At 51.2% G+C, this 283,607-nt stretch overlaps 6 protein-coding genes across 17 annotated transcripts; 3 read left to right on the plus strand and 3 right to left on the minus strand.

Moving 5' to 3' along the window:
* The first annotated feature begins 14,685 nt into the window (after positions 1-14,685).
* On the plus strand, positions 14,686-97,604 carry ABAT (4-aminobutyrate aminotransferase). The gene is made up of 16 exons (XM_047712646.1): positions 14,686-14,827; positions 60,106-60,219; positions 69,631-69,728; positions 71,609-71,638; positions 73,431-73,548; positions 76,983-77,032; positions 82,839-82,919; positions 83,739-83,831; positions 84,341-84,403; positions 86,525-86,588; positions 87,072-87,220; positions 88,319-88,456; positions 89,236-89,403; positions 90,584-90,730; positions 93,177-93,288; positions 94,474-97,604. Exons 2-16 carry the CDS (start codon positions 60,150-60,152, stop codon positions 94,593-94,595), a joined length of 1,503 nt encoding a protein of 500 aa, XP_047568602.1. The 5' UTR covers positions 14,686-14,827; positions 60,106-60,149; the 3' UTR covers positions 94,596-97,604.
* Positions 97,605-104,819: 7,215 nt separating this feature from the next.
* On the minus strand, positions 104,820-108,464 carry TMEM186 (transmembrane protein 186). The gene is made up of 3 exons (XM_047714558.1): positions 108,415-108,464; positions 107,320-107,353; positions 104,820-107,239 (listed from the first exon to the last, which is right to left on the minus strand). The coding sequence occupies exons 1-3, from the start codon at positions 108,462-108,464 to the stop codon at positions 106,604-106,606; spliced, it is 720 nt and encodes a 239-aa protein (XP_047570514.1). The 3' UTR covers positions 104,820-106,603.
* A 2,925-nt stretch (positions 108,465-111,389) lies between these two features.
* On the plus strand, positions 111,390-133,171 carry PMM2 (phosphomannomutase 2). Of its 6 annotated transcripts, none has more exons than XM_047712647.1 (8): positions 111,390-111,594; positions 116,921-117,032; positions 118,963-119,039; positions 119,724-119,815; positions 121,680-121,779; positions 121,908-121,983; positions 123,137-123,252; positions 124,651-125,029. In XM_047712647.1, the coding sequence occupies exons 1-8, from the start codon at positions 111,415-111,417 to the stop codon at positions 124,867-124,869; spliced, it is 972 nt and encodes a 323-aa protein (XP_047568603.1). In that variant the 5' UTR covers positions 111,390-111,414; the 3' UTR covers positions 124,870-125,029. The 6 variants fall into 6 exon arrangements, with proteins under 6 accessions (XP_047568603.1, XP_047568604.1, XP_047568607.1 ...); XM_047712648.1 differs by lacking the exon at positions 124,651-125,029 and adding an exon at positions 131,544-133,131 and having other exon boundaries at positions 111,392-111,594; XM_047712651.1 differs by lacking the exon at positions 124,651-125,029 and adding an exon at positions 133,139-133,171 and having other exon boundaries at positions 111,396-111,594.
* Positions 133,172-134,892: 1,721 nt separating this feature from the next.
* CARHSP1 (calcium regulated heat stable protein 1) lies at positions 134,893-147,069 on the minus strand. 3 transcript variants are annotated; one of them, XM_047712658.1, is made up of 4 exons: positions 146,991-147,069; positions 139,265-139,429; positions 138,426-138,548; positions 134,893-136,738 (listed from the first exon to the last, which is right to left on the minus strand). In XM_047712658.1, the coding sequence occupies exons 2-4, from the start codon at positions 139,420-139,422 to the stop codon at positions 136,576-136,578; spliced, it is 444 nt and encodes a 147-aa protein (XP_047568614.1). In that variant the 5' UTR covers positions 139,423-139,429; positions 146,991-147,069; the 3' UTR covers positions 134,893-136,575. The 3 variants fall into 3 exon arrangements, with proteins under 3 accessions (XP_047568614.1, XP_047568612.1, XP_047568613.1); XM_047712656.1 differs by lacking the exon at positions 146,991-147,069 and adding an exon at positions 140,939-141,057; XM_047712657.1 differs by lacking the exon at positions 146,991-147,069 and adding an exon at positions 140,868-140,947 and having other exon boundaries at positions 139,265-139,431.
* LITAFD (LITAF domain containing) lies at positions 145,832-162,209 on the plus strand. Of its 3 annotated transcripts, none has more exons than XM_047712654.1 (9): positions 147,178-147,434; positions 147,660-147,771; positions 149,853-149,976; positions 152,356-152,463; positions 155,172-155,280; positions 158,759-158,927; positions 160,557-160,664; positions 161,713-161,857; positions 162,070-162,209. In XM_047712654.1, exons 5-9 carry the CDS (start codon positions 155,185-155,187, stop codon positions 162,176-162,178), a joined length of 627 nt encoding a protein of 208 aa, XP_047568610.1. In that variant the 5' UTR covers positions 147,178-147,434; positions 147,660-147,771; positions 149,853-149,976; positions 152,356-152,463; positions 155,172-155,184; the 3' UTR covers positions 162,179-162,209. The 3 variants fall into 3 exon arrangements, 2 of the variants coding, with proteins under 2 accessions (XP_047568610.1, XP_047568611.1); XM_047712655.1 differs by having other exon boundaries at positions 161,716-161,857; XR_007124226.1 differs by lacking the exons at positions 149,853-149,976; positions 155,172-155,280; positions 158,759-158,927; ... (1 more) ...; positions 161,713-161,857; positions 162,070-162,209 and having other exon boundaries at positions 145,832-147,434.
* A 4,260-nt stretch (positions 162,210-166,469) lies between these two features.
* Positions 166,470-230,635, minus strand: USP7 (ubiquitin specific peptidase 7). Of its 3 annotated transcripts, none has more exons than XM_047712643.1 (31): positions 230,477-230,635; positions 198,562-198,666; positions 192,796-192,994; positions 190,636-190,774; positions 189,933-190,021; positions 187,737-187,845; positions 186,692-186,822; positions 186,234-186,288; positions 185,150-185,230; positions 184,960-185,050; positions 182,546-182,628; positions 180,117-180,226; positions 178,232-178,388; positions 177,073-177,217; positions 176,713-176,843; positions 176,024-176,158; positions 175,651-175,752; positions 175,409-175,514; positions 174,595-174,687; positions 174,439-174,506; positions 173,985-174,085; positions 172,915-173,068; positions 172,209-172,276; positions 171,625-171,733; positions 171,458-171,535; positions 170,624-170,724; positions 169,521-169,620; positions 168,528-168,647; positions 168,292-168,363; positions 168,063-168,153; positions 166,470-167,790 (listed from the first exon to the last, which is right to left on the minus strand). In XM_047712643.1, the coding sequence occupies exons 1-31, from the start codon at positions 230,556-230,558 to the stop codon at positions 167,684-167,686; spliced, it is 3,312 nt and encodes a 1,103-aa protein (XP_047568599.1). In that variant the 5' UTR covers positions 230,559-230,635; the 3' UTR covers positions 166,470-167,683. The 3 variants fall into 3 exon arrangements, with proteins under 3 accessions (XP_047568599.1, XP_047568600.1, XP_047568601.1); XM_047712644.1 differs by lacking the exon at positions 230,477-230,635 and adding an exon at positions 203,706-203,804; XM_047712645.1 differs by lacking the exon at positions 230,477-230,635 and adding an exon at positions 197,645-197,820.
* Positions 230,636-283,607: the final 52,972 nt, after the last annotated feature.

Below are 283,607 nucleotides of genomic sequence, written 5' to 3' on the forward strand. Positions count from 1 at the left end.
CGAGTTTCCCGGCCCACCAGCAGCAGCAGCCCTGGCCCAGACCTGACTCAGAACCTGCTCTTGGACAAGACCCTGGTGATTTGTGCCCAGCGATGGGTTCGAGAAGTGCAGCCTCTGAGCTCTGCGCATTTCCCGAGGTTCCTACACAAAACCATCCCCGATAGGCTTGCCATCCTTGAAAAGAGTTGCAGATCACAATGGGACATATTAATAACAAGTCCTCAAAACAGAGCCCCACGAGACACAGCCCCCAGCTGGAGATGTGTCAGCACTGACATTTTCCTGGCACTCCTGGGGACAAGCCCATAAATGTAATTGGCACCAAGCAACAGAGTAGTCACGCCTTTCACCTGGCGCATTAGGGGGAGTGATTTCATGTCTAAAGCACTTGGCCTGAAAGCTTCCTCTAAGTGGTGCCTAGAATTAATCTGGATCTACTATAATTCAAAGCATCATCCGGTTTTCACGTCTCGGAGTGAAAAGAGCAAATGAGAAAAGTCATATGGAACAGACCTGCCTTACATCCAGGCTCCCCGTTACACACGAGAGTCGCCTTGGGGACCAGAAAGGCCCTCCGAGGAATAGGCAAGCCATCCTCCACACCGCCGACCCCAAATCCAGCAAGACATCCCGTGGGCTGCCGGCAGTGGGAGACGTGATTCCTAGGGAAGCGACCTCACAGACCAAGTTCTTCACAGAGGGAAGACCACAGCGCCTGCCCATTTGCAGTGAGACCCTTATATGCAGGATGGCCTGGACTTGGGCAGCCATAAATTGACAAGCAGACCTTGGCCTTACATGACTCTGATGTGGAACGTCCGTAGGAGACCCAGCTTGCCACCTCTGTGTCAAGGTGACCTGCACACATCTTGGCCCTCAGGCACAGCAACCACATGTGTCCCCCATGGGTATCGGGGCAAAAAGGCTGTGTGCATGGTCCTCCCAGGGGGATGACAGCTCTGTGCATTCTGTGTTTCCTGTCCTGCGTGCTCTAGAAAGCTAAGGGAATGGACTTTTCATTTGATTAGGTTGCAGTCTACTGCGTCTTGTGGGAAATAGTCCATTGGAACTCACCCCCATCCCTCAGCCAGTGCACCTGCCCTGCAGAGAGCAGCACCACAGACATTGGAAGGAGCTAGAGAGTCAACCCTGGACACCAGCTCAAACCAGCGAGACCTTCCAGATGGTGCTGTTTCTCACATGGCAACTCCATGCAGCGTCCAAAGCAGATGTCAGCAAGGATTCGCTTACCCGACATGGGTTAGTGATTCAGCCCAGCAATACTGGGCCGCCAACTGGTGGCTTTTTAGTCCGTGAACTACTAAGTGATGTTACAGCCTGTCTACCAAGAGACTGATATCAATCTGATACTTTTGTGCATTTCAGCCCTCTGTTGGAACCACCACGGGCTGTGCTACTATAGAAGTTAGTGGGCGTGAGTAGTGAAAAGTGCCCTGGAACCTTGGGGACAGCCCCGATCTCTGTCCCCACACAGGCCCACATTCTTGTCAGCCCAGTCTGGCATTCAGTCTTGTGATTTCCTGGATGGGGGGAATAGAAAGGCTGGAAGTGCGGGGGCAGATACAGGAAGAAGAGGGGCTCTGGGTGACACCCAGCTTTCTGACTCGGGCGACTCTGTCTTCGGAAGTCTGTGAAGGCCCACCGCCACCCCCTCCACCAAGGGAAGATTGAGTGGAAGGACACTTCGAGCAGATGCATGAGACCTTTGAAAATATTTATTCTTCAGCATGTAAATAGAATGGAAAATCTTCCTGCTGTGAACAGCCACGTCTGAGTGAATTCGGAGACTTGCTTCTCAGGCAGGATCGGTCACGAATGTCAAGGATCTACTGCAGACAGCTGCCATGAGAGGTCTTTGCTTAAAACCCAAATCCCTTTCAGAGCCCACTAGGCCTTCAAGGTCTGGCCTCTGCCTACCTTTCCAGCCCCATCCCGTCCGCCATACTGAATTCCTTCCTCCCAGAATGCACCATGTTCTTAGCACCCCCACCACTCTCTGAGACGCCTCTCACCCAGCCCCTCTTGTTATTTTCTTCATCCAGAAAGCCAGATGTCCACAGCCCCTGAGCCTTCTATGATATGACCCCTTTAAAACTTAGTGTGATGGTTGTGTTTCCCCGCGTGCCTCCATCATGGATGGGGAGCTCCATGGGGACAGGACTGGTGTCATTCAAACCCAAGCCTGATGCATCCCGTCATTCCACAAATATTTGTCCGCCACTCTCCGTGTGCTGGATGTTGACTGGGTGTCTGGGAAGAAGCAGAGAGCAAGACATCTCACACCAGTGCCTTCGTGGCATCCAACAGGCAAAAAACATAAATATATAGGGTACGTCAGGTTGCATAAAGAACAATGACCCAGAAACCAAAAGTAAGGCCGAAAGGTGACTGCACCGTGCAGCATTTGCTGGAAGGTGTTTATGTACCAGACTGCTTGGGGTGCAAGCATTTTGCAGTTTTGTGAAACTGAAACCACGTAATGACTTACTTTTCTGTCTAGTAGGAAAATCACCCCAAGGGGAGCAGCAGTTTTGCCCCATGGGACCTTAACCAAATTTGTATCTACCATGGCGATTTCATCTTGTCATTTCGTCTACATGCTGTAAACATCCTTGTTTCTCATGTTCTCTTTTGAACCAGCTTTGTCGTCCTGCTTTGTCCCTCATTTGTGAATTACAGAAGACCGATGCGCGCTATCAATTTTTTTTAAAGATCTTTTATTTATTTATTTATTTATTTATTTATTTGACAGAGATCACAAGTAGGCAGAGAGGCAGGCAGAGAGGGAGGAAGGGAAGCAGGCTCCCCACGGAGCAGAGAGCCCAATGCGGGGCTCGATCCCAGGACCCCAGGATCATGACCCGAGCCAAAGGCAGAGGCTTTAACCCACTGAGCCACCCAGGCGCCCCGCACACTATCAATTTTAAAAGAATTACATTTTGGTGGTTTAAGCTTTATAACCTCGACGGGTTTGATGAGGGCTATGAAGAAAAGCATAGGGATCTGGGGGCTAGATGAGCATCCATGAGGGGCAGGGGAGGGGGCCAAGAGGGGAGGCAGAAAACAGATGAGTGGAAGAATGAACTCAACAGCTCAGAGTTTTCAAGGCTCCTTACTGGGGGCCAGCAGCTGGTGAAGACAGGTGTGGAGCTTGTTCTTGGCTTCACATAGCCCAAGCAGCCTGGAGGTCATTTCTTCCTCCCCCAGGTTGCAAGGCTTAAGGGGTGGGCCTCATCGGGAACTTCGCCTCGGGGCTGGCTCAATGGAGGACCCTCGCCACAAGATGGCGCCCTAGCCTCGTGACTTGACCGCAGGACCTGCGTGTCCCCACCGCGCCCCCTCCCTCCTCCCACCAAGGAACCCAAGGCAATCAATCATCAGTCCCCTTAGCTACTGGCATCTGCTCCAAAGCGTGGGTCCCCAGTGACTCTCAGGGAACCGTAACTAACCTGCTATATATTATACAGGCTCTGATTGCTGCCCAGTAAGCTGAGGCTTTAAAAGCATCTATAGCCTGTCCAGGGCCACAGGACTAGGAAGGAACGAGGTTGGGATCTGCGCCCAGGCCCCTCTGACTCTGTAGCCAGTGGTCTTTGTATTGTCTCCTGCCCAGAGTAGGGATTGTTTGTCTGAAGGCAAGCAGGAGGGGTGTGGATTGGAGACTGTGCTGCACCTTTGTCCTGGGATGGATCGAAGGGTTAGGCGTCCCAGGGCTAAGAACTTGATTCTGCCCCAGCCTTTACGAAGCCACAGATACCGGAGCCAGGCAGGAGCCCTTCTTTGTGGTAGGGGTGTGTGGGATCAGGAAGGGCCACGCTCAGAAATGGACTCCAGGGGCAGGTGGTAGTGTTTCTCACTTCAGAGCTCACTGAGCAGAGAGTCTGGAGCTGACAATGTGGATGCTGAGGCCACAGATAGAATGAACTGAGCCTTGTCCCCACATCCCCTTTCACTGGGGGCTCCCAAGAGGCAGTGAATCTCAGTGGTTAGAGCATGGCACCTGGCATCTGATCTGGGCTCAGACTGGCCCCAACACTCACTCCTGGGAGCCTCAGCATCCATATCTTTAAAATGGGCACAACAAAAAATAAATAAATAAATAAAAAATAAATGGGCACAACAGCACGCTCACCCTCAAGGTCGTACTTGTGTGCACGTGAGGCATCTGACACAGAAGCTGGGGAGGGGGGTGTGCGATGCAGGACACGGAGGCCATCACCGTCATCTTCACTATTATTAATTATTCGCCATTGCATTGCTATTAACTGCATGTCGGTGGGGGGGTTGGGAAGCTCCCCCAAGCAGGCGTCTTGCTCAGCAGTTAATGACTGCAAAACAATCTCACTTGCCTAACCACTGTGCCTGTGTTACTTGACTGACAGCATGGGTTATTTTGAGGAGGGAAAAAAAATCAGTCAAGCTCTTGAGTATGCCATCCCTGAAAGGTTTCCACGACAACACACACCTCAATGTTCTAGGCAGCGGGTGGCCCCTTGGGGAAGAGTCAGAACTAAACTCCAGAGGTGGGGACGGGGTCCTCCCACTCCCAATCTTCTGGCTGTTCGTGCAGCCCTGGGCAGGACTCTTTGCGGGGTCTCTCTCTTAAACCTCTCCACAGCCCCCCAATGATTCTTACCCCCACTTCACAGATGAAGACGCAGAGACTCAGAGAAGCTGACATGGGTTAACACCCACTGGGTGATGTGGGCTTTCTGGGTTTCACTTGTCAGAAACCCTGGAGTGGGTTTCTCAACCTCAGCACTGTTGACATTTTGGGCCCAATGGCCTTTGTCGTGGGGCTGTCTTGTGCACCGTGGTGTTCAGCAGCATCCCTGGCCTCTGCCCACTCGAAGCCGGGAGCGTCTCCCTCCTCCCAGGTGTGACAACCAGTCAGAGGAGGTGCTCAGGAAGTCAGGCTGAAACCCAGTTGTCAGAGCTCCTCCTTGGGCTAACCCTGGCCAATGAGCAAGGAAAGCAAGAGTCAGGGAAGAGGAGGGGTCCCCAAGGGGTCCCACAGCCTGCGAGCAGCAGCCTGGGTGGAGGTGGCCAGGCCATTTCCAGTGCAGCCTCTAACCCCTGCAGAACCCAGTGGCCTCTGTTTGCTCCCGCAGGAGAGCGAAGCTGAGCTGTGAGCTCAGCTTTCTGTGCTGTATCACCGATTTGAGGACGGGCCAAGGAGCCTAGAGTATGGGCATCCCTGCTCAGGGCCAGCACAGCAGGTGTCAGGCCTCAGTGACACACAGGCAAGTGGCCTGGGAGGAGGGTTGTCATCTCCCCAGGGTCACAGAGGCAAGTGCCATGTGTTTCAACACAGGCAGCTTTGATGCCGTCGTCCTCATAAGGAGGGCGGGGGCCTTCTGTGGAGCCAGCATTGATTTCCCAAGCTATGTGAACAAGCTGTCACCTTCAGTACTCCAGCAACCAGCAAGGAGAAGCTACGATCGGCCTTCAGAAAGCTGAGGTCAGGGAGAGTCGGTGGCAGGCCCAAAGTCACAGAGTTGCAGAGCAGCAGTCGGCCTGGGACTGGAGCCCTGGTGAACCCAACTCAGGAGCTGCTCCCTAGAGCGGATGCGAGGTTGGTACCTTCTGGCAAAGCTCCTCCATCTGCTGCTTCTGGATTCAGCAGGGGAACAAGCATTTGCACACACTTCATGCCCGCCAGCTCCCAGGGAGCCCAGGATTCATTTTTAGGAAGACCTTTTTTCGTGGGAAAGGTCTTCGAAATACCAGTCAAGCAACTATCTAGTCCCCACCGAGCCTGGATCTTTCTGGGGTGTTCAGTTTGGAAAGAAAGAAAAACAACAAGAGACTGTTTCCTCTAATGTGTGTCAGGTCAGTTAAACACATACTGAGCCCTGCTCTGTGCTGGGCGCTGTGCCTGGCACCTGGTGTGGGGTCCTGAGTCAGGCTAAGGGCCTGTGCCTGAGGAGCTCACAGCCCTGGGAGAGATCCTTTAACAGCCTGCCTGACACACAGGATGTCGCATGTCAGCAGTTTTGGTGAGTGTGGGAGAATAAATGGGCAGTAGACATGCAAGCGAACGAGGGCTGGAATCACCTAGTGACTTTGAGAGGGAACGACTGGATTGATGAACTTGTGAGCACAGACTACGAGAGCCCAGGAGAATGGCATTTTAAAATCTTAGCAGAGGCCAAAGAGGACGGGGAAGAGGAGGAGAGGAGGAGGAAGAAATCCAGGAAACTCTGGATGTGGAACAAGAACTCCTTCGTTCGTGGCCGGTGGGAACACAAAATGGTAAAACCACGTTGGAGTGGTCTGGTGGTTTCCTCCGGGACTAAACCTACTCCCGCCATATGGGCCAGCGATGGCACTCCTTAGTATTTACCCAAAGGAGCTAAAAACAGCTACCCAGGCAGAAACCTGCACAAAGCTATTTATAGCAGCTCTATTTTTTTTTAAGATTTTATTTTTTTTAGTCATCTCTGCACCCAGTGTGGGGCTCAAACTCACAGCCCTGAGATCAAGAGTCACACGCTCTCCTGACTGAGCCAGCTGGGTGCCCTGTAGCAGCTCTATTCTAAATTGCCACAACTTGGAAGCAACCAACGTGTCCCTCTTTCGATGAAAGGATAAATAAACTGTGATCTATCCACACAATGTGATATTATTCAGGGCTTTAAAAAAAAAAAATGAGCTACCAAGCTATGACAAGCCACGGAGGAGACTTAAATGCATATCGCTGAAAGAAAGAGCCAATCTAAAAAAGCTACATGCCGTATGATTCCAATTCTGTGACATTCATGGAAAAGGCAAAACGAGGAAGACAGAAAAAAGACAGTAGTTTCCGGTGGCGAAGGGGAGGGAGGGCGAGCAGGCAGCACAGAGGATTTTCAGGGCCATGAAACTAGTCTGTATGATGCTATAAATGACGGACGATGGCATAATACATCCATCCCTCCCTGTGACTGGACAGGAGTGAACCCAGATGGAAACCAGGGACTTTGGGCTGGACGCTGATGCATCCGTGCAGGTTCATCGGTGTAACAGATGTCCTGTCTGGTGGGGGCAGGCTGTGTATGTGTGGGGACAGGGGGTACATGGGAGATCTCTCTACCTTTTTGCCAGTTCTGCCATGAACCTAAAACAGCTCTAAAATCATTTTAAAGAAAAGAAGAGGAAGAAGGAGAAGGAGAAAAGTAAGAGAAAGACCTTAGCCATGGATGATGGGCAAGAGGGTAGGGGAATAGCCAGTGCCAATACCCTACCCAGCGTGCACCTGGCTTCAAACTGTCACTGTCTGAGACTCAGCCTGAGGGCCCTTGATGGCCACCTCAGCCGGCCCTACCCAAAAATGGCTGGGGAGTTGACACCCCGGGCTGGCAGTCCTCCACCAATGACTGGTACTCTGATGTCTGTATGTCCCTCCGTGGAGTAACTTCGAAGTGAGCTCCCAGCACTCCCCAGCAGGATGCCAGCCCGGCTGCCCACTGTGATCACATTATTACAGTGGCCTACCCCAATCCGTGTCTCTTGGGTCCCTTCCCAGGTAAAGCCCTCAGGTCCTTGTCTCAGGGTCTGCTTCTGGAGGAGCCCACACAATGAGAGTGATGATTTTAAGAAAGGTCGTGGTGATCGCCAGTATCGGTGGAGGACTCCTGCAAGCCCACTTCTCCCGTTTCACACGCGTGTGAGCCCAGTCACGTGTGAGCCCAATCACACAGGTGTTACTGTCATCATCCTCGCCTTCCAGCATTCCTCGTTGTCACAGCCAGATCTCCAGAGTTCGAGGATATAAGCGCTCTACCACTCTGTGCCCTGGTTTTCATCTTCTGATGTCTGTAAGGAAGAGAGGGAAGGATGGGGGGGCAGGGTCGGAGTAAAAACTTGGGATATGCTGGCCGAGGGGGGAGAGTTTGTTCTGTTTGGTGAAGTTTCAGCACAGAGTTGATGGACAGCTCCTTGGGGCCCGGAGCTCCCTCAGGGAGAGATGAGAGCAGTCAGCACTCTCCCTCAACATCCTGCTCCGGGCTGTCCTTTGCACACAGTGAAATGGATCAGTATTAACAGACCACTCTTGCATGCCAACTACCGTCCTTAGAGATCTCAGAAATACCATAGATCTCAGACATGCCAACAAAGTCCTCAGAGATCTCAGATAAGACATAAATGCTTGGCTGTGTTCTCCAACGATGGAGATGAGTGGGGGAGCCACACCCCTCCGTCTGACCCCCTGAAATGCCCTCACATGTTCTGGCAAGAAGAACTGGGGTGAGTAGAGGGCATCTCCAGCTACAGGAGGAAGGGGCCTAGAATGTATTAAGCGCCTTCCATATTATTGAAACTACATATGTGTTATTAACATAGGGTTTCTCCACCTCAGCTCTAGCGACATTTTGAGCAGGATAAGTGTTTGTTGTTAGGGGTTGCCTATGCATTTAGTGCATCTGGGAAGCCCTCCAGGGCATGAGAGTGGCACTAGGGGACAACACAGTTCCCCTGTTCTTTCAGTGTATCCCAAGCTAGAAGGAGAACTGCACCATTGTGTTTCTTGGAGGCTGGCAGTTCAGGAGAACCCAGTCATTGGAATGACAGTAGAACAGAGCAGTAACACATCTGTGATGTGTCAGAGGCCACAGCTGGGCATGGTACACAACCTGACAGGGCTTGTGCAGGTCAGGAGAGCCAGAGGCAGCTCCTGGGTCTTCGAGGAACCCAGCACAAGAGACAAAAGCATGGGAAATCCCACCCCTCTAGGCCAGATCCCTCTAGGCATTCTAGCCTCTGGGCAGATGTCACATCCTTCCGGTGACCCCTGGTCATCATGGCTAATGTATTTGCTCCAACTCTAGGCACAGCATCCTGCTTTTCATTTCCCCCAAAGCACTTATCAGAAATTAGCTTCCTGGGGTGCCTGGGTGGTTCAGTGGGTTAAGCCTCTGCCTTCAGCTCAGGTCATGATCCCAGGGAGCTGGGATCGAGCCCTGCATCGCGCTCTCTGCTCAGCAGGGAGCCTGCTTCCTCCTCTCTCTGCCTGCCTCTCTGCCTACTTGTGATCTCTCTCTGTTAAATAAGTAAATAAAATCTTAAAAAAAAAAAAAAGAAATTAGCTTCCTTAGTTCACGTTTGCCTTTCTTATACTCTGTCTCCCAGCACCAGGATGGAAACTCCATGGAAGTGGGACCTCAAATCCCCAAAGCCTAGAACGGCTCAGCACCAGAAATGGAGTAGATGCTAACTGCTTATTTATTGCCTGACTTATCCAATGTCACAAGACCATTGGGAGGAATGAACAGATGAATTACTGAACAAGTGAATGAGTGAGTTCTGGGCAACCTCATACAATCAGGCAGGTCACTTGGGGAACCTGGAAATAACGAGAGCTGCCCATGCGCGGACATCCACCAGGGGCCAGGGATGACCTCCTGTCATTCACCCCAAACAGCAACTACTGTGCTAGACATGGTTTTCTTGGCCTGATAAAATACACATAATACAGCATTTACCATTTTAATTTTTTAAGATCTATTCATTTATTAGAGAGAGAAAGTGTGAGCAGAGGGAGGGGCAGAGGGAGAGGAAAAGAGAGAGAGAGAGAGAAACAAACTCCCTCCTGAGCGCAGAGGCCAATATGGTGTTCGATCTCACAACCTGGAGATCATGACCCAAGCTGAAATCCAGAGTCAGACACTCAACCGACTGAGCCACCCAGGCGCCCCAACATTTACCATTTTATTTGTTTATTTTTTAAGATTTTATTTATTTATTTGACAGAGATCACAAGTAGGCAGAAAGGCAGGTAGAGAGAGAGGAGGAAGCAGGCTCCCCGCTGAGAGCCCAATTCGGGGCTCGATCCCAAGACCCTGGGATCATGACCTGAGCTGAACCCAGAGGCTTTAACCTACTGAGCCACTCAGGTGCCCCACATTTACCATTTTGAAGTGCACAGGTCAGTGGCATTAAGTCATTCACTATGCTGTGCCACCATCACCCCTGTCTAGTTCCAGAACGTTGTCATCAACCCAAATGGACACCCCACTTCTACTCCTCCTCCCCTATTTCTTCCACCCCCAGCCCGCAGCAACCACTAGTCTACTTTCTGTCTCTGTGGATTTACTATTCTGGATATTTCATTCTGGACCCACAGAGTATATGGTCTTTTGTTTTCAGGGTTCATCCACATTGTGCCATATGCCAGTGTTCCATGCCCGTGTATGACTAATACTCCACTGAATGGACGTACCACAACATGTCCATCCATTCATCTGCTGACGGACATTTGGCTTATCTCCACTTTGGGGCCACTGTAAGTAGTGTTGCTAAGAACATTCATATACAAGTTTTGGTTCGAACTGCTGCTTTCAATTTTTTGGATCTCTACCTAGGAGTGGAATTGCTGGGTCCTATGGTGACTCGTGTTTAACTTCTTGAGGAACCACCCAATTGTTTTCCAACATGGCCAGTTTTTATGTTCCCACCAGCAGGGTGTAAGGGTTCCAATTTCTCCACATCCTTGCCAACACTAACTGTTTTCCATTTTGTTATTATGGCCATCCCAGGAAGCGTGAAGTAGTGTCTCAGGGGGGTTTTGATGGACATTTCCCTAATGACCAATGATGATGAGCATCTTTTTATATGCTTTTGGCATTCTGTATGTCTTCCTTGCAGAAAGGTCCATTCAAGTCCTTTGTCCATTTTTGAATCGGGTTGTTTGTCTTTTGGTTGTTGAGTTGTAAGAATTCTTTATATATTCTGGATCCTAGACTCTTTTCTGATATATCACCTGCAAATATTTTCTCCCATTCTGCGGATTGTCATCTCACTCTCTTGATGATGTCCTTTGATGCACAAATGAGCTTTTGGTTTTGATGAGTTCCACTGTATCTGCTTTGGCGTTGTATTTAAGAAGCCATTGCCACATCCTAAGTCATGAGGATTTACTTCTCTGTTTCCTTCTAAGAGCTTTATGGTTTTAGGTCTTATATTTAGGTCTTTGATCCATTATGAGTTAATTTTTGTGTATAGTGTGAGGTAAGGGCCCAAATTCATTCTTTTACATGTGGATGTTGTGGTAGGCACTTTAATTGTTCAGTTCACAAATGAGAACACAGAGACTGAGAGGCGGTAAATGACTTATCCAATGTCACATGACCATTGGGAGGTAGAACTGGAATTCACTACCAAGTCCCCAGCTGGTCCCCTTTCACACCCAAATGCCCTCTGTGATATCCCTGTACTATTTTGTGAGCAGGGAGTGTGGAAAGCACAGACCTAAAAAATAAGGCACACACATTCTAGTCTGGCTCCAGGCAAGTTCATCTCCAACTCTGGGCCTTAGTTTCCTCTGTACAAAGGGTGGCTGATCTCTAAGGGCCTTTCCTCCTCAGACTGCTTGTGCCAGAGAGCTTCATGCTCCATTGTCCTCATCTCCCTTCTCAGAGATGCTTTTCTGGAAGGGGCTCCATCCTGGGTCACAGCCAGCCCCTGCAAACGTTCTTGGGATCCCTTGCAAGATACCTGCGGCCCCAAGCAGCCCCGTAGGAGAGCTGTGGGACTGTGAAAAATGCAAGGGGAGCTAATGTGAGAAAGGCCTTACCAGCTTGCTGACGGTTTTCTTCACAAGTGTCACAATGAAGCTACTTGAGAATTGGCTTGCAAAGCACCTGGCTGTTAATATCCCTCTCACACCGCTCCCTAATCAGAAACAATGCAGCTCTTCCCGAATGCTCAGTACCAGGGTCTCGCCCCCAGTGAGTGATGCAAATGTTTATTTCCCCTGATCGTCTTGGACCAGGGCTTGACAAACTTTTTCTGAAAAGGGCCCAATGGTAAATATTTTTTGGCTTTGCAAGCTATATGGTCTCTGCCACAACTACTCAGCTTGGCCATTGTAGCACAAAGACAGCCTTAGATGATGCACAGGTGAGGGGTATTGCTGTGTGCCAATAAAACTTTACTTACGCACAGTGAAATTTGAATTTCAGTGTCATCTTCATGTGAAAGGAAATATTATTTATTTTTACTTTTTCCTACCATTTAAAATAAATATTTTTTATTTATTTATTTTCCTACCATTTAAAATAATAAAACCCACTTCATATCATAGCTTGCAGGTCATATAAAACAGATGGTGGGCTGCATTGGGCTTAAACTTTTGCTTTCTTGCTTTCCATTTTATTTAGTTAGTTAGCTAGTTATTTGATAGAGAGATAGAGAGAGAGAGAGCACAAGTAGGCAGAGCGGCAGGCAGAGGAAGAGGGAGAAGCAGGCTCTCCACTGAGCAGGGAGCCCGATGAGGGGCTCAATCCCAGGACCCCGGGACCATGACCCAAGCTGAAGGCAACCGCTTAACTGACTGAGCCACACATGCTCCCCTTGTTTTCCATTTTAAATGTTTTTTTCTTGGTTATAGGAGCAATATATATTTGTTATAGGATAATTAGAAGTCAGTGATATGTAAATAAAGTAAAATTAGAATCATCTATAATTTTAACACACAGCTATAACTATTTATGCTAAAGAGAATTTATTTTTTCACTCTCTTGATCTATATTGGTGCTGTCCAATGCGATAGCCACTAGCTACATAATGATGATTTGGCCTGAAACAAAAATTCAATAAAATCTAAATTTTAGACACTCAGTCGATTAGTACATTTGTAAAGTCTTCGATACCCATGTATGGCCAGTGGCTACCATCTTGGACAGGACCGACACAGAACATTTGTGCCACCACAAAGTTCTGTCAGACAGCACTGATCTATCCAGGTCTATTTACATCAATTTAACCAATACAGGATAATACCAAATAAACTTTTTTGGTGGATACCTTTGTTCACTTAATATCTTGGGATGACATTTTCATACCACTCGATATTCAATATTTATGTCTTATTGGTGGAATTCTGTTCATGCAACAGATGTCCCTTTAGAGTCTCTGTGGTTGAACAGTTGTTTCCAGTTTTTTGCTACAATAAACAAAATGCCAGTAAACCATTTTATCCCTAAACCTTTGCACCATTCATTGTTCAGGAAAACATTTTTAATGAGAATACCCAGTTTCTCTCCAGGAAGGCTCCGATCATTTGTACGCCCATCAGCAATTCATGATATTGTCCACTTCCTTGAAACCCCCATAAATAATAGTAGTAATAATAATAAAAATTAGGCCATTCTGGTAGATGACGTTTTTCCATCTCTTATGCCTCCCTTTCTTTGACAAACTTAATTTCCTCCTATGTTTATTGACCATTTTATTTCTTTGGGCAGGTTTTGGACAGTAAAGAGGATTATCTACATGGCTTAGATTTTAAGGAAAAATTGCTAGATTTATAACCCAGGCCTCATAAAGTTCTGTAAGCAAGGTGGCGGGATTAACATACCAAAAAATATTGTCAAAGCTCTCTCCATTTCAGCAGAACCTTGGATCAATTATATTTTCTGTCTGTTCCTTTGGATGATTCTTATTTATTGTTTCTTTTTGGTCCCTATCCTCATAGACCACACCAGAGAGCAGGTAGTGTTTTGTTGTTGTTGTTGTTGTTTTTGGTTTTTTGTCTTTGGTTTTTTTTGTTTTGTTTTGCTGTTTGGCTGGTTTTTTTTTAATTTGCTTATTTGTTTGTTCTTTACTTGTCTTAATTCCTAGAACAACAATCCTTGACTAACCAGAGATAGGGCAGCCTCGATTCCTGGAAAGCAGAAAGGAGGGATCTCAGGTTTCTGCAAGATACCAGCAGACTAAAGAAACAATGACTGATCAGGATGAACAGGGAAAACCAAGCTATGTTCTTCTGTGGCCTTTTAGGGTCTGGAATTTTTATTCATTATGAGCTCTTGGTGATCACATGTTGTTCTGATGGGTAGTTTGTGTGTCTTTGACTCTACCACTGAATGAATGCATCCTCTTTCCAAATCCCTTTAGAAAGCTACTGGGCTATCAGTTGTTCACCCTTTAATATTAACTAGCTTTCCTATTGCATTTTAATTTATATAAAATCACCTTCATCACATCTACAATCTCATTTACACCCATGAAGGAGGTACTGTCACTATTGTCTTCCTTTGCTGTTAGGGAAACTGAGGATGGGGGTAGGTGGGGTGATCTGCCCGAGATTATGCAGACGGAACCATGGACTCTTAGTCCAGTGCTCTTTGCATTGTCTCCAGGGTGCACAAGCTATTTCTCTTGTGGAGCTGGTGGGGCAGGAGGTATTAAGCGAATGGCAACTGAGAGGGCTGAGTGAGAGGGCCCTGAACGCCCGCCCGGGAGGGTGGCGGTGCAGAGAGGGGCAGGGCATCATACGACACTGACTCCGGATCTCAGGTTCCAGAGCCTGGGCGAGGGGTGCAAGTGAGGCAACTACACTCACTCGCAGCCCCCAGGACCCAGGATAGAGGACAGGAGGTAATTAAGGTCTAGGTGAAATCAACCTATAGAGCCGCCCCCTTTTAGAGACGCGCTCTCCACCCTCCACCAGATAGGCAACCCTCCGGCCTGACGAGGGTCCTCAGCCTCCTCCTCCCCAGCCCTAACCCTCGCTCCCGGCCCTTGCGGTCCCTCCTCCAGGCCCCCGGCTCCTTCGCCCCCGGAGGCCGGACTCTGCCCCCGCCCTTTCTTCCCCCTCCCCCCGGGGGCGGTGGCCCGTGGCGGGCTCTTTCATTGGCTGCGGCGCGAACGAGGACCGGGGCCGGCAGCGCTGATTGGCCGGCGCGGCTCGGCGGAGCCAGGAAACCCCGCGAGTCGCTGGGGGAAGTGGGGCAGAGACTGGACGCACCCGGAGCTCAGAGCGCAGGAACCTCAAGTCGGAGCCCGGCAGATCGGAGTCGCAGACCCGAGCCCGGGCCTGGAGGTAAGCGCACAGCGCGGGGTAGCGTGGGGGCGGGCCCGTCCACGCGAGACGGAGTCCTTTGGCCATGCAGCCAGGGAGCAAAATCGGGGCGTCTTCATCCAGAATCGGGGCCCTCATCCACTGGAGACGCGGGTCCCCTCCCCCAAAAGAGAGGGTCTCTCACCATCCAGAGAGCAGAACAGCCTCCTTTTCCCATCAGAAATGGGCTCTTTCAGTCCTAATCCCCAGGTTCTAGAGATAGGATTCCCCTCCCTAATTTACCCCTTGGAATGGAAGGTACCCTCCCAAAGTGGGGTCCAACCCCCGCACATTTCTAGGCGCCCCCCCCCCAATCTCTTCGGAGACGGATGCACCTTCCGCCTCCCTCAGAAACTAAGTTTGGATCTGTTCTCCCACCCTTGCTTCGGAATGATGAGGGTCTTAGATAGATAGGTCACAGATAACAGTATCCTCCCTCCAGGGAAAATGAAAGCCCCCAGATGTCCTGGGAAATAAGCCCTTCCTTAAGACAGGGAAATCTCAGGGCAGAGACTCAGCATGTCACCCTCAAACCCAACAGGGATCTCCCTGCATACCCCACCTCAGCATCTGGACTCTGGGATTTGTCTTCAGATAAATGATGATTCCGTTCCCCTCCCCCACCCCACCCAAGACCCCCTTCCCACCCCTTACAGAGAAATGCTTGCCGCAAACACCACCACATTAAAGCATATTGGGGAAGGTACCCTCTTCCTTCAACAGATGTAAGGCCGGGGCTTTCATACTCAGCAATAGGACAAGGGTCTGGCCACCCATCAGGACCAAGTCACCCACCTCACTCCACCTCTCTCTAACCCTTTCAAGAGACAGCCTCTCACTAGCACTCTACACCCACTCTCCCTGCCTTTCCCAAATCCCATCCTTTCCGACTATACTCCCACACCTCACTGCTCCACCTAATTCCATCCCACCTTTCTTCTCCCACCCTGGCCAGAGATGAGTCCAGAGGAGGTTTGATAAGAATGAAGCCCTTAAAGCCAAGATCCTGAGCCTAGGGAGGACCCTTCTACTGCCCTCTGGACTCTGACAGCAGAGATGGCCTCTGAGGCAGTAGGACCACCAGGGATCCCCTCAGTCCCCCCACACAAAGGGCTGGTGTTCAGGATATTCTCCCCTGAGTCAGTCCAACCTCTCCCCTGGGGAAGGGAGTGTCAGATGCAAAGAGGAGGACCCCAGCTTGCTCCCTGGGCCTTGCCCCTTTACCCACAGCTCCAGTGGGCACTGCTCAGTGGAATTCCCTGGGCACTTGGCCAGAGCAGGTAGATGCTACAGGAACCATCCATTGGCTGGAGACAGTGTTGGCTTTGCTGGGCTAAGGGTCAGGATGTTGGTGACTTGAGGGGGGCCGGGAACAGCTCTTCTCTGGCAGGCAAGGGTGGAGGACAGGAACAAGAAAGGCAAGGAGCTTTGCCTTGCTCTTTAGAGCTGCACCTGGGACATGAGGTATGGAGAAATGCGTGTCCTGGATGCTCAAAGAGGTCAGTCCCAGGGAGAGGTAAGACTGGAGTTCTAAGCTTCTGGATTAAAGGACTTCTAGAGGGCTTCTAGATTGAAGATCCTGCCCCTTCTTTTGAAGGTTGAGTGAACAGAGGCAGAAAGAGGGGAAGATACTTGCTCAAGGTCATCCGGCCAGTGGGTTGCAAAGCTAGTGACAGTCTCTCCCTGGACTGTGGGGTGCTGGCCTCCAGGACAGGAGCTCCGGTCCTCACATTTATAGCTGGGACTGCTGGGACTGACCTCTCCACTTGTCAGAGGAGGTTCAGAGGCTCCGAGAATGTTGCGCAGCTTGGAAGGGGCAGAGCTGAAATGCAGCACTGCCCCCCCGCCCACAGACCACCTTGTAGAATCCACTCCTGGGGGTCTGCACTTAACTGCTTACCCCATGGGAGCTTTATGCTGAGCCCTCCACCACACTGACACTTGCCAAAAGCCAAATCGACCGAGGGTGGTGGACGAGATGGGTTGCAGTGTGCTGGTGCCTGCGACCACTGCCAGGGCCTCAGTTGTGTAGCTGGGTTTGCTCCGGGAACTTTGCACAGGCCCCTTCCCTCCTGTCCCTGCAGCTATCTCGTACCCCTGTACAGAGCACAGCTCTTGTTCCTGAGGCACTGAATGGGGCCAGAGCTGAAACTAGCCACAGGGCTCCAGAACCACCCAGCTGGGCAACAGTGACCAGGTCCCTGCAGATGGGAGGGTCTTGAGGGGGGGGGCTTCCCCCTGCCTCCAGCTAAAGGGCTGGCAGTCACGTTCCAGTTTAGAGGAGGGAGCCAAGTGCAAGCTGCCAAGGTCAAAGTTCAGAGCATGAGGGGGGCTGGAGTGCATAGGGGTCAAGAGATGGTCCCTGGACTCCTCTTCTCTGGGTCTAGAGCCCAGATCTGCTACTTAGTGTGTGATCTTGAGGAGATTTTTAACCTTATCCACATAAAAACAAGTTAATCCTCGTAAAGTGTGTAGCCTCTGCAAGAAATGGGTGGGAGCAGTGATTGTGATTTCAAGTGCAAAGTGTGCTTTTAGGACCCCAGACGGTGGTGGTCCGATGAGCCAAGAGTTTACTGGCTGGGGAGCCTCAGGAAGGTCATTCCCTCTCTGGGGCTCACTTCCCTCATCTTTGAATGAGGTTTGTTGGGGGGCAGGCATCAGATAAGAGAGAGCCGCAGAGCAGGCCTTCTTATCCTTGGCAGTATTGACATTGGGGGCGGAATAATTCTCTGTCTCGGGGGCCATCCTGTGCACTGAGGGCGTTTAGCTCCATTCTGGCCCCTCTTGTTACTAGATGCCAGTACGAGCCTGTCTGGGTGTGCCAACTAAACTGTCTCCAGGCATTGGCAGACGTCCTCTGGGGGACAGAATGACACCCACCTCTCCCACTGAGAACTGCTGGCCTAACGCACATGTTTTGCATACCCTTGATGCTTCTCCTTCTTCGGCCTCCTTGTTCTGCTTCCTGCATGATGGAGGGTGTGGTGTCTAGCCTCTGAGACTCTCCGCATTAACAGCGATCTCAGTCCGTCACATAAAACACAACTTTACTGTGCATTGACCCGGCCTCCCATTTTACAGATGAGTAAACTAAGGCTCAAAGAGATGTAATGGCTTGCCTAAGGGCATTACCCCCTTCCCTGCTAGAGGTCAAAGAAATGTTCATGCCAGCAGCAGTTTCAGAAATAACCTGGTTCTGGAGCCTTCTTCAAAGGTCATCCGGCCTTCTCTTCCAGAACTCGCACTGCTCTCCCACCTCTAGGACTGTCCTGTAGCAGTGCTCACTCGTGCATGTAGCTCAGCAAACACAGGAACGTTTACTGCAGAACTTTGCAGCACCAGCACGGGGAGGGGCTACAGCGCAGTGCGTTCACAGAGGGAAATGAGCAGTCTTTTTAGGAAAATGAGGGAGATGTACATTCCTGACCTGGAAAGTTCCCCGAGACATTTAATGAAAACAATAAAGTTGCAGAATTAATATATACAGTATAAAAAAAAAGATACATGTGAATGCGTAGGAGAATTAGTCAGGCAAGAAAGGGGCACAAAAGAGACATGTAGGGGTGCCTGGGTGGCTCAGTGGGTTAAAGCCTCTGCCTTCGGCTCGGTCATGATCCCAGGGTCCTGGGATCGAGCCCCGCATCGGGCTCTCTGCTCCGCAGGGAGCCTGCTTCCCTCTCTCTCTGTCTCTGCCTGCCTCTCTGCCTACTTGTGATCTCTTTCTGTCAAATAAATAAATAAAATCTTTAAAAAAAAAAAAAGAGACATGTATATGTAAGAATATATACACGGGGGAAGACGAAGGGGAGGAACCCTCCAGCCAGCTTCCCATGCGTTACAGATGAGCAAAGCACAGCACCCAGAGGTTGACAGACTTGCTCTGAGTCACTCTGCCAAGAGGTACGGCCATGGGACCCCAGCCCACAGGAGGAGCCCCACCGCTGTCCCCAGGGTCAGCATACTGGGCGCAGGTGAGATCTTCGGACCGCACATTCCTGCCTGGACCCGTCCGTCTCTCTGGGGAAGTGTCCTGCCAGCAGTCTCAGTGGCTGAAACTCGGGCCTCTGTACTTCCCGAGAGTTCGGAAGCCACGAGAGAGGAATCTGAGGCTTCCCTGTCCCAGGCTGAACTTCTGCCCTGGCTCTAGGGAACTCATAAGCATTCCAGTGGGCTTTGGGGTCAGAGTGCCCACAACTGAACGGGGCTCCTGCCAGCATGACGGTGTCATGTGACCACCACACCTCTCAGCATCTCATTTCCCCAACTTTGGAAAGGGGTTAATAGTGGAAAGCAGAAAGGAAAGTGGTGGGAAGGGGGTAGTAATAGGACCTGCTCATCACCGAGCCGGCTTGAGTATCTCCCTGAGGGAATTCACCAGAACAGTGTTCCAACACCTGGTCTTCTCTGTTGCTACGAACACGTACCTACAAGTTTTGGGGTTTTTTGTTTTTTAAAGATTTTATTTATTTATTTGACAGACAGAGATCACAAGTAGGCAGAGAGGCAGGCAGAGAGAGAGGAAGGGAAGCAGGCTCCCCACTGAGCAGAGAGCCTGATGTGGGGCTCGATCCCAGGACCCCGGGATCATGACCCGAGCCGAAGGCAGAGGCTTTAACCCACTGAGTCACCCAGGTGCCCCACAAGTTTTGGTTTAAAGGCAGCTTGGGTTTCCTTTCTTTTGGCTGTATGCTCAGGCATGAACCAGTCAGGTCACATGATCAGTCACATGGTAACTTTGTTCAACCTGTTGAGGAACTGCCAAACGGCACCATTTTACGTTCCTACCAGCAGCATGCGAAGGTTCCAATTTTTCCGCATCCTTACCAATGCTTGCTCTTTTCCAATTATTATTATTATTATTATGACTGTTACCGCCGTTCCAGCAGGTGTGAAGTGGTATCTCATTGTGGTTTTGATTTGCAGTTCCCTAGTGACATGGAGCGTCTCCTGGTGTGCTTGTTGGCCATTTGTGTATTTTCTTCAGAGAAACATCTATTTAAGTCCCTTGCTCATTTTGAGTTAGGTTGTCTTTTGTGGTTGGTATTTTGTTGTTGTTGTTGTTGTTGTTGTTTTAATATTGTTTATTTATTTATTTAGAGAGCTGGTCCAAGTGGGGGCAGAGGGAGAAGGAGAGAATCCCAGCAGACTCCACTATGTGGGGCTTGGTCCCACAACCCCGAGACCACGACCCAAGTCGAAGTCGAGAGTCAGACACTCAACTGACTGAGCCACCCAGGTTCCCCTTGTGGTTGTTTTGAGAGTTGTTGTTTTTTTTTTTTTAAGATTTTATTTATTTATTTGACAGAGAGCGATCACAAGTAGGTGGAGAGGCAGGCAGAGAGAGAGAGAGAGAGAGGGAAGCAGGCGCCTTGCTGAGCAGAGAGCCCGATGCGGGACTCGATCCCAGGACCCTGAGATCATGACCTGAGCCGAAGGCAGCGGCTTAACCCACTGAGCCACCCAGACGCCCTGAGAGCTTTGTATATACATAACTGTATGTTGTGTTGCCATTTCCTCTTGCATGGAAGCATTTGCTCAGCTCCTATGGGTCAGGCTGTCTTGTGACCTTGGGATATCAAGGTGACTGTAATAGTTACTGCCCCCAAGGGGCTCCCAGTCTAGAGCAAAGTTTCTCAACCTCAACCCTACTAACTCTGGGGGCTATCCTGTGTGTGACAGGATGTTTAGCATCATCCCTGATGCCCGTCCCACTAAAAGCCAGTAGCACACACCCCCCCATATTTGGACAACAAAAACGTCTCCAGACATCACCAAATGTCCCATGGGGGCAGACTTGTCTCTGGTAGAGAACCACTGGTTTAGAGGCTAAGACAGATGTGTATATCTACAATTTCAATCCTGTCTCTTGTGCCTAAGAGGGTTCATGGTGGGCCTTCAGGACATACTCGGATGTTGGGTGGGTGAGTGGATGGGTGGATGGGTAGATGGATGGATGCATGGACACAACCACTTTGTTGGTTAGATAAAAGGATGGATGAGTGTGTAAATGGATGAATGAATAGTTGAATACAATTTACAAAGCCCAGACATGTGCCTGAAATTCTACTATGGGAAAACAAAACAGTGTTCTTCAAACTGCAATATTCTACCCTTTCTCTCCTCCTAGCACAGAGGTTCTCACGCTTGAGCATAAGAAGCCCTGGAGGGCTTGTTAACACACAGCTTGGTGGGCCTCACCACCAGACTTGAGGATTCATTAGAGTCACTGGCCTGGCAGAATGCTCCCAACCTGGTTTCCATATTCTTTGAGAACCCTGCACCCAAATCCCCCACCTCGCCAACCTGTCCTTTCTCAGGGGTCTATAGACTTAACTGCCAACTCCTCCCACTTAGGTGCTCGTGTTTATTACCTTGGACTGTTGGCAGCGTGCTGGAAATCTGTTCCGTGGCCACACTGAGAATTTCTTCAAAGCTGGGACCCACTGTGTCCTAGCGCCTCACTTCTGGGAATGTGGTACAGTGCCCTGTAGCATCACAGCATCTGGATACTCAATAGAAATTCAGACAGTTGGGGGTGCCTGGGTGGCTCAGTTGATTAGGTGACTGACTCTTGGTTTCAGCTCAGGTCATGATCTTGGGGTCATGGGATTAAGCCCTGAGTCGGGCTCTGTACTCGGTGGGGAGTCTGCTTGAAATTCTCTCTCTCCCTCTGCCCCTCCCCCTGCTTGCTCACTCTCTCTCTAAAATAAATAAGTAAATCTTAAAAAAAAAAAAAAAAAAGAAAAAAAAAGAAAAAAAAAAGAAAAGAAATGCAGACTACTGGACCCTACAGAGGCCTACAGAATGTAAATCTGTACTGGTTTGGCGATAAAGGGTGGTAGCTGGGATTCCTGGTCACATTCAAGTTTGGAAATCTTGTCCTAGGATATCTCTGTCATCCCCACAACTCAGAGGAAGGCCCTGCTTAGCTTTGCCAGTGAGTTATACTGACAGTGCTTGATACAGTATAAATGATGTCCGGCTGGAACATCATGGGCATTACTGGTCATTCCTGTCTTTGCCTTATACACTTTATCTCTTGGAATGTCTGAACCGAGGGCTTGACCTGTGGGAAAACAGAAGTCCAGAGGAGCAGGGCCTTGCTCAAGGTCGCAAGATGACCATGAAGCAGAATGGAGATTGCCATCCATTCCCTCGAGGGGAGCAGGACCCAGAAGGGGTTGATGGGCCACCGCGGTGACACAGCATGGCTCAGGAGGGTGGCATTTGGAAGCTGCTGGGCTTGCTCTTCCAAAGCGGGAAAAAAAATGGGAGATGACGTAAAAGTAGGCCAAGAGCCTGGGTGGCTCAGTCAGTTAGCATCTGCTTTCAGCTCAGGTCATGATCTCAGGGTTCCGGGATCCGGCCCCCACACCAGATTCTCTGCTCCTGTGGGGAGCCGGCTTCTCTCTCTCCCTCTGCCCTCTCCCTACTTGTGCACTCACTTGCTCTTTCAAATAAAATCTTTAAAAGTAAAAGAAAAGCAGGCCAAGAAACAAATTGAGTGCTATGCTTTCATTTACTCAAAAAGTATTTATTGGGTACTCCACAGATGCCAGATGCTGGCATTGTGTATTTGGTATTGAGTGAAGACAGCAAGGTCTTGCCCTTAGTGGCTTCTGTCTTGGTGAGCAGTCCTATCACCCAACGTCCGTTCACTCATTACTGTGGCCTTTAGTTGCACAACTTCCGTGTGTCCTGCAGAGTACTAGGGGTGTGTATTTGCGCGACAAGGGAGAGATAGAGACCCAGCCGCTACACCAGAGGATCTTCTAGGCTGACTGTGGGAAGACAGGCCAGAACATCTGCCATTCAGCGAGATGCATCCTGGGGAGGCTGGGAGAACTTAGAGTTTGGAACTCAGAGAAACCCTGGGGATGCTAGGGAAGAAATTGCAGGCAGAAATGCCAAGACAGATAGTCTCAGAGAGACTGAGAAACAGAGAGAATTTGAGCGGAGCCTCAGAGACATCACCGAAAACTGTAATGAAGACAAATCTTCAGGGGCACCAGGGGGCTCAGTCGGTTAAGTGTCTTGTGTGCCTTGGGCTCGGGTCATGATCCCAGGGTCCTAGGATCGAGTCCCATGTCTGGCTCTCCACTCAGCAGGGAGCCTGCTTCTCCCTCTCCCTTTGCTGGCCACTCTCCCTGCTTCTGTGCATGCACATGTGCTCTCTCTGTCAAATAAATAAAATCTTTTAAAAAAGGAAGAAGTCTTCAGATTAAAAAGGGGTAAAATCATGACTCCCATGCAGACACAAAAGCACTGGATTAGGATCACTCAGTGAGGGGCCGGGGCAGATGTTAGAACCAGTTCAAAGGCGAAGTCAACTAAAGCACAATTATATATGGAGGAAAGGTGTGTTGAAATGAATTGCAAATGGAAGGGGAAAATGATTGGACACGACAGAATTTGCTCGTCTATCAGTTTGCCACAACTTACAAAGGATTGGAAAAAATAGCTCAAAGATAACGAACAAGGCTAGAACCAGATAACCAGAAAGTTTGTATTGTATGCAGATAATGCATAATATTCCATTAAGACACAGTTTTCCCCCCCCATAAAACCAGTGTTTAAGGGTGGTGGAGGCTTTCAGTGAGCACAGGGTGGGTGAATGAGGAGAGGGGAAGCTGCAGGAGGGCCAGATCGTGGACATCCAGGTGACTGATGATAGTGTGTGGACTTGACGCAGAGACCAGTAGGAAACCGTGCAAGGGTTTTAAGCAAGGAGGTGACCTGATTTGATTAGCACCAAAGAAAGATCCTTCCGGAAGCTGGGTGGAGAGCAGACTCCAACTATAGGTGGATCAGAGAAGCCTGATAAAAGATGAGATGACAGAGACATCACCTAGAGTAAGGCTTGGCACATGTCTTCTATAAAGGGCCAGATAGTAAGGACTTGAGCCTTTGCAGGCCATACAGTTAACAATCACAACTACTTACCTGTACCATGAGCAGCCAGAGACAGTGTAATGAATGGGCAAGTCTATGTTCTAATAAAACTTTATTTACATAGATGGGCCAGTGGACCAGATGTCTTCCGCCACCCCAGCCCTCCACCATGGTTTGTCCATTTCTTTTTTTTTTTTTTTAAAGATTTTATTTATTTATTTGACAGACAGAGATCACAAGTAGGCAGAGAGGAAGGCAGAGAGAGAGGAGGAAGCAGGCTCTCCGCTGAGCAGAGAGCCCGATGCGGGACTCGATCCCAGGACCCCGGGATCATGACCTGAGCCGAAGGCAGAGGCCCCAACCCGCTGAGCCACCCAGGCGCCCCGGTTTGTCCATTTCTGACCTAGAGCGGTAGTAGAGTAGCTAGAGCTGTCCATGGTTTTGACAGGCCTACTGATCCGTCCTCTGCCTAGATCTCTAGAATGCATGAGTAGCTCTACTGGAGGGAGCCTAGGGATACCTTCTCCCGTTAGCCTCTGAGCACAAGTTCCCTGAGGAAACCAGGCAACCCTTGGGGCAGATCCCTGGCCTTTCAGCAAAAGCTTTTAGGACCTCAAAACTCCTCTGGAGTCAGGATTGGCCGAACAGCCTCTTCCAAGCAGCCAAAAGAGCAAACCACCTCGGGAGCACTGTTCCTGTGTGGGAGCAGAGCCTGCCTCCCCTCTCCTTGCCCAGAGCTGTAAATAGCTCTCTGCTGGCTTTGCAGGCTGAGCGCCCTTCTGGGGACGGGCTGGAAATGAGCCCACCAAGGCAAGGAGCGCTTGTGCAAATTACCACCTGCACATGGGGTTTGCGAGCCTGGCATCCTGCCCCAGCCCTAAGTGCACAGTCCTCCCAGGGGCCAAAAGCAGGGCTCACATGAGAGTGGCACACACAAGGACGTAGATGTTCTGCTCTGGGGACAGGGTCTGGGAAGGATTCAGAGCTAGGCTCTCAGAGTAACCATAAGCTAGAGGGATGGGGGAAATGTTCAGAAGACCCTGGACTCTGCCTATCCTGATGCAAGGACTCATAAATAGTGGCTGTTCGTGTTTGCCCAGGATTCAGTGGGTGCTAGGGCTATTGCTAGGGCTGTTCTAAGGGGTATATTTGGTCATGTCCCTGAAGGGAAGACTGGTCAAACTGCAGAGGTGGGAACGCAGGCCCAGAGAGGGTGGCAGACTTCCCCTGGCTCTCAGAGTAACAACATCATGTCCACGGAGTGATCCAGGCGTATGGACTCTGAGGCCCCAGGCCTGACCCTGAGCCACACGGGTGCCACTGTGTCCATCGTCCCCATCCCCCAACCCTCCATCTGAGCTCTGTTTACTTATCAGTCATCAGGAATAATAACGTCCTATCCCTTTACCAGCTGCTGTGGCAAATGAGAAAGCAGAATTAAAAAGTCAGAAATGCTGAGTAAGACCAGCAGTAGGCAGAGGAAGTCCAAAGTTCACAAAGAACTCGGATTATTGGTAGTCATTGATCCCTTTCAGCCAAGTGCCCCACCTCGAGGGCCTGCCTGGAGTGTGGGTTGGGGTCTGTTTCTTCGTTGTTCCTGTGGGCTCAAGGGAAAGGTCACGTCTGTTGTGGGCTTCCTGAAGGCCCTGGAGATGGTAACTTCTGGACCTCAGTTTCCTCATCTGTAAAATGGCCACAATGATACCAGTCTTGGAACAATGTATTGGCAGTTACCGGTTAGGAAGTTCAGGGTGAACGTGGTTGAATGCTTTCTACCTGCCAGACACCAGGCTCTGTTTGGATGATCTCATTTGATGCTTTCGGTACCCAGATGGGATGGTCCTCGTGTGGATGAAGGCAGAATCAGAGGGTTTTAAATTCCTGGGCAAAGGTCAGAGGTAGGAAGACCCAAAAACTGGACTTGACCCGAGACCTGCCTGGCTCCAAAATCCATCTTCAAATGTGTGACCTCCAAGGGCCAGAGAGTCAGAATCTGGCTCCTTCCCTTCCCATGCCTTTATCTATCCACTCTATATGTACTTACTCTGTTTTTCAGTGATAATTATTTTCTGAATAGGCCAAGTAGCACACAGTAAAATACTCAAACAGTAGAACTCAGTTTACAAAGAAAAGAAAAGTAAATTTCCCTCCTTTATACACATCTCCTGGGCCTCTTCCTTTCCCTAGAGGCAGCTCCACTATTTTAAAAGGGATCACTGTTTTGCACTTTGGGTTTTTTTTTGTTTTTGTTTTGTTTTGTTAGGGGAGGAGGGGCAGAGGGAGACAGAGAATCTTAACCAGACTCCCCTCTGAGCACGGAGCCCAACTCAGAGCTCAATCCCAAGACCCTGAGATCACAACCTGAGCTGAAATCAAGAGTGAGCCTCTCACACTTTGTTTTTTATCCTTAATATATTGCACAGGGCTCTTGTTACCCCTTTCCATGGCTGTAGAAAATTCCGTGCTGTCGGGTACTTACTTATCCCACCAGCCCCTGTCAACGGGCTCCGCATTGTTCCCAGTATCTTGCCATCCCAGAGGAGGCAGCAACAGACAGCGACGCGCATAGTTACTTCACACACATGCAAATATTCCCGGAGCATAAATTCCTAGAAGTAGAATTGCTGCATCAAAAGCTATGTGTGTAGGGTTGGTTTTTTTCCCCCCAAATCCTTTCTGGAAACCTTTTTCTTATTAAATATAACATGCATATGGAAACATACACAAAACGAAAAAGAACAACTCAGTCTTTTCTCGCGGAGCTAGCGGTCCTATAAATGCAGCCAAGTCAGGGAGCAGACTGCCCTCGGAGAGCCGGAACAGCAGGCTCCTTATGCCCTTTGTAACCATGATTCCAGCCGCAGGGAAGCCCTTCCGGTCTCTCCCAGAGTCCGTCCTTGCTCTTGCCTAGCGCTCTTGTACATGTACTACCCGGGGAGGCATCCTTCATGACAGATTAGTTTTGTCTGTTTTTTTCCACTGTGTCTAGCTTCTCCCGCACGCCGGGACATCTGGGATTTATCCAGGCTACACCCCAGAGTCTCGTCCATTCGTTTTCACTGTTGGCCGGTTGTCAGGGTGTGCACGGGCCATCATTTCCCTTATCTTCCCCACTGCTGGGAACATTTGTGTTGTTTGCGGTTTGAGGTCTGTCTTCATCTGCCCCGGCACCAGGACAAAATACATAGTTCCGGAAGCTGAAGGTCCGCGATTAGGGTGCCAGCACAGTCCGGTTCCGGCAAGGGCTCTCATCCTGGCCGTCTTCTCACTGTGTCCCCACATGGCAGAGACAGCACCCCGGTGTCTCTCCTTCTTACAATGACACTAATCCCACCATGACAGCTCCACTATCGCCACCTCATCCCAACCCACCTATCTCGCAAGCGCCCCATCTCCAAATACCATCACACTGAGGGTTGGGGCTTCACTGTATGAAGGAGGAAACATGATGCGATCCACAGCAAGGCTGGTTACACAAAGTGCTGCCATGAGCACAAAGTGGCTGCCCGATTCGGACTCCACCAGCCATTGCATGAGACTTCCAGTTGCTGCATATCCCATCCAGCTCCGGTACCTGGACTTGATATTGTATTTGGTCATTTGAGCCATTCTGGTGGGTGTGTAGTGATTTTTAAAACTTCCCTACTCACTCACTGAATTTGATCGTCCTTTCTATGTGTTTCTTGTTCATTTGGATTTGCTCTTTTATGAAGCGCCCATTCAGATCTTTTGTCCATGTTTCTTTTAAATTGTCTGGGTTTTTTTCTAACTGCTTTGTAAGAGTCTTTGTCACGCTTGATAATGATCCCTTTGGCAGTTGTATGTTTTCCAAATAGCTTCTGTCCTGTGGTGTGATTCCCATTTTCCTGGTGACTTCTGGTGATTGGAATTTTTAATTTTTTATGGCTCACATTATTAATCTTTTCTTTTATGGTTAATGGTTTTTGTGTCCTATTTCAGTAACCCAAGGTCATCCACAGTGCCCCCTCCTAAAAGCCTTCACGTTTTACCTTTCAGATCTACGTCTATTACCACCAGGGGTTGATGTTTATGTCCTGCATTAGGGAGGATCATGACGAATTTTTCTTTCCCTAGAGATAATCTAATTGACCCAATATCACCGCCGCTTTGCCATAGGTCTGTTCTTCTGTTCTCTGTTCTGTTGCATTGGTGTTTGTCTTTGCCCTCCTTGCCATGTCGTCTTAACCACAGTAGCACTGGAATATGATGGAACGTGCCAGATTGCCCTCTAAAGAGAATGCTACTGGGGCACCTGGGTGGCTCAGTGGGTTAAGCATCTGCCTTCAGCTCAGGTCATGATCTCAGGGTCCTGGGATCGAGCCCCACATCGGGCTCTCTGCTCAGCGGGGAGCCTGCTTTCCCTTCTCTCTCTGTCTGCCTCTCTGCCTACTTGTGATCTCTCTCTGTCTTTCAAATAAATAAATAAAATCTTTTAAAAAAATAGACTGATACTAACATTTTAACGAAAATGTACTGAGGGCCTAATGTGCTCCCAGATAGTGTAATGTTGGGGATATGATTTTAAGTATAAACACAACATAAAGAGTTCTGCGGTCCTGTAAGCAGCCAGACATGAACCAAATAACTATAGAAACAGATGCCATGGCAATGGGGTGGTGCCATAAGAGGGAGAGGACTGTGGGTCTAAGAGTGTGTGAAGAGGGGACGAGTCAGGGAAGGCTTCCTGGAAGAGATGTGTCATGAGTTGTATAGGAATTAAGGAATCGGAAGCAAGGGAAGAGCATTTGGGGTAGTGGGATCAGCATGTGCAACAGCTCTGAGGCAGAAGCCTACGTGAGAAAGACACCAGATCCAAATGGGAGAATGCAGAGGGAGGGGAAGGTCTTGTATGTGGAAATTAGAACAGTGAGTGGGGCCAGACCTCCAGACCATGTTCAAGGGCTGATTTTTGTGCCATCATTAACAATTATCCTGAGCAAATAACAGGGGTCCCCTTGAATCTTCCACATTAAGAGCAGTCCCGGGAGTCCTTTCAGCATACCTAGGGTTGCTTCTTTGCAGGAGAAAATGTGCAGCAACCTCTGGAGTGACAGCCCTGTTCATTTAGCTTCAGCCGACAGCATCTGGCACCGAGCACTTGGCTTGTGCAGCCGTGGAAGGGACGGCTCCTCCACGCAGGTCTGCCCGGCACAGCCTTCTGCCCCAGCCTGACAACCATGTCTTGCCTGCTGGGCCCTCCTGGGATGGGCCTGGAGCCAGACGCCGTGCTGTGGGCTGGAGCTGTTCCTCTTACTCTTCTTAATCATCCCTGCTCACCACCCTGGGGAGGCTCTGGTGTCCTCACTCCACGGATGAGAAAACAGAAGCTCAGAGAGCCTAAGTCACTTGCCTAAGACCACACAGTTTCCAAGGGACAAATATAATAGTCCCCAGCTCTCGACAAATTTAATTTCTAAACTTGAGTCATACTTTTTTTTTCTTTTCAAAATAAGGAGTAGGTTAGGCTGATGAAGAATTTCACTGTAGCTTTACAGCACTGTTCTGAGTCAGGATTCTAAAACGCCACCAGATGCATGCCCTGAGCTGCACAGAGGGGTATCTAGGCCTAAGACCTCGATCCTGCTCTTGACACTGTCCTTTTAATTTGGTAGCCAGCGTGGGGTTTGGGTTCTTTCTAAGGGGGGTAATTAAGGTTTTAATCAAGATGTACGTCCGCTGGGTTTTTACAGAATTGGAAAGTGGGGAGGAGATCTGTATAGACACCAGCCCTCAAAATCTCATTAAAACTGGCCGATCCCTGTTTTGGGACTGGAGATCCAGCCGCGGCCGACAAGACTGACGTTATTTTCATGAATCCAGGCACCTGTTGTGTTCCTCGGGAGTTTTCAAGGCAGTAATCTGTTGGCAAGAGTACGAAGCAGCGGGGAGCTCCAGGGAGGTTTCAGAGCCTGGAGGTATGGTGCCATCTGGGAATAAGGATTGGTTTATCCCTTGACCCTGGGATAGGTCAGGAGGTAAAAATCAAGCCGAATGCAGATTTCTGTGCGTCCCTACCTCCGCCGGCCTGTGCTCCATGTCGGCACACGCTCTGTGTCCTGGGCGTATAGGCTGTCTGTGCCTGGCGGTCCGTGTGCTCCCTGCGAGCACCCTCAGGAACCCCCTCAGAACCCCATGACGTGACTTCAGACCCATTGATCAAACTTGCCCCTGTTCCCCAGAAACCAAGTGCAGGAGCTGGAGTTTGAACTGCTTTGCCGGAACTGTTCTGTGGGTCCCCTTGGAGGGGATGACCTGCCACTGTTCCTTAAGAGAAGGAGATTTCCCCCCCCAGGGCGACGGTGCCCTGCCCCTCCTCCCATGCTAGAGGACATTTGTCAAGGTCTGGAGACACCTTGGGATGTTACAGCCGCCCCGGGGTGGGGTTGGGGGTGGAGGAGCCAGGTAGGGGAGCCAGGGGTTGGGGCGGCAACATCGGCACCCAGTGAGCAGAAGCCAGGGCTGTTCACTAACCATCCTGGGGGCACAAGGCAGCCCCAATGCACACAACGCAGAAAGATCAGGCCCACAAAACCCATAGTGCTGAGGTAGAGAGACCCTGCTTAAAAGCACGCCTTTTCCATACCCTTTCTAGAGTTTTCAGAGGCCATTTGCTTTGGGGAGTACATCTCTCCGTGATGCCTTGTCCATGGTGATTGGTTCTCTAGGGGTTTCTGGAGGTTCTCCCACTAGGATGGGATCTTTGTGCTGGGAGTCAGTAGAATGCTTTAGATAACAGTAAGGAGCTGAACCCGTGATGTTGGGCTCAGCATGGATTTGATTTTATTTGATTTTTAAAGATTTTTATTTATTTATTTGACAGACAGAGATCACAAGTAGGCAGAGAGGCAGGCAGAGGGGGTGGGGGGAAGCAGGCTTGCCGCTGAACAGAGAGCCCGATGTGGGGCTCTATCGCAGGACCCTGGGATCATGACCAGAGGCTTCAACCCACTGAGCCACCCAGGCGCCCCTCGGCATAGATTTTAAAACTCACCATTCCGGCTCCTGCATTCCAGGCCGCTTCTGATGGTGCAACCCCCGGGTTGATGGGGAAGTGGGAAAAAATCCCCCACAGGGGTCTGAAGCCCTGCGTACCTGCCATACCATATTCTGGGCCTCCTTCTGGGAATGAGAAATGCTCATAAACTCAGGCCATGCCGGTCAGCACGGTGTCCCAAAGGTCACTCACTGTCTGCATGTTCATCTGGAGGGAAGGAGCAAGCGTGCGGGCCTCTCCTTGCCCTTCCTGTAAGGGTTCCACTGTCTTACGCAACTGAAAAACACTTTCCCCAGTACAGTTAGGGAGAGATTCACGTGGTTCAGACCTTTGAAGGAGCCAAAGGTGTGTTGTAGGAGGTAGGAGATGGAAACAATTTTCCCGGGACTGGCAATCTTTAACCTGGAGAAGGTTATGAAATGAGGCATGTTCCCCTTTCAGGCACGGGGGTTACCAGGAAAGTCCTGCCAAGGTTCAGCTGGGGTCTGAAGTGGCCCTCTCTGCATCCTCCCCGTACCCCTGCCGGTGTCAATGAGCAGAGCCGGCTACAGGGCTCAGGGATGTCCCCACACGAAGTCGCTGCGCCCCCGCTGTCAGGGCTTGCTTTGGGGGTGGTGCCCGGTTAGCTCACGGCTCTGCTTTTCACAAGGAACAAAAGGGCACATGAAACCCTTTAACTAGCCTCTCTTCCGAGCGCGTTACAGGAATAGTATTATTTAACCTCCAAGGTAGGTCCTGTTCTCATCAACATCTTACAAAGGAGGAGACAGGCACAGAAGGTCTAAGTAACTTGCCCAAGATTACATGAGGTTGAAATTTTCCCGTTTCCACCTTTGGTGATTAGAAGTTCAAGGGCAGTCTGGCCCAGAGAGGCAGCCTCTTGTTGCTTAGGGCAGGTCCCCCATCATTCGTGGAGGAAGGTCTTCTGGCCACCCCAGCCAGGGTGCCCACTTCTCTTTGGGGGAAGTCATTGTTGGGGTCCTCCTTCTCATACCACTCTGTCGTCTTTCTCCAGCACAACTGTGCATCCCAAGAGGACACAGGTTTTATATGTCCTTTCCGTGTCCCTAGCATTATCCCAGGAGCTGGCATAAAATGAACACGTGGCCAGTGTTTGTTGAATGCATACATGAGTACGTTATTTGGATATTTGGATGAACTCTATCAGAGAAGTTCTTGACAGGGTTCCATGTACATTCAGATCCCAAATTTGCTTGGAGGGATTTCTTTTGTCGTCGTCTTGCTCTCCTTTTTCCAGTAAGCTTACTGTTTTGAGATCCTTGTAGATTCACATGTAGTTGTAAGACATAATACAGGGAGATGCCCTGTGCTCTGCACTCAGTTTCCCCCAATGGTAACATCTTGCTAATCTGTAGCCACAACCAGAAACTCGGCGTGGATGCCAGCCACCCATCTCATTGAGATCTCTTCAGTTTTATGTGAATTCACTTGTACATTTCTTTTTCTTTTTTTCAAGATCTTATTTCTTTGAGAGAGAGAGTATGCACAAGCAGGGGGAGGGGCAGAGGGAGACGCAGACTCCCTGCTCAACAGGGAGCCCAGTACAGGGCTTGATTCCAGCACCCTGGGATCATGACCTGAGCTGAAGGCAGATGCTTATCCCATTGAGCCACCCAGGTGCCCCACCTTGTATGTTTCTAAACAACAATGATTTCTGTCCTCTTGCCGGTGCCAGCTTAAACCAAAAGTTAACACCATCTCAGGGTGGCTCCGGGGTTGGGCCTGGGGTCTTCAGAGGTGGAGGCTGTGGATGGTGAGGTTGGGTCACCCTGCGGGTGCCTGGTTACCCAAGGTCCAACCACCTGGGTGGCCGATTCCCTGAGCTCCTCTGGAGCTCAAAGAGAAAGGGTGAGGAGACTGCACTGCACAGGCGTGCTGTGGCCCATCCCTAAAACCCACCCCAGGGGGAGAGATGAAGGCGATGTGACTGCTGGGCTGTGAGAGCATTTAAGGTGATGTCTAGTAAATCCCTACAGGTAACTCGTGTGCTCCCTACACACCACCTAAATCCTTGTCCACAGGTTCGAATCCCCAGCTCAGCAGTAAAACCTCGAGCTTGTCAGTTAACCTCTCTGAGCCTCAACTGTAAGAAGGGCATAGCCATCGTATCTACTGGGGTGGTCGTGGTGGGGATTAAATGAGATAATACTTAGAGACACCCGGAAGAGTGCCTGATACAGAGTAACTGCTCGGTGGAAACTGACATTATCCTGGCCATCATTTCTTTACATTGAATCGATGTGCTTTATTCACTGGGCTTTGCCCCAGGCACCCATATGCACACACCAATGCGGTTTTAGACCCGAGGACCAAGGGTGACTCAGTGACTCTTGGGAAGTGATGTGATTCTGAGCCTCAGTTTCTTCTTCTGGAGAATGGGCATGACGATAGACCCCGCCTCACAGACTTTGTTGTGAGATTTTGGTTGTTAAGGCACACAGCAGACCCTCCTGAGATGGATCCCTGTTCTTTGCCATCTAGAACCTCCCATGAGGCATCAGACAAATCACTTGTCTTCTCTGAGCCTTGTTTTTTTCACTCCATTAAAAGGGAGGATTGGGCAAGGTCTGATTATCCAGCTTTTAGGGTTTTAAATTTGAGATTCCCAGTCACCACCACCACTTTGCTAAAAGAGGAGCTCGTGTTTTGGGTGGAATGGCCCCTTGGGATTGGCCATGGCAGGTGCCATCCGAAGGCTGAGCCACCCCTGGAGTAACTTAGAAATCTGGCCATGTACCACATCTAGGCAGGAGCTCCCAGGCAGAGAAGGAAAATGTAGCAGGTCACCACATCCAAACACCCGCGTTCCCATTTTGGGACACAGCCCTGCACTCCCTTCTTCACCCACATGCTGTGCTTCCCCTACCACCTCCTCATCCCCAATGTATTTCACAGGGACACAGGGCCCGGCAGGCCGGGTTCTGCCCACCCGGCTCAGCTAGGGATTCCAGGCCTTGAGCCTGAGTCACTGGTACTGGGGCCACCAGCATCCGTCCTTGTGACCAGAGCTCTTTGTTCCCAGGCTCCTCGAGCTTTGCCGAGGGACGTCCTTTGGAAACAAGAGTGGCATGTTGGTGCCACGTGGTTAGGGGAAAGTTGCTGAGTGTACAAGACATCTCCCCACTTGAGCTGGCATTGTGGGAGAGAGGGAGGGACTCCTCAGAGATTTCTGCTAAAAGACCGAATGAATGGGAAGCAGATGGTTGGTTCGCACTGACTGTGATAAGAGGCTGGCGCCTTGCTGGAGTTCTCATTTCCTGCAGGAGCCCAAGGACAGTAAAGATTGCACTTCCCCCTCTCCGTAGAATCACCCTGTAGCACCGTGCTCCTGACTCCGCAGAGACGCGAGGTGGCCAGACAGACATAGGTTCAAATCCTAGCTGCCACTTACTTGCTACAAGGGAGGGGGTGAGCTTTGCCTAAACTACTCTGAGCCTCAGTTTTCCTGTCTGTGAAATGGGAACGGGTCTTGCCCATGACAGAATGCGGTTAAGTCTCGAACGAATAGCACTTAGAGTGAGCACAGGCACAAGCAGTGATTGGTGATAACCGAGTAGAGCAGTTTGCCTGGGACATCAGGTACCTGCCATTCCTCGGAGCACAGCAGTGGCCCCAGGAGAGTGGGCAATCACACAGGCACAGAGTCTCAGAACCTGGGCCTGGGAGTGGCCTCTGAGCTGATCCAGTCTAACTGAGCCCCTTCCTGGATGCTTGAAGCCCCTCTCCTGCCTCCTAGAGGGGGTGTCCAGACTCTGGAGTGGAACCTGTTCCCATGCAAGAAGCTATCTTAATTATTAACCTGAAATCTGCCCATTCTGGCTATTTCCCTTTTGTTTTGTACCTTATCCAGGACAGTAGCCATAGTATAGGCACCACTGGACACAAACCTGCGTCTCAGGGCCCCGCCCACGCCCATAACCCCCAGAGCCCACTTCCTCTGTCATTCAGGGTCCTAGTGCTCATTCCACTCTGCCCAGGACTCAGCACAGCTCTGGACACACAGAGGGCCAGTGTGACCTTGCAGGGGGAGTCCCAGGGAAAAGGTTGCCCTCTGCCTGTGAGCTCTCCATAATTTGCCAATTGGCAATCTGTGTTCCTGGAGTCCGGGCCAGCGCTTTTTGTCTGCAGATGCAGACCAGCTGATGGGACCATTGCAGGAGAGATGGGGGAGTGTTCCCAGCAGCCAGGTGCCCTGGGAGGCAGATGGAAGGGCACCCAAGTCGGACAGGCCTGTATGAGTGAACCCAAGACCGCCTACTTCCCCAGAGGCCAGCTGCCTGGATTGAATGATCATTTGTTGATTTTAACTTCCCTGGTACGGAGTCATCCTACTGCTCCCATCCGCAGACATGTCCACGTCCCAACATTCAACACATGATTTATATTTTGCGCTCACTAGGAAATAGAGGTGAGCCAGGGTGGTGGGGGCTTGCATTATAGTGCAAGAAGACAGCCGCGTCAATGGAGAGACGGGAAAACAGTGACAAGCCTTGATGAAGATCACATTTGGTGACATGCGGTCGTGGGAATCAAGGAAGGCTCTCTGAGGGAGGTGATAGCTGAAGAAGGGGCTGGCCGTTCAGAGGTGGGAGACACGCAGGTGTGTGGGGGCAGTTTTGGGAGATTTGGAGCTTAGTCCTTCCAGCTCCCCATGGAAAGTGGATGACACGAGGGCCACAGTGGAAGCAGGGAGACCATTTAGAAGGCTGCTTGTGGCAGAGGAAGCTCGGATTCAGGTGGAGACAGAAAGAGAGGAGAGGATGTCCTGGAATTGTCTGGAGGGACATCAGGCCACAGAAGCATGGAGTCAGTGCCTGGGTTCAGACCGGGGCACGAGTGGTACATGTACAATCTTGGGCTCTCCTCCCCTCATGTGTACATGTGAAAGTGGGGGACATCACAGTTTGTAGATTGGAGGTGATGAGAACGGGGCCTCTCTCGGGTGACTGGTAGAAACATTCATGGAGATAATGCATGCGTTTTCCAGTGTTGAGACAATGAAGTACCACAGACAAGAGGGCTTTAAATAGCAGAAGTCATCTCTCTCCTGGTGCTGGAGGCTAGAACTCCAAAGTCAAGGTGTCAGCAGGGCTGTGCCCCCTCCAAAGGCACTAGGCCCCCCTGCTTCTAGTGCCCGAGTGCTCCTGCTGCTGCAGGGAGGATGGCCCAGCTGAGCTCACAGCTCTCTTCCAGCAGTAGCTTTCCCCGCCTTGGCCCACGACCCCTAAAGCCTGGCCCCAACTGCGCTTGCTGAGAAAGGGGAGCTGGGGGGATCAGGCAGGCCAGCAGTGCTGGCCAGAGACATGGACAAAGTGGGGCATGTCCCTGGCTGTATCGTCTGTCCTTCGAACCAGCAGATCAACCAGGTCTGTCCCTTGTTAGAAGGAAGCTGACTTTCAGTGGCCTGCCAGAGCTAATGGCAGCGACCAGGAGAGCCAGCATTTCATGCAGAGCTTGTGTATCTTCCTTCCTGTGGCAGGTGCCCCTCACCCCACACCCTCCGAGGGCTCTCCCTCTACCAGATGGCTCCCATGCTGTGAGCCTCTAAATCTTAGCGGCTCAGACAACGACGGAGCATGATCTCCCCACTCCTGTGGGTTGGCCGACTTCGGTCGAGTGCTCCTGGCTTAGGGTCTTTTGCATCATGCCGGGCCAGATGCGGCTGGGGCTGGGATCATCCGAAGGCTCGACCGGGCCGGATGTCCAAGATGGCTTCTTCACCCCCGGGCCTGCCACTGCAGTGCTCTGGCCCTCTCTCTCCATGTGGGTCTCTGCCTCCAGGACCTCTCGTGGTGATCTGGGCTTCTTGTGGCTCAGACGTCTTCCAGGTAGTCCCTCTTCCACAGAGACAGGCAGAGGCCTGGCCTAGACTGGCAACACGTCCCTTCTGTGTTGCCACTGTTTTGTGTTTTATAGCTCTATCATGATATAACCCACATACAAAGCAATTCACCCCTTAAAAGCCAGGTCAAATTCAGTGGGTTCAGTGGCATGAATTACACACAGGGGTGTGCAACCCTCACTGTTCTCTGGTTCCAAAACCTTTTGCTCTCCCCAAATAGAAATTCCGCAACCAGTAAGCAATAGCTCCAACAACCAGTAACCTTAAATCTGCTTTCCACCCCTGTGAATTTGCCTGCTGCTGATGTGTCATGGAAGTAGAGCAGACCCCATCCTCCTGTGCCTGGCTTCTGGGTGGGAGGCCATGGGGGGTGCCCTGGGGGTTTGGGCACACCTGTGGCAATGGTGGAGGTGGGAGAAGTGGGCAGATTCTGGATCTGTTTCCAAGCCGAAGCCCTTGGGATTACTGATGGGTTAGACAGCATGCCAGAGAGGGGGCCCGTGGAAGGGTTGGGTGGCCTGGAGCCTCATGCTGGCACCCGAACCAGGCACAAGTAATCACACAGCTCTGCTGTCATTTCAACACAAAATATTAAGTGATACTGCTTTCCAGATAGAATAGTGATGTAAAATCACTTAAATTTATTTGTTAAAATGCAAGATCACTTCAAGGGAAAGGCCTTTTATAAATACTGGCCAATACAGCAAAACGAGGCAGACCGCAGGTGCCAAGTCTGGAGAAGCAGGTCTCTCCAGCGCCATCAACATGTTGGCAGAAAACCAGACGCCGTCTGCTGTGGAAAGCGGCAGGGTGCGCATGCCCTCTTGAAAAACCAGACTCCTCGTGGAATGGACCAGCGCAGACCGCCAGGTTGTTATTGGGAAGATGGGACAGATCTGCGGCTTCAACGCCGCCAGTCCCCGGAGGGAAGGTCGGTGAACTGTCTGCAAAGGGCCAGATGGTAAATGCCCTCGGCCTGGGGCCCTGCGGTCACAGCTCCTCTGCTCTGCCAGCCTAGCCCTTCCAGGCAGCTGCAGCAGCCGCAAATGATCGCATGTTCCAGAAATGTTTATTTGTAAAGTCAGGCAGCTGGCCAACATTTGTAGACTCCTAGCCTATAGTCTGAATCCCAGGGTAGCAAAGCAGCAGAACATCCTCCTCCAGGACCTTCTGTGAACCCCAGACCCCCAGACTCCGAGCTGAAGCTCAGGCTTCCACCCCCCACCACCTCCCCCACAGCCGTCTTCGGGTGAGCCGAGAAGTCCCGTTTCGTGTCAACCGAACTCCTGCCGATGCTGACCCACTTTCACCTTGTAAGCATTTCCACCTGGGATTGGAACCCGGTTTTGACCTGGTTCAATGCCAGAAAACAAATGTACTTTTTATAGCCCATTTGGAAGCTCATCTCCTCTTTTCACACCTTCAGAAACCACACCGAACACGGATCAATTTTCAAGTGCCTCTGGGCTCTGTGTTAATGCCATGTCAAATTATTCGGTAGTTGTTTTCCTATAATTAAATGTCTAGATGCACTCACCTGCCATTCACTGAGGCCACACTCACCTTTCTTGTGCCTTCTTTCTGTAAATCATTTGAGAAAGCCAGAGAGGTGTCTTTCCTCCTAACATTGGAATAAACTAGTAATACACGTCATTACGATGACTCAGAAAATACAAAAAAGGAGACTGCCACCCCATAGATGAAAGATGAAAGATAAGAGTGTTGTTCAACAGAAAATGTGTTTCTTTCTTTCAAGCTGTGCTTTCCCTTGTTCCGGTTTATGGTTTTGTTTTTTGTGCCTCAACAAAATTCTAGCCAGACTGCATCTAAAACTTCCCAGTTCTTTCTTTCTTATTGCTTTGCTTCGAAAATCATTTCCCTGCCTTTCTACGTAGTTTTCGGTAAATGATGAAGCTACTGTATCACAGCTAATTTGAGGGGTCCCCTACTGCTGGTTGTTTACATGTTTTTTTCAGCTGTCCACTCTTGTAAACTACCCTGCCGTGACCATCTCTGAGCTCGGGACTGCGCCCCTGTGTAAGATTACTTGCATTAGCTAAATTTCTGAAGGTGGAATTATTTGGGTTTAAAATAGTATCTCTTGATCCCTAGTGGCTACATTGTTTTCCAAAAAGGCTGCGCCCAGATACTCTCTAGCAGGGTCTGTTTGGAGAGCCAGGGGAGACGTTCTGACATTCAGACCTGAGATCAGAAAGGCATTAGCTTAACTCCTGGTTGGTCGGTTGATTTTTCCTTCTGGGTATCACTTCAAAGAGAGGAAACTGACTCCACACCTAACACACTCTCTCCATTTCACAAGTGGTTAAAGAGAGGAGGAAGGCTTCACATTTCTGTGGCCAGTGATGCCATTTCTGCATACTAGCTATTTGCCTACGTTTCTCAGTAGAGCCTCTAGACCCTTTGGGTTAGGACTTTGCACACAGTAGGGGACTTTAAAAAAAAAAATCCAAGTGTCATTCGGGCAAGTTTCCTTTCTTCCAAGCCCTCGGGTCTTTTATCTGTAAGATGGGAATAGTAAGAATTCATTCAGCAGACACTGAACGTGCCCGTTGTGTGTGCCAGGCACTGGGCCAACTGCTGGGGACACCCTGCATCTCTGGGGTCTCGGGAATGGCATGGAAGGTGCACATTCAGGGGATACACAAATGAATATACACGTGCAAACAGTGGTAAGTGGCAAGAAACAACACCACTCTAAGAAGTTACATTGGATGCTTTTATTTCCATGCAGTTAAGAAAAAAGCTTCTCTGAGGAGGTAACATAGGTGGTTTGAAATCTGAGGCATGCTTGGAAGTGGACCAAGCAAAAGTGAGGGAAGCCATCCAGGCAGCAAGAGTAGCCCATGCAAAGGCCCTGAGACCACAGAGCTCTGTGCTTTCCAGGAATCAGAGGCAGGGGTTGCTTGGGCAGCATCTCAGAGGCCTCGTGAAAGCCTGGGAAGCAACACTGAGACAAGAAGTGACAGGCTGAGGGACAAGCAGGAAGGTGCCCGTACCCGCAGTAGATGACCGTGGTGATCTGAAGGAGGCAGTGGAAATGAGGGAGAAAAACAGATGAATCAGAGTCCTATTTCAGACACAGATCAGAGTTCCCTTTCTTGCTGCTTTCTCTGGTTTCATCCTCCAGCTGATGACCAGGTAATCGTGTTAGTGTTCAAGGAGTCAGCCCTGGACTGTGGTCGGCTTCTAAGCCAGTTTGCAAGAGGCAAGGGTGAATCCTGCCTTTCTGAGGCAGCAGCCACACTGTGGAATTGAGCTGGCTACGCTCAGCCCGGAGTCAGGGATGTTGGCAGCTTCAGAGCACGGATTTCTTGGGCTCTGGCCAGGATCATCCCAGAGCCAGCTGCAGTGGCAGCACCACCATCCCCATCCCCAGTGAGACGCAGCCAGTTCTCGTATGTCACAGGGCAGAATTGGCCCTACCGGGAGGGGCAAACCAGCACCAGCCCGCCATCCCACATGCAATCCCAGGAAGGAAGGAAGCCACTGCTATGTCCGACAGGGGGCTGCTCTGAGGGGGTAGAGGTGGACTTGACTTGTCTCTCTGATTCACATCCCACCGAGGCAAGAGGAGGCACACGGGCGGGGGCGTTCATTGTCTGGTTTATTATCAATTCTTAACGTCCCACGTGGGTACAAAGTTCAGGGCAAGCTGCAAACTTTTTAGCTAATGCTTAAGTGATCTTAAGTATTGATTAATCAGATTGTTTGAAATAAGTGCCACAAGTCAAATTGTCCACTCAGAAGTTTAATTTTTACAGACCTGTGTGATTGGGTGTGTGATGGGGTGTTTGGCATCCGTTAGTGGCTATGTGAGGGGCCAGGATGAACTTCGGTTCAAACTCCAGCTCCTTGGGTAGGTAATTAGCTCTGTGATCTTGGACATGTTCCCTAAACTACCCGAGCTACATGTTTCTCCTCTGTTTCTCATAAGAGCACCGGCTTCCCTGAGTCTTGAGAATTGAGTGGACTCATGTATAGGAAATAATTAGCCAGAGCCAGGCCAGGCATACAGCAGGTGCTCAGTAAAGGATAGGCAATATCAGTAAGGTCTGGACTCATTCCAGGCGTGAATAAACTAAGCTTCGTTCTCGAGGAAGCCCCCTGTGGCCCCCAGCACCTGAAGTGTAGCTCGTCTGGACTGACAGGTGCCGTAAGCATAAAACACACGTGGGATTTCCAAGACGCAGTCGGACCAAAGATATCCAGACCTCACTGATTACTTTTCGTATTGAGTATTTGCTGCAATGATGATTTGAGGATATATCGAGTTGAATAGAACGTGTAACTAACATTCATGTCATCTGGTCCCCCTTTTTTGCTAATAGGGTCACTAGAAAATACTAAACTCCTTCTGTGACTTGCATTTATGTTTCTTGTGGACCGCACCGATCTAAAGGCATGATTTAAGAAGCAGGAATGAGTAAGAAATGGGAAAAGCATGGACTTTACAGCCTGAAGGATATAGGGGCCTGGAGCACCTGCGTGGCTTAGTCCGTTAAGTGTTTGACTTTGACTGAGGTCATGATCTCAGAGTCCCGGGATCAAGCCCCACATAGGGCTCCCCACTCCCTAGGGAATCTTATTTCTCTCCCTCTGCCCACCCACCCCCCTGGCTCATGCACACATGCTCTCTCTCTCAAAGGAATAAAATTGTATTTAAGAAAAAAAAAAGAGAAGGAAGAAAGATTTAGGGGCTTATCTGGTTAGCACCAGAGCTCTCTGTCCTCCTAGGGAGTCCCTTAACCTCCGTGCACTTTGGCTTTCTCATCTGCAAAGTGGGAGCGAAAATTTCTACCACCAAAGAGCTTTGAAGCTTACATAAAACCGTGTATGTGAAGGGCTGAGCTGTGTCCTCAGCACAGGACAGGTGCCCAGACAGAAACATGTTCTGGGCTTAGCATTCCGAGGTGGCTGAATGGGTCCTAAAGACGAATTCATAACTACCTCTCAGTGGTTCAGCAAGCTGACCTTGGCACACTGTCTTGACCCCTGTTGCCACATTTGACCTTCAGAATAACCCCAGGAGGTGTAGTTAGCACATCGTAGAGCTGGAGAGACAGAAGCACAAGAGCCCTTTAGGGTGTGAGCAGGAACCAGAAACCAGGTGTTCGCCTGTGAACCTTGTGCTTTCCAAAACTTGCCAAGTTTTCCAGAGGCAGGTTTCAGTCTCACGTCCCCTCCAGTCAGATGGTGTCCCCACGTGTCCCCTGGACCAGAGAGAAGGCCAACACCTAATACAGCCCAGCAGCCTGTAGGGCAACCTTGCCTGGTAAAGCAGAGGAGCGCTGTGTGCTACTGAGGCAGACAGGAAGGGCAGGAAAGGCCCCCCGCTCCCTGCACCTCTTGGTCTCCAGCCTGGTGGAGAGCAATGCTGTCATTTGTGAGAGGCAGCTCATGAAGCCATGCTCCCTGGACACACTGGCACCCACTTATGTCTCAAGCCAACCTGGTGCCCAAATGTAGAAGCTTCCAGGGACACAGGAGACCTCGCCCCATACATGCTTTATTGCAACGTGCTTTAACTTCATGAGTTGAACAGTTTCTCTCGTCTGTGCATAAAGTGCTACCTCATTCTGAATAGTATTCTGTATAGTATTCTATATTACAGATGTGCCGGAATTTATTTAGCCAGTTGCCAGTGGTGGACATTTGGGTTGCTTTCCATTTCTATCAATGAGGCAAATTCCTTCAAGTAGAATGATGCTTAGAGAAAAAGCAGTTAGTGCATCTAAAAATTTACAGATTTTGACGAAAAGGCTCTCCAAGTTATGTGTGTAGATGTGTAGCCCCGCCGGCCATGTATGAGGTGCTCGTTCCCCCCATACTGTCAATGTGGCCAGATAGTTCGCGATGGGAGGTCAGCATGGACAGAGCAGCGGGAGGGTGAGGTGGCCCCTGGGCGGCTGGGCAGCTGTCCAGTTAGGAAACTGGGTACCTGAACCAGGACAAGAGCGAGGGAGGAGAGGGTGGAGGCTAGAGCCGGAGTGTGGTGCTGAGTGAAGGTAACAGGATAGAGGAGCCAACCATGGGTCTTGGGTTTCTGACTTGGACAGATCGCATCTGTTTACTGAGATGCTGCGCATAGGGAAGGGAACACGTCTGTGAGGAGAAAAACAATGATTTGTAGTTGAGATCCTACTGAGCTCAATATGTAGGACATCCTGTTGGCGGTATCTACTGGCCCAGGGAGGAAGATTTGGGGATGGTGGATCTCTGGTGGAAATTGCGAGTGTGCATGAGCTGTCCCTGGGGTGCATGGGCGGATGGGTGGGTGGGTGGGTGAGTGAGTGGTGGGTGGGGTGGATGGATGGATGGACAGATGGACAGACAGGTGGATGGGTGAATGGAAGAGAAGAGGAATGGGTGGGTGGGCAGACGGACGGAAGGATGGGTGGGTGGAGAGATGGATGGACGGATAGATGGGCAGATGGATGACAGACAGAAATCCAGACTTCATTCTGTTTAGATTGAACCATATGAAATTGCTGTCTTCGTTGTTCAAAAATGACAAGATACTTCATTTTACGCAGGCTAAAGTATTTGGGGGGCGGGAAGGCACATCACGATGTCTGCAATTGACTTGGAAATGCAACAGAAACAGGATTCGCGGGTGGCTAGCGGGGTGGACGGGTGGTAAAGTCTGGAACAGTGGGATGGTGAGGAGCCGCGGTGGAGGCAGAAGGCAGGTAATCGCAGTCAAATTCAGCGCCTCTGCACGTTGGAAACTAACACAGCAAATCCATGGAAAAATGTTGGCGATTTCATGTGGTTTCATTTAATATATATTCCTCGTTCCAAGAGAGCCTTCTGGGTTCCCATCTGTGGCACCAACAGATCTGCCTCACAGGGTCTCTTTGGTCTTCTCCTTCCCAGAGTTGGGGGCTGGGGGTCGGCGCGCCTCCCTCCCGGAGTAACGTTGAATTGCCCTAATGAGCTGATTACTGTGCCAAGTTCGTTGGTATCTGGCTTGTAATAATTATAGATTTCCTCTGCGATTTGATCCCATTGGTTGCCACAGCAACGGCGTAATAGCTCCGCTGAAGTACTGTCACTGTGATTTAGAACCAACATGTCTCTTGCAGCCTCCCATCCGGGTGCCCCCACCCCCTTGCTGTCGTCATGGCAACTGATGAGCAGCATATGACCGAAAGCCCTGTGTCCCCCCTCCTCCCTCCTTCTCCCCTCCCCATCTCGCAATCAGCCGTCCCCACTTCCTCTCCTGGGCCCCGCTGGACAGGCATGGACCCCAGCTTGGGCTGTGCTGGGGGGGACTAGAATAATCCAGGCCCCAAACCCCCCACACACACCCAGAGGGGTCACGTGGATTGTCAGAGCCGGAGCCTCCCCTCCGGGCCCCCCGGGGTCTTAGAGATGACTTGGCGTCCCTCAGAGCCCCTTCTTGTCTGGGGCCATGCCATAGGCGGGATCTGCTGGGCCGCCCCCACATTTAGAAATCCGAAGCCTTGGATCACTGCTTTGTACTCCAGGGGTCCCGAGCCTGTGCGAGAAAAATCTAGGAGGAGGGCCCTGGAAGGAGAAGGGGGGTGGGCTGCAGAGAGCCTATTTCAGAAGGTCCCAGGTCCGGTGGCGCATCCTTCCGGCCTCAGCTGAGCTGGGCTCAAAACATCTTTTTAACAGCCCATGTTCTATTTTCCTCTGTGTGTTTATCTCTCTTTTTTTTCCCCCCAGTCTCTGTCTGTCTTTGTTTCTGTGTGGATCTTTCCCTTTCTGCTTCTGCCGGAACCTCTTTGTGAAGCCACTTCTCAGCCTCTCACTCTCTTCCGTCCCTCCTCCTTCACCCCCTCTCCGTGCCCCTGCCTCTAGCACTTGCTGGGAACCGGCTGAGAGCATCCTTGGCCCAAACCTGCTTTGCTTCTGAGGCCCTTTTCCTCCCTCCCGTACCTGAGCCCATGGTTCGGGGACTGCCTGGAAGTCCGGACCATCCTCCCGAGGGGGAGCTGGTACCCGGAGGCACCTCTTAGGATGAACCCAGCCTTTCTCGTCCCTGGGACTCTGCAGAATGGCATAGAGGAGGCGTTTTAAGCAGGCGGGAGCTGGCCTTGCTTCAGGACCCTGACTACCAGCCACTGTGAGTGCAGACGTGTATGTGTGTGTGCTTGTGCGTGCGCACGCGCGATATGTATTTGCATATATCTACTGGTGTATGGAGGTGTGTCTCAACATGTGTCAGTGGCTGTTATCTGGGGTGCTGGGTGTGCAAGTGCACGTGCCCATGTGTGTACCCGTGCGCGTGTGTACAAGTGTGCCTGCGTATGGCTTTTGGTCTGAAGGACACACAACTGTACCAGACAGATTTTTCAAGGACTCTCAGTGGAGGGAGCACAGTGGGATGAACCTTTTAAAGTGGGAACAGAGAGGGAGGGAGAAGAAAAAAATTTTTTTTATATCAAGTGGGAACAAAATAAGCAAAAATGCTATTAAAATGACAGATAAGGGATTCGCTTTGGCCTGTGGGCTTGCAGAAGCATTTCTGCACACATCTGCCTTCTGTCCCCAGGAAACAAAGTGAGGGTCACCTTGAAAAGGTATTTTTGCTCAAGCGCTAAAATGAATCCTTCCTTTCCATTCTGAGGGCTACGACAGCACACACGCACTTGGGCCTGTCTCTTTGGAACTCCGGAATGGAAGGCTCTGGTGGGGGGGTGGGGGTCGCCATCAGGAGCACTTTGCTTCGTCCTCCAGAAGACCAGGGTTTGCAGTGAGAATTCGTGCCTGACAGCCAGGAGGGCCCATGCCAAGAGCAGGTAGGAAGGACCTTTGAACGGCGACTCCCCTCACATCTCACACTCCTGTGGTCAATTAGAAGTTCATTTTGAGTTTTGTTCTTTGTTTTTTTCATGGCGGCAGCCCGTGCCCTGAGAGGCAGCGAGAAGGAAGCAGGTTTAGAAAGCAAAATTTGCAGGGCGAGATGTGGGAGATGTGGGAATCATGGTGACTTGCTGTTTTGTAGTTAGTGTGTGAGATCCGGCGGCCAGCCACCCCTGGAAGGGACCCTGGGGAGACTTGGTGGCCGGCCGCTCTGGGTGAATGCTGGCTGTAAGCTGGCCATGCCCCGGGCACCCTGGGGAAAGGGGCGGGGCCTCAGGAAGGCTGAAGGCACAGCAGGGACAGATCCCAGTCCCCTGACACGGTTCCCTCACCTTCAGAGGACTGCTGCCCCTCAAATGTCCTCCAGGATGGCACTCTTGTCCCCTATACCATCCCCTCCGTCTGCAGTGGCCTCACCTCCTTGGTCTGACACCTCCCAAACCCCTCATCGCCTTTAAACCTCTGTCCCTACCTCCAGGGAATCTTTAACTTCCACCGGAGCAGAGCTATACACCCTCCCCCATCTCCCCCCAATACCTTGTACCCCTGGTATTATGTACCCTGTAGACCTTTCACCATGTGCCCATGATCTACAGTCCATTTTACAAGGACCTGAAGAAAAATATTAAGACAAAATATACACAGAGCCGCTGACCTGGAGTCGAACGGTGTCGTGTCATAAAAACCAAAGGGGTGAGACGAGATTCCAGGTTGAGAGAGACCAAGGAGCCAAGTGAGCCGACCACGCACGTTGCTGCTGTGCTGCCGGAAACACAAAGAACAGCTACGAAAGACATTTCACGGACAAGTGGTTGAACTTGAACATGGGCTTTTGCGCAATAGCACTGTGTCAGTGAGAAATTACCTGAGCGTGATGTCATTGTGTCTCAGATCATTTGTGCTCGGGGTGTACGCAACGCTCGGGAGTTCTGTTGTTTGGTTTGTTTTGCTGACAGAGAGGAGCAGTAACCACTTAGAGGACTGTTAGGAAGATTGAAGCTGCTGTATCTTACGTAAAGAGCTTAGCGCAGGGCTTGGCCCAGAGTGGGCGATTGGTTGTTTGTAGCTGCTGTTGCTGGTTTCGCGTGCTGGTGCTGTCCGGACACCCGGGGTGGGTGCGGATGCGTGGAAGGGGTCTTTCTCTTCTGCACCCAGGACCGGCCCCCTGGGCTTATGACTCGCGCTCACCATGGCCCCTCCCCATGCTTGGTTTAATGCTGTATTGTCACCATCTTGAAATTCTTAATCATTTCTCTACATGGAACTTCAAATACTCATTTTTGCACCGGGTCCCATAAATCGCCTCTCCAGTCCTGTCTGCACAGCCACCAGGAGCAGCTCTTAGACTAAACTCCCTGTCACCGCAGCATAGCTCAGACTGGCCCAGCCAGGCTCGTCCATGGCTTCAGGCCCACCCCTGCCCCGACACCATGTGTCGGCCTGCCACGTCCAGCACGGTGGCCACTCCCCGAGTGTGACAGTCAGGCACCCAAGATGAGGCTCATCCAGACAGAGATGTGCATGGGTTCAGAATTTATACTGGGTTTTGAAGACGTCACACGAAAAAAAAAGGGGGGGTTGTAAAATACCTAATAATAATCATATCGATTACATGTTGAGATGATTTTATTTTTAGGCATGTAGGGTTAAATAAGATTGTTAGATTTTACCAGTTTTGACCTTTTTTTTTTTTTAAGATTCTGTGTTTAAGTAATCTCTGTACCCAACATGGGACTCGAACCCACAACCCTGAGATCAAGAGTTGCATTCCCCACCAACTGAGCCATCCAGGTGCCCCTGGTTTTACTTTTTTAGCGCGGCCACTAGAAAGTAGAAAATGACTCATGTGGATCACGTTTGAGGCTTGCGATATATTTCTGTTGGACAGCACTGCCTTCTACCAGATTACCGGCTACGCTTCCATGACTGTAAACCAAACCAGCCACCAGACGACAGACCAGTGGTTCAATTTCCAGGGTTTTTTTTTTAAAACCAGACTCCAGCCCTGATGCTCTAGCTTAGATCCATGTCTCCCCCCAAAATCCATCAGGCACGTCTCTCTGGTGGGGTCATTGCCGCTGCCGATCTTTTTTCCTCTTCTGTTCCTTCTTAAAATGACCCAAGACACTAATTTTTATACCCAACAAGTTTGTTGCGTGGCCTGAATGTATTTGCAAGGCAGCACAGTGAGCAGGAAGAACACTGAACTCAGAAGAACTAACTCAGGGATTAAAATCCCAGATCACTAACCCTTCTTTGTTGGGTGAACCTGGGCCCTTTGCTTAACTTCTCTGTGCAGGAGGCAGAGTGGCGCCAGCCACAGAGTCTTGCAGACCTGGGTTGGAAGCCTGGTCCCGTGGCTTCCGAGCTGTGTAACACAGGACAGGCCCCTGACCTTAAACACACGGATTCTCTGAGCCTCCGGCATCCACACCAGAGGGCCGAAAGCAGCCTTTCTGCATTTTCTCTGTTTTGTGTTTCTTTCCCCACCTTGATGTAGCCCCTCACAGTGGTCAGGAAAGGATGTAGACAAGGAGTGTTTATAAATTTATAAGTGTTTATAAAATTAAAGTGTTTATAAAATCTCATGGCTCTTTGGTGCTGTGAGCTGGGTGTTCACACACTTGAAAAGCTATCCTGAGAGCCAGCTGTGTGTGTGGGGGGGGTCTCAGTCCTGAGCAGGTGGATGGATCCCCAGTCATCTTGCCACCCCCCGAGGGCCCCCCCTTGCCATAGTGACCAAGAACACAGGCTGTCTCCCTGGGACCCCACAGTCGGCGCACTGAGCTCTGTGGAGTGCCATGCATTTGTGGAGCCTTTCCTGGGCGACATGGGGCTGCTGAGCTGAATCACTCCCCTGTTGTCAAGTGACACTGTTGGTCCTCATCACAGTGTGAAGATATTTATTGTCTGTTCCTTCCACTGGAACAGAAGGCAGAGACTGCTGCCCGATTCTTGTTCCCACACGAAGCCGGTCCTTAGGGTTTAGTATTGCGTCTCCGGGCTGTGGGCACTCAGGAAATGCCTGACAATGAACCCAAGAGTGAATGAATGAGTGAATTTCCCTGAGTAAAGGGAGAGACGGAGATGATCACATTATAGGTGAACTGGAAAAGAATGTGCATAACATACACATGGTAGACACCAGCAGTTGTTAGAACAAGACGGTGGGTACAGCCAGGTTCACCCTGAGTATGTGAACATTTTCATTCAAAGATGAAGTTAGGGGCGCCTGGGTGGCTCAGTGGGCTAAAGCCTCTGCCTTCGGCTCAGGTCGTGATCCTAGGGTTCTGGGATCGAGCCCCACATCGGGCTCTCTGCTCAGCAGGGAGCCTGCTTCCCTCCTCCCCCCGCGCCTGCCTCTCTGCCTACTTGTGATCTCTGTCAAATAAATAAATAAGACCTTTTTTTTTTTTTTAACGAAGTTAGGTTGCTGGAGAAATACGGATGAATGGCATCTCACCCTGAAATGGTGAATCAGGAAGGTTTCCTGGTAGAGGTGACCAGAAGGGCACTCTGAGAGAGCACCTAGGAATTAAGGGGATACAAACAGGAGGCAGGGGCAGGAAAGACATTGCAACAGACATTAGCATGTGGGTGATGGATGATCTGGTGACAGGAAGGAGCAGAATGTGAGGGAGTCACTGTCAACAGGGCAGGGAGGGGCGACCGTGTACCCGGCCAAGCAACTAGGCTTAATTCTGGGGCCACCGGGATCCAGGGAATATTCAAATAGGAGACGGACTGGGTAGCTGCATTATGTAGCTGTACTGCTTCAACCCAATCCCCCAATCCTTCTCTTTTCCCTGGAGGATGACCAGGGTTCCTGTACATCTCAAGGAGTATCATTTTAGAAATTCGCTTTTTTACTTAGCAACTTTGTTTTCCTCTAAAGGTATCAGAAAGTCATAAAATGGGCACCTGGGTGGCTCTCAGTTGAGCATCCGACTCTTGATTTCATCTCAGGTCATGATCTCAAGGTCATGGGGTCAAGCCCCTTGTCGGACTCAGTGCTCAGTGGGGAATCTGCTTGGGATTCTCCCTCTCCCTCAGCCCCTCCACCAGCTCACGTGCTCTGTCTGTCTGTCTGTCTCTCTCTCTCTCTCTCTCTCTCGCTTGCTCACTCGCTCAAATAAATAAATAAATAAAGTCATAAAACAGAGGCAGTTCTCTTAAAGGAATGGGAGGTGGAGAGGCCTCCTGATGGAAGTCAGAGCACGGGATATGCTGGGACACCTGGGTGGCTTTCCCTGCGACGGAGGGTGCCAGCCCAGGATACGTTCCCATCACAATTTTATCCGCCCGCCCGGGATGTTTGGCTCCGTGCAGACAAAACAGAGAGAAAGCAGTTGTTTTTGTTTGCTTGTTTTTGGACAAAAGTGACACATTTCTGGCCTCGAAAGCCGATAAGCCTTCTTCCCCCAGGCTTAAATCCGAGCTCTCTCTTTGGTGCCACATTTTTGTCCTCCTGAGATCCCACTCCTTTTGCAAAATAAGCTAAACAAAGCACTGTCAGCTGCGCGGCTCAGGGCTCCTGCCATCTGCCCTTGGTTGTCCCAGAGGATGACTCCTAGCACTCCCTAAGGGAACAGATTATGTGTTTTGTTTTTGTTTTGTTTTGTTTTTTAGAAGAACAAGCTACCGGACAGGGAGGTAGGACTGGGCATGAGGACTTTTGAAGTCTGCCATTTGGAAGGCATGCCTGTTTGGCCACGGTCGTGGGACCGATGGCCGCTGTGGTCGCATCCAGAGCAAGGGCTGAGGCTGCCCGTGTGTGATTAGAATAGTCTTTACAAAGGTGGTGAATCGAGGTGCTTTCTCATGACTACAACCTTGGACCCACCCTCCACAAGCTCACCTGCACCAGAATGTTTAAAGAATTAGCCAGAAAAATGTGGAATCAAGAAACAGTGGATAAACTCTTTTTCACAGATTAATGTTTAAAGTACTCAGCAAGATTTATCCATTACCTGGAGCTGTCCTAAATACTAAGGAGCTCTAAAGACACCAGTTCTTTTTCTGAAAGGACCTTCCAATCCAAGGGGCTCCTTGTAGAATGGAGACCTCTGCTCCCTGGAAGGGACAGCAGGGACAAGTGTTGGGGCCAGGGGAAAGTCCAGGTGTGGCCTGAGGTTGGAATTGTTAGTTAGGGCCGTTGCAGGCCCCTTCCGTTGAAACTATGGCCAAAAGATGAGCGTCTTTGGGAAGGCTGCAGATAGTGACAACTCTTGGTTTGAAGTTCTTTGTTCCTATAAAAATTTCTATATCGGCCTGAGTTGTCTGATGAGATTTCTGGGTAAGGACTGAAGCCATCATCCTGGTAATGGGGCCAGGTCTCAGGCTTCAAGCCGACACGGCCCTGGTTCTCACCCAGCTCCAGTGTCTTCAGCTGCATGACCTTGTACAAGTGACAAAACCTCTCTGGGCCTCTCCCCCTCCCGAAAAGTGGGAAGAGTACCATTTGCCTTCCAGGAACAGGCAACACCGTGTGTTGAGGGTTGACATGGTAGGGACTGGTTTATTGAGTTGTAGCAGATCCCTTCACGCACATAGAAATGAACAATCCTTTGAAATATTGAAAAGTGAGGATATCGCTCACGATCGATAGGAACACGATCAGGGACATCTGGTAACTCTAATGAGCAACAGTGTTTCCATTCACCTGCCCTGTAGAACCTGAAGGGAAGAAATTGGGTCTTTTGTTATCTGCTGTGGTATTTGTAGTCCTTAAAATGATTTGTTTTCTCTGAAAGGGAAATGTATCTCCTCCAATCACCTAATTGCTGTTGGCCCTCCCACCGGAATGTAAGTTCCCTGAGAACAAGGTGGGATATGTCCTCATTCGACATGGCATCTTGGGGGCTTAGCCCTGGTGCTCCCTACGCACCTGTGGAACCAAGCAGATTTTAAAGGCCAGACCTTTCCTTCTGCAGCTTTAACCCAGGGTAGCGTCTTCTGCATTGGTACAAGCATCCTTCCCAACCAGATTCTATTCCTTTATCCTTCCCCCTTGCAGGATCAGAAATACAAAACTAACTCAACCATCGCAGACGCGTCTTTCCACATTCGTGCTACCCGCAGAACAAAGGCTGTCTTTCCCTTGTCTGTCCTCTCTCCCCTTTACCCTGTTCACAGGCTGGGGGTCACCTGCCTCCTAGCACCAAAGTGCTCATGCCTCATGGGTCGCTTTCGTTCTTCCCATTTCACAGATGGGGAATGTGTGGCCCCGGTGAGTTGCGCGAGGGGTCCAGAGTCATCAAACTGGTATATGGCTCCTCTGGACCCCATTTCTGACTCACATGACTTTCTTAGCAGCTGCATGTCTGCCTTTTGTAGGAGTCCACAGTTGCCTGTTTCCAAGAACAGTATCGCCCTCCCCTTGTACAAGTCACCGATGATTGCATGATGCCGCAAGAGACAGGGCATAGGACGTCAGGCATGCAGGGAGGGAGAGCTGGGGCCTGTGCTGCGGAGACCGTCAGGGGAAGCTGCAGGAGGGGGCACTGGAGGAGGGAAGCCAGGTCCCTGAGCCATCCGTCACAGCCCGGTGAATGGGGCCCTGTTAGCCATCTGCACAGGCCCAGGGCTCCGGCTTTGTTGGTTGCCATGACGACCCTTGGCCCTGACAACAGAGGCGCACTTGGCTGTGTGTGTCATTGTGTCCCATCCAGTCTGCAGAAAAGCCAACAGACAGCCTGGGCTGCGGCCTGGGAAAGGAATGTCCCGCGCCTCTGCCAGTACTTTTGTCTCGGCCCTGGGAGCAGATAGGAGAATGAGAGACAGAGCATCTTTGGGGGCCCCAGAGAGGCCTGGGGGTCCATTTCTAGCCAGTGACTCCGTGAACATTTTGTGTTCATGGGGCCTGTGAGGCCGCATAGTGGAAAGGTGAGCCAGACACATCTTCAGGTCATTTGTGGAGTGCATCCGATTTATTCCATAATTGTTCTCCATCAGGCACTGCTCTGGGGCTGGGGACACAGCAGTGACCCAAATCTCACGTCTCAGTTCACAGTCTCTAGCCCATGAATTAGGTTCAGAAGGTATTATCCCTATTTCTCAGATGAGGAAAATGGGGCACAGAGAGGCGGCTTAGCATACCCAAGGTCACACAGCAAGTAGAGGAGTCTGGTGTCACGTTCAGCACCCCACACATTACTTTTCCAAATGGCCCCACGGGCTTCTTTCTTCCTGTATTTTTGGGATGTTTAACTCTCAAAGTCAGAAACCCTCCATTTCCAGAGAGACAGGAATCCTGCAGACCTGGGTCAAGTGCAGGGTCCAGCATCCACCTCTGAAGACAGTAGTTCTCAGCCTCCCCTCGGGGGCTTCATGTCACACCCCTGAGACTGGTTTAGTTGTGCTGGTGGAGCCCTTCCTAGGTCTTCTGCTCCTGGAGATTGTCACAGGTGGCCAAGGCTAAAAACCGCTGACTCTGAGCTGGGAGACCCTGGAGCAGCCCCCCAACCTTTGGAGGCTGCCGTCCTGCACACGGCTGCAATTACATATGCAGGTCCATGGCGTGTAGTAAGTGAGCAGCGAACAGGAGCCAATACTTTGATGACTTTTCTTCTTCCAACAGAGCTTTTTTTTTTTTTTTTTTTTTTGCCATTTCCCCCATTGATTTAAACACTGCACTGGCCTCTCCCCATCCCATCCCGCCCTAGGAATGCACCAGGCAGATAAGAGGGAGCAAAGAGAAGTAATTAGCATTTTAATTAAAGGGGGGGGGCGCAGGGGAGTGGTGGGTGGGCCTGGATGGCTCAGGGTCGGGTTGGACCAGGGTTTGCGACTTGTTTTGACTGAGATGCACGGTTAGAAGCCGTGTTTCTGGCAAGTACCCTGCCTGCCTCAGACAAAAATTACCCTTGCCAGCCATGCACTTGGATAATTCCTGTTCTGTTTCGTTTACGGGTTGATTTAAATTTCCCTTTCTGTTCTGGCCACATCAAGGAAGGATATCCGTGTGTGATGCTAGGCTACCTTTGACCCCGGACTGATAAGCCTCTTGATGCGCAGAATACACAGGGCGTGGGGGACAGAGCAGAGACACAGATGCTCACACTGCCTGTAGGGCGGGAGAAGGGGGTCAGGAGCAATGCAGTGGGGTTCCCCGCATACTGGCCAGTTGGTTCTTGGGGTCGGAAGGGGCCATGGAAACTATGTGATCCAACACGTGGGGAAACTGAGGCCAGGAGAGGCAGATGTGTTTGGTTCCTAAGCCAAGCAAGGGCTGTGGTGGACAGTCATGTACACAATGATTCCAGACTTGGGCAGAGGAGAGTATTATTGTTAAATTTTTGTTTTAGCACAAATTTCAGACCCACGCACTAATTTTCACGGGAGTCCTCCAGTAGACCTTTCCAAAGGCAGGTGTTGCTGTCCCCGTTTCACAGCTCAGACGTGTTCAGTTCACTCACTGCAAACACTGACCCGGGAACTGCGCTGAGCTCTGGGTACCACAGAGAACAAGAAAAGCCTGATACCTTCTCTCCTGGGTTTTGCATTTTTCTAAGTGTGATTGGAGTGGCTCAGACAGGAAAGGTGATGTGAGATGAATTATCCTTAAAAAGGTTGGGGACGCAGTAGGAAATGATGGAAGGAAAGTAAGAGAGGAAGCCAAGAGCGCACCGAGGGTATTGGTGCCCCGGTCCCGGCGAGATGATGCAGCTTGGTTTAGGGACTTGCCCACAAGCAGGACCCCTGGGCACCCATCTCCCTGCTGTCACTATCAGGAGAGAAAGGGAGCCTTCCTGTGTGACTGCCTTGCATCTGAGAGGCTCCAGAGCATGTCCCCAGGAGAGACTGCCTTCTGTTGGGCCCCTTTCCTCTGTGACCCCAGACACCTCCATGGACCTCAAACACAGAGCTCTAGAACCAAGCGCCGCATCATCCGCGGAGAACACAAAAGGGAGGGACAAGTCAGAGATAGAGGAAACTCGAATGTCTGAAGAGCCTGTGATCTGCCAGGCTGTTCACATCAGTTGTGCCTAATTTCCAGCATGACCAATGAGAGAGACCTCACTCTCCCCACCCCGTAAATAAGGACACTGGGGTTCAGAGCATTTTGGTAAGTTTTGCTCTTTTATTTTATTTTTTAATTTTTTTTTATGTTCTCAGAGTTTTTTTTTTAATATTTTATTTATTTATTTGACAGAGAGATCACAAGTAGGCAGAGAGGCAGGCAGAGAGAGAGGGAGGCAGGCTCCCTGCTGAGCAGAGAGCCCGATGCGGGGCTCGATCCCAAGACCCTGAGATCATGACCTGAGCCAAAGGCAGCAGCCTAACCCACTGAGCCACCCAGGCACCCCAAGTTTTGCTCTTTTAGACAGTGACGTAAGACCGTGAGCTTTAGAGCTAAAGCCCAGGCTCAGCACACATAGCTGTAGTGTCTGTTACAGCACTCATGACAGACATCACTAATCTATCACAGCGCTGTGTAATCTCGATCTTGGTCACGGGTTCATCACCAGCACCTACACACAGTGCCTGGCATATGGCAGGTCGCAGCGGTTTCTGCTAAGGGGACAACTGAAGCAAGCCTGGTACGTGACAGTTTGTAGCAAGCAGACACTCAGACGCAGGCCTGCGTGACCTCACACCCTTGTCTTGTCTCCTATCTGTAAAAGGGGAGGGCTAGCTCCATAATTCTCTTGTTTACTTTCATGTTTTTATTGCGGTCAAATTCACATAAAACAAGATTACCCATTAACCACTGTAAGTGATCAACTCGGTGCCTTTGGCACATTCACAAAGAGGCAGACGTCGCCACCAGCTCCAGAACTTTCTCATCATCCCCAACAGAAACCCCGTACCCACTAGAAAGTCCCCCCCACTGGCCCCTCCCCCCAGTTCTGGCAACCACTCACCTACTTTCTATTCTTTGGTTGTACCTGTTCTAGACGTGCCGTACAAATGGAACCCGGGCATGGCCGCTCGTGTCTGGATTCTTGCCCTGAGCGTCATGTTTTTGTGGTTCCTCTACTTTGTAGCATCTGTCAGCACGTCATTCCTTATTGTGCTGGAGAAGGACTCCGTGGTGTGGACAGATCCTGTGTGGTTTACCTGTTTGGCCATTGACATGCACTTGGGTGGCTCCCATCGTTGGTATTGTGAATGGTGCTGGTATGAATGTGTATGTACATTTATCTGTCTGAAAAGTTCCTATTTTGCATTCTCTGAGGTGTACACTTAGGAGTGGAATTGCTGGGGAACCTGGGGGGCTCAATCGGTTGAGCATCTGACTCTTGGTCTCAGCTCAGGTCTTGATCTCACAGTTGTGAGTTCAAGCCCCGCATTGCGCTCTGCACTGGGCATGGAGCCTATTTCAACAACAACAAGAAAAGGAGTGGAATTGCTGGGCATTGTGGTATCCTGTGTTTAACTTTTCAAAGAACCCGTAAGTCTTAAAGGCTAGGGATTTAGAAGCTGGTCCCTGGCTCCTTCCTCCCTTTCAACCCTCACCTTTGTAGGTGCCCTCTGACTTGCCTCAGGAGCCCCCCTCCTCAGCTCACAGTGACCCCAGCATCTCACGACGTGCGGCTTGTTCCGTGCACCCCGCCCCTGGACCTGGCTGAGCAGGACCCTTTGGAATAAGACAGAAGAGCTGGGCTCCCTCCCCCCACACAGCCAACCCTGTGCCCCATCTTCCCTTCCACCTTCCCTTCCCTCTGTGATTTCATGTCCTGGTGACCCTCGCTGTGCACCTGACTCTTGCCTATTCCGTAACTCATCCCCCCTGAGCATCTGCTGAAGCCCGCACCTCCCCTTTCCTCTGTGGCTTCTGAAAAGCTGCTCCGCTTTGAAGGTGCAGCTCAGGTGACACGTCACTGACATCGTAACCCCCACCAGAATTAACCTCTCTCTGCCTTCCCACAGCACCTTATGTATTTGTACCAGCAAAAGTCAAGATTTCCTACCATCTTATGCAGAATTACTTGTTGACAGTGAAATGGAAAATTTTTATATACATATCTTGCCAGGTTATTTTGAGGATTTATTGACATGAAGAGGAAAGCAGCCCTAGTGCATTAAACTCTCCCATTCTCTCCCCTCGTTCGTCTGCCACTAAATTATGAGCTTCAGAAGGAGAGGAGCATTTTACCCATCTCAATACCCACAAAAAGCAGTGCCTTGCCTGTAACAGGCACCTAATTAATTTTTGTTGATTGAATTAGTGGGCTAGATAAAGTGAGCGCATGACATCAACTCTTCTGATTGTTGGAGACATATTGTGCTAAGAATTCACGTCTGATAGAGATGAGGTTTTGTTATAAGGTCAGTTTCAACTGCAGGCCACCGAAATGTCACCGCCATGTATTTCCCATTGTGACATTTTGTAATTGAAAGCGTGCAGGTGTGACTCTCACTTTCGCGGAGCATTCAAATGTTAATGTGCGCATTCTCAGAGATTCTCTCGCATTTTCAAACACGTGCTTAATGGAAATTAAATTGTATGGAGTCTTAAGTGCTCCCGTTTGACACAAAAGGTTTTAAACGAGAGACAGCAGCCGCTGGTTCTGCAGAGTCACTGAGCTGCTAAATGAGCAGGCTTGCTTTGCGTTGGATATGCTGCTGGAATAGATTTAAAAAAAAAACAAAACCCACTGAGTTATAGAGGAGAGACTATGGTTTCTCAGTTAATTTATGGTCACACGTTCCAGACCCATGCTCTCCTCAATAACATTTCTTCCTCTGGTAAAAAGCAACAAAGTTTCCTCTCTGAACTGGATCATTTGTATCCATCAAGCCCCGGCATCTAATACGATGACTGGTAGGTGTTTTCTTATTCACTGAGTTAATCCATATTGTCATGAGGAAAAGCAAGAACAGTCCCAGGCATTCCTATAACCAAGGTCGAATCAATCACCCATCCGAAACTCCATGTCCTCACCTCCAACACAGGAGACACCCTCCCAGCTGGATGGCTGGGACCGTTGAGGGGGATAAAGCGCCCTTCTGAACCCATACCCCACTCCCTCACACTGCAGTCACTGCCTCCCAGAGCACCCACCTGGAGACACTGTGCCCTTAGCCATGTGGCACCTGCAGTGCTGAGGAGGAGAGCCCTAGGCAGGCACTCCCAGTGCACACTCCCAAGATGGGGAGCTCAGTCTGAGTCTCTAACCGCGCTATTAGCCGGACTCCGGAACCTGACACTCCTGGCCCTCCCCCATGGCACCGGCTCACCCCCAGGGATACGGGGACTCGGGGACTCTTGGCCCCAACAGCATCAGCAGTGAGGGGGGCACTCATGGCCAAGCTGGGCTGCAGGCAGGGGCCAGGAAGCATCCATGTCCGGGACCTCCGTCCTCTCTTGCAGCCACTTCTCTGTTACACACTGTTCTGCCCTGAAACACCCTGTCTGCATGCCGGCTCCTCTCCCAGGGTAGGAGGTCGTGGACCTCACAGCTCCCAGGACCCTGGCCTATCCCCGTCCAGTCAGCTGTGGTCGGCGGGTGACACAGCATGGACAGGGCTGCCGGGTCTGCACCCCTGTAGACAGAGAGGGGAGTTTCTGAGAGCGGGAAGGCATGGTGTGCTGAATGGACACCCCAAAGCTCCCTCCTGCACCCGCTTCCCGGGGTGCACCTCAGTGGCCTCATCTCTGAAGAGTGGACAGTGATGTAGCCATTCATCTCCTGGGGTTTTGGGGTAAAACAGGCAGTTGTCTGCAGCACCTCTAGGTGCTCAGGTCATGGTCATGCCTGGAGGGCAAGCACTGCACCTGATGGTCCCTGTGCCCTGCGTCCAGTGCTCATGGGGGAGGGAGGGGCGCATAGTAGGTGCACCATGAGAATTCATGGAATGAGTGAGTCCTTAAAGCAGTGCCAGCATCGCCCTCCTTTGCTCAGTCTCCGCTTATAATAATACAGCCCCACGTCCCATTAGCTCTGGGTGTACTGGGGTGGGAGCACTGCCAACTCATCGTCCTGAGCTTGGCACCAGACACCTGCCCGTGTCCTCACCCAGGCTGCTAAGCCCGCCCACCACCTCTAGCTCGTTCTTCCTCCATGCATGCTTTGTTGCAGAGTGAAGAGAGGGACATCTATGAAGTGTTAGGACTCAGCGACTCTGGGGTAAGACAGATCTGTTTTCAGATCCACCATTAACCTCTCTGTGCCTCTGTGTCCTCATCTGTAAAGAGGGGAGCACAAAGCATTGTTGTGGGCATTCATAGCAATAATGAGTATTAATAGTGCCTATGCAAAGAGCTTAGCACAGTGTGCAGTGTGCAGAAAGGACGCGGGAAACAGGGTCCACAAGTTGTGAGACGTGAATGGCTCCATCATTGTTCTGAGATACAACACAATACAATTGAAAATACACACTCCAGATAACAACGCGGGGATTTAGCAAGAAGACCCACAAACCAAAAGATGCAGTGGGAACACACTTCAGTGGTGGCCTGGGGAGGGACTGAGGGGAGGTGATAGAAGAAAACAGACAGGGTGGGGGTGTTGCTCCAGGCCCACAAAGCAATGGGCAGCCGGCAGATCTAGCCAGGGGGGGGCAGGGCTTGGGAGGGGTCAGAGGGAATCCGCATACAGGTGGCTCAGGAGCTGAGAACCCTCACTCCTGGGTTTCAGAGCAAAGTTCCACATCCAGGGAACCCCCTCCATCTCCAGCAAACTCAAGAAGGTTGGTCACATCCCTGGAAGCATGCACTTCCCAGAACAGGCTGCCAGAAACTGCACAGGGTCCAGGGATTCCCAGACAGTGCTGGGGACCAGTGTCCTGGGCGGGGACAGGGCAGGGGTGTCCCAGCCTCCTGTGTCGTGCAGCCACTGCATCGGCTCTGAACCCTCCTCCATCTGAGCCCTCCCGTCTCCCCAATCGGGCTGGCTTGTCCCAGGTGGGTGACACACTGAGCTTGTCAGCTCACCTACAGAGGGATCTCAAGCCAGCTCTGTCCCCTTGCTCTGATTTTTCATCTAGAAAATGTGCACAGTGATCCTGCCTGGGGTGTGGTCCAGGTCAAATTAAAACACTTTTATTGGGGCGCCTGGGTGGCTCAGTGGGTTAAAGCCTCTGCCTTTGGCTCAGGTCATGATCTCAGGGTCCTGGGATCGAGCCCCGCATTGGGCTCTCTGCTCAGTAGGGAGCCTGCTCAGAGAAAGCCTCTCTCTGCCTGCCTCTCTGCCTACTTGTGATCTCTGTCAAATAAATTAAAAATAAAAAATAAATAATTTTTTTTTAAAAAGAAAGAAAAAAAAAAACCACTTATTGAAGAACTCTCCACAACTAACATGGGTCTCGAGCCCACAACTGAGAGAGCAAGGGTCACATGCTCCTTGACTGAGCCAGCCAGGCACCCCAGCCCTTGTCTTTAAAAGTGTACATTCAGGGACGCCTGGGTGGCTCAGTTGGTTGGACGACTGCCTTCGGCTCAGGTCATGATCCCGGAGTCCCGGGATCGAGTCCCACATCGGGCTCCCAGCTCCATGGGGAGTCTGCTTCTCCCTCTGACCTTCTCCTCGCTCATGCTCTCTCTCACTGTCTCTCTCCCAAATAAATAAATAAAATCTTTAAAAAAAAAAGTGTACATTCAGTATGAAAGCAAAGGATGTGATGCCAGAAGAACCTTCTCCACAACGTGGGAAATGGCTGGCCTGATTGTGCGTTTCTGGTTTCTTGCAGGGTGGAAGCGTGTGAAGGGGCCTCTGTTCCTGGAGGATAGGATCATGGCCTTCATGTTGCTCAGCCGGCGGCTGGCCTGCGCCTTCCAGCACAACTACCACCTGCTCCCGCCCAGTAAGCCGTGGGGGTTCTTGGCAAGAACTGGTCCTGGTGACTGGGGACTCTTGGGGCTGGCCAGCCAGTGCTTCTGGGGCTGTCTTCCCTCACACACGTGAAAACTGTCCCATCACTGCCCCCGCCAGGTTTCCCATATCTGCCACGCGCTCCTGTCCCTGTGTGAACAGCTGTATGGTGGGCAGGAAGCTGATCCGGCTTGGAGCCACGTTGCTTGCCTGGAGTGACATCCCCAGCAGCCTGAAGGGTCCAGCCTGTCCTCACAGGGGCTGTTGGGGAAAACACGTAGCTGAGCTTGCTACCAAGGAACAGGAGGGCTACAAGCATCCTTGTGATTGACCTAAAGGCCAAATGGGCTTCAAGGGCACTGGATAGGAGGCAGCTACCCCCACTGGGCTCTCCCCCACCTGCACCCACCCGCACCCAGCTGGCCCACAGCACCGCCCGCCCTGCGGCCATGTCTCTACAGGCCTTCTGTTTCTCTCCGCCTCACTGAGTGCAGGCGGCTCAGCCAGGCCAGCCTCACCAGGATCCCGTGAGACCTCCCTCCCAGTAGCCCCGCCAGGAAGGCACGCATGAATGCCATTTACAGGTGAGAAAGCCGAGCCTCAGAGAAGCAGAGTCAGTCTAGCTGCAAACACTGGGTTATCATCCCTCCCCCATGGGCCTCCCTAGGCCTCTGGGGAAGAGAGGGGCTAGCGGTAACCCCCTTAGGGAAACCCTACACTCTCACCCCCAGCCTGTCCCAGTTCTCTTGGAGCCCCATAGTTGTCATCGTGGTATCTCTTTCTTGTTGGTCTCATCTGCCTTCTGAAGACGAAGTGCCGGCCGTGGCCTCGGTTAGCATGTTGAATGCTGGTGTTTATTCCCTGGGTGAGGTGAAGAGCAGGCGTGTTCTCTCTCCCGCAAGAGTATTATTAGCAGGTTTTGTTTAAAGAAAAACAAAAAAAAAAAAAAAACAAAAAAAAAAACCAACCAACCATTTAATTTGGGCTGGTTTTACAAGTACAGAGAAATTAGTAAGATCGTCCAAAGAGGTCCCCTGTGCCCCAGGATCCCCCACGGCTAATATCTTGCATTGCCAGGATGCTCTTGTCAAAAACTAAGAGGCTGACCTTGTACATTACTATTACCCGAACTCCAGACTTCTCTTCGGATTTTACCAGCTTTTCCCTTGACACCTCTTTCTGGATCCAGGACCCAGCCTGACTTCCCCCAGCCCACTTAGACGTCATGCAGTTTCCTCTGGTCTGTGACAGTTTCTGCCTCCCCTTATTCTTGACCTCCATAACCTCGAGGAGTTAGGTTTTGAGGTTTGGTTTGGTTTTGTTTTAGGCAATTATAAGAAAAGCATATTAATGCTGACCCATTATTATATTAAAAATGAACCAAGACCTGACTGATGGTGCAGGTATGGCGGGCTCCAAGCAAGAGGGGAGTCCTCCCTAGCTAGTACTGTGGAGCACCTGCTGGGTGCTGAGGGTGGTGCCCGGTGCTGGGGACAAGAGAGTGTGGCCCCATGGGGCCCCAGCCTGGTGGCACACGTGGCTCTGCTTTCGCAGATCGTTTTCAAGGACAGCAGAGCCTTCCCAAGTTCACAACCGGGAAGGAGCCGTGGGTCAGGACTCCTACAACTGGGCCCCATTTCACGGGCGAGCCTGACCAGTGGGCAGGACTGTGAGGCTCCATGTCGCGTGCGGAAAGGGTGGGGGTACTGCTGTCCTCCCGCTTTGCCTATTTCTTGCTCAGAAGGAAGCACAGTTATGGACAAGCACAGATATGGAGGCGCGATGAAAAACCAGGAACGGATATGACTCAATCGGGGTGACCAGCTCTGCATGCTCTTGGCCAGAGCTGAATCTTTTTTGGGCACACTTGTGCGCGATGGAGAGAACCACACCGTGAGATTTTTTTTTTTCTTTTCTTTTGGCGTATCGCTTTGACATATCTAGTACGACAGAAGAGGGATAGATGATTGATAGATGAGTAGATAGATAGACAGGAGTTTTTAAATACTAAACCACGGTGTTAGCAAAAACACAGGAATATGTGTACTCCTACACCGCTGATGGGCAAGTAGCAATAAGGAAATCATTGTAAAATGGTAGCTAACCTTTAATCCATTTAGTCCCCTGTGAGAGGAAAGAGGGACTCAGAGAAATTGTTCACTTTCCCAGAGTCTCAGCGTGAGCAAGTGGCTGAACCAGGCTTTGAGCTGAGAGCCGGGCTGGCCCCCAAACTTGCAACCTTAACCACTCTATTAGTTATTGCCTTGTGACAAATAGCCCCAAACTTAGCAGGTTCAAGTAATGTACACTTAGTATCTCATGGTTTGCATGGGTTAGGAATCTGTAGGGGAGGTGGGCAGCCTTGCTGGATGCTCCGGCTCGAGGTCTTATACGGGGGTATAGCTGAGCAGTGAGCCGGGGCTGCGGTCTCTTGGGAAGGCTCACTGTGGGAGCTGGGGTGGGGGGAATCCGCTTCCAAGCTCACTCCCGTGGTTCTGGCTGGATTTGGGGCCACACGGACATCTCCACAGAGCAGCTCACAGCATGGCACCTGCTTCCCCGGAGTGAGGGAGAGTAGGAGGGTGCTTCAGCCCGTCACCACGCCTGCTGTGCTGAGGTGTCAGTATGGTGTCTCCATCCATCGGATCACTGTGAAGCCACTTGACACGGTGGCTCATGGCTGTGACAGTGCTCGCAATATCATTGCTTCGTGCCCCTCCCCCCACATCATTGATAATCTTATCCTGGCAAATGGTGTGCAGAGACTGGGAGACTAGACAGCAAAGCCGTTACCTCTGGGTGGTGAAGTTGTTGATATTTTCCTCTAGGAGTGTGTTATCAAAAAAAATAAGCAAATAAATAAAGGGCATGCTGCCTTCCTGAGAAAATGACAAAGGGCTAGAACTTTGCTACTCAGAGGCAACATAGTGCACAACAACCCTCTGCCCGTACCATGCCTGTGATGCATTTGGCAAAAGACCCGAACAGCCTGGAGAGTCCCCTGTCCCCTTAGAGAACCAGAACGCCCAGGACAGTGACGGAGAAAGTTCATCGTCAGCCCCTGCAGTGTCCAGTTCGGCAGATGCAAACGCAGACGGCAGCTGTGCCTCTGGCGCGGAGCCAAATGACGGCCAGGGCGTTAGACACAGAGAGACCCTGGGGGTGGATCGGCCCCTGGGTCCCCCTCATCCACAGGAGTCCCCGTTCGAGCAGCCACATCCCCTGGTCTCCGAGTCCGCAGCAGTGTTCCTGCTCCTGACGCCCTGCTCAGGTTAAAGAAGAGCCCAGGTCCCCTGAACAAGACGAGAATTCGAGAATGTGAGTCCTGTGTCCCGAGGCTGCGGCCTGCAGTGCGTCCGAGGAATGACCGTGGGCTGACAGAGAGAGCAGCGCCAGTGGTCGGGCTTAGCCGGCCATCACCCCACATCCTCCTCCTCAGGGCTGACAGAAGCTTCCCGGGAGCCTGGCCGGGAACCGAGGTTTTCCACAGAGCAAGAAAACACCAGGAACAGAGGAGAGATGCCCCCCTCTTCACAATCCACTGCCCCCTGCCCCCAAGCATGGATGAAAAAGGTCAAGAACCACCTAAAGGCAATGGCAAGTTTTCCAAGATTGTCGCTTGCATCAGAAACCCCCGTTGGAGGAGGAGCACACGGGCAGAGTCCGCTCCCACATCAGCTGGAACGAGTGGAAAGAAAGGAGGAAGAAGGCTCTGTGGGCCGCCATGTTCCTGAGAATAGGGATGCTGGACAGGATGTATTTACTGCTCACCCTGCAAGGGAAGTAAAAACAGGAAAGTCAGCCAGAGTGGGGGAGAGTTTCAGCCTCGAGGTGGGACGGCAGCAGAACTGGCCCAGAGCAAGAGTGTCGGAGATGAGAAGTCCTAGGTCCTCGGTCTCAGGCAGTGGCCACCGACTTCTGACTCCGGGCAAGAGAAACCAGACGGTCGTTCTGGAAAGGGTACTTGAGGCTCCGCGGAGCAAGCTCCCGAGAGACGCGTCGCTGTGGTTGTGATGAAGTCAGCTCTGCAAATGCGATTGGCACTTGTTGTCAGGACGGTGTCCCTGTGACTGTGGCGCGCTCCGACAGTGAGCTCTTCGGGGAAAGGATCAAAGAACTCCTTACAGATTTCCTCAGGGCCCGGAGATGAGCATGAGTCACAGAAGGTCCTCTGAGGGTCCCCTGGCCACCGTGAAGAATGCCGTTCAGACACTCGGGAACTTTCCTGTGCAGCAGAGAACACTGTGTGAGCTTCTGTCTGGTGAGGCGGAGGTGCGTGGGGTCTGTGAGGGCCGTCCCTCCTGCCCCCCGATACTGAAACCTCTGGGAAGAACATTGCCCTTTACACTGGTTCCAGTGGCCACACCATTGGCGGCTACACCAATGGCATTAAGACGCGAGGGCTTGGGGAGCAGCCACAGCTAGAAGAGCCATAGCAGATGGCGCGTCTTCGATTCAGGGCCAGCAAATGGCACTGTGGTCACCTTCACCATCAAGAACAACGAACAACTCGAGGTCTTTGAACGCCGTGGCCCTCGGGCTGGCAGCTGTCTTGCCACAGCTAAGGAAGATGTCCCCAGACCAGCTCCTTGTTGGGTCTCATGCCTGGACCATGAGATGCACAGAATCAGCTCCGGCTCGGAGGCCTCTGGAGGGGCCCAGCAAACCGTTCTTTGCGCAAAGGTGGTACGTGAGACCTTGTGTGCAGTGGTTCCTGCCCGACTCAGCCCATACCCACAGCATTCATACTGGTGACCGCGTGTGGATCTGTGAAAGTCACAATCACACAGTGACTGGGAATATCTAGGGGAAAATGATGGTGGCCGTGGACCTGGAGAAATTGGTCTGTGTTTGTAGGTTACAGTCCCACAACTGATCGCAAGTTTACGGAGGACACAAAGACATGATTATGTGTATGATCACCCGTAAAATGTATTTTATACCAGACGATGTGATGCCAACATTCAGGCCACGAGGCTAAATCTGACGCAGATTACCCTTGTCGGTGGCACACTCGCTTCCTGGTATGTGGCATTTGTAGATCATTCAAAACAATGATGCTCTCTGACCACACGGACCCAAACTTTCAAACCCTGAGGTGTCGCTGGAAGAAGTGTGATGCTCTTTTCATGGCTCAGAAAGGACTCAAACAGGACACACAGGACAACGGGCTAAGGATAACAGCAAAACTGATTCCTAAAGATTTTTGCCTCCCATCTTGGAAGGTCACTAGTTGAACTAATTTCACATCGGCCCCGCACAGAGGCCACAGTCTTCCCTTCTCCAGAGAGCCAGCGAGGAAGTGGTGTCCAGCCAGGTGCACCCCAAGTGCAAATCTGGGGACCTCTATGGGATGTAGGTTACACTTGAAGTTCTTAATGGAGGTTGGTCAGATTTAAACAGATTTTAGGGAATGATACTTCTCTGGGACAGCATATAGTAATTTATACTACGAGTATTCTCCTGATATTTGTTAAGGATATAGATCTTAATTGGTTAAAAATAATAATAAGTAGGGTGGACAGTTGGGGAGAGGGAAGATAAGATTTTTTTAAAAGTAAAGCAGAGCAAACAACTCCAACTGAACTTGACCTTGACCTTGGCCAGGCTCACATCCAGAGCCCTTGCTGTTTAGGAAACTGACATTCGTTTATTACTCTCACTATAAAGATCAAGAGAACAGTAAAAACATTTGATGGCTGTTTTTATAGTTTGGAGTTAAACATTGACTCTGGATTGGCGAGGCCCTGAGGGTAGCAGGCATCGTCCCCAGACCCAGAGGGCTGGGCTGGACCCCTCCCTGCTACCATGCAGGGTCTCAGATCTTGGGGCACATGCCTGCCTCCTAGCTCTGATGCTTCATTAATGAATGAAAATGCTGGATGGGTTGAAATTAATTCAAACTTTGTGTGCTTCTTTGTGCCTCTAGAAATTTGTCTTTGAAGGAAGTGGGTTGTTTTGCTGCAAATGTTTCATTTCAGGGCCAGGCACTAGATGAGATGAAAGATAGTGTCTGGGAAAGGAGAGGTCTGAGGGACAAATTTTCAGCTTAGCCGCTTACCAGCTGTGTGAACTTGGGCAACCGAATTGACCTTTCTGAGCTTCTGTGTCTTCTTCTGTAACACGGGAATAGTCATAACATCTACTTCCCAGGGGGTTGTGAGGCTTAAGTGAAACAATCCATGGAAAATACTCAAGGTGCTGCTGGGTATGGTCCCCATAAATTCCCAGTGAAGGGACATCTCTGCTCGTGTGACTTGTTGTAAGAGATCCCAGGGAAGGAAATCTGATTGTTTTCTCCTGTGGTCTATATATTACCATTATATATCATCATTAAGAGAATATTTGGGGTGCCTGGCTGGCTCAGTCTGTAGAGTGTGTGACTCTTCGTCTCAGGGTCATGAGTTCAAACCCCATGTTAGGCGTGGAGCCTACTTTAAAAAGAAGTACGTAAAAGAATATTTGTTATATTGGTATTTGGTTATTTTCCTCTACAAAAAGTCAAAAATGAGATCTAGTAGGAAAAGCAAGAGTATTAGACCTGGGTTCCAATCCTGACTCTGCAACGGACTAGCTGTGTGGCCTTGGGAAAGTTGCTTAACCTCTCTGCTCCTCCTCTGTAACCTGAGAACCATCTCTCGAGGGTTGTGGAGAAATCAAAACCATAGATGGGAGTTCCCGTGGGTAGGGCCTCAGGCCTGCTTAGCACATGGTGGGGGCTGAATCGTGCTAGCTGCCCCATCTTCCTGTGTTCGATAGCTGTTGCCAGCAAACTTACCAGGCTGTGGTAGCCCAGAGGCCCTGGCCCTCTTCTGTCCATACCCACAAAGACTTGGCACATGGTAGGAACAGATGCAGATCTCGATACAGACTTGTCTGCCAGCCACCTGGGCCTCAGCCTCCCTGTCTCGTGCCCCTGATCCCTGGGGGATGGGTTCTCGCCCTCTCTCCACTCCCCTCCGCGTGTCAGCTCACAGCCCTTGGCATCCTCATACCCATAGCTCCACACGTCCGCACTCACTCCTGTCATTCCCCTCGAGACCCTTTAAGCTGCACTCCCACTGGGGCTGCTTCCAGCGCCAACATTTCCACTTTCCAGATCCCAGAAGATCTGGCTTCTGTGGTACAGTGTCAAGGCACTTTCTGGAAAAAGGAAGAGCGGGCCTGTGTGTCCTCATTGGAGGACAGCTTGCAATTTTGAATTTTTCACTTCCCCTCCTTACTGGAAACAGAGCAGGATCCTCAGCGGTTAATAATTGTTTTTTTTTAATCCAAACATGTGTCCTTGTTTTATGCAGGTCTAGCTGGAATCGGTCTGGACCAGTAACCCTGAGTTCGGCCAAGGAGGAAATAAACATTTTAATATAAAAAAGAGGTCATCAATATGTTCCATGACCTTTAACTCAAGCTAATGGAACAAACTCTGTAGGGAATTCCCTTTTCATTTTCAGATCAAACAGAAGACAATAAAAGCCGGCTGGCTCATGCCTTGAAATAAGAATAACACTGAATTTTAACTGGACTTCATGTTCAAAGGGCTACATTTTGTTACATAATTAATTCAAAAACCTCTTTGATATCCAGAGCAATTATGGAAAATTAAGAATGAATTTAAGTGTTTTCTAGTGTGGCTTTGCAGTGTGTGTATGTGTGTGTGTGTGTGTGTGTGTGTGTGTGTATGCAGGCGTATGTGTGTGAGACAGAGAGAGGGACAGAGCCTAGCACATTCTTTGCTTCTCTGAGTTTTGGTTTTCTCTCCTATAAAATAAAAACAATACCGTACCCCTCAAGCTTGCACAAGGAGACGTGAAATCATGTATATGACTTACACAAAGTGTCCAGTAATTCCCTAGTCTGATACAACTCAAGTAAGAGGAACTAACATTTCCCAGACACCACGTTTGTGCCAGGAAGATCAAAGATGAGCAGGGACATTAAAGGGATTTCTGGGCCACACTTACCTTGCGTTCACCACAACTTTCTTTCAGTCAGGGACCAAGATCTGGGGTTGAGGCTGCATTTATCTCAGCCACATGCTGAGCCTTGTGGGTCTAGCCTGGGAACTCCCCTCTATACATTGATTATTATGCAAAAATGTGAAATGGATCTCAATCAAATGACTTGCGCCCCAAAGTTTGTTTATTTGATTTTTAAGCAAAAAACATGTGTTAAGTGGGGACCACCTGAAAATTAAAAGAGTTGGTTTTGTTTTTTTTTAAGATTGTATTTATTTGAGAGAGAGAGAGTGGGAAGAAGGGGCAGAGGGAGAAGCAGACTCCCCGCTGAGCAGGGAGCCTGACATGGGATTTGATCCCAGGACCCCAGGATCATGACTCGAGCTGAAGGCAGATGCTTAACCAACTGAGCCACCCAGACGCCCCGGGGACCACCTGAATTTAGACGTTTGATTGTTCCCTCCTCTGATTTCTGAGTGTCTCAAGCAGGGGCACAACCCCAGGGGTGGTGCTCCTGGCATCTGGTGGGTGGGACCAGGGACTCCGCTAACTACCCTCCAGTGCTCCAGACGGCCCCACAACAGAATTATCTGGCCTAAACAGTGCTGAGGGCTGAGCAACTCTGGTCTATATAGACATTTGGATATAAGTTTGGCTATAAATTAAATTTTGGCAAAATTCGGATAATTTTTATAATCTGACCTTTCACACAGTAATACCATGCCCATTTTTCCATGTCCATAAAAATTCAAAATTTCCAGGGGTGCCTGGGTGGCTCCGTTGTTTAAGTGCCCAACTCTTGATTTCAACTCAGGTCATAATCTCAGGGTCATAAGATCGAGCTCCACATCAGGCTCTGTGCTGGGCGTGGAGCCTGTGTAAGATTCTCTCCCTCTCTCTCTGCCCCAACCCACTTGTGCCCTCTCTCTCAAAAAACAAAAAATAAAAATTTCCATGAAATGGTGGACTGTGTCATACTGTGTTTAGCTGCTCTCCGTTGTTGGAAAGTTAGGTTGCTTTCTTGTAGAAAGATAGTATTATTACAAATATTTGTATATTTAATTAATTAATTAATTAATTGATATTAATACAAATATTTGTAACCTGCATTTTTGTATATTGTCCCATTATTTTCTTAGGATGAATCCTGAAATGAGATTGCTTAGTAGAAAGGAATAGGAAGGCATCATTAGCTGATACTCGCACCAGCAGAACAGGAGCACACCTGTTTGCCTACGACCTCACTAGCACTGGGCTTTCCCATCTGTTGGAATCTGCAGTGTTTTTGTGGTGCCCAGGTCTGGCCAGACTCCGTATTCAGGGGTGGCCTGGCTAGGATGGGGTGGAGGTCCTGGCCCTGTGTCTGTTGGGGACATTGGGCACCTGTTAGGGCAGAATTCTCATTATACCTTGTTACCAGGGATTCTCATCATCTTTGTCTACTGCAGGCTCCAGACACATCAGTCAGGCCGCGGCCAAAGTTGACGTCGAATTTGATTATGATGGGCCCCTGATGAAGACTGAAGTCCCCGGGCCTCGCTCTCGGGTGAGTTGCGCACACTTGAGTGGTGTTCTTAAGAACGGAACGAAAGGCGTCCATGAGGCAAGAACACAGTGACGCTTGGGGACCTGCATCCTTAGCTGCTTTCAGAGAGTTTACCGCTAGAGATCCGGGTCATTAAACTAGCCCATCCTGCCATGACAAGTGAAAGTGGCCTTCTCAGAGGAGATGTATCCGTTGTCTGTTGTCACAGGAATGCTGTGTAACGATCACAGGGACCCAGTAGCATACAGATGGCTTATGCATCAGGGGTTAACTGGGAGTTAGCTAGGCAGCTCTGTTGAGCCCATCTACATGCCTGGGGGATGACTGGCCACTGGTTGATCTAGGCTGAGCTTGTCTTAGTCACTGCAGTGACTTGGCTCTGCTCCGTGTGTCTCTCTCATCCTCCGGCAAGCTGGGCTGGGCTTGTCCTCATGGCAATGGCAGAGGAGAGCACGTAATGGGTCTCTTTAAGATCTAGGCCCCACGTTGGTCTACCATCACTCCTACCTCATTCTCTTGGCCAGAGGAAGTCAGATGGCTTGCTTTGAGTCCAGAGTGAAGGTCTGGGGCAGAACACCCAGCCAAGGTGGAAGAACATGGCAATGCTAGATGGCACAGAGCAGGGACAGCAAAGGCCCTTGATCTTGACCTTGAAGGATAAAAAGGAAGAGTTCACCAAAGGAGTGTGTTATTCTGTTGTAGACAAGGGGAATGGAATGTGGAGAGGCATGTAGGGTGACAGGACATGGCATAGGAGACACGCTGGGTGGCTCCGAATCCCTGGGCTGGATGTTACTGTGTGAGACGGAAGAGGCACAAGATGAGTCTGATGAGGGAGGGTCACGCCTCTGCTCAAAGATGCCACACAACCTGCATATTACACAGTTCAGGGGGGAGGGGTGGATTTTCATTTCACAGTGGCAAAGTACCTGGGATGATTTTTTTATATCCTTGTAATTAATATTAGTTTCTATTGTTATGTGGAAATATATAATTTCATGACACTAGTTGCTGAAGTTGATTCTTTTTTTTTTTTAAAGATTTTATTTATTTATTTGACAGAGATCGCAAGTAGGCAGAGAGGCAGGCAGAGAGAGAGGAGGAAGCAGGCTCCCCGCTGAGCAGAGAGCCCGATGCGGGGCTCGATCCCAGGACCCTGGGATCATGCCCTGAGCCGGAGGCAGAGGCTTTAACCCACTGAGCCACCCAGGCGCCCCGCTGAAGTTGATTCTACGTTGGATTATTTTTAGAGATTTAATCTGTGTAGTAGTAAAGCAACTAGTTCCCAATTCACAATTTATAATTCCCAGTTTCTGTATAGACTTGGACAGGTGGTTTTTGGAGTGCTCACGTTATAATGACACATGGTTCTTTGATGTGCAAGTTTATGTTTTCAGTTGATTTTATTTTTTCGAACAGGGCGTTAAAGCCACTTTTTCCCTAGTGGAAAGGGAACCAGGGTGCCTGTGTGGCTCAGTCCCTTAAGCGTTCGACTCGAGCTCAGCTCAGGACTTGATCTCAAGGTCACTGGCTGTGGACCCTACTTTAAAAAAAAAAAAGGAACCTATGCTTTTACGAGCACTATTACATAAACACCTTTCGCTTAAACATTTTTGTTGAATATTTTATTTGACTTTATTGTTATCCTTCTAAGTTTCTAAATCTCTGTTGCGCTGGTAATATAACTGGCAGGAATAGTTTCTGCAACCATTGGTAAGAAGCAATTTTTAAATAATTATAATATTGCTAACTAATCAACTATGAAGTTATTGGCATAAGGGTGGGGGGAAGCCCCAGGACTTGGGAAGACATGAAAGACTTGAAGCTTCTTCCGCAAGAGTGTGTCCTTGCCGTAACGCTTTTGCTTTTCTTGACTGCAGGAGTTAATGAAGCAGCTGAATATAATTCAGGTAAGTGAGCATGAGCTAACATTCCCTCCACTCCTTCCCCGTTACCACTTCACTGAGGGACGCAAACACTGGGTGGGGCCAGCTCTTTAAAAAAAAAAAAAAAAAAAAAGCAAATGTCTTAGTTCTAAACCTTCCCCCCTCCCCAAATTTCCCTTATGATTTCTTTTTTTTTGACTTATTTGTTATTTATGTGTTATTTAGTTTCCACATTTTGGGGAACTCCCTACATTTCTTTCTGTTACTGATTTCCAGTTTCATTCTTCTGGGGATGGGAAACATACTTTGCGTGATTTCAGTCCTTTTAAATTTTTCTGAGGTTTTTGTATGGTCTATCCTGGGAAACGTTCCGCATGCACTTAAGGAGAATTTGTGCTCTACCACTGTGAGGTGGAGCGTTTTGTAAGTGTTTGTGGGATCTGTCGGTATAAGCGTTTGTGGAATCTGTTGCTTTGGAGCATCGTTCAAGTCTTACTTCCTTGTTCGTCTTCTACCCAGTGGTTCTATCCACTACTGAAAGCCACTATTAGGGGCGCCTGGTGGCTCAGTGGCTTAAAGCCTCTGCCTTCGGCTCGGGTCATGATCTCAGGGTCCTGGGATCGAGTCCCGCATCGGGCTCTCTGCTCAGCGGGGAGCCTGCCTCCTCCTCTCTCTCGCTCTGCCTGTCTCTCTGCCTGTCTCTCTGCCTGCTTGTGATCTCTCTGTCAAATAAATAAATAAAATCTTGAAAAAAAAAAAAAGAAAGAAAGCCACTATTAGAGCTGCAGCTCTTCTCTTGTAACTATAAGTTATGCCCATTTTTGCTTTATGTACTTTGGGGCTCTGATATCAGGTGCTTACATGTTTATAATTGTATCTTTTTAGTGGACTTCACCTCTAGAAACATTTTTGTTTGTTTTACAGTGGACTTTGCCCAATTAATATAAAGCATTTCAGTGTTCTTAGGATTGCTGTTAAGAATCATGTATCTTGGGCGCCTGGGTGGCTCAGTGGGTTAAGCCGCTGCCTTCGGCTCAGGTCATGATCTCAGGGTCCTGGGATCGAGTCCCACATCGGGCTCTCTGCTCAGCAAGAAGCCTGCTTCCCTCTCTCTCTCTCTCTGCCTGCCTCTCCGTCTACTTGTGATCTCTCTCTGTCAAATAAATAAATAAAATCTTTAAAAAAAAAAAAAAAGAATCATGTATCTTTTTCCATCCTTTTTCCTACAACCTATTTGTATTCTTGAACTGAAAGTATGTCTCATGGAGACAGCATCTTTTTATCCAGTCTGATAGTTTCTAATTTTTTGTTTGGGTTGTTTAATGCACAGTTAATCTTATTATTGATATTCTTATATCTTCTATTTTACTCCTTGTTCTCTATATGTCTCATACACACACACACACATACACACACACATATATATATATGTATATATATATATTTTTTTTTTTTTTGCTTTAAGTGGGTATCTTTTAGTGGGCCACTTTCATTTCTTTCATAATTAATACACATTTTTTAGTTTTCCTCATGGTTGCTCTAAGGCTTACCATCGTCTTAACATCAGAATCTTCTTCAGATTTATTTCTGAACCTTTTGTTGTTGTGATATATAAAATACATACAGAAAAATTCATAAAATACAAATTTCAGCTTAGGAAACTGCTATAAAGCAAGCCATACATGTAAGCACCCACAGATACCCTCTGTGTGACCAAAGAATGGGCAGGACATGGTTTACTTCTCTTTCTTTCCCCCGAAAGATGGAGAATCTAGGAGATTGTAGTGACCCTGAATCAGTCTCTGCTTTCCCCAAGAATGCAGAGGCTGTGCACTTTTTCTGCAATTATGAGGAGAGCCGAGGCAATTACCTGGTCGATGTGGATGGCAACCGGATGCTGGACCTGTACTCCCAGATTTCCTCTGTCCCCATAGGTAAGAGCTGGGAAATCTGCCCTCATATGTGGGACCTTCTCTCTCGTTAGTCATGGTGATCCAGACTTTAATGCTCCTTCCAGTACCCACATCCCTGTGTGCTGCCAGACACTTCCCTTAAGGGCAGAGAAAAGCAGCAAGTAATTAGTAGGGGTTCTGTTATAGGAACTTTACGTATATTTTCTTCTCTCATTGACTCTTACTTGAAACCCCACAGGGTGAGTAGGTATGAACACCCCCATTTTGTAGATAGATAAAGCTCAGAGAGGTGACGTGGCTTGCAGAGGAAGCATGGCCAAAACGTGGGCTCAGGTCTGTGGGACCCAACCTTTAATGTCAGCTGCCTTAGGTTAGGTCTCGTAGAAGAGCCTGAGGCAGGGGTTCTGTGCAAGTTGCTTTTCACGGACACACTCTCGGGAGACAGAGGAGACAGGGAAAGGCTAAGAAGGATGAGGTCTTAGCCAGAGACTAGCCATAGCCTGATCCCACAGGGGGCTCTGGGGTATGGCTTGCACCCCAGAGTTGGTCTCAGACAGCATCAAAGAGGCTGGCCTTTTTGGACACCAGGCCAGGCCAGTCAGTCATTGCCTCTCAGTTGCCATCAAGAAGGACATGGCTCACCTGTTGGGCAAAGGACCAGGGAAGTTTTCTAGAGAAAGAGATGACTGGAGCTGTTACTGGCCCCCCCACAGGCAGCTGGGAGAGGGGTGGCCTGCCCAGTCAAGGTGAGCAGTGGGGTCACCAGTAGCGTGTGCCTCACCACACTTACCTCCGGGACATACAGAGTGTGACTCACTGCTGGAGGAGGTCGCGGAGGACAGTGGGATGGGTAGGGCTGACTCAGACATGCAGGTCACGGCTGCACTCAGTGGTCTGTGGGCTGAGCATCTCGTCTAGTGAAGCCCGTCCCTTTGTGCACTATGCCAGTCCCTATTTATTTCCCATTAAGGTGCAATTAGACAGTAAGGTGACTCATTCCTTTCGGGAAGCCCATCATTCAGACACACTGGCTTCTGAAGACATTTTGGGTCCTTTGATTTACACAACGCCATCCACATTCCCAGCGGGAGTGAAAGGGCCAGGTCTGGAGTGTTCTTAGGGTCAAATTCTACCTCTACCATGTAACCGCCAGAGGCCACAGGCCCTTCTCTTCCCAGCTAACTCCCTGTCCTCCCGCCCCCAGCCCCCACCCCGGGCCTCCCTCAGTTCTCATCCCCAGCCAGCCAAAAAACATGTGGGGGCATGGGGGATCAGGCCAGCAGAAGTTGAGAGAGCACAGGGAGCTCTGACAGGTCTTCTCTAGGCGCCTTTTCTCCCCTCTCTGTAGTCTTTGAGTTGACTTTTTCTAACTGGTAACTGCTGAGAATTTGCCACAGGCCTGGCACATTACACACCTTACTCACTATCCCATTAGACCTCCACCACAGTCCTGTAACTGCTGGTCTTACAACGTCACCTCCAGCTTACCCATGGGGGCCGGGTTTCAAGACGTCACAGAGTTTGTCCCGCATGTCAAGGGATCCCAAGGATTTGAAGCAAAGGCCCTCTGCCTCCTAAGCTTACTGGTGTGACGGCAGCCTCACAGACGGCTGCCCGGTCCTGCCCTGGCCTGCAGGGCAGAGTCCCACAGCGTTAAAAGCCCAGGCGTGGATTTCTCTGATCAGCGGGACCAGCTTTGCTCTCGTCTCTCCCTCTGAAGTGGATGAGACCAGGCACATCTGTGGTTTAATAAGATTTCCCTGAACTGGCTTATCTGCTGAGGCAGCAAAGTCATAAACACCCAGGCAGCACGATAAAGAACCAGAGCCGAAAGACCTCTGGCTAAAATGCAGTTGGAAAAACCCACAGAGTGCTCCTTCCTTGAGTAACGAGCGCCCTGCAGCCTTGGGCCCAACACACCTGCCAGTAGGGTGAGAGGGCGGGGAGGCTGCTCACAGCTCTGTCCCCTTGGACCCCCAGATCACCACCCCCAACACACACACACCAGCCCACCCTCCTCCAAGCAGGCGGTGAAACCACAAGGTTCTTCCCGTCCATTGACTCTTTGATGATGCAGAGGAGGACGTCTCCCCAGGGTGGCACCAGGGTCTCACCAGCCCTCTGAACTTGCTAGCCTCCCGCAGAGCCAAGCGGGCTCCAGGCCCTGAGCCTTAGGTGGACCTCTCACCACAATGGTGCAAGTCTCCCTTGCAAGTGAGTGCATTTAAGGGCTCCTGGCTGGCTCAGCCTGTGGAGCATGGGAACCTCGATCTCAGGGTTGTAGGTTCAAGCCCCACGTTGGGTGTAGAGATTACTTTAAAAAAATAAAATCTTAAAAAATAAAAAAAAAGTGCATTTAAACTAAAAATGAATTGTCTTAACAAAAATAGACAAGGGATGCGTGGTAAAAATTCCGATAGTCGGAGACCAGGAATTTCCTTCCAGGGTCTGTTTCCTGCGTCAAGATCCACCGGCTGGTCTCTCTCTCCTGCAGCAGTGCTGGGCTCCCGCCTTTGTCGCTGGATCTCCACGTCATTCATTTGTTCAGCTACTCTCTATTGAGGGCAGTACTTGGCCACTGCCTCGGAGGGGCTTCCTATCTGGGCTTCTGACCTCTGTGGCCCCCACAGACTTGGCCTTCCCGGGGGAGTCATTGCCAGGATCGGGGATGATGAACAGAAACCAGAAGTACAGGCCTTGAACCCGGGACACTCTGGCTCGGGGTTCTGTGTGGCGTCCTCCCTCCTCTGTGATAAAAGACCCCCTTGCCTGAGCATCTGCTGTGCATGGGGGGCTTTCTGTTCGTTATGGCCCCTGATGGGTGTCGGTTTGCTTTCAAGCCGGGAGACACAGTTAAATGTGCGTGCATTGCTCATTGTACGCGTGTGTAGGGTGAATTCATAGAAGACCAGTTGCTGAGTCCAAGGGTATCCTAGGCCCTATCCTGCAACCTCAGGCTCAGCTTGGACAGTCGATGCAGTGAAACTCTGGGGCACGGCCTGCATGAAGGAGTGGGGGGCGTGGGTCACGAGGTGCAGGCCGCACCATTCGCTTGCTCAGTCCCTGAGCAAACGTGTGTTGTGACTGAACCCCAGTGGCCCCAGGGAGGGAGGTGAGCACTGCGTCTGCAGTTTGTCACACTGGCCTGGGGAACCACTCCCAGCCCTGGTGCTGAATTGGGCCTTCACCTTGCATTCATTGTCCCATCTGTGTGATTAGCCCAGTAGGGCTCAGACCCGAGCCTCAGGATCAGCTAGAGAATTTGGAAAGATCTCTGGCAGCAACCCAAGTGATCCTGGGCCCCAGGAATGGATCTTGTCTGCCAGGGACAACAAGGCCCTTTGTGAAGGGAGTGGCAGGTTGGAAAGGAGGTGGGGGTGGCTGTGAGGGGGTGGGGGACCCTGGGCACCGTGCAGGCCTCCAACCAGGACTCCAACTGTGCCCTCTCTCCCCAGGCTACAGCCACCCTGCTCTCCTGAAGCTGATCCAACAACCTCAAAACGCGGTGAGTCCCCTGTGACGCAGTGTTCGTGGTGATCCTGAGTGTCACTGGGCAGCCTTCCTTTGGAAACAGCCCATGCATTCATTCATCCTTCATTCATTCATTCATTCATTCCACAAATATTTATTGAGTATATACTGTACGCTAGGCACCTGAAATGCCTTGCTGAGCGAAACCACAGAGCCCCGCTCCCACATAAGCGTTGGATTGCATCCATATTAAGCGCCACAGAACGAGGCAAGCAGTACTGTGTCGGCATGAAACAATGATGCTGGCAATAGTGGTCGACATTTCTCGAGTGTGAAATGTATGCCAAACACTGCGTTCAGCACTTCACAGCTGCAGTGTTGACAAGTCTATGAGGCAGGGCCCGCTGTCATCCCCATCCTACGGATGAGGACACTGAGGCACAGAGAGGGTAAGTATTTGTCCAAGGTTGCACAGCTGGAGGAGATGCTGGGGAAAAAAATCCACAGGGCCTGGGCTTTTCGGGGATTGAGGGGGCTGTGGGTCAGGGAAGCCTTCCAGGGAAGTGACTGAAAGAGAAGCAGGTGCCACCAGGGCCCCCGCAGGGAGAAGGGGGTGGGAGGGAGAGCAGCTATGAGGACGAGGAGTGAAAGAGGACAGGTGGCCAGAGCCCAGCCGCAGGGACCTGACAGCATGTAGACTTAGGGACTGCGCAGGCCGGATGTCAGTCTCAGCACCGGTGCTGGCTGGAGAGGCACTTCTCTGCCGGGAGGCTGTCCTGGGCACCGTAGGACGTTCGGAGACACTGCCGGCCTCCCCCGCTCCATGCCAGGAGCGTCCCTGTCTTCAGTTGTGAGAACCAAACGTGCCCACAGACACTGCCATGTGGGCCCCGGCGGGTAGAGGCACCCCAGATTATCTTCTTAATTGTTCCCGCCGTGGTCCAGTGAGAATGCCACCACGTTGCCTATTGCTGCTGTGGCCAGTTACCACCAGCTTCAAGGCTGACAACAACACCTGTGTATCGTGGCACAGATTTCGTGGGCCTGGAATCTGGCAGGCTCCGCTAGGGCCTCACGAAGCAGACATCAGCTCTTAGCTGGGGGCTGGGGGGCAGGATCTGCTTTTGCTCCTTCGGGTTGTTGGTACCTCATTCTTGTGACTTTCGTGCAGTCCTTCTGTCCTCAACCCAGCCATGGCCGGGCCAGTTCTCTCTCTGCTTACCTTCTGTTTCTGCTCTTAACAAAGGGCATGTGGTTGCATTTAGCCCGCCTGGAAAATCCAGAGCGATCTCCCTATCTAAGCAGATCCAGAACCTTAATCACGTCGGCAAAGTCCCTTTTGCCGCAGGATGCCTTCCCGCTGCGGGCTGGGAGGACGGTGTGGCATCGTCTTGGAGGCCAAGGTAGCACCGACGATACCCGGGCCGTAGGCTTCCCTGTACCGTGCAGACATCTGTGCTTTCGTCGTGCCCGGGGGAGGAGGTTTCCCACCCCCGCTGAGAACGTGTGACATGCCCCTTTCCCCCGCCGGACGCTGTCCCCTCCGTCTAACGGCGCAGGTGCGCTTCTGCACTCTGTACGGCCACGTACGTGGGGTCCTGCAGTGTGTGTCTTTATCGTGCCTGACTTGTTTCCGTCCAAGTCCGGCTGCGGGTCCGTCCTTGTGTGTGGCCACAGGTCGGCCGTGTCCAGGGTTTTATCGCCGTCCCCAGTGTGCGGCCGCTGCGATGAACAGGCCGTCCTACGGCTGCTGGGCCGCCGGATCGTTCCCCCTGAGGAAGCCGGGAACATTGGAGCACGTTTGCCTGGCGGCCGGCCACCGCTGGCGTGGCCCTGCTGCCGGCCCGTCCCTCCCAACAGCGGCGTGGGAGTTCCGGTTGCTCCACGTCCTCACCCACACCCAGTGTCCCTGCAGGGCTTTCGTTCTGCTCAGTGACACGGGGAGTGTGACTTCCAAAGAGAGATCTAAGCCAGGCCAGGAGGAGGGGCGGGCAGGCGCGTTGGGAACCGACTCCCGGGGCTTGAGGGCTTGTCTCTTTTAACCCAGAGTTGAAGGTAACAGGAAGGAAGTGCATGTCCCCCCTTAGAGATGGCTCTGCCCCGCAGGCAGGGGCTCCGGGACACGTCCACCCCTGCTTGTGGCCAAGCTCCGGGGCCCCGGGAGGTGCCTGGCCAGCCCGTTTGGGAGGCTCCCTGGGGATGTTTACAGGCAAAGCCTGGCTTTGTTTCGAAACGTTGTGCAGATCCCAGATGCCTCGGCAGTTGGTGCTGAAGAAAATGTGTCAACAAACATGTCACACACATTTGCGGTGTCAGCTGCCTCCGGAGGCAGAATCATCCCTGAAAACACGTGATTTCGGGGGATGCCCTGCCCCCACCCATCTCTGCCGGGAACCGGGAGACTTGGCTTCATCCTCCCTTCCTTCCGCCACTTCTTGCGTCTCAACCCTCACCCTGCCAGGACCAACCCCGGCATGGCAGGTCCCCAGCAGCCCCTCGCCACCAGCCCCCCCACCCCAGCAGGCCCACGCTCACCTCCTCCAAGCTGTGCCCTGCACTGAACTCTTACCCACACCCCCCGCCTCTGGGCTGCACCCCAGTTCCCTTACTTCAGATGCAAGCCCTTGGTGGTCTGACTCCTGCGTCTTTAGCCTTATTTCTTGACTTTTGTTCAATCATCGGTTACGGATTGAATCCCTCCTGCATGCTGGGTGCCGTTCTGGGTGCTGGTGAGGTCTCGGTCTGCGTCCGTCTGGACCTCAGTCTGTGCTGACATTGCCCTGCCGAAGTCTGGGTTCAGCCAAGTGAAAGGAGCCCCCGGCACAGTCTTAGAGAAGTGGCAACTGCCATCGGCTCAGCCTGGGTGGGGAAGCAGGGGGGACACCTGGGGCACCAGGGTGGGGGGCCACTGGCTGACATGCTGGGTCTTCAAGTTCTTGGCTGCAGATGCACTCAGCTGGTGACTATGCTCCTTTGCCCGTCAAGGGCAGGTTCCTACCAGGTTGTTGAAGTCCTACGAAAGGGCCAATCCACCCCTTTGTACCCTAACCACATCACCCTCAAATTCCAGTATCATTACTTCATGTGGCAGCAGAAAACAAAGCCGTGGCCCCTGGATCCACTTTCTGGGTTCCAGTTCCAACTTCTACGTCACCATGGCCATGGTCAATGCACAGTCATTGCACTGAGTAATGGGAGCGACACCTGGGAGTGCTGAGCTGCTCAGCGCAGACACATCCCTCCGCCATGACCCCCGGGCCTGTCTGCCTGACCGGGCCTGTCTGCCTGACGGGTCATCTCGACTGAGCTGCTGCCGCATCGCACACTCAGCAGTCTCACTGGCCCCTTGCAGGCACCAAGGTGAATAAGGACTCTGAAGACCAGAGAGGTTTAGCCTGTGCCTCAGGTTGCACAGCCGCTTAAACCAAAGCCCATTCTGTTCACACCGCACTTATGACTGCTGAGTCTGACGGCAAGGTTCTAGAAACCTATCTTCATTTGATTCTGCTACCCAGTGTCCCAGATAATCTTCTGTTCTTAATGTCACGCTTTGTTGAACAAGAACACCACCCCCACATCCTCCCTGGTCCCAGATAGGCAGTCAAGCTGCCAGTCAGCGCGGCTGTCCCCTCCGGGAGCTGCTCCCCCCACTACCAGCCACGGCAGCTCGCCTCAACCCTGATCTCACCATGTGCTTGATTTCTTAGGAGCCCCATGAACAGCTCAGAGCTAAAAGAAAATGCCCCTCAAAGGGCATTACAAGCCAGCCCAGGTCTCTGGGTTGTGCCACACAAACTTGTATCCTGTATTAACATTTTGGGGTGGAGTCTGCCTGCAGTGTCTGGCAAAGGATGGAAGCCTGATCTGAGTCGTGCTTCTGCCCCTTCCTGTCTGTGTGATTTGCAGCAGGTTGCTTGACCCCTCTGGTCCTCAGTTTTCCCAACCCTACAGTGAGGAGGGTTAACATCCCCTGCTACTTGCCCTAGACTCACCCACATGGTCACAAAGCAGAAAAAATAACAGGAAAAAAAATAATAACGGAATCTGCCCCTATTTCTGGCAGTCCAGGCTGAATCCTGAGGCCACCAGGAGGCCTCCCTCTCCAGCGATGGTGCCATGTGGATTCGCACTGAGATTATGACACTGATGATGTCTGAGAGAGGAACCTAAGAGTCCCCAGGCCCCGTCATTCCCCCCGCTTTTAACTAGGCGATGCGACCGACCGCACACTATCTTCAGATGTACAGAGGAGGTGGAGACAGCGCTCACCTGCCTTTCACCACGTTCTCCCAGTGCCAACACCTCCCTCCCTCCCTGCAGCAGCACATCAAACGAAGAAATTAACATGGGCACATTATGTAGTGCGGACCTCGTTCAGAGTCCCCTGCTTTCCCCAATAATGTCCCTATTTTGCTTCTAGGATCCCATCCAGGACGCCACGTTGCACTTAGCCCAATCCCTTTTCAAAACCCAAATCCACCTCCTGGCAACCTTGCTGTTTCCCCATTGTGCAGGCCCTCCCTGGACCCTTCCCCACCCCTGCCCAGGGCACTCTGGACTTCCAGGGGGAGCGGGCTCTAGGCTTCCTCCATCCGAGCACACAGCCTCGTCCCACGTGATCGAAACTTCTCCCATGGTCGGCGTCTTTCCAGAATTAAATGCTCTCCTTTATCCTCACTTTAAAGCAAGTCTCTGCAGACCAGCTTGTGGGGAGATTTGGGACCCTTGCCCTGGCATGTGTCTCTAATGCCGTTGCAATGGCAGCTAGTGGGCACACCTGTGTTTCGAAGCCATCAGGCAGAGAGGGGCTGGTTCTCTTCAAGAAGGCAGCCCCCTGAGTGTGCGACTGTCCCTTAGACCAGAGGTTGTTTTAAGAGAATTTAAAAGCCCAGACACAGGACACTTGGGCGCCTAGATACTTCCCCAGCCCATGTGCAGTCCATCCTGCCCCAGCCCCTGGTAACCGCGTGCTGTCGTGTATCCCCCTGATTTTGCCTTTTCCAGAAAGTCCTATGGAGGGGACCATGCGGTGCGTACCTCCCTGATTCTGGGATCTCTCGCTCAGCATGGTCACTCTGAGACTCTTCCGTGTCCCTCCGTGTTAGGGCCCGTGTCGGTAGATGGTTCCTTCTATAGGGCTGAACGGATTCCCACGGCGTGCAGGTATCACTCGACTTTCCCTACTGCAGCCAAGGGACGTGTCGGTCCTTTCCAGGTTTTGGCAAATAAACATAAAAGCCACCGAATACATGCACGTATGCTCACGTCTTCATGTGGACGTGCACTTTCGTTTCACTTAGGTAAATACCTAGGAGGGGCTTCTGGTTGACGGCGTGCGTGTGTTTTCAGCATTGTAGGAAAGGGCCACGCTGCCTCCAAAGGTGGCTGCACCCGGGTACATTCCCACCAGCTGTGAATGAGGGTCCTAGTGGCTCTGCACCCTTGCCCAGTACTCGCTAGTGTCCACTCTGTTTTTTAGCCATGATGATGGGTGGGTTTTAAAAATCATAATGATAGTTAATTATAAAATTATAAAATTGTGATTTAATTATAATTCACAGGAAGTTAGCAAAAAAATAGTATGCAGCGTACCTCCTCCCGGCTTCCCCCAATGGTAGCATCTTCTAGAACTACAGTGCAGTATTACAACCAGGAAATGTGACGGTATTTTTTTACACCTCGAGCCATCCTAGTGGATTTCTCCAGAAGTGGGCCGTTCCCAGCACCTAGCGAACACCGATCCAAGCACACCCGCTGTGAGAAGCTCTCAGCGGGTCTCGGGTCGGCAGGGAGCAGGGTCAGGGCTGAGAAGTCACTGGCTGTCTCCTGCCTTTTTGCAGAGCACATTCATCAACAGACCTGCCCTTGGAATCCTTCCTCCGGAGAACTTCGTGGAGAAGCTGCGGGAGTCCTTGCTCTCGGTGAGTTCCCGGGAACTGCCCACCCCTGCTGGGACCTGCCTCTGGCTTCCAGCCCCGCTGGGGGGCGGTTCCATCTCTTTCAGGGGGTACCAGCAGCGGGAGGAAAGGATCGAGAGCCACCCCCTTTGAGGATGGGGTGTGTCTACTTCAGTCTTGCTCTGTGCTGGTTTTTCTCATGAGGAGCGTTTTCAATTTTCCTTTTAAAGAAAAGAAGGGATCCCTTGTGTGCCTGAAAAAGGAAGTGGGGGAATTAACATTTGTCCAGAGTTTTGCACGTTATTCACCCTCCCTGACATTTCAGTTTTAGTCGTGACAACAATTAAAGTCATTCTTTTTTTTTTTAAAGATTTTATTTATTTATTTGACACAGAGAGAGAGAGACCACAAGCAGGGAGAGAGAGGGGGAGAAGCAGGCTCCCCACTGAGCAGAGAGCCGGATGCGGGGCTCGATCCCAGGACCCTGAGATCATGACCTGAGCCGAAGGCAGAGGCTTAACCTACTGAGCTACCCAGGCGCCCCAATTAAAGTCATTCTGAACCTCAGCTTCCCACTTCTAAAATGTGGGCATCTAAGGGGATGGCGGGTGCACTGGGCAGGCTGATCTGGGCTTTTCTTTGTGGCTTTTTCCTCCCTGCCCTCCAGCTTCCAGGCTTTCCTGTTCCCTTTCTCCCAGTCCTGCTAAGCTTGGGACGTTCCTGGATCCCTCCCAGCACCCCACGGCCCCCAGTGCCCAGCGTGGGCCCCTGCGGAGGCTCAGCACCAGCTAGGGCCAGTGGGAATCTATGGAGCCAAGGCCACAACTGTTTCTCTCCCTGCAGGTGGCTCCCAAAGGGATGTCCCAGCTTATCACCATGTCCTGCGGCTCCTGCTCCAACGAAAATGCCTTTAAGACAATCTTCATGTGGTACCGGGTGAGGTTTAGGGCATGAGCACTTGCACGCGCGTTCATGCACACCCACGTGTGCATAAACAGGCTCCCCAGTCTCCAGCCACACACTCACCCCTTGTCCACCTGTGCCTCCCACCTGGCCGGAGTACTGACCGCCAGTGCCCATGGTTAAAATCCGGAGAGGGCCACTACCTGGACAGGGCTTCCCAAGCATCCCGCGGGGGTCGGGGGGTGGGGAGACTGACTTACCCGATGTCACCACGCCGGTTTTCCTTCGCATCCCATACCCCATCTCAGCAGCTCTCCGGCGTTGCTGGCAGCATAGTGACGCTCCTGTGTGCTCCGCCCCTCGTGCTGCTGCAAGCTCAATGCACAGTCTCGCGTGCTAGTGCAGAGGGGACCAGTCAGCGTATGTGATCAGCCGGGAGAAAGCCCTCGCTAGGGACCCGACCGAACGTGGGTCTGCGTACAACGGGGAAGGTCCTCCTTCCCCGGAGAGTCTCTGAGATTTCGTCTGTTGTGTGTTGTCAGAACAAGGAGAGGGGTCAGACGGGTTTCTCCAAAGAGGAGCTGGAGACGTGCATGATTAACCAGGTGAGCACAGCGCGCCCTTCTGCCCTGCCCTCCGGCTCGTGCAGCTCACACACCCTGGCCCTCTCAGGGAGGAGGCATCCCACGCAGCTCGGCACCTGTAACAGAATCCCACACACAGAGTAGGTAGCTTACACAACAGAGTGTGTGCCCACAGTTCAGGAGGCTGGAGTCCAAGGTCAAGGTCAGTTCCATTCCCTGGGCTAGGCCCTCTGCATGGCCTGTGGACGGTGCCTTCTCACCATGTCCTCACATGTCCAGGAGAGAGCAGGCACTCTGGGATCTCTTCCTCTAAGGGCACCGACCCCGTCACCAGGGCCCAACCCTATGATCTCATCCGACCCTGATCACCTCCCAGAGGTCCTTCCTCCAAACACCATCATATTTCGGGGAGTGGGGGTGAGGGTTTCCACATGGATATCTGGGAGGGACACAGACATCACATCCCTACCAAGGGGTTCCCAAGCATTCCCACTCCCTGGTCCATTCCTCTGGTGTCAAGACTGAATGGCGCCCTTCCTGACCGGCACACATAAGTTTCCCAGGACAGAATTGGACTGTCTGAGGAACCTTTAATATACTCACCAGAATCATCCAAAATGTCAGCACAGAGGCACATACAAGGGAGTTCACCCCACTGGAGGTTATAGTCTTGATAACCAGGAGAGATCGAGAACCAGCTATATAGATGGGGAAATGGGAATGGAACCCTAGTGGTCCACAGAGGTGCCAAGGAGGCCAGTGTCGGAGGTGAGGGGTGAGCATAGAGGCACAGGGAAAACCAGGGGGGTAGATCACAAGCTCCCAGCCAGCTTCAACCAGAGCAGGCCTGTCCTCCCCCATTCAGTGACTTAGACAGAAGTGTATGCTGCTCTTACAAAAAACAAAAAACAAAAAAACAGGAGCCACTGAATTCAATGAACCCCTGCATACGTCCACAAGATTCTGCAGAAACAGTCACAAAGGGTTTCTCTCGGCCTGGAGCACACATGCTGTAATTTAGTGAGAACAGTGGAAGGTAAATTGCACAGACCCTGTGCTGTCAACCATGTAAGTAAATACACAGGAGATTACTGGAAGAAATCCTGCTAATATGTTTACAGTGGGTTGCCTCTGGGTGGTAAGATTGTTTTTAATTTCTTTTCATGCTTCCTTAAATTTTCCTCCCCTAATCCACCTCTTTCTCTGTGTTCACACAAACCTCCATAAACTTAAGCACTTCCTTTCTCCTTCTGGCCGTCTTTATAATAAACAGTGGGTCGTGCCTCCCCCCCTTCTCACCTGACCCCCATGGACATCCTGTTCCGTCACAGTTGTAGGTCCCGTTGCTCATGTTTAGTGGCGGCATCAGGGGACAATTAAGGAGAGTGACAGGAAGGGTATTCCAGAGTTTGGGGAACAGGGAAGGAGGGTTAGTGCTATTTCCCCGGGGCTGTCAGGAACCCTGAGGAGATCAGCCAGCCCGAGAAAATGTGATGTGAGCCTCCCAGCAACTCTGGGTTCCCAGTTGTCTGCCTAAAGCAGCTGGAAATGCGTCTGGCCTGGTTGGAAATGAGGCCACTGTGCTATCCGCATGGGAGTTCCTGCGTCCCTCCTGAGCACGGGGCAGCCTCCTCATAGGAAGAGGCTGCCACTCTGGCCCCAGCCCGCAGACCCCTTCCAAAGGCCCAGAGACTTGCAGTGAGATGCTCTGCCCAGCCTTGTGTCCTGGGAGATGTCTGGCCCACCAGAGCAGTGGAAGCCAGAGCAGTCTGGTCACAGTATGAGCTCAAAACTCATAAGCCCCAGCAGCCTAAAGCAGGTGGCGGGCCCTGGGGCAACGTGTCTGCCCAGCCTTTAGGCCTTAGCCACCTGCTGTGGCCACGGGAGGAAAATGGGCCCAAATGTTGCAGAACTTGTAAGAAGCCAGAAGTTTAGGTAGTTACATGAAATCTCTTGATTGAAAACATTTTCACTTGAATGTCTTTGGGCCAGGTGTAGACCTCGGGACTCAGTCTTCACTTGGTCCTGAGAGCGGACTCGGGTTCTTCTGATAGACATGTGTGTTCTTCTGGGCGCGCGGGGTCAACAGTACGATCCCCTGCCCTAAGACTGTGACTGACCACCACTGTTTTCTGGTCCTAGGCCCCCGGCTGCCCCGAGTACAGCATCCTCTCGTTCATGGGCGCGTTCCACGGGAGGACCATGGGTAAGGAGGGCCCGTGTGAGCCCCTGGTGGCAATGAGACTACGATTAACAGCAGCAGCCACAGTGACAGTCACCTTAGATCCCACCTTGGCCGTTTTCACGTAGCATCTCACCAACTCCACGCTGTTCTCTGCAGAGCGGGGCCTGTTAGTCCCACTTTGCAGATGTGGAGATCAGGGCCCGTCAAGGAAGGAACATGCCAGGGCCCGACAGTGGCATAGCCGGAATTCAAACCCTGACTCTGTGCCTTCAAAGCCTGTGCTGAATCTGCAGTGAATCAGGAAGGAAAGCGTGCATGCGCACACGCACACACACACACACACACACACAGGTTCTGCTTCAGCCTCAGGGTACCACAGGAACTCCAGGCAGCAGGCCTCCCTGGGGGTTGGAAGACACGGCCTGAATTGCCCGTGATCTGCTTTTTCGAAGACTGTCCCTCCTCCTTCCCCAAGCCCAACCGCCTTGTGTTTTGCTGGCCTAGGATGCTTAGCGACCACGCACTCCAAAGCTATTCACAAGATCGACATCCCTTCCTTCGACTGGCCCATTGCACCGTTCCCACGGCTGAAATACCCTTTGGAAGATTTTGTGAAAGAGAACCAGCAGGAAGAAGCCCGCTGTCTCGAAGAGGTAACACTGCCCCGTCTCCTTCCCCTCGGGGAGGGGCACGCAGAGTTTGTCTGGGACCTGCCTGGCGGTCCCTGGGAGGGATGTGGGGACAGAGAGGCCTTGTGTCCCACGTGTTCCGCACCGGGAAAAGGAACGGGACACCTTGATTTTGCCTCCTGGCATCCATCACCCTGTTTCCGGTACTGATTTCTGGTACCATTTAAGTTTCTTTGGGGGTAAGCTTCGGTGACTCGGGAACAAGAGAGGCTTTATGAGGATACGGGGCAGCCCATGGAAAAAGTGGACGCCTAGGACCCTGTTGTCTACCGCTTTTCAACCCGCTCCCAAGTCCTAGGGCTGCTCTGGGGTTGCAGCGAGGGGTGGGGGAGGGACTGAGGACGGACAGCCCTGATGCCACACCTCTGCCTAACCAGCAGCCCCCCTTCGATGTGTTCTGTGTATTAGGTTCCCTGTTAGACTCTGGAAGGAGTCTTTGCTGGGAAAAAGACACTGGAAAGTCTTCATGCTTGAAATCTGAGCTCAAATGAGGCTGGTTTGAGGCAGCTTTGCCCCTTAGACGTGTCATCCTTTTCGATCAGTTAATAATTAACACGGACTGCGTGTGAAGCGAGGTGCTAGGTGCTGGGTACTTTGTAGTAAAGAAAAGAGACGGGAATGGAGTCTAGTACAGCCCCATGCCACAGAAATATTTAGCTACATAGGTAATGGGAGTTTTTTTAGAAATCACCGTTTTTTAAACAAATTCGTATCTGAGATTCTGCACAGAAAGGACTCTCCTACCAGTATCACGCCGACGATACAGTGGCCGTAGCATCGTACTTGCGGGGGGGGCAGCAACTCCTTCCCACACGCCGGGCCTGTGCTGGGTGGTCTCATTCAGTCCCTCTGTGGCCCGAGTCCTTAGTTTCTGCCCCGCAGGTGCCAGCACCAGGCCCAAGTAGGGCGCATCCCCGCCCACACGAGCGGCTCTGAATGGCTGCCGCCATCTTCGCCGGAAGTACACATGAACACGTGTCTGGCATCACTTCCGGGGGAAGGGGAGACCACCTGCCCATCCTAGGAGGTTGCCCTACTAGGCAACCATTGTTGGAAATGCAGGTAGAGGATCTGATTGTGAAATACCGGAAAAAGAAGAAGACGGTGGCGGGGATCATCGTGGAGCCCATCCAGTCAGAGGGGGGAGACAACCATGCGTCTGACGACTTCTTCCGGAAGCTGAGAGACATCTCCAGGAAGGTCAGTGCATGGGGTGGGGGCTGGTCGGGGCCATGGGCCCTCTCCAGCTGGTTTTCCGGAGCAAAGGGTTAGCTCTGGAGGCCTCGAGCATGTCCAGATGGTCTGAGGCTGCCTGGCGGCCTCGCAGGTAGGGGCATTGGAGGCAGGGGCTAGGTTGGGAGTTTGTCCCTAAAATCTCACTGCAGAACCAGCCTCCACCGTGCCACGTTAGTCAGGGACTTGCCCAATCCAGGGATGCCTAGGAAGGCCTCAGCCTCCTGTTCTCTCTACAGACCCCACCTCATCTCTCAGCCCAGTGTGATCCACACTCCATAGACGCGAAGCGAGCAGACTCTAGACTAATATCCCGTGTTTACTTTAATACCTCGTGCATGTGCAACTGGCACATCCAGCCAGTAAGACAGGAGCTGCTCTAAACACGTACACAGTAACCGGCGGTCGGGCTGGCGAGTGGAACCGGCAAACAGGACAGCTGGAGCCTGGGAGGCAGGACTGGGCCTTTCTGCCGGGACCGCCAGCCCGCGGAGGAAGTCCGCTGACTCACTTGGGGCCTGAAGCTGAATCCAGTGTCACTGGGAGTGGGTTCAGGGCGTACTTGATGTTACGGTCCTGTTCTAGCTCAGCAGTCTGAGGACAGGTTCAGGTCCAGCTCCGATGCACCTGCTTGGCCCAGGAGCGGGGGCCTGGTTCACACAGCAGAAAGCGGTGCGTCTCTGGCTGGATGGATGCTGGTCAATGTGGTGGGTGTTGATTTGTTCCTTCTCTCCCATCTCTGCCAGCACGGCTGTGCCTTCTTGGTGGACGAGGTCCAGACGGGAGGGGGCTGCACAGGCAAGTTCTGGGCCCACGAGCACTGGGGCTTGGCCGACCCTGCAGACGTGATGACCTTCAGCAAGAAGATGATGACTGGGGGCTTCTTCCACAAGGAGGAGTTCAGGCCCAATGCTGTGAGTAGCCACCCACCCTGGCTCCCCACCACTCCTTTCTCCAAACCAGGAGCTGAGTGGACACCTACCAGGTCACATAGGGCCCCTGACACCCACTTCTTACCAGTGTAATTAACCAGTGGTTATGATCACCCAGCTCTGTGCGGGGCAACTTCCTCACAGCCCACTGTCAGTCTCCTGATCTCCGTCGTTAATAGCCGATAATGTTGTTAATAGCCACTGCTTTGAACTGAGCATGTGCTCTGTGCCTGGCCCCATTCTAAGTACTTCTCATGTCCTTTTAATCCTTAAAACAATCTAACCGAGTAGGTGTTATTTTTCTCTCCTATTTTGCCAATGAAAAATCAGGCATGGAGAGGTTAATTAAACTGTCCAAGGTCACACAGCCTGTTAAGTGACAAAGCCAGGGTTCAAATGAGGAGCCCATGCTCTAAACCAGTACACTGTACTGCCAGATATACATAGGGGTTCTCATACATACACACATACACACACAGTCATCAGGGGCCCGGGATCTTTTCTTCCACTATTCCTGCATGTGCTTTCCACCCTCAAGATTCCCTTATGATCCAAAATCACTGCTGGAGCTCCAGCCATCACGTATCAGTTCTAGGCAGTAGGAAGGAAAAAGGAGGAAAGGACAAAGTGGGCCCCTTCTTGTCTTAAAGCAGCCTTCCCAGAAATCCCACAACATTTCTGTTTCTAACACTTTGACTAAGATCTGGTCACATGTCCACTCCTGTCTCCAAGGGAGGCTAGGAAGTGTGTTTTAGTTAGCCGCACTAACACCTGAATAATTCATGGAGGAATAAATCGGTGATCATTGTAAGTCAGACTGCCACCAATCCACTCCTGACTCCCCACCTGTATTTTCCAGGATAAATCAGTTAACCTTTCAGAACCTTGGCTCTTCTTCTAGAAAATGAGGATTATAGTAGTTAAGGGCCAACTGTCATGGTTGCCCCAGGACTGAGGGATTGTCTAGGGCATGGACCGACTTGGTCTCCCTAACAGTAGCAGCTGTTTCAGTGAGATGACGTGCGTTACCCTCCCGAGCCTTGGTAGATGCTCGTTGGTCTAGTTTCTCTCCTCCCAAGATGGACACATGTCTGAAGGAAGTGGGGCCCCTCCAGGGTGTGCCTGTGTATGAACCCTTCCAACACCCTGGGCCTCGTTCCAGCCATACCGGATCTTCAACACCTGGCTGGGGGACCCGTCCAAGAACCTGCTGCTGGCCGAGGTCATCAACATCATCAAGCGGGAGGACCTGCTGAACAACGCAGCACATGCTGGGAAGGCCCTGCTCACGGGGCTGCTGGACCTCCAGGTACCCCTCACGCTCCCCCGTCCGTGGCTCCCCACCCTCCAGGGCACCATCCGAACTCTCTGTTTCTGTAGGGTCCGTCCCTCCCCCACTCCCCATCCCTGGCTCTCTTAAGTTCAGGCATCCGTCCTCTGGGAAGCCTCGCAAACACACCCCACTCACACTCCCCCCGACACGTCACCTCGTCCCTTGTTGCTACTTCCTCTCACACGTACCACTCCACAGTAGCACTAACGGGACAAGCCACAGAAGTGATTTTAAACGTTCTAGTAAGCAGACGGACAGTAAAAAGGAAGGAGGCAAAGTTAGCAATAATGTGTCTTACTTAACCCATCACGTCCACACGATGATTTCAGCCTACCGTCAGTATAGAAAACAGTCACTGTGGGATGTTGTATTCTCTAAGACTTGGAAACCCGGCCCAGACCTTCCACGGACAGTGTGTCTCCACTTGCACTTGCCACATCTCAGGCCACACGTGGCTGCCGCATGGGACGACACAGCTCTCGGTTATCATTGCTTGCCTTTTTGTCATGCTCCCTGCCCGACACCCTCCCCCCACTTAGCGCACACACGCGCACACACACGTGCACACACACGTGCACGGGACTCTCCCAGGTGGGGCGGGGCCGGTGGGAGCAGAGCCCGCTCAGGAGCTGGAGGTCAGCTGACCCTCCCCAGTTGACGGTCACAAAGAGCCCTTCCGCTGGGAGATGGAGGGTCCAGTTGCCTGTGATGTGAGCAGAACCACCAAGGCGCGATGGCAAGGGGGGTAGGGAGGGGAGTCGGTCAGTTGTGGTAACAGCCTGCATTATTGAGCGCCTGCTGCGTGCCCGGGCCTGGAACAGGGGCTCTTAGACACCCGCGGGGTGAAGTCCAGCAGCAGTGAGTGTAGCCACCATTACTACCCCAGTTTTACAGGTGAGGGAACTGAGGCATGGAGGGGCTGTTGGCTTTTCCAAAGTGAGACAGCTTCCATATGACACCCGTGGGGCTGGAACGTGATGCTGGCGGACTTCAAAGTCCGTGTTCTAGGGGTACCCAGGTGGCCCAGACGCTCAAGGGGTAAAGTGTGGCTGTTAGAGCAGCTGAGACCCTCCAGCCAGTCAGCAGGTGCCTGAACAAGCAGAGGAAGTGCTGCAGGGACTTCCGAGCCTCAGTTTCCCCACCTGTGGAGACCCACTGGGCCCTCCTCCGCTGGTGGACCATGCATGTAAGTGCCTGGCACCCATGTGGGCCCTTATTAACACCAGAACGTGGCTTCATCTCCACTTTCCACCAATGAGATGACACTTGCCCCTCGGCTCTGCCCCGCTGCCCTGAGATTATGTTTTTTTAACATTTATTTATTTACTTATTTATTTGACAGGGAGAAAGAGAGCGTGAGCGCACACATGCTGGGTGGTGGGGCAGAGGATTAGGGAGAATCGATGCCACGACCCTGGGATCATGACCTGAGCTCAAACCAAGAGTCAGATGCTTAACTGACAGAGCCACCAGGTGCCCCTGCCCTGAGATTATTTGCGGTCACACACGCCCTGTTGATTGTCCCTCCCCACGATGCAGTGGGGAAGAGCCGAGGTCTTCTGTGCCCAGTGACTCCGGAGCTTCCTCGGGCTGCTGGAACAAACGGCCACAAGCTGGGTGGTTTAAAACAAGAACTGGTTCCCTTATCGTTCTGGACACCAGAAGTCTGAAACCCGTAAGACAGCAGCACATGTAGTGATTCGTTCCGGAGGCGCAGAGGGGGCGTCCACCCCACACCTCTCCCGGCTTCTGGTGGCGCACGGCAATCCTGGGCGTCCCCTGGCTTATGGGTGCACATTCCGGCCTCTGCCTCCGTTCTTCCCGCCTCTGTTGTCGCCCACGTCCCTGTCCAGATCTCCCTCCTGTAACGAGGCCGATCCCCGGAGTTAGGGCCTCCCCAATCCAGTGTGATCTCTTCTTAACTAACTGCACCGGCAAATACTCTACTTCAAAGTGAGGTCCCGTTCACAGGTTCCAGGTGGACGTGACTTTGGGGAGGGGAGCACCGTTCAACCCAGCACCCAGTCTCAGAGCCTGGAATGAGATGAGCTTCCTCTCCTACCAGAATCACAGCTTTTCTGGAAGTTCTGATGAGGACGCCTGACGTCCTCTGAGCACCTTATGTCACTAAATTCCCACCACGGCCCGTGGGGGATGAGAGCATTTACATCCTTCGGTTTATAGAAGAGGAAACTGAGGCACGGGCCACTTACAGGGTGCTTCAGGAGAGAGAGGCAGAGCGGGTTTTGGACTCGGGACTGGATGTGTACAGAGCCAGAGCTCGTAACCCCGCAGCCGTCCTGCTGGAGCTGCACAGTCCCGAAGGCCAGACCTGGGGGGCATGTGGGAAGCCGCAGTGATGGTCCGGCTGCTGCCTGGGTGATGGGCTTTGACGTGGCCTCCCCCCACCCACCCATTGCAGGCCCGGTACCCCCAGTTCATCAGTAGAGTGAGAGGAAGAGGCACCTTTTGCTCCTTTGACACTCCCGATGAAACCATACGGAATAAACTCATTTTAATGGCCAGAAACAAAGGTAAGTGAGCAGGACTGGAAGCTGGGCTGCATCAGGGATCCAGGTCACCTGGGGACAGTGCACTGCGGGGCACAGGGTGGCAGAGGGTTTGAGGGGCTGAAGACAGTCTGAGTGCTCTTTCTGAAAAGAAGGGACAGTGGCCAGTGGGATTTCCTTATTCATTCACTCGACAGACATTCACTGAGAAGGTGAGTTACACAACAAAGGAGACAACAGAGATGATGAAGGAGCTAGACCATCGGGGCCCTTCCTTCAAGGAGCTCACGGTCTAGCATGCAGGGAACATGTGAGACGGCTTTTCGTAAACCATCAGTTGCAGTTCTGCATCCTAGGAAGGAGGAAAGGGGCTAAGGATGGAAGAGTGGTGGGGGGATGTGTCAGACCAGGAAATCAGGGGAGGCTTCCTCGAGGAAGAGGCATTTTACCTTAAGTCTAGCCAGGGAGCCGGGGCTGGCCAAGGGAAGGTGGGGAAGGGCATTCGGGTACAGGGAGGGACGTGTGCAATTACCTGAGGCAGGATGGAGCCCACAGAGACAGAGAAGCTCCTGGAACGGGTGTGAGGAGGGGCCACGGGGCACACGTCACATGGGCCTGCAGAGCCCGTTGTAGAGTCCCAGCTTCTTCCTGAGCTATGGGAAGCCATGGCAGAGGCGCAGTGGGGTCAGAGTGTGTGATCGGAGGCCCTAAGATGAGTCAAGCATAGACACGGCCCCTTCACTGCTCCCTCCCAGAATTCCTGAGGGGCAGGGGTAACTCGCCTCCTCTTTAAGAAGAGAAAGCTGAGTTTCGGGGGCACTGAGAGACCTTGACCAGGACACCCAGCTAGTCAGTGGTGAAGACGCCCTTTAAAATCAGCAGGTCCAACCCTCCGTGGTGACAGCTCTGCCCCTCACACCCGCTGCCGGCCTCCCTGCACTCCGTCATTTCCCTGTTTGCTTCTTTCCTTCCTGACCCTACCACGAGTTTCTGGAAGGCAGGCCTCAGCTGGCCTGGTTCGGGGGCCGCAGAGCAGGCATTTGAGGTAGAAGGGAAGGTGGGAGGGAGAGGGAGAATGGCCGGCAGGCTGGGAGGAAGGACAGACAGAAGCTGGACAGAAGGAAGGTGCACTGCAGGTAGCCCCCTCCCAGCGGCCACGGCGCGGCTCTGTGCCCAGGCCACTGACTCCCCTCCTGCCTCTGCTTCCAGGCGTGGTGTTGGGAGGCTGCGGGGACAAATCCATCCGATTCCGCCCCACTCTGGTCTTCAGGGATCACCACGCGCACCTGTTCCTCAATATTTTCAGCGACATCTTAGCAGACTTCAAGTAAAGAAGCCATTTCCACTACGCTCTGAGAAAGCCCCGATCTCAACTGTTGTCAAATTGATTAGTTTGCCTAATTCATGTTTTCACTTAAAGTATCAGAGGCGAATGCGTAAACGGAAGGGTTCTTTGTGGGGAGGGGATGTTTGTGGTGGCTTCGGGGGGAGGGGACGGGCGGGAGGGGCTGGTTTTGATTTTCCTCCCTGCAGAGCCAATGACGCACTTGGGTCTGAGCCCAGAAAGTCTGCATGAGCCCTGGACATCGTCTTCGGCAGGGCCATGAGGGTCCTGGCCATATATGTGCCCACCTTGACCCCAACAGTTTCTTTGGAAGCCAGGCAAAGGAATGACAGCTGCTCCCGGGACTGGTGGCGGGGACTTCTGGGTTCCGGTCTCTCTCAAGTGCCGTATTGTGTGATCGAGGATGCGGGTCCCCTCGCCTGATGCAGACGGGCATGCTCTCCCCCTCCCGCCCCACCTGGGATTCTGAGCAGATCCCATGCACAGTTCAGCAAAGGACAGGACAGATGACACAAAGGCAGGGCAGTTGGAACATTAGGCTGGAGCTTGCAGTGCAGGAAGGGGTCGCTCCACTCAGTGTATCTGGGCATCCTCTAAACTGTGAATTCCGTCCTTGAAGGGGCTTGGCCTTGGAGACTCTCTGGGTGGCATCACCGGCACTTCTTACTCACCACCTTCCATTCCCCCGACGCTGTCCCCTCTGTTAAATGTGATCCCAGGCCTGGGATCCCAGTATGTCCCCTGAGCATCCACGGGGATGCACAGGAGCCAAAAGGTCAGAAGCACAAGCCAGTGGCCCGGGAGCGGAAGCCCAGGGCTTTGGGCAGCAGAGCCACCTCCCCCTGTCTCCCTGGGCATCTGGGGTCTGACCCGTGGACCCCTCACCCCAGGGGCTCTTTCTCTACTCCCCTTCGGAGCAGCCCTCACTAGACAGCAGAGCTGTGCGAAGCCCTCCAGCACGGAGAACTGGTTGCTAAGCTAGATTTCTTCCTGAGGGTAGCACCGTGAAACTCCAGGCACAGAGCGCCATGCAGAAAAGATGGCCTGTTGGTTCCAGGTGGTTTCCTTGTACTGGCCACTCCAGGTTAGAGACTTTCCCGACAGAGAGGAGGACGTAGCTTACCAGGCAGATGAGAGTTAAACGCTGAGTTGGACGGTAGCGGAGGCCAAGCGGCCTCTTCTGGAGACGAGACAGTCTTGGAACCGATCAGACTTCCGAGGCTCCTACAAAGAGCCTCTGGTTGTCCCGCAGCAGCGGACTGGTGTTGAGTGAGCAGACTCAGAGGCCGCGAGGGAAGCGCTCTGCCTCCCGCTGCCTGCTCGGCTGTCTTGGGAATTGGACACAGCAAGATTTTCAGTTTGGCTCTTTGATCTTCTGATAACTAATCATCCAAGACCTCAAACGGGTGGTGGTGGTGTCTTTTTCTTTTCTGCTTCCACTCTTCCCAGTGGTCCTCGACCTGTGTTTGTCGAGAAGAAAACGCAGTGCGTATTAAACAGACGCGGTCAGATCCGTGGCTTTTGGCGCACGCCTCATCTTGGGGTCTGTGCTAACCATGGCTTTCCAGGAGGACTTGTGTTGGTGTAGGGCTGTTGGCTTTGCCGGTTGAACGGAGGTGTCTGCCCCTCTCTGTGCAGGGTACCACTCGTTTGTATGTCCATCTGTTTATTCTGTCATTCCTTCATGGAACTCTCGCTAAGTCCCTCCCCTGTCCCAGGCCTAGTGCTAAGCACTAGGAATACAACATGGTCCCTGCTGTCAAGGGACTCCCATCTCACTGGGGACAAAATTCTTCAACCGGAAATCCAAGCCAAGTGGCAAGTGCTGTGACAGATGTATGGGAACATTGGGAAGTCAGAGGGAGTGGCAGGCAGGCTCAGGAGGTTTTGGGGAGAAAGTAACCTGGAGCACGGGTTGGTAGAATGAGCCAGAGCTCTCCAAGCAGACAAGGCAAGGAGGAGTGTTGCAGAAAAGGGGACAGCACGTTCAAAGACACACCAGTTCATGGTCTCATACCTTCCCAGATTCCACAGGCAATATCCCAAGAGTTAAGGCCTTATTTAACAAGCCAGATGCAAACCAAACCCTAATTCATTTATTGGCATAAGTAGGCTTTCTCTGGAGAACCTCAGCATTGGGTGCAAACGGCAGTAAGGTCCCCAGAGTCCAAAAAGTTTTCAAGCCACGGCGCAACCAGAAACTCAACTCTGTTCCCTCTCACGGGGCAATCATGGAGAAGTGAAATCGTTCTACCTGGAAAGGCACTTCCAGACTTACTCACTCCTTACCAAGGGAAGTTCCCTCGCGTGAAACTTTTTAAGCCATTTTTCAACACGATCTTGTTGGCTCAGGGCATCACACGAGTTCCTGAGGCGTCCTCTTTTGGGGGTGGGGGTACAGCTGGAAGAAGTTCAAGGAAAAGACTCTCGGCAGGGCTCGAGATTGTAAGGGCTGAGGTGGGTAAAAACGGGGAGCCCAGCCGACAGGGGCTGACTAGGGCGGGGCCCACCGAGTGCTTCTGTAGCCAACGGTCTGGGAATGAATCCATCTCCCATCAGTGCCATAGACCTTAGTTAACTATCTCTAGCAAGTCTTGTTACTTTTACAGAAAACAAGGTCCTGTAATAGCAAGTCTTAGCACATCCTCACTTTTATTATAATAAATGGGTGTTTTTTTATAATTTTTACTGACACTCAGTAACCATGCAAAGTTGTGCACATTAATATACCTGTGTATCTATACCTATCTCTCTACATATACGTATATATATATACACATACATAGATCAGCTCATGGTAGAGAACCCCAGGTGGGAGCACCACCGACTTAAACATTCGAAGTGATCTTGTTTACAGTATTCTGTTGACAGTGCCAATCAATGATAAAGAAATCAACATGTCACAATGTAACTGATGACCATATACACAATTCCGTGAATTAAATCTGTTTCCTGCGTTAATCAGTATTCTTAATTAAAAAATTTATAATGGAAACATGAGCACGAACATGGCCTTTTTGGGGTTGGGAATGGTTTCGTTAAGTCATCGTCTGACAAGTACCTATGAAACACCTATTATATACCACTGAGGGAGGTCTTGGGCGATTACTCTGCCTGCGTAAGTCTGCCTTGGGCTCAGGAAGCACCGTGAGGCCACTAACGTCACCAGAGCTCGAGGACTTAGCATGTGGTGGGGGCAGAGGGGTGGACAGGGCGTCATCCTCACACTCAGCTCATCTCCTGGTGGGGTAGAGGTCACAGCAAGCCAGCGTAGGGACCCCAGATGCTGTAGAGGTAGGAAGTGCAGGCCCCACATTGGGCTGGAAGTTAGGTCCCTGAGTTCCATCTTCAAGGTAGAGCGGGACTGCTCCAGTGACTCTGAGGAGGGACGGAAGGCAGTCCAGACCGAGAGCAAAGCTAACCAGAAGCACAAAGACAGGGTAAGGACAGGTGTCCTGTGGTGTGGTCACAGAGAGATCACAGGAGCCAGAGACTAGACCAAAGAAATAGGCGGGCTCAGCTATAGAGGACCTTCCCCACCCTGCTCAGAGGCACTGCATTTCCACGCTGTGGGGCGGGGTGGGGAGGTCACCCACCATGCTGAGTGCTCCTGTGAAGGACAGGGAGGCCGAGAGACCAGTCAGGAATCTAGGACAGTCAAGATGACTTGGCGGCCTGACCTGGAACGGGGATCATGGCCCCCCCCCTCACTAATTCTCTCAGCTGTGTCAGTGACCCTGTGTGGCTCTGACTTTTCTCACCTGTAAAACCAAGGTGTGGATCTGTGGTTTTCCAGGTTTCCTCTACCTTGGATACCCAACAGGTCTATAAAAGAATTTTCTTGGACGGCAAGATTTACCATTCAATGTGTTTTTGAAAAATAATCGCATCTAGTAATGACAGTTAATCATTTGTTGAGCATCTACTATGTGCATTTTCCTGACAAACCTATAATTTTCCTGACAAACCTATGAGCTATGTATTCGTATGCCTATTTTTAAGGTGAGGAAACGATGTCAAAGAGGTTGGGGGAACTGCTTGGAAGCCAGGATTTGAAACACACAGGTGTGTGAAAGATGGCCTCTTAGTGTATAAACAGACGTGTGTCTACACACATGCAGTCGGGTTAGGATCGGAGGCGGGCAGGGACTGTCTTCCACTCCAGGACCTTTCCCATGGCCAGCCTAGCTGCCAGCCTGCCCACCTGACTTGTAAAGTCAACCTGAGATGGTCGACACTCATATGTGCTCTTAACGTAACTTCCTAAAGTGGGTGGTGGAAGGTACCGAAACCTCACGGTCAAACACTCTTTGTTAAAAACAGACACTGCTTTCTACTTTCTGTTCTCCTTTGCTGCTGGGGAGGCAGAACGCTGCGGGGGAAGGACCTCACTCTGCTGCTTTCTAGCTGGGTGACCTTGAGCAAGTCCCTTCACCTCTCTGAACCTCCTCGGCAAAAGGAGGGCGCTAACAGTAAAGCTCGCTAACATCTATCAAATGCTGCCCTGGACCAAGCACAATTTAAGTGTGTTCCGGGTAGCAAGTCAGTCCCCCCCCGCCCCCCGCCAGCCCAGGTGGGTGCAATGGTCACCGCTGCTTCCCACAGGAAGAACCCAAGGCACAGACAGAACTTCTCTAACCGGTCACAGCTACAACGTGGCAGGACATACAGCGTCTCACTTATGGTTCTATTTCTGAACGGTCTGTTTCCGTCCATGTTAAGTTCCCACCCGTAGATATTAAGTCTCCTTCCTGAAGCGGACACAAGCCGAGCCGAGTCCTGGAATATATCTCAACTGTTCATCAGTGAAATGGATGTTTTGTCACCAGAGATGGTACAAACACGGCCAGATGGTATGGGCCCTGCCTGATTAATTGGGCAGGATTTCATAGTTGAATGCCACAGGATCAAAACAAGGCCATAAAAGCTGGACTCTGCCTGGGGTTCAAAGGGACCTTATTGCTTTCCATGTGGGGACTCACAAGGGCTGAAGTCACAAAGCAGCCGTGGAAGGAAAGCTCCCACCCCTGGCCATCTGGGTAGTCTACCCCAGACTGCCCCCCACCCCTTCGAGCAGCAGAGCCCACCACATCGGTGCTGGGGAGGGCACTAAACGTGGTCCTTGAATGGTAGAAGTCTTATCTTTGGTAAGCAGCGCAGGTGGGACACTCGCTCCCAGCTGCACGCACCGTGAATGTCCCTGACTAGCGCCGACCTCACTGTGCTCTAGGGGACCACGTCTGTGTGCGCAGGTGGCTACGAAGGAATACCCCTGCTGGCTTACAACCCTCTGTGAGCTCCCCAGGTGCATCCTGGAACTGGCCCCCATACATGGGGGGGTGGGGGACAGGGCAAGACCCGAGAAAGAGGCAAGCCACCCCGGATGGGCAGGTGGCAGGGGTAATAAGGGAACTTAACTTACAAGCCTTGTCCTGGGCAGCTGCAAGATGAGGGGCTCCAAATCCACCTGCCAGAAACTTAAGAGTTTATATGGAGGCCTTCGCTGGGTTCGCTGGCGTCCACTGCGCAGATGGGCTTAACATCATATCCCTGTGTTAAGGCTGTATCCTTGGGCAACTTCTGGAAACAGAGAAGTCAGGTGGAATCTACATTCCAAGGACAGGGGAGGGGCTGAAGAACCTTCGACTGCCCGGGGCCAGTTCGAGGGTCAACTGGCAGACAGACCCCCTTGAGGACCTCTCCAGTAATCATACACCGGAAGGCTTAAATGGTAGACATGTATTTCTCACAGTTCTGGAGGCTGGAAGTCCATGGTCAGGTTCTTAGTCAGGACCTCTTCCCCCGTGTCCTCACATGGCCTTCCTGGGGGCATACACACACATACGAAGACTCTTTATTTGTAAGGGTCCTAATCCCATCATGGGGACCCTAATCATCTCCCAAAGCCCCACACCTCCAAACACCACTACATGGGTGAATTTCACAGCAGGGGCGGGGGGATACACCTTCAGTCCCTAGCAAGTAATGTATGGAAACGGGTGTGGTACAGACCACCCCATCCCCTGCAGCTAAATTATACCCAGCCCAGGGCACAGAGGCGCCCAGAGTTCAGACGGGTCTCAGCAGACAGGCAGGAAAACCACTCTAAAAGGGACAAATGTGACCATGTCACCAACGATCTCCACGACTTCCTGACATCAGCTTAGCTTCCGAGTCCAGAATGGGAATTCAAAGTGGAGAAACTTCCCTTCACCTACAGAGTTGGCTTGAAAGAGAGTTTTGGGGTTTTTTTTGTTTGGTTGGTTGTTTTTTTTAATTTTTTTTAAAAGATTTTATTTATTTATTTGACAGACAGAGATCACAAGTAGGCAGAGAGGCAGGCAGAGAGAGAGGAGGAAGCAGGCTCCCTGCTGAGCAGAGAGCCCAGTGCAGGGCTCGATCCCAGAACCCTGAGATCATGACCTGAGTCGAAGGCAGAGGCTTAACCCACTGAGCCACCCAGGCGCCCCTGAAAGAGCGTTTTTTACAGCATTTTTCTCATCTGTTAAGCCAGACAACATGCTCTGTCATAAAAACTTAAAAACGGTATTAGAAGGTTATAAAGTTGAACGTGGACATCTGCCCTCCGTCCTGTCCACACGCCCCACCCCCGACCGTAACCACTGTGAATAAATTAGAACCTACACAGTTTATACAAATGCAAAAACAAGACCACAAAAAACTATACTGTTCTGTGGCTTGCTTTTTCCACTTATCATTATCCTATGGTTACCTTTCCACATCAGCAGATACAGTTCAGCCTCATTCTTTTTTTAAAAGATGTATTTATTTAATTTAAAGGGAGAGCATGGTGGGGAGGGGCAGAGGGAGAGAGTAACTCAAACAGACTCCTTGCTGAGCACAGAGCCCGACCCAGGGCTCAGTCCCATGACCGGGAGATCATGACCTGGGATGAAACCAGGAGTTGGATGCTCGGTGGACTGAGCCACGCAGGAACCCCCCCAATGTCATTCCTTCAAAGGGCCATATAATAGTCTGCAGTATGGCTCTACCAACATTTATTCACCACGTTACCTACTAACAAACACTCAGTTTACTTCCAGTTTCATCACTGCTGTTTATGCGTTTTACTATTAGGAACATTCGATGAACAGCCTCCTAAGTCTGCTTGGGTGTTTCTATCAGATGATCACGTGGGCACTGTCGCCAAAGTGGGGGAAATCGCCCATGTATCTAAGGACCACTTGTATCTCCAGAGAGCAGATGCTTTATTATCTGTATGGCCTTCAGGAAGGGTAAATCCCAGTGAGTCTCAAAAGTTGGGGTGCCTTGGAATTACCTAGGAAGCATAAAAATACAGATACCCCGAAGGCGCCTGGGTGGTTCAGTGGGTTCAGCCTCTGTCTTCAGCTCCGGTCATGATCTCAGGGTCCCGGGATGGAGCCCCATGTCAGACCCTCTGCTCAGCAGAGTCTGCTTCTCCCTCTGCCTCTCTCAGTGCTCTCTCTCTCTCAAATACCAGCATCTACCAGAATCCGCAGGGGTTGCGCACAGGTGAGTTTGGACATCTCCCAGATACTGCCCTCCTGGTGTGTGCCGCAGGGGCCCTTGGGTGGTCAAGTGCAGATCTGTGGTTCTGGCTCGGGAAGAAGAAGATGGAACAACGCATGTGCTGTGTGCCCTCTGCTGGTGCTGTGTGAGCCGACAACCCACGGAAATAGAGGCTCTTTCCTGCCACAGCTGCTGAGAACGGGGCTCTAACCTCCAGTGGGCGATGCTTCAGGGCAGTGACTGTCAACCGAGGCTACACGTGAGAATCACCTGAGAAACCCTGAACAGCAATGCCTGGTCACAGGTGTGGGCAATGGTATATTTTTTTAAGATTTCATTTATCTGACAGAGAGCCAGTGCCAGCAGGGGGAGAAGCAGGCTCCCTGCTGAGCAAGGAGCACGATGCAGGGATCCATCTAGGACCCTGGGATCATGACCTGAGCCAAAGGCAGACTCTTAACTGAGCTGCCCAGGCGCCCCTGGGCAACCATATTTTTACAAAGCTCTCCAGGTGATTCTGCACATGGAGCCGGAGCTGAGAACCCCAGGAACACGAAGTCCGCAGGGATGAGTTACTCTAGCGTTTTCTGTTCTGATAGTCTATTCCTGAAATTCCCAGCCTGGCTGCATTTCAGAATCAGCGTCAAGTTTGTCAAAAAGATTCTGGGGACCCATCCCGAACACAACCAGAATCTCCAGGGGTGAGGTTCACTCAGGTAATAGCTTACAACTAGACCAACATCAGGGGTTGAGTTAATTCTTGTCTTTAATGAGGTCAAAGTCAAATCATTAATACCTCTTAAGACATTTTATAGGGGTGCCTGAGTGGCTCAGTCGGTTAAGTGGCTCCCTGCTCAGTGGGGGGTCTGCTTCTCCCTCTCCCTCTCCTGCTCCCCTGGCTCTCAATTAATAGAGAAAAAATCTTCAAAAATAAAAATAAAATAAAGGATCACTTTGGTGATCTCAGGGTCCTGGGATGGAGCCTACATCGGGGTACCATGCTCAGTGGGGAGTCTGCTTGAGGAGTTGCTCTCCCTCTCCCTCTGCCCCTCTTCCCACCCACGGTCTATCTCTAAATAAATAAATAATAAAAACTAAAACAAAAACAAAGGATCGCTTTGGCTGCTGTGAGAACAGACTCGAGCAGGGGAAGGATCATGGCAGCAGCAGGTTGCAATAGCCCCGAGGAGACGGTGAGGATGGCGTGGATCAGAACGGCAGGGGTGCACAGGGGGAGAAGTGGTCCGCTTCTGGTCGGATTTTTGAGTCTGCCTAAAACAAGAAGTCAGTGGAACAACATGGCATTTCCCCTGAAGAAAGAACCAGTGCTCGAGAACTGGTCGGTGGCCCCCCGGGACACCCAGATGCATACCCAGGCTCTGGGTCAGGGCTCCGGCTCCTGCATGCAGAGCCCTTATGTCTGGGAAGACCACAGCTTTGCCCACACGGTGGGTGCCCAGTGTTCCCAAACACCTGAAGGACATAACCACACTCCCCAGACCAGGGTCTTCAACCTCAGGAACCAAATCCACAAGCCTACAACCATTATGTTTGCATCTTTAACTACAACTGAACACGAATTACAAAGTGCGGTTTCTTCTTGTTTCTAAAAGATCCCACACTCTGGGGTGCCTGGGTGGCTCAGTCGGTCAAGTGTCTGACTTCAGCTCGGATCATGATCCCAGGGTCCTGTGATAGAGCCCCCAACAGGCTCCTTGCTCAGTGGGGAGACTGCTTCTCCCCCCCGCCCAAGGCTTGTGCCTTCTATCACATAAATAAAGTCTTTAAAAATATATAAATATAAAAGCTCCCACACTTCCTTCCACCATTCTCGCTCTGACCCTCCAGGCTTTCCCTAGTGCTTAGGATCAAATCAGGGACGGCCCCAGCACGTGCACGCTGCTCCTGCTCTGAGCCCTGCCTCCTCTTCATGGCGACCCGCTCCCCCAACTGCTCCTGGTCACCTAAGTGCACATGTGCACTGGTTCCTCTCCCAGACTCCCCCCGAGATGGACCCCAACCCCCCGCTTTGTGGTCAGTGCTGAGCAGAGTCCGGCACAAGAGATCGGGACAGAATGAAGGGCTGACCCGGAAGCCTGAAGGAACAGTCTTGGGTACAGGCTTTACCTGCGTCTGTGACATGGAATAAATTCACTAAGAAAACCAAACTTCTTTCGTGTTAGTGACTTTTCTCAAAATGCCATTTTCAGTCTACAGAGAAGGCTCACTCTCCATACATTTGATATGCCACATAACTTTTTAGGGAGGGAGGGAGAGCAGGGGGTGGTGGTGGGAGAAAGAGAGGGACATGGGGCCCGATCTCATGACCCTGAGATTATGACCTGAGCCGAAATCAAGTCATGTGCTTAACAGCCTGAGCCACCCAGGAGCCCCTCATACGCCACATTCTTTTGTAAAAATGGAAATGACTTAAGTACTAAAGGCTAAAGGACCAGCTACAAGCACTCAGTGGGGTGTTTTGCAATTTCTGAATTTGTTTTCACACAGAGTATTTAAATGAAAAAATCAAATTATCTGCACCTTGTGTTTTAGGCAAGGTGAGCTACCTATTGTTTTCCCCAATTTTACTGAGCTATAACTGACATGAAACACTGCAACTTAGGGTACAACATAATGATTTACATATGTATACACTGCAAAACGACTACTACAATATGGTTAGTTAACATCAGACATCTCACATGTTACAAGGCTTTTATTTTCTTGTGACAGAATATTTCCAATGGTTTACCACTAAGATAGTCATGTTTTTTGGGAAGCAAAAAACCCAAACAATTCCAGGTACAAGATAACACCCGTGTTTTTAGAAAAGCCCGAAAGCACAGGAAGACACCACTTCACACCCGCTAGGACGCCGATTATCCAAAAGAAGGACACGGAGAAACTGGAACCCTCACGCAGTGCGGGGGGATATAAGACCACGCAGTCACTGTGGGAAAGCCTGGTGGTTCCTCACAAGGGTAAACATAGAGTTACCACCAATCCAGGAATCCCACTTCTCAGCACACACCCGAAAGCATGGCCTCAGACTTCTGTCCACCCATGAGGACAGCAGCATTAGTCACAAGAGCCAAGCGCTGCAAACAATGCAAATGTCCATCAACGGATGGAGAAACGAAATATGGTCTACACACACGTTATTCAGCCACAAAAAGGAATGAAGCTCATACGTGTTATAGCCCAGATGTGCCTAGGAAACAGGATGGTGAGCGAAAGACATCACCCACCACGGGGCGTCTGATGCCGTCTACACCAAAAGTCCAGGATAAGCCGATCCACACAGACAGAAAGCAGACGAGTGGTTACAAGGGCCAGGGAGAGGGGGAATGGGGAGTCATGTTTAATGGGAATGGAGTTTCTCCCTGGGATGACAGAAAAGTTCTGGAAATGGACAGAGGCGGTGGTTGCACAATGCTGTAGACGTGCTTAGTATCACTAAACTGCTCACTAGAAAATGGTAAAAGGATAAATTTACATTCTGTATATTTTACAATAAAAAAGGCTAGAAGTCCGCACAACGAAACATGTAGTTACTGACTTCTGAGAGGCAGAATAAGAGAGATCACGCCTTCCCTCCTCTGTACTGTTACCGACTGAGTAACAGACATGCAGCACTGACTGCAGGGAAGGGCAGTGCATATAATCAGCTTTGGTTTATAAAATAAGGTACCAGAATACAGTTCATCTCACTTTATCACATCGCAGAGCGTCCCCACAGGAGGGCCCACAGGCGTCTGGGTGGCGAACACAATCTTGGCGGAAGTGCTGTGCTCACTGGGCCGACACCTGTCCCGGTCACTGTGCGGTCACCATTCCGGCGGGGTCAAATGACCCCCCTCTATCTAGGCTTCTTCCCAGTCCTTATCCGGGGTAAGCCCCTGAGGGGGCCAGGCACAGGGCTCGGGACCTCCCTCCCGACTGCCCGGAAGCCTTGCAGCACACCCTGACCTCTGCACTGACCTTGACATTTACTGTTTATTCTCACACCCGTCCCATGTGACAAGCAGGATTTTCCCTTCCACGGATGTGACAACCAAGGTTCAGCAAGACTCGACAACCTGCTGCGGGACCGGGAGTTGAGAAGGGACAGCGCCCGAGCGTTCTCACTCCGAATCCTGGGCTCCCCACCGCGCACCTCCCCGCCTTCCAATTTCTCAGCAGGGCACCGCTTGAGTGAACCCGACGTAGCTTCATCCAAGAATTGGCGGTTAACAGAAACTTCTGGCCATCATCTGGCTGAATGTCGCACGCAAATACAGTAAGAATTTGTACTAAGGACCTCTCTCCTAAACCCAGTCACTAGCTCCTGCCTCATAATTTCCTCATCCCAAAAGACAAGGGCTGAGAGGCCCTGGCAAGGTCTCCAGCGGCCTGATCCCGCTCTGCGGCCTCACCCACACCCTCGGCCTTCCTGCTGGAGATCCGGGAAGCCCAGGGCCACCCGGAGGCCCAGCTCCCAGCTCACTTGAGGGTGTCCAGCATCCCAAACACCTGTGTGAAACGCTCTCTGTCCAGGACGCGTCCGTAGCGCAGGCTGAGGTAGAAGGTCTGCTTCCCGCCATACTGCTGGATGCACACGAACAGCTCCTGGGGCCGGTCCTTGCTCTCTGTCAGGGGGATCACATGGGCCACGGGCCAGTCCGTGTCCTGCCGCCGGCCCCAGAAAGTCAGGTGGGCTACGCGCAGCACAGTGCCCGCCTCGTTCACATACAGGATGCCCACCAGCCTCCGGAAGAAGTGGCTCATCCAGAAAAGCATGGCCAGGGCGAAGCCGGCCACCCCACCCGCCAGGCACAAGTTGCCAAGAGTCACGAAGCCGTGCGAGTACCCGTAGAAGCCAGGCGGCAGGGCCAGCAGCGTCAGCGCCGTCTGCGTCACCTTCAGCCGGGACAGGTACTTGAAGACTCGGATAGCATCAAACCGGTAGACCATCCGGAACTGCTCCGCGTCCGTGCCTGCAGGCTTCTCCTTCGGGGTGGGGGTCCTGCTCCCCATCCACGTCCCAGGATCCTGCCCGGTGTGGCACCACAGCCCGCACACAGGCCTTCTCCAGGCAGCTGGGCCTGCCAACCGTGGCACGGCTCGGAGGAGGGCAGCCTGGAAGGGAGACAGGACAGCGTTGCTCTCGAGAACTCAACCACGCTGATCACAAAATAAACATGCGCAGAGCCCCTTACCCAGAGGCTCCCACCAGTCCTGTGAGGTTGCGATTACTGCGGAGACACAGGGAAGGATGCCTTAAGTTCACGTGAGCTTCACACAGGCGGTGCAAGACGGTGCCGTGACCTTGACCCTTGAACACTGCAAGGGTTCAGGACACCAACGCCCCATGCAGTCAAAAATCCACCTGTAACTTCTGACTCCCCAAAAACTCAACGACTGATAGCCTAGTGTTGACCAGGAGCCTTACTGATAAGTCGATTAACCCATGTTTGTTGTTACACGTAGTACATACTGCATTTTTAGAATAAAGCCAGCTAGAGAAAAGAATGTGAATAAGAAAACCACAAGAGAAAATACATTTATAGTATTGTATTATCGGTACCATTAAGTTTACCTTGTTTCCAAGATGAATTGTCAGTAGCCACATCAACGCTGTCTTAGAGGACACAACACGCGGTAGATAGTATCTATGTTACTGACACCAAACACAAAAAAGGAAGGCTAAAAGGGAGATTCCTATTTATTTATAAGAACAACGATTCATGGACTGGAAACAAAGTGGCAGCCTGGAGTAATCGATACTACTGTTTCCCAGGAGCCTGCTCTGTACGCTAATGAATGAACTCCTATAAAATTCTTATGGCGCACAGTATTACTGTCAGGTTCAGAATACAGTATGGGAAACACTGTTCCTTTTTTTTAAAAAACCACTTAGGGGCGCCTGGGTGGCTCAGTGGGTTAAGCCGCTGCCTTCGGCTCAGGTCATGATCTCAGGGTCCTGGGATCGCGTCCCGCACCGGGCTCTCTGCTCAGCAAGAAGCCTGCTTCCCTCTCTCTCTCTGCCTGCCTCTCTGTCTACTTGTGATCTCTCTCTGTCAAATAAATAAATAAAATCTTTAAAAAAAATAAAAAATAAAAAATAAAAAATAAAAAACTACTTAGGACTGATGATAGACTGATAGGCATTTTCTCCAATTACGGGGCGGGGGGGGGGGCGGTGGAGAGGGAGGTAAGGGGCATACTCCAAGGCAATTAAATCTCTGATGGCATAAAGCAGCGTTACCAAACAGTAAGAACACACAGTTAATTTGATATTACGTAGTACTCACCTGACAGCCTCTAAGGACAGGCTACCCACTTCCAAAGGCCTCTTGCACATGTTCGACAGGGTGAATGCCCAGGCAGAGGATGATGGCACAAAGCGTCCCCTACAGTTCTTGGCACAGTTACAGGATTCCACATGAAGACACTTGCTCACACACACAACAGGGAAGTTTAACCGTACACCACAATGACTCTTCACTATTTATTACACGGAAGCGGGCCAGCGGGAAAGTCTTCATCCTGGTCACCTTCCCGCTGAGTAGGCTGAGGACGAGGAGGCCCAGGGGCTGGTCTTGCGGTCTCGGGGGTGCCAGGGGTGGGACAGGTGGAGGCGGGGGAAGGGCAGACGGGCGAGGCAGGCACACTCGGGCTAACTTTAGGGAAATACATCGTAATTTCTGTCTGACTTTTTCGCTCTTTCATTTCTCTAAAGGTATTTCTGTATGGCACCAAGCCCCTTCCATCACCTGCTTGAGTCTCAGTGCCCGAATCACGAAGGGTCCATGTTGTAAAAGAAGTCAAAGGCCGTCTTGAATAATCGAAAACCTTCTGCCAGGTTGTCTAACGTCAACTTGTTTTCTGGCCCTGCTTCTTCTACGTCTTCCTCATGTGGTACTGGTCCAGAAGCTCTCATCCCCACCAAGGCGCCTTCGGCTAACTCCTCTGGCTCGCAGTCTAGGAGCTCTTGACATGGGAACTTATCAATGGTCGGCAGAAGCTCCTTCTCCTGCCATCTTGACATTTTTTAAGCCAAACCTCTTTCTAAAATTATCAAACCATCCTTTGCTGGCATTAAATTCTCCAGCTTTAGGGCGCCTGGGTGGCTCAGTGGGTTGAGCCGCTGCCTTCGGCTCAGGTCATGATCTCAGGGTCCTGGGATCGAGTCCCGCATCGGGCTCTCTGCTCAGCAGGGAGCCTGCTTTCCTCCCTCTCTCTCTGCCTGCCTCTCTACTTGTAATCTCTCTCTGTCAAATAAATAAAATCTTAAAAAAAAAAAAAATTCTCCAGCTTTAGTTCCTTCATCTTCCTTTTGCTTCAGGTTGTCATATAATGACTTTGCTTTTTCTCGGGTCTTTTAGAATCCATAGGGATGCCTTTCTCATAGCAATCCTGCACCCACATAAAGGCTATGTTTTCAATACGAGATAAAAAAGTATCTCGCAAAAAGTGCCAGGTCTTCGCCCCTGCTGGCGCAGCTGCTGCAACGGCTTCGCGGATTTCCTTTTCTTTTTTGACAATGGTCCTCACGCTGGACTCCTTCATCTTGAAATGGCAGGCAGCCGCAGCTGCCGACTTTAATCTACAGTACGTATCGAGCAATTCAACTTTTTCTTGTAATGTCATGACTTTCCTCTGCTTCTTGGGAGCACTTCCAGAACCACTAGCGGCATTTCGTGTGGGTCCCCTGGTGTTATTCAAGGTTTACGATATGGCACCAAACACGATGAAAAATACGCGAGAACCAGGGGATCACTTTTTACTGCCATTCGCAATTTACTAGCGACGAAGTGCTAACACGGAGATGATGGGCAGCACACGCCACGCGAAGCACATACTAAACCTGAGCCCACCGAAACAGCAGCAGGGGGGTGGCCACGGAATGATTACAGTAGTACAGCGTGTACTGCGGTTAATTTTACGCAGCTAGGAGTTAACACTGCATCTTCATGTTTCTGGTTCTCTCGACTATGAATGAGGCCATGTACAGTTCTCCAAGGCCCTGTGCGCATTCTGATAAACTTTCTAGAACAAACTTGCGTATACTATGGTAGTAAATAAAATAAACTAGTATCTACCTGAATTTTAGGCATTCATGACATACTGTTTTTATTTTTTCCGTCTCTCCAGGCTACACGGTTCATCTGCCAGGTTTTTTGAATTACGGCAAACCTCCGAAAATTTTTCCCAATGTATTCATTTTCGACAATCAACACAAAAGTGGACGGACACAGTTCAAACCTGAATTGTTCAAGGGTCCCCTGTACTTTACCACTGAGGAAACTATAAACACAGAGAAGGTCAGAAATTTGCCCAAAGACACACAGCCAGTGAGTGGGGCACAGTCTGACACTCTCAAACTGGTCCTCTTTCCTTCAGACCGTCTAAAGAGGTACAAGAAAGGTGGCAGAGCCTTCATTCATTCAACAAATACCCAGGGACGGCCAACTCTGGGCTGGGCGCCGAACGCATAAGGCCGTGGGAACACTTTCCCCAGCAGGAACCAATGTCCTAAAGGGTAACAAATCCCTGCCATACTTCTAATAACCTCCCGATTCCCTGTCAGGTTAAAGCATCATCTTCGGTCCTGAAGGGGAAGCGCTGTTTTCTGAGCCCAGTTTGGGCGGGGAGGGAGGCGCCAACCCGCAGCCCAAGGGTTTTATCAGGTGCGCCGCTGTACACCTCGAGGAGAGCAGTGAAAGATGCTCCTGGCTTGGGGGCCTGATCTGGGTTCCGACCCCGGCTCCTACGTACACTAGCTGTGGCCCCTCGGGCAAGTTCCTCCACTTCTCTGGGCCTCGGTTTCTTTGCCTTTCACAAAGGGGATTCACGACAAGCCAAATGAGACAATGGCTTCAAAGACCTCGAACGCACTTGGTGCACCCGAGGATCTGACGCACGGGGACAGAGCTCAGTGAATTTCAGAGAGCGCTCCTGTCGCCCACACGATCCGAGCGCAGGAAAGTGCGGCACAGCAAGCCTTAACCTACGCCGGAGGTCCACCGCCCCCCACCGCCACCGCGGATTCTCCCAATCAGAACCCCAGGAATCTGCCTGCCAGACCAACCCTCACCACCGCCCCGAAAGCGAACCACCTCCCGCGGTTCCCGCTAACCACCTTCTTACCATGGTTCCGCTTCTTGCCACCGGAAGTGAATCCCCTCTGCCCCCGGAACCTCTGACGGCGCGCGCTCGACCGTCATAGGACGCCGTGTAGGCGCATTGCATCCTGGGATTTGTGGTTCCGAAGGAATATCCGACGCAAGTCCCAGGTACCGTGGGAGGGAATGCTCCTCCCCCCAGCGTGCCCTGCGGTACGGGGGCTGGTGGGGGGCGGGGGGGGCGAACCCGGAAGTTCTGGGCCGAGTTCCTGGTTGCCCGAGTGGATGGAAACCGGCGACATGGCGGCGTCCGGCCCAGCGCTGTGCCTCTTCGACGTGGACGGGACACTGACGGCCCCGCGACAGGTAGGCGGCGTCCGGCGGGGTGGCAGCGGCGGGCGCAGACTCTCAGGGTGCTCGGAGAGATAGAACGGGGCCGAAAAGCGAAAAACTTATTGGAAAACGCAGTTCGGGATTTTGACCGCCTGCGCTGGATTTGAAGCCCAGCTCAGCCCTCTTGCCGGCTATGAGCGCGCCTCAGTCCTGTCACCTGCGAACTGTACCTTGTGCCCTAATATGAAAAACATAGGTGTCCAGGTCAAACAGACCTAATAGAGTCTCCGCTGTACTCTCTTGACAGCTGTCTGACCTTGAGCAAGTCACTTAACCTCAGTCTCAGCCTCCACGGACGGCTTTCAGTGGGGACCTTCCCAGTACCATATGGTGTTTGTGAAGGTCGAATGAAATCGAAAAAATTCGTAAAAATCTTTTGGGTACGGTGGGCCGTGTTCAGCAGTAGTCAGTAAATATTAGCCACTGCCCACCACCCCCTTTTCTCCACCCCCTTCTCCAGCGGGAGTGAGCAAGGAGACCTAGATTTTTTTCAGACTGCCTGCTGCGAGCCCCCCCTTGAACTCTTGGAAGCTTCCTTCCCACTTATAGATGTTGCTGCTGCAGGCTTGATTGTAGGTTTTGGTTAAGATCAGGATTTGTGGGGGCGCCTGGGTGGCTCAGTGGGTTAAGCCTCTGCCTTCAGCTCAGGTCATGATCTCAGGGTCCTGGGATCGAGCCCCGCATCGGGCTCTCTGCTCGGTGGAGAGCCTGCTTCCCCCTCTGTCTGCCTCTCTGCCTACTTGTGATCTCTGTCTGTCAAATAAATAAATAAAATCTTTAAAAAAAAAAAAAAAAGATCAGGATTTGTGATAAAGCTGACGCTGACCTCCCCCTTGCGGGGACTGGTCCTTGAACCACAGCCATTCAAACTTGAGCCGGGACCCAACCGACCTTCCTAACTTCACTTTCTATCCCTGCCTTCTTAATTTTGGCCGGAGGGTGGCAGTGGTGTGCTCCAGACGGCCACATTACCTGCGTCTGACCTGACATCATTTTGCCTTTCTGAGCCACACATTCGGTGCGTCTAGTGATGAAACTCAATGGCAAGTTCTTCAGAGGCCTTTTGTGACCCAGATTCGGTGACCAAAACACACTTCTGGACTGTTAGAGAAGCTCATGGCTGTCTGGAGCCAAAGTCAGCAACTCATTGTTTGTAAAGGCCCAGATAGCAAAAATTTTTTGTCTCTGCCAACCACATGGTCTGTAGTAACTACTCAGCTGTAATGCAAAAGCTGCCATAGACCTTATGTAGACACAGCATGGCTGTGTTCTAATAAAGCTTTATTTTATTTATTTGTTACAAAAACAACCAGCTGCTCAGTTTGGCCCATGGGCTGTGATGGTCTAGGGTTCACATTCCATACCTTTTTGCATGATATCACTGGACCTTCTCAACCTTTTCCCCTCTTTCCTACCATGTAGGATAATTTCTTTTACCCTTTTTTTTTTTAAGGTTGTATTTTTTATTTGTCAGACAGAGATCACAAGCAGGCAGAGAGAGAGAAGCAGGCTCCCCGCTGAGCAGAGAGCCCCATGCAGGGCTTGATCCCAGGACGCTGAGATCATGACCTGAGCTGAAGGCAGAGACTTAACCCACTGAGCCACCCAAGGGCCTCTCTTTTACACTTTTAAACATAAGGAAACCGAGACTCAGTGAAACCGTGACCTCTGTTTCTCACAGCAAATCTGGTACAAGTGTCTGGACTGCAGGGCATTGTCCTTTGCTAAGTTTGCCATTTTCTGCCACCGCTCCAAGATGGAAGCTGTTCTGGCTGCTGGTTGTGCCATTCCGGAAGGTACTTCTGCCTTCCAGAAGGAATCTGGATAGATGACCATGAAGTATGAAATAGCAAAGAAACTCACAATGTATTCCTGTAACACATTTGAAACATGATATTCTTTGCAGCAAACTGATCATTTTAACACTGAAAAAAAAAATAGTCTAACAAAAGAAAATTGTTTCTGGGTGCCAGGTGTTCCAGGTAAAAAATAAAAATATTTTAGCAAGAGATCTATTCATTATAGAATAATATAATACCTTCCCTCCTCAAAACATGCATTCCCAAACAGTGATAAGCATATTATAGTCCAGAAGCAGAAGAATGGGTTATCTTGCAGCTGCTGACACACGATATGATATAAGCAGATAAAATCTAATTAGAACGGAGTCCAGAGCTCTGCACATATCACTATTTTAGTAGAATTTTCTTGTGCTGAGTAACTTTCCTAAGAAAGGTTATTCCATCCAAAAACAGTTGAGATTTAGAGCAAAAGAAGGCGGTCCTAAACCTGACTAAATTATTTTCCAGCTTTATGTCATAAAAAATTCAAACATATAGGGGCATCTGTCTGGCTCTGTCGCTAGAGCATATGACTCTAGATCTCAGAGCTATAAATTCTAGCTGCACGTTAGGTGCACATTACTTTTAAACCTTAAAAAAATAGGGGTGCCTGGGTGGCTCAGTGGGTTAAAGCCTCTGCCTGCGGCTCAGGTCATGATCCCAGGGTTCTGGGATCGAGCCCCGCATCGGGCTCTCTGCTTGGCAGAGAGCCTGCCTCCCCCTCTCTCTGTGCCTGCCTTTCTGCCTACTTGTGATTTCTGTCTGTCAAATAAATAAGTAAAATCTTAAAAAAAAAAAACCTTAAAAAAATAAAATCGAAATTCAAAAGAAATTAAAACATACAGAATTACTGCAAAACTAGTATACAGAATAGGTGTATCCCGGCCACTTAAAATCAGCCATGACTGACATTAACTTTTCTACACTTTAATTCTTTGATGTGCCACTTCCAAAGCCACAGTCATCATGGTAATTCACCCCTAAATATTTGTGCCTGGATCTCTTGAAGACATCTGTGGTGACCATAGTGCCATCATCATCATCACCAACGAAACGTGTCACCAGTTCCCTCCTGTTATTTAATGCCCCAGCTCAGCAGTCAGCAGACATTTTTCTGTAAAAGGACAGATAGTAAAGAGTTGAGACACCGCCAGCCATGTGGTGTCTGTCACAACTACTCGGCTGTGTGATTGCGGCCACAGACAGTACGCAAGTGAATGGATGTGGCTGCGTTGCAGTCGTACCTCGCGGAACCCGACGCGAGTTAATGCTGGCCCATGCACCCTATTCTGCTGACTCTTATTTGCCCCATCAGTTTTCCTCTATTGTCCCAAAAGAAGTCTTTTGTAGTTGGTTTTTTCAGAAGGTGAATTTTTATCCTGCTTTGACCTCAATTTCAAGCTTTTGGACCTTTCTCTTTTATTTTTACCCAGGATGACTTATAAAGAATTCCTTGTGATTAGCAACACAGAGTTATTTGGGAGGATCACAACAACTTTGGTCTGTGATTATTTTGCTCCAACAACCTCTCCTGCTGTGGGTAGTTTAGATGCTCTGTTATGCTCACAAGGAGCTGGATCTTACTTCCTGTCAAAAAAATATTTGCTGCCCCTCGGAAGTGAGAAGGGGCCTTCTAACACACACACACACACACACACACACACACACACACACACACACACACACTGCAGACAAGCCTGATGGCCACAGTACCACGGAGCTCATCAGTGTGCACTGGGGTTAAGAGAAAAGAAATTGCAGCTTTGGGTTCTGCTTGAAGACAGAAGTATTGCATTTTTAATGTTTTGTAATCCAGGGCATCTTCCCCACTTCCTGCCATGCTGACGTCAGGAGTCTTCCCCATTTCCTGCCATCCTGACGTCACGTGGAAGCCGGCCACTTGGAGGGCTCCAGGACCCATTTTCACAGTCATTGATTCGTAGAGGCTGCCACGGCACTTCTAAATTTTGTCTGCGAAGTTGAGATTCCACGGAAGGTGTAAAAAAGTGTGTGTTCTGTTATAAGCCCTTCTGTACAGTTTTATTAATCCTGTGTGTATATTTCTCTAAAATGTTGTTGTTGTTTTATTTTTTTAAGACGAAAGAGAAGATTTGGGTGCCTGGGTGGCTCAGTGGGTTAAACCCTCTGCCTTCAGCTTAGGTCATGATCTCAGGGTCCTGGGATCGAGCCCGGCATCGGGCTCTCTGCTCAGCAGGGAGCCTGCGTCCCCCCTCTCTCTGCCTGCTTGTGATCACTCTTTCTGTCAAATAAATAAAATCTTTAAAAAAAAGAAAGAAAAGAAAAGGAGAAAATTGAACTCTAGATGTTTATGTATTGAAGTTGGTTTTTTGTTTTTGTTTTTAATTTCTGCTAACTTCATTTCTAAAGATACCCAGTGTGAGGGCCTCCAGGCTGGCTCAGTCAGTGGAACATGCCACTCTTGATCCCGGGGTCATGAGTTCAGATCCCACATTGGGAGTAGAGTTTACTTAAAAAATAATAATAAGTTAGGGGTCCCTGGGCGGCTTAGTTGGTTAAGTGTCCTACTCTTGATTTCAGTCAGGCCATGATCTCAGGGTTGTGAGATCAAGTCCCGCATCAGGCTCCACACTGGGCATGGAACCTGTTTAAGATTCTCTCTTTCAAAAATAAAAATAAAATAAAAATAAAAAATAAAAAATAGATACCCCATGTGAATATACAATTCAGATTACTAAAAGTAACAAAATAACTTTTAAAAAATGAATTGTGATTTGTCTTAATGCAGGAATATTTTTTTCATGTTCATAACTTCTATTTAATTAGTCTGCAGTTCGGACTTCAACTAGCAAAAAGTTACACCATTGAGACCACTGTCGATACATAAGAGCTTTTCTTTTAGGAGAGACTAAAAAAATCGTGTGCTCTTGCTGTTGTACTTATTTATTTTTGGTTTTGTATTATTATAACAAATCAATTCTGAATGTCCTCTGTAATCTTATCATGTTTTGTTCTAAAATAGCAACTTAAACCCGTAAGTGGAGTACAGTGTAGCATTTGAAAGGAATGTTCTAGATCTTTGTGTATCGGCATGGAACAGTATCCCAACTCACTGCTAAAAACACAAGTCACTGCCTAAGACCTAGAATGAGTCCACTTGTGTGTCAGAAAATAAGACCTCTCTATTTTTGCACATGTAGGCAAGTATGTGAATGCAGAGCGGAAGAGCTAGAACAGCACACAGCAGCTGTTAATATATTGCTTGTGTGTTTTAAGCTAGGTAAGAATAAGTAAAATTTAACACATTTTTTTCTGGTAAAAAGTTGATTTCCCCATATCACAACTAAAACATTTGGACTCACTACAAACCTAGAGCCTGAACTGGCATATATGGAAGTCAGGGTTGTATCACTCTTTGAGTTTCAGTCTCCTGGTTACTCTATGGCTCATGACTTTTTATTTTCCTTTTTGAAATGTAGAAAATTACCAAAGAAATGGATGGCTTTCTACAAGACTTGAGGCAGAAGATCAAAATTGGTGTGGTAGGCGGGTCAGACTTTGAGAAAGTACAGGAGCAGCTGGGAAAGGATGGTAAGTTGCCTTTGGTTAATGGCAGCTTCCTGTGAGGACATTGGGACCTGTGGCCCTGAAGTGTTTCAGGCAGCCTCGAGCCCTCCTCCCCGTGTGGCAGGCTTCCTGCTGCCTTGTTCGGACAAACATTCTCTCTGCTTTCTCTTTCCTCTGTTCTTAATGTTATAAATAAATTTCTGGAATTGGTGGTGGACCACTCGGTTCCCAGATACATGGGTGGGGTCACCCAGAAGTTTGAATGTGTGTGTCACTGCCTGGAATGCTTTGCCTTATCCCCGTCCACTCTCTGAGCTCAGTTCAGTCCCCATCTCCTGACTGTCCTTCTCACCCAGGTGTTCAGATGCCTTCCAGGTCTGGGGGCCTCCTCTCCGTTGCTCTAACACAGTGTTTCCCAGAGTTCCCTAATCATGGGACACCCAGGCTCTTAACCCTGCCTGGTGAACCAGAACTTCCAACGCAGGCCCCAGGAAGCCAGGGGTTCTTATTGGCCCCTTCACTGGAGATCCTGAGGTCTCTGGGGCCTGGAAATCATATTTTAGCAGCCCTCCCAACCCCCACCCCAGGAGATTGTGATGCACAGCCTTGCCAGCAGGACACGCTCTGCATGTTGCAAACTATCTAGTTGTCCGTCTGTTTTTTCTGGAAGACTCTGACTCTGCATTACTCATCTTGTAGCCCCAGGGCCTCTAGGGTGCCTGACCTCTAAGAACTAGATGGTGGAGAGATGGTTGAGATGATCGTTCTTTGGGACACTGTTGACATTTTGGGCCCGATCATTCTCCATTGTGGGGGGCTGTCCTGTGCACACTGTAGGATGTTGAGCAGCACCCCTGTGGCCTCCACCCACGGGATGCCAGGAGCACCTCCGTGCCCAGTGTGGCAACCAAAAATGTCTCCAGACATTGCCAGATACCCTGTGGGGGGCAATGTCACCCCCAATGGAGAACCAGTGTTTTGACTGTAGTATCCTACAGTCCAAATCGGTGTAGGCTGTCTTTATTGGATTAGTGTATTGGACGAGCATAATCTATGCATTCTCTCCAAAGCTCTCTGTTCTGCTTACTCTTCCATTTTTCTCGTAGATGCTGTACTTAGAGACACTGAAACAACATAATGGGGCACATTAAGCCCCGGAAATCCTGTTACCCGGCTCTGATGGCCCTTTCTGCCTCTGGCCATATTTTTAACCACAGGCTCAGAGAGGCTTTATGTCCGGGTAGGGCACTGTCTGTAGGTTTCAAAGAGTGTGAGTCCGAACAACAGACTCGTAACCTTCACAAGCTAGAAGAAAGTTGAAGACCCAGCTGTATCAGAATCACCTGGGGAACCTGTGAAAATACAGATGTGAGGGCCCCACCCAACACAGGGCACCCGGGAGTCTGCATTTTAACAAGCAACTAAAGTTCGGGAACCCATTTAGAATTATATGAGTGGTCTCCAAATCTGGCTGCTATAATATAAGATTCACCTAAAGACCTTTTAAAAAAAAAAAAATTTTTTTTTTTTTAATTTTTTTCAAATTCTGATCTTTAGCCTGGTCCTGCATGTTCTGATTCAGAAGGCCTGAGAGCAGAGCCTGGGAATCTGCACATTTTCATCACTGCCCTGGTGATGCGGGTCCACAGAGAGGCTTGGGGGCCGTCCTTGGCTCACATCTTCCTCTCCAGGTAGAGGGGGCTGAAGGCAGAGATCTGAGACGACCCGCCACCAGGTCTCCAAACACCAGCCTGGCCACCATCTTGTACATTTGTAATTAGAGTCTTTTTTTTTTTAAGGCGTTTTTTCCCCACCTTCGGAACCTGTTAAGGCGAGATACCCTTTTACAGTCCTTATTGGAGTTTCCCTGTTTTATCGGTGCGACATGTTGATCAGGAAAGAGAAACCAGCTTCAGTTCCTTGCACACTGACTTTTCTCTTGTTTTGGTTCCAGTGGTTGAAAAATATGATTATGTGTTTCCCGAAAACGGCCTGGTTGCATACAAAGATGGGAAACTCTTGTGTAAACAGGTAGGTTCTAGAGTATCCAGACGACTATATACTATTATTAAAATGCTTTCCAAAAAGCTCTTTGACACTGGATGCTTCTGGGGAGGTGTGTCCGGGAGGTGAGGAGCCGGGGAAGGAGTGAACCTCTACCCTGTATTCTTTTCTACGTCTTGAGTGTCGAGCCCTGTGACTATCACATATTCCAAATGGTTAACTAAATTTCAGCATTGTTTTTTTAAGGATACTTAATCTGATATTTCTGTCGTGCTAGCAGAAACGAGGGCAGGCTGCCTCACTACAAGCATTTTTAAGAGGTACTGTGTAGCCTTTGCTAGTAACAAGATCATTCCACTCAGACATATGAGAAAGCCTGAGTGGAACAAAGATACTTTGTCAGCGTCTGTAGATATTTTAATTGAATAAAAGCAGCAGTGATAAACTCTTTGGGCCTTCCCTGAAGCATTCGAAAGATAATTTGTACAAAAATCTTGAGTCATGAAGCAGGAAATGCTTTAACTAATGCCCTTCGTGGTTTGCCTTATGTTTTCACGCAGGGAGAGAAGGAAAAACATAGCGGGGCATGTCATGCTGGCCACGTCAGCCTAGTCACCCTCGCCAGTAGTGGCTAAAGCCCCGGGTTTGCTATAAAGTTATTTCAAAAATACCTCCCCCAATTCAAGTAACCCCAGTGTTTTCTTTATCTAGAGTATTCAAGGTCACCTGGGCGAGGCCCTAATCCAAGATCTAATCAACTACTGTCTGAGCTACATCGCAAGAATTAAACTCCCGAAGAAAAGGTGGGTTTGGGGGGCACCTGGGTGGCTCAGTGGGTTAAGCCTCTGCCTTCGGCTCAGGTCATGATCTCAGGGTCCTGGGATCCAGCCCCGCATCGGACTCTCTGCTCAGCGGAGAGCCTGCTCCCTGCTCCCTGCCCCCTGCCTGCCTCTCTGCCTACTTGTGATCTCTGTCAAATAAATAAATAAATAAATCTTTAAAAAAAAAAAAAAAGAAAGAAAGAAAGAAAAGGTGGATTTGCTTTCAGCAGAGGCTGTGCTGGCATGGGGAGGAGTCGTGCTGGCATGGGGAGGAGTCGCACTGGCTGGGTAGGTGCTGACTTTAGTCCCGGGCCCTGTGCTTAGTTAGTAAGACATTATTGGAAACCTTCTAGTAGAAGAGTAAATCCATAAACGACAGCATTTCCACATGATGGGAAGCAGAAACTAAGATGCTTGCCAAGACTGTGGGTCCGGGGGAAGGCCTGTAAGAGCAGTGTGAAAAGCAGCATCAGCCCTCGATCCAGGAGCCACCTGGGAGCCACCCCGGAAATCCAGGCCAGAGCCCACACACAGCCCTGCTCGCTCAGCCCACGGTATGACATAAAATCTGCATTAATTGCTGTCATTTGGAAGTTTGACTTCATGTAGTAAAATACCATCACCTCTGGCTTCAGTGTTCTCTGAAGATCTGTAATTTCAAGTTAGCATGAGATCCCCACCATGAATTCAGGCAGCAGGAGGCTGCATTGGCCTTGAAGCAGGCCCTCAGCTCAACAATGGGCCTATGTCCCTGGTATTTACAGGTGGCTGATGGCTCAAGATCAGCGCTGTGTGCGGAAGACAGAAAGGACCCAGGGAAGAGGTTCTAGAACCTCACAGGCATCAGCATTTAGAACTAGAAGATACTTCCATGCACATAGTCACAGAACCCTTAAATTGCATTGTAAGGAAGTATAGTTCACGGTTATTTGAGCTTTTAAAAAACTGTTTTGAGATTCAAACTGGAAACACAGTGGGGGAAAATGTTTTTTTGGGTTGTTTTTTTTTTTAAATCTTCAGAGTAACTAAAAAAAGTGTTAAGCTGTTCTCACGTTCTGTGATCAGAGCAACCATTTAGTAGCAGCTAGCCACAGCAGCTGTTTCGTCGGAATGACGGAGGCTCACCAAGCAGCCCTCAGAGCCTTTTCCCATAGCTTTGTGTGGTCAGACCGGTGGGTTCAAGAGGTCACTAGCAAAAATGTCAGGCGCATGAATTTTCAGATTCCTCAGGGAACTTGAGAGATGGTAATCATTTTCATAGCTCTTTTTTTTATTATTATTATTTTAATTTGACAGAGAGAGAGCATAAGTAGGCAGGCAGGCAAAGGGAGGAGAAGCAGACTCCCCAGTGAACAGGGAACCCAACGTAGAGCTCCATCCCAGGACCCTGGGATCATGACTTAAGCCAAAGGCAGACGCCCAACCAACTGAGCCACCCAGGCCCCCCTCATAGCTCTTTATTGACGATAAAATTCACTGTCCAACAGAAATAATGTGGGCCACATGGGCAATTTTAAGTTTTCTGTAGCTGCACTAAAAAAACCAAAATTAATTTTAATCATATTTTATTTAATTCAGTGTAGCCAAAATATAGTCATTTTAACACATAGTCAACATAGAGCATTTCGAATGAGGGTGACATTCCTTTTTCATGCTCTATCTTTGAAATCTAATCTCAGTTCAGATTAGCTGCCTGTGGCCCGAGGCTACCCTGTGTCTGAGCCCAGCCCAGTGAAGTGTTGATCATACCAGCCCCTGCCTTCTGGAAATTTGAGCCTGCTTACCCATCTGTAAAGTCGTCCACACAAATAACATCTCTCCGGGGCTCGTCCCCTTTCCTCTCCAGGGGTACTTTCATTGAGTTCCGAAATGGGATGTTGAACGTGTCCCCAATTGGGAGAAGCTGCAGTCAAGAAGAACGCATTGAGTTTTACGAATTCGATAAAGTGAGTCCCTCCGACACAGCCTGGGTCTCTGGAGTGGAGGAAAGATGTGTGGCCTGGTGGCCGGCGGCTGAAGGGTGCCTTCTGGACTGACATGCACTAGACAATCGGTGTCTCCTTGTTTTTCTCAGAAAGAAAACATCAGACAGAAGTTCGTAGCAGACCTGCAGAAAGAGTTTGCAGGCAAAGGCGTCACGTTCTCCATAGGTACGGTGCACTCGGGCCGGCTTCCGGCTTCGGTAACCACCTGCTAAGGGGGGTTGTGGGGGCCAGTGAGCTCTTGGAATAGGGCTGTGCCTGGTGTGAAGGTGGGCAAGAGGGGTGCAGGGGCGAGCACTCCTGTGTGGTCAGCCCTCATGGAGACTCTCCCTGGCCGCCGGGTTGGGTTCTAAAGTCTCACCTGGCAGGATTCCGCATGCACCCCCCGCCCCCGCCCTGCCCCGGCACCTCTCTTCCTGGCCCAGAGTAGCGCTCAGCGGAACAGATTTGAAATCTCATCATGCGTGAGCAGCAGGGATCCATAGCAGCCAGTTGGGTTGGTGTTACAGATCAAGAAACTGAGGCCCTGGAGGAAAAGGGGTCTTGTCTGAGCCCACAGAGGTTGTGTCTGCAGTGGCAGACCAGCATGCGAGCGTTTCTGTGTCCGACAGAGTTCTTCCCGCAGCGCTGGTGTCTTGGCCGGCCTTGGTCTTCCGTAGAATACACTTGTGAGATGCTTGAAGCAAACGCACTTCCGGCAGCGCTGATGGGTCATCACGTAGAGCACTGTTTTACCACCTCCCTGAGCGTACAGTTGTAGGAAAACTCGAATTGCAAAGAGATTACGTCTGCTAGAGCAGGTAGATGTTCAAGTGTTCTTGAACCGCGATGTGAATGTCTCCCCGACAAAGCTTTCCAAGGGTTTATCGCGCCTGAAAGCTTCCCGCGAACCACTTTGCACCTGCTTTTCCTTTCTCCTGTGAGATGTACCGCACGCAGCCCACTCTGGGCCTCGCCCCCGAGAGCCAGAGCGTATTAAAGCTCGGGGCGGCCCAGCTGGTTGAAGCTGTTACCGGATTTCCCACCAGCCTGCTTCCTTTAGACCCATGCCTTTGGCGCAGCGCTTGAAAACAAACGCATTCCTCCTTCTGAGCTGGCGATGTGTCTTTTGCTTTTCAATTTTGGATGAAATAATGTTGGAAAAAAGCAACGTCCCATTAATTTCTAGAACCAGTCCCTAAAATAGCGTAAATAGCGAATCAGGGTATTAAAAACCGACCTCAGCCCTCCAGTTGCTGATGAGTAGACCGCGCATTGGGTTCAGCCACATGCCCTTCACCTCTTTCCCGCCTTTAGCTTCTGTGTCTTCCCCCCTTGGCAGGAGGCCAGATCAGCATCGACGTCTTTCCTGATGGCTGGGACAAGCGGTACTGCCTGAGACACGTGGAAAATGACGGCTATAAGACCATCTATTTCTTCGGGGACAAAACCATGCCCGTAAGTACAGGAGCGTATTTTGGAATTGGACTGTTTGGTTCGGGCTGGAAAAGGGGACGTGGACACGTGGGCCTTTTCCGCTCCGCCACGCAGTACACACTGGCCCAGCTCACTTGGAGCAGGAGCTGCTTTCCCCTGAGAGGGGCGAATCAGCCCCCCTCCCTTTGCGCTCGGACAGCAGACACCTCAGTGGGGTCGGTCACAGAGCCCTTTCGAGGCTCACTTTGCGGCCTTCCAGAACACCTGCCCCAGTGCCGCTGTCCAGTCCTTTGTCCACTTCCAGGCCCTTGGCCATTTTTAGGTCATTTTTCCACTGTGGTTTTCCCCCAGGGACATTCATTATGAGTTGGGCACAAGGCATCCTAAATGGTAGGAAGACGGGGAATCTCAAGAGTCTCAAACTCAAGAGACCGCATTAGGAACTGTGTTAGCGGTGCGCATCGCACACACAGGGTTTGGGGAGCTGTCCCTGATGGACAGGTGCTGGACTGAGTCTAAATCGGGGCTGAGAGCAGAGCCGTGTCGAAGGCCAGCACCAGGAGGAAGACTGCGGAGGAGGGATTTCCCCAGAGCCACTGTGGCAGTAGGACGGGGCTCTTCTTGGGACAGGTGGGGCCCTGAGAGGAGGCTCGGCACCAGCCACTCACTGCCCAGGCCCCTTCCTTTAAATTCCTATCGCCCTCTGGGCCCCTCCGCCCACTTCCCTTCACATGCCGCCAGGTGATGGGAATTATCTTGGCAGCAGAGGTCCTGGTTCAGGCTTCGTGGCCATCCTGCACCCAGCAGGTATGCCCTGGACATTCAGAGTTTGCTTACTGTCTGGTCTGTGATCCACTGCAGAGTACTTGCCGTTCTGCTAAGGTTTTTCTGGGGTGGACCTACCAGCCTTTCAGCAAGGTCCCCACATAAGGTCTTCTAGCATTAAAGAGACTTCTGATCAATATAGGCTCGTGTCCATCCTTCTAAAGGATAAAACCAGGACTCGGGGCGCCTGGGTGGCTCAGTCGTTAAATATCCAACTTGATTTCAGCTCAGGGTGTGATCTCGGGGTCCTGGGATCCAGCCTTGCGGCGGACTCCCCATTCAGTAGGCAGTCTACTTGTCTCCCTCCCTCTGTACTTTCCCATGTTCGCATTCTTTCTTTCTCTCTTTCTCTCTTTCAAATTAATAAATCTTAAAAAAAAAAACAAAACGGAAAGGGTAAGTGACTTGCCAGGGTCACACAGCCCGTGACAGAACTGGTGGCACCAGAACAAACTACCTTGTCTCTAAGCACGCAGGCTTTCCAGTCCAGCAGGCCATCCCTCCATCGTGGTGGGGAACATTCTCTTCTAGTTCCCGGACCGCATGGTGCTGCTTTTCTGGAGGCTTGTCCTTTAGCCTCGTTCTTAATGACAGAGAGAAGTGGTTTGCAACCGCGTCCATTTGGTGAAATTCTTTGGCTGCAGAAATGCTTTTGCGTCGGACTTTGATGTCTTGGAGAAAGCGAGCTCACGCAGTCACACGCGGGATCTTCGGGATGGCCGGGCGCCTCTGCAGCCCTTCCGGCCCCCTGCCCGCTCCGCCAGGCTGGGAAGAGAGCTGCTGAGACAGGCGAAGCCAGGTTTTTCTCTGTGATGACACTCTTGCTGTGTGCAAAGAGCCCCCAGAAGCCTCACTGGGGACTTTGCAGAATGGAATGTGGTTCTTGAGATTAGCAGAGAATGCCTGCTTTGGGGAATTCTCCATCTGGAAACTTGAGCACATCGATTCTGTTTGGTTTTGGGTTTCACCTACTTTTTAAAGGCAGATACTTCTCATGGATGGTTTTTTTCTGATTCATAATTAACATTCACTGTAGAGCATGGGAGAAAGTTCAAGGGAGAAAGTGTAAGTCACATGTGGTCACAGCTGATGCACCTCCCAGTCTTTTCTCTGTGGGCGTCTGCGACCCCCAAAGTGGACCCTGCGCGTTCACTATTGGATTTTCTGCTTTGTTCTCGTACCTATTTTATTTACCCATGTTAGTGAATCTCTTTGAAAACGAGGTTTCAGGGGCTGGATGACCCGTTTTCCCAGCAGAGGCCCTGGGACTGTGCTTGTTGACACCGTGGTGGCCGATCTCTGCCCTCTCTGACGCTGCTGTCGGTCGGTGGTTTCCTGGAAATGGGAAGTAACGGTCCAACCATCTAAACCTTGAACAGGCATAGAGCCATCCAGACACTAGCTTTAAACTTGTCATATTCTGCGATAGATTCTGAAAGCTGTTTTCTTCCTTCGCGTCAAGGCGGATGTTTTCGCTGGTTTCCAGGGAAACAGCACTTGGGCTGAGAACTGTCAGTAAAAAGCCATTTCCCAGGGGCGCCTGGGTGGCTTATTCGGTTAAGTATCTGACTCGTGATATCAACTTGGGTCTTGATCTCAGGGTCATGAGTTCGAGCCCCATGTTGGGCTGCATAGTGGACGTGGAGCCTACTTCATTTAAAAAAAAAAAAAAAAAAAGCTATTTCCCTGCCAAGCGCCACAGGCTTAGAGGCCTGCCTGGCAGCCTCTCCAGCCCTAGCAGCCGCCTCCGTCTGGGGGGATCTGATGTTACATGGAGCCCCTCCCCCATTCCCTGCTTGGAACACCCTCAGAGAGCAGAGTGAAGAAACTAGACATTGGCCGTTGCTTTTCTAAATGCTTGGCAGTCCTGGACTGACTGTCAGTCCCTACCCCCCTCCCCATCCTGCCCATCAGCCACAACAACCAGGGTCTGTTAAAACCCAGCTCTGAGTATAGCCTCAAGGCTCCAGGCCCAACCTGGAGTGCCTTGGTTTGGTGCAGGGAAAGGGATGACCAGGGCACAGAGAGGCACCCCACACTGCTTTGCATGGCTTCGGGGCAGGGAGGGAGGTGGCGGGGAGACTGCCGCACCTGACTCCGCCCCACCCCCAGCCTTTCCGTCTTCCCCGGCTAGACAGCTTCTGCTGGCTTAACGCTTCCTGGCTTTCGGGCGGTTGGAACATGAAAACATTCGAACAGTCATGAACATCGACAGCTGATTGACTTTGACTCAGCAGATGCTTTTGGGTGATTGAGTTCTCTGTCCGCTTCTGTGCTCGGGACGGGCACACGCAGAGTGGCAGGACTGGGGGGCACCGTTGCAGGAGGTGACCGACGACACACAAGGTAGTTTGTGCACACGGCAGAATGCCCCATGGCCGTACAAACCGCTGATGCAGACCGATCTCTGGGCTGTTCTATCAGGCGAGCCACGTAAGGTGCAGAGCAGTACAAGTAACACGCGCCGCTTTTGTCTAAAGAGGGGGCGTAATCTCTCTTCACGTGCTCGTAAGTGCATAAAGGGAATGTGAAGGGACACCCAAGAAGGCAGATGACAGACCTCCTGAGAGCTAGGGACAAGGATGGGAGAGACACTTGGCACTCCGTCCGTTCTTTAAATTTTGAACTCCACAAATGTACTCTCTGTTGAAAAATAAAGCTTTAAAGTATCAAACTGAGAAAAGGAAGAAAACAAATTTTTGGTTTCTAAAGCACTTCAGTGTCAGACCCTGAGCTGGACCCTTGGACATTCTGTCCTCAGGTCCTTGGGCAGCCTGGCGGGACGTGCGGGATGGGCGGCAACAGGCTCCACGCAGGGCCGGGTGCGGTGCAGGTCAGTGACCGGGCGGCATCCGGAAGCCTCTCGTCACTCCCCCACATCGCCTCCAAAATGCTATCAAATCATTCAACAGTTGGTTTTCCACAAACGTTAAAAAGGAAAATCTGGCTTTAAAATAAGCTTTAGGGACACCTGGGTGGCTCAGTTGGTTAAGCAGCTGCCTTCGGCTCAGGTCATGATTCCAGCGTCCTGGGATCGAGTCCCGCATCGGGCTCCTTGCTCAGCTCTTGCTCAGAGGAGCTCCTTGCTCCTCTGCCTCTGCCTGCCATTCTGTCTGCCTGTGCTTGCTCTCTCTCCCTCTCTCTCTGACAAATAAATAAAAAATCTTTAAAAAAAAAAAAATAAATAAGCTTTAAACAAGTCCCTATCGGCCTGGTGGGAAGAGGCAGCTTTGAAACCCAGAAGACCTACAATCTGGCCGCCGCTGCCCACAGGGTGACCACACACATCTCTGTGTCGTGAGCCGTGGTACCCGTTAGCCCCATGGGGATGCAGTTCTTCTGAAGCGGTGGGAGGAAAGGGAGGTCCTAGAGGGAGGGTGGCTAGCCCAGGGCCGGCTCAGGAAAGGCAGCAGGACTTGCTTCTCCCAGCAGGGAACCAGCCGGCTATGAAGTCTGCAGCTTTTAATAAAGTTAAGAAAAGCTCATCCAGTATGAGATTCCTCTGAGAGATTGGGGCCTGTAGGGTGGACGGTGTGTGTTAACCAGCAAACCTTGAGTTCCTGCGCAGGCTGCAGACGGAGTTGGCCATTGGCCCTGCTCTGGGCGGCCTGGCCCTGCCTGGCATCTCCTGCGCTCACTCTCAGGATGCCTGAGGGCTGATGAGAGCACCGAATGTGTCCTTTGTGCAGACCTGTCCTACTATTCGTGCGTGTCAGTGTAAAATCTGAGACCCAAGTCTTGGGGGCTAGTGGCAGGTTTAGGTTAGCATGGAGAGAGGGGTGTTCCTTGCTCCCAGAGGGACCTCAGGAAAATTGCTGCTCCCTGAGATCTGACTGGAGGAAGTTGAACCGGGTTAGAGGTTCCCACCCAGCTGAGGGGGTGCTGCCAGTTCCCCTGTGGGAGGACGGGAAGCAGGACACTAGACCGGGGGGACACCATGAGTGCGGGTATTTGTTGGGGTCCCTGCTGACCCGCCTTCCTTCTGGACACCAGAATCTGTGGTCGTGTCACTCCTGAGATCAGGGCGGGGGGAAGAGGACTGGCTGGATAAACCCTGAAGAAGCAGCAGCCATTGCTGTAGCTCTTCTCTTCACGGGGACACTGACTCCAGACCCCTAGAGTGTGGCCAGCCCGCAGGGAGTCCCCTGGTATGGTCACTGATGGCTACAAATCAGCATCTCCTGTAGGCACGTCCATGCCCGGTCCCATCACCCAATGCTCAGCCCCGTTTGGGGGATGAGGGGGTACGCCAGACTCATGAGCAGACCCAGAGGGTCACCCCGGGAGCGTCAGCAGGACAGCAAGCCGGCTTGCTTTCCACCGCACGGTTAGTCCCCAGACTATAAGCCACTGGGTCCCGTCCTGGAAGTACTCCGAGTCACCTGATTGTTTTCAAAACATCATGACCCTGGGGCCAGACTGGTTTTGTGTGTTTGTTTTTTTAAGTGTAACAGTTGACTTCTTTCTAGGAAAAGTCAGTATAGTTATCTAAGGGCATACATTTTTACCAAATATCTTCCTCACCAGCTAACGATCACGGTTGAGAAAGCAGCTGCATACCAACCACACAGCACGTACTCAGATCTGTTTGGCTTTTCACGCCGTGGCCTGCAGGCCAGGGGTACTGGCCCTAGAAGTGTTGGTACAGCTCCCGTGGTGACTGTCACCACAGCCCAGGGAGCACCACCCCCCCTCCCCGGGGCTTTGAAACTGAGCCCTGTCCCTTTAGCCTTTGTACCCTGATACCTAGAAATTTGATCGGTCCTGTTACACTGCCCGGAGATGAACAGCCACATGCGGCGGAAGTGGACTTGCCGGAGTGGACCTGAGCCCCAGATGGGTGTTCCTAGCAGAGACCCCCTCGGAGTCCAGCGGCCCGGCCCTGCTTCCTGCCCAGCAGGGCCCACAGGCCAGGGACACGTGATTTGTGTTCCCTTCCTCAGCTCTCCATCAGGATCCTCGGGGTTCACCGGACACCCCCCCCATCGGCTCAGCAACAGCGTGTGCAGAACACAGCCGGGTAACGGGGAGACCGGACCCCACTCAGCCCTGCCGTCTGCTTTTCTGTGGTACCCTCAGCCCTTCGCCTCAAATATTTAAATATTAATGGGCTGTTTACACTGAGCTGGAGGCCTCTCCTCCATCTGGCATCTGTCCCGGCCCGATGTGGTCTTCCCGCTTGGTTCCCTTTGTCATCTCTCAGAAAAGCGTCTTCCCCACCCGGACCCTAGTGACCTATGCAAATCTGGTGTTTGGAATTTGCAGTTCTCTGAAGCCTGATTCTAGAGGAGGGCGCTCACACTAGCTCGCCTTGTGCTTCTGCTTCTCCTGACCTCCCTCTGACTCCGGTGTGCCACCTCTGGGAGCCCCAGGGAGCTCCAGAAGAGCCCAGGTGCCCTGGCAGGAGGGGAGGTTAAAGTCTGCGGTGCGTGGTGCTGGTGGTGCCGAGACCGAGTCCAGAGAGCCGCCCCGTGTGGACCAGGTCTCCCGGGAGGAACAGGTGGGGCAGCTGCTTCGGAGTCCTTCCCTGGGGCAGGGCGTCTGCAACCCGCCCCCAACCCTGGCTGGCCGCACAGCCTCCTCGTTGATGTGCTTCTGCTCCTCGTCCTCATCCCCCACCTGTCCGTCCTGTAGAAGGTGAAGCTGATCGTGTCCCCTGGTTGCAGCTTTGCGGGTGGCTTGACATAAAATCCCAAGTCCTTACCTACCTGGCCTGGTGGGCCACTGAGCTGACTTCCGGGATGTGGCTTGTCCCCTCCCTTCCTCTGCTCACTGGTGCCTCCCTTGTCACTCTAGGTTCTCTTCCCCTCCGTTCTCTGCCCTACGGAGTTTCTCCCCTCCATCTCCTGTCCTCTCCCTGCCTCTGCTCTGAAGGTTCGGTTTGCCTGGTGGGTAGTAGGTGCTCCCTGGGCTGGTTGGGCTCATGTGTCAATCCAGACTCCTCCCTCCGGAGTGAATGAGTGACAGGAACTGAATGCGTCCCCGAGAGATGGCAGGTTTTTCTGGATAGTTCACAAATCTGTTTCCACGACGTTAAGTTCTCTGTGGCGGTATTTTACCTCCCGTGCTATTCGTACGAGGAATCCGACTTTAATTCTAAGCATTACATGAACTGGTTTCACATTTACTTGCTTAGGTGGCCCCTGGTGGGCGTGACGCCTAGAGCTGATCCAGAGCCACTTGACGGCACAGAAATCTGTGAGGCAAGGGCAGAACCCCAGCAGCTCCCCCAGTCAGCGCTGGGAAGGGACTTTCCCGGACTTGGCTCCAAGTTCGTGGCCCCCGACCTGACTCCTCCCCCTGGTGCATTTTGGGCCCCAGCAGCAGCCGCTCCTAAACTTCGGAGTGAGGTAACTCTCACAAAAGTGAGAGCAGTAGGAATTACCGTGTCCGTGAGTCCTTTAAAGGCATGTCAGGTGTTTCTTATAGAATCTTTAGGAGAAAAATCCATTTTTACTGTGCAGTTATTTTCTTTTTTTTTTTTTTAAAGATTTTATTTATTTATTTGACAGAGAGATCACAAGTAGGCAGAGAGGCAGGCAGAGAGAGGAGGAAGCAGGCTCCCTGCCGAGCAGAGAGCCCGATGTGGGGCTCGATCCCAGGACTCTGAGATCACGACCTGAGCCGAAGGCAGCGGCTTAACCCACTGAGCCACCCAGGCGCCCCTATGCAGTTATTTTCATCGCATTATAAACTAATTGATGTTTTGAGTTAGACCGTCCAGGCTTATGAGGAGAATCTCGGAAATTGCATGAGAAGCAAAGCAGGGGCTTTCCTGGAGCTCAGGGTGTGGGAACAGCGGCAAGCCCGCTTTATTCGCCCGAGACCGGGGGCGGGACGGGGATGCCGTACACACTGGAGGACCCACCCCCGTGGTGGGCCACGGCCCCGGATACAAGGTCTGGCAGAAGCAGTCTTGCGCTCCACTCTTGGAAGTGGCCCAGGGGAAGCACAGGCTGAGGGGCAGGTGCCGACCTGCGGCCCGGGGGCGGCGTTACCGCCCTTGCAGCAGCTGGCTCACCCGTCGGCCACGGTCCAGGCAGGGTCTACACCCTCTACACCCGGGCGTCCTGGCTCACTCGCAAGCCAAACACAGGAACTATTTAAATGTAAACAAATTAGAATCAAATAAACTCCATTCCTCTGTTGCCCTGGCCACGTGCCACCAAGTACTTGGTAGTCACCAGTGGCTGCTGTTGGCTCAGAGGCCCGTGTGTCCGTGTCACAGCCAGACGCCACGGTGGGCTGTCAGCCCTGCTGCGCTGCCTGTGACAACAGCCTGGAGCATGGTTCAAACAGTGGCAGGGACTGCTGTCACCTGCCGCGCTTGCTTTATGGAAAAAGAAGCCTCAGATCTTCACAAGAGCATCGTGATTGCTTTCAGAGGCATAATTACACGTTCCAAGCTAAATTGCAGTCCAAGGGAAAGTGAGAAAGCCCTTCTCGGTAATGCCTGGGCTCGGGTTGCTCTTCTCCCGGAGGCCCAGGTAACCGACCCGGCCTGCCTGCTGGTAAAAGGGCGAGTTCTTCAGTTTCATGCCACCCGCGCCCAGGAGAAGCGAGGCGCCCACATCTCCCCCGTGTCTTCACAGGGCGGGAATGACCACGAGATCTTCACCGACCCGAGGACCGTGGGCCATACGGTGACGACCCCCGAGGACACCCGCAGAATCTGTGAAGAGCTGTTCCCCTAACGGCCCCTTCCCTGAGGGAGGGCAGGGCATCCCGCTGACAGGCTGGAAGGGTCACCGTGGCCACACTCGGGATCCCTCCCTCCCTCACATGCCCGCGAACCCCAGCCCGTGCCAGGTTCCCCACACGTCCTGGGGCCTTGACGACGTGGCCTCCACCCCCAGTACCAGAAGCAGCCAGACTTGTCAAGAATGGGCGGAAGGAATGCCTCCAACCCAATTTTATTCCCCACCCCCGAGTCTCAGACCCTCCACATGTGCAATCACGGTACACACGGTTTTGGGGGAACCTTCCCCATCATTCTAGAATGATACAGAATGAATGTGCCCAGACCCTCCCTCCTCGTGGGTCTTGTGAACAATGTAACTGGCAATGTTCGGACCCCCTGTGTCAGTACGCATGGGGGCATCTGGTGATGAGAAAGGACAAGATGTTTACAGCCATCCCTCCCCGGAACAGAAGTCTGGTAACACCTCCTGAGGGGAAACTCTTGCCCGCTGTCAGCCCAGGAGGACTCTGAAAGCAAAGGCCCTGTGGCCACCAGGCAGGACTGAGTTCAGCAGCACATGGGATGCAGACCGCAGCATGGCCCACAGACAGGTAGCCACCACGTGACCACTGACCCCCAACAAGGTTGCCTCTCGGCTGGCCTGCAGTTCTGGGGGCGAGCTCTGAATTCACTACACCTAGGACAGACTGCTGGGGCTCCGCCCCTCGGGATGGGAGCAAGTGGGCCGCAGCAGCCCTGCCCCCAGATGCTAGAGCCTCCCTCCCCTCTGCTTTCTCAGGGATCACTTGAGAGGCTGGATCGTTAACAGAAAAGGAGCTGCACGGCTGCACGCAGATCTTCATGTGGACCTGCCTGCCTGCCCCGGCCTCACCCAGACCTGGACCTAAGGGGTGGGAGCCGTCCGACGGTTGGGCCTGTGACCCTCACTCCGTGCTTTGAGTTCAGCGAGGTCCTCGTGCTGCTGGAAGGCAGCCCATGGAAGAGCGCTTTCCAAGAAAACGGTTCCCAGGTCACTTTTCAGTATCTGGACTTGTCAGGACCCGCAGACCCACAGTCCGCTCCAGTCCACAGCATGGCCTCTGCTCAGGCCTGGCCGATCTGAACAGGGGTCTGTACCCCCGCTGCCCCACCCTCACCCCACCAGGTGCTTTCATCTCCACAAGCCTCCCAGGCCCCACCAGGCTTGTCCTGGCTGGGGGTCCAGTTGGGGGCCGTCTGCGCGCCCACACGCAGGGCCGACGTTGCTCAGTGGTTCCCAGGACTCAGCCACGCAGGCATACCTTTCCTTGCTGGGTTTTGTAAACGATACTGTAGCGACCTTTGACAATGCAAAGCGGCAAATTAAAGTTGATTTTATTGTTTCCTGTTTCTCATTCCGAGGCCTTTTTCCTTCTTTGACGGTTACCGATCAGCTGTGCTGTCGTCTCAGATTCTGGAAGGAAAACCCAGCCCTTGCAGATCTGAAGGCCACTGCTTCTGACACTCGTGTTCTCAGGGTTTCCACGGTGCCAGAGTTTGGTGCTTCTGGGCTCGCCTTCCTGCCCACGGGGTAAGGATCCGCAAGTTGCCTTACATTTTTAACAGCAGCGCAAGACAACGGAGTCTTACTGAAACTCGCCCTAACCTTTATAACTGGAGACACCCCTGCCTGGGCTGCCCTGAGCAGGTGCCCCAAGGTGTCAGGCTGGGCCCGCCCCTCCCGAGGGTCCCACTGTGGCTGCCTGCGGACACTCTGGGGCAGACCCCTGGGCCCCTTTCCCCGTCCCTGGGGCCTGCCTCTGTGCCACCAGCCATCTCCTCCGCCTGCCTCCCCTGCGCTGGCTCTGCTGCTGACCGGAGGCATGACTCGGGACGGCTTCATCTCGGCCTGTCTGCTCCTCTGTCGGGCGGGGTATGGCCCCTATAGCACACACCAGCTACCTCCAGCCAGGCTGTTACTACCTCCACGAACCCCGGGAAGCCTGTAAGGCAGGCACTACCAGCCCTGCTGTGCAGGTGTGGGTAAGTCACCTCCTCAGCTTTCCAGAGCTGGCAGCTTAGACACCACAAGAATCTTCAACACAGTAGCTAAATGCTGAGCAGGAGGGCAGCCGAGGTGGGCCCTGGAGTGAGCGGCCCCAGGGAGGGCACAGCCGGGCACTCCTGAGGGAGAAGCCCCCAGGAAGGCCCTCCTGTATTTCACTGAGGTGCCTGCACTCCATCCTGAGGGGGAGGCAGTTGGGGGGGTGGGTAGCTCAGGATCTGCAAGACACTTGGCAAGGTCTCCAGCCAGTGGGTGGGGAGCGCCCCATCGGGAAGACTTGGCAGATTTGTCAGGGTGGAGGTGGCCTTGAATCACTTCCTCTCCAAGGGCTGTTTCCTCTTCCCCCACCGCTCCTTGACCTTGGCCTCATCAGGCCACTTGGGCTCCGTCCCACGGCCACCCACCCTTCTCTCAGAGCTGGATTCCTGCTCCGCCTGCAGGTTCTCCCCCAGATGACACTGGCCCCGTGCGGCCCTCCGACAGAGCTCGTTGTTTGGAATAAATGCCTGCTTTGGCTTCTCCCTCAACAGGTCCCTTGGCCTGGTTGTAACTGTTCAAACACACTTTGAAAACCAGTACTGCGGTAAAAATACGCTGCACCTAAAAATACGCTGCACCGTCAAAAACGACCTCCCCTCCCTCAGGAGACACTGGCTGGGCAAGGCCTTCCCAGGCTGACACGTAAGTCCCACCCAGAGCAGCCCCGCCTGCAGCCCCGTCCCCCTACACCCTGCACCTCCCCACTGTGCGCCTGGACACCCAGGCCCTCGGCCTTCACACCTCCCACCACCAACCTCCCCTCGGGCCGGCCTGCCCCTGCTCTCAACACGCAGACTCAACACAGTAAAAGTTCAAGTGCTTCCGCGGAGCCAAGTGGCATTTTGTTGTCACGAAGCCTGATTCCACTGCTAACCTGCCCGACACTGGAGAAGGATGATTAAGGGGAAAGGTACGGTCCCATTCTCTTACTCACCACCCCCAAAAAACCAGCCTGTGAAGCACAATGAATGAAACAGCATGACTGTGTCCGCCCCGCTCCGGGGACAGGCCCATTACCTGCCGGCTCACAGGAGAGGCAGCCGGCCTCCACCTCCACAAACAACGCAGAGCCTTGCACAAAACACACTTTATTGAGAGAGAAGCGGCTGGTGGGAGGGAAGATGTGGAAGGAATCCCGGATGCTGTTCCCAGCTCTGTCACCAGCATCAGATGTCCTCCCAAAAGGAGCTCCGGAAGCATGGCCCGCAGCCAGCAAAGGCCTCCGTGGACCCAGCAGGAGGCAGGAGGCGCAGGGGCCCTTCGGTGGGGGGGGGCCCACGGGCCAGGAAAAAGCAGACCAACTGCTCGCTTCACTGCGCTGTTTCACTACACTGTCTGCCAGCACACACGCGCACACACACGCACACAGTCAACACACTTATCTGTGTGTTTTAAAAACTCACCAGTTGTCAGCGAAATATTTCTACCTTCCAACCCCTTTCAAAGGAAGCTCTTCCCAGACGGAAAGACAAACAGGACCACAGACAGACACCCGACAAGGGCCTTCCTGCTCCCAGCATGCTCCCGGCATGCCCCCGGGCCCGCACCCCCGGCCAGCCTCCCTTGTGCGCACACCCCCGTCTGCCCCCCGGGCTTTCAAGGGTTCACTTCTCTGCACTGACATATGGTTTCCTGACTACACATAAGCCCCATATTTCAAAACATTATTACCCAGCTATTTCTATTTTTAAATCACAACGAGAGCCAAGCCAAACCAAACCACCGCAAAGAAACTCCCAAGGATATGTTGATGGCCAATATCTACAAAGGTTCGAAATGTCGGCAGCGGAGCGCGCACAGGGCTGGCTCTGACTGAGAGCCTTCAGTATTACAAAAGGAAAGAAGAAAATCCCAAGCATGTCTTAACACCAGTTTGCAAGAAAACCCCACACCAAAGGTGCATTTCTCCTCTAACTTTTGACTTGACCAGGCCGGCCCAGAAGCGAGCCACTGACTCTCTTCTGGATGGATCTGGACAAAGGTCTGATTTTAGACAAAGACCCTCCCTGCTCCCATGCCCACCCACCAGCTAAAGGACCAGGGACGTGAAATGCCTTCGAAATGATGATCATTCACCTTGAGGGCGGAAGGACACCAGGCTCCTAGGAGAGGATGCAGTGGAGCTCGGCAGAGCCAAGGGGGGAAGGCTCAGGGCTCCCGGAGAAACACTTTTCCCCAGACGCCCAGTAGGGACACTTCCCACTTGCAAGGCACCAGAGCCCTCCCCTGCTCGCACTGTTGAACCAGATTCTCCCCCGCCCAGAACCAACCACAAGGAGCAAGAGAAGGGCCTGGGCCCGGGGCCATGGACACGAGGAAGGTGGCCACATGGGTAAGAGTGCATCCGAGGAGACGTGCAGGACCCCGGTCAGCCCTGGTGCAGACTGGACCTGGGGACTGAGTCTCCAGTCCAGGGGCATGAAGGACTCTGTGGGCTGGGGAAGCCTGACCCACCCCCGGGCTGGGGTTGGACCCTCCACTCAGCCACCAGCGGGCACCCCTTTTTCCATGCTTTTAATGCTTTTCAGATGGTGAGAGACTGTTGCAATGGTCAGAGGCTGTGCTGGTGGCCGAGAGCACCCCCATGCCTGCCCCCCACGCCCCCTCCTCCAGGAGATACTTGAAAGGGACCGACGGGCTCCTCCCTTTGAAGCCCCACCTTAAGCGGCAGACCAGCATCTCCAGTTTGGTCCTGCCTCCTCCTCCCCCCAGAGTCTCCCGCAAGCCCAGGAGAAAGGGGTGCTTCCGGCCTCTCCTAGGAGCTGACGACGTGGCCGGACCAGGTCTCATGCTTGGTGCCTGGAGCCAGATGGGTGATGACCACCTCCACAGCCTGCAGTTTCTCGTTCTTGGGGGGAATGGAGCACATCTTATAGGTGACCTCGTCGCCTTCCACGGGGACGTACTCCCCTTCCACACTGCAGGGGTGAGGAGACAGCACTCAGTGCCCCGTACTCAGAAAGGACCGCAGCCCCTGCTGGTCAGAGGGCCACCCCATCTCGGTGGCCCCCTTCGTCTCCCCTGACGCAGAGGCCGAGACCAGGCTCAGCCCGTCCAGGGCCCCACACTCTCAGTTAAATGGAGGCACCACGGGCCTGGGGGACAGAAGGGCAGGGAAAGCTGGTCCGAGCCGAAGAGAGGAAGACAAGTCACCGTCGAGCGCTGGTGCGACGACTTTCCTGAGCTGCTGCAGCACACCCACCGTGGTCCCAGGAGCCCCCCCCAAACCCAGCTGCGTGCACCTCTGCCCTCCGACTCCCCAGGCACTCAGCAAGCTTCAGGAAAGTCCCTTCTGTGCTTAAAGCTAGTTCCAGAAAGCGTCCTCTCCCTGTGACCGCCCCAGAAAGATTCTCTCACGTTTGAGGGGGGCACAAGCCACCATCTCGCCCGTCCCAGTGAGGTGCCCATCTTGACGCCCCCTTGAGGACCCCTCCAAGAGGAACACCCCCCTCAGCTCTTGGAACTGGTTTGTCTTGATGGAAGAACCCCCCCCCCAGCAATTGGTGCCTCCCTCTCGGATGCAGCCACCCGGAAGCCCAGGACCACACATCTGCAGCCCACTTCCGGCCGTGGAAGCAGACATCCCGTGTCTCCACCTCTCTGATTTGCTCCCAGCAAATCTCCTTAATAACTTATTTGCTCCTTACTAACTTATTTTTCATGGTGCCCTGCGACTATCCTTGTAAACCATTACCGATCCCTTCTGGACAGGGGCAAGATGAAAATACACGTCCACGCCAGTCTACGTGTGCAGACACACGTCAGACGCACGGACTCCGCATCCTTCTCGTGTGTGCACGGTAGAGGGGGCAGTGAAGGCCCCACGTGCAAGTACGTCGGGGAGAAGCATCCGGAAGGGATCACTCGCCCGTGCCAGCAGACACTTGGGACAGTGCCCTGCCTGCCTGCAGAAACGGGGTTCTCCTCTATGGCCTGGTCCGCCGTGTCGGGTAGGACGCAGCCTGCCACAGCCTGAACTGAAAGATCGGGGGAGGCAGAGGCCAAAGAATGGGGCAGGGGTAAGGGGCGCGTGAGGAGGGCCCCCCCATATCTGAAGGCGGGAGAAAAGCGCAGGCTGCTGGCTGCCTTCCAGCACTGAGATCTCGAATGTGTGGGCCGCGCCCTGGGCCTCCCGAGGGTTTCCACACAGGAAGGAAGGACGTCAGTGAGCAAGTGGCAGGGGAGAGGGTCCAGCTCCAGTCTTCCTTCCTGGAGCACGGGGGTCATGCAGCCCCTAGCCTCACCAAGTGGTTTCCCCGAGGTAAGCAGGCAGCCAGGCCCTAGGTCCAATGCGACTCCTGCAGCTCCCAGGGGCGCCCCCGTCCCCATCCACCAGATACACGTGGGCACTCAGACCCCTCCCAGGGGTTCTCAACACTTACGTGTGTACACATGCGCTCTCTATCTCTCGTACGCACACACACACACACTGTCGCCTGCAGCCTCCCACACACCCCACCCCCAGGCACAGTCACACACAGCTCACAGGCAGAGTCTCACACCCTCACACACAGCGCCCACCAAAGTCACAGCCTCCCCCTGCCTCCTTGGGGCCTAGGCAGCCCCTGCCCCAGCCCCAAACCACACAAACCAGCCCTGACTCACTCAGAAATGTGCAAGAAGATGTCGGGGCCGCCATCGGCCGGGGTGATGAAGCCGTGGCCCTTGGATCGACAGAAACATTTGCAGACTCCTTTGTATACAGGACCTTGAGAAGCCCGCACCGTCCTGACAGAGATGAGGAAAGTGTGAAGAGGCCCCCACCAGCCCCCCAAAACAGCCTCCCACTCTCCCGGGACACACCCAGCTCATCCCAGAACCTCCCCCTCAAAAGCTGTGCCCCAGGCAGTAGCCAGGGGCATAATGTCCAGCTGTGCAGTTGTGCACTGCACAACTGTGGGAGCCATTCACACAGACTCCAGTAAGAGATACTCTCTGATGACCCTGGCAAATTTTCTCAGGCCTCAGTTTCGCCATCTGGAAAGGGGGTTAGACTAAAAGCTCTCTGAGCATCCCTCCAAGGACTAATTATTAATCACAGCAGCCTCTACTCCTTGGGCCCGAGATCTGGACCTACCAGGCACCGTGCAGGTCCTTTGCAGCTCTGTAGCCAACCTGCTACTGTCCCCATTTTGCAGCCGAGGAAGTCGAGGTCTCACAAAGGAAGAGGCTTGTTTGCGGTTAACACCCAATCATTTAAGACCCCATTGATTTCCCATTTGTTATGACCCCCAGCTTGGGGCAGGCTCAAGGGGCCTGGGGCAGTGCCCCCCAGAGTTTACAGGGTACCTTCCTAGTCTTGCACCATCAGTCCTTACCCGAACCCATTTATCTCCCCATTTGACAGATAAGAACACTGAGGCAGAGATGACCAGACACAATGATTCTGGCCCTGGGCAGGAGACCTATCTTAGGAAGCTTCACCAGACTAGCCCAAGACTCACGCTGAGAAGGTCCTTGTCCGGCGGGTGGGCAGTGGGCTGGGGACCACGTTGCCCCGAAGAGGGGACGGTGACCGGTCACGGGCCCGCTGGGTGTCCAGCAGCCCCACCGAAGTCTGGTGGGTTGGGGGCTGTGGTGGTGGCGGAGGCTCAGATGACATGGCTAACCTAAGGAGAGACAGAGGGTTCTCAGGGGCTAATGCCTTGCAAGGAGGGGCCCCCCAGATGCACCCCCAGCCCTGTGTCTGACAATCTGCCAGTCGAGACCCATTGCTCTTGGCTGGGGTGCAAGGCTCACTCAGCATAGAGGTCACCTTCTCTGGAAACATGCCCGGGTTGCCCCAGCTGGGTCAGGTGCCTCAGCTCCTGCTGCAGTCATAGGCCTCCCTCTGGCATCGTTCTGCCAGGAAATGCCCGCTTGCCCCGTGACAGGGATGCCATCAGTGCCCTCTACGTCCCCTCCACGCAGCACAGATCTTGGCACACTCGGGGCACTGAGTCAATACTCATGAAAGGGAAGGAGGGAGGGAAGGAGCAGGAGGGAGGGAGGGCAGGCGGGCTTTAATGCCAGCCACCTAGATCACACTCCAGCTCCCCAGCAGACTTGACCCGCTAAGTGCCAGGCACCCTGGGAAAGGCGGAGAGGCAAGGTAGAGAACAGCACACAGTGCTCCTCCAAGAAACTCTGGACACAAACTGGAGAGGCACAGACCCCAGCTTTGGATCCCCCGGGGGCTGTCACTAGCCTGCATCCAGGACAGCGAGCCCGAGGGACCCAACGTGGCAGGCCACTGCAGAGGCCCTTACGTGTCCAGGCGCTGAGCAGGCGCCCTGCCTGGGCCACTGGCCACAAGGAACGCCAATGGTCACCCTCAGCATGCATCAGAGGCGAGGGGCTCACACCCGGCTGCAGGCTCTGGGGGCGGCGGACTCCCTAGCTGCTGCCCAGCTCTGGCACGTGTGCCAGGAGCAGGACGTGGCCACTGCCCTGAACACGTGACCACTAAGGTACCTGCTCTGACTTGGCCTTGGATTAAGCCCAACAGGAAAGAGCAAAGCTTGGGAGCCGGCGGGCTTTGAGCAATCCCTTCCCGCTCTCTGGGACCAATCTCCCCATCTGTAACACGGGGCAGCTGAGTGGGCATCCCTGGGCACCTGTTTGGGGCCGGTGACGGCAGGGAAGGTGAAGCGAGCCAGGCCCCACAGCCAGGGCAGCAGCGGCGGAGCGCTGAGCTCACACCCGGCCCAGGCGCGCAGGGCGAGCTGGGGCGGTAGCAGTCCCGAAGGTTTGTGGGGCTCACGCAGGGTTTTCACACTGAAAACAGGGGCTGCCCTAAACACAGCTCTCGCAAACGGGGGCTTCCAACTACTCTGGGAAAAACTCAAAGATCTGATCACCCTGAACCCCCAACTGCCACCCCGCTTCCCTCACTGATGGGGACTCTGTGGCCCCGGGCCCTGGGCTTTCAGCCTACATCACCCAGGAGTGTACCCTCTGCCCACATCCCAAGCCACCCGAGACCCAGGCCTGATTCCTCCCCGAAAAGGGCCCAACCTCTCCCCTGTCCCCTTCCCCCACATTCTACCCACAGCCCCCCACACTCCCGTCTGGCCTTAGTTCTGTCTTGCTAGGAAGAGAGAGGGCTGGCTGGCCTTCTGGAGGAAGTGACATAGTACCTCCTGACCCTTCTCTCAGCTGCAGCCGTGGCCAGGGAGGACCAGGGAGCCCCCACCTCATAAAGGTCCCGGCTGCTGGGCTGGGGCTCAGGGCTCCAGCGTGACCCAGCAGCACAGGTCATAGAGTCCTGGAATGTTCCAGTGCTTGGGGTTCTGGGAAGGGGGCTGGCCCAGAGAAAGGAGCGTCCTGCCCAGGCTTCCCGGGACAGCAGGGGGAACAGCAGTGGGAGGCAGGGGACCCCCCCACCCCCACCATCCACAGTCTCCTTGCCTTCCTCTGCAGTCAGGCACATCTGCCCTCACAATTTTGCCATGAAGCTGAAATCACAGAGTACACGCTAAGCACTCAGCATCGACCCAGCACGAGTGAGCAGTAACTGCCAGCAAACACTGCTGTAACTGTCATTATAAGGTCATTCCACACACAGGTGACTGGTGCCAGGCCCTCTGGTCATGGCACTAGAGACACAGGGCCTGAATGTGGAGGCAGAGAATAAACAGGTAGATAAGAATATAAATAAGATCATCACAGATTCCCAAAAGGGCTGGTAAGAAATACACAGAAAAAGTAAGTGGGTGGAAATGCTTTTCTAATGAGGATACATGCAGGGCCCTAACAATAAGAGTCAACCATCTGAAAAACCGGGAGGCTCTTCCAGGTAGGGGAAACAGCCTATGCAAAGGCCCTGAGGTTGGCAAGGGCCCAGGTGTGGCTGAAGGCCAGCAAGGAGGCAGTGTGGTAGGCACCAGGGATGGGGGAGATGAGAGCCAGGAGACGAGGGCCAGCTTACAAATTAGAGGGCATCATCAATGTCATGTGTCTCCTCCTCCTTTCTTCACATCCATCCGTCTGTCCATTGCATGCCCCTTACCATGCCCACCTCCCCCTGAATTAATGAAACAAACCCAAATTAGGGGCCCCCTTTCTCTCCACTGGAACGTCCCTGATTCCCCAAATACACCTCAGAGATGCCAATGGGAGCCCGTGGCTGTGGGGGCGAGCAACCTGAGGGCAGCACAGGGTTCCTCCACCTCCCTAGGGCCCAGCATGGGGGCTGGTGGAGAGCAGCGTTCCCTTCCTAACCAGCATAAGAACCAGGAGCATTGGCCTGGCGCCCACCGTGAACTTGATATGCTCTCTCGTTAGCACAGTCCAGCAAGGGGTGGTGACGGCCATGCTCACGCCCAGCAGTGTTAGAAACCGGGGCCGGAGGGCACCACTGGCTGGGGCGGGGGGTGCAGGGAGACCCCGGGTCCTTCACCACTGCCCTGCCCGCCTCTCTCAGCCCATCTGAGCTGGAGAGCAGCTGGGGCAGCGGGGGCAGGCCTGGCGAGAGGCCAGCCCACCCCCAGGGCCGGCAGAGAGAAAGAGGAGTGAATGGCCTCTGTGTGGGGAAGGCTGGGGTCGGAGTCCAGCTGTCAGGAAAACAGCTGGGGGAGGGGGTAGCCAGTCACCCAGGAGCCAACCCTGCAGCTGTTGCCCACCCCCCCACCCCATTCCACACACAGATGGGGACAGGGTGTACAGAGGGCCAGACACACCTCCCACCAGGTTCCAGGGCTCCCGCGGAGGCAGGGCCCACCCTCCAGGACCAGCCCCCTCCACCACCAGCCCAGTACCCCTTAACTCCCCACAGCTCCCCATGGCCAGCCGGGAGCAGTTTGCAAGAAGATGCCTGAAGCCCAGACATGGGAGGGGCCTCTGACGGGCAGCACAGTGGCCTAAATGTCCCTGGCCAGGGCGCGTCACAGCTCCTGTGCTTATGTACGTGTCTGTGCACACGTATATGTGTGTCCTCACATGCACGGGCTTGTCACTGCCTGTGTGTGCACACCAGGGGACCAGGTGGGGCTGCGTCTGTCCCCCAAGCACACTGGGGGCTTGCACGGGCCCCTGAGGACCCTGACGAAGGCTACATCCCTTCCAGCAGTTGCCAGACCACTCACTATGCGCAGGAAAATTGGACACCAGGGCAGCAAATTCCTGCCCTCAGGAGCTTACGCTCGGGGACTGGAGACCCACAACCACAGGGACAAGAGCAGTGTCCTGGAGTTAGGCACCTCGCCCAGCTCTACTCGTTCATCCCCACTTTGCTGATGGGAAAACTGAGGCACAAAGTGTCAAGTAGCTTGCCTTGGGCCCCCCAGCTAAGAACTAAACTGGGGAAATGTTCTAGAGGAAAAGCAAGCGGGGGAGGGGAGCATGGGTGGTCTGAGGGGGTGAAGGGGGGGAGGGGGCACGCTCCCCTTCCCTCAGTCAGCCTCCACCCCAGGTTCTAAACAGTGCCCCAGAGCCAGGGGAGGGGGACCCAAGGTCCTAGAAGTGAGGGAGCCAGGAAGTCAGGGTATGTCAGCAGGGCCTTTCTCCCCGGGAAAGCGTGGAGAAGGGGGCCTCAACCCAAAATAGCCTGGGAATTTTCCACAGGCCCTGCGTGTCCTCATATTAGGTTCTGAGAGTCCACCCAGGCACCAGGATCTGGCCTTCCCAACACCTCCCCTCAGCCCACCCACCTATCTGGGGACTCCAGACAACCCTGCAGACCCCTGTGAGCCCCCACCTCCCGCCTCCCCACCCTGAGAGCCCAGCAAACCACAGCAAGGATGAATCCGTCTGAAGCCAAAGAGCCAGGTGCTTTCTCCAGGGAGGGGAGCATGGACAGTGTTTCTCAGTCATTTACACTTTAGTAAGACGGAGCTTGCAGTTTACTTCCCAAGACTCCGTTCTCGGTAGCTTTCACACCTCTCCCAGACGGCAGGAAGACGGGGGACTGGGGGGAGTCTAGGGGAGCAAGAACTGGGTTTAATCACACCGGGTGTTTCTTTCTCCGTGTGGTTCTTGGCAAAGCCAGGCCACTCCAAGCGTAGACGGAAAACTGGGGGTGTCTTGAGCCTCACATGGGTTTCTGGCTGGGGGAAGCCAGGGCTGGCATCACGTGTGGACGCTTCCCAGCTGCAGGGCCAGGCCGCTGCTGGCACGTGGGGGTTGCTCTGAACCAGCCCATACAGAGGAGGGGGGCAGGGCACTGGAGAACCAGCCACGGCTGGGGAAAGGGGACAAGAGTGAGGCTGTGCTTTGATTCATCTGATGGCCACTGCCCACGACCCACCGACTTCGCTGTTGGGCTCACCGCTGGGCACTCATGTAATTGAACTAGATTCATGCCCACAGCAGCACAGCTGGGGAGATGCCTTAATCCCCATTTTACAGGTAGGGAAACTAAGGCACAGAGAGCTTCTCACACTTTAGGGTCCCCCACGAGTGTGTGGGGACGGTGATAAAATGCAGACTCTGATTCTGAAGGGCGGGAATGGGGTGGTCCTAAGGCGCTCCCAGTGCAGCAGGTGCTGCTGGTGCAGGGAACAGAGCAGCATCAGCGTGGGACGGCTTCAGGACCTGCCCTTCACAGCCAGTGGGTTGGCAGGTGTCAACTCCCGGTGAGAGGGTGGCAGGGAAACGGGGGGTGGGCGGGGTGAGGTTCTGGATGACTCACAAAGTTACTCTAGGGCACCCCAGGTTCCTCCTTTGTAAACTGAGGCTGAGACTCGGTGACTCCCTCCCCACCTCCAGGCCAGCTGGGCCCTCACCTGGCAGAACGGAGGGCTGACTGTGGAGGGGCAGGTCCGCTACGTGGAGGCAGGACAGAGGGGTCCCAGGAAGCGAGAGGCCCCGGGAGGGGACCCGAGGCGGACCTCTGCCACCTCCCACTCTATTGTTCGGGAGAGAGCAGCGGCGGGATGGGAGGGAGTGGATGGAGGGGAGGCAGGGGAGGGGCGGAGGAGGCAGGGGAGGAGCGCCGAGTGGAGCCGGGGGCGGCGGGCTACCGCGGGCCAGCCGCCGCCCGGAGCCGGCAGGGCCCGCCGCAGAAACACAAACAAGGCGGGAGGGTGCCGCCCGCGGACAGACGCGGACAGACCCCTGGCCGGAAAGTGCCCTGCCGCCCTCCCCCCACCTCCCTGGGGCCCCAGAGTGCTGAGAAGAGGCCGGAAACCCTTGGACCCGCGGCCGGGGAACCCGATGCGGCCCCTCCAGCGCGGCCGCCTGACCCCCGCCCCGGAGCACCCCGACGGCGTCGCGGAGACCAGCCCCGCCCGGCGGAGAAGGTCCCCCAGCGCCGCGCCTCCCACTTCCAAGGGCCCTGCGCCCCCCTCAGCTCGTAACCAGAAACCGACTCTGCACCCCGTCACCCCCGGGTCACGCATTGCCGTATTGCATCCTTGGCTCCAGCTCTCCCCGCACCCCCGGACTTCGCGGGGTGGGGGGTGTTGACGTAGTTTCAGGCCCGACTGTGCTCTCCGCTGCCCCTGTGACCCCTGGCAAGTGACCTCCCCACTCGACGCCCATTTCCTCATTTGTCAAACGGGCCACTGATGCAGCATCCCAGGCCCCCGGACGCGGTGCAGACGGTGCCCGCTACAATGGCCTCAGCCAACAATACCTGAGCCGCTAATTGGGGAACTGTCAGGCATGGGGCCATCTAGAATAATCCCTCCCATTGCTGTCGCAGCTGATGAGACGGAAACCAAAGCCCTGCTCGGCCACTTCGCGGGACAAAGACAGACGTTCCCCTCCCAGGGGAACCCACCCTTAATGGCGACCAAGCGCCCCAGGGTCCCGCTGGGTCTGGCTCAGCTCCGCGACGCTACAGGACTCTGTTCTTGCGCTGGAGGGGCTCCGGCGCCACGTGGGGGTGTGGGGGCGGGAGGATGGGCAGCCAAGCACTGAGAACCCGCGGCCACCAAGCCCGCCCCCCCACCCCGCCGCCCCCAGCCGGAGCGCAGAAGTGGGTGGAGAGGGCCTGGCGGAAGAGGGGGGGCTGCCTTGAGTCTTACAGGGGTCACTTCTGGGGGGTGGGGGTGGGGAGGGGGTCACTCCTGGCAGAGGGACCTGCAGGAGTAAAGGCCCAGGGGAAGGAAGGAGGTGGTGGATGCTGGAGAGGGTCGCCATGGAAGGTAACAAAAAGCCCTGTGGACAAGTTTGGGACTTAGACAATAGGGACATCAGCGGACGATTTTAAGGCAGGGGGTTGATTTGAACCGATTGTTTTTACAAGTTCCCTCTGGTTTCAGAGAGACGAGAGGATTGGCGGGACCAGGCTGGAGGCGGAGACAGACAAATATAAAAAAAAGCAAGAAAATATACGACAGCAGCTAATGCTTCTCCCGGGACTGGGTTAGCCTCCTCCTTTTATTCTCTCGCACCCCGTTATCAAAGAAGTTATACCACTCATGTACAAATGGAGAAACTGAGGCGGGAGGCCTCCTCTTTTGCCGTGAGACACCTCCGCCAAGGGGAACGCAGGCCCTGCCTGGAACCGGCTGATTTCCCCGTGCCCCCACCCACCCACCCACCCGACCCCATACACCCATCCACTCCAACCCCAGGAGAAGATGCGGGGGCCGGGGACTTTCTTTTAAAAAATCAAAAAACAGCGCTGCATTTCCGGCCTGCGAACGGGCTGCCGGCGGGGCGCGCGGGGAGGGAGTCTGTGGGCGTGGGTGAAGTTTTTCTGCTCCGCCCTGAGGCCCCCCATCCGGACACAAACACACGGACAGCGCCCCGCGGCTCCTCCTCCCCCAGATGCGGCCAATCGTGCGGCGCCAGGACGACTCCCTCCGCCCCAACATCCCCCGCAACCCGGGTCCCACCGCCCGCGCCCGCCGCCCCGGCTGGGGTCCGCGCACCTCCCCGCTCCGCCCCGAGAGGCCCCCACTCGCGGTCCAGCCCACGGGCAAACCGAGGGGAGGCTGTCCCTGCACGCCGCAAGCGCTGCCGGACGTCCGCCCCAAATCCCTCCGGCTGCGGCCACACCCGCCCCCTTCCCGGGGATGAGTAACCTGCTCTCCCCAGACTGGCCGCGGCGGCCCGGGCATCTCCTCCGGGCCTAGCGACCCAGCCCGGACCCCCACGCCGGCGGAGCCCCATGCAAGAGGGGGCTGGATGCGGGCGGCGGCCACAAGGCCACAAGGCGGCCGAGGTCCGGTCCGCGCTCCCGCCGCCCCGGAGAGGACACCCCGCCACACCCCTCTGGGGGACCCGGAGAAGCTCCCCTACCTGCGACCCGCTCCGCTTCGCCAGCAGCTCGGCTCTGACTGTGAGAGCTGAGGGGCCGGGAGGGGGCGTGGTCCGCGGGGCGGGGCTACCCGAGGCCCCGCCCCCAGGGCCCCCCAGCCAATGGGGCGGCGGGCCGGACCGCCCGACGGCCTGGAAGCGCGCGCGCGCGGCTGCGCCGGCGGGAGTTTTGGGTCTGAGCGCGGGACCGGGGAGGGCGCGGGACGCCGGGCGGGCCGGGCAGCCGTGGGGATGCCCGCCCGCGCAGCACCGCAGGTCGGAGAAGTCCCCTGAAGAGTGGAGGGCCTGTGCGGGTCCCGCCCGTAAGCACCCGCTGCGGGTCCGGCCCGAAGCTGACCTTCGCTCCCGAATCCGGAAGGCCCCGGGCGCCTCCATCTTGACGGAGAGAAAGAGCTCCGGGAACGGCGAGAAGGAACGAGAAGAGAGGTCGAAGGGACACAAGCCAAGAACTGAAGGGAATTAAAGAGGGGGAGGAAAAGAAAGCAAAAAAAAAAAAACAAAAAAAAAACAAAGAAAACGAAAAGAGGGAAAGTTGTTGGCTTGTTCTCTCTCTCTCTCTCTTTTTTTTTTTTTTTTCTTAATTTGCACCCTCTTGTAGAGTCCTTGAGTCCCGCCTCTCTGCAGGTGAACGACAAGACTCTCGTGTTACAGGAGAGGACACTGAGGCACAGAGAAGCGATACCTCCCTGCCCCCACCTGGTCACAGCAAGTCGCAGCAAGAGGAGCCCCTTAAAAGCAAGCCCAGTGCTGGACCGAGGCTCAGGTTGGTGGAAGGGGGGAGGAATCCCGGAGCTATCCTGGGACTCTGGGCCCTGCCGGAGCCCCCGACTCTGCCTGCCTCTCAGTCTCTGCCTGTCGTGCGGCCCTTTCCTCCTCTGATTGCCTACAAAGAGACCACTGAGGACACAGCAAGAAGACAGCTGTCCACAAGCCCGCAGGACGGTCTTCCACCGGCAAGCAAATTGCTGACACCCTGATCTCGGACTTCCCAGGCTCCAGACCTGTGAGATGTCCCTGTTTGTTGCTTGGGCCACCCGGTCTGCGGTGTTTCGTTACAGCAGCAAGAACACCCTTCCTGTTCCTGCTCAACTAACCACAGTCGCTGAGAATTTCACACCCAAGTTTGGTCCATTTCTGGGCTGCAGTCATTCACGGGGTGTGCCGCCCAGACCAGGCTCTGTGGGGTGCTGAGCGTCCAGGAGTTTAAAAAGTGCCCACCCAGTACCCGCCCAGGAGGAGTCACCTCCTGTTGAGACAGCAGGCCGGTGGATAAGGAGGGTGCCAGGTGGTGCCCTGGATAAGCCTCCGTGGTTCAGTGAGGGCCCTGCCCTAGGCACTGTCAGACAAGACAGTTCCCAGGAAGAGTTCTCTCTCCCAATTGTCATGGTTTGAGCCTCCCGCGACCTGAGACATCAGCCCACCATCATGGCCCCATCCCATGGCACTAGCCTAATGGCCCGGCTTGAGCCAGCCACAGATGAGAACTGGCCTAACTTTTCTGCCCAATAAGGACCAGTGATCTCTTCAGCCACCTGAGAAATATTTACTGCACCTGGACTCTATTCCAAGCCTGGGACTAAACAAAACTCATGTGGGTTCTGTCCCCGCCCCAGACGTTATAGAGGGGAGGCAGATCTTAAATCAGTAATCACAGTGGTATAAGATCCTGCTGTGCCCACAGCAGGGAGAGTTACCCAGGATGGGAAAGCCAGGAAAGGCTTCTCTGGAAAGGGCTAGTTGACCTGAGATCTTCTGGAAGATCAGTAATTAAGCAGATAAGGAAAGGGCACTCCTGAGAGAGGTTAGAGGAAATGCAAAGGTCCTGAGGCAGGAGAGTGGTGGGGCTAGGACTGGAGGAGAGGGAGTGTGAGGTACAGTGGCCGGAGCCAGAGTGGGCCTTAAAGGTGCTGACAGCCAGGGAAGGGAAGGTCTAAGAGCAGGGATGAAGTGGAGAGTCCCCTACCTACCTGCCCCTTACCCTCCCACCCCTGGTCCCTTTCCACCATGACTGGGGCCTCTTCCATCTCACCAGGAAGAACAGCCTCTTCCCATGATTTGTGCCCCCCCCCCACCAGTATCAGTGCCCATCCTTGTTTTCTGTGTAGCAGCCAGAGTGAGCTTTCAAAAGCATAAATCCAACCATTGCTAAAGAAAAAATTCTTATGACACTAGTTAAGACAGTAAGACTTTATTCAGGACTGTCTTGAAGGTGCGGGGACCACTGCTATGGGGCTTTGCTCTGTGGGAGGGAGAGGGAGCTCAGCTCCAAATATGGCAAGGAAAAGTGGAGATTTACGGCCAAAGAGCACGGTCTGTGAGCGGGGAAATTGCTAGAAGGAAGTATGGGAGGGAAGGGGGGATTCTGGCTGAGCTGACCTAGCAGGATTCTCGCAGAAGACAGGCCAGGGCAATCAGGCATCCCCTGGGAGGTGGCAGGGGATGAGGAATTTGGACAGATCCTGAGGGTAGGGAATTCTGGCTAAACCAGCTTGACAGGATTCTTGCCAAAACTGGACTCTACCAGGAGAGGGTCAGAAGCTCAAATTCAGGCCTAGTAGAGCTGAGGGCTCAGGGGGACAGAAGTAAGGTCTGGCCAGGGAGAGAATTTTTGTCACCATGTCCCTCCCCTTCTCAAAACCCTTCCATGACTCCCTATTTCTCTTTAAATGAAAGCCAGACTCGTCTGCTGCAGCATTTTAGATGGACTTGACATAAGAAAATTCCAGTAAGGAGCCCGAGCAAGCTGGAGGGGCAGATCTGTGAGGTGGAAGAAGACGGGGGAGGGGCCGTGCCTGGGGTTGATACTGCAGGTCTGTCGTCCTCAAGGACTGGGTGTCTCTTCAGCAGGTCCCCTCTCTCGGCACCTCCATTTCTCATCTGTAAAATGGGGACAACTGCACCTCTCGATGAAAGTCCTGTTGCAGAAGGGAGAGCACCCATGGATGCTTAGGACACAGCTGGATACACTGTAAGCATTGTTTTTTATTTGCTTTTTTAAACACTTCTTGCTTGAATCTAAGTGTCGCCCTAGTAATGACAGTAGCCGCCCGGTTCTGCTCCCTACAATGTGTCAGCCACACCACACGCCGTAATGTGTGTCACTTGAACTTCTTAAAGCCTTATTGCAGCCCAGAATAATTGTCATCCCATTCTACGAATGGGGATCTGAGGCTCAGATCAGCAGTGCAGCTTACCCAAGGCCAAACAGCACTAACTGGGACAGGCTGAGATCTGAATGTCACCATGTGACACCCCAAGGTTCTCATTCCGCAGGCTGTTTAAGATGAAATTCCCTCCCCCTACCCAGGATATGTCACCCCACCCAATGTCTCAAGAGAGGGGTCTCCCTGGGCTGGAGCAGGGATGGGAGCTTGGGCTCTGGGAACACTTGCTTCTCCCTGCCTAGTGCTCCTTGTCTCTTTTGGGCCACTACTTTCTAGACAGTCACTTCCCTGTTCCTGGTCTGCCTCCAGCCGCTGCCCCTCTGTGCAGCAGCCCCAAGCCATCTTATCAGGTCTCAGCATTCCCTGCCCAACCTCACGTCTCTCTGCTCACAGCACTGCAACCCCAACGGGACCTCAGGACCTTTGCACGCACTCTTCCCTCAGTTGGAAACTCTTTGCCAATATCTTCCAAGACTGCCTCTTTCTGGGCATTACACCTCAAAAGAGGGGACTCTCTGCCCCCACCTGGAACCAAATGTGGTACCCCCTAAAGTGTGAGCTCCCCAGGGCAGGTGCCTTATCTGCCTCCCCTAGTTTTGTTTGCCTGACACATAGTAGGTACCCAGTAAGTACCCACTGAAGAAATAGGGTCCACAGCAGGGTCACTGGATGCAGTGAAGTCTGTCAGGATGAGGGGCCTGACAGATGACTCGATTTTCCTTTCCATAAAATGGCAGCAGGAGAGTGTACAGTTGAGAAAGAGTTGCGTGGAGGGGGCCAGTGGAGGGGTCCTGCCCTCAGCCCTACTGCACCTGGGCTGACCCCCTCCAGGCAGTCCTCGAGGCTGGAAACTGCTCAGGACGAGGTCCAAGTCAGCTGACCATGCCTGCTGGCTGAAGGAGGAAAAACAGGAGCCCACCTACATTAACACAGCCCACCCCAGATGCAGGAACATACACACACACACACATACCTCCACGTGCAAACCTCTGCACACAAACACCATGCAGATGAGCCCTGCCCCCCCCACCAGACCCGTGTCTCAAGCAATACCAGCATCTCCCCACACTCACACGCAGATGGAAACACGCATAACCACACACCCCCACCCTACAGCTCCTGGGGCCATTCTCCAGACCCCAAGAGCCTTCTCTATCTAGAAGATCCCCCTCTCCTCCTCTAGGCAGGCTTGGGGGCTCTGTCCCAGAGTTCTTAGGGCAGGGGATGGACGACAGCCACCCAGGAAAGCAGTAAGCCTGTCACCCTCACATCGAGGTGCCTGTTGTTCAATGAGAGGGCCCCCATGGGGACCCAAGGCAGAAGAAACCCTGCTTTCCTTCCCTGGTCCCAGTAGGCAGGGGGCTTGGTGCAAGGCGACTACAGCAGTGCACACCTCCTCACGTTCCTCCAGCCCCCAGCGCGCCCCAAGCTGGGTGGAAGAGAAAGCAGACTGGGTGGTTGGCAGAGCTGGAAATTCAGCTCCAAGAGGTTAGGGGATGCCCCAGTTTGACCCAGCAAGTTCCCACCCAGGGCTCCTGGCACCCCCACAGACAGAGCAGACGGAAGGGAGGGCCCCACCCCACACCTGCCCAAGAATGATAGTTACAGCTCATTCCTCTGGATTCCTTTCTCCTCCCATCACTTCCTTGCCCAAGCTGGGCCCTTCTGGGAGCAGAGGAAGAGCAGGAAGCAGGGCGGGGGAGTTGTACTGCCTTTTTTTTTTTAAGCAGGCCCCCAGCTGCAGAGCCTTATTGCTCAAGAAGGTAGCACAGCCCAGAGAGGGTGAGTGAGGTGCCCAGGGTCACACAGCAGGAGAGGACCAGGGGGCTTCCCAGGACCCTCAGCTGCCAGCACTCTAGGCTCATTGCCATTCCTGCGATGGCCTGCCTCCTGCCCTGGCTTCTGTGGCTCTGCTTGTTATCGTCTTACTTATTAATGTTACTAACTGCTAACGCGTTGCAAGCTTTCTACGTGCCAGGCACAGAGCTAGATTCTTCACGTAGATATCTTTCATCCATTATTCATGCAGCAAAGCTTGACAGCATCTGCTGTGTCCAGGGCACTGTGATAGGTACTGAAGAGACAAATGTGAACAAAATCAAGGAGGTCCCTGCTCTTACAGAGCTGACGTTGTAGGAGCAGCAGGTACCGATCAAGTAACCAAATCCATGAACCTGTTGTAGACAGAGCTCACCGGAAGAGCGTTTGGAGCAGGAACAGCAAGTGCAAATGCCTAGGGGCAGGATGGAATAGGACAGAACAGAAGCATGCAGAAGGGATCAGACAACAAGGTAAAACTGTCTCGTGAAATCTTCCTAACACTGTTGGCAGCGAGGATTATTATCAGACCCATTGTGCGGAGAGGTGACGATGCCGTCCCCGGGGCCACACACAGCCGCGAGTGACAGAGCCCACACTTTACATGCTTCCTCTGTGCTAGGCCTTATTTTGGGGATGCAGAGGTAGAAAATGAACCAGCAAAAACCAGTCCTCCAGGAGCCCTGAGTCTGGTAGAGAGTTGATGCCTACAGAGAGGCCCCAGGGAGCCCAGCCAGGCATCCTGGCTCCCTTGTGACGAGGCCCTGTGTCTGGGTGCCAGGGACCGGGGTCTAAACCAGCTCCACCGCAGCCTGGCTGTGTGGCCTTCAGCTGGCCTCGCGCCCTCTCTCCTTCCAACCTGGCCTGAGGGATTCAGGATAAGACAGGAGTCCTCAGCCCCAGGGCAGCCTTGGACGGCACTGGACAAGCCCTGAAGGGAGGGTGACGGGAGCAGGGGGAAGGGACAGGATGGGGACATCTCCCCACAGAGCCTGGAGGGAGGAGGCCAGGCTGACTTGTGCAGCCTGATGCTGCCCCCTGGTGGCCGTCGCCACAGGGAGGCTGCTGAGAGCCCAGCCCATCAGCTCCCTCCTTCACTCGCTCTCAGAGGATCCCGGTGCAGAGGCACAGCCTGGATCTCAGCCCTGTGTGAGGGGTTCCGCCGTCCCCAAAATCCCTCAGGAAGGAGACTGTCCCCAGCCCTGTCCCCCATCTTGCATGGCCTCAACCCTTTACAAAGACCCTGTTTCCTGGGGTAGGATATCCAACGGATTTTAAGCCAAATAAGGTGGGCTGGATGAGAGCAGCAACGGCTCGTTTGTTCCTTCCTTCACTCGGTCATTCGTACAAACTACATTAATCGAGCACCTTCTGCATGCTGGGTGCTGGGGGATGCAGCAGCACACCAGTACGTACAGGGGTGTGCACAGGCTCCAGAGGACATGCCCCCACCCTGCCACTGACCAGAAGAGATGACGATGAGCTGTCATCATGGGAGCGAAGGGGACTGGGCCCGTGGGCAGAAATGCCGGACCAGAGGTTGCAGGACTCAGGGATGTGGGCGTCACAGTTACTGGTAAGAGAGCAAGAGAGAGCGATCAGAGGGACAGCTGAGGAGGTGGGGCGGGAGTCAGGTCCCCACCAGAGAGGTGGTGCTCGTGATGACATCTTTGTGAGAGTTACGGGAGCGCTTCCTCAGGATGCTTTTTTCCCATCAGCTGAGAAAGGGCTGTAGTAGCGCACAGATCTCTTGTGCTCATGGTGTGTGGGGCACCTTTAGGCCATGCACCCCCGCCTGTGTACCCGGACTCCCCCCGCCCCTTTGAAGATGGCACCTTTGCGCTTACCACACGTCACAGCTGGCACCCTGCGAGCAGCTGATACTTCGGAAGAAGCTGATCTCGTTGAAGGGGAAGATGTGCAGCCTGAGAGCGCGGTACCCAGTCTCCCTCCCGGTTCTCTGGAGAGCAACCCAACTTCTGAAATAACCGTGGCCAGCAGATGGCGCTGTGGGAGCCAACCTCGAATAACCGTGGCCAGCAGGTGGCGCTGTGGGACCTAGCCGCTGAAATAACCGTGGCCAGCGGGTGGCGCTGTAGGACCCAGCCTCTGGAATAACTGTGGCCAGCAGGTGGCGCTGTGGCCTCCCGGGAATTGCTGCCTGCACGTGTGATACACATACAAAGCAGATGCTCACTGAGCGCTTACTACTCTCTATTTCTCCATACGGTAGATTGTAGCGACGGTCCCCATTCTCCCTCCCAATGCCAGTTGTCGTGTAGCTGCATTCCCGTCACAAAAGGGAGACGTGCACCGTTCTTTCTAGGAATGAAAGCTCCCCACAGCCACTAGGTTTGAATGCCCATAGTTCATGCAAACAGCAGAAACCCAGTGGTCTACTTCCGCCCCAGTTCCAGAGTCCTGCACAGGGAGATTGGGGTGACCTAACCTGGGTCAAGCTTCCACCAGATTCCATCAGCCTTGGCCGTAGAGGAGCAGATCGCTGCTGCCCCTTCGTGGGGTGGGCAGAGATCTCAGAGGATGATCCTGTGGATCAAGTGTAATTTTGCCCATAAATTCTACAGCACTGTGCTGCCTCATTTAAGTCCGTCTGCTCTGTAGTTTTGCCATCAAATTGACATGCAAGTTGTATTTGTTTTTGTTTTCCTCTTTTAGAGAGTTTTTTCCCTTTAATTACTTTTTGCCCTCTCCCAATTTTACTGTAAAAAAAAAAAAAAACGCAAGCATGCAGAAAAGTGGAAATGATGGTGAACACCCCCAGACCCACCACCTCGATTCTGCAGCTGTCACCGTTTTGCAGGGTTCATGTTTTCACGGAGGTATCCAAGAATCCATCAACCCCTCTTACCTTCCCATGACTTTAAAAGTGAGCTGCAGATGGTCGTACACTTTGCTCCTCAACACGTCAGCTCCCACAGGTCATTAACTAGAATTCAGTGTCCGTCTGCAGCTTTTGAAAACGTTTGTCAGGAAGGATACAGATCTCAGCGTACCACTCCATGAGCTTTGACGAGTGCGAGCACCTGTGTAGTGCCAACCCCTGCCAAGACATGGGATGTCTCTACCAGCCCAGAGTTCCCTCAAGCCCTTTCTGTTACTGAGTCCACACCCTTGTTGGCAGGCACTGTTCTGATTGCTTCTGTGACGTGTGTCTTACCAGGACGTCCATCGAAATGGGACCATACAGTATGCACGCCTGCGGAAGGCTGCTTTCACACGATGCGTTTGCAGTTTGTTTATGTGGTTCCGTGAAGGATGCCTTCTCCTTGGTGAGTAGTCGTCCAGCCTGTGAATATCCCACAGTTTATCTCTTCTCTTGTTTATGAGCACCAGAGTGGTTTCCAGGTTTTTTTTTAGAGGTGGGGAGGTGGAAGAGGCAAAGGGAGAAGGAGAGAGAGAATCTTAAGGCCCGACATGGGGCTTGATCTCATGGGATCATGACTTGAGCTGAGTTGGACACTGAACTGACCGAGCCACCCAGGCGCCTGGTTTGAGGCTATCTTAAATAAAACTGCTAGGACTCTCTTCTTAGGGACATGTCTCCCTTCTCCTGAGGAAGCGCCTAGGCATGATATATCCGGGTCATAGGATAGGTTTAGGGTTAGGTTTGCAAGAGACTTCCAGACTGTGTGTGCTCCCACTGGTGGCACATGATGAGAATTTGGGGTGCCTTTTTACCTTTTTAATAATCCAGGGGTGCAAGCTCCAGGAGTTTGGATAAATGAGTACAGTTATGTAGTCATGACAGTCATCTTTGCATCATTTTATCAAGTTCTCTTGTGCCCTTTGCAGTCAACCTTCCACTCTCCAGCCCAGAAGCAACCTCTGTTTTGAGTTCCCTCCCTGGAGCTTAGCTTGGTCTGCGTTAGAACCCCAAACAAATAGAATCACCAGCTAATGTACTATGTGAGGTCAGGTTTTATTGTTGTTGTTTTGGTTTCTTTGTTTTGTTTTGTTTTGTTTTGCTAAAAAAAAATTTTTTTTTAAGATTTTATTTACTCATTTGAGAAAGAGAGAGAGAACATGAGAGGGGAGAAGGTCAGAAGGAGAAGCAGACTCCCCAAGAGCTGGGATCCTCATGCGGGACTCTATCCCGGGACTCAATCCTAGGACTCGGGATCGCAAGCTGAGCTGAAAGCAGTGGCCTAACCCACTGAGCCACCCAGGCTCCCGCTCAGAGTCATTTTTGACGCATACGCATCTTGCCAAGTAGATTGTAATTCCTTTTTTTTTTTTTTTCTTTTAAAGATTTTATTTATATACTTGACAGACAGAGATCACAAGTAGGCAGAGAGAGTGGGGGAGGCAGGCTCCTCGCCGAGCAGAGAGCCCGATGCAGGACTTGATCCCAGGACCCCGGGATCATGATCCAAGCCGAAGGCAGAGGCTTAACCCACTGAGCCACCCGGGCGCCCCTGTAATTCCTTCTTCTGTTGAGCAGCATTCCCTGGTATCGTATCCACTCATCTGCTCCCACATATCTGGTCTTCTGAATTCTGGTGATGAGGAAGACAGTTACTGTTTATCTTCTCATGTGCGTCTTTCTCTGGACATGTGTCTTTCTCTCTCCTGGGCAGAAATCTTGGGAGCAGAATTGCTGGTCACACGTGGGCTGTGTTTACCTTTGTAAGAAACTGCAGCCTTCCAAAGTGACGTGTCATTTCACACTCGCGCCAGCAGCATATGAGGTTACCCATTGTCGACAATTAGGATTGTCTGTTTTTAAAAATTTAACCCGGGGACCCTACAGTTTTCACATTTCCCGGGTGGCTAGTGATGCCAGATGCCTTCTCGTGTCTACTATGCCACGCCTGTATTCTCTTTTGTGAAGTGTCTGCTTCGGTCTTTTAAAAAAATTTTTTTTTTACATTTTATTTCTTTATTTGAGAGTCAGAGAGCAGGAGCAGGGAGAGGGTCAGCGGGAGACGCAGATTCCCCGCCAACCAGGGAGCCCGACGCTGGGCTCGATCCCAGGACTCTGGGATCACAACCTGAGCTGAAGGCAGACGCTTAACCAGTTGACTGAGCAACCTGGGTGCCCGTTTGGGTCTTCTGTCCACTTTTACATTGAATTTTTAAAATTGCTAAGTTGGAGTTCTTTTATAGACTGGATACCTGTCCTGCTGCTACTTCCTGCCTGCGGCTACGCTTTTTTCCTTCCCCACGGTGTCTTTTGAAGAGCAGGTGCTTTGATGAAGTCGTCTTTCGAGTTTTTCTTTTTTTCTTTTTATGGCTTGTGCTTTGTGTCCCGTGGAAGAAATCTTTATATACAGCCGCGTTTGTTTGTTTTCCGTCGCCGTCCGTTGTTCGTTGTTGCTTTTTTCTTTTGTCCGTGCTTCCTTGTAAATTAGTAAAAGGAATGATGGGGTTCCAAAGTCAAACCTGCAAAGCAAGGCGTGGAGAAAACCTGCTTCCCACCCCCCCACCCCACCCCCGCTCCCTCAGCATCAGCCTTTAGTTTTTAAAACTCATTCTTTTGTCTTGGGCATTTTGTTTGTATTTACTTAATCAGTAGATCCTGAGTTCCTGTGTAACAGGCGGTGAGGATCATCCTGGAGATAAGTATATCCCTCCCCATTTCTTCACGTGCACACGCACAGTATATATGTAACTATTCTTACGTAGTTAGAGTGATATTTAACGTCTTGGTTTTTTAGCGATGTGTCCTGGAGAGACTACCCCACGGTCATTTATGAAATGTATTCTCTTTTCTCCTTCTCTCCTCTTTTCTTCCCTCCCTCCCTCCCTCCCTCCCTTCCTCCCCTCCTTCCTTTATTTTGGGTAGTTTCAGAGTAGCTGTGCATGGACATTTGGGTTATTTTGAGTCTTTTCTGCTGTCCCCACTAGCCCTGTGCCAATGTCACTTGATACTTCTGCTGGTCTTTGGGATGGACTTCTAGGAAGAGTGTTACTGGGTCCTATGGGAAGACCCACCTCCCCCCGAAACCACCATAACGTTTGGTCCCCGTCATTTTGTGACAGAGTTTAGTGCCCGAGCACACAGCCCTCCCTTCGTGCCTTTGTTGGCACAAATCCTGGTCTTGTTCTCACTGGCCGTGACCCCTAGTTAAAGCTCCGAACCAGCTCTGGACACACAAGCTGCCTCCTGCAGTTGGGAGTGTGTCTTCTGGGCTCTTCTGGCCAATGATCATTTTGCGGTAATAATACCAGCCTGGCTTCATTCTCCGTGCCCGGCGCGTTTCATCTGATCTCCTCACCGTCCTGTACGGCAGCATCTAGCACCCCCTTTTACAGCTGAGGAAGCCAGGGGATGGGGGGTTGGGGAAGAGTTAGCATCTGGCCCAAACTCACACAGCTCCGCAGGCGAGGGAGGTGGTGGGGCTTGCGTGGAGACACCACATCTGTGTGTGCAACGTGCCCATACGTGTGCGTGCGCACGTGTGCGTGTAGTTGTGTCCATAGGCCTCCCTACGTTTCTCGGTAACAGGACGCAAACGTCCGCACTGCTGGCTGTTGGCACCCAGTGGGATGACCTCCTCAAAGCAGAATCACTAGCGCTTGTTGGATTCCTATGTTTAAGTGTCTGGATTGGTGGCCTCTGACCCTGCCCCCTGCACTCTGGGAACTCGGGGCTGGATTCGGCTGGGCCTCCAAGAAGGGCCGTGGGCCAGGGGAGAAGGGCCCCCCGCCCTGGGAGCCGCCCCGCCCTCCTGCAGAGAGGAGCCAGAGCCCAGCCCTCGGCCACTGTGAGGGCGCACATCACAATGGCTGTTCCGCCCAAGCCAGGCCTGGCAGGGGGTGCCAGGGGGGCCCACACTCTTGGTCCGAGGACAACCAGGCATCATGGGGACTCGAGACAAGCGCTCGGCCGCTCAGAACCCGGAACCCGATGCTGCCCGGATACCTTTGCTAGAACACAGGACGCCTGGAGCACCAAGATGGAACGCTCCCCAAGGTGAGAGCCCCCCCCCACCCCGGCTCCGGGTGACAGGCTGGCTTTGGGGCCCACAGAGAGCAGGAGAGGAAGCTCTGGGTCCTCTCGCTCAGCTGGGGGCTGAATCCTGGCCTCTTGCTGTCCCTCACCAACCTGGGGACCGTGTGACCCAACGTGGGGCAAAGTGGGGTCTCCATCATCCCATGTCCTCTCTTAAAAGTGTTAAAAAGTCAAGGAAGAAGAGAAATAGTTCCCACATATCAGGTACAACCTGCCCCTGCTGTCCCCCCGCCCGCCCCCTTTGCCAGACAGCCCAGATTGGCAGGGGTGGCCGGTTCAGGGGTCCTGGCCCTGCTGATGAGATCTTGGCCAAGTCACTCAATCTCTTTGGATCCATTTTCTATCTGGAAAATGGGAGACAGGATTAGTTGGTGCAGGGCTGGCAGCTGCTCACTCCCTGTGAGGCCAGGTAACTGGTTACTTCCTCCCTGGCCTTTGCTTTCCTCATCTATAAAATGGGTACAAAACCCAGCAGGTGGGGCTGCTTGGGGGTACCTGTCCCCGGGAGTCTAGTCTGTGTGGCCTAAGTGAGGAGGGGCTTCCTGTGCTCCGGCTGTGGCCACTGTGGGGGGATCCCGGCTGCCCGCTTCAAGCTGCGAGGCGACCCTCCCCTGGGAGAGGCAGGTCTCCGTGTGACGGGTGGGTGTGCTTCCCCATAGACACACGTGGACCCCCCCCCACCCGTCGGCCACACGGTCATGATGATGGGGTTCCTGTCTTCCCCCTCCCCGACCACACTCTGGGTTTCGGGATCCCAGAATTCCGTGTCCAGACAGCCTTGCCCTTGCCTCGGGGACCGGCCATAGGCTGGGAGCTGGGGGCCAGGTTGGCAGCCACATGGGATGCAAGGCCCCTTGTGGGGCAGGAGGGAACGAGGCTGGGAGCAGTGTGGGCAGGCGTACGGTCCTAGACGCAGGAGGTGAAACACTGCCCCCCCTCGGAGCTGTCCCGTCCAGAGGCATGTGCTCTGGAGATGGGTGTGCTCAACTTTCATACCTGCGGGGGACCTCAGGCAAGTTACTTAACCTCTCTGAGCCTGGTCTCCCCACCTGCAAAACTGCAGTGATACCACACGGCAGGTCAATGGAGTGAGGTACGTGAGAAGGGTCAGCTGAGTTGGGCACAGAACAAATGCTCAAGATTTTTTTTTTTTAAAGATTCTATTTTATTTGACAGAGCAGCAGAGAGAGGAAGCAGGCGCTCTGCTGAGCAGGGAGCCCGACTTGGGGCTCGATGGACCCTAGGATCATGACCTGACCCGCAGGCAGACGCTTAACCAACTGAGCCTCTTTTTTTTTTTTTGAAGAGATTATGGGCCCGGTGCTCTCCGTATCCTCGGCTTCTTGGCCGTGCCTCCAGGAAGCTCTTACAGCCTAGGACCTGAGGACACACGTGGAGCCAGGAACGTCTGGGTTCAAACCGCGGCTGCTCCATCTGTGCCTTTTGGCCACGGGTGTTCATTCTTCCAGGCCTCAGCTTGCCCTCCTGTAAAGTGGGTGGCGTCCTCGGGCTGGCCACGTTGTCCGCTTGGCGCCTGGCATGCCGCAAGCCCTGGGATCTGAGGGTCGGTTTCCTTCCTCTCTCCCAAAGAGCCGCCGCCGCCCCCGCCCCCGCCGCCCCGGCCACCCCCTCCTCCGCCTCCAGGAACTCACGTTCTTCCCCCGATGTACGTGCAAGGCGCCCAGGGGATTCAGCCAGGTGAGTGCCTTTACCCCGTCCCCACTCACATTCCTGGGCTCAGACTCAAACCACCCTGACCACTTGCCGAGACTCTGCCCCACCAGCACCTCCTCTCCGATGGGAAATCGGGGGGTGGCGGGGGCTGGTCCACGGTGGGCACTCAGGAAGGGCTCTGGGAGTGAAATCTTGGTGAGAGCCCCCCACCAACCGGAGCAGGCAGCCCCCACTCCCCCAGGTTCATGAGTGTGAACTTCAGAGGTCTCCAAGGGTAGAGCGCTGCGGGGCGGGGCTGTGCGTTCCCCGTGGACAGGATGGAGAAGACCCCCTCAGAGCCAGAGACCACTAGGGACGCGCGTACCAGCCACACGGTTCTTCTCGTAGCTCCCTGCCCTGCCAGGGATCTCGTCTGCTGAGATTCTGGAGCTCCAAGTCCCCGCTCCCCGCCCCCCTCCGGCCCCAGAGGCCACAAGCTGCAGACGGCTGTCCAGCCCCGACCCTGAGTCCGTGGCCAGAACACTAAAGCTCACCGGGACTATTCCCTTAACGAACTCAGCCACCACCAGAGCCCTTTCCCCACACACCCAAGACTGTAGAAATGGCCGAGGTGTTTAAATAGCCGGACACATTTTTTGCCCCAGTGTGCAAATGCCAGAGGACACGAGAATGCCAGCAGCTTCTCAGTTTTGCCTTCCCGCCGCACTTCGCCAAGGGGTTGGAGCTTTCTACCTAGGACAGGGATTCCAGAGCCACTCTAGCTGTCACGGACACCCCGGAAAGGGGACGGTGCAGCGTGCTGTCCGGGGGGGCTTGCTGACTTGTAGGGGCTGGATTTAAACCCAGAAATGCTCCCAGATTCCCTGGGTGCCTCGATGTAGGCAGGCCCCTGGGTCCCAAAGGCTGGTGACAGTGGGTGGTGGGACACGGGGCTGTGAGACAAAGCCAGAGCCCATACAGGGGGCCTTGGGCGCTCAGGGGAGCACGGAAAACCCGCAGGAGGGCCCGGCCAGCAGGACACTAGAGAGGGTGAGGCGGCAGCCAGGGTCTGAGCTGCCTCCCCCGTCCCCAGCAGTGTTCACCAGCTTGCCTAGGATGGGGACTGCCACTCCCATACGGTCCATATGTCAGTACTGCGGGAACTACATCATCACAGTGACCACCCCAGTCCCAGGGGTCCTCACCTGGATGCTGTGTACCGGCCTCTTCATCTTTGGGTGAGTGCCCCCCCCCGCCTCTGCAGGGCATCGGGCGTGTAGGGTTTGGGGTGGGGGGGCAGCCACGGGGCATGGACGGGCAGGGTCCCCAGCAACCCTGGGGGTGACGGGGCAGGAGCAAAGCCAGCGGGGACCCCTGGGGAGAACCGCAGGGCTGCCCCCTCCACGAGGGGGACCCCCATGCCTACACCCCGCTGCTGCTGTCGCTGCAGGTGCTTCCTGGGCTGCTGCTTCCTCCCCTTCTGTGTGGACAGCTTGATGGACGTGAAGCACACGTGTCCCGTGTGCCGACAGGAGCTCTTCCGCTACCATCGCCTGTGAACACGCACAAAATAAATGTCTGCTGCGTGCCCTTCGTGTGTGTGTCCTGCTGGGGTCCCTCCTGCCCGGGGGGCTCGCACAGAGAGCTCAGCTGGTGCTCAGGTAGCCACGGGGAGGGAGGTCACCGCCCCCCCGCAGGCTCCCGAGTACCGATCTGACCCCTTAGAAACTGCTGTGCACGTGATGACTCCTTTCCCAGCCCCTTCCCGTCAGGTCAAGCTTCGGCATCTCGGAGAACGTCTCCGCACCTCCGGCTGGGGGTGGGGGTGTGTGTGTATATGCCTAGGACAGGTGCGGGATTCCCTCTGGGGACACGGGGGCTGCAGGGGCTGGGGTGGGGCTGGGGAGAGCCTAGAGGGAAATCTGGGACGCGACAAAGGGAGGGCTTTTGCTTTTAATGATTTTAGTTTAGTTGATCTCTATAGCTGATGTGGAGCTCGAGCTCACAACGCCGAGAGCCCGCTCCTCGGCCTGAGCCAGCCAGGTGCCCCCACGAGGGAATTTTATTTTGCAAAATAAGATGAATGTTACCCACCTTTTCAAGGAAAATACATTTCCTATAGAAGGGGAAGGGAAGTGAGTGAATTAGAGGGCAGGAGGGAAACTGAACTGAGTGTCCCTCTTAGGAGTTAAATTTAAAAAAACAAAAACAAAAAAGCTATTTGCTGTGATGCTCCCTCCCCCAGCCTGTAGCTGCGGAGACCCAGGCAGGGGGGCCTCCACTCCAGCAACCAGGAGTTGCAGAGCCCTAGAGCATGTGACACATTGGTCACGCAGTACCTAGGGACCCGTCTCTCATCAGGACAGTGTGGGGGCACAGGGAGACAACACGGGGGCCACCCACCTGGGCTCCGCAGCTGAAGGGGACGGCGGGACGCAATGACGGCGAGCAGCAGCACGCAGGAGCCGTCTTCCCCGCACTGGGCCTGTCTTGGGTCTGCAGGAGCCCCACACCTGTGTGGAGTTGCCCGGGCCCTGTGGGGAGTCCGAGGCGTGCCCGGCTCTGCGGTCACGGCCAAGGCCGGATGCACCCCGAGGGCGGTGTTCGGGTCCCGGGCTCAACGAGCCGCTTGCTGGCGTGGACTGGGACCCCCAGGTGGGTCTGTAGCCAGGAGCGGTCCATCCTAGGTCAGGTTCACCGTGCGTGCGGCGCCGCTCACGATGCCTCAGGCGCCGGGGTCTGGGGTCCTCCATCACTGGCCTGGCTCAGCCGTCACCGAACCCTTCTTCCGAGGCTGTGGGCCCCTGAGGTCCTACGCAGCTCGGGCCGGCACCCAGCCGTGAGCCCAGCAGTTCTCTAGCGAGCCTCCGTCAGGAGGGGGGCCCCCCCACTTCCAGGAGCGCTCGCGGAAGCTGGGCCACTGCAGGTAGCTGTGGGCACTCAGGCCGAGCCAGGCTGTGGGCAGAGGTGAGGGCCCAGGCCGGGGTTGAAAGCAAGCACCCCAGGCAGCAGCCACACACAGCCCTGGACCCATCTTTGCCGCCCGCCCACTGCGAGGCTGACTTTGCGAAAAGGAGCCTGAAGGGGCTCTTCACCAGTGAGGAAGGGACAGGTTAAGTGCCATGGGGGCTCCAAGTGTACTTTCCCTCCCAGCATCGTAGCACACTTTCCTCTCCGAGACTGATTTATGAGAGAGAACGCGCGAGTGATCGCACAAGCACCGGGAGCAGGAGGCAGAGGGAGAAGCAGACTCTGCTGAGCAGGGAGCCCAACGCGGGACTCGATCCCAGGACCCTGCGATCATGACCTGAACCAAAGGCATAAGAAGCTGAACCGACTGAGCCACCCAGGCGCCTTTTATCACACCTTCGAGCCTTTACCAGCTCCAGGCAGATGGTGGTATGAACACGCGTGCCCACTCCTGGATCCCTCCATCAGTGGGCAGACCTACAGGGACCCGCCCTACAGTTCTGCTCCGACCCCTCTGAGAACCCCGTGGGCCTGGCTTCAAAGCCTTCCGCAAAGGGCCACAAAGGGAAAGGTGGGAAAGCAAGTCCACACAGGCTCCCGTCCCCTGCTGGCAAGGCAAAGGAGCTCGGGAGGCCCCATCTTAACTCTGCTCCCATCCAATGAGAGCCCCAGAAGTCTCTGCACTCATGAAAAGGTCAGGCAAACCCACTAGTTTTTAGGTTCTGGGTTTTTTTGGTGTTTTTTTTTTTTTTTTTTTTTTTAAGATTTTATTTATTTGACAGACAGAGATCACAAGTAGGCAGAGAGGAGGAAGCAGGCTCCCCGATGAGCAGAGAGCTCGACATGGTGCCTGATCTCTGGACCCTGGGATCATGACCCAAGCTGAAGGCAGAGGCTTTAACCCACTGAGCCACCCAGGCGCCCCTGTTTTAGGTTTTAAGTAGAGGCTCCAAGTGAACTAACTGCTGGAACAACCCGTAACATAGGGAAAATTGGGTTAGAACAGCCTTTTCCAGGGGCGCCTGGGTGGCTCAGTTAAGCATCTGCTTTCGGCTCAGGTCATGATCCCAAGCTCCTGGGATGGAGCCCATCGGGGATCCCTGCTTCTCCTGCTCCCCCGCTTGTACTCTGTCAAATAAATAAAATCCTAAAAAAGAAAAAAAAAAGTGAACGGCTTTTCTAACACAGTGGAGCTCATTAACGACTTGCAGCAATTTAAGTTAAATTAAAAACCCACCTTCAGCCCCTCGGGCGGCACGTCCGGGGCTCAGCAGGCACACTGGCTGCGGCTGGGGCCCCGGGCCACGCAGACACAGCCAGATGCAGGGAGAGACTGCGGCCCCCTGACTGGACTCCTCGGGGGCACAAGGCTCTCACACGACGTCAGACACAGCCGTCTGTGGTGTCCATCAGGGGCAAGGCCTGGCGTCAAGGGTGATCTTGGACAGCCGCTCCCACACAGGCCAACCACCGACCGACCATTCCAGCCACCAAACACCGCCCCGGCTCCCGGCCCCTCCACGGCGGGGTCGGGGGGCCCTTGCCCAGTTTTATCGAGTTCTGCTGGAACCCAGGCTTCGTAAGACGGGGTGGCCGCTCCCAGACTCGGGCAGCAGCGCTGAGCCGAGCCGAGGCCCCAACGCCAGCGTCTGTCCCGCACGGTGCTTTCCGCACGGGTGTCCGTCCCCAACACCACACACGCACCTCCGCCGCGCCTCAAAGCCAACGGGGACACGCGGCGGGAAAGCCTTGGCCGAGGCCCGCCTGGGAAGACACGGTCCTGAGAGTCTGCTGTCCCGCGTCCAACACAGAACGCGGTCGGGGTGCCTCACCCTGCGGCCTCGTTCAGCACCAGAGCCGCACCTGCCGTCGGTCCGAACGCAGACCCCACCGGCCACCACCGCGGCTACACCCGCCCCCACCCCACTGGAAGCGGGGATCCCCGAGACTGCGGCCTTGGCGCTCCGAGCAAGGCCAGCAACGCGGTCCAAAGACGCCCCTGCAGCCCCCGTGGGACGGCGCTTCCTCCCTGCAGGGAGCCCTGAGGGAAGGCAAAGGCAAGACTGACCTCTCCTCCCTGGCAAAGCGAGGCCGCTTCTCTCTGCCCACGGCGCCCACGTGCAGGTCACATTCACGTGCCATCACATTCCCAAGGGACGCATCTGTCTGGGGAGTCAGATGGCCGTCAACAGACGGGAACGTCCTCGGGGTTTAGAATGAGCTAAAGGCAGTTCCACCCCGTGCCCCAAAGAACATTTTATCAACTCGGACACTCAAGCCCCCAGCTGGGAGGGAACGGACAAGCAAACGCAGAACACGTCCACACGGCCAGCCCTTCGTAAGAACACTCAACAGCTTTGGGGACAACACTTGCCAGCTCCCCGACCAGAACCGAGCCACGGCCAAAGTGAAAACAGAAGATCGACCACATGATGATGCCCAAAGTCATACACAGACAAAGGCCTCGCTGGCCTGGCCACACCTCCTCCTACGGCAGGACGGCTCGGGGCGGGCACGGGACACCCCTGCAACGTGCCACCCGCGCGCCTCGGGAGACAGCTCCTGGGGAGCGAAGACACACACGAGGCCGTGGAAACCTGGAAACAAGTCATTTTGAATCTGAGACCAGCGCAGAGCCCAGGAACCTGCGCGGACGGGTCTGGGCATCACTTCCCACCGTTCCAGTAATATTTCCAGCCGCCTCCTGTGTGCCCGGGTTCCTCCCGGAAAACCTCCTCTTGCTTGAGCTTAAACGGTCCATTTTCGCCTTAAATGGAAGGCAAAATCCAAAAACCCCAGGAAGCCAGGACCATCCGTGAGCAACACGACCAGCAGGGGGAACAGAGACCTCCCTCAACCTCCACGCCACTCAGCGGATTGTAGGTTTTATAGAAAATTTTATTCAACATACAACATTTTCCAGCAAAAAGGCAATATACAGGAAGAGTTGGTGTACACTGCTGCTACAGAAACAAACAAAAATCCTGGAAAGGATGAAAAATAAGTGTGATCTGCTGATTCTATTTTACTGCACTCAAAACTAGACGCGCAGCCAGCATTAGCTCCAAAAGAAAAGGAAACAAGCCTGGGACTGAGATAAAACTACACACAATGAGTATCAACATCAGTGACAGTCACTTAAATGCACCCAACAAAGTCACCTCCTCCCAGTGGCGAATTGTACATGTTCATTCATTAAATATACAATTTCATTTCTCTTTTTTCTTTTAACTTTTTTACAAAGTCGACAGCTTACTGACCACTAGTGAGCATGCCCTCTTTGCTAAAAGGCCCTCCTCGTCTCATTCCGTCTGTTCCGCTTCGAGAACTTCTACTGACACCCGCTTCACTGCTTGCAGGGACGGTGAGCTCGCTAGGCCTGCCGAGGGGCAGCAGAGCACACCTCGATCTGCCCGGTGTTTCCAAGTGAACAGAAAGACCCGGGACCACCCACCAGGCCCGCATCCGTATCCGGCGCCTCCACAGTGTGCGCGGCTGCGGAATGCTGGTGGCTGGCGGCTGAGACACGTTTACGGAGACCCAGGCAGCGGGAGGAGGACCGAGGAAGGGGGACAGTACACGCAGTGAAGGAAAGAGCACTATTTATTAGGTTGTGAGTTTCTCTGTTTTGCCTTTACAGATGCACAGAAGGTCATGGCAAGTAGAACGGAGGGAAACAGGGCAGACGAGCCTCCACGCGAGCCCAGCGGCGGGGCCGGAGACCGCGACCCCAGGAAGGCAGCCGGGCGGCCTCCGCCCGCTGGGAACACACCAGAGGCCTCTCGCCAGAGCCTCGCGGCCCTCGCCCCTTCCACCCCCGTTATGCTGGCGGTCGCCTTGCACTGTGGTTACCGTAAAATAACTCTCATTGGCATCCAAGCTTTATAAAAACACCTTCATTTTGCTCAAAAAGGGCAGTCAATAGATACAGAGAAGCCAAACTGAACAGCCTCAACAAAATAAAATTAACATCAGCAGCAAACCCTCTTGCTGAAGACTTCGGACAGAGTGCACGTGGACCAAAGTTCTAGGCTGTTAAAAAGGGGCACACACCCACGCACGGCCCCTCGCCTTGCACACACTGGGTAAGGAAGTCAGTTATGGATTTTAATGGCCTTTTCCAGGTAAGTGTAGCGACTCCTCTTTGGGGCTTTGTTGAAGTGGTCGAGCCCTAGCCAAGGCCGAGGGTGAGACATGTTACCTGGTGGAGAGAGAGACACGGCTGAGACTGGACGGACAGCAAGCCCAGGAGCGGCAGGGCCAGCGGCCCTTGGGGCGGCTCCCGGGGAAGCTGGGGCTTGGAGCCAAGCCCCACCCACCCTCACAGACCGTGCCAGTGGCTTCCCGGTACGCCCTGCCAGTGAGCCACCGACGTGACCGTGGCCACACACCGCTCCTCCCGCTTCACATGCACAGACGCCACCAGAACCCGGGGTGGGCCGCCCTCTGCGCAGCCCGTGGAAGGGCGCTTACCAGGCTGGGGCTCAAAGTCTTTCAAGTTCACTTCATACTCATCCTCGTTGATGTACTGGTGTCGGCCCATCATCACAATGGCAAATTTAAACTGAAAGACAGAAGGGCCCTCCTCCGTGAATTCCAGGCACAAGCAAACGCTCCCCTCTGGCCCAAGTCTCAGCTGCTTCCTGAGCCGAGACTTCGGGGCGCGGCCCGTACACCCCTCCCAAGTGCCCAAGGCGAGCACCTTCTCGAACTCCTTTTCCTGGATGTCCAGCAAACTCTGAATCCGCTTCATGACTTCTCTGAAGTGCTCGCCCTGCGGACGGTGAAGGACACGTGTGCGCACACTCACCTGCGTGCGGCCCGCGTGGACGCCAGCGGAGCTCCGCATCCGCCCGGCGGGCAGGGGCCCCGGCTCGGCAGCGCGAAGCCCACAGCACCAGGGGCGGTGGGTCCTCGACCTCGCAGCCCGGCCCTCACCTGGTGTATCCTCAGCAGAAACGGAACACCAAACGTCCCGAACACCTCCTTGTGGAAGTGCGCCACGGTGACCAGCATCTCGTTCTCCGTGTCTATGTCCACCTGGTCCAGAGGGATTTCCTGCAGACCCAGAGGAGACACGCAGCTGAGCGACGCGGTCCATGCACACCAAGGCCGCATTCGCTTCTGACTCGCTGCTCCGACAACGCAGCTGAGGCTCATCTTGGCCCAATACCACGTCCGGGTCTTGTTAGGATGAGACCTTGGAGGTGGAAGGCATCTGCATTTTTTTTTTTTAAGATTTTATTTATTTATTTGACAGAGAGAGATCACAAGCAGGCAGAGAGGCAGCCAGAGGGGGTGGGAGGGAAGCAGGCTCCCCGCTGAGCAGAGAGCCCAATCCGGGGCTCAATCCCAGGACCCTGAGATGATGACCTGAGCCAAAGGCAGAGGCTTAACCCTCTGAGCCACCCAGGCACCCGGCATCTGCATTTTCTTAAAGAAACTCTGAGTTTGGGGAGACCGAATGACGTCACTGGAAATTCCAGCCACTCCTCCGTCAACACAGAGCCCCAGCTTCTGGCCAGAAGATGTGCTTGTGGCCCGTATTCAGAATTCACTCCTGAGCACAAGCCGTCTACGACCCTACATATATGGGGACCGCTGGCAGTCAAAGACATGGTGCCTGGGGCAGGGGAGAGCAGGCGGGGAGCTGTGTGGGAAGGGGACCGACATGCGCAGACACATAGGGCGGGGAGGGCCGCTCAGCAGCACACGCCTGAAGCGCTGAGAGAGCAGAATTCTACATTATGTAAATTCTGTCACAATGAAACATTAACTTCCCAAAATGTGTAAGAGCAAAGTAGCTGCAAGGAACGGCCTCTACTGGTACCACGCATGGCACTGGGGCCGCGCCCGCAAATCAGTGCCCTTGGAGGAGGGAGGCGGGTGGCCGTCGCTCTGGTCAGGGCACCCACAGGGAGGGCCGGTTACCTCGATTCGGAACGTTCTACTCGTCGCTGGGGATAAGCATTCTAACAGCTCGTCTTCCTGGTGCACACCAATAATCTTGTAGCTTACAATCTCCAGCAGCCTGCACAGAACAAGGGGGGAGTGAACTGCCTCAATTTGTGTGGGAAAAAGATGGATGAGTAGCTTCCTAAGAAGAAATTCTTTATCAAATAGCTATCGACAGCTACATATTTTCTTCCTCTTCAGAGAGCTGAAAGGTGCACAGTGGGCATCGTCGGGGAGCACACACACAAGCCTGGACAACCCTGGTTGGCGGCCCCTGCGTCCGAGGCAACGCGGCCCCATGCGGGCGGAGGGATGGAGCGGAAACCAAGCGTCCAGGAGCTGCGTGCCCTGTGCCCACGATGGTCCCCAACTGGCAGGACTTGTGGTGTTTTGCTCCTGCACTCATTAGAGAATAAAGATCTCATTCTTTTATTAATATCACGGAGCAAACGTTCCGGGAACCAAACAGCCCCAAGGCCTGTTTTGTCCTGGGAGCAGATGGCAGGGCACCAGGGCGAGCGGGCCCGACTCTGACACGCACGCTGCCCGCCGAGTCCGGGCTTCTGTCTCCAGGCGGAGAATCAGCTTCATGGGTCAGAAGCACCTGGTTTTCTCAAATGCAACCAAGAGCAGCTCTGCCCAGTTTCCACTGATAACGCACTTCAATCCTCTCTCCACTGTGTTGACTTTTTTTTTTTTTTTTAAGATTTTATTTATTTATCTGACAGAGAGATAGAAAGCACAAGAAGGCAAGGCAGCAGGCCGAGGGAGAAGCGGGGAGCCCGACACGGGGCTCGCTCCCAGGACCCGAGCTGAAGGCAGATGCTTTACTGACTGGGCCACCCCAACACCCCGGGCGTTGACTTTTCTACCCCAATCTCATCTTTACTACATCTTACTAACGATCAGGAGACAGGGAAGGAAGGAAGGAAATATGGCTCGGCTATGACGTATTTATACACTGTCACAGAAGCCAGGCCGAGAGCCGGTCGGCCCCTGTGCACGGGTCCACTAACACGGCCGCGGGGCCCGGGGCCAGCACCTCCCCCGGGATGCCTCCGACTTCAGGAAATACTTGCCTAAGTTTCCCTGACGCCTTCTCCCCGAGCTCAACAGCCTTTTTACATTCTTCCAGCAGGTCCCGGACGCACCCATGCTTATCAGGATAGAGTGTTATTTCCTAGCAAAGGGCAAGAGGAAAGAAAGCATAAGGGGGTCTCTGCTCACACACACCCACGCTGCTGGAAGAGGGGAAAACACTGCACGAGATGTTCAGTTGTCCCAAGCCCCCCCCATCAGGACACCCCCACCCTGAACGCCCCGACGCGCACACTCTGACCCCCGGCCCCACCCCAGGGGAGTCTGAGAAATGCCGCTTTGATGCCAGAAGGTTGCCATTCACAGGACGGCGTCTCAGCGAACCCCCGCACAGAAGGCCACCTCCTGGTCTGCTCTCTGAGCAAAGCGACACCGGGAGAGTGTCGGCCTCGACAACGACCCGAGTTGGACTGGAGGATGTCAGCCTACGGATCCACCCAGATGAGCATGTTTATGGCTCATGGCGTGAACGGCCATTCAAAACTGGCCCAGCTACAAAGGTGAAATGCTTGGGTCCGAGCAGGGACGGACCTCCTAGAGCCACCACCTCACGGGGGCACGGCGCGCCCTCGGTTAACAGCGGGTGTCCGCATCCTCCACCCCCGCCGCCCGGCTCTCAGGCCCCTGCTGTTGCCCAGGGGCCGGGCAGAGGAAGAAACAGTTTGAGAAGCAGTGGTGGTGGCAGGAGGGGGACCGAGGGCCACTAACACTCTTCTTTCGTTGTTTTAGTTTTCAAGGGCTAGACAGACAAACGTTAAACACACACCAATGAAAATAAAAATAAATAAAAATTCGTATCATTAAAAAGCACGTACCTCTTCCCTAAACTGGCTGTTTAACCAAATACACTTAAAACTTCGTCTATTTTCAAAGTCTGTGATTTTCATCTTAAGCTGTTAAGAAAAGAGAGACTGTCAGATCCGTCTCCACAAAACCCAAGCCTTGTCCTGACGACCACGGTTACGTGAATTCGGACTCATACCTGCTGATAGTAAAGCTTCTTAGGTTGTCTAGGCTTGAAGAACTGCAGGAGGTCTCTTAAAGTCCCTTCATAATTATGTCTAAGAGGGTTACCCGGGCCGTCCCTGTAACTACACAACAAAAAAGCATAAAAACAAATGACTTGTTTGTTCACCTAAGACACCCGTGAGCATAAAACAAACCACTGCCCTTATGCCCAGAGCCAAAATGTGGGCCTGGCACAAGGCTCCCCACCACACTCCTGTTTCCAGAGCCCTTAGGCCCCCGGGGGCCCCACCTGCACTCTCGGCAATGGGGACACGGTGCACGCGAGCCTGGCTGGGGTGGACCTGGCTGGATGCGCGGGAGACGCGGGGGGTCATGGATCTAAAAAGTCCGTCGGGCTCTGGGTGAGGCCACCCGTGCCTCGGACATCAGGAAGCAGTGCGGTCAGGATGTGTGAGGCGACCACTCTCTATGGGAAACTAAGTAGGGGCATGTCAGGTGCCGCGGCCCCCACTCGTGGGATTGGTTCCACAGTGTCCGGATCAACTCTGGAGAGCAGGCAGTACAGACCCTGATGTGAGGCGATGGGGCCCGCCTTACCCTTGAGACTTGAAAAACTGGAGCAACATGGGGTCAGTGTTGAGCCTCTGGGCCACTGTCTTTGCAACCTGGGAGGAAGGAAGGGACCCAAAGTCAGAAAAGAAGGCTTGTGTTGGGGAGTGAACTGAAATTTGCTTATAAGCTTTACCATTAACTATTTACCTAATGTTCTTAATAAAAAATTGTGATATAAACAGCCTGAATTTTCATGGCCTAAAAATCCACCACCTGCTGAGTATAAACCACTCCCCGGCGTATCCCCAGCAGCACATCGGTGAAATCAGCTATTAAAAAAGCATTTTTTAAAGGAAAAAAAAAATCCCTTTAGCCTGAAACCACAACCCTGAGACTAAGACCTGAGCTGAGATCAAGAAACAGACACCGAACCGACTGAGCCACCCGGGCGCCCCAACGGTCTCTCACTTTTAATGGTGAGGTCTACAGGTTTACTTGCTGATGGCAAGCTGTAACAGACAAAGCTGTTCTAGAGACTGCCATCTCCGAAAACCGTATCATGCCGGGGTGGATGGGATGGGAGTCGGGGGGCAGCGCTAGCACCAATCCCGTCAAGAACCACTCAGACCACGGGGCCATCGCCCTTCCTCCGAAACCTAGCCTGTCAGCTCCCTCAGCAACCCTTCCTTTTTAAAAAGGACTCGGTCTCTCTGATGTGGAATCTGAAGGGGAAAGAGCCTTTATCAAATACCTGAAAATAATTCATTCGGTTTGATAATGTAACCACGAATCCAGGATCATTAGGGATTGTTTTATCACAGAAAATGACATCGACACGGTGGTAGAGGTCTCGGAAATATTCTTTTGCAGTGGGTAATTCACTGTTATCGTTTTCAGGATCATCCCTGGGGGAGAAAGACACAGAATGCAGACTAAATCAAAATCCAGGCCAGGCACAGTGGTTTTTTTAAAAAAAATAAAAAGGCACCACCTCTCAAACCACAGTGACACAGACAGGTATGGACAGAAGTTCCGACTAACCCTGTGGCTGCTAGGAGTCTGGAGTCTGTCCCAGCTGCTCTGTCAGCCAGGACAGTAAGGAACGGCCACCACACTAGAGGGTATGCTTTGAGCCTCCCACGTGCCCATGCAAACCCACCTGCTGCTCCTGATCTCGATACGAACACAGAACCGTGTCCTCCTGTTTTATATACAGGGAGGGACTCGGCAGGACGTGCCTCACGGCAGAGGCTACGCTGACCCGGAGCTGACAGGCAACCATTTTCCTGCTAAGGCAGCAGGGCCGAGTAGTCGCGAAGCCTAAAATATTTACTACCTGGCGCTCCAAACCTACATCCGCCAAGCCCGGTGCTCGTGGGATCCCCATGACCCGTGTTCGACACTGCCACAGCCAGATGGCTTCTCCAGGAGCCCCGGCGAGGCTGCCTGCAGACAAAGCATCTAAGACCACAGACCTGCTGGTGTGACAGGCACAGGGACTTCAACGAGTCCCCTATGCAGGTGTGTGTCGGGGACGCTCGCGCTGAGGGGCGGGAAAACCACCCTGCTGCTGGCCGGGCTGCTGTCCCGCTCGGAGCTGCAGTGCTCGTCACTGATTCTTAGGAAACCGTTCGTTCTGAGGAAAAGGTTCACTGCCCACAATCCCCAAACTGAGAGAGGGGCCAACTTCTATCCACATTCTCAGCTACTTCGAACAGAATCTGACTAACTCAGAGTCTTGACACAGTTTTGTTTCCTACTTCTGGGGCTGATGGGAAAACTATGAGTACAAAGTGATTCAGTCCTTCAAAAAGTACTTACTTCTGGAAGACTATAATGTCACCATCCATTAGTTCATCAAGGGCTTTATCAAGAGACACGTCGTAGTCCTGAATTCTCTCTGTTAAATTCGGTTTAACTTCCTACAGTGAAAGAGAAGAAAGGCTCCGGGTGAGCGTCTGTCCGTGTTCCACATGGCCCGACGCCGCAGGTGCTCTCCCGGAGAGTTCCGTTCTCTCTGCTCTACATTTCTAGTAAGTGAAAATGCTAACGGGAACGTTACCATCCGCAGAGACGTAATGATCCCTGAGCCCGAGTGAGGAAAAAAAAATATCTAGACTTCTACAACTGTGACCCTCACCTCAACACCAGCCGGCCCCACCAACTTAGCTGCCGACTTCACAAAACGATGAAGCCAGGGCAGCAGAACAAACGAGAAGAGCCCTCCCCAAACCACAAACGATACAGTGTTTACGGAACAACAAGCCGTCCAAACCTCATAGAGGATAAGGCTAGTATCTTGGATAAATCCCGCTCTGTCACACATAACCGGGAGCAAGTCACCTGCATTCGAGGAAAACAAGAATCCAAAGCTGTGATGAACCAAGACTTGAGCAAAACCAACCGCAAGGGTGAGGGTAGGAGGACTTACGTATTTTACAGGATATTGGTGTGTAGATGTGCCCACAGTAGTTCAAGCTCCGTGTTTTGGGGTCATACATTTTCAAAAAGAGCATGACATCATCTACGAGATTAATAAACAGGTTTTGTTAGGATCTTACCACATGGGACAATGTTCCAAAAACATGAACAAGAGACAACCAAAATGACAGCCTTTGGCACCCGAAAGCCATCGTGTCCGCCAAGGTTCATCAAAGACTGAATGACCCTAGAGTCCAGTGTCATTCCACACATCGGGCCCTCGGGAAACACTAATCCGAGGCAGTGAGGATGGGACTGAGGGCCATCTAGCTGAGTGCTGCCGTGAGAAAACGCTAATATTGTGTGTCCTTGCAGCAGGAACAAGTGACCGTTTCAGAGAGAGCATCAGCAGGCTCTGACCCACGTGTTATGTCAAACAAAGCCATGCCAGAAGACAGCCAACCTGTTCACCAATGCCTTCTCTGCGGCCCCTGACGAAGGGCAGAGGCCACAATGGCCCACGAGTGTGAAAGGCTGACTGCCCAGCCCTCGGCAGGGTGCGCCTGCAGCCCTGCTCTGCGGCAGCCCGTGAGGCACGCAGGAAACCACAGGGCCGAGGCCACAACAGGACACGAGGACTCAGCACGGCCACGGGCTGCTTGCCACCAGCAGCCAGTCGGGCCCACTCGGCTTCGCCAAGAAGCCTGAGCACGGGAAGGGGTCCGGGGTGTATCTGGAACTGGACTCCACGGCAAAGGAAGAACACCAAACCCCATGTGTGTCTAGACGCTGGGATCCAGTGCTGTTGCTCCAGGGACACTTACGATCTTTGTCAAACTTGGGTAACGTGGCCCCACTGGCAGCCAGCTCCGGATCAACGGTCTCCAGGAATATCGTCCATGGATTTTCATTATCGCTCAGTTCAATCATCTATTTCCAAAAGAGATGGTGGTGTTAGACTACTTCAGGGGCCAATGAGAGTGAAGACCACGGCCACCCACGAGTCAGCGGGCCAGAGGCAGACAAGTCACGGCGGTGCCCGGCGCCTCCCGCACATGGCCCTCACCGTCTTGTTGCCGTCTGCCTCGTTATCCAACATGGCGGGCCGTTTGGTTCCATTGCTCCTCGCCTGCATGGGCCATAATCGAATTTGATCTTGTGGAAATCCCTGAAAAAAAATTAAAGCTAAATTAATTAAAACAAAATCAGCTCATACTTTAATTCCTTATGCATGCCAGGATTCCAGGACTAGAAGAAATAAAACAACAGAGCTCTCCCTGCTAACGTGGACAACAGAGACCACCCACCACCCTGCCGCCCCCATCAGGGTCCCCAGTACGCCAGGGCTTGAATGCCTGGTCCCTGCTGGTCCAGTGAGTGAGGAAAGGAGGCAGAACCTGGAGGTCAAAACAACCACCCCCAGAACGGCCGGCACTCACCATGGTCTGAGAGAGGTTCTGGACAAATTCAGTCAGGGAGGAGTTTTTCAATACTTTGAACACAGTGTATTTCACTTTTTCTTCATCGTACATGTCATTTCCTTGGTGGCCACAAAACTGGTCCTCTGCAACTATCTGAAAATACACAAAAAACACGCAACAGAGTTTCCAACCGTGAGACCACCCCGAGCAAAGCAAAGTTTCAACAGTAACATGAGCTAATCTCGTTGTTTCTAGCACCCTTCTTCAGGAGACCCAAGCAGACAAGAATCAAGATGACGAAGGATGAAATCGGTGCTGAGTCAGAAAGTACGAACACCTGTGCCCCCACACACTCACACGCCCTCCCTGCGGGGCGAGCTGGAAGCCCACTGCCTGGTGCCTCGGGTTACTGCCCAGGCCCAGCCAGGAGGCTCAGCGCGTTTCTCTTCCCAGGCAACCAACCTGCGGAGAGCAGCGACCGAACCGTGAACCCAAACCTTCTCGAAGTTCACCCCCCTGTCCAGGTCTCCTTCCTTCCCTGTCACCGGTTACGTTTCTCTGCGGCCTGGAGCACCGCCTCCCACCGTTGGCCGGCCCTCCCGCGTCGCCCCCTCCCCGGGGGGGCCCTCCCCCCGCCACCCTGCCTCCCCTGCCCCCGCACACGGCACCCTAGCACGGACAGTGCACAGCCCAGTCCGGGGGCCGACCTGCACTTGCATGTAGAGGTGGGCTTCCTGCCGCTCCTTCCGCTTCTGCGCCTCAATCCTTTTCTCCTCCTGGAGTCGCTCTACCAGCTGCTGAGGGATGTCGTGGTCGGTGACCGCTTGTAAAACCTCACCTACATGACAAAGTACGGTCGCTCACCTCCTCAGAAGGCCCCAATGCCATGTCCTCGTCAACACAGTCATCTTCAAATCCAAGTCCTCGGGACCGAGAGTCCACATGAAAACCCACACGCCCCACCCAGCTGGCCAGGAGGCTGCGCGAGCCCGGCGGAGGAGAGCACCCCGGGAGCGGGGACTCGGGCCCACAGAGCCGAGCTGAGCCGAGCGAGGGGCACTACTCACTGAGCTTGGACTCCCTGATGTACACCAGCATGTAGGCGTTGGTGCAGTGCCGCACAGACAGGTCGTCGTCGTGGCCCCCGTAGTTATGTTCGATGGCCTCCTCCTTCGTACACCTGGACACCACGTCGTCGTCGAATTTGCACCACTGGCAGGGAGAGCAAGGAGACGTGCAGAGATAAAGCGCACAGGGGAAGAGGCGGGGTTTTCGTAAAAGAAGGCACCCGAGGATGTGCCAAACCAGGGGGCCTCCACTGAGCTGCCTGGCACCCTGGCCGACCCTGGCCCGCACTTGGGGGGGACTGGGAAGGCGCATCTGTTGGCTGTTCTGTCTTACACGCCATCAGCCCACTTCAACTGGGAATCAATCGACCATACAACTCTTTACAGATCTGAGATAATCAGACAGGGCACACCTCCCTCTGCTAGTAAAGCTGAATTTTATGGTGTAGTTATGAAATTAAAAGGGGACATTTGATCCTATCATGACATATTATCTCAGCAAGTGAGGGCCTGACTTCAATAAAAGTCAGCAGAGTTGTACGTTATACTGATCTTCCCATCTCATTGTGGACCGAGTCACTTTCAACAGTACTAAATCTCACAGTGAAAGGCTCACTGTGGTCTGGTGCCGTGTGGGTCCCTCCACCAACTCTCAGGTCAAGCGAGGCGGGCTTGGCCTCTGCTCGGTTCCTCACTGGCCCTAGGGTCCTGGACACAGACCCCGAGGACACCCTGGTACCCTGGGGAAGACTACGAGAGCAGATCCAGGCAAACCAGGGGAAGACGGTGCGTCACCAAGTGGGGACCACCAGGCACCCAGAGGGATTGCAATCGACAGGGGCCCCCGCCCAGGCCCGGGCCGTGGGGAGGACTCTGCTGGCATCCTAAGTGCCAAATACATGCCTCACTGGACATACGAAGGGATAAAGGGCCAAGCTCGACACTAATAACAAGAGGCACACCACGTATAATCACTGATTTACTATTCACCTCTGAAGTAGCAGCGATTAATGCATGAGGGCACACGATACCCCAGAGCCCAGAGTGGACTCCTTCGCTGTCCAGGCCAGCCGACAGGCATGGACAAAGGCACAGCTCAGGGTCAGGGTGAATGCCCTACACACCGTCACATCCGACTCCACCCCTGCCCAGCACTTACTTTGCCATCCCCTTTGGGGTTCAGATAAACCACATAATGTCCACCATGATTATCTCCACTGTGAACCAGGACTGCATGAAGGATATAATTTGCAGGGTCCTTAGGATCTGTTTTTTGCAAAAATTCATCGAGTGGTAACTGTTCTGGGAATTCAAACCTATCAAAAGACATTTTTAAAGAAATCCAGGTTTCATTCACATGTGAAATAGTTTACCTTTAGGTTTTTATTTATTGCTAGACGGTCTAATTTACTGGCTAATCTTTATCTGGAAAAGGGAAGCATCAGTGGGACCCAGGAGGTCCCATGAACTACTTCTGAGGCAGCTCCCATTCATCAGAACACTTAATTACTCAGACATCAGAAGAAACTTGAAGCCAGGCAGCAGGAAAATGCCTCTAAGAGCACTGAGATACCGGACAGAATTTTACATTGAAGATATTACACAATGGCCAGTCTTGTGATAAACATACACCATGACTTCTCTAGGATGCGGATAATTCCAATGTTACTAACGAGTAATTCTGACTGCCCAGCTCGTAGACCACAGAGCATATACTTGAGTCTGAGAAACACGGGACATCAGATCTGAACAGGTAAGACATGGAAGAATGAATCCCCTGTGCCCCGTGATTTCTAGTTCACATACTGAACTTGACCTGTCTTTAAATGACTGGGGTCCGTAAACATTTTAACAACATGGTCAAAGTTAATCAGGAGAAGTGCCTTGAGAGGCGGGTTGGCAAGAACTCAGAGGAGATCGAGCACACGGAGCCTGAAGGGGCAGCCACCCCAGCCCAGTGCCGCCCAATCCTAGCTGCTCTGCCAAATGTTCAGAATTCCTAAAGGACGCCAAAAATCTGGGCTTTTATGTGAAATCTCATGATTTCTTTTTTTCATGCTGGCAACTAATGCCAATAAAAACAAACAAAAACAGGGGCGCCTGTGTGGCTCAGTGGGTTAAAGCCTCTGCCTTCGGCTCGGGTCATGATCTCAGGGTCCTGGGATCAAGCCCCACATCGGGCTCTCTGCTCAGCGGGGAGCCTGCTTCCTCCTCTCTCTCTGCCTGCCTCTCTGCCTACTTGTGATCTCTGTCAAGTAAATAAAAAATCTAAAAAAACAAACAAACAAACCAACAAAAACAAGGTGAGGGCCCAAAGAAACACACCAGCAGACTGGCTGCAGTCTGCAGGCTGCCAGTCTGCGATGTCTGGTGGAGACAGCTTCTTAGAGACTCCACAGTGATGGGCAAAAACGAAAGAGCAAAGAGCAGGCCGGTGGCAAATAACCTGACTGGGTCCGTTCTCTCTCCAGTTTGATGAGTGACTAACCATCCTCTACCCTGTGCCCAAACGAACCAGGACAAAACTTCCGTATTGTAAACCAGATAAAGTATTTACTATCATTCTTTTTAACTGGCATTGTAAGAATGGGGAAAACACCTGCAATAAGGCACACACATACATCTACATCATCTTCCTGAAAATTCCAGCACATTCTAGAATACCAACTGAGCAGTTACAAAATGTTGGAAGAATCCTATTTAAACGAATACAACATCAAATTCCACTCCTGAGGTAAAAGTGACGTTCTGGTGAATGCACAACAGGCGGAGCGGAAAGTCCCCTTCCCTCTGGGACCTCATCTGCCACAGTGCAGAGGGAGCTGGGGATCCCTAAGAGCGAGTAACGGGAGCAGCAGCCCCTGAAATCCCTTAAGGGAAATAGTCCCTTTAAAACCATTGTTCTTGGGACACTGAGGCAGGAGACAGACCTAAATACATCAGAGATGGACTAAAAATATAGAAAGACCAAACAAAACACTGAGACTGACCCCCGAAGTCAGGCGATGACTCAATCTTAACTTTCACACCCCACTATAGATTACCTATCATTGATCTTGATATTTTGGTCCGTCTGAGGGTCATACATAAATCTCATCAGCTGTAGATGTAACACTGGTGGCAAAGTTAGGAATTTCACACCTTTCTCTGCTTCCTGAACATTGAAAAAGAAATGCAAGTTTAGTTCAGCCCTACTTAGTCCTTGAAGCAAGGACAGCAACAGCGGTCAGCGAGATTCGGTGGGAGAGGAAGGGCTTCAGGTGTCCAGCTACGGTGCATTTAAAATGCCGTTCAAGAAACAGGCTCGCGGGTGGCTCAGCTGGTTAAGCGTCGACTCTTGGTTTCACTCGGGTCATGATCCCAGGGTCGTGAGATCGAGCCCCGTGTTGGGCTCCGCACTCGGGGGAATCTGCTTGAGACTTTCTCCCTCTCCCCCAGCTCGCACGTTCTCCACGCCCCTCTCTCCCTCAGATAAATAAAATCTTACACACACACACACACACACACACACACACACACAGAAAAGAACCAAGCTCAAACAGAGAACTGGTGGTTGTCAGAGGACAGGGGATAGGAAGTGGGAAGGGCCACTAGAGGTGATGGGGGTCAAGAGATCCGAACTTCTGGTTACAGCACGGGTCCCAGACACAGGCGTGCCGGGGCCAGAGCACGTGAACGCCACACCCCGGCGCGGCCCTCCCGGAGTAACCGATGCTGCACGTCAACGATGCTTCGACCAGAAACTAAAGTCCACTGTCGCGCTTAGATCTCTCTCAGGTTTGCTGAAGTAGCTTGCGTGTGAGCGATTTACTCCGGATTATATTCTGACGCCCAACACGGGGCAGCAGCTAAGTGAATCAGGGCTTCATCACTAGATGCCGTGTTACACAGTCATTAAATCCCGCGGGAAGCAGGAACACACAGAAAATCGTGCGCTGGGAAAGCAGAAGCTGGGGCTGCGGCGACGCGAGAGCAGGCGCGCTCACGGACCCCCGGCTGGAGCGAGTGCGGCCGCTCACGGTCCCGGGGGGACGACACTGGTCAGCGGCTTCCTGCCCCTCGACTCTGGGCACGGTCACTTCCGAGCACATGACGCAGCGCACACGCTCGGCGCTTACAGTCCAACCCACTTCTGGAGACGGTCCTCACTCAGCAGCAGACAGACCCTCACACCGGCAACGCGGCCCGCTTCTCAACAAGGCCTCTGGGGGGGCCCAACTCCACAGCTCCCACACCCCGGGCCCCACCTCAGCCGACAACGCGTTTCCTCACGAAAATAAGTCTCTGCCCAACCCTACTACTACCAGAGCCCTGGGCTCTCATCCCAGCCCAGCTTCCCAGTCACACCTTCCTTCCAGGCCCGGGTATGTCCAGCCAGAGCTGGGTCTGTGACAAGCCACAGGCAAGGCGCCCTGATGTCTCCTGAAGCTGCTCAAGAGGACAAAGTACCTCTGCAAAGAAAAACGAAAACCCGAGGAACCTGCCACACAAAGGCACGGCATGGTTTCCATGCAGCTTAGAAGAACAACAGAAGAACCATTTCTCTACCACAGTCCACCAAGGTCATGATTCTCAGGTACCGCTTACCCAGACCCCAAACTACCCGGTGTGGCAGGACAACTCTTGTGAGTTGCTGAAGTATATGTTGAACACATCTCAGCCACCGTTTGCCAAGTGACTTTCTGAGCCGCACGCAACGCAGCACCCTGACCCGTGATGCCCCGCAAAGCGGGGACACTGTTCCAAGTCGGCCAGCTCGGGACACACAGGACGGTGTGGGGAATCGCGAACTGCTAAGCCCATGCGTCGGCCTCATCCGTGAGGATGCAGCTGACCCGCTCACACCGCCTGACGGCAGCCGGGACAGGCCACAGTCCGTGTCTCTCCACCGGAGCACGGACGGACCAATCCCTTGTGCACAAAGTTCACTGCTCTGCCAGCAGCTGACAGTGCCTGTGGGGCTTTGTGGGAACCAAGCAGGGACACGACGTATTCACAGAACAAGCAAAAGAAAATGCACTCCTCACTCTACAGGTCCTGATCCTTGAAAAAACGAACCCCATCACACACACACACACGCCTAAGCACGAACCACCACGAACCAGACGTGCAAGAGAGTCAGAACGTCCGCTGTAACCAGAAGAGGAGGAAAAGCTCCCGGTGGAAACCAGTGAGGAGAGGAGCAGAGTCACAGACGCCACCCAACAGCGGCACGGGGTCTCCCGGGTGCTGGGGGACGGCTCTACCCGAGAAGCTACATGTCAGCCTCCCGCCCGCAGCTCTGCCCCACCAGCGGCACGATCAGAGGCCCCAGAATACAGTGTCTGCATGAAGGAGTAAAACCCCAAGCTCTAACCCGAGCTCTAACCACAAGCAGTGGATGAAAAGGTACAAATGCCTGTTTCATCCACAACTGAAGCAAAGGACGCGAAAACATAGTGACGGGGAAGGCGGCCCACGGTTCCCACGTTACCTGCAAGCCGTGCTCCCCCGCGTCGTATTTATTGTCACCGTCTAGTTGTTCCACAGCCACGTAATCCACAAATGATTCAAATACTTCAAAGACAGAAAGAGAAGAAAGTCAGCCAATGATTTCACTGGAGCCTTGATGGTAACGCAGCCGTCCCAGAACCCTCCCGCAGGCAGGGGAGGAGAGCCGAAGGAATGACAGCCCTGGGCGGCGGCTCCCCACCCCTGCCAGAGACCCGCCACACCTGCTGCGACCATCCCCACCACGACTCCGCAGAAGTCCGGAACCTCTAAGAATACAGACATGGTTCTGACCCAAACACTTATCATAAAGCTACAGCTGAAGCCGGGCAGGATGAGAGCGGGACCGTGGGGATGGGAGGGACAGGCTGGGACATGAGTAAGATGAATCAGGGCAAGGACCGAGCATCAAACACAGGGACTGAGCCGAGAACCTCCCGTTGCTATGACAGCAGAACTCAAATGCCCTGCCTCGCACACAGAGGACCCTGTGCAGGGACAGGTATGTTCACCAGGATGGAGTGCTCCTCTCACAGGGTGTCCAGAAGAATCACAAGGCTCCCTCCGAACAGCTTACAATTCTGTCAATTAAACCATAACAAAGCTAGGGGCTGTGGGGAAGATGGAGAACTCGCCAAGGACAACCAGTGGACAACAGACAGCATCTAAACGCAAATCCACACGGACAGAACGTCCAACTGCTGAGGAGGTGCAGAGCATGGGGAGCACGTGACAGGTTCACCAGAGACCCGCATGCGGAAGGGCAGGCCTGACATCCTACCACGGGCAGAAAACCATTCTGGATGGACTACGGATAAAGAGAAAAGATAAAGTAGTAACAGATGAGAGAACAGTTGGACGTCAGGGCAGCTGTCCTTAACACAAAAAGCAGAGAACAGGCTGATTTCACTCAAAATTCTGAAATGCCATTTAGCAACAGAGGAGAGCCCCAAGCGGGGGAGCAACTCAGCGACGCCGCCAGGTGAGCACCGCGAGCGCACGCAGAAGCCCTTCTGCGCTGCTCCAGCCGGACTGACACGCACGGGCCTCACTCTCCTGTGCTGCACGAACTCACACCCTGGACAACGGGCAGTCCAGGACGGGGATCTGGAAAGAGCCTGTCCCCCGTCCCAGCTCATGTGCGGAAGAGAACCCCACACAGGGCCCAGCACCCCCCGCCCCCGACAGAAGGCAGATACCATCTGGGGCCGGGAAAGAACCACCCAAAAGATGGGGGGGGGGGGGGCAGGCCCCAGAGCTCACGCCGGCCTGAGAACGGTCTGATCCCCCAGCCACAGCGATGAGCCCCACACACGTGGAGCTCCAGGCAGAAGACTCAGAACGGGGCTGCCTCAGCCGTGCGCCCAAGCAGCCCTCACTGAACACTGCTGGGCTCCTGCCTGACAGAGCACAGAATGAGCCTCCGAAGAACCACACTATGTGCGAGTCACTTCGACGCGCGCCAGAACAAAAGGCTAAGGATCTCCAACAGCCAGCAACGCAAACCACCAGACATGCAAACAAGCTGGGAAACAGCGCCCGGGATGACAAGTAAATCCACACAGACCCATAAATCCCAGGTGACAGAATTGCTCAATGACGACATTAAGTCACTACTGAATACGTTCCTGATGTTCAAGAAGATACCCAAATGCCCAGTAAGCATTTGGAAAGGCGAAAATGTCCATGACCTTCAGGGACATGTGTACTAAAACTGAGAGGGCACCCTACTCCCATCAGAATGTTTGGTCTGAGAGCCAACAGTTCCGCTGTGGCTGGGGAGCAGTGGCTGCTCTCACACAGCCCTGGAGGGACTAGAACTGAGAAACTGAGAAACTGGCTTCCGCTACGGAGCCAACAATTCCGCTCACCGTGAACACAAACACGTGCACCAGAACTGGGCACAGAAAAGCCAAGGAGCCTTAGACACAAGAGCCCTATGCTGAAGACCCCCACATCAAGGAGAGGATGGTTTCGACATGCCTATGATGCACCCCCCACACAGACCACCATCAAGCGGTGAAAACGAACCCACTATCGCTCCTTGTGGATATGATGCAGGGAAGTGCAGAGCAGAGGCTGTAACCCACACGATCCCCTCTCTGGAAATATTTCAAGTATGCAAACGCAACCTAGGAGGGGAAGTTAAAAGCCCCAACAGCAGTTTCCTTTGAGAAGGGGAGGTCAGGGTGGGGAAGCACTGGCATCTAGGCAGCCATGCCGTGCGGCCTGAGCCAGGTGGGGGACCGAGCCCGTGTGCACTCAGCGAGCTGCACACTCATCACTCGGGCTACCTTCTCTGAGCAGTATTTCAACGAAAAACCACTCGGGTAAATGAAGCATTAAAGCAAAACAGAAATGAGCAAAAGGTCCTGCCAAAATGTACATAGGACTTACTATTTTTCTTTCCTTTTATACTTAGCTGGATATCATAATAATCTTCTCTTCTATCAGATCGATAGTCTACTTCTTTACACTGGATGTAGGACTACAAATAAGGAAAACAAGATGGCTTAAGTATTAATTGTCAAAATACTCTCATTCTTAAATCACTTAAGATCATTATTGAAAGCTGGTAACCACATACCACCATTTTGCCTCTGAATAATTTAGGTATGGTGCCTTCCACACACGTGCCTTTCATCTTATTCTCCACATTATCAAGCAACTGGAAGAGAAAGTTGTGACTTTAAGAAAATGTTATGCTCAATTTACAGTAATTTGAAACTTGACTAGGAAATTTCAACGGTCAAAGGAGCTCTAGACTATAAATATTAAGACCTTTAGCATGCAATTATGAAAACATACAAAGTCTTCTTCCTTGGTTGGATATTTACAAAAATATCTACATGCAACAGTTGAGATTAACCTCAGTACAGCCTTTGGAATGAATTAGTAATCTGTAGTGCCTTTAGAAGCATTTTTTATATTTATTTTACCTCTGTGGAAAAGCATGTAAATTGAGCACTAAACTTAACTCGTATTGGTCCACACCAAGAGATTAATGAGGTTGAGCCTGTCAACAGGATTGACTGGTTTGTCCATGGATATTTAATGAACTGGATTCAATCCAGCTAGTGCTGCAAAAAAGAAAACACACCTTGCCCAGCCAATCACCTTGAATAACCATTTCATGTTGTGTGTGTGTGTGTGTGTGTGTGTGTGTGTGTGTGTCTCCATGTGTATCTCTGACCACAACTGGAAGGACAGGAATCTGCTATTGACTAAAGATGGTTTTGGGGGGAATCTCCCGCACAGAGGGCTGCCCCAGTTAGAACCTCTGTGCCAAGGGGCAGTCAGGACACTCTGGAGAGACGACGGAAGTCCCGGTTCTAACAGCAAAGCAGGGGGTCGGGACAGCTCCTTAGGCCAGTCTGCGGTTTCTCGGATTAGTAACTGGGGCAGATGTACCAGTTTAACAAAATCAAACCATACTACCTCCTGCTCTGTAAATCCAAGTTTCCCCTCACACTGCCCTCTCCAACAGCAATTCCGCTCATTTTTTCTGGCTCGTAAATGAGACAGATGCTGCCTCTCCTTCCTGGCCTGGTTCTGCCCCGCTCAAGGACGGGCGCGTGTGGCATGGAGCAGGTCTGAGCTGGGCCACCGCGTCTGACGCTGCTCCGCTGCAGTCAGTGTTAAGGAGTGTACGATTTCAGCGCAGAACTTACCACTCGACACAGCTCTTGAACGTCGTGCTGCATGAAGCTATCTAAGGTTTCCCACCTTGGAAAGAAAGAAGGAACATTTATATTTAATCCTCCGTGTTTCAAATAAGTGCATATTAAGCAACCCAGACTTAAAAAAGTAAACTGCATAATCAGCCATTATTCTGAAATTCATTTCTGGAGGTTATTTCGGGGGCCCTGGTTTAAAGACACCCCGGATTCTAGCAGGACACCACAGCTTTGTCCTCCTCTGTGTGTGAGGGGACATCGTTATGTGGTATATCAGGTCTCAAGCAAAATTCTAAAACAGAGCCTTTATGTCCAAAAAGGACAAACCAAGTACGGTGATAAAAATACCTGGGTGTACTTAAATGCCTACACCCTGCTCTCCATCCTCCTACTACGCACTCATGACTCTTCCTTGGAGAAGGAAGAAGGAAAGGCAGATTTCTGATACATACCCGAAGGACTTTGTTAGCTTTTTTGTTCCTACAGGCTTATCGCTGTGCTGTAATTCGTAGAACACTCTTTGTAACGCTAAGGGGACGCTTTTGGAGGAATCATCACCCTCTGTTGGCATCATGTACACAGCCTAAAATGATTGATTAAGAAATAAAAATGGAATTTTATGTGAAAGCATCATTTCTAATATCACCACGGCTTAAGGCAGTGGACAGGGCTTGTAACTATCCCCCAAACAGGTCAGGACGTTTTAAAAACAATAATCATGAAAGTCTTTAGAGGCAGTATAAAAAACACAAGAAAGTAAAAACGAATTTAAAAAATTACCCACGGCTCACCATCCAAAGAGAACCACTTTTATTTCCTACCTCTTAAAGCCACACTTTTTAGCTTAACATTACTCGTGAACAGAAGCTGTGGTAAGACCTAAGTGCCATTGCAATGACCCACATCTGCCTGTCCCCGCGACACCGTCCTATCGGGGCAGCGACCGACAGTGCCGCTGGAGCAGGAACAGCCAGCAGACCAGCCAGCGGCCCCCCACAACCAGGGGCCCATGTCGCCTGCACCGGTCTATGCTGTTCACACGGCATTCCAAAGGGACAGCCGACTAGTTATCCTCCATTAGAGCCAAAGCATGTCTGTGGTTTTTATTAGTATTCTCACGAGCCTAAGTTTTACCTGTAAGTGAAAATTAGACTTCACGGCCAGTGGCTTTGTCCATTCAGTTTTGATATAAAACTTTCAAATGTTGCCGCTAATGGCTTTCGTATTAAACACCAACAAACTGTATCACGGGGCTACAGAGCCCCATGAAGTTAGGTCTGTTAGCCAGCCAACTTTTATCCCCCAAGTTAGCTTCACAAGTGTCCACACGCTGAGGAATAAAGATATGCATTCGCATAAAAGAGGGCCCTCTCTGGAGACAGCACTGTGGTACTGGGAGGGACACGGCAAAGTCGGGTGACAGGACTTTGCTTGTCCCTTAGGACTTGAGCAACAGGGTGGGTGGAAGGTTGAGGGGGAGAAATACCATCCATTTACCTTTCGTAGTTGATTTGTGAAAAATAAAGTCTGCAGCAGGCTGTTCATGTAACAAGTCGCTCCCTGATTCTTTAAACCGACATAGCCCGTGTGCTTCTTTGAATCCCACCTACAAGATCAGTTGGAGGTTGAGGGAAAAACCGCACAGGACACCTCCTCGCTTCTGCAGTGTGTGTGGAGCGATTCGGCGAGACGCCGGCGAGCCCCCGCGCTGCCGTGCACCGTCACCTCCTGCCCACCATCCTGACACGGGAACAACAGCCAACACACCCCTCCGAGGGAGAAACTCACCGCCAGGACCCCAGGCACCAAGGGCACCGGGGCCAGGAGTTCTTAGCACGGTCACGGGCTCTGTTCGCCCAAGTGCACGAACCCAGCACTGGAGAAGCAGCTTAAGGCCACTGACGGCAGCCCTGCCTTCTTTGTCCAACACGCCACTCACACACAACAGTGAATCCTGTGTGACTGGCCCGTGTGGGTCCACGGCATACATACTAGGTCACATGTGGAGTCAGCAAGAAACGCACAGTCGGGACCCCTCTCTTTGCAGTTATACAGAGAAGCAAAGACAAGCATGTACACTGGGGCAAAATTCTAGTTCGGGCTTCTCAACTCCCAGTTCTCTTTCTCCCTAGTCTACAGTGGTGGTTGCTGAGGAGAAAAGGTGTATTTTCTCAGAGTTAGCAGTCCGTGCTGCACACTGCCCCCATCGTCAAAGGAAGAGAATGCCAGCTAAAGCCACCCCTTTCCCCAGCACCCTCTGTATATAACGCAAAGCCATGAACAAACATGACTGCCACCAAGCGTGACCAACCCTAGAGATATTTACTGTTGGCCGAGGCCGGGGTCCATAGTACTCTGTGATTCCCGGGGTTAGCCTCTGACCTTGCTGCCACACTCAGGTGTCCCAAAGGGCCCTGGCTCAAGTGTGTGTGTGTGTGAGTGGGTGTGAGTGTCCATGTGTATGAATGCATCCATGGAGAATTTTAAAAATTGGCAAGAAAATGCAAGAATCCTAAATTATAGATGGTTATTTTAAAAACTACAACCATAAAAATTAAGCAATAATGGCTGAACAGATCAAACTAAAGCAAGAAATCTGCTATGATTGGTAAGGCTGGAAAACCCCAATCCACTTTTTTAGTCAAGTAAAGTACCCTCATAAACATAAGGGAAGACGTTCAAAATAGGGCGGGTGGCGTAAAACCCACGGAAATTTAATCTTCTTGTTTGTACTTCCAGTCCTGATGTCTGGATCTAACCTGAGCTCTGAAAAGGCTCAGGAAAAGCTGGATTCTTCCTGCACATGCCCCAGGCCACAGCAGCCGGGACCGGACTCAGTAACAGCTCCTCCTCGGCTGCCCCACAGTTCCCGGCCCAGCCATCCGGGTCAACCCACACCCGCGCTCTTGCCAGAGCAGGGCCACGTGGAGATAAAATAAGGGGAGCAAGAAATGGGTGCCTGCCACTCAGCGTCTTCCCAGACTGCACTCGCCGCCTCACCCTGGGGCCTGGACAAGGCAGTAGGGCCCCACAGCCAGAGTCCAGCTTCCGGCTCAACCTCCACACCTTCAGGATGCACCGCCCCACCCCAGCCTTCCCTGCTGGTCTCCTGGCTCCTGCTGCTCTCCCTGCCCCAACCTCTTCCCCTCCTTGCCAAGTAGCCCCACACCCCTCCATGCCTCCTGTAAGGCTGAACACTGCCTTGTGCACACAGACCTCCCACCACTGAGCAATCATCCCATCTCCTGCCGGTCCTCCGTGCTGGGGTCCACCTTCCTCACCATCTTCAACCCACCCATTCCGCCCCTGCTTCCTGACTCAGACTCGCCACTCCCAGACCTTCCCATCCCTGCCATCTTCAGAGTAAAATCTGGGCATTTCCTCTGCAGGATTTATGAACTGCCCCACCAGTCTGGATATTTGAGGACAGAAATGCACGGCTATCTTGCCGACCACCATCACCTTCCTAATGCACAGCAGTGTCCGGCCTACAGAAACCACTCCAGAAAACAGGCCAAGCAAAGGAGTGAACGTGAGGCTGGCGTGCAGAGCCACACACCCCCCGACTGTGTGGGCAAGCGCAGAGAGGGTGCGTATCTGTTAAGTATATGTGTCTCTGCTCACACGCTAGTGCTTCTCTCATCACAGCACAAAAGGTGTTTCTTAAGAGCACCCAATTAAAGAAAAACTTACGCAACTCCATGGGGAGCATCCGCCTGTACAAAGACTTCAAAAGTAACTTTGTCATCATCTATAAATCCTTTCTCAGGATCAGTCACTTCCTATAAAAAATAAGAATATCCAACTTGCATAAGAACACACGAATGCTGGCTTCGTTCTAAACAATTACCCCAGTGCCCTCTACGTAGTAGAGGAAAACACTACTTTTTCCAACCCCCACATGGTGCTTCTGATTTTGCAGCGTTTTGATCTGCTTTAACTAATGTCCTCTGAACAAGACCAGCAAGGGCTAGATCCCTCCAGGAAGCTCCGGGAGGCACTGGGGGCTGATCCAGGGCATGGCCTGAGGCACCAGCACTCGGGCCCCAGAGCAAGGGCTCGGAGATGTTCCGGGGATCCAGTGCTGGAGGGCCGAGCAGGACACTCCTGACAGCGCGCTCCTGGGTTCTACCTCTCCCAAGAGCAGCCGAAAAACCTGGGCCTGAGAACTGAGGAGGTTCCCTGAAACCATGCCCGACTTGGGTGCCCCCCACCCCAATACTGCCCTGTCGGCTGCTTAAAAATGTCAGCCAGCAAACGGGAGGACACAGTTCTGGACACCTGCCCCGCTTAGGAAGCACGCGTTTGATGCTACAAGACACAGGGCTCTCAGGAGTGAAGGAACTCGGGAAGGAGTAAGGCTCAGATGACTCCGTGTCAACAGTCGGTTACTTACGCTCCAGGCCATGAAGTTGGAAAACCCCCAGTCGTTCTCCTTGTGGAAGAACAGGTGACTAATGCGGCGGCTGAACGACTTCTCGTCGTCTCTGTAGTTTATGATCTTCAGCACGGCTTGCGCGTGGCAGGACCACGACCTGTTCAAGGAAAACCTAAGCCTCAGTTGACCAATTTAACGGACGTCTGCTCACTTCAGTAACGCAGTACACAGAACTTCCCACATTAGTTCTCCTTCTTCCTCTTTTATTTTTTGGGAGGGGTGGGAGGAGCTGGGAGAGCGACACATTTACCTCTAATGGGGAACACAGCTAAAAGAGTTTAGGGGTGCTCGTAAGCCACCTGTAGTGATCTGACCCGTGATTTTATTCATTTTAATTTCTTTACGAAGTTTTAGGTCAGGTTCTTTTTTCTTATTGCTACCAGTAAAACAGAAAAGTTTCTGAATTTTAGACACTGGTCTTCAGATTCTATGAGAGGCTGGTTTTCTCTCATAGAGAGAAACATGGTAGTTTTGGTATCTACTCCGGGTATTAGTGACACAACAGAACGAGAGAAGGTGAGAGTCGTGCCCTCCAGGAGCCCCACCCACCCACCCCCCGGCACAGCAGCTCCCGGGGAGAGCTGCGCCGGCCGCTCCTGGGGGACTCCAAGCAGAGCCACCAAATCCCGGCACAGCCCAAGAGCCCTGCTGCCGTCAAGGTGGGCAGAGATCACAAAAGGGCCGCTGGGCCAATGTCTAAAAACCGAAAGGCTACGGCTTTTGAAAGGTCCACTAAGGGCTTGGAGCTAGAGACCTGAGCGCAGTGTCGGCACCGGCACTACGCTGGCTCGGGCCGGCCGCACTGAACACGACCCGCTCACTGCTTCCCCAATGACTGTCAGCGTGAAGTTGCCTGTTAGACTAATGTGCAGCCCAAATACTCACCGGAAACCAGATCATAATGGGAAGACAGGGAAAAACTTTAACCTACACACAGGCTGCAGCACACGCCTGGCTTCACACTTCTTACCCGTCCCAGCCAAGAGCCCAAGGAAACGGACTGCACTCCCTGGGCCTGGCAGAACAGGGAGGGCCGGTGCCCTCTGGCTAACAGCCTTCAATGAGAGCTCCAAAGGGCCACCGTCTGCGGGTGACCACACAATCATGGTCCAAGGAAGCAGCCTTCTCATGGGATCCTCGATAGGGAACGAGAAGGACACGGTGACCTAGTGATCCGGGGACCCCTTCAAACAATGTCAACTAAGCCTCTGAGAAATGCTGAACAGTGACAGTTTTTAATTCCTTCTCCTTTTGAGAAGGAATCAGTGGGGAGAAAGTGTGAAGCCTTAATCTTTAGTTTCATCTGAAAAATGGGACCATGAAGACTTTTCTCAATTTGAAGACATTTTATTACACACTTCTTTTTAAAAATGACAGGAACAGGGACGCCTGGGTGGCTCAGTTGGTTAAGCAGCTGCCTTCGGCTCAGGTCATGATCCCAGAGTCCTGGGATCGAGTCCCACATCGGGCTCCTTGCTCGGCGGGGAGCCTGCTTCTCCCTCTGCCTCTGCCTGCCTGTGCTCGCTCTCTCTTCCTCTCTCTCTCTGATAAATAAATAAAATCTTAAAAAAAAAAAAATAAAAAATAAAAAATTAAAAAAAATAAAAATAAAAATGACAGGAACAAAACAATATTCCTAAAATAAGCTGAAGAGGCCCATGTTGTTATACCCTCCAGGAGTGTTTTAATTCGATCTTTCTGAATCCACACACAGGAACTGGTTAACACAACGATGGGGAGGCCACGGGACCGGAGGACTTTCCGGGACTACAGTTTTCCCTTCGGGCAGGGACTGATAACCTACCAAAGCCCGGAATTCAGTAGTGAGCCCGTGCACAGGGGCCCAATTCCAGGTTCCATGGGCTGGAAGATCCTAACACGTGAACCTCACTTTCTCATTTGCAAGAAAAACTGACACCTTTTCTAATTTGGACAGAATACCTACCAGTGAGTTTTAAGGAGGGGAATGTATTTCATCAAATGTAAAATCAAAGGGCTATGTAGAGGCAGCAAGGAAACTCAATACCGTTAAGTTCAAAGAGGCCAATCAGATCGGGCCTTCAATCGCATAGCGTAACTATTTGTGGGTTTGTAATCGCATCATTTAAACTGTCTTACGTGGAATCAGATTCAGCATTGCACTGGAGAAAGAATCCTACGCTTTTTTGGTGTGGTCTGTCTGGATAAAAGCGTGGCATCACCATAATCTTCCATGGCAGATTTCGCACAAAACACGGAGGGCTAAGGACCGACTCACTCAGTCTGCTGAAGCGCTCGACAGTGAACTGAAAGGTCGCCTCGGAGCGCCAACTCGTGTCTGCAAGAAAAGGCCGTGTCAATCACAGGGCTCGGGCATTGTCAAACAGCACCGACGGCCAGCAGCCGTGGGACCCCGCGTGGGACAACCGACACCTGCGGGAACCCGCAAGCTAACCGCTAACCCTGACTGAGGGAAGCGAGAGCACCCTTCCTAAGCACTGATAACCCACAACAGTGCGGCGACACAGGCTCATGTGTGAGTGACATCCAAACCTAGAGGGCTAACGACACGCACCTGCCTGCCCTCCTCGATTCCAGAGTTCGGCCTGTAAGAAAGGTCTACTCTACTCTGGCAATTCCCAAGTCACCCTCAGTGGGTGGACAGGCCCCCACTCGTGGGACACCTGCTTAAAGGCAGGGGCGCCGGGAGGAAGAGGGAAGAGCTGACTTGGGCCCGGTCTGCAGAGGAGCAGGGAGGGAGGCAAGGTGCTTGTGGGCGCTCGGGGCCCACAGGGCACCCGGAGAGAGTGCCACAGCCATGCCCGCCGCAGCCCAGCGCTGTTTGAGAGACAAGACTGCTAAGAAGTGATCCCCAAAATAAATGTTAAATTCACCAGTTCTCCATTTCTGTGAAAATAGCAGCCTGGACTCCCGAAGGGGGATTAACTTAAAGAGAAAGAAACTGGTATTCTTCTCCACATGAATCATAAAAATCGTTACATTTACTCAACAAGATCTGAAGGCCAATTTAGGGAATTAAGGTTTCCTCCAATAGAAAGTGGAGTATGGATAGAGTGCCTCTCTCTTAGCAGACTTTCAATTACAAGTCGCACTTTAGGGGCACCTGGGTGGCTCAGTGGGTTAAGCATCTGCCTTCTGCTCTGGTCATGATCCCAGGGTCCTGGGGTCGAGTCCCGCAGCGGCCTTCCTGCTCCGCGGGGAGCCTGTTTCTCTCTCAAATAAGTAAATAAGATCTTGGGGAGGGAAAAAAGTCACACTTTAGAACTGCACCTTTGACTGAGATGGTGACTCTTCATTTACAGGTGACACTGGCTGCTGATGAGCCCTGACAAGCCCAGCAGCATCTGTGTGGGCACTTCTCAGCTCCCGTGAAGGGCAGCCCTCCCCAGGCCGCGCCATCTTACTGGCTAGCACTTTTACAGAACTCCAGGAAGCGGCTACCCAAGGCCAAGGTGCTATACTAATCTCTACGTGCTTTCTCTCCACTTCAGTACCTCGTGGCCGCAGACAGGCTGCAGTTGACCGGGTGGGACGAGAACCATCAGAGGTGTGCCCCTCTAAGGAACACGGAAGGTTTGCCTGGTTTGGCACCAGGGGCTGTTCTGGCATCCCTGACCCCCAAGCCCCTGAAGCGCCAAGGGAGGCTCTCGGGCTTGGGGAAGAGCATGGTAAGGATACGCTGCCTCCATCCTTCAGTCTCCAAACTTCCCTAAGACAACCAAGTGCCCGGGATACAGACTCCTCGGGCTCCAAAGCGTGCATGTGTGCGACTACCTGAATTGCTCTGAAGAAAACATGTCCATCAATCCTCATGAGAGGGCGGCATTCTTTACCAAAGAAATGAGAACCAAAAGTAAGCGTGACAGCTGGCCCTGACCCCTCGTGTCGACACTCTTCCTCCCCCAATGTCTCGGCTCCGTGTAACCCGGCTCCACATACATACGGCACAGGCCCTTCGGAAGGAAGGGCTGCTCCAGAGGGGGCATCCCGTCTCAGAGCTGCAGTATGTACCCAAGCTTCTTCAAGAGGCAGCAAGGACTTAAACCCCTCGGGGGGGCAAAAGTCCCTGAAAAGGCCAAGAGATGGGTTCAAGGTCATGTGTCAGAACGGCTTAGGAACAAAGTGGGCCACTATTTCAGACTCACACGTGAGCTGCCTCTCAATCCTGCAAGGGGGCCCAAGACAGAGGTCACTCCCACTTTGCAGACGAGGGAACTGAGGCTCGCCGAGGCTGTGGTGTATCTCATCCAAGGTGACTCACAAAATGAGTACAGCGGGTTTCAGTACTCAAGATCTGTGGCCCCTAAATGGTGATCTTGCCTCTGGTTTACAAAATGCCGTATTCTAGAGTTTAGCAACTCCCAAATGCGGAGCCCAATCAAACGGGCCTGCTTTATGGGGACCAAAGAAATGCCATCAACCAAATGAGAAATCACCTCAGGGCACACACTCATGAGACCCTGAAGAGCTCACTGTCCCGAAGCTCTGCCGCGCTTCTAACTCAACTACTGGCTTTCCGATACGATTCCATTCTTTGTCGCATTCGGTTTTTACACAGACATAAAATGAAACGTATCCTACTTTTTTGTTCTCCCCCACACTTTATAAAGAATTCCAGAATTCATCCTAAATATTAAATAGGACCCAACAAAACGCAGAGGGCACCAAGCTGCCTAGAGCGAACCCTCCCTTCAGAGGCAGAGACGTCCCGCAGCCCCTGCCTCACACGCTCCGCTCACACGCGCGGACTGACCTTCCACCTCCCATTCCAGGCACATCCTCAGGACAGACTTACTTCGGGAAATATACTAACTAGGACATTTAACATGAGCTTTCATGTGAATAAAATGTCGCCTTATGGCTCTCAACTCTTTGTAACTAATTACATAAATGAAAAATAACATTATATACCGAAAGGTCAAGGCAAGAGGGTCTACGAAAGAGCAGAGCAGGCTAGAAACCCATCTTTGGCAGAAAGGCCTGGCCTGATCATACTTCCGTAAGCAATTACAGGAGACATAAATGTCTTTGCCCAAGAAAACAGGTGAAAGTTACTCAGGATTCTATTTTTGCGACTTTCCTGTGTCTATAATTACTTCAAAATTTAAAAAAAAAAAAAAAAAAAAAAAAGGAAAGCAGTTCATGTGGGATTCTGAGGAATGCCCCACACCCTGCAGAATCAGCTTCATCTGAACAGACTCTACAACCTGCCCAGATGCCACACTTGGTGCATTACTGCGTAGCTCTTTGCACTGTCCAGGACAGGACGATGCGTGTCTGCTCCCCGCTGTCACCACACATCCTCAGCCTCAACACTCGGTCACCCACCACCTCCACCCTGCCCTCACACAGCAGCGCCCCACGCCCGTTCGCGCTCCCTCCTCATCTTCGCAGGGCAAAGGCCAATGAACCAGCCCAGGGTCCAGTTGCTTGAAAAAAAGGTAGAGGGCGATACGGTCTGTTGTTTTATCTTATGCCAGAAGCTGAGCCTGAAGGGTCCCCAGACAGCGCTCTCACAGTCATTTTATCAGACCTCTGTTTTTCATTCTTTTCAAGTCCTCCTTAATCCCCAGACATTACTTTTGTTTCATGGGTACCAACTTCTACTGGGCTGCAATGACTCTAAAACTCCTCTTCAACTACGGAAAAAGAGAGTAAGAATCTAAAACCAAAGTAGCATCGGCAGGTACAACCAGAAAAGGATTCTGACTCTTGCCTGTAATCCCACGTTACCAGGACTTTTAGATGCGCTCGCTATCTCCACCCAACACCTGTCTGTGCTGTCGGCCATTTAGCTTTTGCAGAGAAACTCCCCTCCCAAAGAAGGCCCTTCTGCCCAGTAGATAAGCCTAATCCAGCATTTCCTGGATCATGTGTCCTACTTTCCCATGTCAGAAGGAGATTCAAGAAAAGGGTTTCTAAAGTTCAGAGTCTTGGGGAATCGTTAACAAAACAAGTCTTTTGGAGAAAGACATTAAGGTGCAGACAGCCCAGAGAAGCCCGTAATAGGGACTTCTGGTTGGCCCAGCACCCCTCAAACTTCCTAGACATCTCGCCACATGCTAACATCCCACAGAAAAGAGTTTCAAAATACTTATCACAACTGGGAAAATGCTGCCTTCAACTAAGGCTTCTACTCCTAGAACCAGAACAATCTCCCTCCCAGCCCCTTAGCATGAAAGAGATAAAAATCTTTTCACTCTCTTATACTGGGCCTTTCAAAAGACACCTAAAATCCCAAACCAGGAACATGGTGCTACGGAAGACCGCTCTGCTTTGTCCTTTAATATTTTCCCCGTTTGGTAACTCACTACAGGAATATTTCCACTATTAGGTTCTATGGTTTGGCACATTATTTACTACTACTAATGTAGCAAAATTTGCCTGAAAAGGAAAGGGGTTTTCATGTACATTACGGATCTCCTAACAGTGGTTCTCAAGTGAGGCACTCTGAACCCCCAGAGACATCTGGCAGTGTCCTATTTCTGGTTGTCAGGACTGCAAGGAGAGGGCGTAAGGGTGGGATGACATTGGCATCCGATCACAACGAGGACAGCCCCTACAACAAAGAATGATGCACCCAAAAAGGCAACAGTGCCTAAGTCGAGAAACTCTGCCCTTTATCTACATCTGCACCTCCTCCCAGCCCCCCCCCCCCCAAAAAACACACGCGAGGAAATACTCCTTTGGAATTGCTCTGTGGAACTAGATGGGGAGCTCTCTGCCTGGGGTGGGCCAGGTACTGCTCCTCAAGGGACTGGAACCGCCTCCGCCTCACACCTGCACACTGGGCCTGGCCACACCTTCCCAACCGCACTCTCTGAATCACTTTCGGCACCTCTGGTGTCCGCACTAAAACCAAGAGCCCGGCGACCGGAGACCACACCCACACCATTGCCCTTGAGCTACAGTGGAAAGCGCACTCCACAGGTAACAAAGCAGCGGGGTGGAGACCACGCCTCTTTACCTTCCTCAGATATTGCCTCAGCCAGCTGCCAGGGGGTAAACGGCTCTGTGAGAGAACGCTCAACTACGGCGGCAGTTTCTCACGGAGGCTGAACTTTTGGCAGGAGGTCTGAACAGCAGTCCTTCTGGTGGTGCAGCCCGTGACTGACGGTTCCTTTCAACTGCCCCGTTACTCCCCTGGGAAGGACACAACCCTCATGAGGATGGACGGACATGCTTTTGACAGAACATGGTTTCATATCACACTGCAAGATTCCAGGCCCGCAGAAAGCGATTACCGGCCGCCACCGTTTCCTGACTTTGACCTGGCAATTAAGCGTACAGGTCACCTATCTGGTAAATTATAAAGAAGAAACAGCCTTGAAAGAAAGTCATCTCCTGGGCACAAAATGTCCATGCATATACCTATGCATACACTTTTTGCATAGATGATACAGACCAAAAGTCAGTGTGGGAGAATGAAGCCCGAAGCTCGATTCAGACTTCACACCTAACGGGAGCGGGGAGGGATTATCAGCTACAGACAACTGATACACGCTACAAAAAGAGTGCAATGGAAAGCCAAGTTCCAATGTCTAGAAGTATCTTGCTGCAAACAAAAAGGAAAGGAGAGTAAGATACACTTGTTCTGAACACTAATAGTGGCTGGGAAATTGCAAACCTGAGTAAACCCCCGTCAATTCCAAACTTCTGTACTTAAACCTTCTCACCTAGGCTGGGGAGAACCACTTTACCCTGAAATTTGCAGCTAATCTTGAAATTCAAAACCAAAACAGTCTCCTAAATTTGCCTCAGATACAAACCTGAAAACTAGCTACTCCTAAGGAACTCAGAAGTACTCAGGGAAGAAACCTACAGCACGTCTAGTTGTGTTTCTGATAGTTTTCTGCCCAGTGCAAGTAAACCGCATGTACTCACCGTCCTCCATATCTTCCTCTGTGTTGTTGTGCCCATCACTCATGGCTACATTCCCGTTGATAACAGGGTTTTGAGTAATTCTTGGTGGGTCATCTGTATCTCCAGCTTTAAAGAAAACAGAGAAATTCCATGGTTTTTACCTTCAGGTCTTGGATTAAATAAAGAAAAGCATATTTGTACTTTTGATGATTTCCAGTCACTAATATCATCCAAATGTGCCATAATGAACACACTCTAACTCAAAAGGTGTTTACTAATATGTTCACTAAATATGAACTTTGCTTTCAAAATGCTAAATGGGATGCAAACAATCACTATGCCACATTTGCTCTATCTGCAGTAATATTCTGAGACGGCCTTCCTACTCATTAAAACTCAACCCCACGAAGTGCCAGGGTGGCTCAGTCGGTTAAGCGTCTGCCTTCGGCTCAAGTCATGAATCCAGAGTCCCCGGATTCAAGCCCCAAACCCCACAGCGGGCTCCCTGCTCAATGGGAAGCTGGCTTCTCCCTCTCCCTCTGCTCCTCACCCTGCACTTGCTCGCTCTCAAATAAATCTTTAAAAAAACGAAAATAAAACTCAACCCAAGAGGAAATATTGTTAACTAAATATATACATAGCAGTGTGTATTAGAACTTTCAATCACAAATCAACACTTTAAAACATCACGTTGTGAGACTCAGAGTGTCACTGGACAATTACTGTGATAACTGAAGTATAAATCCATGCAAAAAACAAACTGGAGGTTGAGGGGAGGGGGCAGAGGGAGTGTGAAACGGGGTCCCTAGGAGGATTGGCATTTATAAAGAGTTGGAAAGGATTGAGAAGCACATAAAAAGATGCGCTAAGACTTCTCTTTTGTTTAAAAAAAAAAAAAAAAAGATGCTATTTATTTATTTATTTGAGAGAGAGAGAGTACACGAGTGGGGTGGGAAGGGGAGAAGAGGAGAAACAGACTCCCTGGGCTCGGTCCCAGGACCCTGGGATCATGACCTGAGCCAAAGGCAGATGCTTAACCAACTGGAGCCACCCAGGCACCCCTCTGCTATAGATTTCTAAATGCTTGCTGAAATGCAGCTTGACAAACATTTACATATGATCAAAGGCATGGATTCAAAACTGTGAAGCAATGAATGGCAAATACAAGGTAAACTGCCTGGGTGGCTCAGTGGGTTGAAGCCTCAACTTTCGGCTTCGGTCGTGATCCCGGGGTCCTGATCCCAGGGTCCTGGGATGGAGTCCTGCGTCGGGCTCTCTGCTCAGCGGGGGGCCTCCTTCCTTTCCTCTCTCTCTGCCTGCCTCTCTGCCTAATCGTGATCTCTGTCAAAAAAAAATAAATAAAATCTTAAAAAGAAAAAAAAAAACAATCATCTCGCACTGACGCAAGTCCTTGACTTATAAGGAAAAAAAGGTTACCTCAGGACTTGGGATTTAAATAGCCTTCACTAGCAAAAACGGTCCATACTTCATATATAAACCCTCCCCTGCTTCCAGATGTGTAAGAACAGCTCACTGCAACTAATGTGGCCCCTTTATGCTGCCTGTACACATGCTGACTGAACAACAGTCTTAGCTATGAACAGGAGATGTGGTTTTAAAAACAGCTACCTAAGTGTGTTCTAGGCCTGTGACATTTCAGAGCCTTTCCCCCCCATTCATATCGGCAGGCGGTCTGATTCAGCACCACGGACAGCACCCTCCATGGTTCCCCTCTAGACCAACCCCCAATTATCAGATTACATCTTAAGTAATGCCTGAATATAAAACATGTTTTTTCCCTTAAGCATCTCAAAATACACCTTAGAAATCTCTGGAGGCCAATAAACAGGTATTGCCAAATTTATATCACTTCCAATTCTGATACTCGTCTTATTAACTATCAATACATGTATTTAACAACCGTGTTAAAGTTATTTAAAAAAAATATATCTGGGGCGCCTGGGTGGCTCAGTGGGTTAAGCCGCTGCCTTCGGCTCAGGTCATGATCGCAGGGTCCTGGGATCGAGTCCCGCATCGGGCTCTCTGCTCAGCAGGGAGCCTGCTTCCCTCTCTCCCTCTCTCTCTGCCTGCCTTTCTGTCTACTTGTGATCTCTCTCTGTCAAATAAATAAATAAAATCTTTAAAAAAAAAATATATATATATATATATACATTTTTGAACTGGTCCCTCAACCATCACACACACACACACACACAAAGTGGAGTGGGGAGAAGAAATTCTTTTTGCTGATGTTTAATTAGCTCAAACTCTAAAACATGTGCTTAAAAAGCAACATTTTTAAAAAGGCATTTTGAAATGTACTTCATCCACATATAGCCTCCTAAATAAACACCAAACCATCATTAAAAATATTTTATGAGGAAAAACCCCTATGAAGGACTATGAAATAAATTATGGCACATTCCACCAATAGAATATTATGCAGCAGTGTTTTATAAAGCAGTGTTTCAATGTACCTATCTGGAAAGTTCTCTAAACTATAAGTTAAAAAAAAAAAAAAGATACCAAGCAATAAATATCATCACATGTAACCTCTGTTATAAAAAAGACAGAGTGTGCTGGAATAAGAACAAATAAATTCTCATTTCCCTTTACATGATAAACAAACACCGGAAGGACACATCAACTATTCAAAGGCTCTCCAGAAGTAGCAGTAGCTTGAGTCAGCACTATACACACTCTCACACCACACGAATGCACCATAAATCTTAAAATAATTTGCTTGATGTAAGCTTGGTATTTTAACTTAGTTCCCCAGTTCAAATCTGTCCCACTACAATTGCCTTAAAATATGGTTTTTCATGCATGATTCAAAAATATACTTTGTATACAAAACAGCATCACACCTAAAACTAGGATGCTTTGTAGACATAAGCAGTCTGAACTACAGCGGGTCATAGAATTCCCCAACTGATTCGTAATCCTGAAGATTCTGAGATCCAAGTGAATTCAGTTTATAGCTGAAACAAGGCTATCTTTAAGGGTCTTGGAGTACTTTTTCACCAGAAGTTATAGTAATAATAAAAGTCAAGATCAAGGTGGGGCGCCTGAGTGGCTCGGTCAATTAAGTGCCCAACTCTTGATTTTGGCTCAGGTCCTGATCTCAGGGTCATGGGATCAAGCCTGGGTTCCACACTCAGCAGGAAGTCTGCTTCTCCCTCCCCCTCTGGCCCTCCACGGGCTCATGCTCGCTCTCTCTCTCTCTCTTTTATTTTTTAAAAAGATTGAGTCTCTACAATAAGTCTTTAAAAAAAATTAAGATCAATTCAAAAGATCTACCAATCAACATCCACAGCACTCTACAGTGTAGGGTGGGGGGAAATGGACCACAGGTTTTCAGAAGTAGGATTAACTAAATGCAATGACTGACAAAAATCTAGTATTTTATAAATGAGGCATCCTATTCTAGTGTTAATTAAGACAGGATTTCTCTGCAGTTGGTCCCTAAAGGCAAAATAAATAGAGTTCTACGTATGAACTGGGTTCTCCTGAGCAATACCCCAAACTTTTTACACATTTGTGCTGTGTTGATCAATTTGCTCTTTTCCATCCTCAAGCATGCTGGTCAGGCCAGTGGCTATGGAATGACAAAACGTCCCTCTTAGGTCCACCACGTACATGAGCGATCTGGCCAGAGACAGGCCTCAGGAAGCTCCCAACCAACTGCCATGGGGCCTTGGAAGAAAAAGCTGGCAACTCAAGTCTAGCTCCTAAGGGACTGAATATCCAGTTAAAAAAAGCTCCTCATAAATGAGTTAGTTCAGCAAGAGGATTAAAAATTTAATTAAGACACAGTAAATCCCTGGACCTGAATTCAATGATGAAAGTACCTGAAGCCCACAAAACCTCTGCATTCGACTTCCAGAAATATCTTCAACGGTTAAGACTGCCTTCATTATCATCAAAGAAGTGCAAGATTGGTGTGTGTATATGAATTTATCACTATATATAAAGTGATCCTGTTCCTGAATTTTATGTCCCATCTGACTGGACCTTCCCCAGATGTGTGAACTCTCGTTTGGCCATTTGTGAACCAGAGCGCTCATTTTCGGACACACAATGGTCTCCAATAAGATTGGGGACATGCCTGACAAGCACCAAGGACAATAGGGCATGCCTCAAATTAAAAAAAAAAATGTCCGAAATATGCCATATATTGGGGGAAGAGAGGGGAGTTATTCCAAAATGTATTTATGACACTCAAATACAATCAAAGATCATTTCCGTTCCTTGTGACTAGTAAAGCTCCTGATGCCAAACCCTGTGATATGCGTCAGAGGTCCAATTTTATATATATACAAAAGGACACAAAATGCCTTTTCTCAAGACTAGAAACACACAGAAGAGGATAACGTGGCTGGTTACGGAGCCCACAGATTTTCCTCCTCTTTCTCCTGAGGAGGCCATTCTTACATTCAGCTTCCCTTCCCACGGACTTCCCTCTGTGATGTCATAACACAGGACTACCCAACAAAGAACACTGACCTATTGCTATGGAAATGATGTGGCGCTAACAGTGCTGAATCCCACTCCTGGATGAAATAACAAAGCAGATTTTTCAATTTACTGGCTTTGACATCTTCTGCCACTTCACAAAGATTACTCACACACCTCTCCCCAACAAGGCTGGAACTGAGGGGACAAACCACCGCAGAGGCTTCTAACTACGACGGCTGTGTACTGCCGCCAGGAGCTGCCTAAGCCAAACAGACCCCAGCACACACCTCAGATCCAGTCTCCGCTCAGGCCCCCGATTCCTCCTCAATCCTTCCAACTAGGGATCCAACGCAGTGAGCAAAACCACAGCTCAGTATAAGGCCAGAGCACACGGAGCACCAACGCAGCGTACTCGGCCTAAACTCCCAACTCCACCAGTTCACCTGGAATTCCAAGTCAAAAGCCCTCTGGCCGCTGCTCGGTCCTCCTCCCCTTGACTCCTCTCCTGGCACCCATTTTAAGGAATGTTACATCAAGTAGAAGTTCACACGGTAAATGAGAACACCAGTATCTTCCTACATACTGATTTCTTAATTAAGAACCCCAAATATATTTCAGTAGGATAGTTCAGAAATGTCAGTACTGGTTGTGGAAATCCATTAGTGCCTATGGACCCCCCACCTGAACCCCTCCCTGCCCCAAGTCACCTTCTCGTCCAGGCTTGTGGATGCCCGCCATGTCTGCATGGCTCTGCAGTGCTATCTGTGGGGGCTGGGGCGGGGGGGGGGTTCTCTCGTCCACATCAGAGTGACTGCATAGAATCTCCAGGAGCTCTACCTCAGCATTCTTTTTTTTTTTAAAGCCCCCCCAACACACACACACAGGATTCTAGGGTGTGGGACAAGGAACATATTTAAACAACTTCATCAATTTAGATAATCACTTCCAAAAGGCAAAGTGGTCCAGAAAGAAAGGGGAAAAAAAGAAGTCAGGAGTTGGGTTACCAGTTCCTTAGCTGCTGATCTAAGTTGCTAACAGAGAAGGAAACTAGTGAAGAGGATCACAGGCACACAGCACACGAACTACATCTCTCCTGTAAATCTAAAAATCATCTCAAATCAAAAGTTTAGTTGAAAAAAGAGAAAACAGAACACCCTTAAGCCTAAGAAGCAAGGAATGTAACTGATGTTAAACTTCCATATGGAAAGCTTCAGCATGAAGCACCAGAGCGCGCCCGCCATTCTCGACACCATTCAAGGCAGAAAAGGGCAGCCTAAGAGCGAGCTTGGGTCTGTGCTGAAGCAGGACCTGAAGAGCAAACAGGATGTAAAGTTTGATTCAAGTGTTTCATGACTCTGTAACTCCATTTACTGAGCCCCTACTGAGTGCTGGGCCCAGTGCAGACATTCAGGTGATGACCACAAGCTCCCTTTACCATTGGATCCAGCGGCTTAAGGCTACAGCTGGATGTGAGGGGCACTGCCCCCAGGGGGGACCATTCTCCGTTCTTCCTCTAAAAGCCAAGATCTGCCCACATGGTCTGTCCTCCAGAAGGAGAGTTCACTCCTCAGATAAAAGTACAAGTTAGATGGAGGGCCCAAGTGAACCCAGAGGCACCAGTCAGGAAGAAATAAAGAAGGAAAAGTCCTGAGTAAAGAGGCACAGTGTCGTTTTCTGTTGTTGATGATGACACAGATTTATTTATTTAAGAGAGAGAGCTCGCATGCAAGCGGGCATGGGAGAGGACCAGAGAGAGTACGAACATCAAGCAGACTCCCTGCTGAGCGCAGAGCCCAGTGCAGGCTCCACCCCACCACCCTGGTCATGACCTGAGCCGAAACCAAGAGCTGGACGCCAAACTGACTGAGCCACGCAGGTACCGCAGCACGATGCTGCTTTGAAGGCTGAATTTCTTTATATGCTTTATTAAGTGCCTACTCCCAACAAAACCTATACCCCTGAAAATTTCTATTAGATCACCCTGATTTCATTCTTTATTAAACATACTGTTAAGATAAGTGTAGCTTCACAATTATTATAGAAGTAATAGAGCTCCACTTCCCTTCACCCAGATCCCCCGGCACTACTTTGCAAAATCATAGTACAATGTATAACCAGGACACCAACGGTGACACAACACACTAATCCTATTCCTGTTCACTTGCACTCTTAAGACACACGTGGGTGGGTGTGTCCACCCAGGAAAGACACTGAACAGTTCCAACACAGGGACCCTTGGACTGCCCTTTCATAGCCATCCCCACACCCCTTGTGCACACGCCCCTCCCCTAACTCCTGGAAACAACACACCTTCTCCATTCCCGTAATTTTTCATTTCAAGAATGTTATATAAATGAACAAGGTATATAACCATTTGGAATGCCTTCTGCCACCGAGCATAATAACTCCCCTGAGACTCAGGTCAACAACTGATTTCTTTGTACTGCAGAGGAGGATTCCACGGCAGGGACAGGACACGCCATCTGACCTGCAAACATCGGAGTTGTTTCCAATTTGAGGCTATTACAAAGTAAAGGGGCTATAAACATTTTTGTGCAAGTCCTGGTTCTATATTTATTTCTACTATGGATTTGAAAGAATGAAACCTCACAGGAGCAAGGCGAGCAGTACAGAGATGAGTAAGGGGTGATGATTCCTCTGTTCCCAATCCTAACATGAAGGAACCCACTGTCTCATGCGTACCCTTCCAGGCGTCCTCACTGTTTCTATATATGCACATGCAACAATGTACACGCGTCTTCTCCTGAACAAAAAATGGTATTCACACCACACGAATAAACTAGAGCTACTAGAGCTACGCCAAGTCGGTATCCAATAATATTCACAGAAATTTATTTCTGAATAGCGCCATAACGGGCCATGATTTACTCAACCATTCCCCAACCACGACTGCCTACAGTTACCTATTTTTGTTTCCTGCCACTTGAGTGATGTGACCATCAGTATTATGATTTTTGTCCTCCTGCATTTTATTACCAGGTCATCCTTCCCAAACGCACTGGACCCCTCCCCTCAAGCAGTTAGCCAAACTCTTCCCCATGCTCTGCCCCCTTAGAGCAGAGCATCTAAGACCACAAGTCTGCCAAATGACACCGAGCGACCCATCAGATGGCCCAAGTCCTGTACACCGTCCGGCGCCGTTCCAGAGAGCTCTTCCAACGCTCAGACACAGCTCCTCCCTCTTCCACTGCAGAATTCAAATCCAAGTCATGTGCTGATGTTCTGGTCCACAGAATAAATGCTAACATGCAGGCCCTAGCTCTAAGCTCACTGAGAGGAGCAAAGTGACAGCTGAGAAGCCTACAGTGAGAGGCAGAGTGCAGCCGTTGGGCCTAGCTATAAAGGGAGGCAGTCCAAGAGAGACAGCAGGCGGCCGATGCGTGGTACCCAGCAAGCGGCAAGCAGGGAGGCAGCTGATGAGGCCCTGGCAGGGGAGGGAGAAGGGCATCCCCCAAACCAGGGTGTCACCGGTGGTAAGATGGCACACTCCCTAAGAAAGCAGAACCTCTAAGATACAAGAAGCGCTCCTGGCGAACGAGAGTACGTGGGCGCGTGGGGGGGGGGGTCGACCCCAGGCCCCCTGGGGGATTCTTCCAAGGCAACACAGGGCCTCAGGCAAAACCACGGACCACCTCCAGACCTTGGACAGTACCTGGGAGTCACAAAGAGGTGACAGTCTCCCAAGGAGACAATAAAGTGAGGATGGTGGGTCCCAGTAACTCTCCTCACAGCCCCACCGCAACGGGCCTTCTCTTCCAGGACTTTGCGGCTCCTGAAGGTAACCGCCCATCACAGCCACTGGATTTCAAGAAGCTGGTGCGGACCAGGAGCACAGCCCATCTGCCGCACTTGCCTCCCCAGTCACGAAGACCACACACGCCTGGGAGCCATGAGGAAACACGTTTCCCTGACTGCTCTCTCTGCCTTGCAAGGAAAGTGGAGCCTCTCAGAAGCAGTTTCTGAATATAGTCCTAGATGGAAAACTTCAATCAGGCTTCAAAAACATGCTTTCTAATCCATTCCCATTACATGACCAAGGATTCAACCTACCTCCCTAGAACACGGGCATGCCCTGTGTGCCAGCAATTACAGTCACTACCAACTAAGACAATATTCTAATAACTTCCTTGCTGCACACACTGCCTTTTCCAGGCAGGAATAATTTGAGGCAAAGGCTTGCATTTCCAGTGGGGCTGGGCAGAGCCAGCTCCCTTCTCAGTATTTTAGTCAATCTACTTATCAAATGTCTCCTATGTGCCCAGAGCTGGGCTGGGCTCTGGGGTTCAGGAGGAACAGAGAGATAAGCCCCCTGGTGTCCTGGTGCTCGCTTTCTTGGGGGAGGAGACAAGAGAGGATAATTGCAACAGAGGGGAAAACACAGTACGGTCACGGAACCGCAGGAGCACTAGCCTTGAAGGAAGAGGGACATCTGGGTGGAGACCACCGAATGAAAAGGAGCCAGGCTGGCAGAGGCCCTAGAGAACCACACTCTGGATAGAGCCAACAGGGACAAGGGCACTGGGCGAAGGAAAAGGTGGGAGATGAGGTTCAGACAGAAGGTAGGCAGGGCCAAGGCCACGGAGGGCCCTGAAGGCTACGGTAAGGACTCTGAATTTTTTAAATGTTCCCGCTCTCTCAGCAAGCCGCCCATGACCTTCAAGGCACTGCGACAAAAGATGCAACCTTCTGCTGCCCAACCTGAGATGGTCCCAGTGCTCAAACCTGGGCTGCCACCCCCAAGCACCTATCTGATCGAGCCTGTCCTGACCAACACAGGAAGGAGCTCCTCTGGCCATTCCAGAGAATGTGGATGAGGTGGCCTGGTTTTATTACTGTTTATTACTATCTGGCTCCTCAAGACTGGGCGGCCAGATCGGCAGCATTGTAAACAACGAAACCACGGCTTAACACCGCTACTCTCGAGTGCTCTGGTTTTATGACTTGTATGATTTTATATACAACTTGGCCACATGCAACTCCCATGAGGGTGGCTGGGAGCCCACTTCCAGGAGGCAGTCCTGTCCTACTAACCAGGGACTTCCTTGGTCCTCCGCCTCTGGTGGGCCACTGCAGAGCCCAAAGGCAGCGCCCACACAGCTTCTCTAAGTCACAGGGCCTGACAGTTCAAAGCAGACCCCCTGTGTTGAGACCCGACAGACAGCTCTACACTCTGAAATAACCCAGATTTAAATGAGGTATATAAAAATAAAATCCCCAAAGACAGTCACATATGAATTTGTGCTCCTTAAATGAAAACATTTGTTTGGGGCCTCCAGTTTGGCCTGATTATGCAAAAATCATCAGCTCCCAAGAGGATCGCCCTGCCAGTCACATCACACACTCTGGCGACTGGTGTGAATGCCGGTGGGCACCAAGAGGGGCTACCATCTGCACGACTGAAGAGCCCGTAATTATGTCCGCGTCGCTGGTGCACACGTACCATCTTGTTCCACAGAAAAAGAGAAACTGCATGATCTGCTAGCTTGTATTCAAGAAACCACTTGTGGGAAAGAAAAGGAAGTCCCGGCATCCCCAGCAGAGACCGAGCTTCAGGGAAGCCACAAGACTAAGGTAGGAAGTACTTGCATCACACCATGGCCAAAGGATTAATATCCAGAATGTACACAGTTCCTAAAACTCAACAAATAGCCCAACTACAACAAACGAGAAATTCATAAAAAATACAAACATCTAATATATATGCTCAACTTCCCTAACTAAGGTGATACCACTTTTTATCTACCAAATTAACACAGAAAAATACTGGAAATGCCCACTGATGCGGAGGGTCTCATAAAATCAGTGGTGTCAAATGGCTGTCAACTATTTGACCCAAAGGCTGTATGTATTAAAACCAAAAAGCCAAATACCCTTTTACTCGAATGTCATTCCTAGGAATCTATTCTAAAGAAGACCAGCATTCATTCCCAAAGATCTACACGAAGCATACCATTTCCATTTTCTTTTTTAAGATTTTATTCATTCATTTATTTGACAGAGAGAAAGAGAGAGAGAGAGAGCACAAGCGGAGACGGGGAGGGAGAGGCTGACTCCTCGCGGAGCAGGGAGCCCAATGGGGGGGCTTGATCCCAGGACCCAGGGATCATGACAGCTAAAGGCAAGACGCTTCATCTACTGAGCCACTCAAGCACCCCTGAAGCATCATTTTTTAGAGAAAAGTTAAAAACATAAATGCCCATTTATAGGCATATTAAGGATTACATATAGTACAAAGTGTCCAGAACAGGCAAATCTATAGGACACTTATTAACAGTTGCCTAGAGGGGGGGTGCGGAAGGCAGGAGGGGTCCTGACTAGGGACTCCAAGTGTTTGTTTTTGGCCTAAGAATCTTGCAAAACTGTGGTGACAGCTGCACAACTAGTAAATATGCAAAAAGTCACCGCACTGTACCTGAAATGAGTGAAGTACAAGGTGAATTAGACGTTAATGAAGCTGTATTTAACAAGATGGAGATGGGGCAGCCGGGTGCCTGTCCTCTGGGCATCTGCCTTCAGCTCAGGTCATGATCCTTGAGCCTTGCTCAGCGGGGAGTCTGCTTCTCCCTCTGGCCCCCAGCCCCGGCTCATGCCCACTCTCTAATAAATAAATATTTAAACAAACAAAAATACTGGAGAGACAGAACAGAACAGAAATGGGCCGCTCTGCACGGGGACAGAGCTCCACAATCCCAACTACTTCCGAGGGCTCCCGCGTACTGAGTGACATGCACCCCGAATGACAGTCAGTGCAGCTGAACACACTTGCTCCACTTTCTGCAGTTTTTCTCTAAAAAGAGTATTAAACATTTTGGTATTTTCAAACTTCAATTATCTAACAGAATTCACTTACGTGAGGAAATCCATTCTCACTCAGGCAGTCTTAAAGAAAGTGAACTAAAGGAAGGGGGAATGCCCGCCCAGAGAGGGGTCACCAACGAAGACCCACCATACATTAGGTACACAACGCTTCCTTCTGAGGAACAGAGTCTTTCTTCCTTGCCTTCTTCTTGCTTCCATATTGTTTGTATGAATGGTTCAGAGAATATGTACAACCTTAAAACAAAGTAAACACATACACAGAGCAAAGCAACCCGGGGTATAAAAGGTACAAACCAAGTCCTGCCTAAGGCATGACATCAGCCCAAGAGTGTGGAGGAGACGCGCCAGCCAGCACATCTGGAACTGGAGGAGACTGGGAATCCTACAACAGTCCCGGAGCACAGAGACTGCCTCAACTACGTGTGGCCTGGAAAGTCTGTTTACACCTTGGCAAACGGCAGCTCTTCTTAAATGTCCAGATTTTTCTTAAGAACTAGATTTTTTAAAAAAGGAATCTAGGGACTGGGGATGAGGTCAAACTCAGAGGAGAGATTTTAAGCAAACTCTTGATTGTCCTAATTAAAAACTTAAAAAAAAAAAAAAGTAGCCAGAAAGAGCCATTTCAAATAGGTTCCTCTATTTTAATAAAACCACAAACAGCAACCTAGAAGGGCACCTGGCTGGCTCAGTCAGCAGAACAAGAGGCTCTTGATCTTGGTCAGGGTCAAGAGTTAGAGCCCCACGTTGGGCAGAGAACAAACTTTTAAAAACAAACAAAAAAATAAACAGCAACCTAGGACAGAACACTCAGTTGTTTCCGGTTTCTTTACACACTGGTGCAGAGAGACTACTACTTACCACACCTCCTCCTCAACCTCCTTTTTAGGGGACTCACAGGGCTATGAAGAAACAGTCACAATCAATACCTTTTAAACCACTAGTGGCCACAGAAATTGTTTAAAAGTCCCTGGGAGGAAGACTAGCTTCCCAGAGAACAGCAAAAAAAAATCTGGTTTTGTTTATAAAAACAAAAACAAAAAATGATGGGGGAGGAGACACTTCCATCTACAAACCAGTGGGGACCTCGACCATCTGCTGTGCGAAAGCAACGTCTCCTGTGAGAACTGGACATTCAAGACGGAAGGGTCAGCAGAAGAGGAGACACCACATTCATTGACTGAAAGATTCCTTCCTAGTCAAGATATCAGCTCCACAAATTCACCTTTATGTTTGAACACCAGACTCCTGAAGATTTTTTTTTTTTTTTAAGATTTCATTCGTTTATTTGACAGAGAGAGCACAAGTATGCAGAGAGGCAGGCACAGAGAGAGAGAAGCAGGTTCCCTGCTGAGCAGAGAGCCCGATGCAGGGCTTGATCCCAGGACCCTGAGATCATGACCCGAGCCAAAGCCAGAGCCCCAACCCACTGAGCCACCCATGCACCTTGAAGATTTTTTTTTTTTTAAGATTTTTATTTATTTATTTGACAGAGAGAGATCACAAGCAGGCAGAGAGGAAGGCAGAGAGAGAGGAGGAAGCAGGCTCCCTGCTGAGCAGAGAGCCCGATGCGGGGCTCGATCCCAGGACCCTGAGACCACGACCCGAACCGAAGGCAGCGGCTTAACCCACTGAGCCACCCAGGCACCCCGAAGATTTTTATACTTACAGCTGATTCTAGGTTTTTATGGAAAAATGAACGGAATATAGCAAATAAAGCGATTTTGGAGAGAACACGGTCTGAGTAATTACACCACCTGATTAAACTCACTCTAAAGCTTCAGTAATCAATATGGCAACCAGAGTAATGACAGGGTGTGTTGTTGCAGCAAAGGAATGAGCACGCGAATGGCACAGGAGAGCCCAGTAACAGACCTACACAAACGTTACTCTTCTTGACAAAGGAGTAAGCCATTCCACGGAAAAGGGGTGGTCTTTACCACCTACGGTCAAGGAACAACTGGACATCCACAAGCCACAAGGAAAAAATCTCAACCCCATAACTTACACAAAAATTAACTCATAATGGATCTCAGATACGAATGTAAGATGTAACACTCTAAGACTTTAAGAAGAAAACACGTGTGGTGGGGCGAAGAATCCATACAAGAACACTTTGACAAACTAGACTTCGCTTTTCAAACTGAACGGTTCTGCTCCAGAAGGACACCATTATGAGAAAGGACAAGCTACAGATTAGGAGAAAACGCATGCGCGTCACCTCCCTGACAAAGGACGCGCGTCCCCAACGTGCGTCCCCAACAGATAAAGGCTCCGCACTTAACAGCAATAAAACAACCCAACACTCGGACAGACACTCCAAGCACAACACAGACAGCAAACGAACACCGACAGAGCTGTCTGCGCAGAAGCTGTGAGGTGTGCGCAGATCAGAGCCACAGTAAGATACTACTGCCCACCTGTAAGGGTGCCTAAAACTCAGAGTACCGACAAGACCAAGTGCTGCAAGGCTGCGGATCAACTGGCTCTCCCAGGCACTGACGAGGGACGCGTGATGGCACAGCCGCCCGGGGAGGCGTCTGGCAGTTTCCCGTAAGGTCAACCATACTGTGCCACGTGATCCAACACTTCTGCATCTTACTCCAGAGAAAGGAAAACTCGCGTCCACACAAAAGCTGCCACAAAGATTTCGAGAGGCTTCATTCCGTCCTTCAGTGGGAGCAGGGAACGCACGTACACGGGAGAACGGCTCAGCCACACACGGGAATGGACCATTCAAACACCTACCTCGGATGCTACTCTGAAGAAAGCAGCCAATCTAAAAGGTTACATGCTGTACGATTCCATTTACATGGCATCTGCAAAACAGTGAGGGACTGAGGACACATCCGTGATTGCCAGGGGTCTGCAGTAGGGGAAGGCATGACTACACAGAAAAAGCCCGAGAAGGTTTCGGGCCGAGGGAACTGCTCTGTATCCTGACTGCGGCAGTGGTCACACAACGCTGTACGGGTGTTAAATTCACAGAACCCCACCCCCACCCCCGCCAAAGTCAGTTCTACTTTATAGTAATTTTAAAAAACAAAACGGGGGGTACCTGGGTGGCTCAGTGGGTTAAAGCCTCTGCCTTAGGCTCAGGTCATGATCCCAGGGTCTTGGGATAGAGATCCACATCGGGCTCTCTGCTCAGCGGGGAGCCTGCTTCCCCCACCCCACCCCCTGCCTGCTTCTCTGCCTACTTGTGATCTCTCTCTGTCAAATAAATAAAAACAAAATCTTAAGAAAAGGTGGGGGGAATCACCTGTAGGGCAGAAAGAAGAAATAATTTACTGACTCTTTATTTTTTTTAAAGATTTTTATTTATTTATTTGACAGAGAGAGAGATCACAAGCAGGCATAGCAGCAGGCAGAGAGAGAGAGGGACGCAGGCTCCCCGCTAAGCAGAGAGCCTAATGCAGGACTTGATTCCAGGACCCTCAGATCAGGACCCCGGGATCGTGACCTGAGCCGAAGGCAGAGGCTTAACCTGCTGAGCCAGCCAGGCGCCCCTACTGACTCTCTAAACACACACTTCCTTTATATAAAAGTTTCAGATCTTTTAAGTACTTGGGAAAAGAGAACTAAAGGATTCTATACAAAACAATGTACAGCCTGACTCTTCCTTGCCCCCAAGATCTTCATATGGTCTTGTACAAAGCAGTACACAAATGGTCTGCATCAAAATTTGCTTTTTTAGGGGAGAGGGAGCCCCAAATGTCAAGGAGCCAGGGAAGGGCGACAGGAACAGAACTGAAAGCACGTATGTACTGAAACCCTCGTCTAAGAACACAGGCATACCACATGCCGATACACTGAGGTACATAAACTAGGTGTGCTGGTTAACAAATCATCTTTAAATCCAGAAAAATTTCCCAATGATTTCCAACTGTTCCACTCACACAAACTACTGGAAAACAGAGAAAATGGGAGGAGGGGGAGATATAAATAAAATAAATATTAACAAGAGGAATGGTAGCTGTTATAAAGGGTTAGGAAGGAAAATAATCAGAATCACCAGTTATTTTTGGCTCAAGTGCTGTCTCCGTGGATTCTCGTGCAGTCTGTTACTCATCTTAACAGAAGCATCTTCTATACACCCCAGTCCCTGGCACCTCCCCTCCACAGGGGACCAGCCAACAGCGCTTGCTCCCTCCCCACGGCAGCACCCAGAGCAGCTGGGACAGGGGACAGGGGACAGGGCTGTCAACAGCTACTATGCTGCCCTGATTACCACCCAACCACACCTTCCCCCATGCTGTCAGTTAGTATCAAGACTTTTCATACACAACCCAAGTCAGGTCTCTCTGTCCCAACTGAGCTTTCTAGAACTGTTAACCACAACCTTATTCCCAATTAAGTAACAGCACAAGGCTGCCACCGCACATAAACGTGACTTAGGGACTTACGCTCAGTTTTTTTAAAATGTAACTATACTATGCAGTATGTCAACATTCAGAAGACCTGGATAACTCAGTGACTCGCACTTTTCCAAATCACCAATGAATGGTACAGACAAGGTTGATTCAAAGTACAAGACGGGCACCTGGGTGGCTTAGTCCCCAAAGGGTCTGACTCTTGATTCCACCTCAGGCCATCCTCAGCTGAAGGTCCCCGGTTCCATGCTCAGCACAGGTCTCCTTCTCCCTCTCTCTCTGCTCCTCCCCAGCTCGTGCTTTCTCTCTCTCTCAAATAAATACATATCTTTTTTTTAAAAGACCAATGAATTTCAATATAATAGAATAGTTAATTCGTAGGGTTTCAAACTGGAACACTGCAATTAACCTTAAGAAGCTACCGAAGTTGGTATAGTATCAAAAAACTGTCACAATTCTCTGAAAAGGCTATTAAACTACTGTTCCCTTTATGAACTAGATGCCTCTGTGAGACTGGGTTTTCTATTTCTACTAAAATACACTGTAACTGACAGAAAGCAGAGACAGAGAGAAAGCAGAATCCAGCTGTCTTCCTGGACAATAATTGGTAAAAAAAAAATATATACATATAAAAATAACACCATTCCCCATTAAATTTTTTTGTTTTGAAAAATACTTATTTCCTCTAAGACATGTTATTTGTGTTTATCATTCCTCAATAAGTAAGACTCGTCCTAGTTTTAGCTTTTCAGATGGCAATCAATGACAAATGTAATCCAACCTCCTGATAGCTCTTCGGCGTTCTCATCAGTTTTAAAACTGTAACAGGATCCTGACAGCAAAAACTCTGATAGGCCAAAGACCACACCAAATGGCAGATCTATGGTGTGCCAGGTTAGCTAAACCGGAATTACAAGTCCTACTTTGCAGAGTTCCCACCTGGGAGCCACTGTGCCCCAACAGGCCGGACGGAGCAAGAAGCCCATGTTCTTTTATGCCTGGGGGTTTCTCTGCCTTCTGGGCCATTAGGGCACCTGGAAGTCATGAGAGGCTCACAAGGATATGGTTCCAGCTCAGCCTCCCCTACCCTGCTTCCCACTCATCTTCCCTTGCGAACTACATGCCCTATGGACTCCAGCACCAGATCCATTAGCAACGGACTGGCAGCAGCCCCCACAGCTATGCATGGTAAAACCCAGTAAATCCAGGGCACCTGGGTGGCTCAGTCAGTTAAGCACCTGCCTTCGGCTCAGGTCATGATCTCAGGATGGAGCCCTATATCAGGCTCCCTGCACACTGAGGAGTCTGCTTCTCTCTCCCTCTATACTGCTCCCCTACTGCTTGTGCTCTCTCACTCTTGATCTAAAACAAAAAAATTAAATCTTTTTTTAAAAAATCTGGGGCGCCTGGGTGGCTCAGTGGGTTAATCCTCTGCCTTCGGCTCAGGTCATGATCCCAGGGTCCTGGGATAGAGCCCTGCATCGGGCTCTGCTCGGCAGGGAGCCTGCTTCCCCCCAACCCACCCCCCACATCTGCCTCTCTGCCTACTTGTGATCTCTGTCAAATAAATAAATAAAATCTTAAAAAAAAAAAAATCTAATCCCTCTACTGCCACTCTGCAGCTCTGCTCGAACCCTCAAATGACACGGATCTCCCCACTGTGCACCACCCAGTTAATTCAATTTAGTAGTGAAGCGCATGCATAACCACAAAAAGTTTCAAGTCCCTTTATTTTTTTAAGACTTTATTTATTTGCCAGAGAGAGCGCACAATCGGGGGAGCAGCAGGCAAAGGGAGAAGCAGGCTCCCTGCTGAGCAAGGAGCCCTGATGCAGGGCTCAGTCCCAGGATCGGGGAGCATGACCTGAGCCGAAGGCAGATGCTTAATTGACTGAGCCTCCCAGGCGTTCCCCAAGTCCACTTAAAACATTCTGAATAAAACCTATTGCAAATGGCAGAACCACGAGCACCGAAGCATCTTCCTGACCCAGCATGAACCACAGCCGAGGTTCTACGCAACGGAGCACGAATCCAACTACAACGTGGAGAAACCTGGGGTGGGACTCTCCGTGCAAGAGGCTGGACACGAGAGACCACATACTGTAGGATTCCAATTATATGAAATGTCCAGAAGTGGCAAACCTGAAGAAAGAAGAGACTGGTGCTTGCCGAGACTGCAGGGAGAGGGGGAGTGTCCCAAAAGAATACAGACAGGATTTCATCTGGGAGCGATGAAAATGTTCAAAATCTGACTGCTAAGGGTTGCACAACTGCGAACATATTCGAACCCACTGAGGAGCATGCTTTGATGGGGGATGGTGATCTATGTGGATTATGTCTCAATAGAAGTTGCTATTTTAAAAATCATGGTGACTAACACATTTTATTGAAACGACTTATTACAGAAGGGCAGGTGCAAATTTAACGATTTATAACTGTTACCAAAGCAGGTAAAATGAAGAGTTAGCATTAAACATTGTGGCATGTTCCCATCGGATTGAAACTAAAATACAAAAACGCAGTACACCCGGACTGGCACAGAAAATGACCCAGGCTCTCCGCTGGTCCTCTGACCTCAAAGTCTGATGGGGAGTAAAGCAAAGAAACAGCACATACAATGTGTTAATTACACGACCATGAACATGTCCAGGAAATACAAAGGCGCTTCTCCTCATCTACCGGAAGCCTTGCCTCTGGCTCTCACCTCCAGTTCCCTGGAACTCACGCGCTCGGCATCCAGGCATCTGTCCCTCACAGCCCACTCCCCAGCAACCACCCCAGGCCTGGTGGGCTTCCCCACAGCCGATGCAGTCCTCCTCTCCACTTCCAGAACACCACCTCCTCACCTCCGGGGCACTCTGTTTCTACCCTATAGTAACAACGTGCTCACAGGACCTGTCATGGTCCGTGGACCCTCCTGACGTGAAGGCATCTTATTACTCCTACGTGTGTGCGGACCGCGCCTCCCCCGCCAGCCCCAGCCCCGATCAGTGTCTGAGGAGGTGACAGTGAGATTAACCAGCAAGTCTGCACTTTGCTGAGCTGGTTTGGGGCAACTTCTTCCTCAGTGATTACAGAAGACAGCAGCTGGTTTTCCGCCATGCTAGCCCGTTCTATTCAATGCAGCGCGCGCTACAGGCAGAGCTAAAATCCAGCTCACAGGGAGCATCCCTGCCCCTGCGAATGTTCTGTGCTCTTGGAGACCTTCCATGGCTGTGCCATCCGATACCAAAGCCATGACCCCGCGTGGCACCCAAGGAGCCCCTGAAGACAGCTAGTTAGACTCAGAAACTGAGTTTTTAATTTTACTTAATCTGAATTAGCTTAAACCTACTCAGCCATGAGTGGTTGCGATACTGGACGATCTAAGTCTAGAAACTACTCCATCTCTCAGAGCCTTGGTCTCTTCATCTGCTGAGCAGGAGGCTTGACACTTTCTGCTCGAAAGCAAAATTCCATAACCAAGTGCCTTCTGATAAAATACCCAAACACTGAATTTCAAGAAAAATATAAAGGCCTTAAAAGAAAATGAAAGGACTTCATTCATCAAAATAGAAATTAGATTGTAAATAACAGCCTCTGATTTCCAAGGAAATACTGGCCCTAAAACATTGGGATTTGCAATAGTAGTTCTCCCTCTCCCCATGTACCTCCAAAGTAATTCATAACCAACTCTAAATCGTCCTCAAGACTTACGAGTGTGGCAGCGACCATGCTTTCCACGTAACCCCCCCGCGATACTGGGACTGAGTTCCCCATCAAGATGACCACCAGCACCCACCCACGGTGGGTGAGCACACAGACTTGTGGGGCTGGCATCGGGTAACATGACGCTCATCTCAGAGATCATGTGCGCACACACACCCCAACTAGGACACCCATGGGCCACCTCCCTCATCTGCACCTTCTCTAGACACTCCCAAGTCAACCGGCTTGAAGGCCTCAATACTGCCAGGGTGCTGCTCACTGTGGTAGCAGCTACCTGGGCGTTACTGCGTGTTACCCATGGTTCTGGACATCTTCACTCCTGGCCACATCCTTTGAGGCCAAAACTTGTGTCCCCTATCTTCCTCTTTTTTCCCTGAGAAACTCAAGCACAACCCATGACCAATAAATATCCTGAATCTATTACTGTAGCATGAGGGAAGTCATCCATCTGATGTGATGTCCAAAAAGGCACATTTTAGAGGGAATTATAGAAATGAAAGATCCTGTTCTCACACAGCGCGAGGTCTTGTGTTGTGCTGTGTGGGCAGAGGGGACGTTCAGGAAAACTAAGACCAAGAGGCCACACTGGCTTGTGCTTTCTTCAATCGGTTACTCAACAGGCAAGGACTAGCTAGCACTCACCATGTAAGGGTTTCTTTATTTAAAACTGTGCTGTTGGAGCACCCAGGTGGCTCAGTGGGTAAAAGCCTCTGCCTTCGGCTCAGGTCATGATCCCAGGGTCCTGGGATCGAGCCCCACATCGGGCTCTCTGCTCAGCGGGGAGCCTGCTTCCCCCTCTCTCTCTGCCTACTTGTGATCTCTATCATAAAGAAATAAAATCTTGGGGCGCCTGGGTGGCTCAGTGGGTTAAGCCGCTGCCTTCAGCTCAGGTCATGATCTCAGGGTCCTGGGATCGAGCCCCACATCGGGCTCTCTGCTCAGCGGGGAGCCTGCTTCCCCCTCTCTCTCTGCCTACTTGTGATCTCTATCATAAAGAAATAAAATCTTGGGGCGCCTGGGTGGCTCAGTGGGTTAAGCCGCTGCCTTCAGCTCAGGTCATGATCTCAGGGTCCTGGGATCGAGTCCTGCATCGGGCTCTCTGCTCAGCGGGGAGCCTGCTTCCCTTCCTCTCTCTCTGCCTGCCTCTCTGCCTACTTGTGATCTCTGTCTGTAAAATAAATAAATAAAATCTTTAAAAAAAAAAAAAGAAATAAAATCTTAATAAATAAATAAATAAATAAATAAAACTGCTCTGCTAGTTTTTGACTGCTACAATCACCTTTCAAGGCAAACATGCTGGGACGCCTGGGTGGCTCAGTTGGTTAAGCTGCTGTCTTCAGCTCAGGTCCTGATCCCAGGGTCCTGGGATCGAGTTCCGCATCGGGCTCTCTATTCAGTGGGGAGCCTGCTTCTCTGTCTACCTCTACCTGCCTCTCTGCCTACTTGTGTTCTCTCCCTCTCCCTGAGAAATAAATAATTAATAAAAACAAACAAACAAACAAACATGCTTCCCAAAGTAGCCTACATACACACCCATATACATACAAACACACTTAAACTTTTTTTTAACTCCCTGTCATGGAAAGAGGCCCGAAAGGAAAATATTCAAAATATGCCATAAAAGCAATGCCACAAAGCTAGCTGGCAGCTAATGAGGCAAGGAGAGCGGCCACCAGGTCACCCCGCTTCTCCCAGCCCCTGCTTCCTTAAGGAATCTCTGGTACCCAGGTCTGCAGAATCAGGGACTCCGAAATGCAGGACGTTTGCGCCCTGAGCCGCCGCTAAGCCTTCTCAATTTTTTATCACTCCGCATACCCAGAGTTCTGAATGGTCTGCTCTGGGGATGATTTCATTTCGGCTCAGGATCCTATTATAACCTGTTACTGAACACCTGATCCAGTTACTTCCATTCTCTAGGGGGAGGCATCTGTCTAGCTGTAAAGACACACCATTTTGCTCTGATCTTCTTACGCCACCACATCCCTCTTGCTGAAGCGTACATGCGGCCCCGGCCTATTCTGGCAGTAAGCTACTTTCTCTATTCAAAGCATGTGGTGAACCACACAAAAACGTTCAACTCGGAAGGCCAACTGCCGCGCAGCGCTTTGGGCTGGTGAGGTCAGCGACGCGGGAGAAGGCAGCACAGGGGTGTCACTAAGAAGCAGTAACCACAACTTCTACGACCAATGGGGCCTACTGGGTATGACGACTTGTAAATAGCCGTGAAGCCAGACTGCACGGGTTCGAATCCTACCACTGACCCTGAGGATGACACAGTGCCCGGTCTCGCTCTGCTGGGAACCAGGGATGATGGCGCATGTGAGAGCTGTAGTAAGAAGCGTGTGAGTTAACACACGGACAGTCCGGCACACAGTGAGGAGCCCTCAGTGAGAGTGAGCTGCCACACACTCATGGAGCGGCTCCAAAGCCTCCTACAGGTTTGGGGCCCGCTGCATATATCAGGCACACACCTGCTGCTTCTCACCCACTTCCCGGGTCCCGCATTAGTTTCTGGTTGCTGCTCCCAAGGGTTACATGAACAGCGGCCTGAACCACGCACACTGATTCTTTTACAGTCCTGGAGATTAGAAGTCAGAAAACGGGGCTCACTGGGCTATCATCAAGGCGTCAGCAGGACTCCCTTCTGGAAGCTCCAGGGGACAAACTCTTTTCTTGCCTTTTCCAGCTTCCCCCATTCCTCGGTTCCCCTTTTCATCCTCAGAGCCAGCGACCGCCTTCCCACCCCATCCCACCCCACACCACCCAACCGGGACCTGGACCTCCTCCTCTCACATATAAGGACCCTTGTGATCGCACTGGGCCCACCTGGGCGGCACTGGATGATCTCCCCATTAGGGATCTTCCATCACCTTTGCCATGTACGGGAGTACATTCACAGGCCCTCGGGACTGTGACATGGACATCTTTGGGGGCCATTATGCCACCCACCACAGATCCTAACCCTCTGCAACAGACGCACAGGTCCCAATCCGACCAACCTTATCATGCCATTCTACATCAGCCTCTGACCACCCCAGCGGCCCTACCCAAACCAAGCTGTGTCCTCTCCTCAACAAAGCCGCAGCTGACCCACACCCCTCCCCAGGGGAGCCAGTCCTGTCCCTGCTTTGTGGCACAGACCCCTCCTGTCCACCACTCCTCAGAGCCCTCCCCTGAGGGCCTCCCCTGCACATGGGTTCCAGGAACCCGCACTCAGGCAGTCACACCCCGGGGCAGCCAGCACTACACCTGCCAGTTGAGAAGGGGATCCAAAATGTCTGTCCTGCAAACCAGGCTCTTTGAGCACCACGGCAAGCAAAGCCTGCGGCCACTAGGGTGTGACAGAGTCAGAAGCAAGGCTCCATCCCAGAACCAAACAAGCAAGCAGAAAGGACAGGGCTAAAACGGACATGCCCTGCGCAGAGTCTGCAAACTGGTGTCCCTCTGTGGACCAAAAGCACAATGAAGCACCAGCGTAGAAACTTTCCAGCAATCTGACTTTCCCCCAACACCAAAGCATGGGGCCAGTAAGGGTGTGGTCAAAGCAGTGTGGTATCACATGGGGGACCATGTCACACCTTGTGAGAGTCTAGTGTTCATGTGTTAACTGTAACCCGAAAGTAGGTGTCACCCACAAGCATTTCTCTGAATGAAAGGTAACTTATCTATACATTTGTTTAATAGGATACAGTTGAAGCTGTCCATAGAAAAATTCTGGAAAACCACTGTAAACCACCCACCCCCAATTCTCATGAGTATACCTCCACAGTGGTGGGCTCACAGGAGTTTCAGCAAAACAGAAATGGTCTGGGTAAAAACATCATCCCCTACGAGTAGTAAGACATGCCGTCCATCCGAGCAGGAAGCAAGATTATTTGTTACTTTTTTTTTTTTTTAAAGATTTTATTTATTTATTTGACAGAGAGAGATCACAAGTAGGCAGAGAGAGGGGAAGGAAAGCAGGCTCCCTGCTGAGCAGAGAGCCCGATGTGGGGCTCGATCCCAGAACCCTGGGATCATGACCAGAGCCGAAAGCAGAGGCTTTAACCCACTGAGCCACCCAGGCGCCCCTATTTGTTACTTTAAAAACTACTCCTGTACGCTGCATTCCTTCAAAGTGTGCATGTAGGCTTTCAATAGGGGGAAACGGCTATTTCACACAAAACGGTGTTTGGTTACCATGTTGGAATGACACAGTTACAAGTGTAATCGAGTTTCTTTATATTAACAGCCTATACACACACTTTCAATGAACTTAAACGGTTTCTGAAATTTTCTTTTTCCGTATGTGTTTGTTCTAATAACTGATTTCAACAGTTAACTTTACATTTATTGACTTTAATCATCAACTGGGGCTTGTGTTTTGTTGTTCTATTTTATTTCACTTAAGTAATTTTTTTACACTGTATTTCTACAAAATATGGTTTAGAAACTGTCCATAATTGGGGCGCCTGGGTGGCTCAGTGGGTTAAGCCACTGCCTTCGGCTCAGGTCATGATCTCAGGGTCCTGGGATCGAGTCCCGCATCGGGCTCTCTGCTCAGCGGGGAGCCTGCTCCCTCCTCTCTCTCCGCCTGCCTCTCTCTCTACTTGTGATCTCTCTCTGTCAAATAAATAAATAAAATCTTTAAAAAAAAAAAAAGAAAGAAAAGAAACTGTCCATAATGGACTAGAAATTTAGGGGAAGAAACCTGGTTCTTCACCACAAATAACCAGAGAAACCTTGCTGTATAGGGCTTGCCCCAAAGAACTATTTTATTCATTTTACCTGAATTTTCCCAAGACATACTGTAGTTTCAATGCTACCTGAGACCCCTCCACGATCTGAAGAGAGACCGTGTAGGCCAGCGCTGGCCACTGACATTCTGCCACTGATGGACATGCCCTGGACCTGCACTGCCCAAGGTGGTGGCCACCAACTACATGTGGCTATTCAACACTTGAAATGTGGCCAGTCAGTTGAGGAATGCTTTTTGTTTGTTTGTTTTAATGGAAGCCCTACACCCATTGTGGGGCTTGAACTCACGACCCTAGATCAACAGTTACACGCTCCACCGACTGGACTGAGCCAGCTGGGTGCCCCAATTTTATTCCAATCCCAAAATCTCTGCCCCGCGGCTAGTGGCTACCACATCGCACAGGTCCTCATCCTAAAATGGCATCTCTCCCCGCCCCCCACATGAAAACAAGTGGATTTCTGGAGAAAGATGGGTCTAAAGTTGGAACATGACCTCGATTTGTTCTCATCAGAACCAGGAGACCTCAAGAGCTTCAGAGAATGAGGAATCCTTCCGGTGAGGGCGGCACACTGCTCCCTCCCAGGAGCAGCAGCTCCTCAGCCACCGCAGCTCCCAGTCTTGAGAGGGAGGGTCAGCCCAAAGGCTGGGGCTCAAGAAGGGACCACAGCACCCTGCCCGCCTCCCCCTCCAGATGCTTCCGAGGGCATTCTGCTAGTCCACCCTCTCTGTACACCCTCTCAATCCTTAACACACTCCTCAAAATACACGAGAGCGTGGCTGAGAATCGTGGGGGCGATCCTTCCAAGTGTCTGATGCTTACACGACAACAATGTGGACTGAGGAACGTTTTAAAACCACTGCACATAGTTTCTCCGAGTAACGTCTCCCCCGGGGTAAGAACGTTAAGACGTACCGAACGGGGGCGGGAAGCACAAGGAAGAACTGGGCGCTGCAGCCACAGGGAACAGTGGAGAAGGCTTACAGGTACTTGTTTGAGGAAAGCCACCGCACAGGGTCAATTAAGCGCCCTGAGACAGAAGGTATTCCCCAAAGTGCATTGATGAAATACACCTGCAACCCCAGCCGCACGGCCCTTACGCCTGCTTCTAAGGGGCCCTCGAGCAACCCGGTTTGCTCAGCAGACACCTTGGAGCAACAGCTCGTGGCTTCCCCTGAAAAAGCCCCCATCAACTCCTCAAAGTACTAGGAATCGGGTGGCAGAGGGGGAGCAGAGAAAAGTCAGAAAGCCAGCCAGACAGCCTGGGGCGTATCGTGCTCTCCAACAGAGGTCACTTTAATACACTCATACAACCAATTTCCACACCAGAGGCAGTTGAGCAACTCGCTGTGAGAGCCAGACCTTGCCCAGGTGGGTACTCCGAGGGCTGGTAACTAACGCAAGACACTGCCCTACCGGTCTCAGGACGGCAGGAAAACCGATTTAGTCACCAGCATGGAATTCAAACCAGAGACAGCCCTGGGTTTTGATACTCTATGCCAGGCAGAAAAATCACAAAAAAGAGTTGTGGTCACACAAGGGAACCTCTTCCTCTACAGCTTTTAGATTTTCAATGACACTTCCCCTGCCCCCCCCCCCCAAAGAACAGAGGACCACCACCTTGAGACTTGGGACTCAAGTCTCTTAACACTCACGCTTCAAACACTGGGTAAGCTAAAGCCCCCTCAGGCCAGGTGTCCTGGGCGCTTGTAAAGAACACCCGGCCATCTCCGACCCTATGAGCAGCGGTGACCTCAGAACGGAGGGCTGCACCCCTCAAGGTTGCCCTCAGAACTGAACTGTCTACAAGGCAGCATACGCAAAGCCCAGTGAGGGCCCAGCCCACACGCAGCACAGAGCTCTGCACTCACTGTAACCCCCTGGAGGTTCCTATCCCCAGCTCTCCTCAACCCCAACGATGACGACCGAGGATGACGACGACAACAACATCAACGTTCAGTCACACCACTTCTCAGGGTGTGTCCTCCCAGACGCCACTCTCCCTCCCCAGTCTCCTGCTAGTCTCTCGCTTAGCCATGTCGTCACCACGTTCTGGAAGCATTTAGCTCTTGCACAGGTCAGTGTATTTCATGACATAAGAAACTTTCTTGTTACCCCCATCCCCTACTCCCACACTGAATTCACCAGCCCTCAGAAGTAGGCCTGCTTCTCTTGAAGAGAATTTCAACACGTCTGACTTCTCAACCCATCGCCAAGGCATGTGTTAACTTACTAGAAAGATGGCATAACTGACTCTTGCCTACGCATGAACTCAAAATCCTGCTTCCTCCAACTTTCTTAAGTCCAAATTAGTTCAGAACAAGTTCACGAGCAGGTGACACCGAACATTTAACTGTCACAGTACATGCTAAGAAATACCTGGTTACACCGCTTGGTCTCCAGAGTAAGATCCTTTCAACTTGGAAATCAAACAGAAATACCCAGGCTACATACGTACTACTCATCCACAAAAGCAGAAAGAATGACAAAAACACCTTTCAAAATACTCAGAAGAAACCTTCAGTCATTCAAGAAAGTCCATCAATGCCCTGTCTGGAAAACAAGCTTTTCCTTCCAAAAGGATCAAAAATGCCAACTGAGGGACACCTGGGTGGCTCAGTGGGTTAAAGCCTCTGCCTTCAGCTCAGGTCATGATCTCAGGATCCTGGGATGGAGCCCCACATCGGGCTCTCTGCTCAGCGGGGAGCCAGCTTCCTCCTCTCTCTCTGCCTGCCTCTCTGCCTACTTGTGATCTGTCAAATAAATAAAATCCTTAAAAAAAAAAAATGCCACTTGAAGCAACTGACCTTCAAAACAATGACACTGAATTAGCAGTTTATGGAAGCAACATGGGTTTACTTTACTGCGGCTTTCTCTTCCACACACCACCTTGCCAGCCAGCCAGCGCCTGTTCTACCACTTAGAACTGCTGTTTCCTGAATGAGGATCTCCCACAAGTACAGTGGACAAAAAAAAGGATGCCTTCCACAGAGACCACCGCCAAGGAAGAGGCGGGGACACGTGTGGTGACCGCATCATCGGCAGGACTCTAATGCAAGCCAAGCAGCTGAGACGACGTTTCTGGTGTAGAAGGGGACACTGGAACAAGTTCTGAACCACTGTCCTGGGATATCTGTTCTGTTTGCATTCCAGAAGGAGAGGCCACCAAAGCCAGGGCTGCCCCCATGAAGCACAAACCTGCGTGTGCTCGGAGCTCAAAGCACAAAGGAAGCCCAGGCCAATCCTGAGGATCCCGATGGCCCAGCCTGGACTGTGCCTGGACTGTACGAGTTCCCACATCCAGGGAAGACAGCCCACCTGTGCCCTCCTAAGCAGGGGGAGGTGACAGGGCACAGCAGGCCTGTGGGCAGTCTGTTTTCATAGGCGTGTGAGCTTTCGGAACGATGGAAGTAGAAACCAGTAAGAAGGTTGTTGCAAAGTCCCAGCATGAGGCAACAGGGGCCTCCTTTAGGGTGGTGTCTGGAAAACCAAAAGGGCTTCGTAACAGGAGGTGGGGACCCAGGGAAGGATGCAAGGCCGACTCCCAAAGTCTGGAGACGCAGTGACCTGATTCTCCACTCCAAATTCATCACTAGATGCTTGAAAAGTTTTCTAAGAACAAGAATACGCTCATCGGAGGGTTACTGAGCTCAGCACACTTCAGTACCCGTGTCACAATGCCCCAGACCCCCTGGTCTCCTCCATTACCCACTTCATGTTTCTTAAAATATTAGGCCATTAATCTTAAGTAACTATTGAGGCATCTCAAGTCCAGGATTCCATAATGGTGCTTAAACTGAGGCTCGTTATGTTTTCTTCCTAATCCACATGAAGATAAAATTCCTGTAGGGCACGGTCTCCACACCACCCAAAATCACAACCTGCTCCGTTCCTAAGTAGATCGCTTCCTCGGGTGCGAGGCACTTTACGAGGGCTTTGTCCCTCCTCCCTCACAATTACAAGATAGGACTGACCTCCTTTTGGACGATGCAGAAAAACTGAGGCACCCAGAGCTTAAGCAACGTGCCATGAGGTCACACAATGAAAAGGCAAAGTCCACACTCAGACTCAGGCCTGGCCCGAAGCCTGTGCTCGGACACCACACCGCCCTGCAACGAGGAGCTGTTTACTCAACGGCCCCTTTCTCCCTTTCCACAAAACTAATCCCAAGAAAATAAAAATGAAGGAGGAAATTATTTGCTTTCTTCCCGTATTTGCGGTTATCAATCTTTTATTTGTTCACCAATAGTCAAAATCAGCAGCCTGAGAAACTCAGGAGGGGTGATGCCTGTGGGGAGTAACTTCCAGTCCTATCAAAACCTGACAAGCTCAGAGTCAGATGTTTCTAGGTCTGGCCTAATTTCTTCTCTATTTCTTCTGGGTTTTCAGAGTTGATTCCCATTTCGTAGCGTCGAAGAGTTCTGTTACCAACCGAAACTAACAATGAAAGAAAAACCAAGACTCTCATATTCTGTGATTTTTGTCTGGTTACGGAAAACTGCATTTTAGAATAAAATGAACAGGTTTGGCTTATCCGGGTGCATGTGTGCAAGGCAACTCACTTTCCACTCTCAAACCTGCCTCGGCAGCACAGTAACTTGAAACTCTACCTACCCTCAGGAGTTTAAAAGAAACACAAACCCACCCGGGCTGCTGCCCCCCAGACAGAAAACACAGACGTCAATGATGAATTCTTTGCAAAAACTGCAGATGACTCACGGATTTGCTCCCAGCTTGGGGTCCTGAGAGCAGGGGTCTGAGTGTTGTACAAAAAAAAAGTCAAACAAAACTGTCTGTCCCCATTAGTCTCAGAGATTACACCGTGAAACACAGACTGCTCACGCGGGCAGGGCAGGAGAACCAGGGAAGGAACATCAGGGTACTTACATTTGCGCTAGCCAGCCTATGCAGCAGGAACAAGGCCTTGGGAAAACTTCCTGTTGACTGGACCCGGCATAACACAGACCAGATTATCACCTCTCCAAGTACTCAGGGGGCAGAGGGCTGCACAAGTCACTCCTTCAGCCCCTCGGACTGCACCGCCTCTGAGTTAGACAATGAATAAACTGCTAAGCAAATTCCTTCCTGGCCAGACCTACTAATGCCACTGCTCCACAGCTCTGTGTGCCTCCCGCCCTAAAACATGGGGATCAACTGCTCCAGGCCTCACAGGAAGCATGTGGTCCGACCCCGATGAACTGTCGGCACGTTCCCCCATCCCCTCCCTCTTTGCCCGTCACCCTTCATAACTCTCCCAACTGCTCAGAACGAGCCATCTTTAAAATAACTAATCCCCGAGCGTTGTTGTTCTCCCGTGGATAGGCTAAGACTGTGCACTGCGCAGAGTTCAGTCGAAAGCAGATGCTATCCCAATAAAATGGAGCAGGAGGAGAGCAAACTAACATTGACCTATTGATAGGAAAAAACCAACCAACCAAACCAGTCTCCCAAGCTCCTTCGAAACCTGCCCTGCCCAGGAGGGGTGGGTAGGGTGCTCCTCATTGACAAAGCCTGCCTTTCCTCAAGCTCATCAGAACCCTGACAGTTTGCAGCTGCTGACTCGACTGGACTCAGGGCAAAGACACCCAACAGGTTCAAGGTACTACCACAGCCCGACATATGAAGCCAACTAGAGTTGATATTCACTAAATTCCACCCCTCTGGCTTTTTAATACCAAGGTTTCTTTCATGCTTTCCGATCCTCAACTACAGTATCTAAACCTAGCACCACATTTTTGCAGTGAGAAGGCTAAGAAAGGCTGGCATAGACGGCCTAAGGCACAGGCAGCTTTCTAAACCACACACTTGTGAGTGCTCACAGGGCGCTGACAATCATGACAATCACAAGTCCTACAGAGACAAGGTACCTTCTGATAATGAATGTGGGACACGGGTCCACTCAAAAGAACCCAGTTTCTTAAGTTTAAGGAATCAGCATTACTAACTGCAACCTTCACCAACCAATTTTGAGATTTTAGTGCACCCCCACATTAATGATTTTAGGAGTGACCTTTTCAATGCGAACTTTGATGATATAAAAATAAAAGCCCAGGAGGAAAGAAAGTAGTCTGGGAAGAATGCATGGACTTCTGAAACCTCTTCCACCACCCTTCTACACTCCCCAATCTTACAGAAAAGTCCTCGGAACTTGTGGGCAGGACTCGTTCCCCAAACACACAGCTCTGTCCCAGAAATAGGCTCTTCAGCGATGTCCACATTTATTACTTCTCACCCGTGTTCAAAAACACTTGAAAAGTGGTGAGACAGTGGACATGGGACATCGGTATGCCACCACTAATGGACTTTTGTCTTGACGGACTGATATTCAAGAAGGACACTGAACAGCAACCCTTTTTGTTATACCGCATAAAAGGAATATACAAAATTGTCTCAACGACATATTCCCTCGACTGGCTGCTTTAATCACATGTGCCAAAAGCTCTGGGGAAGCTACTGCCTTGCTGAGGCCAACCAAGATACACAGCCCAGGGCCCTGGTGTGGACTCTGCTCTCCTGGCCCCCATTACTGCCATTGTTAAGTGCCACTGGGAAGCGCTTTCTGCAGGCATTTCCATCGCTTTGCGTCCTGCAACCCCGCAAGCCATTTTTTTCAGTGAACATCCAGTTACTGGCAGTAAGTCATTCACAGGGGAATACCAGTCCTGGGTAAGCGTTCCCACCAACCATGGTGCAATGCCCCCACACGTGTACCCGCTCCACAGGACAAATGGTGCTTTGCCTCCGCTCCCTGAGCAAGATTCCATTCATTTACACAACCCGAGATCCCCGTTCAAAGCAAGTAAGAACATTCACTGCCCCGCTCACTCAGGTACCCCCTTTTGACTCCTGCCAGTCTCACTCCTCGACGTAGGTAAGAAAGCGATCTTTTAAGACTTCTTTGCCTTTGACCTTAAAGTAGTTGGGGCCACGAGAAATAAAAGATGCCTTCCAATGACCACCTCCGCCCGAGCCATGTAAACCCAAGACTCTTTACATCAAACCTTTACAACCAACACCTCGTATCTCAAAGTACTTGGGAAAACTGCGGGCACATGGGCAGGAAATTTAGTTACCTTTGGAGTCAGCTTTGATTCGGGTGTAGGTAGTCATGTGCAGCGAGGGCTTTCGCGTAGTTTCAAACACACACCTGGCCGGATGCTGACTGCACCGCACAGAGTGACACCAAACGGCCCCCCAAAAGAGGTAACTTAGAAACGAAGAGCGCGCGCGCGCGGCTCAGAGCTCGGGGCCAGTCCAAAGGCTGAGAACATGTGCCTTCCTTGCAGGTGTTTCAAAATGAAGCCCGACGCTAGGAAGTGGCGTTTTAAAGGCGATCCGGGGGAACGCCTCACAGCCCGGGCGGGCTCTCCGGGGGAGCGCACGAGAGCAGGTGCGGGCGAGCCCCGCGTCCGCGGAGGGCCAGAGCGCTCCCTGAGCTCGCCGGCCGGAACCGGGCCAGACGAGGCAGGCCCCGGGGACGCCCGCGAAGGGGCACGGCCCCCCAGAGCCCGGCTCCCGACCCGGCGGCCGCCAGCAGCCGGAGCACGCCCCGTCCCTCGGCGGCCGGGGCGCCCTAATTCACCAGCCCGGGCTGCGGGCGCTTTGTGCCGGGAGGCGCCCCGGACAATGAGCCGGGCAGGGGGCCGCCGACCGCCCCCCGCGCGCGGGCCCGGCATGACGGTGCAGCCTCGCCCGGCCAGGCCCAGGCCCGCGGCCGCCAGGGCCTGCTTAAAGATGGCGAGCCCCTCGCGTGGCTCCCGCGGCTCCCCCCGGCCACAATGGAAGGCGCCCCCCGGCCCCGCCGCGGCCGGCCCGCGGGCCTCACCTTCCATCTCCATGTCCTCGGGCTCGCTCAGCTGCTGCTCGCCCGCTTTCTGCTGCTGCTGCTGCTGCTGCTGGTGGTTCATGTCGGCCGCGGCCTGGGCCTCGCCTGCGGCCGGGAGCCCGGGCTGCGGGCCCGGCGGGCGGGCGGCGGCGGCGGCGGCGAGCCGGGGCGGCGGCGGCGGCGGCGGCGGCGGGGCGGCCTCCTCCTCCTCCTCCCGCGCGTCGTCGGCGGCGGCGGCGGCCCCGGGGCGGCCCGCGGCGGGCGGCGGCGGCGGCGGCGGCGGCAGGGAGACGCGCACGTACTTGCTCGCGATTCGCCCAATCTCGGCGCCGAGGCGGGCGGGCGGCCGGCGGGCCGGGCCGGGCGGCCTCGTCGCTCGCTGAGGCCGCCGCCGCCGCCGCCGCCGCGGGGCCCGCCTCCCGCCGCCGGGGCCGGGGCTGCGAGGCCGCGGGCCGGCCGGGGGCGGAGGGCGGCCGGGCGGGGGCCGCGGAGTCAGCCCCGCCTCGGGCCGGGCGCGGCGGGAGGGAGGCCTGGCCGGCCGCGGCGGGCCTGCGGGGCCTGGGGTCGGCGGGAGCGGCGGCGGCGCGGGCGGGTGAGGGGCCGGCCGCGCTCGGGGCGCTGCGGCCTCCGCCTCCTCGGCGTCGTCGTCGGGGCTCCGGCAGCGGACGCGGCGCCCGGCGGCTCGGCTCGGCTCGCTCTCAAAATGGCGGCGGCGTGAAATGTCACATCCGCATGGGGGGCCCGAGAGCGAGCGAGCGAGCGAGCGGAGAGCGGGCGGGCGGCGCAGGGAGCGGGCGGGCGGGCGGGCGCCGAGCCGGAGGGCGGAGCAGGAGCGGAGGGCGGAGCAGGGGAGGCGGAGCAGGGAGCGGCCCGCCCGCCGCCCGCAGCAGCCACCGCCGCCTCGGCCCGCCCGCTTGCTCAGGCTCCCGCTCCCGCGGGGCCGCGCCCCCCGCGACCCCCTCCCCCGCGCCCCTCGCGCCCCCCAGCCCCTGAGCCCCCGGGCGCGCCGGTGCGAGTGTCCGGTCCTTGCGGGAGGAGCGCCCGGAGCCCGGCCCAGCGCGGGGACCTGGGTTCGCCCCCGCAGACCCGGGGGCCCTGGGAGAGGCAGCCGTGTGACCTTGGGCGTGTAGCTGACCAGGCTGCTTAGAACAGGGTCCGAGACAGAAGTGGGGAGACACGTACCACCAGTGACTACCGTGGTCCTTCGTACTAGTTGTATTTAACCCCGCACCCCTTCACCGAGCTGCCATGTATACACCCAGAACCTAACGTGCGAGATCTTATGTTCTCGCTCTAGTCCAAACCAGAAAAGTTTAGTCCCTCGGAACCGGCCCAAATACCTCTTCATCTGGCATTCATCGGTTCCCCTCACAGCAGCCCAGACTAGTGATTAGCGTCTTAGCTTTTCTATGGTAACCGAGGCTGCACAGGTGAATAAGAAAATGGGCAAAAAGGATATACAACTCCACACATCTGTCCATCTAAGTGACCATCTCCAGGGAGAGTATTATTTTTGCCCTAAAACGGCCAGAAAAATTGTGATTCCCGTCCCACTTTCTATCTCCCTATCTCCTTTTCCCTGCACTTTTCTCCAGCGCAGTTACTGTCCCATCTCCCCACACCGAAAAGAACCGTCTTGTGCGCTGTGGTGTCCCAAACACGTGGGACACCGCAAGGACCCAATAAATATTTGTTCAATGAATGTAGGATTCAAATGTGACTGGGCAGCCCCGCCCCCCAAGCATTTCAGATACGGGAAGGATTCCCACCAGTGGGATTTCTTGCTAGACCAGGGAAGCCAGCAAACAAGAGGGAAGGAGTGACTTCACCAGGAATCAATCCCAGTCCCTGGGTCACCCCCAGATCCCAAAGAGGTGTTGTTATTCACACAAATTCTCACAAATGCTAATGAGATGTTCTCAGATGCAAAGGAATCCTCTCCTCCAGCTCTCTAGAGGCTTGGGGGAGGGTAGAAAGGACCTTTGGGGTGGAGAAAGGGGGGGCAGGGAGCGATACACAATGCTTACTCAGGTTTTACACCACCGAACCTTATCTTCATGGATGGGTTCAAAACCAACCAGGGAAATAGATGAGTAAAAACGATGCCCTGGATGGTGGGTACCTTAAACCGGGTATACCCATCCCATGAAATACTATTTGGAAATTAAAAAGAATGAAGTACTGAGACATGCTACCACGTATAGGAGCCTTGAAAATATGGTGCCCAGTGAAAGAAGCCACACACAAAAGACCACATAGTGAATGATTCCCACTAAGTGAAACTCCAGACCAGGCAAAGCAAACTATAGAAACAAAGTAGATTATGGACTGAGGGGTTGAGGGTTTAAGCAGTGTCAGCTCCTAGGCACAGGACTTCTTTTGGGGAGTTCTGAAAATATCCTAAAACTCGATTCTGCTAATGGTTGCACCACTCTGCAAATATGCTAAAAAAACGCTTCAAGTGGGTGAATTGTATGATACATGAATCATATTGCAGTAAAACTGGTTTTTTAAAAAGCGCTATCTTGCAAAGGACAAGAATGAGTGAGGAAGGCCAGGATGGGAGCTGGTCACAGTCTATGGGCGAGACAGAGATGAACTGGACAGGTGTGGTGGACACGGAGAAAAGAGTTCAGGTCTAGGTGTGCTGACAGGTTGAACTGGCTGGACCTGAGGATAGGCTGGAGTTGGGTGGGAGGGGAAGAGAGCTTGTTTTAAGCCTCTGAGCTTGTGGTGATTTATTACACAATAATAAAACGTGAAGAAAAATAATACCTGTCTCCCATCCTAGAAGCATCTCAAGGAGGGAAACATCACAGCTGTATCCTCAGCGCCTAGCACAGTGCCTGGTACATACATGTAGATGCTCAATAAAGATGAAGTGAATGGATTCAAAACCTCAGCTAATGTTTGCTCACTGCTAGGAGCTAGGGGTTTGCTTGGGAGACAAAAGACTGCTCACTTTAAAGGCCTTTCATGAGGATGCAATGACACCACTCCTTTCCTCTTTCCTGCCTTGCTCTAGGGGTAGCTGGTGAGTGAGGAGTTCACTTCTAGGCCACCTCAGCTACTGGAAAAAAACAATGCCAGTGCTCTTTGAGGCCTGTGAAGAAGACCCAGACTTAGTTTACTCCCGAGGCTCGGGCTAGCCTGTCTGTATGTTCCCCTGGCATTAGCTGTAGAGCCCATTTGCTCCCAGAACGGGTGTGTGGGGAGGAACGCTAGAGAAGGCGCAAATCAGCTGAGTAATGCTGGCTTCCTGCGAGGCTGAATACCGAGATGTCTCCAAAGGACCGGGAGCTGCAAAGGGCAAGGCAACTTGGGGCACCATTTCTAATCATTGCCAATTTTTTTTTTAATTGCACAGCCCTCACCCTGGTTCAGAAACTGGGGACCTATGGAAGGGACGGGAAACCGGGGAGACAGGAACGGCTAGAGCCGCTGACTTGTCATTAGGTAGATCAGTAGGTGCAGGGAGGGGCACCCTATCATTACTCTCGGAGCAAAACATATTTTTGCTGCTCCCAGGGCCCGTGCCATGACTTGGCATAAACAGCCGGTTGGTTTTCCTTCTCAAGAACCAAAATATTTATCTACCTGGAAGCAATGTTGGCCAGGGTCTAAAATAGTTTAACGGAAGTGTCAGAGGGAAAAATGGAATTAATAGGCGCTTTTTATTTCTCAGGATAACTAAACTCTTAGATAATCCATGCCTGGAAAGATGACCTAACCCCACAACCACTGGGTTAGTTAGGAGGATACGAGCTTAAAAGAGATAAGGCATTTGGCCAAGGTCAAGGTCGTGAAGCTAGAAGCAGTTTGGGAGGGTAAGGGGCTTTAAGATTCGGAACCAAAAGACCTAGGTTTTCACAGGAAATTGTGCAAAGTTGAATTTGGGAAGCCAACAACCTCTCTGAACTCAAGATTCTTGCCCAGGGAAATGAGGAAGGCAGTTTCTGTCTAAAGGGGCTGTTGGGGGGGGGGGGGGGGGTTGGGGGTGGCGCCTGGGTGGCTCAGTGGGTTGGGCCTCTGCCTTTGGCTCCGGTGGCGGTCTCCGGGTCCTGGGATCAAGCCCTGCTTAGGACTCTCTGCTCAGCGGGGAGCCTGCTTCCCCCTCCCCCTCTGCCTGCCTCTCTGCTTACTTGTGATCTCTATGTGTCTAATAAATAAAACAAAATCTTTAAAAAGTTTAAAAAAATAAAAATAAAGGGGCCGTTGGGAGTCAAATGAAATGATAAAACTTTAAACACTTAATGATTCAGAAGGTGTGAGATAGTTATTGCAAGGATGACCTGAGACCCCCGGCCCCCAGATCCTGACCCACACCATTCTTTCATAGGTTGAGGACCTACCACGCTCCAGGGACTGGGCTACCTTCAGGAAAAACGAGGGGCAAAGAAATGGCCACAGGGTGTCTCATGGAAACAAAATCCTATGACCAACATCTTCCCAGGATGTGTTTTGGGAAAGGAGAGGCAAGATGTTAATGCAAGTTCTTTACTACAGTGACTGCCCATGGCTGGTCACTCGTGCATGTAGACTGTAGCGTCTCGTTTTTATTTTTGAAAAACTCACGAAGATGCTTTGGTAGTGGGACCCGGCTGACTCAGAACAAAGATCCAGTGATGAGAAGCCCAGAAAACGTGGGTAGATATCGGTGCTTTTTCCTCCCTTCCTTTTTTTCCCTGCGTTTGTTGGTTTATCTGTTCTTAGGAAAATTAGTCAAACCATTATCCATCCCTCTTGGTCAGACCCTCTTGAAAGGGTAAGAAGAGAGAACAACAGGATATTTTCTATTATGTGATTTGGGGGGTGGGGGTAGATAAGGGACTCACAGGGTTGCAGAGCCCTTTCTGTGAGCCCAGGGGACTGCATAGAGCATTCCGTATGTTAACTCTTTACTTCTCATGTCAACCCTACAAGGCAGGTGCTGTTTTACAGTTGAGGTCCCTGAGGTGCAGTCTCCAGATGAAGTAGCTAGTTCAAGGTCACACAGCTCGCCAAAGACAAGCCCACATCTGAACCCAGGCCATCTGGCTCCATAGAACCCAACAGAAAAATATTAATAAGAGGGCGCCTGGGTGGCTCAGTGGTTAAGGCCTCTGCCTTCGGCTCGGGTCATGATCTCAGGGTCCTGGGATGGAGCCCCGCATCGGGCTCTCTGCTCAGCAGGGAGCCTGCCTCCTCCTCCTCCTCTCTCTCTCTGCCTGCCTCTCTGCCTGCTTGTGATCTGTCTGTCAAATAAATTAAAAAATATATATATATATAGGGGCACCTGGGTGGCTCAGTGGGTTAAGCCTCTGCCTTCGGCTCAGGTCATGATCCCAGGGTCCTGGGATCGAGCCCCACATCGGGCTCTCTGCTTGGCGGGGAGCCTGCTTCCCTTCCTCCCTCTCTGCCTGCCTCTCTGCCTACTTGTGATCTCTGTCAAATAAATAAATAAAATCTTTAAAAAAAAAAAAAATATATATATATATATATATATTAATAAGAGACTTACACACCAAATGTGATCAGGAGTCCCATGACTTCCCAACACGTTTACACTGTTTTCTCATCCATGTTAGCCGGAAAACAGACATGGGCCACATTTCCCCAGAACCATTCCTTTTTTTATTTTTTAAGATTTTATTTATTTATATGACAGAGAGAGATCACAAGTAGGCAGAGAGGCAGGCAGAGAGAGAGAGGAGGAAGCAGGCTCCCAGCTGAGCAGAGAGCCCGACCCGGGACTCGATCCCGGGACCCGATCCCAGGACCCTGAGACCATGACCTGAGCCAAAGGCAGAGGTTCAACCCACTGAGCCACCCAGGCGCGCCCCACCCCCCCAGAAACATTCTTGAGGGGCGTCTAGGTGGCTCAGTCACTACACGTCTGCCCACATCGGGCTCCCTGCTCAGCGGGAAGCCTGCTTCTCCCTCACCCACTCCCCCTGCTCGTGTCCCCTCTCTCGCTGGGTCTCTCTCTGTCAAATAAATAAATAAAATCTTAAAAAAAAAAAAAAAAGACAACTGTTCTTCAATCGTGCAAAATTCAGTAAGCATCCTTTGCTTCAAAGTTCTGTGTTTTTATTTGGACAATATTCACCTAGAAGTTTGTCACCTTAGGTACATTCTTGACAGAACTGTCTCCGCTCCAACTGTAAACCGAGTTAAGTCGCCGGTCGCTTCACCAGGTAACACGTTTAAGTGGCTATCCTACTTAACCCTCACAACCAGGCACGAGCAGTAATCATCGCTAATGTTCACTGAGTGCTTTCATCCCGCCGGGCACTGTCCGAAGGACTTGATGTTAACTCCTTCATTTAATCAACCAACAGGGTACCTGGGTGGCTCAGTTGGTTAAGCGTCTGCCTTTGGTTCAGGTCATGATCCTGGAGTTCTGGGATCGAGTCCTGCATCGGGCTCCCTGCTCAGCTGAGAGCCTGCTTTTCCCTCTGACCTCTCCCCTCTCATGCTCTGTCTCCCATTCCCGCTCTCTCTCTCAGATAGATAAAGATAAGATCTTTTTTAAAAAATTATCTGTCAACAACCCTGAGAAATAAAACTGTCATGCAGCCCCCCCTTTCTTTTTAAGATTTTATTTATTTATTTGACAGAGAGAAATCACAAGTAGGCAGAGAGGCAGGCAGAGAGAGAGGAGGAAGCAGGCTCCCCGCTGAGCAGAAAGCCCGACGTGGGGCTCGAACCCAGGACCTGGGATCATGACCTGAGCCGAAGGCAGCGGCTTAACCCACTGAGCCACCCAGGCGCCCCTCAGGAAATACTTTTTATCCAATCAATGAATACAGATGCTGACACCACTCACAGGCAGATTTCTTACACCACAGGAAGAGTCCAGTGACTGCTGCAAACAGCACCTGGATTTTATCTGCCAGATGGCAACTCGTGGAATTTAAATTAATTAAAATAATGGCATTTGATATCTCGGTTGATAGGGGAAGAGTTTCAGTCTCAGGTTCTCAGGACAACAAGCAAGCTTGAGGACGTCAAGATCCCTTCTGTATTAAAGAAAATGACACGCGAGCAATGGAGAACATTTATTAAGCACTTACTGTGCACCAGGCAACCTGGTGAGTGTTTCCCCTGGCTTCTTTAATAACCCAGAACCCCCAAAGACTTAATACAGAAAGATAATGTCCCTGCCTTAATAACTGCCACATTTCTTTACAGAATACTTTTTGTCCATAAAGACTCTCTGATGCTCCTTGACCATATCTACTAAAGTAAAGCATAAAGGAAACCCTTGTTTATAATTCAATTATCTTTTATGAGAGCCTTTGGAATTTGTTTTAAAAACAGAAATAATATTTTGAAATGGCAAAGAACAATGTGTTTCAGGGTCGGGTGTTATTTACTTACATATTTTTAAGGATTTTATTTTGCCATCATTATTTTTTTAAGTGGGTTCCTGGCGCAATATGGGGCTTGAACTCACAACCCTCAGATCAAGAGTCACCCACACTAAGGACCGAGCCAGCCAGGAGCCCCTAATTGGCTGGGCCAAATTTAAACTGAATAGCCCTGATTCCTGGCTGAGGAGAATGATCGTTAATTCTGGATTTTTTTTTTTTTGGAGTATTTTATTTTTTTTATTTTTAAAGATTTTTTATTTATTTATTTGACAGAGAGAGATCACAAGCAGGCAGAGAGGCAGGCAGAGAGAGAGGAGGAAGCAGCCTCTCCGCTGAGCAGAGAGCCCGATGCGGGGCTCGATCCCAGGACCCTGAGATCATGACCTGAGCCGAAGGCAGCGGCCCAACCCACTGAGCCACCCAGGTGCCCCTTTTTGGAGTATTTTAAATCAAATAATGCAACAAACATTTTTGGAACAACTACTGAGTTGGTCATGAACCCAAATATATCAACCATTTATGGTAGAACATCTTCGTTACTTCTCAACTCTTTGATTTTCTTTATCAATTCAACAATACATTTCTGTATGTCTATTATATGCAAGGCAGTGACGGTGGGAAGTGGATTGGGCTTTTTCTTTTAAATTTTTTTTTTTTTTAAAGTAAACTCTACCTCCAACATGGGGCTCAAACTTAGAACCCCTGAGATCAAGAGTCACATACATGTCCTACCGACAGAGCCAACCAGATACCCCTGGGCTTTTTCTGTTTTATCATAAATTATGATGTTACCTGGCTTGTTTTATTTCATTTTTATACAATAAATTAATAGTATCCCCATGTTATATATCCCTGGGCACACAGGAGCCCAGACAGGATCTAAGGCCTCTGGCTTCCAAGCCCCACTTTGAGCTACAATACTATGTACAAGAAACTATTAACAGAGGTTCCTTCTGAGGAATGGTAACAGGAATTGGAGAGAGGGGGTACCATGTCTACCTCTCACTTTATGCTTTTCTCTCTCTCTTTTTTTTTAAGATTTTATTTATTCTATTTGACAGAAATCACAAGTAGGCAGAGCAGCAGGCAGAGAGAGATGGGGAAGCAGGCTCGCCACTGAGCAGAGAGCCCAATGCAGGGCTCAATCCCAGGACCCTGAGACCATGACCCAAGCTGAAGGCAGAGGCTTAACCCATTGAGCCACTCAGGCGCCCCTATGCTTTTCTCTTCTACAGGGATCAGTCAACGATGGCCTATAGGCCAACTCTGCATGTGTCTGCTTTTTTGAATAAAGTTTTATTAGAAAAGTGTATTCATTCATTTAGGTATTGTCTGCGGCTGCTTTCACCCTGTAAAGGCTGAGTTGAGTAGCCGAACCAGAGATTGTGTGGCCTACAAACTCAAAATATTCACTATCTGGCCCTTCACGGAAAGTTTGTTGACCTTGGCTGGACTGTTTGAATTTCTTCTTTTATCACATGCGTATAATACTTTAATAATAACATCTGGAGGAATCATACGCTGACACTATGGCATTGGAGCAGAGCTACAGGGAACCTCCAAGATAGCGAAACCTGAGAGCCCAGGACACAGGCGTTACCCAGGGCTTTGGGGTGGGTGGAGGGAATCCTGGTGACTGTTATCTGAGACCTCCACTCTAACACCATTTTTCTTGGTTGGCTCTCTGGGTACAGTGGTCTCCCAAGTTCTGCCAGAGAAGGCAGCGGACACTTCCTTTGTCCCCTTTCGCCCTAGAGATACCAGGATTTCTCCAGTGCTTTCTGATCCTCATTAAACAAGCAAAAGCCACTTCTCAGGGTGCGTGTAGTCCCATGATCCTTTGTGCCACCAGCCCAGGAAAGGCTCCATTAACTCTCCCACCCAAGGAGACTATGCATTTGCAAAACCCATAGAACCTTACGTCACAAAGAGTGAAGTCTAATGTAGATAAACTTTTTGAAAAAGTCAAGGAGGGGGGCACCTGGGTGGCTTAGTGGGTTAAGCCTCTGCCTTCAGCTCAGTTCATGATCTCAGGGTCCTGGGATCGAGCCCCACGTTGGGCTCTCCGCTCAGCAGGGAGCCTGCTTCCTCCTCTCTTCCTGCCAGCCTGCCTCTCTGCCTACTTGTGATCTCTCTCTCCTCTGTCAAATAAATAAATAAAATCTTAAAAAAAAAAAAAAAAAAAGAATACTGATATTTAAAAAAAAGTCCAGGAGGGAGAGGTGCCTGGCTGGCTCAGATGGTAGGGCACCCCACTCTTCATCTCAGGATTGTAAGTTTAAGCCCCACATTGGGCACAGAGATTACTTTATAAAAAAATAAGTAAGGGGCGCCTGGGTGGCTCAGTGGGTTGGGCTGCTGCCTTCAGCTCAGGTCATGATTCCACGGTCCGGGAATCGAGCCCCACATCAGGCTCCTTGCTGAGCAGGAACCTGCTTCTCCCCTGCCTGCCATTCCCCCTGCTTGTGCTAGCTCGCTTGCTCTCTGTCTGTCCAATAAATAAATAAGTCTTTTAAAAAAATAAAAAATAAATAAGTACATAAAACCTTAAAAAAATTTGGGGTGCCTGGGTGGTGCACTCAGTTGAGCATCTGACTCTTTGTTTTTTTTAAAGATTTTATTTATTTATTTATTTGAGAGAGAGACAGTGAGAGAGAGCATGAGAGAGGAGATCAGAGGGAGAAGCAGCCCCCCTGCCCCCCGGTGGAGCTGGGAGCCAGATGGTGGAACTCAATGCGGGTACTCCAGGATCATGACCTGAGCCGAAGGCAGTCGCTCAACCAACCGAGCCACCCAAGCGCCGGAGCATCTGACTCTTAGTTTCGGCTCAGGCCATGATCTCAGGGTTGTGGGATCAGGCTCCATGCCCAGTACAGAGTCTGCTTGAGACTCTGTCCCTCCCCTCCTCAGAATAAAAATAAATTTTTATTTTTATTTTTTTAAGATTTTATTTATTCACTTGAGACAGAGAAAGACAGCATGAGCAGAGGGGAGAGGTAGAGGGAAAGGGAGGAGCAGACTCTCTGCTGAACTGGGAGCCCAAGGCAGAGCTTGATCCCAGGACCCACAGACTATAACCTGAGCTGAAGGCAGACGCTTAACCCTCTGAGCCACTCAGGTACCCCTAAATAAATCCTTAAAGAAAAAAAAGTCCAGGCACCTGGGTGGCTTAGTGGGTTTGGCCTCCGCCTTCGGCTCAGGTCATGATCACAGGGTCCTGGGATTGAGTCCCGCACTGGGCTCTCTGCTCGGCGGGGAGCCTGCTGCCTCCTCTCTCTCTTTCTCTCTCTCTGCCTGCCTCTCTGCCTACTTGTGATCTCTCTGTCAAATAAATAAAAAATAAAATCTTTAGGGGCGCCTGGGTGGTTCCGTGGGTTAAAGCCTCTGCCTTCAGCTCGGGTCATGATCTCAGGGTCCTGGGATCGAGCCCCACATCAGGCTCTCCGCTCAACAGGGAGCCTGCTTCCCCCCTCTCTCTGTCTGTCTCTCTGCCTATTTGTGATCTCTGTCTGTCAAATAAATAAATAAAATCATTAAAAAAAATAAAATAAAATAATAAAATCTTTAAAAAAAAAAAGAAAAAAGAAAAAAAAGGTCCATGGGGATATTGGGGATCCAAAAATGGAATGCAGACAGTGACAAATGAGTGTATGACAAAGGAGCTCTCACCTCGTTAAAGGAGGGGAAGGAAAGAAGGAGCTGACTTATGTGACTTTGGAAAATGGCATTTTTAATGGATACTGTAAAGCTGAAATCAAAGAACCGTACACTTAAGGGGGAAGGGCTGAAATCCAGCCCAGGAAACCCCAGCTAACCTTGCTTCTGACAACAAAGCCTCCATCTGCTCGCCCTCCCATGGGATGAGATAGGTATCTGCCAAGAGGGGCACCTCTTTTGAATTTGCATGGATGGTCCAAAGACGGTGGTATTGCCCCTGCCTATGATCAAGGTCCTTTATTGTCCCCATTTTACAGATGAGGAAGCCAAGGCAACAGGAGGTTAACCAGCCCAAGAACAGATCCAATAAAGCACCAAGATTTCACGTCTGGAAACAACTTGGAAGGTCCACTGACAGATGGATAAATAAAATACTGGTCTCTCCAAACAACGGAATATTATTTAGCCATGAAAAGGAAGAGCACGCGGACACCTGCTTTGACATGGATGAGTCGTGAAATCAGTACGCTGAAGTGAAAGCTGCTAGACACAAAAGACCACTTACTGTAGGATTCCATTTATATGACACGTCCAGAACAGGCAAATCCATAGAGACAGAAAGTGAATTAGAAGTTGCCAGGGGCTGGGGGTCGGGGAGCAGGGAATGGCTAGTAGGTCCGGCATGGGGTACGGGCGGCGGGGGGAACGAAGACGTTGTAAATTGACTCTGCTGATGGTTGCACGAGTCCCTGCATACCCCACAAACCACTGAATTAACTATGCACTTAAAACAGGAGAATTACGTAGCGTGTAAACTACATCCCAATAAAGCTGTTATTAAAAAAAAAAGTTCAGCTCTGACAGCGCGCATGCTACACCGTGGGAGCTCTTCGCAGATGCGCCACGTTGCCCTCACCCAGGCAGACCTGGGTAATATTTCAAAACCCACATCCAAGGAATTCCTAAATTAAAGCTCTGCCCGTGAATCCCGGAGGCACACAAGTAGCCATTGTTTTGCCTGGTCCACTCTGTGCCAGCCGCGTTTCCTATATTAACTCCACTTTTTCACAGCAGCCCGGCAGGTTGGTTCTAGGCTCCCATATGTTCTGGGACAATATGGCAACATTTAAAGCTAATCATTGAACACTACTTTTTTTTTATATATTTTATTTATTTATTTGACAGAGAGAGATCACAAGTAGGCAGAGAGGCAGGCAGAGAGAGAGAGGAGGAAGCAGGCTCCCTGCTGAGCAGAGAGCCCTATACGGGGCTCGATCCCAGGACCCCAAGATCATGACCTGAGCCCCAGTCAGAGGCTCAACCCACTGAGCCACCCAGGTGCCCCTGAGCACTACCTTTGACCATGGGGGGAGGTATTTCTGTTTGTCAGATCAGGGAGGGGTGGAAGAGACAGAAGGTGCTGCAGACTTCTGGGTCCTCCCCACCCTGAGGTTCCTGGAGTCTTAAATTTATGTGGGACGTAAGGAACTGGCATGATTTCACTTCAAGACAAAAAGAAAGTGAGCCTTACCCCGATTTGTATCACACCGATTCAAATTCACACTGAAAACAACAACCCTACGTGACTATCTTTCTTTTCCGGAGAGGTTGGCAACTTCTTCTCCAAAGTCACACAGCAAATGATTGACGGAACCAGGATTCTGAGTAAGCCTGTCTAACTCGGTGAGGCTGGAGCTCCAGCCTCCCAGCCTCCTAAGGCTCCACCTCCCTCCCGGTATCTTGGTCTCTTTGAAAGGCTCATCTGCACAGAGTTTGAAGTGGGCAGCATTGATGGGATCCAGCTGGGAAAGGAAACCATTGAGACAGTTACTCCCAGAGGGACAGGAGAGTATGCCTTTTTAAAAGTATCTGGTCTGGGGGTGCCTGGGTGTCTCAGTTGGTTAAGCCTCTGCCTTGGGCTCAGGTCATGATCTCAGGATCCTGGGATCAAGTCCCACATCAGGCTCTCTGCTCATCGGGGAGTCTGCATCTCCCTCTCTCTCTCCCTCTGTGCTTTCTTTCTCTCTCTCTCAAATAAATAAAATCTTTAACAACAACAACAACAACAACAAACCTTAGATTAAAACCTTAGTTTCAAAAAAAAAACAACAACAACAACAAAAAACCCAAGTTTCTGGGGCACCTGGGTGGCCCAGTTGTTAAGCATCTACCCAGGTTATGATCTCAGGGTCCTGGGATTGAGCCCCGTATCCAGCTCCCTGCTCGGCGGGAGGTCTGCTTCTCCCTCCCCAACTCCCCCTGCTTGTGTTTCCCTCTCTTGCTGTGTTTCTCTCTGCCAAACAAATAAAATCTTAAAAAAAAAAAAAAAAAAAAAACCCCTTAGTTTCCAAAGGTTTAAGTTTCTAAAACCTATTAATACTTTGGATTTGAGGGGCGCCTGGGTGGCTCAGTGGGTTGGGCCTCTGCCTTCAGCTCAGGTCATGGTCTTGGAGTACTGGGATCGAGCCCCACATCGGGCTCTCTGCTCAGCAGGGAGACTGCTTCCCCTCTCTCTCTGCCTGCCTCTCTGCCTAAGTAGTGATCTCTCTCTCTCTCAAATAAATACAATCTTAAAAAAAAAAAAACTTTAAAATAAAAAAAAATTTAAAAATAAAAGTAAATGCTTTGGATTTGAATAGAAGCTTTTGACTTCACTGACCCCTTTGCTCTCATTTGTTTTTCTGCGGAGCAGGCATGTGATGGAGCAGAACACATTCAGACCACGTGAGCTCAAAGCCCTCATCTGTCAGAACTTGCTTCTGCACGTACTGGAAATAGAGATTCACGCCTCCCTGTCCTCCTCACCCGAGAGACAGTCAAGTTCAGATGGGATAAAACAGAAGCTGGCAAACTACAACTCGTCGGCCACATTTGTCTGGTTTCTTTCCTGTTTTCGTAGAGCCCAGGAGATAAAAATGCTTTTTACGTTTTCCAATGGTTGAAAAACAAAATCAAAGAATGATATGTCACGGCAAAGGAATATTATGTTCATTTCACATTTCAGTGTCCATTAACAAGGTTTTGTTTGAACACTGCCACACCCGTTCGTGTACTTATTGTCTATGGCTGTTAGACTGGCCGAGCGAAACAGTTGGGACAGACTGAGTGACGACTAATTCCTAAGGCACCTTTATAAAAAGACTGCCAGGGCAGGGCGCCTGGGTGGCTCAGTGGGTTAAAGCCTCTGCCTTCGGCTCAGGTCATGATCTCGGGGTCCTGGGATCGAGCCCCGCATCAGGCTCTCTACTCAGCAGGGAGCCTGCTTCCTCCTCTCTCTCTGCCTGCTCTCTGCCTACTTGTCATCTCTCTCTGTCAAATAAATAAATAAAATCTTAAAAAAAAAAGAGAGACTACTGCCCCCCAAGATAAAGAATGATCTTGGTAAAATAGCACATACAATATATAAAAATCAGTTACTGTTTATTCTTCCTTATTAACAATGTTCCCAATATACACATCCAAGTTCTTTTAACCTCCTATATTTGTGAACTATGAGATTAATTTGTGAGCATGCAGTATCTTTTATATTTTTCTAGATATTAACCCAACAAATGATAAATACGGGAAAAAATACTCGTGATATAGACAAAGGGCAGAAATCCTTGATGTGGATTTTAGATACAGACAAACTAAGCTTATATTCATTTATTTGGTCATAAAACCAAATAACAAATAGTGAAAGATGTTCAACTTAGTAAGAAATCCAAATTAAACACAAGGTAATTTTTCATCCTGTAGATTAGCCATGGTTAAAATTTAAAAGATGGAATACCCAGGGACAGAAAAGATGCAGGAAAAATGGACATTCGTGGCACATGGGATGGTTCCCTGAATATGAGATAATTTTAGATGTGTTAACCTCTTTACATTTAAAATGCCTTTTAAAAAAATACATAGGTTTGGAACAAAAAGACATAAAACATTTTCCATTATTTATTTGACAAATATTTTAGGAGCATCAAATGAGTGCCAGCTCCTGAGAAAGAATTTACATTTGATAAAATTGCAATGGAAAGCCACTGCAGGGTTTCTAGCAGGGGATGGCATGACCAGATTTACACTTTTAAAAATATCTCTTTGGCTGCTGGGTGGAGATTTAGCCCTGGGGCAGAGAGACCAGTTAGCAGGCTTTGTCAATTACCATCGAGAGATGAAGAAGGTACATAAAATAAAATAGAAAAGTTACTCAAGGGTACCAACCACCGCTCTGCCTAGCACTACCTTTGCCTCACCTATGAGGGACTTCAGCACGTTCTTTTCAACCTTTCACAACAATGCTTGGGCCCAAAGTAGACACTCCAGTCCAGCTGTACGAACCAAGTATCATATGAGCCACATTTGTGATTCTTAACCTTCTAAGAGTCACATTTTATTTATGTATTTATTTTTAAGTTAACATCTCCGCCCAGTGTGGGGCTTGAACTCATGACCCCGACATCAAGAGTCCAACGCTCTACCGCCTGAGCCAGCCAGGCGCCTCTCTAGGAGTCACATTTTAAAGTTTTTATTTATTTATATGAGAGAGAGAGCACAAGCAGGGGGAGAGGCAGAGGGAGAAACAGGCTCCCCGTGAGCACGGAGCCCGATGCAAGGCTCGATTCCAGGACCCTGGGATCATGACCCAAGCCAAAGGCAGACGCTTAACTGACTGAACCACCCAGGCACCCCTAGGGGTCACATTTTATTCTTTAATTTAAAAAAAGACTTTATTCATTTATTTTTCAGAGAGAGAGAGAAAGAGAGCGCACAAACAAGGGGAGCAGCAGGCAGAGGGAGAAGTAGACTCCCTGCTGAGCAAGGAGCCCATGCAGGACTTGACCCTGGGATCATGACCTGAGCCTAAAGCAGACATTCCAGGAGTCACATTTTAAAAAGTAAAACACAGGGGCACCTGGGTGGCTCAGTGGGTTAAGCCTCTGCCTTCAGCTCAGGTCATGATCTCAGGGTCCTGGGATCAAGCCCCACATCGGGCTCTCTGCTCAGCGGGGAGCCTGCTTCCTCCTCTCTCTCTGCCTACCTCTCTGCTTACTTGTGATCTCTCGCTGTCAAATAAATAAATAAAATCTTTTAAAAAAGTAAAACACAGTTCCTCAGGAAGTTAAACAGTTACCATATGACCCAACAACTCTGCTAGAGATAACTCCAAGAGAACTGAACATTTCTGTCCACACAAAACCATATATGCAAATGTTCATAGCAACTTGATTCTTAACAGCCAAGTAGTGGAGGCAACTCGTATGTTCCTCCACTCTTGGATAAACAGCATGTAGAACATATCCGTACAACACACTATTATTCAGCCTTAAGAAGGAATGAAGTACTGACAGAGGCCGGACATGGGCGGCCTTCGGAAACAATATATTAAGTGAAAGAAGCCAGTCACAAAAGGCTACATAGTATATACTTCCTTTTATAGGAAATGTCCCGAAGAGGCCAGTCCTAGACAGAAAGGATATTAGTGGTAGCCGGCGCTGGGGGAGGAAGAGTGGGGAGTGCCAGCTAATTGGCACGGGTAGGGCTATCTTTGGGGAGCAAGGCAAATATCCTGGGATTACAATTTTAGCAAAGCTTGTACAGTTTTGTGAATATACTAAAATCTACCAAATTGCACACATTAAAAGGGTGAATATTGGGTATGTGAGTTATACCTTGGTTAAAAATACATATATATAAAAGGGGGTGCCTGGCAGGCTTACTCCATGAAGCATGGAGACTCTTGATCTTTGGTCAGAAGTTTGAGCCCCATGTAATCCCTACATTACTTAAAAATAAAATCTTAGGGGCGCCTGGGTGGCTCAGTGGGTTAAGCCTCTGCCTTCGGCTCAGGTCATGATCCCAGGGTCCTGGGATCGAGCCCCACATCGGGCTCTCTGCTCTGCGGGGAGCCTGCTTCCTCCTCTCTCTCTGCCTGCCTCTCTGCCTCCTTGTGATTTCTGTCTGTCAAATAAATAAATAAATCTTTAAAAAATTTAAAAAAAAATAAAATAAAATCTTAAAAAATATCTACATATATATGTAGATATATATATATATATATATACACACACACACATACAAGTAAAGAGAATTGGTGATATTAATTGTAATAATACACCTAACTTAACCTAACTATATCCAAAATATCATTTCAATAGGTACTTGACATAAAAAGTTATTGATGAGACATTTTACGTTAATTTTTCTTTTTAAAGCTTTTTATTTTTTAAATTTTATTTATTTATTTAACAGAGAGCTCACAAGTAGGTAGAGAGGCAGGCAGAGAGAAAGGGGGAAGCAGGCTTCCTGCTGAGCAGAGAGCCCGATGAGGGGCTCAATCCCAGGACCCTGAGATCATGACCTGAGCCGAAGACAGAGGCTTTAACCCACTGAGCCACCCACGCGCCCCTGGTATATATTTCACACAGCCCATCTCAACTTAGATGTTAAAATTCCATTGGGAATACTTGATCTGCATCTAGATTTCATCAAACTTACCTTTGAAAAGGTAGAGTCAAAATGTTATCATGTTTAAATACATGTCTCGGGGCACCTGGGTGGCTCAGTGGTTAAGCCTCTGCCTTCGGCTCAGGTCATGATCTCAGGGTCCTGGGATCAAGCCCCGCGTCAGGCTCTCTGTTCAGTAGGGAGCCTGCTTCCCCCCCTCTCTCTCTGCCTGCCTTTCCGACTACTTGTGATCTCTGTAAAATAAAAAAAAAAATAAAAAAAAATCTTTAAATACATGTCTTAATGTCTATTTTTCAAATTTCCTTTGAATATACTAATTTTTTTAAAGATTTTATTTATTTATTTGACAGAGAGAGAGATCACAAGTAGGTAGAGCAGCAGGCAGAGAGAGAGAGGGAGAAGCAGGCAGGCTCCCTGAGGAGCAGAGAGCCCAACGTGGGGCTCGAACCCAGGACCCTGAGATTATGACCCGAGCTGAAGACAGAGGCTTAACCCACTGAGCCACCCAGGTGCCCCTGAATATACTAATTTTTTAAAGAGTAGAACCACATACCAAATTGTTTCTTTATTTTTTTTTTTAGATTTTATTTATTTATTTGTCAGAAAGAGAGAGAGAGAGAGAGCACAGGCAGAGACAGAGAGGGAAGCAGGCTCCCTGCTGAGCAAGGAGCCCGATGTGGGACTTGATCCCAGGACGCTGGGATCATGACCTGAGCTGAAGGCAGCTGCTTAACCAACTGAGCCACCCAGGCGTCCCCCAAATTGTTTCAAATGTACTTAAAAGTCTTCCAGTAACAAAATCAAGCACCGTTTTTTTTTTAAATTTAATTAAAATTAAATTCCATTAGAAGTTCAATTCCTGGAGCGCCTGGATGGCTCAGTTGATTGGGCGTCTGCCTTCACTCAGGTCATGATCCTGGGGTCCTGGGATCCAGCCCCACATCGGGCTCCCTGCTCAGCAGGGAGTCTGCTTCTCCGTCTCCCTTTGCTGCTCCCCCTGCTTGTGCTCTCTCACTCTCTCTCTGTCAAATAAATAAATAAAATCTTTAAAAGTAATAATAATAAGTGGTGCCTGGATGGCTCAGTTGTTAAGCATCTGTCTTTGGCTCAGGTCATGAACTCAGGGTCCTGGGATCAAGCCCGGCATCGGGCTCCCTGCTCAGCGAGAAGCCTGCTTCTCCCTCTCCCACTCCCCCTGCTTGTGTTTCCTCTCTTTCTGTGTCTCTCTCTGTCAAATAAATAAATAAAATCCTAAATAAATAAATAAATAAATAAATAAAAATAATAACAATAAAAGGCTATTTCCATCATCATAGAAAGTTCCTCAGCATCCCTCTCTTAGACGGTTACTGCGAGGATTAGCTGAATTGATGGACAGGAGTGATCCGCACTAGGTCTGCCTAGTTCTCAATACTCCGTTCCATGCAGCTAATCCATGGCTGCCTCCTCCAGGAAGCCCAGTCCTCCAGGCTGGGCAAGGCCCAAGCCTCTCATTATGCCTTTCCCTCTCTCTTCCCACTTGAAACTCTCTTCTGCCTCTTTATAACACCTAAATGAACCAGTCTCCCTCCAACCCTTGATGGGAAAGTGTAAGATTCCTGAGGGCATCCCCAGGCCTGTCTAGGTGTTGGCACCCTCCAGGTGGCAGCCATAGTCATCCTTTCAAAAGGTCACTGGCTGGAGTAACTCCCTTTCTTAAGAACCTTCCAGATCTGGCCTTGTTTGATCTGGCCCCTCCCTGCCTACCTTTCCACCCCACCTTGGATTTGGAAGTCCCTTTGGCCTCCGGTCCTTTCCCCAAAATGCCATCCTCCTGCCTCCCACAGCCTTTGCCCTAGATAAGTCCAGTCACGTTCTTAGGGTACCCTCCTGCCCCCCAACACTGTACCTCAAACTGCTCCTTCCCAGTAGTTGCTGTTGCGAGCCATCTGTGTGTTACTGTTCCGATGAAAAGCCTTGATGAGTTAATGGGTTATTATGTGCTTATAATGCTTTTCTTCTGCTAGATGTGAATCTCTTGAAAGAGCAGGGCCCCATCTGCTTCATCTGTCCCCTACCCCCAGGGTCTGGTGCACATAGGTGCTCAATAAATTACGTGAGTTGAAATTTTTTTCTTAATACAGATTAAAAAAAAAAAAAAATCCTGTCTCCTCTATTGAAATGTAGCCCCGAAAGGTAGAGCAGCCCTTATCTGTTCAAGGTAGCATGGGCAGGAAAGACTCAAATATCGCCTGGAGGAAGAAACCGATTCATTTCATTCATTTCATTTGCAGGTTTCTGGGAGCCAGAATGTCTGATACAGCTGGGGTCAGCAGCCTATCTGCTGCGTGGGGCGGGGCGGGGTGGGGGGGCCCATCCCCTACTCCAAGCAGCACCCCCCTCCCCCGCAAAACCTCAGGATGTGCACAACCTTCTCCCCACCCGTGCGGTGCCCCAGGGTGGAATTTCCACAAAGTCAAGGCAAGGAAAGGCACCCTTTGCACAGGGAAATCCAAGAACACAGGCAGCAGGGCGCTGTCAACCACAAAGGAACCAGATTAAGCCCCCCCCCTCCACCCCCCACCCCCAGGGCTTCGGATCAAATCATGGGAGGAAAACCACCTTGCAAGTTTATGTAGCTAGAACCAGTGTCCAGTATTTCAGTGCTAACTTACAAGATTTCAACTGTGGACTGATGTGATTCCCAGATTTGTTATTTTTTGTTTTATTTGTTTTAGGAAGGGGGAGATGTAATGACATTTCTAAATACAATAGACAATTCAGCGGTACTTGGTAAGATGATCTGTTCCTACTCTGGAAGAGAACTGGATTTAAAAAGATGATAAAGGTCACATAAGGGATTTTCAAGGGGAATTATGACCGCACTTCTGCATCTGTGTGGATCTCCATCTCCAAGCCTGGGTTCTGTGTAGGAGCCCCTTCCCCCTTATTCTGGTTAGATCTGTAACAGCTCTGAACCCGGCCTCTAGACTCTGCCCCAAATCCATCCTTCCACTGGTTACCCAGGACGCAACTCCACATTTTGGTCAGTCCACTCAACTTCCTAAGCAACGCTGCTAAACGCCAGAGAAGGGAACTCGGACAGGACAGGCTCCACCGCAAAGCAAGAGATCAAACGCGCATTTGCAAATCACATGCTTGCATACCTAAAACCCTTCAGACTCCAAGCTGCTAAGGAAGGCGAAGCCAGATTTCCACAAGGCGGCCACCACTGGTACCGGCTACCCTGCGGCCCTGAAATCCACAGCATTCTCAGGAACCCCAGCCACAGCATCAGAAAACACGATTCTTTAAAAAACATACCTTGTTTTTTGCTGTTGTCCCTCCAGCTAAAGCTAGTCAGGAGCAGCCTGGATTGGAAACTGGTGCTGGGGACGTGAGGGGGAAGCTCCCGCAGGCACCTGGGGAGGGACCACCGAGGCAGAGACCAGGCTCGACGCCTCTGGCTAGGCTTACAGCCCTGCCTGGGCTTCTGCCTCCCTGGCGGCCTTGACGGCTTGGAAAATGCCATGAGAGAGAGCAAGGTCTCTGGGGCCTCACAGGCCTTTCTGTGCCCACTAGGAAGGACCTGGCCAAGAAGGGAAAAGAGCTCTGGTCCTCTCCCTCCCAACCTCCAGCCTTTTTATAGGCCCCCTCCCAGCGGCCCACCCCGCCGGCACAGGTCCAAAGGCACCGGCTGGAATCATTCCTTCATTTGCATAACCTAAAGGTTTACTTAAGGCGTGGTTCCAGAACTAAAGAGCGAGCTACTCTAAAGTAATTTTGAAGACCCCACCTCTCTTCTTCTTCTTTCTTTTTTTTTTTTCTTTTTAAGTTACTTATTTACTTAAATAATCTCTGTACCCAACCTGGGGCTTGAACTCACAGCCCCAATATCCAGAGTCCCAAGCTCTTCTGCCTAAGCCAGCAGCCACTCTACTTCTCTTGAAGGGTAGTGGAAAAACCCCTCAGGTGAGGACTTTCGTTCCAAATACAGTAGTGCCTCCTTCCCTTTGTCGGGGGTCACAGTCCAAGATTCCCTGTGGACGCCTGAAACCATGCATCACACCAAATGCTACATAGACTGTTTTTTCCTATATACACATACCTGTGATATGCTTAACATTTTTTTTTTGGTTAACATTTTTTTTAAAGATTTTATTTATTTATTAGACACAGAGAGAGAGATCACAAGTAGGCACAGAGGCAGACAGAGAGAAAGGGGGAAGCAGCCCCCTGCTGAGCAGAGAGCCCAATGAGGGGCTCGATCCCAGGACCTGAGATCATGACCCGAGCCAAAGGCAGAGGTTTATTAACCCACCGAGCCACCCAGCCGCCCCTTAACATTTTATTTTTAAGTAATCTCTATGCAACAGTGGGACTTGAACTCACAACCCCAAGATCCAGAGTTGCACAGCTCTACCAATGGGCAATCCAGGAGCCCCGCCACACACCTATGATAAAGTTCAAATTTACTAACCAGGCACAGTCAGAGAGTAACAATAATAACGACGAATAAAATAGAACAATTATAACTATACTGTAATAAAAATTACGTAAATGTGGTCTTTCCCTATCTTACCGGACTCTCCCTTCTTCTTGTGGTGCTGTGAGATGATCAAATGCCTCTAAGATCCGCTGAGGGGAACGGGGTAGGTGCTGTGACGTCATGTTAGCTACTGTCAACCTCCTGACCATCCATCAGAGGGCGGGGATCAGCTGTTTCTGGACTGGGTTGACCACGGGTATCTGAATCCTGAAAACTGAAACTACAGGTAAGGGGGAGCTACTGTATTCACTAGGACGCTTTGATAGATACATAGGTAGATAGACAGAATGAATAAATTGAGCTGCGGTACAAATAAATCTCAGGAATAGCAATACTGTACGTTTCATCTTATCCATCCTTTCCCTGCAGACTTACCCTTAAATGGGTCCCAGTGTTGGCTCTTGCCATGTGTCTTGGGGCTAACGAATCAGGCCTTCTTTAGATAGTATCTTTAAAATCTTAAACATACTTTCTCATTGTTTAATTACATCACAGTACAGGTTCTTTGCATGGTTAAAGGAAACATAATTTTTTTTTTTTAAAGATTTTATTTATTTGTTTGACAGACAGAGATCACAAGTAGGCAGAGAGGCAGGCAGAGAGAGAGGAGGAAGCAGGCTCCCCACTGAGCAGAGAGCCCGATGCGGGGCTCGATCCCAGGACCCTGGGATTATGACCTGAGCCGAAGGCAGAGGCTTTAGCCCACTGAGCCACCCAGGCGCTCCTAAAGGAAACATAATTTAACATAACATGACTGCAGGTCACACATGGTGCCTAATACTGGTTCATGTGTCACACCGCTCCACTAATGAGTTCATTAATGTGAAAGGATTGGGCAATTTTATTTATTTTTATTTTATTTTGTCTTACTTTGTTTTATTTTATTTTATTTCATTTATCTGATTTATTTTTATTCCATGCCCAGCGTGGGGCTTGAACTTAGGATCCCCAGATTAAGAGTCACATGCTCTATTGACTGAGCCAGTCAGGTGCCCATTTCTTTTTTTTAAGTAATATGGTGATTCTAAATGCTTTATATTTTGCAGAAATCCTTAGTAGATTGTTACTCAAGTGTTTAGGAATAGTTTGCAAACTGTTTTGGGAACATATTATTAGCTGGGAATGCACAATTCTTTTTTAAAAGTAAGGAATATCCTGGGGTGCCTGGGAGGCTCAGTGGGTTAAAGCCTCTGCCTTCGGCTCAGGTCATGATCTCAGGGTCCTGGGATCGAGGCCCGCATCAGGCTCTCTGCTCCGCAGGGAGCCTGCTTCCTCCTCTCTCTCTCTCTGCCTGCCTCTCTGCCTACTTGTGATCTCTGTCTGTCAAATAAATAAATAAAATCTTTTTTAAAAAATAAGGAATATCCTAGTAACAACAGCAACAACAACAAAACTTGAAACAACCCGAGTGGCCATCAACAGGGGAATGGCTAAATCGTCTGTAGTATACTCTTACAACGGACTACTCTACAGCAACGAAAAAGAACAAACCATTGAGACATACAACACGGATGACTCATGATGTGTGTAGCTCTGGCTAGGTCCTGAGGGAAGCTGTGGGGTCCTGGAAAGGTTCTGGGTTTTTTGGTGGTTGTTGTTTCTCTGTTTTTTAAAGAATTTATGTATTTATTTGATAGAAAGGGAGCACAAACAGGAGGAGCGGCAGGGAGAGGGAGAAGCAGGCTCCCTGCTGAGCAGAGAGCCCTACATGGGACTCAGTCCCAGGACTCTAGGACCAGGACCCAAGCTGAAGGCAGACGCTTAACCGACTGAGCCACCCAGGTGCCCCTGGAAACGTTCTATTAGTTGGTGTTGGTCAGCACGAGGTCACAGGATGTGTCCATATGTAAAATTCATCAGGCAGTACATGGAAGTTTAGCACACTATACCGCATGTAAACTCATTCTCCTTGTTCCCAGTTGCTGTGTTTTATAAGGTGAGCCCACTCCCTGCGTTAGCGGACACTGAACTATGGCTCCTAGGGGAAATATAGGAGTTAGGTTCCTGCAAGCCCTGGGTCACAATGCTCAGTCAATACATAACCCTGTTTTATGTGTGTTTCTGATTAAGGACACCTTACTTAATAGACGCTGTGGAGTCCTAGACATGGAATTCCCAGACCGCAGCACTGTACCCCATGCCTGAGGGACGCTTATCTAACACCCGTATTTTCTCTTAGGAACGTGAGCCACCCCACTATCCTTGGGGGCCACTTGGACAGCAAAATCAACAAAACAGGCCAAAATGCAAAATACACAGCACTCATGAGACCATGCAGAGGACACGTGTTCGCAGTACGAGAGCTGAAACGGGAAGTAGACCGTCACCGCCTTGTTGGACTTCGGCCGGGAACGGGTCTGTCGGGAGACTCCGTTACTTTGCTGCTTCTGCACACCTCCAGAGATGACCTCTGAAAAGCACCCCGAGTATTGATGTGGGTGTTACAAATAAGTTTGAGTGAGTGAATTCTCAAATACGGAATCCACCTATAACGAAGACGGACTATTTTATAATTCCGTGGGAAAAATTTTAAGAAAGTAGAGTGTAGGGGAGCCTGCGTGGCTTAGTGGGTTAAGCACCCAGGTCTGGATTTCAGCTCAGGTCATGATCTCAGGATTGTGAGATGGAGCTGGCATCAGGCTCCTGCAGACATACCCAAGAATGCTTGGGCTTCTCTCTCTCTCCCTCTCCCCCACCACTCAAACTCTCTCTCAATTTCCCTAAAAAGAAAAAAAAAAAAAAGGAAAAAAATAGGGCACCTGGGTGGCTCAGTGTGTTAATCGTCTGCCTTCGGCTCAGGTCATGATCCCAGGGTCCTGGGGTTGAGACCCAGATCAGGCTCCTTGCTCAACAGGGACTCTGCTTCTCCTTTCTCTGTCTACTGCTTCTCTCTCTCTCTCTGCCCCCATGTCAAATAAATAAATAAATCTTAAAAAAAAAAAAAAGGTAGAGTGTAGGCTCTCACCATCAGAAAATTTTCAATCCTATACATTTTCAGGAACAGATTTCATTGGTCGCAAACACTGTTCTTAAATATCTCTTTTCTCATTTTCTCCCTCTGCTGATTGTACCGTGTCTCTCCATTCACACCATAAAAAATGTATTGAGTGGGGCACCTGGGTGGCTCAGTGGACTAGGCTGCTGCCTTCGGCTCAGGTCATGATCTCAGGATCCTGGGATCGAGTCCTGCATCGGGCTCTCTGCTAAGCTGGGAGCCTGCTTCCCTCTCTCTCTCTCTCTCTCTCTCTCTCTCTGCCTGCCTCTCCGTCTACTTGTGATCTCTCTCTGTCAAATAAATAAGTAAAATGTTTTTTAAAAAAATGTATTGAGTGCCTCCTGTAAGCCAACACACTGCCCTATGAAATCGATGACAGAATTCTCAGAAATCCAAAACACAGTCCTGTGGACATCTCCTCTACCTAAACATGACACTCTTTTTTTTTTTTTCTTAAAGAGAAAGGATATGGACACACGGTGAAAGATCAAAATTCTAATAGTATAGAAAGGCATACGAAGGAAAACAAAAGCTTCCCCCACAGTCCCAAGGTTGTGTGTAACACATACAGCGGCGGTTAACTGAGCTGACCCAACAGCAGAACTCCCTGTTAAGCCTCAGTTTCTTCACATATAAGATGGGGACCAATCATAGTATTTAACTCAAAGGCTTACCCCACCTGCCTGGATGTGGCAAGTCTGTTCTCCTTCCCACACTAAACAGTTACTGAGCACCTATTACAGGCCAGATGCTGTTGTAGGCACAGGGGCTAGAGCAGAGATTAAAAAAAACACATCCACATACAAATCCCTGCCCCCATGGAGCTCACGCCAAGTGGCGGGGGTGGGCAACAGAACAAGCTAATTATTAAGGCTATGAGAAGGTAACAGGTCTATGGAGAAAAGGAAAGGAAATTAGGGGACTAGGGAGTTTGGGGTGCACGTAAAGTTTTAAAAGAAATGACAGCTTTCACCAGACCAGGTAAGCAATGCTTCTGTGGAGGTGACCTTTGCACAAAGAGAATTAGCCAGGAGGAGAAGAATAGCAAGTGCAAAGGCCCTGTGGCAGGACTGTGGAAGGTTTACGGGAGAAAAAGCCCAAGGAGGCACAGTAGATGAGTAGAGAGAGCAAGGAGGAGAAGGAGGAGAATCGTAGGTGAGAGTCGAAGAACTAGGGAGTGGAGGGGGTGGGCTTGTAGACTATGGTCAGGACACTGGGATTGCTCTGAATGACCTGGGGTAATGACCAAGAATTTTTGTGCATAGGAGTACTATTATCTGACCCCCTTCACACAGTATTAACAATAGTTGGTGTATCCTTTCAGAGCGTTTGCATGCATATCAGACCTACACCCAAGGCTGCCTTCCCAGCCTTGCAACCGACACGGGTGCATGTGAGCCCGTGTTCCTGGGCTTCTCTCTGGTTTAATGCTCTACCATTGCCATCCTGAAATTTTCTTGTTACGCTTTTATTTTTTTTATTTGACAGAGAGACACAGCGAGAGAGGGAACACAAGCAGGGGGAGCAGCAGAGGGAGAGGGAGAGGCAGGCTTCCTGCGGAGCAGGGAGCCTGATGCGGGCCGATCCCAGCACCCTGGGATCATGACCTGAGCTGAAGGCAGATGCTGAACCGACTGAGCCACCCGGGCGCCCCCACCATCTTAAAATTCTTAATTTTCATTGAACGGAAGCCCTCGCCTGCTCCTCATTGGCCTGAGGGCCCCATGAGAGCTAGCACAGTGCCCATGTGTGTGTGTTTCTAGCCAGCACAACGTCTGATACATAGGGTGGCCTCCGCAAATGTAGAAGATCAGCACCGGGAAGGGCTAAATCCCACAGTATCCGCATCTGTTGTCATTCCACAGAGCATGCGCAGGACGGGCAGTGCGACCTATGGGTACAAACTTGAGACCTTCTCAGTGGCCGCCCTGCTTAGTTAGCTTCCAGGGTAATTGTATGTGTGTAGGTGACTATTTGTTATCGATCCTTCTGTTAATAGACAGGGAGAGGTGGGCAGGGAGATCATTTATCATGATTATACTGTTTCAGTCCAAACCGCCAATCTCGAGGGGAAAAAAAAAATCCCTACTGGCCAAATTATTTAATCCACACAAAACAACAAAAACGCTCAAAATGGGGGACACCTGCGTGGCTCAGCTGGTGAAGCGTCTGTCTTGGGCTCAGGTCATGATCCCAGGGTCCTGGTCAGTGGGGAGCCTGCTTCTCCCTCTCCCTCTGCCCCTCTCCCGTGGCTCATGCTCTCTCTCTCTCTCTCTCAAATAGATAAATAAAATCTTTTCTAAAATGTGCTCAGTGAGGCGCCTGGGTGGCTCAGTGGATTAAAGCCTCTGCCTTCGGCTCAGGTCCTGATCTCAGGGTCCTGGGATCGAGTCCCGCATCAGGCCTGCTTCCTCCTCCTCCTCTCTCTCTGCCTGCCTCTGTGCCTACTTGTGATCTCTGTCTGTCAAATAAATAAATAAAATCTTTAAAAAAATGCTCAAAAATGTGAAACAGCCAGTGTAGAGGCTGATCAAAGTGTGCATGCGGTGGTCTCTTTCTCCCAACTCTAGATACCCTAATTTAAGCACAACACAATGCTACAAAGGAGGTTTTTGCAAACTTTGATCACTTTCCTCAACAGCTCCTGAGGCTACTCTTTTTAAAACAGACAGACTCTACCTTATGGGAACAGGCTTCACTGACTGGGATTTTTCCAGAAGGATGCAAAGGAGGGTCGATTTCAAGTTTCCAAATGCACAAACGGCTTCTAAGAGTGAGAGTGGTTAAGGGCGTGACCCCTACAGGCTGACGATTTCTGTTGGAGTCCTAATTCTTTTTTTTTTTTTTTTTTAAGGCCTGCAAGGCCTTGCGTCCCAGACAAGACACCCTCTGCACCTTCTTTAAAAAGTACTTTTTTGGGGGGAGGGGGGTTGGGAGGGGGGGTGGGGTTATGGATATTGGGGAGGGTATGTGCTATGGTGAGTGCTGTGAAGTGTGTAAACCTGGCGATTCGCAGACCTGTACCCCTGGGGATAAAAATATATGTTTATTAAAAATAAAATTAATTAAAAAAAGTCCTTTTTAGGGGCACCTGAGTGGCTCAATCAGTAAAGCATGTGACTTTTTTTTTTCTTTTAAGATTTTGTTTATTTATTTGACAGAGAGAGAGAGAGAGAGAGAGATCACAAGTAGGCAGAGAGGCAGGCAGAAAGGGGGAAACAGGCAACCTGCGGAGCAGAGAGCCCGACGCAGGGCTCCATCCCAGGACCCTGAGATCATGACCCGAGCCGAAGGCAGAGGCTTTAACCCAGTGAGCCACCCTGGCGCCTCGAGCATGTGACTCTTGATCTCAGCGTTGTGAGGTCAAGCCCCATGTTGGGCCCAGAGCTTACTTTAAAAAAAATACAAAAACACTTCTTAAACGGTATCGGCAGTTTCCTAACAAGCATTAATTTACCATACAACCGTTCTACTCCTGGGTATCCACCCAAAAGAAATAACAACATACCGCCACATGGATTGCAGGCGAACATTTCTCATGGCATTATTCACAATACCCAAAACTGGAAGCCATTAAATGTTCATCCAATGATAAAGAGATAAATAAGACATGGTCCAACTACACAATGGAATATTAAACAGCCCTAGACAGGAACAGAGTACCAAGACATGGTACAACACGGGTGAAGCTTGAAAGCATGATGCTATGTGAAAGGAGCCAGACATGAGACACCATGCACAGATTGTGGGTTCTGTGTATACCAGATGTCCAGAATCAGCAAAGGCATGGAGACAGAAAGTGGATTCAAGGCGGCCAGGGCTGGTGGAAAATTAATCCTGGAACAGAATTAACTGTGAAAGGACCTAAGGGATCATTTCAGTGTGATGGAGAGGTTCTTACATTCGATTACAGTGATGGCTGCACAACTCCGTAAGCACACTAAAAATCATTGAACTGCACACGTTAAATGGGCGCGTTTTATGATATGTAAATTGTACCTCCATAAAGTTAAAAAATAAAACCCTTCTAATATTGATGTGCAAAATCTGCCTCAGACATAGCCATCAGTTCAATCTGCAGCCACTTGACTAATAACTACTTGGACTTGTTGGCCTGACAACTGCTATTCCCAGTGAAACCCTCCCACCCTGCTGCCCCAGGCCCCTGCAGGCCCTCTGTGGTCAGCTACACAGCTCGACCTCTGTTCTAGCAGTTTCCACCAGGATTAACAAGAGGAGAAATCCTGGTCAGTTTTCAGGGTCTTGCTCCAACCACTGTTCTCCTGAGGTCTTCCCCAGTGACGACACCCTGCCCCACCCCCACCAAAGAAACGATTAGTCCCACCTTTAATTTGGTTCTAACTACAAGATCAGTGAGTTCTAGAGTTCTGTTGTAGTGAACAGCACAGTGTTGTGCTCTAAAAATCTTGGGAGGAGGGTAGATCTCAGGTTAAGTGTTTTCACCACCAAAAAAGAAAAGAGAAAAAAGAGGAAAAAAAAAAGGAAAGGAACACAAGAAATCTTTGGGGTGTGATGTATATGTTTCCTACGCTGATAGCGGTTAACGATATTGTGGGTAGGTGCCTAAGTGCTGAGTCACCAAGATGTCTGGATTACATATGTGCCATTTGTGTAGATTAAGTATCCAAAAGTTGATTTAAAAAAGCAAGTAATGGGGCGCCTGGGTGGCTCAGAGGGTTAAAGCCTCTGCCTTCAGCTCAGGTCATGATCCCAGGGTCCTGGAATCGAGCCCCGCATCGGGCTCTCTCCTTGGTGGGGAGCCTGCTTCCTCCTCTCTCTCTGCCTGCCTCTCTGCCTACTTGTGATCTCTTTCTGTTGAATGAATAAATAAAATCTTAAAATAAAAATAAAAATAAAAATAAAAAAAATAAAAAAGCAAGTAAAAAAAAAGCAAGTAAATGATAGGAAAATAAAATAATAGTGCTTTGCACCTCATATTAAAGGGAACTTTTTAAAAAGACTTATTTAAAGAGAGAGAGAGAGGGCGCCTGGGTGGCTCAGTTGGTTGTGTGACTGCCTTTGGCTCAGGTCATGATCCCGGAGTCCTTGGATCGAGTCCCACATCGGGCTCCCAGCTCCATGGGGAGTCTGCTTCTCCCTCTGACCTCCCCTCTCATGCTCTCTCACTCTGTCTCTCTCTCTCTCTCAAATAAATAAATAAAATCTTAAAAAAAAAGATTAAAAAAAATAAAGAGAGAGAGAGAGAAAACACAGTGGGGAGGGGCAAAAGGAGAAGGGGAGAGAGAGTCTTTTTTTTTTTTTTAAGATTTTATTCATTTATTTGACAGAGAGAGATCATAAGCAGGCAGAGAGGCAGGCAGAGAGAGAGGAGGAAGCAGGCTCCCCGCTGAGCAGAGAGCCCGATGCGGGGCTCGATCCCAGGACCCTGAGATCATGACCTGAGCGGAAGGCAGCGTCTTAACCCACTGAGCCACCCAGGCGCCCCAGGGGAGAGAGTCTTAAGAAGACTCCACACTGAGCGTAGAGTCCAATGTGGGGCTTGACTTGGGGCTCAGTCTCATAATCCTGAGATCATGACCCGGGAGAGCATGATCTGAGCTGAAACCAGGAGTCAGACGCTTAAACAATGGCACCTCCCAGGAGCCCCCAAAGGAATTTTTTTAAAAAATAGGGGCGCCTGGGTGGCTCAGTGGGTTAAAGCCTCTGCCTTTGGCTCAGGTCATGATCCCAGGGTCCTGGGATCGAGCCCCGCAACGGGCTCTCTGCTCAGAAGGGAGCCTGCTTCCTCCTCTCTCTCTGCCTGCTTCTCTGCCTACTTGTGATCTCTGTCTGTCAAATAAATAAATAAAATGTAAAAAAAAAAAAGATTTTATTTATTTATTTGACAGAGAGAGAAAGCACAAGTAGGGGGAGTGGCAGGCAGAGGGAAAGGAAGAAACAGGCTTCCTGCTGAGCAGGGAGCCTGATGTGGGACTTGATCCCAGGAGCCTGGGATCATGACCTGAGCCAAAGGCAGACATTTAACTGACACTTAACAGACACTTAACTGAGCCACCTAGGCTCAGTGGAGAAGGTGAGGAGGCAGAAGCCGCTCTTCCTGTCTCCTGGAGCAGACCGTCAAGGAGGAGATAAGAAGTAACCATCTGGGGGCGCCTGAGTGGCTCAGTGGGTTAAAGCCTCTGCCTTTGGCTCAGGTCATGATCTCAGCGTCCTGGGATCAAGCTCCGCATCGGGCTTTCTGCTCAGCAGGGAGCCTGCTTCCTCTTCTCTCTCTGCCTGCCTCTCTACCTACTTGTGATCTCTCTCTCTGTCAAATTAATAAACAAAATCTTAAAAAAAAAAAAAAAAAGAAGTAACCATCTGAACAAAGGATTATAGTTACTGGTATATGTATAGAGGTGACTTGGCCTTATGCCTCACTTTAGGTACAAGTTTGGAATGTAAGCAAGGCCTCAAGTTTTCTTGTTTCCTCCCTCCCTTCCCCTTCTCTTCCATTCCCAGCCCACGCTTCTTGGAGGACTTTTCAATCTGGGCCTTAAAGCTAGACAAAGGAGGAGGACAAGACCCTAAGAAGCGCTAGAAGGTACAAGACCGGGACAGGGTTTCTGGCCGCCCCCTAAGCCATGGGAAGAGTAGGACGGCTCTCAGTAAATTGTTGTGATCAGACTGGGTGGCAGAGTGGAGACTAGATGAGGTTTGTAATCTCAGTGCTGCTCCCCACACCTGGAGCCTGACCTTGGGCTTGACCTTGGGCCACCTTTCCTCTAAGAAGGAAGTGTGTCCTTCTCTTCCTTACCAAGGCGATCCTCAGAAGACTTCCTCTGGCTGCTTCCTATCATATCTGGAATGTTGCTTTATCTCTGCAGCCCCATGTCCAAGCACCTTCACCCCTCCCAGACTCCTGTGGTAGATTCCTACCTGGCCCCCACGGGTTCTCTTGCTCCCTCCCATCAGCAGGGTGATGTTAGGATTTCATCCAATAGTTGAGTGTCTGTTTATTGAACACCTATCAGATGCCAGGCTCTGTTTTGAGTGCCGGGGACACTGTGGAGAGAAATGTCCTTGGCTTTGAGGTAGATAGAGAGAGAGATGCCAAGAGGTGAAATGCATAGGGTCCCATGGTGCTCTGGAGAGGAATACAGTTTGGGGGATCCAGGGGTAGAGGGCTGTGTGCAGGTCAGGTGCACTGTGTGTGTGTGGTGGGGGGATGAGGGTGTGGGGAGTCTTGTCCAAGCTCCACCAGACAGCATTGCTGCCAGTGGAATGTCCAGGTTGGGGAGAGGTGGTCTTTCCTGGCATGACTTAGGTTCCAGCATTCCCTGGCTTCACACCCTCCAAGGCCTCTGTTACTCTGAGGACACAGACAAAGCTTTCCAAGAGGGGCAGCCTGCATGTGCAATCTGGCCTCTGTGGTCCTCCCACTCCTGGCTTCTTCCATCTCCCCCACCCTGTCCTTGCCACAGAGGCCACAGGGCCTTTGCACAAGTGGCTGCTCCCTCTGCCTAGAATGTTCCTCCCTTCCCACCTCTGCTTGGGGACTCCGACTCATGTCTCAGTTCCTGACTGTCACTTCCTCCAGGATGCTGTCTCCTAACTCCCCTGACTAGCTGGAGTCAGTTCTCATATCCTCTTCCAGGTACTTTCCTTATCAGCATGTGTCCCCATTGTAAATACACGTGCATCTGGGCCAGTGGGCAAACGGTCCCTCTGCTGAACCCCAGCATCTGGCACAGGACCTGGCACAGAGCAGGGGTGCGGCTCATGTTTCTCAAAATGAAAGAAAAAAAGGATGAAAGGATGAAAGAAAGAAAGGGAGCAGCCACAGTACAGCCTCGTGGGTCTTGGCGCCCCCAGCAGTGCTGAGCACACTGGGACACAAGGCAGGCTGAGCTGTTCCCTGAGCCATGAGCCTGTCTCTGAGCCTTGCTTTCTCTCATTTGTCACACAGGTGTGATCACAATAGCTCTTAGAACAAGGAGCAGACATGCGGTAGTTTCTCCGGCCTGCCTTATGCCAGGAGTGTGTGGATAGGTGGGAAAACAGACATAACATCGCATTTACCATTTCAACCATTGAAAGCACACGATTAGCAACTTGGAGGCAGTGAGTACATTCCCAAGGTTGTGCAACCATCATGACTATCTGGTATTTCCTGAACTTACTGTTTTATTTTAAGTAATCTCTACACCCACTGTGGGGCTTGAACTACAACCCTGAGATCAAGGGTCCCATGTTCTCCCAACTGAGCCTGCCAGGTGTCCCCCAGAACCTACTGGGTTTTTAGGAAGATTACATCACGTACCTAAAGCTTTCAGCACAGGCTCAGGAGTTCAACTAGTATATTTAGTTATTACTAGCAGTACCGACAATGGTACCGAGAACACTTAATTCTCACTTGCTCAGTCACAGGCGGCCAGTGCTCTGGGCCCCTGACATACATTCACACTCATTAACTCATTCAATCCTCACACCAACCCAATACGGTACAGGCCCCATGATACCCAGTTTACAGATAAAGAAACCGAGGAAACAGAGCAGTTTGTTAACTGGCCTAACATCACACAGCAGAGCCAGGGGTTGGACCCTGCTCCAGAACCCACACTCTTGAGCTCCGTGCAAGGCCGAGCCCAGGTGAAGCCAGAGCCCTGTGTGTTTTCCCAGAAGCAGGGAAGAGCAAGGTGTTCAAGTTTCCCACGTGAAAACAGGGCACAGAGTTATCGGCTCACTCCAGGTGCCCCCTGGAGGTGACACCACCTGAGGCTTGCAGGAAAGAAGGGCAGGTGCATAGAAAGCGTCCTCCTCCCTCCTTCTGCCCGCCTTGTCTTTGATGTCTGGCCTTGTATACCATAGCTGTCACCTTGATAGGCTGCTAACAGGTCAGAGAGCCTCGAACTGCCTTTGCACCGGGGCCCTGAGGGGCCAGCTGTGACTCTGACGGGCTGAGCTGCGGCCAGACTGAAGGCGGGAAGCACGCATTTGCTCCTGGCGTGGGCCGGCAGGGAGGTGATTCAGATCCAGCGCTCAGCGTCCCCTCCGCACATTTGCCATCAGAGGGACGCCAGGCAGCAGCGTCCTGAGAAAGGAAAATGAGCAGGTGTGGCCGGTTTCCCTGGCCTACCTTATGCCCAGTGGCTGGTGACATCCCAGACAACGGGTTGCTACCTTCTTCTCCCCACTGAGGTTCTTACGAGGGGAAAGCAGTTTTTCAATGCAGTGAACCGAAGAATCTCTGGGGCTTTTTTTTGTTTTTAAACGCAGATTCCAAAGTTCCACCTGAGGTCTGGGCATCTGCATTTTTCACGAGCGCCCAACTCATCCCAGAAACACACACACACACACATACACACACACACAATGACCCTCATAGATGTGGTTTTGGACCATGCTTAGGGAAACATAGGAATACTGTGTGGATTTTCATTTTTTTTATTATTGTGATTAGTATATTTATTTTAGTTTTTTTAAAATTTTATTTTTTTTTAAGATTGTATACATTTGAGAGCACGCACGCGAGAGAGATTGGGAGAACACAAGCAGGGGGGAGAGGCAGAGGGAGAGGGAGAAACAAACTTCCCACTGAGCCAGAAGACTGACATGGCGCTCCATCCCAGGACCAGGAGATCATGACCTGAGCCAAAGGCAGGACGCTTGACCATTTGAGCCACCCAGGCACCCCTGGTATTTTTATTTTAAATAGGAGTAACTAACTAGCCATAAAATTTCCTCTCTCTTTATTCATGTTAACACCAGCCAGTGGGATCACCTGGGTCTAGAGAATGTACCTGCTCTTAGTTTCCTATCACTCTTTTTTTTTTTTAAAGATTTTATTTATTTATTTGACAGAGAGAGATCACAAGCAGGCAGAGAGGCAGGAGGAAGCAGGCTCCCTGCTGAGCAGAGAGCCCGACGCGGGACTCGATCCCAGGACTCTGAGATCATGACCTGAGCCGAAGGCAGCGGCTGAGCCACCCAGGTGCCCAGTTTCCTATCACTCTTATTGAGATAATAATACTAAAGGCAAGAGCAAACATTTATTTAGGACTGACTAGGCAAATTTGCATGACATTTGCATTTTTACCCTTGCAACACTCCCAGGAGACGGTACTAAAATTATCATGTCCATTTCTTGAGAGAAGGAAATAAAATAACCTAACCAAAGTCACCCAGCTAGTAAGAGGCAGAGTGAGGATTTGAACTCTGAGCTGTCTGAGTGCTCAGCCACCATGCCATGCTGCCTTCCTACCTGGGGCATCCTGAACAGGAGGCAGGCTCTGATGGGCACCACAAACAGGAAGTATGAGCATCCCCAGGGAGAGGTTTCCCCGGGTACAGGGCTGGCATCCAGACCTCATTTGTCTTTTCCTCCAGTGGCCATAGAGACATCGCTCAGATGTCCAGTCAACCTTCTGTTCACACTAGGAAGGGAAATTGGCTGGGAATTCTGTGTGGGGGGCTGGGCTGGCCAGGGCCACAGTTTGGACCCAAAAAGCACGAGGTTTGTTTTCAGCACGGTGCCCCCCACAATAGGGCAGATTTTAAAGAAGATTTTATGTATTAATCAGGGTGCCTGGGTGGCTCAGTCAGTGAAGTGTCTGCCTTCGGCTCAGGTCTCGATCCCACGGTCCTAGAATCAAGTCCCACTTCAGGCTCCCTGCTCAGCGAGGAGTCTGCTTCTCCCTCTGCCTGCCACTCCCCCTGCTTGTGCTCACTCTCTCTGACAAATACATAAATAAACATCTTTAAAAAAGTATTTATTTGAGAGAGAGAGAAAGAGCTTTTTAAGGTGACTCATTTAACTGTATCAGTCAGGATAGTGTTCTACTGAGTAACAAATGACCCGAGGGACCAGTGACTCCAGCAGCCGAAAACAACAAAGGTTTACTTCTTGCTCACACTACAAATCCACTGCCAGGTGTCAGAGACTCTGTTCCTCATGGTGACTCAGGGCCCAGGCTAACACGGCTGGATACAGTGCCAAAGAGAACAGGAGCTGCTAAATGTCTTACACGGTCCCTTTGACACACAGCTCACCAGCCAAGGAATCACGGAGCCTCACACATACAGCAGGGGGAAGGAAGTGCCATCTCAGTGTGTCCCCAGAAAGGGGGAACTGGGAACATGACTTAACACACAACCCTCCTTGCCCTCAGCAGAGAGTTGCTGGCAGCCATGTTTGGATGCCACACCCCCTGTACCACTTACTGGACTAGGGTTGTACATCTGACTCATTTAGGGCAAAGAAGAATCCTTTCTCTGGGAATTTGGAATTGGGACTGAAGGAGAATTGGACTCTGGAGCCAGGTTGCCTCAATCCAAATCCAAGTTTAATACCTGGGTGGTCCTGAGCAAGTTACTTTGCCTGCTCAGCCTCAGCTTTCACATCTGTGAAATGGGGATAATTACAATAATACCTACCTCATAGGGTTGTCGTAAGGAGTTAATGAAACTACACAAAAAGTACTTTGAACAGGGCCCAGCCCATAGAAAGTGCTCGGATACGTCTGTTGTTGTGACTGCTGTTGTCTAAGTTGGGTTTTTCTTGATTATAAACAGCATCCAACTTTACTCTATCTTAAGCAAAAAACAGGCATTTGTTGGAAGGAGAGCGGAGAGATCAATCAAAGGAAAAGATGAACAAGGACAAGAGCAGCCTTGGGGATCCAGGAGGCAGGATCAGTCTCTCCAGGCACGGCTGCTGAGCAAGTAGGCTCCAAGATTCAGACTCCAAGACAGATCTAGCTTCAGCACATGTTTACCCTGTGCTACCTTGACTGAGAATCCCAACCAAGCTGCAAGTGGCTGGGAGAGAACAGTTCTTTGAAGGGATTCGAGGGCTGTGGTTGGAAGATGGTCCAGAGTTCACTCTGGGTGCCACTAAACCATCCAACAGCTTTGTTGAGTTAGGGGAAGACCTTCCCTGTGGGTGGAAGTGCCCCTGAGCCTGTGCACATGGCTTGACAAACACAGGAGGGTCTCCTAGCTCAGGGGTCCTTGTACGGTGTGGAACCTGCTTAACAGCCCGTAGCCAACCTATATCCTTTGCCAGGCCCCAGAGAAAGAGAATGAAAGAAAGACACTATGTGGCCATGACTGAGCTCTGGAGCTGCCACAGTCCTTGGGAAATCAGGCTGGAGGAAGAAAGAAGAAGAAATCCAACTTGCAGAGAAAAACAGAGCCAAGAGGCTCCCGAAATGCAAATCTGGTTTGCAATTCTGATGGCTTTCCATTTCTGGACCCTCCAGAGGCCTTTAGGTTCTGTAAGACGCTCCATATCCTTATAGTAAGCCCTCCCTTTTCCTTAAGCTAGCTGCATTCCAGCCCCAGCTGACTCCTAACAAAAGAGGAAGCATTTGGTCCCAGCGATCATTCTCCTGGGTTGACAGGGAGACTCTTTTGCCGAACACCCCTGGGAGGTGAGATTCAGACTATACCCAGGGTACAAAGGGGAGTGGTGTGGTGGAGTTGGTGTCCCGGGAGGTCGTGATGAAAAATGACGTCGGGTTCTCTGCGGATGATGGATGAGAACGGAGCTACCTCCACCCCTGCACTGTAGCTATTCTAGGAAAGCAGCTCTGGCAGCAGGGAGAGTAGCTTCCACAAGGAGAAGCCTCCATGGGTACAAAATGCCTTTGATGAACCCCTGAAGAGTCCTGCTAGACAGTCTGACACCAGGCCTTTCTCATTTTTTTCTGGGTCACAAACCCCAGGATGATGAGTTCACATCAAACATTAGGGTAAACATAGCACTTTCTCCCTTCCCCTGTAAAATACCCCCAGCAGGGCACCTGCATAGTTCAGTCGATTAAGTGTCTGCCTTTGGCTTGGGTCATGATCCCAACGTCTTGGGATCAAGTCCGGCATCGGTATCCTTGCTCAGCAGGGAACCTGCTTCTCCCTCTGCATGCTGCTCCCCGTGCTTGTATTCTCTCTCCCTCTCTCTGTGACAAGTAAATAAATAAAATCTTTAAAATATATATATATTATATATATAATATATATATATAATATATATAACATTTATATATATAATATATATATATATAATATATATAACATTTATATATATAATATATATAAATATATATATGTATACACACACACACACACACACACACACATACATACACATACACATACACACACATTTTGAGATCCTATTTCCCTCCCTGTGATTGGTTCAGGAATCCAGGCCTAAGCCAATCAGCTTTGGGCACTTCCCAATCCATGGGTAGGTATGAGACCAATTACACTGCAAAGACTGGGGGGGGGGGGGTGCTCTCCATTGCTCATTGGGTATGAATAAGGCATAGAGCATCAATTACCATGAGAAGCCACCCAGTGCCCACAAAAGAAGTTCAACCGTAGCCTGAAAGTGAAGCCTGGAGAGAGAAGGAAAGTTTCTGGGTCCCTGAGGACCAGATTCGGTTTCTGGGTTAGCCATGCCTGAAGGACACCCCATCTCTGGGCTCTCTCTTATATGAGATGATACATTTTCTTACGGTTAATAAAAATTTCTGTTCCTCCCAGACAAAAACATCTGACTGATACATGTAGATATTTACCTTCATTTTACATTCAAGAAAGCTGAACTCGAAGCTGTTATGCAACGCAGATGAGTCACTCGGGTAATGAGTGGTGGATCTGGGGCTGTCTGACTTCCATGCTAATGCCTTCCATTATGCCAGTATAAGGACTAGCTTGGGCATCCAGGTCCCACTACCCCCATTTCTGTAATGCAACTAATGACAACATCAACAACAATAATGATGATAGCTAATATTTGTTGAATGCCTACGTGCCAGGTAGTGTTCTAAGTGATTCACCTTTGTAAATTGTTACTTTTATTTATTTATTTATTTATTTATTTATTTATTTTTGAGAGAGAGACAGCACACTCGAGCAGAGGGGCAGAGGGAGAGAGAGAATCTCAAGCAGGTTCCATACTCAGTGAGGAGCCCAAAGCGGGGCTCGATCTCAAGACCCTGATATCATGACTTAAGCCTAAATCAAGAGTCAGTCGCTTAACCAGGTGCCCCTGTGAATTGTTACTATTATCCCCGTTTAACAGATGAGGAAACTGAAGAAGGGAGGGTTTAAGCAACCTGTCCAAGGTCACATGGGACTCCGACTGCAAATGCTCTTACCCACTACACCAAATAGAACAACGCGTTTTAGTACCGATTTCACTTGGCTGAGCAGAGAAACTTGGGGCCAGACCTCAACCACACCCTATCCTTACACTCAGACTGCTTCACTTACTGGCAAAACCAGCTAGCTCCTGAAGGCATAGAATTTCTTTTCTTTTTTTAAAGATTTTATTTATTTATTTGACAGAGAGAGAGATCACAAGCAGGCAGAGAGAGCGGGGGAAGCAGGCTCCCCGCTGAGCAGAGAGCCCAACGCGGGGCTTGATCCCAGGACCCCGAGATCACGACCCAAGCCAAAGGCAGAGGCCCAACCCACTGAGCCACCCAGGCGCCCCAGGCATAGCATTTCTGAACCTTGATGCATAGCAGGGAGGCAAAAAATAATGGACGTTATTTTCTATATCCATTTATTTCCTGGTTCATTTTGCTTGTTGGCTAGCTTTTTCCAGTTTGCCTTCATATCTGCACTGACACCCACTTCCGTATGTTATGCCTTTAAATGAATTACATTCTTGGAACATTCACCTCCCTTCTTCCCTCTCTGTCTGAAGCTCAGTAAACCCAGCTCGCAATAGGTCCATCTCTTCCTTGTTTCTTCTTGCACATCATTAACTTCAGACCTGAAAGCAATTCCAAGTCCATTGCCACTGTCCAAGGATGCTTCCCACAGGCCCAGTGCAGTTCTGAGTGCTCAACACATGCTCCTTGAAACAACGTCTGAAACAAGTTCTATTATTTTCATCCACCCTTTAGGGATAAAAAAAAAAAACCGAGACACAGAAAAGATTCAGTGATTTGCCAAGGTCACACAGCAATACACAACAGAGTAAAAACTTGAATGTAGAAAGTCTGATTCACCACTCATTATAGTGGACCCTGGCACTGCACTTACAAGGGGAAAGAGGGAGCAATCTGTATGGTATCAGGGAGCTCTTGAAAGAGTAAAGGATGCCACCATCCCCCACCTCTGTGCCAATCCTGTGTTTGCTAAAGATCCCATTGAGTGAAGAATTATATTAACTGAGACCTCATCTTTCTCAGCCTGGCCCTTTGTGCTCAGCCTGATTTCCTCAGCTTAAAATGCTCTTTGCACGAGTGCCTGGGTGGTTCAGTTGGTTAGGCATCTGACTCTTGATTTCAGCTCAGGTCTTGATCTCAGGATCGTGAGTTCAAAACCCATGTTGAGGGGTGCCTGGGTGGCTCAGTGGGTTAAAGCCTCTGCTTTCAGTTCAGGTTATGATCTCAGGGTCCTGGGATCGAGCCCCGCATTGGGCTCTCTGCTCAGCAGGGAGTCTGCTTCCCCCTCTCTCTCTGCCTGCCTCTCTGCCGACTTATGATTTCTCTCTCTGTCCAATAAACAAATAAAATCTTTCAAAAAAAAAAAAAAAAGCCATGTTGAGCTCCATGCCCAGTGCGGAGTCTACATTTTTATTTTTTTATTTTTTTTTCTTTTTTAAAGATTTTATTTATTTATCTGACAGAGAGAGAACACAAGTAGGCAGAGAGGCAGGCAGAGAGACAGGAGGAAGCAGGCTCCCCGCTGAGCAGAGAGCCCGACGCGGGACTCGATCCCAGGACTCCGAGACCATGACCTGAGCCGAAGGCAGCGGCCCAACCCACTGAGCCACCCAGGCGCCCCCAGAGTCTACATTTTTAAAAAAAGCAGCTCTTTGCAGTCTTTCTCATTGGCTCTTTCATCCTTCCAAAGGTGGGTTGTCCAACATGGAAGCTGTCAGCCACTTGTGACTCCCAAGAACTTGAGGTGGGGCTAGTCCAAATGAAAAGTGCTGTAAGCATTCAATGCACACTGGATTTCAAAAACTTAGCATTAGGGCAAAAGACTAATCAAATCATCTAGTAGCTGGTTCCCTCCAAAAAAATAAAAATTAAAAAAAAAACTCAACATTCGGAAAAAAAAATTTCAATAATTTTTGTATTGATTACAAGTTGAAATGATGATATTTTGTGGGTACTGGCTTAAGCAAGATATATTATTAAAATTATTTTCACTTTCTTCTTCTGACTTTGATGTTAATTTTTAAAATTTTTTTCTTTTACTTTTCTTCCATTTTCTTACTTTGTAAATGTGGCTACTAGAAACTTTTATTTTATTATCATTTTATTTTTAGAAAAATTTAAATTACATACATGTCTTATATTATGTTTCTATTGGATGTCTCCCTTCCAATGCCTCTTCCTCCAGGAAGCCTTCCTGAACCACCTCACCTAGAGTAAGCCTCTTCCCCTTAGATGGGTTCTTTTTTTTTTTTTTTTTAAAGATTTTATTCATTTATTTGACAGAGAGAGATCACAAGTAGACAGAGAGGCAGGCAGAGAGAGAGAGAGAGAGAGAGGGAAGCAGGCTCCCTGCTGAGCAGAGAGCCCGATGCGGGACTCGATCCCAGGACCTTGAGATCATAACCTGAGCCGAAGGCAGCGGCTTAACCCACTGAGCCACCCAGGCGCCCCCCCTTAGATGGGTTCTAACCACAGGTATTTAGTTCTCCGTCACCTGTCAGTCTGAACATGGGCAGTGCAAAGCTGGGATGGGGTTTCCTGGTGTCTGGATTCCAGTCTCCTATTAACTTGTTGCTCTGCTGTACACAGCCTTCCTTACATGGTTAAGGGGGGTGCTCCAGCATTCGCCTTTCTAGCAGAAGGACCTGCCTGCTCTTTTAGGACACTTCCCCATCAGCTTTCATCTCATTGGCCAGGACTCAGTCACATGGCCATACCTGCTGTAAGGGAGCCTGAGAAAGTTGCATGGCCATGCTCCCAGCTACAAACTGGGGGACTCTATGACTTTAAAAGGAAGAAGAGATATGGGAGAGACAACCAGTCATCCCTGTTCCATCTCCTATAAGCAGCCTCCTCTTGGGGCGCCTGGGTGGCTCAGTGGGTTAAAGCCTCTGCTTTTGGCTCAGGTCATGATACCAGAGTCCTGGGATGGAACCCCATATTGGCTCTCTGCTCAGCAGGGAGCCTGCTTCCACCTCTCTCTGCCTGTCTCTCTGCCTACTTGTAATCTCTACCTGTCAAATATATAAATAAAATCGTTAAAAAAAAAAAAAAGGCAGCCTCCTCTTGATTTCCTAGCACAGGTTACAATCTGTTATTATTTTGATGGCTTATCTGTTTCCTCTGGGACACACTCCCTCCTTCAAATGTAAGTTCTTTTTTTTTTTTTTAAGATTTTATTTATTTGTCAGAGAGAGAGAGGAGAGAGAGCGAGCACAGGCAGACAGAATGGCAGGCAGAGGCAGAGGGAGAAGCAGGTTCCCTGACGAGCAAGGAGCCCGATGTGGGACTCGATCCCAGGACGCTGGGATCATGACCTGAGCCGAAGGCAGCTGCTTAACCAACTGAGCCACCCAGGCGTCCCTCAAATGTAAGTTCTAAGAGGGCAGAGACTTGACAATCTTTTAAATTATGTCCCACTACTGGTGATGGGTTACCCAGCACAAATGAGGCAACATAGTGGCTGTTTATTTAATAGATCAGTGTTTGTTGGGGCAGCTGGGTGGCTCAGTCAGTTAAGCATCTGACTCTTTTTTTTTTTTTTTTTTAAAGATTTTATTTATTTATTTGTCATAGAGAGAGAAGCGAGAGTGAACACAGGCAGACAGAGTGGCAGGCAGAGGTAGAGGGAGAAGCAGGCTCGCTGCCGAGCAAGGAGCCCGATGCGGGACTCGATCCCAGGACGCTGGGATCATGACCTGAGCCGAAGGCAGCTGCTTAACCAACTGAGCCACCCAGGCGTCCCAAGCATCTGACTCTTAATTTCAACTCAGGTCTTGATTTCAAGGTCATGAGTTCAAGACCTGTTTGCTCCCTGTGCTCATGTGCAATCTCTCTCTCTCTCAAAATAAGTAAATAAAATAAAAATAAAAATAGATCAATGTTTATAAAAGCCCAGTCATTTCTAGGAGAGCCATCAGGCAGGTAATGAGTGGGGTCTCTAGCATTTTGCTTATCACAAAGTCAGGGTACTAAAAGAGAGAGCTCGGGCGCCTGGGTGGCTCAGTGGGTTAAGCCGCTGCCTTCGGCTCGGGTCATGATCTCAGGGTCCTGGGATCGAGTCCCGCATCGGGCTCTTTGCTCAGCAGGGAGCCTGCTTCCCTCTCTCCCTCTCCGCCTGCCTCTTTGTCTACTTGTGATCTCTGTCAAATAAATAAATAAAATCTTTAAAAAAAAAATAAAAAAATAAATAAAAGAGAGAGCTCTCCAGATGATTGCTAGGCAGGGGTAGGGCTGGCTGTGCCTCTAACTTCCCCTTATTACTAAATCAGAGCAGTGCACCAGCGGACTTTTCCCAGAGAGAATGATCCTACCTTTGCGTGGTTACGGCCCTTCACCAATCTTGGACACCTCTTACAATGTTCCCTGGAATGATTATGGCAACCCACCAAGACTCCAATTTCCGCTGTGAAATTCATCTCCCTCAATCCCACTTAGCTCCTTTCCCCAGCCCCCAGTGTCGTGACGTGTGTGATCAAATCCCAACCCCTACAACTGTCCTTTGGGAATTTCTCTCAGGACCACACCTTAAGGAGGAGTGGCCCATTCTTTTTTTTTTTTTTTAAAAGATTTTATTTATTTGACAGAGAGAGAGAGATCACAAGTAGACAGAGAGGCAGGCAGAGAGAGAGAGGGAGAAGGAGGCTCCCCGCTGAGCAGAGAGCCCGATGCAGGGCTCGATCCCAGGACCCTGAGATCATGACCTGAGCCGAAGGCAGAGGCTTAACCCACTGAGCCACCCAGGCGCCCCGGAGTGGCCCATTCTTGCCAATAATCCCAATAATGAGGAGGATGATAAAACAACTCAATTCTGTGTCAGGCACTGTCAGAGCCACCATAACATTTTCATGGGTTTGGGGCGCCAGGCTGGCCTGGTCAGCAGAGCATGCCACTCTGGATCTTGGGGTCGTGGGTTCAAGCCCCATGTTGGGGATAGAGATTACTTTTTTTTTTTTTTTTAAAGAAGGCTTTCATGGGTCCTTCTTTTATAAAAAACATATTACAAACAAAATACAATACATTTTGTGATTGTGTTGGTACAAAGAAAAAACCAAGGCAGGTACGATTATATTCATTTTTTCTTGATATTAAGATGAATTAAAGTAGTTCTGTGGGCCCCTAAAGGTATAAGGGTGCCTAGGCCCAAAGCCTGTGGTGCCTACTAGAGAATCAGCCTTGGACACTGTCCTAAACACAGTCTCACTTATTTGTCATGAAGGCCGTCTGGAGCAGGGACAGGACGGAGCATACTGAATGTCTGGGATTCCTTCCTAAAGATCTGGCCTGGTTTTAAACTTATATAATTTGGGGTGCCTGGGTGGCTCAGTGGGTTAAAGCATCTGCCTTCGGCTCAGGTCATGATCCCAGGGTCCTGGGATCAAGCCCCGCATCGGGCTCTCTGCTCAATAGGGAGCCTGCTTCCCCCTCTCTCTCCCTCTGCCTGCTTCTCTGCCTACTTGTGATCTTTGTCTGTCAAATAAATAAAATCTTAAAAAAAAAAAACACTTTTAAACTTACATAATTTACCACCAAATCTGATTCATGTTGGTAAATATTTCTATTTCCCAAGGACATGATGTAGCAGGCATCGTCAAACCGTATTCAATGTCCTGAGCCTCCCATTCCTGGTCATTTTGGAAATATTAAGATTCCTGGCACATTTAACATCTGAGAAGCCATAAGGGCTGCAGGAACTCAAGGAACTTAATTACAAGCCCCCCAAGGAGGGTTCTGGGCAAAGCTGCTGGCTGCTGCGTGTGGCTCGTCCCTGGACGAGCTGGAAGAATGGGAGTATGGAAAAGTATCCAGGCACATTCCAAGGGCCTGCCAAGTAAGCACACAGTCCCAGGTGGTAAAGCCCTTTCCTCCGGGAAAGTCTCTTGGTGCCCCCTCCTGACATACCTCCCGTATCAGCTGACTCAGAAAACAAAATTTCAAAGGGCCCAAAACCATTTTCACAGGGCAGATAAGAAGGGTGAATTTCGGTAATTGGCATACACTATAATGGTCAGGATTCTTCTAGTGGCAAGGGACAGACAGCCGATTCAAACCCGCTTTTTAACAAACTGTATGTGGGGGATGCCTGGGTAGCTCAGTCGGTGAAGAGTCTGCCTTTGGCTCAGGTCATGATCCCAGGGATCCTGGGATCGAGCCCTGCATCGGGCTCCCTGCTTGGCCAGGTGAGCCTGCTTCTCCCTCTGTCTGCTACTTCCCCTGCTTGTGTGTTCTCACTCTCTTCCTCTCTCTCAAAGAAATAAATAAAATAATAAATAAATAAATAAATAAATAAATAGCTGTATGTTCTGGGGCATCTGGGTGGCTCTCTTGGTGAGGCATCCAGCTCTTTTTTTTTTTTTTAAGATTTTTATTTATTTGACAGACAGTGATCATAAGTAGGCAGAGAGGCAGGCAGAGAGAGAGGAAGGGAAGCAGGCTCCCTGCTGAACAGAGAGCCCGATGTGGGGCTCGATCCCAGGACTCTGGGATCATGACCTGAGCTGAAGGCAGAGGCTTTAACCCACTGAGCCACCCAAGCGTGCCAGTATAAATAAATTTTTTAAAAGAGCATCTCGGCAGTAGAAAACAATTTTACAAATCCAGATTCAGATGCTCTACAAAGTAACTGTCTGGACAGAACCCCCAGGGCCATGAAGAGCAAAAATGGTCAGAGAACTCTTATGGGTTGGAGGAGACTGGGGAGCTGACAGCAGAGTGCAGTGTGTGATCCTGAATTGGAGACAAGAAGGATGTTATGGGAACAACTGGGACAAATTACCCGTGGACTATCTATCAGAAGACAGTAAGGCATTAACGTTAAATTTTGTTCTTTTTTTTTTTAAGTTGATGATAGTAATAGATGAGACCTACTGTGCTAACGAGGCAGCCAATGATGATAGTAATAGACAAACACAACAGAGAACTAAAGAAATGTGGGAAAAAATAATTTTTTTTAAAGATTTTATTTATTTATTTGACAGACAGAGATCACAAGTAGGCAGAGAGGCAGGCAGAGAGAGAGGAAGGGAAGCAGGCTCCCCGCTGAGCAGAGAGCCCGATGCGGGGCTCGATCCCAGGACCCCGGGATTGGGACCTGAGCTGCAGGCAGAGGCTTTAACCCACTGAGCCACCCAGGCACCCCGGAAAAAATAATTTTTAAAACAGGAGTGGAAGAAATGACCCACACAACTAAAAAGTAATATACCAGCTTCACACATAGTTGGATACATGTGTCAAATAATGTGTCAGGAATCTGTCTTTCTCTGTCTCTCATCTCTGCTTTGCTCCCATTGGATCTCCCAGCTCATACCCTACCAGCTTAGCCATGCCAGTGGATGGATAATATCTCTTTCCAGGGCTGATGCTCACTGGACACACTTGGGTCATATGTCCACCACTGAACCATTATGAGGATGGTGTGCCCAGATCGGTTAAGTTGGGTCATATGCCCACCCCAGGAATCTAGGAATGGGATCAGACCCACAAACACCTCATGAGCTGAGAATGAAGGACTGGTCATTCCCAAGGAAAATTGGGGAAGGTGTTACCAGAGGAAGGAAGAATCAATGAGGGCAGGTAAAAATAACATGTATGGTACAAACACACACACACACATATATATTTAACTATCAGTACTTTACATCCTTTCCTGAGACTAACATTTTCCTTTTTTTTTTTAAAGATTTTCTTTTTTTTAAAGATTTTATTTATTTTAGAGAGAGAGAGACAGCACGAGCAGGGGGAGGAACAAAGGGGGAGGAGCAGAGGGAAAGGGAGACAATCTCCAGCAGACTCCACGGTGAGCCCAACTCAGGGTTTGATCCCACAACCCTGAGATCACGAACTGCGCTGAAATGATGCTCAAACGGCTGCTCAACCAACTACACCACCCAGGCACCCCTAAAATTTTATTTTGAAGTTATCTCTTTCTCTGTCTCTTATCCACACCCAATGTGTGGCTCAAACTCATAATCCCAAGATCAAGAATCACATGCTCTACTGAATGAGCCAGCCAGGCGCCCTGAGACAAACATTGTTCATTCATCAAGATATCACTACCAATTACATCTCAATAAAGATGGACATAAAAAAAAATATATATATACACACACACACATACATACATATATATACACACATACATATATATATGTATATATGTATGTATGTATATGTATATATCACAGACAAGAACAAAATCACGGACAGTAGAGAAACCTGAGAGACACTACCTTATCCAGGTCATCGTCAAGGTCAACACCAACAGTGAGAAGTTAGGCTGGTGATCTGCACCCTTGATTTGATGCAGTCAGAATGGCACTTTTTCTGTGTGGTCTTCCTCCCCAGCTCCATCATCCCAGGGTCTTCATGGGGAAAACATCACACAAATCCCAACTGAGGGGCATACGCAAATACCTGGGCAGTACTTGTTAAAGCTGTCAAGGTCATCAAAGACAAGGAAAGTCAGAGAGGAACCTAAAGAAAAATGACAATTAAACATAAAGTAGTATTCTGAGTGGGACCCTGGAACAGAAAAAGGACATTTGGTAAAAACTAAGATTATCTGAATAAAGTTTGGATTTTGGTTAATAATAATGGATCGATATTAGTTCATCATTTGTAACAAATGCATCATACTAATGTAAGACATTAATAGGAGAAACTGAGTGCAGGCAGATGGGAAATTTTCAGGTTATCTTTGCAATTTTTCTGCATCTCTAAATAAATGTTATCTATTTTTCTGCATCTCTAAATAAATGTTATTGATTTATTTTTAAAGATTTTATTTTTGGGGTACCTGGGTGGCTCAGTTGGTTAAGTGTCTGCCTTCAGCTCAGGTCATGATCCCAAGGTCCTGGGATCGAGCCCCGCTCCTCCCTCTCCTGCTTCCCTTACTTGTAAGCTCTCTCTCTGTCAAATAAATAAATAAAATATTTTAAAAATAAATAAATAAATAAAATAAACCAGGGGTCAGCAAAGTTTTCTACATTGGGCCAGAGAGTCAATTTCTTTGGCTTTGGGAGCCAGGCTTTCTTGCAACTATTCCATTCTGCAGGCCCAAAAGTAGCCACAGACAGTACTGGGTGAACTGGCGTGGCTCTCTTCCAATAAAACTTTGTTTAGGAAGACAGGTGGCAGGCTGAACCTGACTTGTGAGCTGTGGTTTTCTAACCCTAGCCCAAACCAATGGGGATTCACTGGAGCTGGGCCCATTTCAGTCTGCTCAACACCAGGAGGCTGTAAGAAGAAAGAGAAAGGGTTTGCTGGAGGGAGGACTAGGACCACAAGAGTAAACACCTCGAAGACAAGAATAGTGTTTCCTGGGGGTGCCTGGGTGGCTCAGTGGGTTAAAGCCTCTGCCTTCGGCTCAGGTCATGATCCCAGGGTCCTGGGATCGAGCCCCGCATCGGGCTCTCTGCTCAGCAGGGAGCCTGCTTCCTCCTCTCTCTCTGCCTGCCTCTCTGCCTACTTCTGATCTCTGTCTGCCAAATAAATAAATAAAATCTTTAAAAAAAAAAAAAAGAATAGTGTTTCCTTCATCTAGTTCTGTACAGTCTAACACAGGGGCTTCTTGCTCAGGCAATGTTCATTTGAATGAAAACAACCAAAAGGGAGTGTTTATGGAAGGGCGTGCGGAACATTTCTCCTGAAACACGATTCAGGATGAGTCGACTCTCCAGAAATGGTTTGGGAAGAAATGTAGTCAGATCAATCAAGTGTCTCTCTTCCTACCTGTGGCAGGCAGAAGAACCATTCCCCAAAGATGTCCACGTCCTAATGCCTGGAATCTATGATGATGTTATGTTCCTTGGCGAGGGGGACATTAAGGGTCAGGATGGAATTCGGATCTCTAATCAGGTCACCTTGAGATGGGGAGGTTATATCTGGATTATTCAGGTCGCTCTAGTGTAATCATAAGGGGCCTTCTAAGGGGAGGCAGGAGAATCAGAGAATTAAAAAGGGATGTGTTGGTGGACGCCAAAGTTGGAGATGTGCTTTGAGGATGGGGAAGGGGCCACAAAGGAATGTCACTGGTCTCTAGAAGCTGGGAAAGTCAAGAGAAAAGATTCTCTCCTAGAGCCTCCCGAAAGGAAGGCATCCAGGGTGCCCTGAGTTTGTACCGGTGAGACTTGTTTTGGACTTCTAACCTCCAAGACTGTCAGACAATAAACAGGTGTTATTTTAAGCCATTAAGTTTGTGGTGATTTGTTCCAGCTACCACAGGACACTGGGACACTCTTTCTGGTGCCCAGACCCCAACAGTGGTTCCCTGGGAGCTCTCTGGGGTAGCTCCCCCCACCCCACACTGAGTCTGCGCTGCCTGGGGCTTACCAGCAGGCAGTGACAGATGAGGTTCTCAGCTCCAGACCCAAGCCTCAGGAGGGCTGGGAGGGCCACCCTGCACTTTTGGGGAGTCTCCAGATGCAGTATATAGAGCTCTGCGGTCCTACGGAGGGGAAGCTGGTGGAGAGGAGAGACCCTGAGGCAGGCAGCTTGGAGTGGAAGGGGGTCCAGCCTTCTCAGGGTCCCGCTATAGCCTCCAGGTGACCCCGGATCGTCACACGGCACCAGCGTGGCAGACCCCAGGAGAGATCAGCTGCGGAGCAGCGCAGCCCGCCGGGTCCACCCACAGAACTGGAGGGATAATAACACGGTTGTTTTAAGCCACTGTCTAATTTTAGCCACCATGAGTTGGGGCCCTGCTGTGGGGAGTGCTGGGGAGCCATGGCTTCCTGTCACTGGCCTGAATGTCACCCCTACTTCCAGGATGAAGAAACTGAGGCCCGCGGAGGGAAAGCTGTAAGAGCTGCTGACGAATGGGAGAGCTGGGTTTGAATCCAAGCCCGTCCACCTCCAGAGCCCTAGGACTTGGCACTTCCGGTGCCGGCGCGGCCTTGGTCGCCCATGGGGGCCGCCATGTTGCTTCAGGCGGACTCAGAGCCACGCCGCGGCCCTTTCCTGCTCTTCCTGCGGAGACTCCGGGGAGGAGAAGCAGGATTCCTTACAGTAAGTGAAAACCAAGACTGCGAGAGGAAGTGCAGCCTTATCCATTACAGGGTTATTCTAGCCCGTAATGGACCTGCGCGCTCTCGGACCCAGCCAGACTGTCTGGAGAGGGGCTGGGAGGGTTTCGGGCCACGCCGTGGCTGCTCCTGGGGTCACAGGCTCAGGAACGCAGAAGTGAGGGGACCACAGAGGGTGTTGCTCCCCCGGGGTCTCCGGGAGCTGCCATCCCGTACCGCCAGTCAGCCTGGCTAGAGCAGCAGACGCTCCGCGGCGGGAGTGTTTACCTGGCGTCCCGGAGCTTTCCAGAGCCTTCTGTGGCTTCCCCAGGCCGGCAGGGAGGGCCTTCCGGAGCTTATCACTCCCCTCCGGCCCGACTCCCGCGGCCCGGGCAGCGCCGAGGTCCGGCAGCTGCCCGTGGTCCTTGCACCCTCTAGTGGCCATGGGGAGAAAAGAGACGCTTGGTGACAGGTCCGCGATCGGGGAGCTGGGAGGCTGTCCCCGTGGACACTGAAAAGTCAGGCTCTCCTGTCCCTGTGTCACCAGGTAAACAGAAGAGACAATTCAGAAGAACCGAGGGTCCCACTCAGACATCTCTTTTCTGGCGCTGAATAAATGCTGGTGTCCACGGCCTTATTGAATAGCTTGCTCCAGCCAGATTAGCTGGGAAGGGAATCTTGCTCTCAATGGTTTTTCTTAAGACCTTATCAATATTATTATTATCATTATTATTATTACTATTACTATTTGTAGAGCAGTTTAAGGTTTGCAGCAAAATTGAAAGGAAGCTACAGAGATTTCTCATTCAACCCCTGCCTATACACCTGCACAGCCACTCTCAACACTCCCCCGTCAAGCAGGGCATTTGTTACAATGGGCGACCCTCCATGGAGGGTCACATGGACACATCCTTGTCCTCCAGAGGCCATTGTTTTCATCAGGGTTCACTCTAGCTGGTGTGGTTTCCATGGGTTTGGACACACACATAATGACCTGGGCCCATCCTTACAATACCACGTGGACAAGTTTCACTGCCCTCAAAATCCCCTATTCATCCCTCCCTCCCTGAACCCCTGGCAACCACCGATCTTTTTTTATCATCTCCCTAGTCTTGCCTTTTCTGGAAGGTCACATAGTTAGAATCAGACAGTATGAAGCCTTTTCAATTTGGCCTCTTTCACTTCGTGATGTGCATTTAAGGTTCCTCCGTGTCTTTTCACGGCTCAAGACTTTCATTTTAGCATTAAATAATATTCCATCATCTGGCTGGACAGTTTATCCATTCACCACCTAGTAAAGGATATCTTGGTTGCTTCCAAGTTTTGGCAACGATGGGTACAGCTGCTCTAAACATCTGGGTGCAGGTTTTTGAGTGGACATCACTTTTCAGCACATTTGAGGAAATACTAAGGAGCGAGTCTGCTGGATCATAGAGCAGGAAGATGTTTCCTTTTGTAAGAAATCTCCAAACTGTCTTCCGAAGTGCCCATACTACTGTGTGCATTCCCACCAGAGAAGCAGGTGAGTTCCCGTTGCCCCGTGTCCTGGCCAGCATTTGGCGTTGTCCATGTTCCAGAGTCTGGCCACGCTGCCAAGTATGTGGTGATTATCTCTGTTGCTTTTCTCCTTTTTTTTTTCCCCCATAGAATCAAAGATGCATTCTCATGAGTTAAAACAGGACAAAACCAAAGCAACCCTCAGGCGACTACCAGGAAAGTGTTCTCTAGATGCATCTAACATGACTTTACCTTTTGCAAGGGGTTCCCCATCACCCGAAGTATTTCCTAATCTGGAGCCCACAGAGCACCAGAGTATCCCCAAATGGGCTTCAGACAGGAAACCCTCTGAGTCATCTGTTAAATTGTTTGAGGAATTGGAGGAGGAAGAGTGTCTTCATCAGCTGCTAGCAGGGGGGCTCTGACTCCAGCCCCCTCAAAAGTTTAAGAAAATCACTGAAAATCCTGGTTTCTTACATGGCCTCTGCGTCCTTCATGATCCAGCCTGTTCCTACCTCTGATCACCTTCCAAAACCAAGAACAGATAAGCAAACAAAAAGTCACCTTCCTTTCTTGCCTGTTATATGAGTGGGGAGAGGGCAACCGTGTCAATCAACCCCCACATCTCAGGGGCTTAACACAGTAGAACTGTAATTCCGGACCCTTGTCCAGCAGCGAGCCCCCTAGCTGTCGGGCCACACCATCCATCAGGGACCCAGGCTCCATGCCTCTGTCTGTCTTGTCCTCCCTGGCGTCCTCTCCATTTGGCTGGCCGACAGGGAAAGAGCAAGGAGAGGATCAGACATTCGAGGTTTTCTCGGGCCAGGCTTGCAAATGGTGCCTGAGGCTTCCCTTTAAATTCTACCCGAGCTCAGCCCCGTGACCACACTCAGGGAAAGCTGGGAACGTGGTCCGGCCCCACAGGAAGAAGTGGGTTTGCAGAACAGCCCGGCACTCCCTGCCACCCTGGCTGACTCCTGCTCATTCGCTCAGCTCACATGTCTTCTCTAGGCAACATTCTCTGACACTGTCCCACCTCCCCAACACATTCCCCCCCCCCCCGCCACACACACACACACACACACACACACACACACACACACATATCCCATGCCTCAGCCTGCCTTGGGTCTGATTCCATTCGATTAACGTTCCTCAATCTTTAACATGTAGTCCAGTCACTGTGGGACCTGAGCCGAAGGCAGAGGCTTTAACCCACTGAGCCACCCAGGCGCCCCAGAAGCAGACCCTTTGTCAAAAGTTTGTGGACAAGCATTTTATTCAAGAAGGGCTCGCGGAAGAAACCAGTAAGGCCATCCCGTGCTTAGGGCTTGAGGTTCTGGCCTCAGATTCCTGGGGTTCAAATCCCAGGTCTACCTTGGGTCAGACACAAACTCTCCTAGTCAAAGTCCAATGAGGGTGAAATGAGCTGATGTGTGTGAAGTACTTAGCTCGTGGTGAAGTACTTAGCTCCTGAAGTTGAGCCCTATTTCCATTTAACCCTTCAA

This window comes from Lutra lutra, chromosome 18, assembly GCF_902655055.1.
Source record: "Lutra lutra chromosome 18, mLutLut1.2, whole genome shotgun sequence".
Lineage (NCBI taxonomy): Eukaryota > Metazoa > Chordata > Mammalia > Carnivora > Mustelidae > Lutra > Lutra lutra.

Bases quoted from the DNA above. Each gene is read 5' to 3' on its own strand.
- TMEM186 (XM_047714558.1), bottom strand. From the start codon at position 108,464: ATGTGCAAGAGGCCTTTGGAAGTGGGTAGCCTGTCCTTAGAGGCTGTC. The intron at 107,354-108,414 runs GTGAGTACTACG...GTCTCCGCAGTA, and splicing joins CTGTCCTTAGAGGCTGTCAG to ATCGCAACCTCACAGGACTG. The intron at 107,240-107,319 runs GTAAGGGGCTCT...TCTCCCTTCCAG, and splicing joins GGACTGGTGGGAGCCTCTGG to GCTGCCCTCCTCCGAGCCGT.
- CARHSP1 (XM_047712657.1), bottom strand. From the start codon at position 140,933: ATGTCACTTCCTCCAGAAGGCCAGCCAGCCCTCTCTCTTCCTAGCAAG. The intron at 139,432-140,867 runs GGGAGTGTGGGG...CTGTCTCTCCTT, and splicing joins AGACAGAACTAAGGCCAGAC to AGGTTAGCCATGTCATCTGA. The intron at 136,739-138,425 runs GTGAGTCAGGGC...TCACCCCTGCAG, and splicing joins ATCTTCTTGCACATTTCTGA to TGTGGAAGGGGAGTACGTCC.
- ABAT (XM_047712646.1), top strand. From the start codon at position 60,150: ATGGCCTTCATGTTGCTCAGCCGGCGGCTGGCCTGCGCCTTCCAGCAC. The intron at 84,404-86,524 runs GTGAGCACAGCG...TTCTGGTCCTAG, and splicing joins AGACGTGCATGATTAACCAG to GCCCCCGGCTGCCCCGAGTA. The intron at 89,404-90,583 runs GTGAGTAGCCAC...GCCTCGTTCCAG, and splicing joins AGGAGTTCAGGCCCAATGCT to CCATACCGGATCTTCAACAC.
- PMM2 (XM_047712647.1), top strand. From the start codon at position 111,415: ATGCTCCTCCCCCCAGCGTGCCCTGCGGTACGGGGGCTGGTGGGGGGC. The intron at 117,033-118,962 runs GTAAGTTGCCTT...TTTTGGTTCCAG, and splicing joins GGAGCAGCTGGGAAAGGATG to TGGTTGAAAAATATGATTAT. The intron at 123,253-124,650 runs GTAAGTACAGGA...TCTTAATGACAG, and splicing joins TCGGGGACAAAACCATGCCC to AGAGAAGTGGTTTGCAACCG.
- USP7 (XM_047712643.1), bottom strand. From the start codon at position 230,558: ATGAACCACCAGCAGCAGCAGCAGCAGCAGCAGAAAGCGGGCGAGCAG. The intron at 177,218-178,231 runs GTAAGTGCTGGG...TCTCCCTGCCAG, and splicing joins ACCCCAAAGGGGATGGCAAA to TGGTGCAAATTCGACGACGA. The intron at 176,844-177,072 runs GTGAGTAGTGCC...TTTGTCATGTAG, and splicing joins CATCAGGGAGTCCAAGCTCA to GTGAGGTTTTACAAGCGGTC.
- LITAFD (XM_047712654.1), top strand. From the start codon at position 155,185: ATGGGACCATACAGTATGCACGCCTGCGGAAGGCTGCTTTCACACGAT. The intron at 158,928-160,556 runs GTGAGAGCCCCC...TCTCTCCCAAAG, and splicing joins AAGATGGAACGCTCCCCAAG to AGCCGCCGCCGCCCCCGCCC. The intron at 161,858-162,069 runs GTGAGTGCCCCC...CTGTCGCTGCAG, and splicing joins ACCGGCCTCTTCATCTTTGG to GTGCTTCCTGGGCTGCTGCT.